The following is a 288358-nucleotide window of genomic DNA, read 5'->3' on the forward strand; positions in this document are numbered from 1 at the left end:
CAGTCCCTCCTGCAGCAAAGCACCCCCACAACATGATGCTTCCACTGCCGTGCTTCACGGTTGGGATGGTTTTCTTCGGCTTGTAAGCATCCCCCCCTTTTCTCTAAACATAACAATGGTCATTATGTCCAGACAGTTCTATTTTTGTTTCATCAGACCAGAAGACATTTCTCAAAAAGTACAATCTTTGTCCCCATGTGCAGTTGCAAACCGTAGTCTGGCTTTTTTTATGGCAGTTTTGGAGCAGCGGCTTCCCTGCTGAGCTGCCTTTCAGGTTATGTCGACATAGGCCTCGTTTTACTATGGATATAGTTACTTTTGTACCTGTTTCCTCCAGCATCTTCACAAGGTACTTTGCTGTTGTTCTGGGATTGATTTGCACTTTACGCACCAAAGTACGCCCATCTCTAGGAGACAGAAGGCGTCTCCTTCCTGAGCGGTATGACGGCTGCGTGGTGTTGGTGTTTATACTTGCGTACTATTGTTTGTACAGATGAACGTGGTACCTTTAGGCGTTTGGAAATTTCTCCCAAATATGTACCAGACTTGTGGAGGTCTACAATTTTTTTCTGAGGTCTTGGCTAATTTCTTTTGATTTTCCCGTGATGTCAAGCAAAGAGGCACTGACTTTGAAGGTAGACCTTGAAATACATCCACAGGTACACCTCCAATTGACTCAAATTATGTCAATTAGCCCATCAGAAGCTTCTAAAGCCATGACATAATTTTCTGGAATTTTCCAAACTGTTTAAAGGCACAGTCAACTTAATGTATGTAAACTTCTGACCCACTGGAATTGTGATGCAGTGAATTATAAGTAAAATAATATGTCTGTAAACAATTGTTGGAAAGATGACTAGTCATGCACAAAGTAGATGTCCTAACAGACTTGCCAGAACTATAGTTTAACAAGAAATTTGTGGAGTGGTTGAAAAAGAGTTTTCATGACTCCAACCTAAGTGTATGTAAACTTCCAACTTCAACTGTGTGCAAGCCTACAAAAAAAACCTCTTTAGTCAAACCTGTCTGTCATGACTGTAGTAATTACTCAAACTTTTTAATCTAATCTGAAGATGCTTTTAACGCTAGATCAAATTCTAATCACAATGAAATACAATCACATGCACACTCCCACCAGTTTGTTTGAGAGCCGTTTGGTTTAGCTTAGTAGTCGAAGGGTCAGCATATCACAGTCGTGTTCTGCAGGTCTGGCTCTCCCTCTTGTGGTCATTGCCTGTAAATACCACTCATTTCTGTACATAAGGAAGAAGATGGCAAATACTAAGATAATTCAGTTGAGAAGTATGCTCTGGAGATATATGCAAAAATGAGATGGACTATTTTCTTATGTTGTACCTCTCTTTGAGGTCTCAATAAGCTTTGACAACTATATATCTATACTTGTTTTGATGCAAACTCATTACTTTGGACTGGTTTGATTTTAATCAAGATTGTTTCCTAAAATCAGTGTTCATTCAGCTGCGTCAAGACCTTCTCACATACCAAGGAGACGTTCTGACTCAACCTGCTGCTCTATAAAGCTGCTCTGTAAAGCTGCTCTGTAAAGCTGCTCTGTAAAGCTACCACACCATTGGAACCAGGAAAAAGACAACAATCATGCGCTTTACTACTAACACTGCCTCAACTCAAACTGACAAGGATACAGGCCAATCAATCAGTCACCGTAGCGACGGGCATGCCTCTATTCAACAAGCCAACCAACGCCTCTTTTTCTGCAATAGAACCGCAGCCAGCCTCGCAGGACTCTTCATAGCTTTAACGTGACCGCAGCCATTCAGGCCCAACTCGATGGTTGTAGTGCACCAAGGGCTGATGGGACTGAATTCGTGTGTAGTGGCTTTGAATATGTCACTGATTGATAGGTGACGTCCCTTACCTAGGAAGTGACTGACACTGAACTGATCTAGCGAGGAGCGCTTGGGGAGTTGGACTCGGGAGTGAACCCTGAGACTGTATAGCAAATTTAAAGATGGATTTTAGAATAAGAATCATAGAATACCGGTGTGCAGAGCGTATATTGAGGTGGCCTCCTCCCGGCCCAAAGTGGTTTTCTCACACTGCAGCCCTTGTCCAGACCCCACTGTGTGTAAGCCAGGTCATGTGGAGACAGCTGGCTTTTTTTGAACCTATCACATATGCATAAACCAATGTAAAGGAATGTAGGGAAGATGGGGTCAGGGGCTCTAATGGGAGGAACTCCTCCAAGAGCTATCTGCCTGCTGCCAAGCTGGCTCAGAAAGACACACCCCAAAAACTGCACCCCTCTCTCCCGACACAGGTCAGCAACTTCACCTCGGTAGCCTTACAAAACTCTCAGTTCAACATTTAACAGATACCTCATTGAAACTGAAAACGTTCATAATAGCATAGAAGGGAACCAAACGTAACACAGTGACACACACACACATATGCATACATCCACACACACGCCATGACTTTCTCTTCGGCAACCTCTGCAGTGTTCTGTTTTTCGTCAAGTTCTTTGTTTGAAGTGAAACTGCCTAGAGAGATGCATTGCAGACCCCGTATAGAGGGATCCCATTGTTTTCACACACAGGGTGTCGGTCTGTTTTTCTTTATCACAGCAAGACAATCATGTGTACAAGAGGCAGGCCGCAACATTTCACACAAAAAAACTATGAGTCATAGTGCGTCTGACTCCATGGTTCCCGCTGCCACTGTGTCCAGTCCTGCTCAGTATTGTTATTGAGAGGAGTAGGTGATGCTGAGGAATGACTAATAATACGTATATCATGCAGTCACCACGGCTGATTTGAGGCAGTGTCTCTGTGATCAGTGCCTTGTCAGGTTTACCGACATGAAATAACCTGACTTGGCAAAACTATTCCATAGAAGTAATACATGTCTTGTTTCAGTGTAATATTAAGCTCTGTAAATGGTTGCAGACAGATTCCTGATAAGGCACTGCTCACAGCGGCCCAGCATACGTTTTTGGTGGCTCTGTTGTATTCTTCTGGTGACGTGTGAAGCCAGCTGAATTCTGAATAGAGTTGCAAAAAACTTTTATTGAAAGTTCCTGGAATTTTGCAACCCTAATCCTGAATCCCAGTTAGAGTTGATTGTATACAGAGTTGTGCCGCCAGGCGCTGTGTTAACCAAAACAAACTACCTCTCCCATCCGCACATGTATTTTTGGCATGATTGTTTCATCTATTTTAACACTAATTCATTTTATTTATTCCTTTTACTTCTCAAATGCTGGATGATTTACCTCAACACATCTCAAAATAAGCCTACAGTTCAAGAGGGGGCTGTCGCCACTCCACGTCTCTTGGTGTTGGGGGTGGGGGGGTGGTGAAATGGCTCCTCTTTTCATTAAGTGTCGCCTTCAATGCATCGATGCTAACAACTTGGTTTGGACAGCTTGTAGCTGGGATATTATGACATTGCTTCCTCATGCTAGAGGCCTCAGTTGGCGTCAGTTAGCAATCGTACACGGTTAGTAGGTGTATGATGTCGTGTCAAGATTTCTGAAAGGTTTTATGAAATGGTTATGTTGGGATCCTGTCTTGATGTTTTAGTTGTCTCTGTCTTGCGTCTTTGCCATTGCTTGCTCAGGCTGCTCTCAGCAAAGTGTTCTACTGCCCCTCTTACTCATAGCTCATCGCTCTGGAATCCAGGTGTTTATTGTAAAACTCTGACGTACAGGACACAGCTCTATGGTGGCACAGTGCTTTACCAACAAAGCATCCTGTTTAAATGTTTCTGTAAAGGACTCAAGGAAGATGTGTGTGTGTGTATAATCATACTTTCACCCCCCCTCCCTATGTCTTTATTTTCTTCTTGAAAGGCAAAGGTTTTATTTGGCTAGAGAGCGATGAGAAAAGATATGATGGAAATTGTATCTCTGAGGAGGAAAGCCTCTTTTAGTCTTGTAGTCATATTGGTCACTTTTGGAATCTTTTTGTTTTGCTGTGATCATTATCTTCTACCTCTTAATATGCGCTTGCTTACACACATGTCACAAACAAACACAGAACTACAATATGTGCACACGCTCAGTGTCCACACTTTCACCAGCAGTTTTTGCCAATGATATACTCATGTTTCTGTCTCTGTGCTCTGACTTACGTCTGAATTCTATTACTGATGATCACTATAGCAAATCTGCAATGATGTAGGCATCGCAGGGTCATTTAACAGTTTGTCTTTTAACATTGAATGCACATTTTAGCTCCGTTACCTTGGTGTGCCTAGAACCCAGAGCCTTATTTTAGGACAATATCAGGGGTTTAATGAGACAAATTACTTTTTTTTTCTGTTTTAAGACCTTGTTCAAGTGGCTTTTCACAACTACATTCCTTTTATTGTCAAATCAATCTTTAGTGGTTTAGAGAATAACCATCGGCTCACCCCTTCTGGGAAGCACATGTCAAATGATGATCCACCGGACGTAAATATGCTTCACTTCTTTAAAGCTATCGGGCTCTCTTTAGACAGATCCCTTAAAACATAGGTGATGCTTTAGGGACGTACGTAAGGCCAACATAACATGTATATAGACACCATGTCACACCTGACAGTTTTTATTTAATACTATAGACCATCATAGTGCGTTGCTCTGCAGAGAGGATGTGGTTCAGTATATTTGTGTGAAATATAACAACTGGCCATTCTTCCTCATATTTATGTTAAGTGCCATGCTATGCTAACGTAGTTGTTATTAGAGCATATGTATACTTCTGCCAAATACAGTTGGTACGCTGTATGTAGCGAAAGTGTCACTGGAATGGAAGGTGGTGTGAACTGTTCTGAATCTTTACTTCTATTGGACGCCAGTAAATAGTTGTTAGCAAGCACTAGTGGTCGAGTTCTCCTTTTGTATGTTTGTTTATAATCCTAACCATTTTCCTTGATGCCTTCTCAAAGGACAATATGTTACGATTGAGTTCATGAAGTAGCATCTGAATTGATCTTGTGGAAAAAAATGCAACATAAACTGGTAAACTCTTGGACTAGTTGGATGTGGAATTGTGTTGACTGTGACTTCTGCTAACCATTTTCTCATTAGTAATCAATCATTGTAATTGATCTCAAAGTCCCAAGATAAGTACTTTTATACATGCACACCATGTCATTCTCAAGACTCGATGCTTCAAACTGTCTTTCAACATAGCCTTGTCATTGATCGAATTGATAGTATTATCATTGTCTTTGTTCAATCACCGCCCGTTCTGTATATTTTACGTTTCTTTTATTCTGAAGTTGATCCATTGTACATTGATTTATGTGCATTGTATGTAGTATATAATGTTTTGGAAAATCACGAATAAACCGCTGTACATAATAATGCAAAGATCATGTGTATTTTCCTATTTTCTCAAGAAGAAACATACTAGATTTGTTACCCTCAAGGAGGGCCTGTATAAGTCTTGAACATTTGATCTCATTTGTATACATGGCACAAAAAGCTCTTGCTGTTTCTTGATGCCTTTTTCACCAGAATAATTGCTCTTGTTTTGTCCCATTTGGCCAGTAGAGAGAGCTAGTCTCCTGCTTAGTCAACTTCTTTCTCTGTCAACTGGCCCACCTCCCCAGTCATTTTGGGACTAATGTGAATCATGCATATATGAATGGGTTCTAGGGATCAGCGAGAGGCCGAGTGGGGAAAACGAATTAGGGTTTTGTTTGTCAGTGCACATACGTAGTTGGTTGGTGGTTGTGATCATATGGCTTGCCTTCTGAAAGTTTAACGTGTGAGATTTGTAAGTGCAATTAAGTGTGTGTGGGTGTTTTTTAAAATCGCCTTTACTTTACACATTCAAATTGGGCCCCGTTATTGCTGAGCAGATGCACTCACAAGGAGGAGGAGGCCGGCTGTTTGGCTTCTTTTATGAAAGTCATCCAATCTCTGCAATGTGACTATCGAGAATGACTTCGATGTACAGGAGTCTGTACTTCCTGCGAGAGGCAGAGAGATGGTTGAAAGGAGAGACAATTCTGGGATATTTCTTCTGAGATGCAAAAGAGAAAATAATTCCTTCGTCTCGACTTGTCGGCATCGTAGGCTTGTGGCGTGAGGTCTCAGCACAGCGTCTGATGTGGCTGTGAGGTCCAATCCACGAGAGGCAGACTCGGCCACAGATGTCACATTTGTAGGCCGGCCCGAATGTTGTTACCTCTTTGCTTCTCTGTTGAACTACGGCTAGTTTCTCTTGTCTGCAGCCCTCTGCGAAGTCCCTGCTGCCAGTGGAGACGATCCTAGGCGGTATCTTCCCAGGTGTTGACGTTGATGGCAAAGGACTTGAGGTCTTGCTTGCAGACATCTTTATAGCGTAGCTGTGGGTGGTCAGTTGGTCTCTTTCCAGCAGACAATTCTGTATAGAGAATATTAATTCCGACGAACGTGGCCCAGCCTGCAAAATCGTCGCTGCCTCAGAGGGAACATACTGGGTAGCTGTGCTCTCTCCAAGTCATGTCCAGTATTCGCCTCAGGCGGTGCAGGTGGAAGTTGTTTTGCCTTCGCTCTTGTTGTGAGTATGGTGTCCAGGTTTTGCTGCCATACAGGAGCGAGCTGGTGACACAAGCTTTGTACACCTGTACCTTTGTGCGTTCTGTGTTGTTCCGTACCCTGTATGCCAGTTTACCAAAGGTGGAGACTGCTTTTCCGATGCGGCTGTTGGTGATGGTGGACCCAAGGTAAGTGAAGTTGCTGGCGAGGTGGGAGGCAGCACATCTTGTTAAACTCCGCCTCAGATTTTGAAGGGGTCTGAAGTGGACACGTCTAACTGGATGGTGCCTTGTTGCATGTTGGCGTGGAAGGACTGAAGTCTATGGGTTGGCAATCTCGTTTTTATGAGTGCCTTGAAAACACTAGCCAGATGCTATGAAACACAGTGTTGATTGCTAATTATCTGTGTGCGTCATGATTGCCTCATGAAGGACTCACTCGGAAGTGTTTATAAAATCACATTCCTGCGTATTGCTTAACCAACCGCTAACAGTCAAGTTATTGATTCAGCCCCCTTCTGAGATGATTAGTCATATCCTGCTCTGCTCAGAGATTCAGATGTTCCTTCCTGGAACATCGCTGAGTATAACAGAATAAATACAGTGCATTCGGAAAGTATTCAGATCCCTTGACTTTTTCCATGTTGTTATGTTACAGCCTTTTACAGTATTATTGTTTTTCCCCTCATCAATTTACACACAATACCCCATAATGTCAAAGCAAAAACAGATTTTTAGATGTTTTTGCAAAAAAATATCTAACCCCATTACATTCAGACCCTTTACTCAGTACTTTGTTGAAGCACCTTTGGCAGCGATTACAGCCTCCAGTCTTCTTGGCTATGACGCTACAAGCTTGTATCCTGAGCTGTCTGGGGCAGGTTTTCATCAAGGATCTTTCTGTACTTTGCTCCATACATCTTTCCCCCATCCTGACTAGTCTCCCAGTCCCTGCCGCTGAAAAACATCCCCACAGCATGATGCTGCTGCCACCACAATGCTTCACTGTAGGGCTGGTGCCAGGTTTCCTCCAGATGTGACGCTTGGTATTTAGGCCAAAGAGTTCAATCTTGTTTTCATCAGAACAGAGAATCTTGTTTCTCATGGTGAGAGTCCTTTTTAGGTGCCTTTTGGCAAACTCCCAGCAGGCTGTCATGTGCCTTTAACTGAGGAGTGGCTTCTGTCTGGTCACTCTGCCATAAAGGCCTATTTGTTGGAGTGCTGCAGAAATGGTTCTCCTTCTGGAATGTTCTCCCATGTCCACAGAGGAATTCTGGAGCTCTGTAGGAGTGACCATCGGGTTCTTGGTCACCTCTCTGACCAAAGCCCTTCTCCGATTGCTCATTTTGGCCCGACAGCCAGCTCTAAGAATAGTCTTGGTGGTTCCAAACTTCTTCCATTTAAATATGATGGAGGCCACTGTGTTCTTGAGGAGCTTCAATGCTGCAGACATTTTTTGGTACCCTTCCCCAGATCTGTGCCTCGACACAATCCTGTCTCTGAGCTCTACGGACAATTCCTTCGACCCCATGGCTTGGTTTTTGCTCTGACATGCACTGTCAACTGTGGGACCTTTTATATAGACAGGTGTGTGCCTTTCCAAATCATGTTCAATTAATGTAATTTACAGGTGGAATCCAATCAAGTTGTAGAAACATGTCATCGTTTTTATTATTGGGTATTGTGTGTAGATTGATTAGGGGGGGGGGTAGTTGTATCCCATTTCAGAATAAGGCTCTAACGTAACAAAAAGGGGAAGGGGTCTGAATACTTTCTGAATGCACTGTATGTCCAACATAGCTCCGCTGGACTACACATGAAGTGATTTCACAGGAGAGTATGCCTTACAGTGTGCCAAAATACCCCTGAGGAGAATCTGGCGTAAAGGGGTTCAAGCCTATGGCTCCCCCTCCTGATCGCTCCTCTTGCAGTGGTTCAGATGGGCTAGTTTGAGTTTCACAGGGCTAGTTTTGTAGCTCTGAGGAGGGAGGTTGTCCTTGACCTTGAGCTGTGGAGAGCAGAGTGGGAGGAGAGCGAGAGGGGCGCTGGGTGGTTCAGTTCAGCTAAGGAGTAGAGGGGGGCTCGAGGCGGTGGCGTGGCGGTTTGGTCTAGACTGCTTTGGGAGAAGGAGTTGGTTCGGGGAGAAAAAATGCCTACTGTAACAGTGCTGACGCACGATTTGAAACATGAAGGGAGGGCAAATGGAATCCCTGGCAGGAATCTAATCCCAGTGACTGGGTCATGGAGCCACTGGCGACCGCGTGAATGTACTTTGCAACCCACATGAGGGGAGGAGAATCTAGCACTCTGATAGCCGACAACTAACAATTACCTATTCATTATTTGACTTGATCTAAGTGCTCCAGGGAAAGGGGATAGCATCTAGCACTTGTTGAAAGTTTGATAACTATCAATTACTTATTTTCTTCTGTCTACATTATATGCCAGGGACCGTCGACCCAGAATGTTGCGTTCCATGGAGGGTTTATTAAACTGTAGCATGATGGGTGAACAGAGCAGCACGAGCTGGGGAGACCGACTCCAGACCAACAAGCCTGCCTCTCCTGAGACGCATTGTTTCAGCAGCGGAAAGTAATGGACCTTTTAGTTTCCTTCCCCACAGCACAGAAGCCACCGTCCGGCCTTCCTATCTGTAACTATGGAGGACAGGACATGGCCTGGTGGAAGTGTCTGCTTGAGAAAACTGCCAAAAAGCATTCCTTTGAAGGGAAGATATTGCTAACCAGTACTATCTACCGTTATCAACACTTCCTCACTTTACTATTGTGTGTGATCCATCTTGACACAACATACAGTTGAAGTCGAAAGATGACATACACCTTAGCCAAATACATTTAAACTCATTTTTTCACAATTCCTGACATTTAATCCTAGCATTGCCTTGAAATTGGTTAACTTGGGTCAAATGTTTCAGGGAGGCTTCCACAAGCTTCCCACAATAAGTTGGGTGAATTTTGGCCCATTCCTCCTGACAGAGCTGGTGTAACTGAGTCAGGTTTGTAGGCCTCCTTGCTCGCACACACTTTTTCAGTTCTGACCACACATTTTCTATTGGATTGAGGTCAGGGCTTTGTGATGGCCACTCCAATACCTTGACTTTGTTGTCCTAAAGCCATTTTGGCACAACTTTGGAAGTATGCTTGGGGTCATTGTCCATTTGGAAGACCCATTTGCAACCAAGCTTTAACTTCCTGACTGATGTCAGGAAGCAGCCTTTCAGGTCATGTCGATATAGGCCTCGTTTTACTGTGGATATAGATACTTTTGTACCCGTTTCCTCCAGTATCTTCACAAGGTCCTTTGCTGTTGTTCTGGGATTGATTTGCAATTTTCGCACCAAAGTACGTTCATCTCTAGGAGACAGAAGGCGTCTCCTTCCTGAGCGGTATGACGGCTGCGTGGTCCCATGGTGTTTATACTTGCATACTATTGTTTGTACAGATGAACGTGGTACCTTCAACATTTGAAAATTTCTCCCAAGGATGAACCAGACTTGTGGAGGTCTACAATTATTTCTTCTGAGGTATTGGCTGATTTATTTTTTATTTTCCCATGGTGTCAAGGAAAGAGGCACTGAGTTTGAAGGTAGGCCTTGAAATACATCCACAGGTACACCTCCAATTGACTCAAATTATGTCAATTAGCCAATCAGAAACTTCTAAAGCCATGACATCATTTTCTGGAATTTTCCAAGCTGTTTAAAGGCACAGTCAACTTAGTGTATGTAAACATCTGACCCACTGGAATTGTGATATAGTGAATTATGAGTGAAATTATCTGTAAACAATTGTTGGAAAAATTACTTGTGTCATGCACAAAGTAGATGTCCTAACCGACTTGCCAGAACTCTAGTTTGTTAACAAAACAATTTTGGAGTGGTTGAAAAACTAGTTTTAATTACTCCAACCTAAGTGTATGTAAAATTCCGACTTCAACTGTATTTTGTGTTGTGAGCATGTTCTTGCTTGAGCTTTAGTGATTGTGTGTTTCTATTGACAAACTGATCAGTCGGTATACACTTGAGTATAGAAAACATTTGGAAAACATGCTCTTTCCATGACAGACCAATCAGATGAAAGCTATGATCCCTTATTGATGTCACTTGTTAAATCCACTTTAATCAGTTTAGATGAAGGGGAGAAGACAGGTTAAATAACATTTTAAAAATGAAGTCCTTGAGACATGAATTGTGTATGTGTGCCGTTCAGTGGGTGAATGGGCAAGACAACAGTTTTGGAGAGTATTCAAACCCCTTCACTTTTTTCTCATTTTGTTATGTTACTGCCTTATTCTAAAATGGATAAAGTAGTTTTTCCCCCCTGGTCAATCTACACGTAATTCCCCATAATACTCCTTTTTTTGTGCAAATGTATTCAGATCCTTTACTCAGTACTTTGTTGAAGCAGCGATTACAGTATCGAGTCTTCTTGGGTATGACGCTACAAGCTTGGGACACCTGTATTTGGGGAGTTTCTCCCGTTCTTCTCTGCAGATCCTCTCAAACTCTGTCAGGTTGGATGAGTGAGCATCACTGCACAGCTATTTTCAGGTCTCTCCAGAGATGTTCGATCTAGTTCAAGTCCGGGCTCTGGCTGGGCCACTCAAGGACATTCAGAGACTTGTTCCACAGCTTGAGACTGTAGGCGGATGGTGGCCTACCCTGTTCATAACTAAACTGCTAATGTATGAGCAATTCTAGGTCTCGATTACACCCCAACCCTGAACCGTACTCACAGAAGCTTACAGTCCACATCGAAGAATGGGGAGCCGCCCAGACCCATCGTAGTCAATTTCCACTACCTTCTTGGGAAGGAGGATGTCCTCTGTAAGGCATCACAATATACTAGTTTGAATAATATTTTATTTACAGTACATGGCACAATTATTTTTACCAACTGGCTACGGCTGAATAGCCTCGGTGCTTGGTGGCACGGTACTAATTAGCCTAGTCGTTGGAAGGCTTGACTGTAACTCCATGATGGCCCAAGTTGGACCATCCTTATTTTCAAATGTAGAAACCTAATGAACACATTTAGATACATTTGCTGACCAGTAGTAGTGTAAAAAAATGGGGGATTAAGGTTATACCGTTCTCCTTAATAGATTTGACTTATTCCAAATTAAGTTGGAAATGTAGCTGTCCAGTTGTTTTGAACATTGACTTGGGAAATGGGAATCATTTGGAACACGTGCAATAACCTAGGTAGTACAGTCATCTTAACAGAATGAATGTGACCTGCTAATGAAAATGTGAAGAGACGACAACCTTGTGAAATCCTTTTAGTGCGCGCCAGGCGCCTTTTGAAGTTATGTTTAAAGAGCCTTAAATGAGCTTGTGACCTTTATCCCCAAATAAGTAAAGATGTGATGCTCCACCTTAAATGGGAAATTGGCATAATGGGGAGGAGCACACTTTTTGTTAGGTTTAACTTGTAACCAGAGAATGTCCAATAGATGATAGGGTATGGACTCCACAGGGTTAGAGATGTAGAAAAGAAGATTGTCTGCATAATAAGGACACCTTGTGAGTTCAGTAGCCCCTTAGTATTCCCTTAATCCTCTAGTCCACGTGCAGGCTGATAGCAAGAGGCTCAATAGCCATATCAAATAGGGAAGGGGATAAACAGCAACTCTACGTGGCCCCCCTGTGGAGAGGGAACAGAAACCACTGAGGACGAGTACAACATCTTCATCCAGGAAAGGAATGACGGGTCAAACCCAAATCTCTCTAGGACCGTAAATACATATTCCCACTCAACCCGGTTGTAAGCCTTCTCAGCATCGAGAGATGACAACCTCTGGCTGTCGAGTTGAGTGGGCAGAATAAACAACAAATAGCCGGCGCATATTCTAGAAAGATTACCTACCTGAGACAAATCCGGTTTGGTCTGAGTTAATTATATTAGGTATCACTGTCTCTAAATGGCGCGAATGGACCTTGTGAGAATTGCATAATCGCAGCACAAAAGGCTTATAGGGCGGTATGAGACACAGTCTTTTGGATTCTTGTCCTTCTAAGCAAAACCAAAATAGTCGCCTGGGTAAATGTCTGGGGCAGTGTCTGACTAGAAAGGATTTCAATGCACATTGAGGATAGGGGATAGTTCTGTATACAATTCAATAGGGAAGCCATCAGGCCCAGGAGCTTCAACGCTCTGCATGGACTCGGGTGCCAGAGTAGCTTCATAACTTATTGAGGTATCCATGTTAGTTTGTTCATCTGAATTGAGACCAGGGATGTCCAGGTTGTAAAGAGCAGAGTAGAATTACTTAAGTTGATTTGATTGATTTCTTTGGGATTGGTAGAAGTTAAATCAGCTGCAACACAGATTTCATTAATGCATTTGAGCCAATTAGTTGTGACAAGGAAGTGGTTGTATACAGAAGATTGCCCTATTTGGTAAAAGGCCAGGTCCTTATTATGGCAAGATCAGCACACTTGCACATCATCATCTGCACATCTATCACTCCAGTGTTAATGCTAAATTGTAATTATTTCACCTATGGCCTATTTATTGCCTTACCTCCCTACATTTGCACACACTGTTCATAGATTTTTCTCTTGTGTTATTGACTGTACGTTTGTTTGAAACTCTTGTTTTTTTGTCACACTGCTTTGTTTTATCTTGGCCAGGTCGCACTTGTAAATGAGAACTTGTTCTCAACTGGCCTACCTGGTTAAATAAAGGTGAAGACCCAGAGTTACTTCTGCTGTAGAGGATGAGTTCATTAGAGTTACCAGCTTCAGAAATTGCAGCCCAAATAAATGCTTCACAGAGTTCAAGTAACAAACAGCAAATGTTTAGAGGAGACTGTGAATCAGGCCTCCATGGTTGAATTGCTGCAAAGAAACCACTACTAAAGGACACCAATAAGAAGAAGAGACTTGCTTGTGCCAAGAAACATGAGCATTGTACATTAGACCGGTAGAAATGTGTCCTTTGGTCTGGAGTCCAAATTTTTGGTTCCAACCGCCGTGTCTTTGTGAGACGTGGTGTGGGTGAATGGATGATCTCTGCATGTGTATTTCCTACCGTAAAGCATGGAGGAGGAGGTATGAGGGTGTGGGGGTGCTTTGATGGTGACACTGTGATGTATTTAGAATTCAAGGCACACTTAACCAGCATGGCTACCACAGCATTCTGCATCGATTCGCCATCCCATCTGGTTTGTGCTTAGTGGGACTATCATTTGTTTTTCAACTGGACAATGATCCAACACACCTCCAGGCTGTATAAGGACTATTTTACCAAGAAAGAAAGTGATGGAGTGCTGCATCAGATGACCTGGCCTCCACAATCCCCCAACCTCTACCAAATTGAGATGGTTTGGGATGAGTCGGGCACCAGCGTGAAGGAAAAGCAGCGAATAAGTGCTCAGCATATGTGGGAACTCCTTCAAGCCTGTTGGAAAAGCATTCCAGGTGAAGCTGGTTAAGTGAATACGAATAATGTGCAAAGCTGTCATCAAGGCAAAGGGTGGACATTTGAAGAATCTCAAATAAACAAATAAATATTTTATAACACTTTTTTTGTTTACTACATGATTCCATGTGTTATTTCATAGTTTTGATGTCTTCACTTTTATGTATGTCCCCCCCAACCAACCCCATCCACTTGGGATACAATAATTGGAAAACAAACCCAGTATAATTTAACATTTGTATAAATGTAATCCTCGGTTAAACATCCTAACAAGCCAGAACACCAAAAAGTAACTGGCAAATGCTTGGTAATTATTAAGCACTAAGGCGGACCAACCAGTCAAATAGTAAAGAATAATACAGGTGGTCCTTTGGGAGTATAAACTTGTTAGTATTAAACTTGCTCACAGTATGTTAGTAGGGTATCCTATTAAGAAATGGACAGAGAGAGCTCAGTGTCTATCCGTAGGTAGCTTGGCACCCATGTTTTGAATCCCACTGTCAAGAACTCCTTTATAATCTGGTCCCAATTCCCAAAATCACTTTAGCTTTAAACAAGCAAACTGCTTCTCTCCATTAACATCTAATCTTTTAAAATGTTTAATTTCACCTTTATTTAACCTTTATTTAACTAGTTGAGAACAAGTTCTCATTTACAACTGCAACCTGGCCAAGATGAAGCAAAGCAGTGTGACACAAGCAACAGAGTTACACATGGAATAAAGAAGTGCGTACAGTCAATAACACAATAGGGGAAAAAAAGGAAAGTGTGTATATATACAGTGTGTGCAAATGCAAAATTGGCCAATCTCTTCCCAGCATCACAGATTGACACAGCATTCCAGTTCTGACAGGAATGGTCTGGTGTTTTTTTTGTGACACATTTGTCTCATTCAATGCTCTGAGGGTTGACCATAATATTCCCAATACCCACTTTTTTAGATACCTGCAAACTCTCAGCTTTGCCAAAAAACATTTCCCTTAATTTCTACCCGAGCCCCCAAATAAATAAATCAAATCACTAAGTGTCCAGTCGAGAGGTGCTTAGATCTTAACCCGTATCTGAAGGGCACAATCTCCAGATTATATGACATAATACAGAACATTAATCCCGCCTTCCTTGGCAAATTCTAAATCTGCATGGGAGCAAGACATGGGTGGCGAGCTGCCCGACGATGATTGGTAACAAAGTATTGAGCATATCCACATCTCATCATTTTGGAAAGGCATGGGCTCATTCAGTTAAACATTACTCTAATGACGGATTGGCAAGAATACATCAAAATAATGACCAAGTGTTTGACATGACACCAGTGTCCAGTGACTGTGGGGCACATTTTGGTCATGCCAATCTTTGAGTGGCTTCTGGGACCCCATTTTGAGGCATTCTCACATATGTGTAATACAACTGTTTACCTCGCTGCTAGCTCGCCGTCTTGTCCTCTTTCACTGGAAGTCTATAAATAAAATAATCTATAAATAAAGTACAAAAAATGTACAAATAAAAATAGAGATGATGTCCACTGTTGTCTTGGGGACCTTCAATGCTACAGAAATATTTTGGTACCCTTCTCCAGATCTGTGCCTCGACACAATCCTGTCTCGGTGCTCTACGGACAATTCCTTCGAACTCATGGCTTGGTTTTTGCTCTGACATGCACTGTCCACTGTGGGACCTTATACAGACAGGTGTGCCTTTACAAATCATGTTCAATCAATTGAATGTACCACAGGTGGACTCCAATCAAGTTGTACAAACAACTCAAGGATGATCAATGGAAATAGGATGCACCTGAGCTCAATTTCGAGTCTCATAGCGAAAGGTCTGAATACTTATGTAAATAATATATTTCTGTTTAAAAATATTTTTAGTAAAAACAAAACCAATTTAAACCATTTTAGATTAAGGCTGTAATGTAACAACGTGGAAAAATGTAAGGGATTTGAATACTTTCCGAAAACATTGTAAGTGCCTTTACAATGGGGTATGATAGTAGGTGCCAGGTGCACCAGTTTGTGTCAAGAACTGCAACGCTGCTGGGTTTTTCACGCTCAACAGTATTTGTGCGTGCGTGCGTGCACACTCTGGAACAAGTCCAGGGGCGGGTATTTCTAACCCTGCTGTCAGGGCCTGGCTACAGTCAGACCGTGGGAATGTGGTTAAGGATTTCTGTGGTATTTTTAATGTTTGTTATTAAATACTCCCACATGGGGCCATGACCAAACCCTCTGCCCCCCTCTCTCGCTCTCTCCTTCTCTTCCTCCCCTACATATTTTTCTTTCCCGGGGAGGAAAAGCTCCCTGGATCCGATAACAGCGTGGCTCACGTTACCGTGGAGATCCGGGAAGAGCAGCTGACAACTGTTACTGCAGCTGGAGAAGTGAAGCATCCATTGTCACTGCCAAGAGGCACACTATACTTTATACCAGCCCCACCCTGCACACCAGCTACAATATACAGGTAACTGCCAAAATAAAGGAAACACCATCATACAATCTCTTAAATGGCTTTGAGCCGCCAGACTAGCTTCAATGCTCCTTGGTATAGATTCTACAAGTGTTTGGAAATTCCATAATTTGGTATTTTGTTGGTGGTGGTGGTGGTGGTGGAAAACGCTTTCTCAGGCGTAAGTTTTACATAGGTTTGAGATCTGGTGACAGACAGGCACACACCCTATGCTCCTTTTGAGACCCCTCTTTCAAAGTCAGAGATCTCTTCTAGCCAGGACAGTAAAAAAGAATAGGCAACTAGATATGTTTTATACATGACCCTAAGCATGAAAGGATGTGAATTGTTTAAGTCACTCAGGAACAAACACCTGCTTTCAATATACTTTGTATCCCCCACTTACTTAAGTGGTTCATTTATTTTGGCAGTTGCTACATGTAGCTGCTATATCACTGGCTTGCACTGGGAGGAATTTGTCAAAAAATGTATCTGTTTGTGATACCAAAGCTGGACAGTTTCAGTTATTTCAGCGAGACATTTCCCACATTACCCAGTGGGATACCCAGTTAGATATGGACCAACAGGTGATACTGTGTCCATTAGCCAACGCTAAGCAAACAGAATTGAACAAACCTCAGCAGCCTATTTAGCCAGTGAGCACCAACCCTCTGATGAACACAGTTTTGCATGTGTAATTTAACATCACATCTGTTTCTGTCTTTTGCATTACACTGTCTTATGATACTCATAGGATCCTACATTCTTACTTGGCATTTGTTAGTTTTGAATTGCATGTATACCATAGATATTCTGGATGATATATGCTTTGTGGCGTATTCATCCCTCCTTGCATGTTTATAAGCAAAATATCAATGATTCCCTCTTTGTCTCTGTGGACACTCAATGCCAGCCATTAATATACTTAATCATCCACTACTCCCCCCCCCCCCCCCCCCCCAACGTTTCCCCTCAACGATCTATTTTTAAGGATGCAAGAGAGCATTCACAGAGACAGAAAACATGTCTTTTCCACACAAGCAGTCAAATTTATCCTTGTGGTTTTCTGTGTGTTTATTTTCATTTCTGGAGGGACAACATATCTGCGGGAAAACCAAAAGCTGAGGGCTGGTGCTTTCCCTCTATGGAGTGTAACGCTGGTAAAAATAGGACGTCTTTTTTGGGGACTGGAATTGGGATTGAAATGTGTATCCCAGGGGTTTGCTCAGATTGCATGATGGGGAATCATACTTTTCTCACTCCACAGAAAATGGTTTAAAAAAACACTCACCCTCTAGACAATAGAAACTGGAACATTGTAATTGTCCATTTGAAATCCCAATGATTTATCGTATAACTGTCACTTAACTTTTCTATGGAACAGCAGCTCTTTTTCCTCAATTCCACTGCTCTTCATACCAGCTGATTACATGTTGACGGCTGTAACTGTAAGAAGTATGTGTGGGTTGAGAGGAATTCTGTCATTGGAGAATCCTCCTCTGCTGTGACTTTTGGTTTGAATTATGTTAACTTCTTCGGGATCAAATCAAAGTTTAATTGTCACACGCGCCGAATACAACAGGTGTAAACCTAACAGGGAAATGCTTACTTACAGGCTCTAACCAATGGTGCCCAAAACAAGTGTGTGTGTGTGTGTGTGTGTGTGTGTGTGTGTGTGTGTGTGTGTGTGTGTGTGTGTGTGTGTGTGTGTGTGTGTGTGTGTGTGTGTGTGTGTGTGTGTGTGTGTGTGTGTGTGTGTGTGTGTGTGTGTGTGTGTGTGTGTGTGTGTGTGTGTGTGTGTGTGTGTGTGTGTGTGTGTGTGTGTAAAGAAATAAAACAACAGTGGAAAGGCGTTTGAAAAAAGAGTAGCAAGGTTATATACAGACACCTGTTAGTCAGGCTTATTGAGGTAGTGTGTACATGTAGGTATGGTTAAAGTGACTGTGCATATATGATGAACAGAGAGTAGCAGAAGCATAAAAAGAGGGGTTGGCGGGTGGCGGGACACAATGCAGATAGCCTGGAAGGGAAGGGATCAGTGCCCTTCCAAGGGACGGTTGCTGGGACATAGATGTCTGATATTGGCAGAAGGCTTTAAAATCGTGTTAATCTAACTGCACTATCCAATTTACAGTAACTATTACAGCGATACCATGCTATTGTTTGAGGAGAGTGCACAATTTTGAACAAAGTTATTAATAAACAAATTAGGCATATTTGGGCAGTCTTGATACAAAATTTTGATCTAAAATGCAATGGTTCATTGGATCAGTCTAACACTTTGCACATACACTGCTGCCATCTTGTGGCCAAGATGTATAAAGCACCTGGGCTAGAATAATACATTATGGCCTTTCTCTTGCTTTTCAAAATAACGTTTTTTTTGTGTGTATTTTACCAGATCTATTGTGTTATATTCTCCTACATTCCTTTCACATTTCCACAAAATTAGGTGGAAATGTTTCCTTTCAAATGGTACTAAGAATATGCATATCCTTGCTACAGGCAGGTAGATTTGAGAATGTCATTTCAGGCTAAATTGTAAAAAAGCGGCGGATCCTTATTCATTTCAGGAATCCATGGCCACTACCTCAAGGGGCACAGCAGCACACCAAATACCAATAGACCCTGGATAACTGGCAGTCTTGGACTGGCCTACTGTACCATGTTTACCTCTGAGTTAACAAAGGAGAATTCTATAGGAATCAAAGGCCCATTCCACTCTAAGTTATCCATAATTAGAATGTCTGTAGTCTGTGTGTATGCCAGTGTCTGTCAGTGTGTCCATCTGTCTGTCAGTGTGTCTGTCTCCTCTCTGTCCAGCTCCAAATTGCAGACCAGCCTCCACAGCCTGGCATCATTTCACTGCAGCAGCTGGGAGATGGAGTGGAGAGAAGTGGCTGTCTTCGCTGGATTGGTGACTGAATCTTCTGGTGAGTCAAGTCTCTCTGCTGCTCCTGGATGAGACGAAGACCTGGCTGGGGATAACAGGTTCGTATTGGCTTAGTGTCACATCTAGAGGCTTGTCTCTGTTAGTGACAGTTTCCTCAATGACTTGTCATCTCCTTCAGAGATCATAGTATTCGGCAGCAGTCAGGGTGCAGACGGTTGGCCGGACTTCTGTAGGGGCCGGCCAGATAGTAAAACTGTGACTAATAGAAAACATAGAATCATGCAGCGTGCACAAACAAAGATGTGCCTGTGTGTCTCCAGAGCTGGGAATGGCCCAGATGATTGGCTGCAAGAGGAAATCATTTCCACAGTTGCTGCTCCATTTCATACAGAGGGGTTTTGTATGTGTGCGTATTTTGTTCCGCATGTCCTCATTGTCTCCAGGTGTAGGCCTTTACAGTGCCTTCCAAAATCATTTATACCCCTGGGATTTCTTCACATTTTATTGTGTTGCAAAGTGGGATTAATCAAAATATTCAAAGGTCAAAGTGGTTTATTAATAGAAATCTGATGACTAAAACATACATATTCAGCCCTTTGTTCAGGCAAGCCAACGTTAGTTCAGGAGTCAAATTTGGCTCAACGAATCACATAAGTTACATGGACTCACTCTGTGGGAAATAGTAGGGGTTGACATTATTTTTCTAATGACTAACCTTTCCTCTGTCCCCCACGCATACAACATCTGTAAAGGTCCCTCAATCAAGTACTGAATTTCAAGCACAGATTCAACTACGAAGAACAGGGTGAGCCTCACGAAGAAGGGCAGTGATTGGTAGATGGGTAACAATAACAAATCAGACGTTGAATATCTCTTTACGCGTAGTCAAGTTAATAAGGATGCTGTGGATTATGTATTAAACCACCCAGACAGCTCAAAGATAGTCGTACTTCTGACCTGAGCTGCAGGACAGGAATGAAACTGTTGAGGGATGTTACCATGAGGCCATTAAAACAGATACAGAGTTCAATGGCTGTGAGAAAACTGAGAATGGATCAACAACATTGTAGTGACTCCACAATAATGACTTAAATGACAGTGAAAATAATACAAATATACAGAGGAAAAATTCCAAAACACTATTTTGTATGCGACAAGGCACCAAAGTAATAATGCTAAAGAATACACTTTTAGGTTTAAATGCATCACTGAGTAACTTCCCACTTATTTTCAAGCGTGGTGGTGGCTGCATCATGGCATGGGTATGCAGGATAAAAGGAAACGAGATGGAGCTAAGCACAGGCAAAATCCTACAGTAAAACCTGCTTCAGTTTGCTTTACACCAAACACTAGGAGAGGAATTCACCTTTCAGCAGGACAATAATCTGCAACACGAGGGTAAATGTACACTTGAGTTGCTTACCAAAAAAAGACAGTGACTGTTCCTGAGTGGCCAAGTTACAGTTTGACTAAAATCTGTTAGAATTTCTATGGCAAGACTTGAAAATGGCTGTTTAGTAATGATCCCCAACATCTTGACAGAGCTTGAAGAATTATGAAAAGAATAATGGACTAATATTGCACAATGCAGGTGTGTAAAGCTCTTAGAGACTTGGAATCACTGCCTAAGGTGTTTTATAACATGAATTTACTCAGCGGTCTGAACACCCCTGCACCAACTATTTTAGTTATTTCATTCCTATTCATCTTAATTCCTATTAAAATGCTAAAAATGTTCTTCCACTTTGACATTACAGAGTATTTTGTGTAGATTGTTCACTTTTTTCATCCCACTTTGGTCAACTGGAAGAAAAAAAAGTGTTAATATTTTTATAGGGGATATTGTATACATGGATACCTCTCAAAGGGGCTAGGAAATATTATCGAAGGTGCCTTAAGAATATCAGCCACCTTCAGTCTATGAGTAGAAGTGTAAAAAAAGGTTATAGACTATAGTAGAGCAGCCAGATGTATTTGATGACTAGATGGTGGTGCTATTACTGCTGGGTCTAAAGATGAGGGTGTAGCCCCCAGACATGTTACAGTATGGAGGACTGCAGTCATGAAGGCAGGCTGCTGCAGCCACAGAGTCAGGGCTGTGCTGTCTTACAGGAAATGACTTCACAAGGTGCTGGGACCTCCACCCCTCTCTGGGGTTGGTCTCTCTGGTCCCTCTTTCTCTCTCTTGGGTCGCATCCTTCAGTTCAGCCTCAGACAGCCTAAAGTGGGTTATTTATTTTAGTTCGCCTGTGAGAGTTAAAAAAAGGAATGTTTCAGCAACATAAAAAGTTTCCTGTTTTGATGACTCCCCCTCTGAAAGCATTCACTCTGCAGAAAAGTCCCTGAAAAAAGTGTGGTGATGGTCTGCAAAAAAAAAAGTATTTATCCAATTGAATCAAATCACATTTTATTTGTCTCAAGCTTTGTAAGCATTAGTAGGAGCGTGTGATGAGTCAAAATAGTTACGTGCAAAGGGGGGGTCAATGCAGATAGTCCCGGTAGCTTTTTGATGAACTATTTAGCAATCTTATGGGTTGTGGCTATTGACGCTTTGCTTATTGGATGGCTCATCGGAGGTCGTAGCGGGATTCTTACAAGTGTCTGGATTAGTGTCCCGCTCCTTAAAAGCGGCAGCTCTAGCCTTTAGCTCAGTGTGGAAACAGAAACCGTCCTGTACCATGTGTACTGTGTTTCTTAAAATTCCTGTATCTTTGCACGTGACAGGGTCGTTTGATTACTTCATCAGTAGTGCCTCTATGCAGTTGCAGAATTGGTGATGTGAGACAGTGTGGGGACGTGAGACAGTGTGTAGTTCCTCAGTCTCTGTCTGCAGCTTCACACCATCAAAGCTGTCTGAACCCCCCAGCCAAGCCCTGTGGGACCCTGCTGCTGCTAACCTAGTGAATGGGGAACTGACTGTATCTGGGCAGAGCCTTGGCTCCTGGCTCTCTCCCTCCTCTGGGTCTGTCCACCCCTCACATTCCTCCCTCCTCCTGCCTGAGCTCTGCAGCTGCTCCTCTTACTCATGCTGCTGCATGAGAGCGAGAATTTGGTTTGGGAGGCAGTTGTTATAATATGTATGCTTAATACACTATATACAAAAGTATGTGGACACCCCTTCAAATGAGTGGATTTCTCTAGTTCAGCCACACCCGTTGCTGACAGGTGTTTACAATCATGCGCACAGTCATGCAATCTCCAAAGACAAACATTGGAAGTAGAATGGCCTTACTGAAGAGCTCAGTGACTTTCAACATGCCACCGTCATAGGGTGCCACCTTTCCTACAAGTTAGTTGGTCAAATGCTCAGCCGCAAAGTGGTAGGCCACACAAGCTCACAGAACGGGACTGATTTTGCTGAAGCGCAATGCGCGTAAAAATCATCTGTCCTCGGTTGCAACACTCACTATCGAGTTCCAAACTGCCTCTGGAAGCAGCATCAGCACAGTAACTGTTCGTCAGTCGCTTCATGAAATGGGTTTCAATGGCCGAGCAGCCACACACATGGCTAAGATCACCATGCGCAATGCCAAGCGTAGGCTGGAGTGGTGTAAAGCTGCCGCCATTGGACTCCGGAGCAGTGGAAACGCGTTCTCTGGAGTGATGAATCAGCTTCACCATCTGGCAGTCCGAAGGACAAATATGGGTTTGGTGGATACCAGGACAACGCTAAAGTTTGGTTCAGGCTAGGCCCCTTAGTTCCAGTGAAGGGAAATGTGAACTCTACAGCATTCAATGATATTCTAGTTGATTCTGTGTTTCCAGCTTTGTTTCTACAGTTTGGGGAAGGAACATTACTGTTACAGCGTGACAATGCCCCCATGCACAAAGTAAGGTCCATACAGATATGTTTTGTCAAGATCGGTGTGGAAGAACTTGAGTGGCCTGCACAGAGCCCTGACCTCAACCCCATCGAACACCTTTTGGATGAATTGGAACGCCGACTGCAAGCCAGGCTTTCTTGCCCAACATCAGTGCCCGACCTCCATATTAATGCCCATGATTTTGCCATGATATGTTCGATGAGCAGGTGTCCACATACTTTTGGTAATGTAATGTACATAGGTGGCACTGTGCATTATCATTTGTGTGTGTTCATGCTTATGGCATTTACCAACTGTGTTAATCTGCCAAATCTCTTCAAGCACCATGTTTGCATGATGTTATAATTATTTAGCAAGATAAATGTTTACTTGGCTGAGGATCTGAAATAGCGGTGTCTCTGACGGACAGGCCACAGCTGACTGGAACAGCAATCCCCCATCACACACCCCAACCCACGCACACACACGTACAATCCCTCACCCAGTCTCTCACACAAATACTTTAGTGTGTCTAAAGCACATTTGTCTCTACCAAACCATAGCCTTTTCTGATGGCTTTCTAAAACCCCTCCATGTTCCTCCTCTACATTTACGGCTGGACCGACCGGACAGTGGGGAGAACACTATCCAATCAGCCTCTACATGCCCTGAGACTACTGGCTCTGCTGGCCCCTGGAAGATCCAGCCTCTGGTTCCTTGCTGCCATTTTCCTTCCTGTTTCTCCCAGACTCGCTCTCTCCATGGGAATTTCAGTAACAGGGGAAAATGATTTTCCTCCTGACCAGAAGTACTACACCAATGTCTACTGGGATGAAATAATGAAGCTAATGTGCACAGATGTAATAACAATAAAGGTCAATTAATAGTCTGTCAGATACGTCAATATTCGGAGGACAGTAGGACATTGAGTATGCACAGGGTGTGTGTGTTCATATCTTTGGTATAGGTGTGTGCGTGCGTGCGTGTTAGAGAGAGAATTATGTGTGGCGAGAGAAACCACGCTCTAGTTTAGCACTACTCTGTAGGGAAGAGAAAAACATGACCCACTGGGCAAAAACTGGTGGAATCAGTGTTGTTTCCACATCATTTCAACCCCCAAAATCCATGCGATGGCGTTGAATCAACATTGCAAAAAGTATTCAACGTAAGGTCAATGTATATTTTTTTCATTACATTTTTTTTCACCCAACTTATAACCTAAATCCAATGACATGGTGAAATGTTTTGTTGATTTCACGTTGAATTCACATTAGTTGATAACTGAAGCAAATGGAAATCAAAACTAGACATTGAAGTGATTTCTGTGCCCAGTGGTGACCTTTGTGGTGCACTGCTCCCCAGCCTGGTCTCATAGACGAGACGTAACATAGTAAAAGTGAATCCGTGACACTCAAATTTGCATGATATTTTACGTTTGGTATGGTTGCATAAGAGAGAGAGTTTTGTTTTTGACTTAAGTAACCATCTCATCACAGACAACTTTAGGATTGTAGCTCATTAGCAACTTAAACTACTTTGTACTTATTAGCTACTTTGGAATTACTTGGCATGTTAATTAACCCTTCCCCGAACCCTTTAACCTCTAAACTTAACCTCAGCCCCTAACCCTAACATCTAGCCTAGCTAACATTAGCCACCTAGCTAGAATTGGTCACATACAGTCTTGGGCCACAACTGGCAGTACATTTAGCAAATTCGTAACATATACGAAATGGGTGATGCACATACACAAATGAAGACATACCGAAAGATATCATACTAAATGGAATGTTTCACATTTGTGACTCGTTTCAGAAACTATGCGTATGTCGCGGGTCACTACTTCACAAGGAGAGCCATTTGAACGTTAAATTACTAAAAAAAATTGAAATACAGTTTTTGCCAGAAATGTCTTCTGGGAGCTCGATCTACTCCGATATCAGAGCACTCTCAAATCAAATCAAATCAAATTGTATTTGTCACATACACATGGTTAGCAGATGTTAATGCGAGTGTAGCGAAATGCTTGTGCTTCTAGTTCTGACAATGCAGTAATAACCAACAAGTAATCTAACTAACAATTCCAAAACTACTGTCTTATACACAGTGTAAGGGGATAAAGAATATGTACATAAGGATATATGAATGAGTGATGGTACAGAGCAGCATAGGCAAGATACAGTAGATGGTATCGAGTACAGTATATACATCTGATTGTGCCAGAGTGCAGAATAACTGACAAATGTACAAATGCTCAGCACCCATTGAATATGGCAAAAAAAGAGTAAATTGTTGCACTCTGGATAACATAAAAACAGCCTGCTAGGGTGAGTAAAATGGTCAGTGTGCAGTTCTCTCACGTTAGCTAGTTAGCTTGAGTACTTGACTGTTAGAACAGAATGCTCAGATCAAATATTGTTGGCACTGCGGTCCAAGACACTGCATCTCAGTGCTAGAGGCGTCACTACAGAACCTGGTTTGATCCCGGGCTGTATCATAACCGGCCGTGATTGGGAGTCCCATAGGGCGGTGCACAATTGGCCCACCATCATCCGGGTTAGGGGATGGTTTGGCCGGGTTAGGCCGTTATTGTAAAATAAGAATTTGTTCTTAATTAACTGACTTGCCTAATTAAATAAAGAATTAAAACATGTATATTTAAGAGATGGGTGGGGCTAAAGCTTAATAGGGTGTGTATGATATTGAATGGGTGTAGACAGAGGAGCTCTCCAGTAGGTACCAATCATTCAAAGGCCATTTTCTCTTATTAACTTTCAAAGCGGAATTACTTTCCTAATGTTCCTCAAATGCAGTATATGATGCACTATTTTGTAGCTCTGTGTCTCTGCTTTTATCCAATGTTGTTACATAAGACTGAATCACGGCAGTTGGTCACATTTACTGAATTATACGAAATACTCTGAGGCCAGGTTGCACTCCCTGAGAGGCCAGAGTCAGTACTTAACCCCTGGGACCAGTCAACATGGAGTCATTCATCACATAATACCAGACCCAAACCCTCCGACTCATCTGTCTGAGAGCGCTCTCCCAATAGCCAGTCTCTTTCGCCTAAAATGACATACCCAAATCTAACTGCCTGTAGCACAGGACCTGAAGCAAGGATATGCATATGCTTCATCCCATTTGAAAGGAAACACCGTGAAGTTTGTGGAAATGTGAAACTAATGTAGGAGAATAACACACATTAGATCTGGTAAAATATGATACAAAGAAAAAAACATGCGTATTTGCTATATATATTTTAATCATCTTTGAAATGCAAGAGAAGGCCCAGAATGTATTTTTCAACTTTAGTCACATTTTAGATTTTGGCCACTAGATGGTAGTAGTGTATGTTCAACGTTTTAGACTGATCCAATGAACCGTTGCATTTCTGTTCAAAATGTTGTATCAAGTTTGCCCAAATGTGCCTAACTGGTTTATTGATACATTTTCAAGTACATAACTGTGCACTCTCCTCAAACAATAGCATGATATTATTTCACTGTAATATCTACTGTAAATGGGACAGTGCAGTTAGATTAACAAGAATTTAAGATTTCTGCCCATATCAGATGTGTCTATGTCCTGAGAAATGTTGTTGTTACTTACAACCTCATGCTAATCACATTAGGGCACGTTAGCTCAACGGTCCCGTGGGGGTGTGGGGGGGTGTCACCGATCCCGAAGAGTCCCAACCCCTTCACATAATGTGCACCCTAACTTCTTACATATTACTTTTGAACTTCATTAATAAGGGAATATTCTAATCTGCGCATCCATTGATGCAATTTCTCTCTCATTACTGGAAACCAAGGTAACCTAACTCCATAATTGATACAGTGAATAATGTTGAGAAACCAGAGTATTGCCACATACATAAATCTAAAAGTAGGTCAAGATGAAAAGTGTTTCTAAGTCTTTTCCATAAACATGCTGATGTAATGGTGACCTACAAAAGCAGATGGGGTTGGGGGCCCTCTACAGTCGCCTGTCTGTTCCGCCCCAAATGCCTGTTGGCTGTACAGGAGAAAAAAGAGCACCAGCCCTTTAAAATCGCCTTCTCAACACACCTTTATGTTCTGTTCACTTTTTTTCTGTTCTTAATAATGTTTTTGAGTTTGAGTTCTGGCCGTGTCAAAATTAAAACGGGATTAAAACTATTTCCCAACTAATTCCTTCTCCTCCGTGAAACAAAGCGATAGAATACATTTTTTTATCCAATTGTAGATATGTTCCACTTGGTGGAACAGAAAGAGTAGCCTCTCTGAGTGAGCAGCAGCAGCCCAGTGTCTCTGTCTCCACGGAATCCATTATGAATCTCAGAATCATTACTAAGGTCAGGGGGTCAAAGGGTTATGTCTGCTCTTACATCACAACCACGACCAGCATTAATTAGCATTATCCACCATGGCCTCTCAACTCAACTTTCTCAACTCTCAGGACCAGACCAAGCCGATTGGACCTGTGCTCAACCATGGTTTGACCATGTGATCCAGTTGAGGACGACAGAGGGGACATGATGTACCAGATTTTAACCCAAGGAAACAGTCTTCTGGAGATGTTAAACATCGTCTTGTGTGACTGATATTGGTGTCTAATACATGGTGCAGAAGCATCCAAAACATGCTGTTAAACACACCACTATGTCCTTGAGCTGAGAGCTCTGTCTGCTGCAATCATCAGATATGGCCTTAAAGATGGGCCTCAGAGATTTTAACCCAGGCCCAGGCACGCATCTGCAGCCTGGGCAATAGGGAGGGAGGGATTGGACATGGAGGACGAGAGAAGAGCATGCATTCTTGCTCTGTTCTGGTTGCATGTGAAGCTGAAGGCTACATAGCGTTACTGTGGTTCTGTGTGCTGTAGTGAGTCAGGCCTGTTTCCCAACAGCACCACATACACAGCCGGACCAGACCACACAGACACCAGGACCCCGCTGGGACTCTCTGCCCACCTCTCACAGAATCTCTCCCTCTTACTCTCGCTGTGTGTGTATTAATCCCACTGGACTGTTTCCTCTGTCATTCTATGTCCTCAGTTCCCCATGTTTTTCTTTCCACCATATTGTTATTTAAATGTTGAAGATTATTTGTCAGTATGCGGAAGAGGAAGAGACAAATTATACTAGAAATGAAATAGGAGTCTGCAGCTGAATGCACAGTGATCCAAAAACAATCTGAGTATTGTTATCATAGGGGTAGATTTATTTGACTGGTTGTAAGGGTTGTGTACAGGCCAGTTTTAAACAAGATGAAAGCCTAAATGAAGCAGGAGAAAGGGAGGTTGACTTGGTTCCAGCCCAGAGAAGGAATTCCTCTTTCCCAAAGGGGAGTCGTCGCATGTCCATTTAGTTTTTTTTTATGTTGCATTTTACAAGGGGATTGTAACGGAGCTCGTTTCAGGATACAGTGAGGGGAATGTAAAATAAGACATCCCCCTAGCCACATAGTAACATATACAGCAACAGTCCGTCAGTGAAACATTCCATTCATACTCTAATGCTTCCAAAAGGGTTCTTTAGTTGTCCCCATAGGAGAACCCTTTTTGGGTCCATATCAAACCCTCTGTGTAAACGGTTCTACATGGTACTCAAAAGGGTTCTTTAGTTGTCCCCATAGGAGAACCCTTTTTGGTTCCATATCAAACCCTCTGTGTAAACGGTTCTACATGGTACTCAAAAGGGTTCTTTAGTTGTCCCCATAGGAGAACCCTTTTTGTTTCCATATCGAACCCTCTGTGTAAACGGTTCTACATGGTACTCAAAAGGGTCCTTTAGTTGTCCCCATAGGAGAACCCTTTTTGTTTCCATATCGAACCCTCTGTGTAAACGGTTCTACATGGTACTCAAAAGGGTTCTTCAAAGGGTTCTCCTATGGGGACAACCGATGAACCCTTTTAGGTTCTGGATAGCACCTTTTTTCCCCCTAAAAGTGTATGGGTTCCGCTCCACATACCCCCCCAGTCTGACTGAGATCAGTACCTATCCTTAATGCCTTTCTACTTCTACACTCATTTAACTGTGGCCTTTAGCATCGAGTCAACATCCACCTAGACTAGAAAGATATATATTCCACACCATGTTCTCTAACAGACAGATCTACAGTATCATGAAATCTAGATTCAGAAAATAATATTTTCACATTTCATCCCCTACACTCAGATTCAAAGATTAAGTTATTTTTCAAATACTGTACATTCTCCATCAACCACACGGTTGCATGGTTCCAATTTTTGGAAGTAAACATTGCGTAAGAAGATCATGTACATTCATTCCACATCTCTTTCAAAGCGGTGTACATTGTAAGCAGGGCTACAGGGAGTCTAGACTTAGTGCCTCCTCTCTCCTGTCAGTTGGAGAGCAGCGTTAGATTTAAGGCTTAGCAGAGAGGTTGGTAAACTAAACAGAGGGGAGAGGACACAGATCAATCACTGCAAACATCACACATCCACCTCTGTAGGTGTTTGTGAGTGTGCATGTTACGTACCCACTCTAGTAGGACCTCAGCCATGTATTTAGTCTTGTTAATGATAAACACGTTCACTGTGTTTGCCACGCTGCTCTGCCGACAGTGACGCACAGCATTGTTTTATTTTTCCAGAATGAAATTCATCTGGCTTGAACAGTCTTCATAACCTGCAGCCAATTTATCATGTCGTATTACAGTAATGAATGTGAAGGGCTTGGACTGTTTTTGTTCATGGAACTCTGCTCTCTAGTTTGATCCACAAGACTGCAGACTAATTAGTCAAACTGACCCAGTCAACAGTTTACTAACAATTAGCTAATCATCCCCTCTACTATCAGCTCTCCACAGTGTGAGACGGGCAGCACCACAAGAGACACGTTAATCCAAGTCCCCCTGGTTCACCTTTCCCCTTGGAGAAGAAATTGAATTAGGGTGAAATCCATCCCCTTGTGTGTGCAGTCAGACTGGGGACAGACTACTGCCTGTTGTGGCCCAGCAGCAAAGGCTAAACAGGGAGTACTGGGGGAGCTACTGTTATCACAAGATATGATTTGTGTGTGTGCATTCCTAGCAGTGAAACAGTGATGTTGGTATACAGTAGGACAAACAGCAGGGCTAAACATCTCTTATCTTTACCATTGTTGTTTTGTATATCATTGTTTGCAGTCGAGGCATAGTTTGTTTTCCATGTGGATGTCATTCTTTTTGCCCTTTTAAATGATTTTTGAATCTGTGTGTTGCCTCCTGATATAGTGTTTCCTGCCATTGTCTTTAGTAGACTGCCTCCGGCACTCTCCGAACAGTGCCGGTCCCTCCTACCTTAACCCCCCTTGCTGCAGCTCCGCTCTCTCACACACACACACACACACACACACACACACACACACACACACACACACACACACACACACACACACACACACACACACACACACACACACACACACACACACACACACACACACACACACACACACACACACACACACACACACACACACACACACACACACACACACCGCTACACACATCGCTACCCACACTCTAATCCTCTCTTTCTCTTCCTCTACCATCCGCTTCAGCTTCTGAGGCAACTCTGACATAAGCTGCCCCAGAGTCAGCAATAAGGGGGGGGGGGGCAACTGCGTACAGGCTGGGCATACGTGTGACTGTGTGTGAGAGTCCACCAGTCAGCTCAGAGTGGTTCATCTCTTTCTCCCACTTCCTCACTCTCTCCCTCTGTGCCTTTTGTTCCCGCCCCTCACTTTCTCCCTGCTAGCCTGGATAGAGGGAGCTGAACTGCATGCTGTGGACTGGATATGGCGTAGAGACATCCTGGCGCTAACCTAACTGGATGTTCACCCTACGAGCTGGTAAGAGCCTGCTTCAGCTCTACTCTAACTGTGATAGTATGCACTGGGGAAAAGGATTGCAAAAGGGTTCTTCGGCTGTCCCCCTTTTGGATTCCATGTAGAATCCTCTGTGGAAAGGGTTCTATATGGAACACAAAAGGGTTCTACCTGCAACCAAAAAAAGGTTCTTCAAAGGTTCTTCTCCTATGGGGACAGCCGAAGAACCCTTTAAGGTTCTAGATAGCACCTTTGTTTCCCCCCACGATTGTGGAAGGAGAAAGTCTCTATGTAGAAATGCCTTATTTAACTGGCTGTTAATATAACAAGTCACTGGTGTAATAACTTTGTTCTATGTAAAGTTTAGTTTTTTTAAGTTTGTGCTTTAGATATTAACTTAGTACCCAGTAAAAGTGCTCTCTCACTCTATCATTCTCGCCCTTTCCCTGGCTTCTTTCCCTCTCTTCTCTTCTCCCCCGGCTCATTATGCATCCCCCTGCTCATGTTACCGGCTTCCTCCTGTGGTTTTCAGCACAGGTTTCTCCTCTGCTCTGAGTGTGCTCCCACGCTCCCTCAAAGAAAGGAAGGAAAACAATGAGAAGCGTTTGCGGAGCCACAAGATGGAGCTGCTTTAATTTGGCCTGTGTCTTTAATAGAGTGGAACATTTAAGTGTGGCTTTTTTTGTTGCGTGTTTTGTTGTTTTTGGAATAACGTTTTCTTTTTTGGGCAGAGGGGTGAGAAAATTGGAAACAGACCCACCCACACTAGTGAGTCACCCCGCATTTGTGGAGTGTTAACTTTAAGAGGGCAGAAAAATTGTCAAAGAGAGGACCTGCTAAAGGCAGAGGGAATTTGTTTTTGGTTATTCTGTTGATGTCACTTAATCCCCTTAGTTTACTTAGGAACCGGAGAGGAGGGTGCTCTGGCCTCTGCCATGGGTTTTTCTGAAAGGGAGGGAGTGGCTTGTGTTCATCTGGGACAATCCTAAGTGCTGATTGCTGAGACCTTCCTCACCCTGCTCCCAAACACTGTTTCCCTTTGCATACACAACTGTTGGAGGAGTAGCAAAGTTAACTTGACTATGCGTAGGCTGGGAGAAGTCGATGCGTAGCCGCTGACGGTGTCCTGCATGTTATCATAATAACACCAGGGGTTTGTTATGGCGATACATACAGTATTTAACCACCTTGTCACTACAAACTCAAAATCGATCACAATGAACCGCATGCAGATTTGTTTTACGTTCATATACTGTACAAACAGACAATCTCAAAGAATGCTTTCTATCTAATCTTAGTTGTTAGATTTGTGTATTTTTGTCACCGACCATAACCGATACCTTAATCAGGCTGATGATCTGGCACCTCACTTTAGAGTAGCCTATCATTCCCTATCCACATCCCTTACATTCCACTCTAATCCTATCAATTTATCTAACTTTCTATCCATGTAGCCTTTGTCTTCTCCCTCAATCTGACTGTCGCTGTCTGTCACTCATCTCTTCCTCCCTGCTGGCAGGGCAGCCTGTGTAGTCAGTGATAAGGGGCAACAGCAGTAGCCCTTCCTGTCCTGGCAGGAAGTGTTGATTTCCACTCCAGTCTCTGGGCGACCCTGTGCTGCGTCCACTGGGAACCCTCTTCCACTCTCAGCATGTGAACAGCTCGCAACACACATGGATAGGCAAGCACACTCCCCCACACACAATTATTTTGATCAGAGTGGCTGTGATTTAATGTCCTACCGAGTAACACATCATTCAGACTGGAGGTAGCATAGTGGTGTGGAGGGTGCACAGTGGCTGCGTGTGCTGGGTCTGAGCTGTGTCTATAGCTGTAGGTCAGGAAGGGTTAAGGGGTCACATGGAGCCCAGGAGCAGGAGTTCAGGATATCCTGTCAGGATATGGTTCTCTCTCCCCTCTATTCCCAGGCACGGAGGGCTGTGTTGGAGCTTGGAGTCAAAGCTGAGAGTGAAGGCAGGGGGCAGGGTGGGTATTGGTCTGGTGTAAAATGTCACTCACGTCTCAAAACACATGGAGCGACACGGAAAGTTTGCACGTTGCCATCCAAGGGTTGTGTATCTATGGCAAACTTGTTTGGTGTATTTGATGTTGGACGATAGACAACGGTAGGCCTGATTTGATGTTGGACGATAGACAACGGTAGGCCTGATTTGATGTTGGACGATAGACAACGGTAGGCCTGATTTGTGCCTAGTGAATCAATATGGAAGTTGGGAAATTATAGCCGACCTGTTGTTTTGTTGTGTTTGGTATTCCAGAGATGTTCTTATCCCTGTGGAGTCCACATGAAGTCTTTAAGTGAAGAGGTGATTCAGATGAAGGGGTTGAGAGTAATGAGGTGGAGTTAGAGGGGTCATGGAGAAGATGAAGCCACAGGGCAGCAAATGGTCCAGAGGAGACAGATAAAACAGTGGAGTGATTTCCTACCTGACTGCCTGCCCCCCTCTGGTGATAGAGTGTAACTACAGATGCTGAACTTCTGGCCTCATAACAAACTGTGTTGATCGTTACAATCAGAAAGTATTTTAACTTAGTACTCGTGTGACATTTGATATAATTCTAGGTACATACAGTTATCACATACAAGGACTAGATAGGCAACCGTTTCCTTGGCATCATACAAGTAACCGATGCAAAGAGAGACAAAGGAAAGACAACAGGAGAGAGAGTGACAGGCTGTTTTTGGATTTCCGTTTCCAACACTCACCTCCTTTGTCTTGTTATTGTTGCGATATGAAATCTCATTCTGAATGTCGTTACAGATATTGTGGTGCCCCTCTGGGATTCCCCTTGGGCTATGTTGTTTTCTCGTACCATATTGATATTGTCTACATATTGTCTACAAAAAAAATGCATGAAATCAGTGTCAAGTTCCATTTGAGTAGGAGATTTACTTTGCTTGACTTTTTTTTTTCATGACAACAGTTGAGGTTGATAACTATTCTAGAGAGACCGCCACGTGGGCTGCTGGTGGGGTACTGAGTGTGAACAGAGCTGCTGATAATGTCGAGGATGAGCTGCTGTAACCGAGACGTTCCAGTTGGGCCTCTGACACAGCCGTATGTTTCAGACGCTCGCTCTCACACACCCGCCCACCACGTTAGTGAATGAATGGACACTAAAAAACATGGAAAATGTGTTTATGCGTGTCCCTGTGAATTTGTGTGTATGAAGTATCTGTGTATGAAGTAGATGTACGTGTGACAGATAAGCGAGGGCCAACTGACATACAGTATGCTCACCATCATGCTCCTAATTGGTGTCCACTACAGTTAGTAATGTATGTGTACAGGGATGTTTTGGTTTCTGTACTGTAAGATGAAGGGATACTACTGTAAATAAACCTGATGGAACTTTGCCTCGGTGACAGGATTATACCAAACTGGTTCCAGTTCGACTGTTTCTTCATGTAGCCATATAACAGAGAACAGAGTGCATCGTTTTACTACAAACAGCGTGCACAGTAGTTTTACCATATTGTGCAGAACCACACACAGGGTTAAGAGGAGAGTATTATATTTGTTTTATCATAAAACCAAAGAAGACCCCCAAAAATAGCCTATTCTTAACCGACTGAGCACTTTTCTCATTTAAAACTTGTAACATGGGATTTCCACCAAGGTGCTAAGTGCTTGTCAGAGAGTTGAGATTATTTTTCAGGCCTTACTGTTGTACAGAATGTGCTTTAGTCTTGCAGCAGCATTGGAATATTGGCTTGGTGTAGATGTGGAATGACTCACAATCCTGTACTGTAAACCCAGACCACACCCTCCCTCACTGCTGCTCCCTGCTTTTACAAAGCTAGCACACCCTGTTATCCAATTTCTGTCAACCTCTTTCAAACACACACACACACACACAGTACACACAGACATGTGACTCCACCCTTCTCTAAACTTCCACTGATCTCATTCTCAAAAAAACTGTCCTGCAAAAAAGTCCCTTCTCTCTCGCTCTCAAAATACTCTTAGTGTTATAACTGTATGGCTGCTTCCATAACTCCTTATCCAATATTCATCACATTCCTGCTGGCTTCTTAAAGAGAAGGACCATGCTGGCCACTGGGACCTCACAGCAGACGCACTACTCCCTCCTCTCACTTTCCAGCTTTTCGTTTTTTTCTCTCACACTGCAGTAACAAAGGAGAAGCCTATCAATTGACATACACTGAGTGTACAAAACATTAAGGATATCTGCTCTTTCCTTGACATGACTGACCAGGTGCAACTCAATATTAGGAAGGTGTCCTTAATGTTTTGTAAGTGTATATTTCTCTGTTTCACTCCGCCACGGGCTAGTGTTTCTGTTCAAGGATATTTACCAGGAGGGTTTCTGCATAAAGTCACTACACTACTGATACTATTCACACCATTGTGTATTGTGTTTCATATTGGTGAACTATGAGTCATACTCCACAGATTTAAAATGATCTCATTTATATACATTCAAGTAAATGCAGAGTGCTGAATTTTCACAAGCAGACAAATGCATACTGTCCAACAGTGCCTTGATCTAAACAGCCTCATGAATCTAAACAGCTAGTCCACAGAACTCTAATGTAGTTACATCTGTTTCTATATTGAATTAAAATGCTTGTAATTACCAACTTGCTGCTTTAGGAGGACTTTTAAGCACAGAACAGAAGTGATTCTCTTTTAAGCACAGAACAGAAGTGATTCTCTTTTAAACACGGAACAGAAGTGATTCTCTTTTAAGCACAGAACAGAAGAGATTCTCTTTTAAACACAGAACAGAAGTGATTCTCTTTTAAACACAGAACAGAAGTGATTCTCTTTTAAACACAGAACAGAAGAGATTATCTTTTAAACACAGAACAGAAGAGATTCTCTTTTAAACACAGAACAGAAGTGATTCTCTTTTAAACACAGAACAGAAGTGATTCTCTTTTAAACACAGAACAGAAGTGATTCTCTTTTAAACACAGAACAGAAGTGATTCTCTTTTAAACACAGAACAGAAGTGATTCTCTTTTAAACACAGAACAGAAGTGATTCTCTTTTAAACACAGAACAGAAGTGATTCTCTTTTAAGCATAGAACAGAAGTGATTCTCTTTTAAGCACAGAACAGAAGTGATTCTCTTTTAAGCACAGAACAGAAGTGATTCTCTTTTAAGCACAGAACAGAAGTGATTCTCTTTTAAACACAGAACAGAAGTGATTCTCTTTTAAGCACAGAACAGAAGTGATTCTCTTTTAAACACAGAACAGAAGTGATTCTCTTTTAAACACAGAACAGAAGTGATTCTCTTTTAAACACAGAACAGAAGTGATTCTCTTTTAAACACAGAACAGAAGTGATTCTCTTTTAAGCACAGAACAGAAGTGATTCTCTTTTAAACACAGAACAGAAGTGATTCTCTTTTAAACACAGAACAGAAGTGATTCTCTTTTAAACACAGAACAGAAGTGATTCTCTTTTAAGCACAGAACAGAAGTGATTCTCTTTTAAACACAGAACAGAAGTGATTCTCTTTTAAGCACAGAACAGAAGTGATTCTCTTTTAAGCACAGAACAGAAGTGATTCTCTTTTAAACACAGAACAGAAGTGATTCTCTTTTAAGCACAGAACAGAAGTGATTTTCTTTTAAGCACAGAACAGAGGTGATTCTCATGTAAACACAGAACAGAAGTGATTCACGGCAGGAAAACATATTTCACACAAATATAGATGAAAATTCACAAATGTAAATTCTAAAAAGCTCTATTCAGGAAGAAACCCATTCACAACCATGCCTATATTTAGATAGTGAGAAAACAACATCTGTATTATTTCTTAAACCATATACACTTAGACGCTGAATTAGTGTGGATATCTCTTATCTTGATCATTTGTTCAGTGGTGATGGAGTAGGCCTATAAGGCATCATTTATACAACAGAATGTTAAATTGTGTGTGTAAAGATCAGTTGAGAGGCAGGGTGTTACATGAGTTGTGGTAAGCTCAGGCTGTCGGCCTGACATTTTACACTAAACAACAACCACCACTGTTGGCAACCTCTGGTCTCCCGGTAGCTGAATGCCACATCGAATCGGATTAAACTCCCTAAATGGATGGCTTTATAGCTATGCTACCCCTTCCCTGGTCATCTTGATCAGACATTGTACTAGACATCAGAAAAACTAAAAGTCCCTGTTTGTAAATGAGTGTGTGCGTGTGTTTCTGTGTGTTGGAGACAAGAGTGTAGAGTAGATGCATTGAGGCCAGGGCAGGCAGAGAGAGATGTAATCGGATATAGTTGTTTCATATGACCGGGTTTGCAGGCTGGCTGGCATTCAAGGGCCAAGAGGTTTCACTAAAGGTCACAATGACAAAGACACACTGTGCTTGTGTTGTGTGTGCTTGACTGACTGAACGCTGACATACACTTCTGTATACTGTATGTGTATGAATGCACACTACCGGTCAAAAGTTTGAGAACACCTACTCATTCAAGGGTTTTTCTTTATTTTTACTATTTTCTACATTGTAGAGTAATAGTGAAGAGATCAAAACTATGAAATAACACATATGGAATCATGTAGTAACCAAAAAAAGTGTTAAACAAATCAAAATATATTTTATATTTGAGATTATTCAAATAGCTGCCCTTTGCCTTGACAGCTTTTCACACTCTTGGCTTTCTCTCAAGGTAGTCACGTGGAAGCATTTCAATTAACAGGTGTCCCTTGTTAAAAGTGAATTTGTGGAATTGATTTCCTTCTTAATGCGTTTGAGCCAATCAGTTGTGTTGTGACAAGGTAGTGGGATATACAGAAGATAGCGCTATCTGGTAAAAGACCAAGTCCATATTATGGCAAGAACAGCTCAAATAAGCAAAGAGAAACAGTCCATCAGTACTTTAAGACATGAAGGTCAGTCAATTTGGAAAAAAAGGTTTCTTCAAGTGCAGTATTAAAAACCATCGAGCGCTATGATGAAACTGGCTCTCAAGTGATAATGGCGCTGGAGAAGAAGGCAGAGGTTTTACGTGTCCCCAACCGATTGTTTTTTTGTTTGTTTATTTACATTTTTTGTAACTGATTTTTTAAAAACGTATTTTGTACATAATGTTGCCGTTACCGTCTTTTATGACCAAAAATAACTTCTGGGCATCAGGACTGCGATTACTAACCATGGACTGGCAGAATCCTTTTTTCCTTTAACGTGCCCGACGTGAACGATATACTGCTTTCTCGGGAACGAGAGGAGGCGGAGAAAAGGGGCCAAAGGGCAGGCAGCCTTCCGAGAATTCCTAGGCGATCGAATAAACCCCCACTTCCTTCCATTCTGCTAGCTAACATGCAATCTTTGGAGAATAAAATAGATGACTTACGGGCAGATTAAACTACCAACGGGACATTCGAAATGGCAATATCTTATGCTTCACGGAGTCGTGGCTGAACGACAACACTATGATACGCTGTACCGGCAGGTTGAACAGCAACGTCTGGTGAGAGAAGGGGTGGCGGTCTATGTATTTTTGTAAATAACAGCTGGTGCACGATATCTAAGGAAGTCTCCAGCTATTGCTCGCCTGAGGTAGAGTATCTCCTGATAAGCTGTAGACCACACTATCTACTTGGAGAGTTTATCTGTCTTTGTCGTAGCTGTTTATATACCACCACAGTCAGAGGCTGGCACTAAGACAGCATTGAATGAGTTGTATTCTGCCATAAGAAAACGCTCACCCAGAGGCGGCGCTCCTAGTAGCCGGAGACTTTAATGTAGAGAAACTTAAATCCATTTTACCAAATTTCTATCAGCATGTAAATGTGCAACCAGAGGGGGAAAAAAACTCTAGACCACCTTTACTCCACACACAGAGACACATACAAAGCTTTCCCTCACCCTCCATTTGGCAAATCTGACTATAATTATATCCTCCTGATTCCTGCTTACAAGCTAAAATGAACTGGATCAATAAAAAAGTGGTCAGATGAAGCAAATGCTAAACTACAAGACTGTTTTGCACAGACTGGAATATATTCCGGGATTCCTCCGATGGCTTTGAGGAGTACACCACATCAGTCATTGACTTCATCAATAAGTGCATCAATGACGACGTCCCCACAGCGACTGCACGTACCCCAACCAGAAGCCATGGATTACAGGCAACATCCACACTGAGCTAAAGGCTAGAGCTGCCGCTTTCAAGGAGCAGGACTTTAACCCAGAAGTTTATAAGAAATCCCATCAAACAGGAAAAGCTTCAATACGGAACTAAGATAGGACCGGTGTAGTGCGATTCAGATGCTCGTCGGATGTAGCAGGGCTTGCAAACCATTACAGATTACAAAGGGAAGCACAGCCGAGAGCTGCCATGTGACACGAGCCTACCAGACGAGCTAAACTACTTCTATGCTCGCTTCGAGGCAAATGGCACTGAAATATGCATGAGAGCACCAGCTGTTCCGGGAGACTGTGTGATCACGGTCTCCGCAGCCGATGTGAGTAAGACCTTTAAACAGGTCAACATTCTCAAAGCCACAGGGCCAGATGGATTACCAGGACGTGTACTGCGAACATGCGCTGACCAACTGGCAAGTGTCTTCACTGACATTTTCAACCTCTCCCTGTCCTAGTGTAATACCAACATGTTTTAAGCAGACCACCATAGTGCCTATGCCCACGAACGCTAAGGTAACCTGCCTAAATGACTACCGACCCATAGCACTCGCATCTGTAGCCATGAAGTGCTTTGAAAGGCTGATCATGGCTCACATCAACACAATTATCCCAGAAACCCTAGACCCACTCCAATTTGCATACTGCCCCAACAGATCCACAGATGATGCAAAGCTTTCATCAAGGCAAAGGGTGGCTATTTGAAGAATTTCAAATATAAAATATATTTAACACTTTTTTGATGATGATTATGTGTTGTGTGTTGTGTCATAGTTTTGATGTCTTCACTATTATTCTACAATGTAGAAAATAGTAAAAATAAAGAAAAACCCTTGAATGAGTAGGTGTTCTAAAACTTTGGACCAGTAGTGTATGTCGGGAGGTTAAGGTTCTATCTGCATTTTTGTCAATGTAATTATTGACGTAGCCTTGTTCTGTTCAATGTTCTCTACCTATATATTTCTCTAAATACCACAATTCAAATTGCTGACACCATTCAAACCAATGAGGGTTCGGAACTCTGAAGCCAGTTATCTCAGGATCATCTTTTTGCAGATAGAACCTATTATATTTTAGATCCCAGTGCCATTGATTTCTGTGTAGTTGTTTTTGTTCAGTTTTAGCATGGTTTCTATCCCTTTTTCGACTCACATGATTGACTTTGATTTAAATTAACACATCAGACATGTCATTATCAGGAACTACATTTCAGCAAAAAAGACATAGCCTAACAGTTGACTGCGCTGTTGCTGCCATTCTGAGAAGTGGGGCTGACAAAGACGATCTTAGCTGAATCTAAATTTGACCTTGTATTTCATTGAGGGACATTATTTAGAGTGTGCGTGTGTGTGTGTGTCTGCCTGCCTACTCAGAGACAATAACCAGTACTGAAGGTTTAGGCTAGAGGCTGGGCTCAGTGTTTACTCTAACCCGTGTGCCGCATGGTGCCACAGCATGGAGCTTGGTGTCCCAGGGGCCCAGCTGAGCCCTGCCTGGTACCCAGACAATGGCTGCCTTCATCCTGGCTTCCTCCTCCCTCCATCCCTGTCTGCCTCCATCCTCTCTGGACCACCTTGTGATCTGGGGCAGAGGTTACCAGGTCCGATCCTGAAAGGCCTAAAATAATATCTGAATCTAGTTAAATGACTTGGAATATACAGAAAAGTACATCTTGCCTATTCTAATGTAACTTAGAGGAAGCCCATAATCTTGCCATGGAACTTGTTTTGGGAAATGTATTTGAGAGTACTCATCTTGCATCTTTTTGGAAGCTTTGACTTATTTTGTGTAGTGATTTGACATTTAAAACTGTGTGAGAGAGTGAATCCTTGTCCGGTTGTGTAATTGTGCAGGTGGGAGTTAACTACGCACATGTAGAACACAGCTGACCACATCCTGTACATATAGAACTAACATAGAGGCCTCTTCCTCTCAAATTAACTGACATCTGAAAAATGCTAAGAATCTTACAAAAAATACATTTCAACATGTTTTCACAGTGTCCTCTCTGAGTCTAGTTTCTGTTTGGACATTTTGGATCAATTTGATTCAATTCAATTTTTGGAAGTCCTATGAGTGTGTTGCATTGGCTTTCAAAGATTGTCATCAAAAATTAGGCACTGCTTCATCTGGGGAAAATAGAATATTTTAGCATCAGTCTAGAGAAACAGATTGACTGCTGTCTTTTCCATTTGGGTGTTACATACAGCGAGGTTCACGTTGGCCAGTGCCTTGCCTCCTGTGAACCTAAGCTTGTGCCTGTGTTTGATCATATGTGTGTGTAGTGGCCGTCGGTGCCGGTTAAGATGAGGGTGGGCAATTTTCTTTATTTCGGAGCGTGGCCTTATTTCTATTACAGCATTTGGATTCACACAGCTCAATGTAACATCAATAGGTTTAGGCCAGGTTTTTCCAACCCTGTCCCTGGAGAGCTTACCTTCCTGTAGGTTTTCACTCCAACCCCAGTTGTAACTAAGATGATTCAGCTTATCAACCAGCTGATTATTAGAATCAGGTGTGCTAGATTGAGGTTGGAGCAAAAACCTACAGAACGGCAGCAGGGCTAGAGAGCCCTGGTTTAGGCTACTACATGATACTTGATTTTTCCCTATACCCACCATGAGGTTGCTATAACCTAGCCAACGAATTATGGTTTACAATGTAGTTGCACAGGCCATGAACACTCTTAGGAATTAAGGTGACAGACTGACATTCAATAACGCCTTGCACACTCTTGCCTGCATCTAGCTGATCTACAGGTGTAATCATTAGTCCAACAATTGCAAACAAGAGTTGCTATTGGACAAATTCAGGTAGGTTTATCCACATTTGCTTCTGTTTAAGAATAGTTTATTTTTTAACAGGAATGGCAGATTGAATACATCCCTGATCACCCGCGAACACAGTTCACTTTCATAGCAGCCACATAAACAGCATGATCACGTTGCTTATTGTATAACTCCTTCTCGCATCTATGCGCTTTCCTCCTCTCACCTTTTCCCTTGGCTTACACAACACAACAGTGACCAGGGGGAAAAAACGTTCCAAGCCAAACCTTCATACTATAACTGCTACACACAGCCTACATTGTTACCACCATATTAGCTAACGTCCTAGTCAACATAGCTACTAGAACTAACGTGTTAGTAAACCCACTCCAATCATGCAGTTTAACAGTCAACTACTCACCACATTTTATGCACTGCAGTGCTAAGCTAGCTGTAACTTATGCTTTCAGTACTAGATTTATTCTCTGATCTGTGATTGTTTGGACAACGTGTCAGTTCATGCTGCAACAGCTCTGATAGGTTGGAGGACATCCTCCGGATGCTGTCATAATTACATTGTAAGTCTATAGAAGGGGGTGAGAACCATAAGCCTCCTAGGTTTTGTATTGAAGTCAAGGTACCCAGGGAAGGACTGAAGCTAGCTGTCCTCCGGCTACACCATGGAGCTACCCTACAGAGTGCTGTTGAGGCTACTGTAGGATTCATTGCAAAACAGTGCGTTTTGAATGAATTATTTGGTGATGTGATTATATGTATTATAGTTTAATCTAACCCTAACTTTAATGTTTCACTATTTTTATCTTTATGAAATTCACTGAGGAGGATGGTTCTCCCCTTCCTCCTCTGAGGAGCCTACACTGGTGTGTGTATCTTACTGTGGGCTGCTAGACTGCTGTGCCGTTTCACTGTCATACAGGCTGTGTTCTCGTTATTTTCAGCTCATACCGGATGTGATTCAAATTGGGGAATTGTGTAATTGACAAGACAAACCACACAAACGCACACATACATAAACACCCACACTTTGGGAGGATTTCTGGTAAGGGTGCTGGGCTCCCCCTGAGCTTATGCATTTAAAGGTGAGTATGGGCTAGGTTTCGTTTTTGGTGTGCATGAACGGTTTGTTTTACTGGTGGGCTTGGAAACTGGATCACAGATGCTGAATGGAAATAAAAGCAGTGCTTAAGCTGGGAAAACAGCCTTTGAAAGATTAACTAAACTCTTTCATCTCATTGAGCACTTTGTCATTTCTGTCCTCAAAACACACAACGTCACTGTCATTACTATTATACAAAGCATCGGGGTCACATGAAGAGGCAGTGGGAGGCCTGTGCATCATGTGACAGATAAAGGGACGTGTATGGGTTACCTTGTCTGAGAAATACACAGGAAGCCCTTGGTAACTATTCCTTCCTCTTCCAAGAAACATTAATCTATGATGTGACTCATAACAGGGGGAGAAAGGTATTGGTCAAGGATCACCATTTCCTAGAAGGCTATGCACTCATTAAGACATTTTGTAGAATTCATCTGTGAAATTAAAGTTGTTCAGATAAAGCTGACAAACATGACATTTTCACTTTAGTCTTTTCTCAGAGTTTCATATTTCCCTGCTATGCTGCCTGTTACATGAGCCAATAACTACTTGAGCATTTGTAAACACTTTATCATACTGTGCAGTTTACTTGATTGTGGTCATGCATGTACAAATGTAGCTTTAACCATACATGAAAATGCTACTTTGAGAAACATTTTGGAAGGGTGGATATGCGTTATTACACAAGATGTAACATGTTTATAGTAGTGTTGTCCAGAATGTGCAAGTAAAGGACTGTCGTAACAGTTATTCTGTTCCAATAAACAGCTGTTGCTTATGTCAGCAGGTGGAGCTGTAGAAGCCATCTGACAACAAACTGTGAACAAAGTTTCAGACACTGATAAGTAGTGGTTCGGATTGGCTACATAGTGTACCAATAGAAAGCTCATATGCGGAAACAAAGGTAGAGAGAAGTCGTGTGACGCTATTTTTGGTGCTACCCGCTTAGACTTCTATTTTCGTCTTCTTCAGGGGCTGGACATACCAAGTTGCTTGCGATAACTAATTATTTCTCCCTCACTTGTAGCCTACTGACGAATCTCATCCTTGGCCACCGGTCTCTTTCCCTGTATGTTACTCGACAGTCATTTCACAAATAGGCTTCACAGGACTAGTAACAGACGACATTGGCTTTTTGGAGGAATATTTATAATGTGGATTTAGAACCTGTTGCGTTGTTGTGACATTCTTACAAGGTAACACATTTTCTTTCATGTGCATACCAGATAATTGTTCTGTGTTATACAGTATTGCAGCAGTAGGCTAACCTACCTACCTACCCGATGAAACTAACTGACATAGTGTAGTCTATTATTGGTACCTGCAGTTAGGTCTATCATTCTACAAATAGGCTACATTTCGAAACATAAGTCGATTTCAAAGGGGCTACAACCATCGTATCCTGGTGGGATGTCTTTTAAACGCTGCCCTCTGTAAGCAGATGTTCAGGGCAGCAGTTTTTTTCCAGAGTGAGAGGCCGCATTCCATTGCTGAATTGTTACACATTTCTCGGGAAAATCAATTACAATTTGTAGGTTATTTGTTTTAAAACAGACTACACTTTTCATATACTTGAAGGGGACATGGATAATGAATTGCTGGTGGTTGTGAGTAATAAACGATATCTCCCCGTCTGCAGATGGAATCACGGCGTCGGGACCTACGGTAGACAAAGCCCGACGGGACAGCTTTTTATCAAGTGTCAGGTAGCCCCCCTTGTCCCTTGAACCGCGCACTAACAAATATGTAACTACTCATTGCCACATATTACCTCACTGTCTTCAGAATAGTAGACTCTACAAATATGATAGCTTTTTCCTCCAGAATGAGCCATACATTTAGATAGGCTACATCTGTTTGCAAATTAGTCATCCCCAACCAACTATTCACGGTTGTTTGAACAGGTCTCAAAAGTAATGCCGTTTTCAGAAACTAGCCCATCCATGCACTGGCAAATATCGAAATATTGAGAAGAAACATTTTGTTGTGGTATATGCTGCTGTAAACGGATGTGAAACGGCTAGCTTAGTTAGCGGTGTGCGCTAAATAGCGTTTCAATCGGTTACGTCACTTGCTCTGAGACCTTGAAGTAGTAGTTCCCCTTGCTCTGCAAGGGCCGCGGCTTTTGTGGAGCGATGGGTAACGATGCTTCGTTGGTGACTGTTGTTGATGGTGTGCAGAAGGTCCCTGGTTCGCGCCCGGGTATGGGCGAGGGGACGGTTTAAAAATTATACTGTTACACTGCTAATGAACATGTTTATTTTTTTTTCATGATTAGTCACTAGCATGATTCTCTAGATATATTTACTTTTACAGCAACACAGAAGCGAGAGCATGCAAGCACACCACAAGACTACAGTAGGGTGACACTGGCTAGGGGATCCTATGTTCTTATGTTCTCACACCACAAGACTACAGTAGGGTGACACTGGCTAGGGGATCCTATGTTCTTATGTTCTCACACCACTAGACTACAGTAGGGTGACACTGGCTAGGGGATCCTATGTTCTTATGTTCTCACACCACAAGACTACAGTAGGGTGACACTGGTTAGGGGATCCTATGTTCTTATGTTCTCACACCACAAGACTACAGTAGGGTGACACTGGCTAGGGGATCCTATGTTCTTATGTTCTCACACCACTAGACTACAGTAGGGTGACACTGGCTAGGGGATCCTATGTTCTTATGTTCTCACACCACAAGACTACAGTAGGGTGACACTGGTTAGGGGATCCTATGTTATTATGTTCTCACACCACAAGACTACAGTAGGGTGACACTGGCTAGGGGATCCTATGTTCTTATGTTCTCACACCACAAGACTACAGTAGGGTGACACTGGCTAGGGGATCCTATGTTCTTATGTTCTCACACCACAAAGTACGACCAGAATAACAAAGTCAACACAGTACATATGAAGAAGTAAAGCATATACAGCATCTGTTTATTTTGTACTTTTAGAAAGGCTAATATGTGTGTGGAATAGTTAGCACTGAGAGTCTGACTGTGCATTAGATCTGAGTGACAGCCCAAGCTCTTGCTGTGCCAGGCACATGTTCCATCCATGCAAAAGAGGCCATCTTCCTGGAAAAACGGAGGGAGGTCATGTCCGAAGCTGCAGTGTCCCATTTCATGTGTCAGTCCGGGCCAACTGACGCGGCCAGTCTCTTTTGTGTCCCTCTAGTCTGTCTCGGGTTGAAAAACGAGGGTGTATTAGTTGACCAGTAAACTACCATCATTTTGGTATCTTTCACGGATTTTATGTCATCTATCACAAGACATCTAGTAACCCTTTTGGTACTTCCGATTATCACAGGTGTCTGTAATCATGTCTGGCCATCTGTGAGGCCGTCTCACATTTGAAATAATGAAATAACATGATAAAAAAATGGAATGACAAAGCTGTTAAACATGATCCTCCACCTTAGTGAATACCATCAGCGTTTAATATGGTGTATTTATTTGACTATTTCAATATGTATTTGTTTTCAATGTTTTTGGCGTCAAACTGGTGGCAGTTGTGAAAAAAGACAATAGTTGGAAGAGTTGCAGAGTTAATTCAAATGGTTGTTAAGATGATTTTTCCATTAATTAGGCTATATTCTAATGAACCATGTGGTTTATCTACTAGAAACCCATGGACACAAACACAATAAATGAAAACTATATGAATACTTTTTTAAAATTAAAAAGTGATTCAAGTATAAATGACCAAAGTTACGACAGAATTCCATAGATTCTGTTAATTACCAAAATTACTGAAGATTTCGTTAACTTTGTTAAATGACCGGTAGCTTTACAACCTTCTAATCTGTCCCTATTCATCAGAACGCTCTGCCTCTCATTCTCCTGTAGCTGTTAATGCAGCTCCCGATGAAACACAACAATCCCCCCTAATGAAGTGAAGTCAACGAGGTTATTAAAACTAGTCTGTGGTCAGTCAGTACCTTGTTGTGGTTGTTACTCAGCTCCTCCTGGTGTGATTCTACTGCCACAACGGGTTTTTGTAGAGGGAAGATAACCCACCACGGAAACATTGTGAAGCTCAGCATCAGTTAAATCTCTTTTCTAGTCATTTGAATTTGGATCGTGCCACCCTGTTCAGAGACTGGATCCAAGTACGTGTCTGTGGTTTGGTCTTTGCCTGGACGAGGTATCTGTTGCTTGTAAAACCACGTAGTGAAGGGTTGTGATTCCCGAGAGTGAAGAGGATAGGAACCTAATAAACATAGTCTTACATTCCCTTAACATACCAGGAGAGGAGGAAAATGTAGAGTGATCACAATAGCAAGATTGTTTTGCAGGGAGCTGCCGTAAAGATCAAGTTTCTGGTTGAAACCAGGGTCAGCTGACTCCCTCCTTCCCTCCACGCCGTCGCTGCTGTCTTGAGAGAAAAAGCCCAGAGGGTCGAACTTAACTCTTTTATTCTTAGTCAGGGAGCCGGAGACTTTAATTCCTGTCTTATTCCTACTGTATGTACGACATTACTGAAGTCGGATGGATTGATCGTTCGCGGTGCCTTACATCCACGAAGTCATTTGATATGGTTAGAGTTTTATTATCCTTGTAGGGCCAGACCTTGTGATCTCTGGAACCAAACAATGTTGAACGTTAAATGTGGAGTCTGGACCCCTGAGCTAACGCAGGCCTGTAAATTCTGCTGTGTCAAATCAATTAGTCAGGGTTTAACCTGGTGACTTGCCCCTATTTAAGTTGTCCAGAATTTGCTTTACTCATGGCAGCATATGCCTATAGCATTTGCCTCTGAGGCCAGTTGGACATGCTAGAAAGTTCAACTTCCAGCTCTGCACCAGGATCTCTGTCTCTGTACTCAGGTAGTGGTGGTCTGGGCGCTGGTCTATTGGCTGTCAATGGTTTGTGCGGTGGCAGTCAGACTCATAGACCCATGACCGTGGGTGACTTGTACTGGTCTAGGATCAGATTGCCTGTTGTTGCCAGGCAGGTCATGTGATCCCCTTTAGTCTCCGGCGTCTGGCCTGTGTAATGCAGACCATGAGAAAAGAGCAAAGGCCATGGAGAGCTGCTTTCCCAGGATGCACTGTGGCTCTCCTTTCTGCCGTTGTCTGGTAGTCGGGTCAGATCAGTTCGTGTGAGGCTGTGCTATAACGACGAGCAGGGAATCATAGTCTCACCTGACTCTATCCTCCACATCACCCCTTCTCTTTATTTTCTCTTGCTTGACACCGCAATGTCGCCGATAGACAAAATCCCATTTGCTTTACTAGACCATGGCTGTTCACAGAGCACCACTAGTCTATAACATGGCTTTCCTGTGGTAACTAAATGCCAGGAACCAGGAAAAGGAATCTACTTCTAGATGGGAGGCTTGTTTACGACTGGGTCTCTGATAACGACTGGGTTTGCAGTTATGTATTCAGTATGTGTGTGCGTTACCAAGAATGTTAACATCCTCTTGTTTTTGTTCATTCAGACAGAAAAGTGTGACTGCATATTCATGAGGTGTGTTCCCTTCAAAGGAATTCCCAGAACAGTTGTTAAAGTTTAAAGTCTCAGAGTCGGAGAGAAGAAAACTTGATAACTGCAGAGAGTCTCAAACTTGGTATAAAAAAAAGATGAGCAACAGAGCAGGCAGGAGAGAGTGAGCTCGCGGCAGAGTGAAGAGTGAGCTCGCCGCAGAGTGAAGAGTGAGCTCGCGGCAGAGTGAAGAGTGAGCTCGCCGCAGAGTGAAGAGTGAGCTCGCGGCAGAGTGAAGAGTGAGCTCGCGGCAGAGTGAAGAGTGAGCTCGCGGCAGAGTGAAGAGTGAGCTCGCCGCAGAGTGAAGAGTGAGCTCGCGGCAGAGTGAAGAGTGAGCTCGCCGCAGAGTGAAGAGTGAGCTCGCCGCAGAGTGAAGAGTGAGCTCGCCGCAGAGTGAAGAGTGAGCTCGCCGCAGAGTGAAGAGTGAGCTCGCCGCAGAGTGAAGAGTGAGCTCGCCGCAGAGTGAAGAGTGAGCTCGCCGCAGAGTGAAGAGTGAGCTCGCCGCAGAGTGAAGAGTGAGCTCGCGGCAGAGTGAAGAGTGAGCTCGCCGCAGAGTGAAGAGTGAGCTCGCGGCAGAGTGAAGCGTGAGCTCGCCGCAGAGTGAAGAGTGAGCTCGCGGCAGAGTGAAGAGTGAGCTCGCGGCAGAGTGAAGAGTGAGCTCGCGGCAGAGTGAAGAGTGAGCTCGCGACAGAGTGAAGAGTGAGCTCGCGGCAGAGTGAAGAGTGAGCTCGCCGCAGAGTGAAGAGTGAGCTCGCCGCAGAGTGAAGAGTGAGCTCGCCGCAGAGTGAAGAGTGAGCTCGCCGCAGAGTGAAGAGTGAGCTCGCCGCAGAGTGAAGAGTGAGCTCGCCGCAGAGTGAAGAGTGAGCTCGCCGCAGAGTGAAGAGTGAGCTCGCCGCAGAGTGAAGAGTGAGCTCGCCGCAGAGTGAAGAGTGAGCTCGCCGCAGAGTGAAGAGTGAGCTCGCCGCAGAGTGAAGAGTGAGCTCTCGGCAGAGTGAAGAGTGAGCTCGCCGCAGAGTGAAGAGTGAGCTCCCCGCAGAGTGAAGAGTGAGCTCGCCGCAGAGTGAAGAGTGAGCTCGCCGCAGAGTGAAGAGTGAGCTCGCCGCAGAGTGAAGAGTGAGCTCGCCGCAGAGTGAAGAGTGAGCTCGCCGCAGAGTGAAGAGTGAGCTCTCCGCAGAGTGAAGAGTGAGCTCTCCGCAGAGTGAAGAGTGAGCTCGCCACAGAGTGAAGAGTGAGCTCGCGGCAGAGTGAAGAGTGAGCTCGCGGCAGAGTGAAGAGTGAGCTCGCCGCAGAGTGAGCTCGCTGCAGAGTGAGCTCGCCGCAGAGTGAAGAGTGAGCTCGCCGCAGAGTGAAGAGTGAGCTCGCGGCAGAGTGAAGAGTGAGCTCGCCGCAGAGTGAGCTCGCCGCAGAGAGGGCGGGCTATAGAAAAGGCGAGAGCGGGCGAGAGAGAGAGAGCGGGCGAGAGAGAGGGCGAGTGAGAGAGGGCGCGAGAAATAGATAGAGAGAGAGAGAGGGCGAGCGAGAGAGGGCGTGTGAGAGAGAAGGCGTGCGAGAGAGAGAGAGAGAGAGCGGGCGTGCGAGAGAGAGCGCGCGAGAGAGAGACAGCGGGCGAGAGAGAGAGAGCTGGCGAGAGAGAGATAGAGGGCGTGCGAGAGAGAGCTGACGAGAGAGAGAGCTGGCGAGAGAGAGAGAGCGGGCGAAAGAGAGAGAGAGCGGGCGAGAAAGAGAGAGAGAGTGGGCGAGAGAGAGAGAGAGCGGGCGAGAGAGAGAGAGAGCGGGCGAGAAAGAGAGAGAGAGAGCGGGAGAGAGAGAGCGGGAGAGAGAGAGAGAGCGGGAGAGAGCTGGCGGGGGAGAGAGAGCGGGAGAGGGAGAGAGAGAGCGGGCGAGAGAGAGAGAGCGGGCGAGAGAGAGAGAGCGAGCGAGAGAGAGAGAGAGCGGGCGATTGAGAGGGAGAGAGCGGGCGAGAGAGAGAGCGGGCTTGAGCGGGTGAGAGAGAGCGTGAGCGGGCGGGAGAGTGGGGGAGAGAGATAGCGGGCGATTGAGAGGGAGAGAGCGCGTGAGAGAGAGCGCAGGCTGGAGAGAGAGAGAGAGCGGGCGATTGAGAGGGAGAGAGCGCGTGAGAGAGAGCGCAGGCTGGAGAGAGAGAGAGAGCGGGCGAGAGAGAGCGGGAGAGAGAGAGAGAGCGGGAGAGAGCTGGCGGGGGAGAGAGAGCGGGAGAGGGAGAGAGAGAGCGGGCGAGAGAGAGAGAGCGGGCGAGAGAGAGAGAGAGCGGAAAGTTGAGAGGGAGAGCGGGCAAGAGAGTGAGATCGGGCGAGAGAAAGAGAGAGCTGGCGGGGGAGAGAGAGAGAGAGCGGGAGAGAGTTGGCAGGGGAAAGAGAGAGAGAGCGGGCGAGAGAGAAAGAGAGCGGGCGAGAGAGAGAGCGGGCGGGCGAGAGAGAGTTAGAGCGGGCGAGAGCGGGCGAGAGAGAGAGAGCATGAGCGGGCGAGAGTGAGAGCGAGGGCGAGTGAGAGCGAGGGCGGGCGAGAGAGAGAACTGGCGCGAGAGAGAGAGCGGACGTGTGAGAGAGAGCGGGCGAGAGAGAGAGCGGGCTTGAGCGGGTGAGAGAGAGCGTGAGCGGGCGGGAGAGTGGGGGAGAGAGAGCGCAGGCTGGAGAGAGAGAGAGCAGGCTGGAGTAGGAGAGCAGGCTGGAGAGAAAGAGCAGGCTGGAGGGAGAGCGAGGTTGGGCAAGAGAGAGCGAGGGTGGGCGAGAGAGAGCGGGCGGGCGAGCCAGCGAGAGAGAGGGTGAGAGAGAGAGCGGGCAGGTGAGAGGGGGCGGGCGGGCGAGAGAGAGATCGAGATGGCGGGCGAGCGAGAGAGAGCGAGATGGCGGACGAGCGAGATAGGAGGGAGTAGGCAGATGTAAGGATGTCAGAAATATGTAATTATCTGCATTTGTGTGTGCTCATGTGCAGTTTAACTTAACCACTGAATTATACTGTAGCCTCTCCTGCTCAGGAAGCAGTAAACGTAGCAGAAACTTTCCTTCATGACTGTCTCTGCCAAGCTGGCCTTTGCTTGTTCTGTTTTCACAGTTCCTTAGGTTTAGCCACCCAGGGGCCATCCATCTCTCCCCACACAGAGGTCTTCCTCTCCTCCATCTCTCCCCACCCAGGGGCAATCCATCTCTCCCCACCCAGAGGCCTTCCTCTCCTCCATCTCTCCCCACCCAGGGGCCATCCATCTCTCCCCACGCAGAGGCCTTCCTCTCCTCCATCTCTCCCCACCCAGAGGCCTTCCTCTCCTCCATCTCTCCCCACCCAGAGTCCTTCCTCTCCTCCATCTCTCCCCACCCAGGAGCCTTCCCCTCCTCCATCTCTCCCCACCCAGAGGCCTTCCTCTCCTCCATCTCTCCCCACCCAGAGACCTTCCTCTCCTCCATCTCCCCCCAGCCAGAACCATTCCTCTCCTCCATCTCTCCCCACCCAGAGGCCTTCCTCTCCTCCATCTCTCCCCACCCAGGGGCCTTCCTCTCCTCCATCTCTCACCACCCAGAGGCCTTCCTCTCCTCCATCTCTTCCCACCCAGGAACCTTCCTCTCCTCCAACATTCTCCACCCAGGAGCCTTCCTCTCCTCCATCTCTCCCCACCCAGGAGCCTTCCTCTCCTCCATCTCTCCCCACCCAGGAGCCTTCCTCTCCTCCAGCATTCTCCACCCAGGAGCCAGACCACGACTCAATACACAACACTCCCATAATGCTGACCTCTGAGTTATGTGTCAGAACTTTTGTTTTCCTGTTCCGCTCTCAGGGTGATGTAGGAAGAGAGGGTGAAAAGGGAAGAAGAGGCTTCAGGGACGAACAGTACTCCAACAGTGGTACTGGACTTGTAACTGTCATGTTTTATTTGTAATGACAAACTCCACATAAAGTTTGACTTTAATGAAAGCATCTCGCATAGTGTTTCTCTTTGAAGTCATGGTTATATAGTAAATTAAATCTAATGTTATTTGTCACATGCACCGAATACAACCGGTGTAGACCATATAGTTAAATGCTTACTTACGAGCCCTTAACCAACAATGCAGTTACGAAAAATAAGCGTTTACTGAAAAAAGAAATGACAAATAAAAAACAATAACACATAATTAAGGGGCAACAATACAATAACAGTATTGAGGCTATACAGGGGTTACTGGTACAGAGTCAATGTGGAGGCTATATACAGGGGTTACTGGTACAGAGTCAATGTGGAGGCTATATACAGGGGTTACTGGTACAGAGTCAATGTGGAGGCTATATACAGGGGTTACTGGTACAGAGTCAATGTGGAGGCTATATACAGGGGTTACTGGTACAGAGTCAATGTGGAGGCTATATACAGGGGTTACTGGTACAGAGTCAATGTGGAGGCTATATACAGGGGTTACTGGTACAGAGTCAATGTGGAGGCTATATACAGGGGTTACTGGTACAGAGTCAATGTGGAGGCTATATACAGGGGTTACTGGTACAGAGTCAATGTGGAGGCTATATACAGGGGTTACTGGTACAGAGTCAATGTGGAGGCTATATACAGGGGTTACTGGTACAGAGTCAATGTGGAGGCTATATACAGGGGTTACTGGTACAGAGTCAATGTGGAGGCTATATACAGGGGTTACTGGTACAGAGTCAATGTGGAGGCTATATACAGGGGTTACTGGTACAGAGTCAATGTGGAGGCTATATACAGGGGTTACTGGTACAGAGTCAATGTGGAGGCTATATACAGGGGTTACTGGTACAGAGTCAATGTGGAGGCTATATACAGGGGTTACTGGTACAGAGTCAATGTAGAGGCTATATACAGGGGTTACTGGTACAGAGTCAATGTGGAGGCTATATACAGGGGTTACTGGTACAGAGTCAATGTGGAGGCTATATACAGGGGTTACTGGTACAGAGTCAATGTGGAGGCTATATACAGGGGTTACTGGTACATAGTCAATGTGGAGGCTATATACAGGGGTTACTGGTACATAGTCAATGTGGAGGCTATATACAGGGGTTACTGGTACAGAGTCAATGTGGAGGCTATATACAGGGGTTACTGGTACAGAGTCAATGTGGAGGCTATATACAGGGGTTACTGGTACAGAGTCAATGTGGAGGCTATATACAGGGTTACTGGTACAGAGTCAATGTGGAGGCTATATACAGGGGTTACTGGTACAGAGTCAATGTGGAGGCTATATACAGGGGTTACTGGTACAGAGTCAATGTGGAGGCTATATACAGGGGTTACTGGTACAGAGTCAATGTGGAGGCTATATACAGGGGTTACCTATATACAGGGGTTAGCCTTTTGGACCTAGACTTGGTGCTCTGGTACCACTTGCCATGCAGTCCTGGATGGCAGGAATCTTGGCCCTGGTGATGTACTGGGCCGTACCCACTACCCTCTGTTGTGCTCTGCGGTCGGAGGCTCAGCAGTTGCTATACCAGGCGGTGATGCAACCAGTCAGGATGCTCTCGATGGTGCAGATGTTGAACTTTTTTGAGGATCTGAGGAACCATGACAAATCTTTTCAGTCTCCTGAGGGGGAATAGGTTTTGTCGTGCCCTCTTCATGACTGACTTGGTGTGTCTGGACCATGTTAGTTTGTTGGTGATGTGGATACCAAGGAACTTGACGCTCTCAACCTGCTCCACTGCAGCCCCGTCGATGTGAATGGGGGTGTGCTCAGTCCTCCTTTTCCTGTAGTCCATGATCATCTCCATTGTCTCGATAACGTTGAGCAAGAGGTTCTTATCCTGGCACCACACTGCCAGGTCTCTGACCTCCTCCCTATAGGCTGTCTCATCGTTGTCGGTGATCAGGCCTAACACTGTTGTGTTTTCGGCAAACTTAATGATGGTGTTGGAGTCATGCCGGGCCATGCAGTCATGGGTGAAGAGGGAGTACAGAAGGGGACTGAGGGGGCCCTGAGGGGCCCCAGTGTTGAGGATTAGCGTGGCAGATGTGTTGTTACCTACCCTCACCACCTGGGGGCTGCCCATCAGGAAGTCCAGGATCCAGTTGCAAAGGACGGTGTTTAGTCCCAGGGTCCTTAGCTTAGTGATGAGCTTGGAAGGCACTATGGTGTTGAAAGCTGAGCTGTAGTCAATGATTAGCATTCATGTAGGTGTTCCTTTTGTCCTGGTGGGAAAGAGCAGTGTTGAGTGCAATTGGGATAGCATCATCTGTGGATCTGTTGGGGTGGTATGCAAATTGGAATGGGTCTAGGGTTTCTGGTATAATGGTGTTCATGTGAGCCATGACCAGCTTTCCAAAGCACTTTATGGCTACAGACGTGAGTGCTACGGATTGGTAGTCATTTAGGCAGGTTACCTTAGTGTTCTTGGGCACAGGGACTATGGTGGTCTGCTTGAAACATGTTGGTAGTGCAGACTCGTCAGTGACAGGTTGAAAATGTCAGTGAAGACACTTGCCAGTTGGTCAGCGTATGCTCGAAGTACACATCGTGGTAATCCGTTTGGCTCTACGACCTTGTGAATGTTGACCTGTTTAAAGGTCCTGTTCACATCAGCTGCAGAGAGCGTGATCACACAGTCATCTGGAACAGCTGTTGCTCTCATGCCTGCTTCAGTGTTACTTGCCTCGAAGCAAGCATAGAAGTAATTTAGATCATCTGGTCGGCTCGTGTCACTGGGCAATTTGCGGCTGTGTTTCCCTTTGTAGTCCGTAATAGTTTAAGCCCTTCCACAACAGACGAGCGTCAGAACCAGTGTAATACGATTCAATCTTAGTCCTTTATTGACGCTTTGCCTTTTTGATGGTTCATGGGATGGCATAGCGGAGTTTCTTAAGCGTTCAGGTTAGAGTCTTGCTCCTTGAAAGCGGCAGCTCTACCCTTTGGTTCAGTGCGGATGTTACCTGTAAGCCAAGGCTTAACTTAACTTAATATTAGATTTTGTGCACCAGCTGTTATTGACATATACACAGAACGTCACCCCTTGTCTTACCGGAGACAGATGTTTTATCTTGCCGATGCACGGAAAACCCAGCTAGCTGTATGTTATCCATGTCGTCCTTCTGCCACGACTTGGTGAAACATAAGATGTTACCGTTAATGTCCAGTTAGTAGGATAGTCTTGATCGGAGTTCATCCATTTTATTATCCAATGATTGCACATGGGCTAATCGGACTGATGGTAGAGGTGGATGACCCACTCGCCATCGGATCCTTACAAGGCACCCAGACCTACGTTCCCAATATCTCAGTTTCTTTTTGAATCACAAGGATTTGGGCCTTGTCGGGTATTAGCAGAAAATCCTTGGCGTCCAACTCGTTAAAGAAAACATTTTATATCTAGTACGAGGTGAGTAATCGCTGTCTTGATACCCAGAAGGTCTTTTTGGTCATAAGAGACAGTGGTAGAAACATTATGTACAAAATTAGTTACAAATTACGCAAAAAAAACAGTGCCACAATTGGTTAGGAGCCCGGAAAACGGCAGCCATCCCCTCCCGCGCAATCTCAGATTTGTGGTTGCTCCTCCATGGTTCAGTGCAATAGGCTTGTGACACACCCTTCCTGAGATGAGAGGCTGCTATGGAGGCCGTTACTGGGTACATTCTCTAAACAACATGACCTAGAATGAAACAGCAGTAATTGATGCATGCAAGACAAGGGCAACCTTCCATATCGTACCACGTCGGCTGCGGCTCAGCGGCACTTGATGTGACTCGTCTGTCCGTAACGATGTTAAGTTTTTTATTTTCTCTTCAAGAGATAGGGTGCTGATAGTGGTGGCATGGCTGAGACAGGTGTGTGTTGTTGTGTGGTTTGTTGATGTGGGTGTGTTGGGCCAGGCTGACAAGGGGACCATGCTGATTCCTTTCCTTTGAAAGCTGCTGTGTTGAGTGTCTTATCTCACTGAGGCTTTGTGGGGAATGTGTTTGATTTCGGGGGGTGGGTGGAGACACAAGGGGCATAGGGTCGGTGAGCAGACCTGAAGGGTGTAGGTAGGGTAAGACTGATATTGTCACTCTTGAGAGATAAATATGTCATCTGTCACATCTTAGCTACAGCACACTTCCAGGGAAGTGTGTTCCTGTGTGTTTGTGTGCATGTGTGTCTTAGTGCTGAGTGATTAACAGGAATTTCGGTTATTTTCATTTTTTAAAACTAATTCACCACTGTTCAATTATTTCAATTGATTTATTTTTTCTTTCTGTGAGCTCAATGGCAGTTTTCTATAAATAAATAAGATCAAGCCCAAACTGTGTTATGTAGTTTCCAACAGACCAATATTCAACATAGTTTAGCACAGAAAAGTGGTAACTACAATGACCATAATCCATTGCGGCCTACTTGTCTTGTCTGTTTCTTTTATACCCGATACACAAGAGACAGAAGGCGTGATTGAGGGATAGAAAGCAGTTGCTTCGAAGTATCTCTACCTAAAAAATATATATATCTAAGTGATTGATAGTTGGTATTCAGAGGTCGTAAAAGTATGCCTTATATACTTTGAAGAACTACTAAAATAGTGATTGTCAGACAACAGCTCTATAGAGATGAGATGATGACTTAGAATTAAACAATACAATTTAAAAAATGTAGTATACACAAATGAAATATTTTGTAAAGTAATGTGAATAAATGATAAGCAGTAATGGATAGTCAGTAGCATCATGGGACTTTTATTAATTGATTTATTCTGTTTTACAGCATTCAACCCACATAATGCATAGTGCATTTACTGTTCAAAACAATTATTGAACTGATCATTCAGCGGTGTGTATTTTTTATTTATTTTACCTTTATTTAACTAGGCAAGTCAGTTAAGAACAAATTCTTATTTTCAATGACGGCCTTATTTTCAATGACGGAACAGTGGGTTAACTGCCTGTTCAGGGGCAGAACGACAGAACGACAGCTCGGGGGTTTGAACTCGCAACCTTCCGGTTACTAGTCCAACACTCTAACCACTAGGCTACCCTGCCGCCTCCTATGTGTGATGTGGTTGGTCCACTAGGGTCATCGCTTTTGGGTAATTTCGACACAGAGGGACGGAGATGACTGGAATGTTTATGTGGTGAATGTGATCTGAATTTAGAATGGTCTAGTATAGCTTTGACATGCCTGCCGTGCATGGAATGCCTTGTAAAAATGATTCTAAAAACACACGCAATGATTTAAATCTTGTTTTTATGACTGCTCAGAATAAGTTCAGCTTTTTAAAGGCACTTTGCACGTCTTCATAAGCTTTATTTTGGAATCCTGCGATTCCATTGGACTAAATTATACACAGAGGTTAGCGTGGGTTGCAAGCACCACTAAGACAAACGCTATGGCAGGACACACACTATATTATGCACTTGAAGACTAAGGTATGGACAAACAGAGAAACACTCAACATACTCTGAGACAAACGAGCAGGCATCCACACCCGCGCGTACACACACACACACACACACACACACACACACACACACACACACACACACACACACACACACACACACACACACACACACACACACACGCTTTAAAGGGACGATCCAAACCACTAATTCCTAGGATTAACACTGATAAATAACATTAATATGTGAAAACAATATTTTTATGTGGACAAATGTTTCATTTTGTGAAAATAGTTATGCAAATCTGTTGCAGCTCAATTTGACTACAAAACCCACAATGCAATGCTCTTTCTTACGCTGTCTGGCTAGCTAGCTACACACAAAACTAGCAAAGTCAATATCAGCATGTGAAGTAGCTAGCTAGCTGTAAAATCACCTAGCACTATTAATTTAAGAATTTTAACCTGCAGTTTGTCTCAGCTGCCCAGTATGTTGCTACGGCAACAACAGCCCTTTCCCATGTTTCCCACAGACACAGCGGGCGCGTTGCGACTCGGTGAAAAATCTGTCGATGTGCCCTTGAGCAAGGCACTTAACCCTAATTGCTCCTGTAAGTTGCTCTGGATAAGAGTGTCTGATAAAGAATGTCATGACGATATAGACTGATGGAAGTGTTCTGGATAAGAGTGTCTGATAAAGAATGTCATGACGATATAGACTGATGGAAGTGTTCTGGATAAGAGTGTCTGATAAAGAATGTCATGACGATATAGACTGATGGAAGTGTTCTGGATAAGAGTGTCTGATAAAGAATGTCATGACGATATAGACTGATGGAAGTGTTCTGGATAAGAGTGTCTGATAAAGAATGTCATGACGATATAGACTGATGGAAGTGTTCTGGATAAGAGTGTCTGATAAAGAATGTCATGACGATATAGACTGATGGAAGTGTTCTGGATAAGAGTGTCTGATAAAGAATGTCATGACGATATAGACTGATGGAAGTGTTCTGGATAAGAGTGTCTGATAAAGAATGTCATGATAAGATATAGACTGATGGAAGTGTTCTGGATAAGAGTGTCTGATAAAGAATGTCATGACGATATAGACTGATGGAAGTGTTCTGGATAAGAGTGTCTGATAAAGAATGTCATGACGATATAGACTGATGGAAGTGTTCTGGATAAGAGTGTCTGATAAAGAATGTCATGACGATATAGACTGATGGAAGTGTTCTGGATAAGAGTGTCTGATAAAGAATGTCATGACGATATAGACTGATGGAAGTGTTCTGGATAAGAGTGTCTGATAAAGAATGTCATGACGATATAGACTGATGGAAGTGTTCTGGATAAGAGTGTCTGATAAGGAATGTCATGACGATATAGACTGATGGATGTGTTCTAGTATGCCCATACCATCTATTGGCTGATTTGGTGATCTGAAGTGCAGGTGATCATTTTAAATTGTTATGAAATGTGATAAGGGATAATGCTCTCTTCATTAACAAGGAAAGACAAGTTCCTACACGATTTCCTCATTTCACAGACTTGTATTTTAACCACTGATAGAGCATAGACTTTCACCAAATTGACAGGAGTTCATGATTTTCTTTATGTGGAGGGGGATTATCCCTTTAAAGGAGGGACTGACCAGATAGCCTCACCAGCTGCTTCTGAAGCAGATGGTCTGAATGGCACTGCCAGCTGTGGATTCCTTCAGACCCTCAACAACAAAAAGAGAGAGGGAGGTATCAGGGTATACAGTATGTGAGTGACAGGTGTTATAATTGGAAATCCTGTCTTGAACAAGGTTGTTTTAGCAACAGTTAAGAGAAACGTAGAATGTATGCACACATGTCTGTAAGTCGCTTTGGATAAAAGCGTCTGCTAAATGGCATATATTATTATATTTATTATAGAAAAACACCAATATCATGACTGTGGCAAGACACCACTGAATGCTGAGGAAGACACATGTTTTACACTACATTATTACTAATACATTCAGGTTTATAGGAGTTAATGGCCCTGATGAAACAGAGTCGGTTTGAACTATCAATCCCTTACTAACTCTTCCATCTCTCTTCTCTCTGTTGCTGTTGGTTAATGTGTTTGTTGTCCTGGCGCCTATGTAGTGAGTTATCCATTAAGTCACTCAGTTGAATGGGTAGCAGCTCCCCTTCAGCCATTTACTGGCTGGGCTACTGGCTGAATGAAGCTGAGGCTGGGGAGGAGAGTCCTTCTGGCCCCTCGTCTTTCAGCTCAAATTCCATGTGAGGAAGAAAGTCTTTTTTTTCACCCTCTACAGGAATAGCTTGGTCTTAACAATACTGAACTAGCAACACAATCATTTGACAGAGCCTGTCTGAATAGTTGTAGAGTTATATCTCCACACTCGTGGTTTATTTGTAGAAACATCTGGTGTACATGGTTTACTACTGTTCATTTCAGAACAGCGTCACGTGGTTATTTAACAACAGTATTAAAGTGCATATGTTCTATGTTTGCATCTGAAGTGTGTATTTGCGTTCATTTGGCCACTGAGCTTGGCTTTGGTTATAGCTTTACATAATACCATCTCACCAGAAGTTACTGGCTGGGAAGAAACCAAACCGAGGCTAAACTTTGCAAACAGGAAGTGTTTCTTTCTGTCTCATTGTTGTATTTTTATAGACTGCACTTCCTTTTGCCTGCTGTGGTTGCCGTGGTTACATCAGCCCCCTGATCTATGGTGGTGTTTATGGGATGGCCCAGGGCAAAGCAGAGCAAGCCTCTGTCTGTCTGGGAGCTGAGCCTGAATAACGGCAGTAAGAGTGATAGAAGGAGGATGTGGTCTGCTCAAAGATGAGTAGAGAAGCACCTCTGACTAATTATAGAGCACAGAAAGCAGAGGTAGAAGTGCTGCTGTGTGTGTTCTCATATCTTGCTATTTTGAAGCGTGGTTGGCTTGTTGCTTGGAACCTGGCCTTGTTTCTGTCCCGGTCTCTGTCCCCCTGTATGTGGCTGAAACATGAGTTCTGATCACTAAGACGTCCGTGCTTGAGCAGGAAACCAAACAATAGACTACTATCAAAAATGACGTCAGGGGAGCAGTTGGTGGGGAGGGTTGTGTGTGTGTTTGTTTGTGTGCGTATGTCTAATAAATAAAAAAAGGCTGAGCGCTTTTCTGGTGAAGATTAAAGCTCTTGCTCTGTTCTCCCTGCTTTCTGGGTCTGTCTGGCTCTCTGGAGCTCATATTCACACTGCTCTGTTCTCCCTGCTTTCTGGGGCTGTCTGGCTCTCTGGAGATCATATTCACACTGCTCTGTTCTCCCTGCTTTCTGGGGCTGTCTGGCTCTCTGGAGCTCATATTCACACTGCTCTGTTCTCCCTGCTTTCTGGGGCTGTCTGGCTCTCTGGAGATTATATTCACACTGCTCTGTTCTCTCTGCTTTCTGGGTCTGTCTGGCTCTCTGGAGCTCATATTCACACTGCTCTGTTCTCTCTGCTTTCTGGGGCTGTCTGGCTCTCTGGAGCTCATATTCACACTGCTCTGTTCTCTCTGCTTTCTGGGGCTGTCTGGCTCTCTGGAGCTCATATTCACACTGCTCTGTTCTCTCTGCTTTCTGGGGCTGTCTGGCTCTCTGGAGCTCATATTCACACTGCTCTGTTCTCCCTGCTTTCTGGGGCTGTCTGGCTCTCTGGAGCTCATATTCCTACTGCTCTGTTCTCCCTGCTTTCTGGGGCTGTCTGGCTCTCTGGAGATCATATTCACACTGCTCTGTTCTCTCTGCTTTCTGGGTCTGTCTGGCTCTCTGGAGCTCATATTCACACTGCTCTGTTCTCTCTGCTTTCTGGGGCTGTCTGGCTCTCTGGAGCTCATATTCACACTGCTCTGTTCTCTCTGCTTTCTGGGGCTGTCTGGCTCTCTGGAGCTCATATTCACACTGCTCTGTTCTCTCTGCTTTCTGGGGCTGTCTGGCTCTCTGGAGCTCATATTCACACTGCTCTGTTCTCCCTGCTTTCTGGGGCTGTCTGGCTCTCTGGAGCTCATATTCCTACTGCTCTGTTCTCCCTGCTTTCTGGGGCTGTCTGGCTCTCTGGAGATCATATTCACACTGCTCTGTTCTCTCTGCTTTCTGGGGCTGTCTGGCTCTCTGGAGATCATATTCACACTGCTCTGTTCTCCCTGCTTTCTGGGGCTGTCTGGCTCTCTGGAGCTCATATTCACACTGCTCTGTTCTCCCTGCTGTCTGGCTCTCTGGGGCTCTGTCTGGCTGTCTCTGGAGCTCATATTCACACTGCTCTGTTCTCCCTGCTTTCTGGGGCTGTCTGGCTCTCTGGAGCTCATATTCACACTGCTCTGTTCTCCCTGCTTTCTGGGGCTGTCTGGCTCTCTGGAGCTCATATTCACACTGCTCTGTTCTCTCTGCTTTCTGGGGCTGTCTGGCTCTCTGGAGCTCATATTCACACTGCTCTGTTCTCTCTGCTTTCTGGGGCTGTCTGGCTCTCTGGAGCTCATATTCACACTGCTCTGTCTTTGTAAAGGGAGTAATGGCTGGTTACAAAAACAAAACAGAAGCCTGTGGAGAGCGAGAGAAAGGGAGAGAGGGGATAGAGAAACTGGATAAGTGCAGAGGGACGCAGACACTTGGTTGTGACCCCTTTAAGAGCGACGCAGGAGGTTCCAATGCCCAGTTCTGAGAGATTTTGTCCAACTTTTTGAACAGTGACAAATCTCACCCAATTAATACCCGTAGTATTTCAATAACCCATGTTACAGTAGTGGACTCTTTCTCATGTTCCGTAGTAACATACTACATGGAGAGACAGTGAGGCCCTCATAATGCATGGCCCATCGTGTTGTTTTCGCTCTGCACCTCCTGAACCTGCAAACGGAAACCTGAGCTGTTTTGGAAACTCAGGTCAGGACAGAGGAAACTTTAGGCTGGACAGAATGCATAATGCATAAACCTCTGCTCCACTGTCAAAGAAAGAGGTAGACACACACACACACATTGTGAGTTGACATTGGTTAGCTTTGACGTTGTTTGCCTTGTCTACAGGTACCTGTAATCTATTCTGTCTTGAACAGTGTGTATATATAACGAGATGTGCTTGTCTGTTTTTATTCAGAAACTAAACTGGTCTGTGTTTTCCCTGGAGCTGTCAGCCACTGTTGACAGGTCCATTGCACTTCGCTATGTTTGTTATCCTTGTTATACAAGCTGCCCTGTGGGCAGAACCTTTCAATGCTGATCTCTCTCTCTGCTAGAGCTGCTGCAATCAGATAACACACACATACACACAGAGGTAGGCCTCAGGTGATTTACATAACGATGAGGGCTGGAAGCACACCTTGCATTGGTTGTCTATAAATAGCTCTGTGGCAGCCCTGTCCTACCACACAATCAAATGAGCTGGCCTGATAGGATCACATCACACTTTACCAGTCACACTGACAGGATCACACTACAGCAGTCACACTATGACAGGGTCACACTGACAGGATCACACTATACCAGTCACACTATGACAGGGTCACACTATGACAGGGTCACACTATACCAGTCACACTATGACAGGGTCACACTGACAGGATCACACTATACCAGTCGCACTATACCAGTCACACTATGACAGGGTCACACTATACCAGTCACACTATGACAGGGTCACACTGACAGGGTCACACTATACCAGTCACACTATGACAGGGTCACACTGACAGGGTCACACTATACCAGTCACACTATGACAGGGTCACACTATACCAGTCACACTATGACAGGGTCACACTATACCAGTCACACTATGACAGGGTCACACTGACAGGGTCACACTATACCAGTCACACTATGACAGGGTCACACTGACAGGATCACACTATACCAGTCACACTATGACAGGGTCACACTGACAGGGTCACACTATACCAGTCACACTATGACAGGGTCACACTATACCAGTCACACTATGACAGGGTCACACTATACCAGTCACACTATGAGAGGGTCACACTATACCAGTCACACTATGACAGGGTCACACTATACCAGTCACACTGACAGGGTCACACTATACCAGTCACACTATGACAGGGTCACACTATACCAGTCACACTATGACAGGGTCACACTATACCAGTCACACTATACCAGTCACACTGACAGGATCACACTGTGACAGGATCGCACTATGACAGGGTCACACTATACCAGTCACACTATGACAGGGTCACACTATACCAGTCACACTGACAGGATCACACTATACCAGTCACACTATGACAGGGTCACACTGTGACAGGGTCACACTATACCAGTCACACTATGACAGGGTCACACTATACCAGTCACACTATGACAGGGTCACACTATACCAGTCACACTGACAGGATCACACTGTGACAGGATCGCACTATGACAGGGTCACACTATACCAGTCACACTATGACAGGGTCACACTATACCAGTCACACTGACAGGATCACACTATACCAGTCACACTGACAGGATCGCACTATGACAGGGTCACACTATGACAGGGTCACACTGACAGGATCACACTATGACAGTCACACTATGACAGGATCACACTGACACGATCACACTATACAAGTCACACTGACAGGATCACACTATGACAGGGTCACACTATGACAGGGTCACACTATGACAGTCACACTATGACAGGGTCACACTGACAGGATCACACTATGACAGTCACACTATGACAGGGTCACACTGACAGGATCACACTATGACAGGGTCACACTGACAGGATCACACTATGACAGTCACACTATGACAGGATCACACTGACACGATCACACTATACAAGTCACACTGACAGGATCACACTATGACAGGGTCACACTGACAGGATCACACTATACCAGTCACACTGACAGGATCACACTATGACAGGATCACACTGACAGGATCACACTATGACAGGATCACACTGACAGGATCACACTATACCAGTCACACTGACAGGATCACACAATGACAGGATCACACTATACCAGTCACACTGACAGGATCACACAATGACAGGATCACACTATGACAGGATCACACTGACAGGATCACACTATACCAGTCACACTATGACAGGGTCACACTATACCAGTCACACTATGACAGGGTAACACTATACCAGTCACACTATGACAGGGTCACACCATACCAGTCACACTGACAGGATCACACTATGACAGGATCACACTGACAGGATCACACTATACCAGTCACACTGACAGGATCACACTATAACAGTCACACTGACAGGATCACACTATAACAGTCACACTGACAGGATCACACTATAACAGTCACACTGACAGGATCACACTATAACAGTCACACTGACAGGATCACACTATAACAGTCACACCGACAGGATCACACTATAACAGTCACACCGACATGATCACACTATAACAGTCACACTGACAGGATCACACTATAACAGTCACACTGACAGGATCACACTATAACAGTCACACTGACAGGATCACACTATAACAGTCACACTGACAGGATCACACTATAACAGTCACACTGACAGGATCACACTATGACAGGGTCACACTGACAGGATCACACTATGACAGGGTCACACTGACAGGATCACACTATACCAGTCACACTGACAGGATCACACTATGACAGGGTCACACTGACAGGATCACACTATACCAGTCACACTGACAGGATCACACTATAACAGTCACACTGACAGGATCACACTATAACAGTCACACTGACAGGATCACACTATAACAGTCACACTGACAGGATCACACTATAACAGTCACACTGACAGGATCACACTATAACAGTCACACTGACAGGATCACACTATAACAGTCACACACCAGCCTGAGAGAAGCCATTTACAGGATACAATGTATTATTCTACAGCTGGTTATATTTTCTTCCTCTGGGAAAGTTTAAGCAACTGTATTTCAGAAGTCATACTCATCTCTGGTTTCTTTTCTGATGTCCCTGTTGTGTGTGCTCTTTGTTGTAAGTTATGTTCTAAACCTTTATTAGTGGGAGGTCGATGGACACAGTGGGCCATGAACATTCCTGCTGTAATTCCTGACATACTTACCCTGCAGAGAAAATATACATACTGCTGCGCTCTCTCAACCCCTCTTATCTGACCTGACTTTGTCTATCATACTGCTACATTTCAGAGAGAGGGGAGGGGACAAGGGAGGATAAAATAAGAGGAGTGGACAAGGGAGGAGAGGATAAAAGAATAGAGGAGAGGACAAGGGAGGAGAGGGAGGAGAGGATAAAAGAATAGAGGAGAGGACAAGGGAGGAGAGGATAAAATAATAGAGGAGGGGACAAGGGAGGAGAGGATAAGAGAACAGAGGAGAGGACAAGGGAGGAGAGGATAAAATAAGAGGGGACAGGGAGGAGAGGATAAGAGAACAGAGGGAGAGGACAAGGGAGGATAAGAGAACAGAGGAGACAAGGGAGGACAAGGGAGGACAAGGGAGGAGAGGATAAGAGAACAGAGGAGAGGACAAGGGAGGAGAGGATAAAATAATAGAGGAGAGGACAAGGGAGGAGAGGATAAGAGAACAGAGGAGAGGACAAGGGAGGAGAGGATAAAAGAATAGAGGAGAGGACAAGGGAGGAGAGGATAAAATAATAGAGGAGAGGACAAGGGAGGAGAGGATAAGAGAACAGAGGAGAGGACAAGGGAGGAGAGGATAAGAGAACAGAGGAGAGGACAAGGGAGGAGAGGATAAAAGAATAGAGGAGGGGACAAGGGAGGAGAGGATAAAAGAATAGAGGAGGGGACAAGGGAGGAGAGGATAAGAGAATAGAGGAGAGGACAAGGGAGGAGAGGATAAAAGAATAGAGGAGAGGACAAGGGAGGAGAGGATAAGAGAATAGAGGAGAGGACAAGGGAGGAGAGGATAAAAGAATAGAGGAGAGGACAAGGGAGGAGAGGATAAGAGAAAAGAGGAGAGGACAAGGGAGGAGAGGATAAAAGAATAGAGGAGGGGACAAGGGAGGAGAGAATAAGAGAATAGAGGAGAGGACAAGGGAGGAGAGGATAAAAGAATAGAGGGGACAAGGGAGGAGAGGATAAAATAATAGAGGAAAGGACACGGGAGGAGAGGATAAAAGAATAGAGGAAAGGACACGGGAGGAGAGGATAAGAGAATAGAGGAAAGGACACGGGAGGAGAGGATAAGAGAATAGAGGAAAGGACACGGGAGGAGAGGATAAGAGAATAGAGGAAAGGACACGGGAGGAGAGGATAAGAGAATAGAGGAGGGGACACGGGAGGAGAGGATAAGAGAATAGAGGAGAGGACAAGGGAGGAGAGGATAAAAGAATAGAGGGGACAAGGGAGGAGAGGATAAAATAATAGAGGAAAGGACACGGGAGGAGAGGATAAAAGAATAGAGGAAAGGACACGGGAGGAGAGGATAAGAGAATAGAGGAAAGGACACGGGAGGAGAGGATAAGAGAATAGAGGAAAGGACACGGGAGGAGAGGATAAGAGAATAGAGGAAAGGACACGGGAGGAGAGGATAAGAGAATAGAGGAGGGGACACGGGAGGAGAGGATAAGAGAATAGAGGAGGGGAGAGAGTAGTTATGTTATGTCGGTGAACGTGTACATTGGCCTGGCCAAGTACCATATTCTCACATTTCAAGGCCGACACAGCCCTATTCAGTCCTGAAGTTTACAGGGCTATGCTACCTGTTGTAGCTGATGTGATGTGGTGTCCATCCTAAAAGTTGTGTTTGGCTGGAACAGTTCCGTTATGTTTCCACATGTTGAAAACAAAGAGCAGCTCCGAGACGTACACAGCCCAGCTAACCCTGCAGGAAATCCTGTGCTGCAGACAGGAATGGCATGCCAGGGTTGACCCCGTGCACTAAACACATACACACACACCACACACACACAGCAATAGGTGGGCCTGCAGGAAGAGGGAAGGAGGTGTTGAATTATACTGAGAGATGGTGAAAGACTCCTCAGGAGTACAACACACACATAGAGGGTGGATCATAATAACACGGTGACTTTCTCAGGGGTGTTGGTTGTCATAACAATCCCCTGCTTCGACCTCTCTCCCTTTTCTTATCCTCTCCCCTCTGCTCTCTACCCTCTCCTCCTCTCCCCTCTCCTCCTCTCATCTGCTCTCTACCCTCTCCTCCTCTCCCCTCTCCCCTCTGCTCTCTACCCTCTCCTCCTCTCCCCTCTCCTCCTCTCATCTGCTCTCTACCCTCTCCTTCTCCCCTCTGCTCTCTACCCTCTCCTCCTCTCCCCTCTCCTCCTCTCATCTGCTCTCTACCCTCTCCTTCTCTCCCCTCTCCCCTCTCCTCCTCTCCCCTCTCCCCTCTCCTTTCCCCTCTGATCTCTACCCTCTCCTCTCTCCTCTCCCCTCTGCTTTCTCCCCTCTCCTCCTCTCTCCTCTCCTCCTCTCCTCTGCTCTCTACCCTCTCCCCTCCTCTCCCCTCTGCTCTCTCCCTCTCCTCCTCTCCCCTCCCCTCTCCTTTCCCCTCTGCTCTCTACCCTCTCCTCTCTCCTCTCTCCTCTGCTCTCTCCCCTCTCCTCCTCTCTCCTCTCCCCTCTCCCCTCTGCTCTTTACCCTCTCCCCTCTCCTCTCCCCTCTGCTCTCTCCCCTCTCCTCCTCTCCCCTCTCCTCCCCTCTGCTCTCTACCCTTTCCTCCTCTCCCCTCTCCTCTCCCCCTCTGCTCTCTACCCTCTCCTCCTCTCCCCTCTGCACTCTACCCTCTCCTCCTCTCCCCTATCCTCCTCTCATCTGCTCTCTACCCTCTCCTCCTCCCCTCTGCTCTCTACCCTCTCCTCCTCTCCCTCTCCTCCTCTCATCTGCTCTCTACCCTCTCCTCCTCTCCCCTCTCCCCTCTCCTTTCCCATCTGCTCTCTACCCTCTCCTCTCCCCTCTGCTCTCTACCCTCTCCTCCTCTCCCCTCTCCTCCTCTCTCCTCTCCTCCTCTCCTCTGCTCTCTACCCTCTCCCCTCTCCTCTCCCCTCTGCTCTCTACCCTCTCCTCCTCTCCCCACTCCTTCTCTCCTCTCCTCTGCTCTCTACACCCTCTCCTCTCCACTCGTCTCTCTACCCTCTCCTCCTCTCCCCTCTCCTCTCCCTCTCCTCCTCTCCCCTCTGCTCTCTCCCCTCTCCTCCTCTCCCCTCTCCTCCCCTCTGCTCTCTACCCTTTCCTCCTCTCCCCTCTCCTCTCCCCTCTCCCCTCTGCTCTCTACCCTCTCCTCCTCTTCCCTCTGCACTCTACGCTCTCCCTCCTCTCCCCTCTGCACTCTACCCTCTCCTCCTCTCCCCTCTGCTCTCTACCCTCTCCTCCTCTCCCCTCTGCACTCTACCCTCTCCTCCTCTCCCCTCTGCTCTCTCCCCTCTCCCCTCTCCTCTCCCCTCTGCTCTCTACCCTCTCCTCCTCTCCTCTGCTCTCTACCCTGTCCCCTCTCACCTCTGCACTCTACCCTTTCCTCCTCTCCCCTCTGCTCTCTACCCTCTCCTCCTCTCCCCTCTGCTCTCTACCCTCTCCTCCTCTCCCCTCTGCTCTCTACCCTCTCCTCCTCTCCCCTCTGCTCTCTCCCCTCTCCTCCTCTCCCCTCTGCTCTCTACCCTCTCCTCCTCTCCTCTGCTCTCTCCCCTCTCCTCCTCTCCCCTCTCCTCTCCCCTCTGCTCTCTACCCTCTCCTCCTCTCCTCTGCTCTCTACCCTGTCCCCTCTCCTCTGCTCTCTACCCTCTACTCCTCTCCCCTCTGCTCTCTCCCCTCTCCTCCTCTCCTCCCCTCTGCTCTCTACCCTTTCCTCCTCTCCCCTCTGCTCTCTACCCTCTCATCCTCTACCCTCTCATCCTCTCCCCTCTCCTCCTCTCCCCTCCCCTCTGCTCTCTACCCTTTCCTCCTCTCCCCTGTGCTCTCCTACCCTTTCCTCCTCTCCCCTCTGCTCTCTACCCTCTCATCCTCTACCCTCTCATCCTCTCCCCTCTCCTCCTCTCCCCTCCCCTCTGCTCTCTACCCTTTCCTCCTCTCCCCTGTGCTCTCTACCCTCTCATCCTCTCCCCTCTCCTCCTCTCCCCTCCCCCTGCTATCTACCCTTTCCTCCTCTCCCCTGTGCTCTCTACCCTCTCATCCTCTCCTCTCTCCTCCTCTCCCCTCCCCTCTGCTCTCTACCCTTTCCTCCTCTCCCCTGTGCTCTCTACCCTCTCATCCTCTACCCTCTCATCCTCTCCCCTCCCCTCTGCTCTCTACCCTCTCCTCCTCTCCCCTCTGCTCTCTACCCTCTCCTCCTCTCCCCTCTGCTCTCTCCCATCTGCACTCTACGCTCTCCTCCTCTCCCCTCTGCACTCTACCCTCTCCTCCTCTCCCCTCTGCTCTCTACGCTCTCCTCCTCTCCCCTCTCCTCTCCCCTCTGCTATATGCCCCTCTCCCCTCTGCTCTATACCCTCTCATCCTCTACCCTCTCATCCTCTCCTCCTCTCCCCTCCCCTCTGCTCTCTACCCTCTCATCCTCTACCCTCTCCCCTCTCCTCCTCTCCCCTCCCCTCTGCTCTCTACCCTCTCCTCCTCTCCCCTCTGCTCTCTACCCTCTCCTCCTCTCCCCTCTCCCTGAGTGGAGATTATAAGAGTACATGGCCATTAAGGACAGATTGTTCTTCAAGATATTCAAACCTTCATATATGACCAGCAGAGTCAAATAATAATCGCAGCGTGCACCGAACTGAACCCTTCCGCTGTTGAACTTGACTTGTGTTTTCAGCTTGGGCAAGTATAGTGCTTTGCAGTGTGTCGTAGTGGAGTAAATTTTGTATTAAAAAGGAACATTTTAGCATACACTGGCATACACTGGAATGTAGACCAGAGGATACAGTGGTGATAGAGTGTGGTAGACAATGGTTATATCCCTGACTGTCACCACTGACAGTTCTATAGACTGCCTTCAATACTTTAGTGTGTATAGAGTGACAAGACTTATCTACAAACCCTAAGAACCTGTGCACACTAACACTCACACTCAGACACACATACTCAGACACTGGAGGGGCACCTTTGCATTAAATGGGCGATCTGCAGTTGCTACATCCATTTTTGAACTAATTCATATGTACCCATTTATTCTTGAAGGATATACAGTGCCTTGCGAAAGTATTCGGCCCCCTTGAACTTTGCGACCTTTGGCCACATTTCAGGCTTCAAACATAAAGATATAAAACTGTATTTTTTTTGTGAGGAATCAACAACAAGTGGGACACAATCATGAAGTGGAACGACATTTATTGGATATTTCAAACTTTTTTAACAAATCAAAAACTGAAACATTGGACGCACCTCAAAACCATAGGGAGGGTCCGGGTGGGCGTCTGTCCATGGTGGCGGTTCCGGCTCGGGACGTGGACCCCGCTCCATTAAAGTCATAGTTCCTCCCCTTCGCGTCCTGGGATAATCCACCGTAGCCGCCGACCATGGCCTAATAGTCCTGAGACTGAGGGCAGCTCGAGACTGAGGGGCAGCCCGGAACTGAGGGGAAGCCCAGTACTGAGATGAAGCTCAGGTAGGTAGCCGGCTCCGGTAGATCCTGGCTGGCGGATCTGGAAGATTCTGGTTGACTAGCAGATCTGGAAGATTCTGGTTGACTGGCAGATCTGGAAGAGACTGGTTGACTGGAAGATCTGGAAGAATCTGGTTGACTGGCAGATCTAGAAGATCATGGCTGACTGGCGGATCTAGCTGCTCTATGCAGACTGACAGCTCTGGCTGCTCCATGCAGACTGACAGCTCCTTGCAGACTGACAGCTCTGGCTGCTTCATGCAGACTGACAGCTCTGGCTGCTTCATACAGACTGACAACTCTGACTGCTCCATGCAGGCTGGCAGCACCTTGCAGACTGGAAGCTCCTTGCAGACTAGCAGCTCCTTGCAGACTGGCAGCTCTGGCTGCTTCATGCAGACTGACAGCTCTGACTGCTCCATGCAGGCTGGCAGCACCTTGCAGACTGGCAGCTCCTTGCAGACTAGCAGCTCCTTGCAGACTGGCAGCTCTGGCTGCTTCATGCAGACTGACAGCTCTGACTGCTCCATGCAGGCTGACAGCACCCTGCAGACTGGCAGCTCCTTGCAGACTGACAGCTCTTTGCAGACTGGCAGCTCTTTGCAGACTGACAGCTCTGGCTGCTTCATGCAGACTGACAGCTCTGGCTGCTTCATGCAGACTGACAGCTCAGGCTGCTTCATGCAGACTGACAGCTCAGGCTGCTCCGAACAGGCAGGAGGCTCCGGCAGCGCTGTAGAGGAGGAAGGCTCTGATAGCGCTGAACAGACAGGAGACTCCAGCAGCGCTGTAGAGGAGGAAGGCTCTGATAGTGCTGAACAGGCGGGAGACTCCGACAGCACAGGAGAGGCGAGGCACACTGTAGGCCTGATGTGTGGTGCTGGCACTGGTGGTACTGGGCCGAGGACACGCACAGGAAGCCTGGTGCGGGGAGCTGCTACCGGAGGACTGGTGTGTGAAGGTGGCACATGATGGACTGGACCGTGAAGGTATACTGGAGAGCCTGAGAGCAGGACTGGCACAGGACGTGCAAGGCTAGGTAGGTACACAGGAGGCCTAGTGCGTGAGGCTGGCACATTTTTCACCAGCCGACTAACACGCACCTCAGGACGAGTATGGGGCGCTGACCCAGGTGCCATTAAATCCCCGACACGCTCCGTCGGACGAATATCGTACCTATAGCACCATACTAGCAACTCCCTCATTACTCTCTCCTCCACTTTCCCCATTAACTCCTTCACAGTCCCTGCTTCGCTCACCTCTAACACCGGCTCTGGTTCTGGTCTCCTCCTTGGCTCCTCACGATAAACAAGGAGAGTTGGCTCTGGATAGACCGGACCATGCAGGCGCACTGGAGCTCTTGAGCACCGAGCCTGCCCAACCTTACCCGGTTGAATACTCTCAGTCGCCCTGCCAGTGCGGCGAGGTGGAATAGTGGGTGAACCGGAGACACCGAGTGCAAGGCTGGTGCCATGTAACCCGGCCCAAGGAGACACACTGGGGACCAGATGCGTAGAGCCGGCTGTCGATCTAGCCCGGCTGATACGCGGAGCTGAAATATACCGCACCGGGCTATGCACCCGCACTGGAAACACCGCGCGCTCCATAGCATAACACGGTGCCTGCCCGGTCTCTCTAGCAAGCACAGGGAGTTTAAGCACAGGGAGTAAGCACAGGGAGTTTGCGCAGGTCTCCTACCTGGCATAGCCATACTCCCTGTAAGCCCCCTCCCAATAATTTTTTGGGGCTGCTTTTCGGGCTTCCATCCACGTCGCCGTGCTGCCTCCTCATACCAGCGCCTCTCCGCTTTAGCCGCCTCTAGTTCCTCCTTGGGGCGGCGATATTCACCAGGCTGAGCCCAGGGTCCTTTTCCATCCAGTTCTTCCTCCCATGTCCAATTCTCCAAGTGGTGCAGCCTCTCCCACTGCAGCTGCTTCTGTTGCCTCTCCTTTGGCTCCTGCCTGTTAACACGCTGCTCGGTCCGTGTGTGGTGGGTGATTCTGTAACACGTTCTTCGTTTTTTGAAAGAAAGTCGGACCGAAATGCAGCGTGGTGGTTACTCATGTCTTTAATGAATGAATCGCGGTACATGAAATAACTGATATAAGTACAAAACAACAAAACGGAACGTGAAACCTAATACAGCCTATCTGGTGAAACTACACAGAGACAGGAACAATCACCCACGAAATACAAAGCGAAACCCAGGCTACCTAAATACGGTTCCCAATCAGAGACAACGAGAATCACCTGACTCTGATTGAGAACCGCCTCAGGCAGCCAAGCCCATACAACACCCCTACTCAGCCGCAATCCCAATAACCACAAAACCCCAATACGAAATACAACAAAACAAACCCATGTCACACCCTGGCCTGACCAAACAATCAATGAAAACACAAAACACTAAGACCAAGGCATGACAATTAGTGATATGTACCCATTGATTCTTGAAGGATATAACTCATTAATGATATGTACCCATTGATTCTTGAAGGATATAACTCATTATTGATATGTACCCATTGATTCTTGAAGGATATAACTCATTAATGATATGTACTCATTGATTCTTGAAGGATATAACTCATTAATGATATGTACCCATTGATTCTTGAAGGATATAACTCATTAATGATATGTACCCATTGATTCTTGAAGGATATAACTCATTAATGATATGTACCCATTGATTCTTGAAAGATATAACTCATTAATGATATGTACCCATTGATTCTTGAAGGATATAACTTATTAATGATATGTACCCATTGATTCTTGAAAGATATAACTTATTAATAAGTGTGGTGCTGTAAAGAGCAAACCATCTTACCACACCCTTCCAGAACCCCAGCTGGGCTCTATTAGCCTCCTAACTGGGAAGGTTCTGGAAGGGCGTGGTAAGACGGTTTGCCCTTTACAGCACCACAATGCCTCATGAGTTAGTTCAACTGTCATACTCCATCAGAACCCAAAATATAAGCTTGTTTTATTCCAATAGTTGTAAACAAAGTCAATGTAAACAAACACCGTATAGCCGCAACATATTTTTGATATCATGGATGGACAGTTCCTTTTTGTTGTTGCTTTTTACAGTAGCAGTGGTTCACTTTGTTATCGTTTCAACTGTGAATATCTTCAGCAATGTTACTTTTTAAAAACTGCATACACATTATGCTCAGACATATCCAAGCCTTTTTTCCTTGGAGGATGTTGTTTGTGCTACATATCCTCTCGGCCGATGGATCAGGACCTCTGATGAGGGGGACAAACAAAAGTAACCATTGAAATTAGCAGCAAAGCCTGAAAGAAGTGTTCCTCCCACCCCAAAATAGATGTGGAATCCATGCCAATTAGAGACTCCATTCCAGTCAGGGTCATCAAGAGGAGGAGGGGGAGGGAGAGTGGGAGGAGGGGGAGGTGTCTGACCAAAGTGGAGCAGATGTCACTTGGTCAACACTTCCTGTTTTGTTGGCCTTTTTATTTTGAGACGGCTAATTTGGAGGGCCAGCCAGTCGCTGAGTCTTTGGCTCTATGTGTGGAGTTGGGCCTGAGATTTACACTGAGTCTTTGGCACTATGTGTGGAGTATATGTACTTACTCAGTTTCTTTCCCTGGATGTGTGTACTTACTCAGTTTCTTTCCCTGGATGTGTGTACTTACTCAGTTTCTTTCCCTGGATGTGTGTACTTACTCAGTTTCTTTCCCTGGATGTGTGTACTTACTCAGTTTCTTTCCCTGGATGTGTGTACTTACTCAGTTTCTTTCCCTGGATGTGTGTACTTACTCCAGGTTTGTACTACAGTTATGATAGTGTACAAATCATTTATTAATTCAAAAATGAACATGTCAACTCATGAGTGGTGATAGAGGTAAAGTGGTTCAAGTTACAGAAATACTTTCTCTTTCTTTCTCAATCAGTCGTTCTGTGTTCTGCCTAATAATCTTGAGGGATAGAGGTTCCTGTACACACTGGTCATAGTGGTAGAACCGATCTAGGGCGAAGAACGATAGAGTTCTGGGAAGGAGATGAGGAGGAGAGACTGATTGTTCAGTGTCCAGTGGGACTCATCCTAGCCCTGAACCGGGCTTCAACAGACACATCTGATCTTCATCATCACACCATGACTTGTTGGCTCTGAGGAACAGTTTTTCCATCCGCCAGTTTCTGATTTCAGACACTCATTGTCAAGACGCACAGTTGACCTGTGAGCAGGGCTGACCGTATTACCACCACACCGGCAGTCATGTATCACTAACATTGAGTGGCTGCTGCCAGCATACTGACTCAAATCTCTAGCCACTTTAATAATTAAAAATGGGATGTAATAAATGTATCACTAGCCTCTTTAAACAATGCCACTTTATATCATGTTTACATACCCTACATTACTCATCTCATATGTCTATACTGCACTCTATACCATCTACTGCATCTTGCCGTTCGGCCATCGATCATCCATATACTTCTATATGATTTCCTTTACACTTGTGTGTATAAGGTAGTTGTGAAATTGTTAGTTAGATTACTTGTTAGATATTACTGCACTGTCGGAACTAGACGCACAAGCATTTCACTACACTCGTATTAACATCTGCTAACCATGTGTATGTGACAAATAAAATTAGAAAATAGAAAACCCTTTTGCAATTATGTTCGCACAGCTGAGAACTCTCTTCACTGTTGATGTTGAGACAGGTGTTTTGCGGGTACTATTTAATGAAGCTGTCAGTTGAGGACTTGTGATGCTTCTGTTTTTCTCAAACTAGACCCTCTAATGTATTTATCCACTTGCTCAGTTGTGCACAGTTTTCAGCTGTACTAACATAATTACAAAAGGGTTTTCTAATGATCAATTAGCTTTTTAAAATGATAAACTGGATTAGCTAACACAATGTGCCATTGGAACACGGGAGTGAAGGTTGCTGATAATGGGCCTCTGTACGCCTATGTAGATATTCCATTACAAATCTGCCGTTTCCAGCTACAATAGTCATTTACCACATTAACAATGTCTACACTGGGGCGGCAGGGTGGGGCGGCAGGGTAGCCTAGTGGTTAGAGCGTTGGACTAGTAACCGAAAGGTTGCAAGTTCGAATCCCCGAGCTGACAAGGTACAAATCTGTCGTTCTGCCCCTGAACACTGTTCCTAGGCCGTCATTGAAAATAAGAATTTGTTCTTAACTGACTTGCCTAGTAAAATAAAGGTAAAATAAAATAAAATACACATTTCTGATCAATATGATGTTATTTTAATGGACAAAACCTTTGTTTTTCTTTCAAAAACCAAGGACATTTGTAAGTGACCCCTAGCCTAGTGGTTAGAGCGTTGGACTAGTAACTGAAAGGTTGCAAGTTCGAATCCCCGAGCTGACAAGGTACAAATCTGTCGTTCTGCCCCTGAACACTGTTCCTAGGCCGTCATTGAAAATAAGAATTTGTTCTTAACTGACTTGCCTAATAAAATAAAGGTAAAATAAAATAAAATACACATTTCTGATCAATATGATGTTATTTTAATGGACAAAACCTTTGTTTTTTCTTTCAAAAACCAAGGACATTTGTAAGTGACCCCTAGCTTGTGAACGGTAGCGTATCTCTTGATTTCCAAGGCATTTTAAGGTTGGTATCATTCTAAAGTTTCTAGCTTATTGGACCTGTTTGAAATGATCACTTTTATGCTCGACACAGACAATCCACCTGCACACCTGCTCTGGAATGGGGCAAATTGCCTTTCTATTTTATTCAGCTCAGTTCAATTCTATGTTTCTTACTATAAAATCATACAAGATAGAGGCAAGGGACTTGTATATTTTCTGCTAAAGGAACATCCCTACAGCCTTCGGCATTGAGCATTGACAGATAACATACAGTAGACCAACTCATATTCTGTTCTTCTGAAATACATTTGATTCATAATGTTTCTTTAGACCCGGCTAAACTAAATAATGGATTTATTGTGATGGTGTGTATTCAATTGATTTATTAGACTTTTAAAAACAAAACATTTATTTGTTCCAAAGGCACACATCAGTGGCCTGGAGATGCTAAACGTGTTTATGTTAATTAACGGTCAATTACCGTGAGAGAGGCAATCATTTGCATGACAATAACCAGATGACAATGTCATGACGGCCACAGCCGTACCTGTGGGAGGGTCAGACAAACAGGGTCTCTTTCTCACAGCACCCACACACTCACCCCCTTTCCCAGTAGGATCCATGACTGTGGAAACTAAAGGCAAGTCTTAAGTGCCTTTCCTGTGAGAAACAAAATAGTTGTGTAGGTAAATGTGGTCCTTCTCTTTGTGTGTTCTAAATATAGTTGGCAGTGGGAGAGAGATGGAAACACGAATGACCCTGGTGTTTTCTGCTGATGAGTGGCCTCCTCTGTTTCCTTGTATGAGTCGCTGCTGTTACGTTCCTGGAATAATCCATGTGTTCTTCCGACTCCCGAATCTCACACTATTCGCTATATAGTACACTACTTTTGACTAGGGCCCATAGGGCTGTGGTCAAAAGTAGTGCACTATATAGCGAATAGGGTGCCATTTGAACGCATCCACAGAGCCTGTTGACTCCTCGTCAAGAAGGATTTAAATCATTCCAAATATTGATGGCGTTCATGCAGCCCCTGCCAAGTCCTTCTCTTCCTCCACTCCAGCCTCCTAATATGGAGGCCCTAAACCCAGGGCTGTGTCAGAACATGTTAGGGCACAGGTGTTACAGCTGCGTTTACACGCAAACAACAACTGGACGTTGACAGACAAAAATGTCTGTCAGAATGGTCCCCCCCCCACCACATTCTTACACAGAAACACAATACGGCGTTAGCACTCACGCAAACACACACACACACACACACACACACACACACACACACACACACACACACACACACACACACACACACACACACACACACACACACACACACACACACACACACACACACACACACACACACACACACCTCATCAGCTCGTTTTCATTCGTACAATAGGGTTGTGAAAAGCACATTTTTCATTCTACTGATAAACACAGTGTTTTATTCTTTGTTCATTAGCAGTGGGGAGGGATTGATGTAGTCTAACAGTAATAGTCTAGTGAACAATGGACTGTTTGTTTAATGACATAGTATACGTTGATGCTGTGCACTGTGAGGGCCTGTAAACAGCCCTTTGATTTCCATGGACGTCCGAACTAAAGCAAGAGTTACATCCTCCGTTTTCCCCATTCAGGGGTTGAGAGCACACGGCTGGCTATAGCGGTGTGTATGAAGGAGGCTTTCCTCCTCAAACACAGTGCGCACTACACTAAACACTAATGCTGAGAATTGCCAGGGACCTCACGAAACGATATTATCACAATGCTTAGGTGGCGATTACAATATATAGTGCTATTCTCACAATTCAACAGCAGTGTTAATGGAATCTACGGTCTCTCGCCCTCAGTCACGACACACAACCTCTTTAACCCAGCTGTGAGGTGAAGTTCTGATGCCTGCAGATCTTTACATGAGACAGACACACTGTGTTTATACAGTATTTTCCTCTTTCCCCTTTTTTTACTGGTGCTGCTCATGATTTGGACACAAGTCAAGTCAACTTTCATGAGTGACATGTACATCATTTGACCTGTCATGTAGTTATAAATTCTACCCAAGACTGGCTGGGAAATGTCATGTAGTTATAAACTCTCTACCCAAGACTGGCTGGGAAATGTCATGTAGTTATAAACTCTCTACCCAAGACTGGCTGGGAAATGTCATGTAGTTATAAACTCTCTACCCAAGACTGGCTGGGAAATGTCATGTAGTTATAAACTCTCTACCCAAGACTGGCTGGGAAATGTCATGTCAAGTCTTTGTGTTTCATTTTTTGGTGTGTGTGTGTGTGTGTGTGTGTGTGTGTGTGTGTGTGTGGGGTGGGTGGGTGGGTGGGTGGGTGGGTGGGTGTGGGTGTGTGTGGGTGGGTGTGTGGGTGTGGGTGTGGGTGTGTGCACGTGTCAGTACTGTGTAGGAAGACATGCATCTCTTTCCCAAACCCTTCCTGGATCCTGTTGAACGTGGTGAGGCATCTTCCCACTGACAGAGCAGCATGCAAAGCCATAAACATCTGCCATTTATGTCAATGAAGAATGTAGAGTTAGGAGAGGAGTGTAGCCCAGTGGAGGAATATTGAGCCCTGGGAGTTAAGTGCTACTGCTGTACTGTAAGAATACACTTGATCTGAAGTCCAGAGGTTGGTAGTAAGGAATTGATTTTCTGAGAAACTCTACACCCTCCCTCCCTCCCTCCCCTCCCACTATCAGAGTCCTCGGTGTCGGCGCCCCTGGGGTCAGTCCCCATGGACCTGCGTGTGACGGAGCGTGTGATGCGGCCGGGTTCGGACACAGCCCTGCTGACCCCCCTGCACCCTCCGCTGCTCCTCAGCCCCTTCTCCCCCCAGCCCTGCACCCCTTTCTCGCAGCAGCAGCTGCACCAGCACATACGGGTACGTTCTGTATGGCTATGCCCAGTCCCCGCACAGTCCCAGCACACAGCCCCCAAACACTCACACACTGCCAATCCATGCATTTCATTACATGTACTGTATTTAATGTTTAAAACCTGTAATGTTTACATTTGTGCAAATCATATTAGTAATGACTTTCATGCTCCATTCGAGCTCATTTGTTCCCAGTCTTTTTGTCAACCATATGTCACACATTCCCAGTTCAGAGGGGCACTTTTTCCTGTTTCCACACATACTTTACTGAGTGTCTCATTGTATTTCAGTTCAACATGGAACAACGGAGACGTGAGCAGGAGCAGGAGAAACAGCAAGAGCTGCAGCAGCTGTGGCACAAGGACAAGAGCCAACAGAGTGAGTTTCACTGTGTGTGTGTTTAGTTGTACTATCATTGTGGGGACCAGAAGTCCTCACAAAGACTGTAAAACAAGGGACAATTCGGACAAGTGTGGACATTTCACTGGTCCCCACAAGGATAAAGGCTATTTTAGGCAGATTTACAGTTAGGGTTAGTGGTTAAGGGTAGGTTAGGTTAGGTGTAGGAAAAATTACATTTTGAATGGGAATCAATTGTTCGGTCACCACAAGGATAGAAAAACATACATGATTGTGTGTGTGTGTGTGCTTGTACACTGTACACTGTAGTATTGTTGCCCTGATTTGAAAATGTTCTGCACAATCTGGTGTAAAGAGATAGATCCATCAATGTCACTTTCACAAGATAAACATCCTGCACACACACACACACACACACACACACACACACACACACACACACACACACACACACACACACACACACACACACACACACACACACACACACACACACACACACACACACACACACACACACACACACACACACACACACACTGCAAATGTACATTTTCACCCCAACTAACTTCAGAATGCCTTGTGCTGAAGAAAACATGTAGACCCACCCATTTGAGAGGCCTTTTCCCAGCAAACTGAGTCATCATCAATTGCACCTATACAAAAATAATACCAAATCTCTTACAACAAGCAGAGGAAAACAGTAATGTTGTGCTGTCTTTGTGTGGCCATAAATACGTTTGTGTGGTATCTGAGCATTCCTCCAGTCAGACAGTATCTGGTAGGGCCCTGGAGGGGAGGGGAGAGGATGAGCTGATTAATGATGTTTTGACCTCTGCCCTGGTGGGTCCCAAACTTGGTTCTCTGTGAGTGGCTGTCAATGGACCATTGTGGCTCTGAGCTACTTATCTCTGTGTTTTGTGGGCTGGAGCTGAGGCATGCTAGACATCACGTGTTACCTGGTCCTCACACAGAGCCCACTGTTCCCGTTGCCTTACACACACACACACACACACACACACACACACACACACACACACACACACACACACACACACACACACACACACACACACACACACACACACACACACACACACACACACACACACACACACACACTGGGAAGGTCAAGTCCATCTGTGGATAGAGGGAGAGACTGATAGAGGGCCATTCCCATTGTTTATTTGTATTTGTTTATTTCACCCTTATTTCACCAGGTAGGCCAGTTGAGAACAATATAGCAATTAAACACTGGAATGATAGATGTGTAGAAGATGAATGTGCAAGTAGAGATACTGGGGTGCAAAGGAGCAAGATAAATAATTAAATACTACATGGGGATGAGGTAGTTGTGACAGGAGTGTCATACTGTATATAGTCTATCTTCAGTTACCAATCCCTGCAGAGTGATTGGTCTGATGGTCTCTATATCTGTGTTGATTGACAGGTGCTGTGGCCAGTTCCCTGGTGAAGCAGAAACTCCAGGAGGTGATTCTGAAGAAGCAAAAACAACAAGCCCTGGGAAGAACCAGCTCCAACCCTCTCAGTGGTCCCCCTGTGGGCTACAGGTGAGAACTCTTTACACCTTCAGTAGCATGTGGGCTACAGGTGAGAACTCTTTACACCTTCAGTAGCATGTGGGCTACAGGTGAGAACTCTTTACACCTTCAGTAGCATGTGGGCTACAGGTGAGAACTCTTTACACCTTCAGTAGCATGTGGGCTACAGGTGAGAACTCTTTACACCTTCAGTAGCATGTGGGCTACAGGTGAGAACTCTTTACACCTTCAGTAGCATGTGGGCTACAGGTGAGAACTCTTTACACCTTCAGTAGCATGAGGACTACAGGTGAGAACTCTTTACACCTTCAGTAGCATGTGGGCTACAGGTGAGAACTCTTTATACCTTCAGTAGCATGTGGACTACAGGTGAGAACTCTTTACACCTTCAGTAGCATGTGGGCTACAGGTGAGAACTCTTTATACCTTCAGTAGCATGTGGGCTACAGGTGAGAACTCTTTACACCTTCAGTAGCATGTGGGCTACAGGTGAGAACTCTTTAAACCTTCAGTAGCATGTGGGCTACAGGTGAGAACTCTTTACACCTTCAGTAGCATGTGGACTACAGGTGAGAACTCTTTACACCTTCAGTAGCATGTGGGCTACAGGTGAGAACTCTTTATACCTTCAGTAGCATGTGGGCTACAGGTGAGAACTCTTTACACCTTCAGTAGTATGTGGGCTACAGGTGAGAACTCTTTATACCTTCAGTAGCATGTGGGCTACAGGTGAGAACTCTTTATACCTTCAGTAGCATGTGGACTACAGGTGAGAACTCTTTACACCTTCAGTAGCATGTGGGCTACAGGTGAGAACTCTTTAAACCTTCAGTAGCATGTGGGCTACATGTAAGAACTCTTTACACCTTCAGTAGCATGTGGGCTACAGGTGAGAACTCTTTATACCTTCAGTAGCATGTGGGCTACAGGTGAGAACTCTTTATACCTTCAGTAGCATGTGGGCTACAGGTGAGAACTCTTTATACCTTCAGTAGCATGTGGGCTACAGGTGAGAACTCTTTACACCTTCAGAAGCATGTGGGCTACAGGTGAGAACTCTTTATACCTTCAGTAGCATGTGGGCTACAGGTGAGAACTCTTTAGACCTTCAGTAGCATGTGGGCTACAGGTGAGAACTCTTTATACCTTCAGTAGCATGTGGGTTACAGGTGAGAACTCTTTACACCTTCAGAAGCATGTGGGCTACAGGTGAGAACTCTTTACACCTTCAGTAGCATGTGGGCTACAGGTGAGAACTCTTTACACCTTCAGTAGCATGTGGGCTACAGGTGAGAACTCTTTATACCTTCAGTAGCATGTGGGCTACAGGTGAGAACTCTTTACACCTTCAGAAGCATGTGGGCTACAGGTGAGAACTCTTTATACCTTCAGTAGCATGTGGGCTACAGGTGAGAACTCTTTACACCTTCAGTAGCATGTGGGCTACAGGTGAGAACTCTTTACACCTTCAGTAGCATGAGGACTACAGGTGAGAACTCTTTACACCTTCAGTAGCATGTGGGCTACAGGTGAGAACTCTTTATACCTTCAGTAGCATGTGGACTACAGGTGAGAACTCTTTACACCTTCAGTAGCATGTGGGCTACAGGTGAGAACTCTTTACACCTTCAGTAGCATGAGGACTACAGGTGAGAACTCTTTACACCTTCAGTAGCATGTGGGCTACAGGTGAGAACTCTTTATACCTTCAGTAGCATGTGGGCTACAGGTGAGAACTCTTTACACCTTCAGTAGCATGTGGGCTACAGGTGAGAACTCTTTATACCTTCAGTAGCATGTGGGCTACAGGTGAGAACTCTTTACACCTTCAGTAGCATGTGGGCTACAGGTGAGAACTCTTTACACCTTCAGTAGCATGTGGGCTACAGGTGAGAACTCTTTACACCTTCAGTAGCATGTGGGCTACAAGTGAGAACTCTTTACACCTTCAGTAGCATGTGGGCTACAGGTGAGAACTCTTTACACCTTCAGTAGCATGTGGGCTACAGGTGAGAACTCTTTACACCTTCAGTAGCATGAGGACTACAGGTGAGAACTCTTTACACCTTCAGTAGCATGTGGGCTACAGGTGAGAACTCTTTATACCTTCAGTAGCATGTGGACTACAGGTGAGAACTCTTTACACCTTCAGTAGCATGTGGGCTACAGGTGAGAACTCTTTATACCTTCAGTAGCATGTGGGCTACAGGTGAGAACTCTTTACACCTTCAGTAGCATGTGGGCTACAGGTGAGAACTCTTTAAACCTTCAGTAGCATGTGGGCTACAGGTGAGAACTCTTTACACCTTCAGTAGCATGTGGGCTACATTTGAGAACTCTTTATACCTTCAGTAGCATGTGGGCTACAGGTGAGAACTCTTTACACCTTCAGAACCATGCTTTCATTTTACCATTGCATTATGTGTCAGTATGTGTGTTGTGCTGAGTCATTTCACCTTGATTTCAGGTTCCAATTGATTATCCGACAGACTGTGATGAGTGTCTGTGTTTTGTTTTGTTTCTGTAGGGAGCTGGCTCCAGACCCCAGTGGGCCGCCCCAGCCTCAGCTGTCCTCCCCCGCACAGGGTTCCAGCGACGGCTCAGATGACACTCCTCTACGCAGGGCAGGTGAGACACACACGCACGCACGCACGCACGCACGCACGCACGCACGCACGCACGCACGCACGCACGCACGCACACACACACACACACACACACACACACACACACACACACACACACACACACACACACACACACACACACACACACTAAACCAGGTGTTTGCCATGCAAATGTTTAGTTCTCACATGCCTTGTGCCTCAGGGCCTGATGCTATGAGGCTACACTCTACAATTAGCCCATAAGATCCTTGTTACAAAGCTGTAATGCTGTAAGCTGAAACACGGTTGCCTGCCCTTCACACAGCCCAGAGAGATGACTGACAGAGTATTCATTATAACACCGTTTTGACACACCGTTAATTAGCCTCGGGCTGCACATCACTGTCATCCTGTTCATAATACCTGTTTGGAATCGGATCTAGGCTTCACAATGCCTGTAGAACCTGTTTTAGAGAAGCTCACAGTAAATATACATGTTTCCTACATATGGTACATTCTGTACATCAGCAGAATTAAACTGCTGAGAATGTATGAATGGAGAGGAAATTCTATCTTTCAATGGTATTGATCCCGATTTCTACATTGTACTCAGCTACAAACTTTCATTTGTGTTGGATAGTTTTCGGAGAAATGTATACTAATGATGTTATCTCTGTCGTTGAGCAGCCTCAGAGCCCAACCTGAAGGTGAAACACAAGCTGAAGAAACACCTGAACACTCGTAAGAGTCCTCTGACACGCAAGGACAGTGCCCCGTCCCCCATCAAACACCGGGTGCCCGACACTCTGGGTAAGTACCTCACTCTCCCAAACACTGCTGGCCGCTAGACTCTGTCGTGCCAGGGCTAATAGAATGACTGGGACATGTTGTGTTATGAACTCTCTCTCTCTCCCTCCCTCTCCCTTTCTCTCTCTCCCTCCCTTTCTCCCTTTTTCTCTCTGCAGACTCGTCCCCCAGCAGCAGTAGCACACCAGTGTCTGGCTGCAGCTCGCCTAACGACAGTCTACCCAATGAGAACGGAGTGCTGCAATCTGTTGGCGGGCTGTCCCATGAGGTTATTATCCGATTGGTATTTACCCAGCCTCCCTTCCCCTACACACACATACACCTATACATATGCATGAAGTTTTGATTCTCCTCTCTAGTGTGTTTGTGTGGAGATGGGACCAGTAGTGCCTTAGTTTCTGGACTGTTTGTTCAGTGTGTTTCTCTAAGCTATGCAGTCTGGGTAATGAAATGATTAAAACAGTGATACTGGAGAAGGACATCTGTCTGTAGCCCTGTAGCTGAACACAACACCAGGTCACCTAATCAAACCCTCTCCACCTAGTTGAACACAACACCAGATCACCTAATCAAACCCTCTCCACCTAGTTGAACACAACACCAGATCACCTAATCAAACCCTCTCCACCTAGTTGAACACAACACCAGGTCACCTAATCAAACCCTCTCCACCTAGTTGAACACAACACCAGATCACCTAATCAAACCCTCTCCACCTAGTTGAACACAACACCAGGTCACCTAATCAAACTCTCTCCACCTAGTTGAACACAACACCAGATCACCTAATCAAACCCTCTCCACCTAGTTGAACACAACACCAGATCACCTAATCAAACCCTCTCCACCTAGTTGAACACAACACCAGATCACCTAATCAAACTCTCTCCACCTAGTTGAACACAACACCAGATCACCTAATCAAACTCTCTCCACCTAGTTGAACACAACACCAGATCACCTAATCAAACCCTCTCCACCTAGTTGAACACAACACCAGATCACCCAATCAAATCCTCTCCACCTAGTTGAACACAACACCAGATCACCCAATCAAACCCTCTCCACCTAGTTGAACACAACACCAGATCACCTAATCAAACCCTCTCCACCTAGTTGAACACAACACCAGATCACCTAATCAAACCCTCTCCACCTAGTTGAACACAACACCAGATCACCTAATCAAACCCTCTCCACCTAGTTGAACACAACACCAGATCACCTAATCAAACCCTCTCCACCTAGTTGAACACAACACCAGATCACCTAATCAAACCCTCTCCACCTAGTTGAACACAACACCAGATCACCCAATCAAACTCTCTCCACCTAGTTGAACACAACACCAGATCACCTAATCAAACCCTCTCCACCTAGTTGAACACAACACCAGATCACCTAATCAAACCCTCTCCACCTAGTTGAACACAACACCAGATCACCTAATCAAACCCTCTCCACCTAGTTGAACACAACACCAGATCACCTAATCAAACCCTCTCCACCTAGTTGAACACAACACCAGATCACCTAATCAAACCCTCTCCACCTAGTTGAACACAACACCAGATCACCTAATCAAACCCTCTCCACCTAGTTGAACACAACACCAGATCACCTAATCAAACCCTCTCCACCTAGTTGAACACAACACCAGATCACCCAATCAAACTCTCTCCACCTAGTTGAACACAACACCAGATCACCTAATCAAACCCTCTCCACCTAGTTGAACACAACACCAGATCACCTAATCAAACCCTCTCCACCTAGTTGAACACAACACCAGATCACCTAATCAAACCCTCTCCACCTAGTTGAACACAACACCAGATCACCTAATCAAACCCTCTCCACCTAGTTGAACACAACACCAGATCACCTAATCAAACCCTCTCCACCTAGTTGAACACAACACCAGATCACCTAATCAAACCCTCTCCACCTAGTTGAACACAACACCAGATCACCCAATCAAACTCTCTCCACCTAGTTGAACACAACACCAGATCACCTAATCAAACCCTCTCCACCTAGTTGAACCCAACACCAGATCACCTAATCAAACCCTCTCCACCTAGTTGAACCCAACACCAGGTCACCTAATCAAACCCTCTCCACATCGTCGTCTAGCCTTGGCTTATCAGAATAAGCAGGCTGTCCCACATGCATTTTGTATGCTACTCTCACTTGTGTATACACTTAAACACTACACAAACACACACACTCTCACTATCTATTCACTAACATAAAATCACTTAATCACGTACATGTACAGTACACACAAGACCTGCACCTGCGGAGCTACCTAATCAGGTTTGAGAGTACACAGTCAAGGCAATATGGTTGAATTCATGTTGTACCCCCTCAGGCCCAGAGACTGCTGCTCCAGGATGGGTCTCTAGCCCACTTCACCGTCCAGAGTTCCTCAGTCCTACCCACCATCACCCTGGGCCTGCCAGCCAATGCCAGGGTAAGCACATCACACAACCTGAAGAAAAGTATGTAGACCTGTAGATGTTATGGAGGTTATGAATTCAATGCTTTTCATTATTATAATGAGATTGCAAAAAATAACAACACTAAGATTCTTCTTTGATAGCAACTAGTTAACTTTTGGCCACATTCTATGTGTATGTGTGCAGAGTGATGGAGACTTGTCCCCTCTGAAGGTGGGTCGGGTGCCTATGGTGACGGGAGGCCAGTCTGTCTACCTTCCCCTGGGGACGGAGGAGCAGAGTGGGTCGCTGTCCCCTCACTTCCAGCCTGTCCTCATCCTGGAGCCCTCCAGACTGGTGCACGCCCCAATGCTCGCTGGTGAGACACCACAGCATTCAAATACAATTCTGGCTTGTAAATAAGTTTGACGTCCAATAAACATTGCCTTTGTATATGGTAGTGAAAATTCCTTTCACATGTAACTTGACTTTGACATAGAACAGGAGAAGTCCTTGCCAGGAATGTGTTACAATACTGAATTGTTAAACTGGATTCTGTCGGTATCAGGACTTTTCTTCAGCCTCCCGTGAAAGAGCTATGAAGAAAATGTTTATGCTGCTGTCATAGGTATTGTGACACTGCCACCTTGTGGCCTTGACAAACAGTCAGACTTATAGCCACACTCTGCCTGTCTCCTCTGGTCTCAGTTCCAGGCCTGGGCCCTGTTCCTCTGCAGTTTTCCCCCCAGATGGATCATCTGGCCCCGGAAGGGGGCCCTCACAAGCCTCTGAGCCGGACTCGCTCAGAGCCCCTGCCCCAGAGCCCCAGATCCCTTCACCCCCATCTGCTGCAGCAGCACCACAACAGCCAACTATTGGAGAGACTTAAACAGCAGACACATCTGGGAAAGGTGAGTGACTTACACACCCTCACAAATCCATCTTTGCTCACATATACTCTCATGCTCACTCACTCTGTTGTAATGGATTATTTTTGTACAATCCAAGGAGGGCTTCATCTGCCAGCAGCTGTCTTTTTTTGGCAAAAATAGATTGATCGAATTTAGTGAATAAAGCTAAATGGATCATTATTTGTGTGTTCAAGCTGATGTCTAAGACCAGTGAGAAGCCTCGTCTCAAACAGATCCCCTCAGAGGACATGGACTCTGAGGAGGTGGGGCCAGCGCCCAGCGATATCTATCAGGGCAGAGCAAGGGCGGAGTCACTGAGGGAGGCGGAGCTTGTGTCTGCGGCAGACAGCCAGGGAGGACAGATCAACCTGCAACACACACTCATACTCAACCAGGTAAGCTACAGACACAGAGGATGGTAGAGGAACACTAGAACATGTCTCCTTCAACTTCCAGCAGAGAGCAGCAAAGGGTTTTATATTTTTTTCGTGCAGGTTTGGCATACTCTTATTTATATAGATTTCTGTGGGTTGAAAATCACAACAATCTCCCTCCCTCTCGCTCTATCTCCCTCCCTCTCGCTCTATCTCCCTCCCTCTCGCTCTATCTCCCTCCCTCTATCTCCCTCCCTCCATCTCCCTCGCACTATCTCTATCTCCCTCCCTCTCGCTCTATTTCCCTCCCTCTCATATCTCCCTCCCTCTATCTCCCTCCCTGTCCCTCTATCTCCCTCCCTGTCCCTCTATCTCCCTGTCCCTCTATCTCCCTCCCTCTCGCTCTATCTCCCTCCCTCTATCTCCCTCGCTCTATCTCCCTCCCTCTATCTCTATCTCCCTCCCTCTCCCTCTATCTCCCTCCCTCTATCTCCCTCGCTCTATCTCCCTCCCTCTATCTCTATCTCCCTCGCTCTATCTCCCTCCCTCTCGCTCCCTCGCTCTATCTCTATCTCCCTCCCTCTCGCTCTATCTCCCTCCCTCTATCTCTATCTCCCTCCCTCTCGCTCTATCTACCTCCCTCTCTCTCTCTAGTCGTTGCTATGGGAGAAACAGAAACAGCTGCAGCAGCTGCGTCGCCAGACAGCCCACATGGAGACACTGGCGGTACCCATTATGCTTGGCGGTGCCCACCGCCCCCTCTCCCGTACCCAGTCCTCGCCAGCCTCCACATCCCTCACGTTGCCAGACAAACCCCTACCCCTGTCCACCCCAGAACCACGCTTCACCACCGGTAAGAAGTGAACCACACACACAGGCACACTGCCACCACGACCTACCTAGGTGTAGGTTATTATCCCTACTGTGGCCGTATTTCAATCTGAGGCCTGGTCAGGGATTCTCTGATAAGTTGATATTATTTAATTGCATTTTTTTGATGAACTTTCTCATTGTGGTTAGATCTGTCTTATAGCTGTTGATTTGGAGGAAATGGGTAGTAACCACTGGAAATAGTCTCGTTAATGTCTGTCTGTGTTTGGTTGCAGGTCTGGTTTATGACTCTCAGATGCTGAAGCACCAGTGCACATGTGGTGACAACAGCAGCCACCCAGAGCATGCTGGGAGGATCCAGAGTATCTGGTCACGTCTCCAGGAGAGAGGTCTCAGGGGCCAGTGTGAGGTACACACATCACCATTATCATTACACACGTATTACACATACATCCATATCACTGATTACAAGTTACTAGAAGACACCAGAGCTGTCTCCACCTGGTCCCTTATCTGTTGCTCTGTCTGGTCTGTGTTCTAACAGACTATCCGAGGTAGGAAGGCCACTCTGGAGGAGCTGCAGTCGGTCCATTCAGAGCGTCATGTCCTTCTGTATGGCACCAACCCTCTCAACCGCCTCAAACTGGACAACCGCAAGCTGTCCGGTACGTCCTCACTACAGATGTTATGATGTACTGGTCTACTGCATCAGGCCTTGTGCCAGAAGCCTTTAGGTCAGTGGCTGCCAACGCTGGTCTTGAGTACCCCTAACAGTACACATTTTTGTTGTAGCCCTAGACTAGACCAACATGCCTGATTCAACTCATTGTGGGCCTAAAGATTAGTTGACAAGTTGAATCAGGTGTGCTTGTCAGGGGCTACAATAATAATGTGTGCTGTTGGGAGTACTCGAGGACCGGAGTTGGGAACCACTGCTATACGTAACTGGTAACAGTTTGGCAACAGCACTGTAAAGTAAAGCTACTTGCTCTGGTGTCCCTAGTAACTCTGGTGTCCCTAGTAACTCTGGTGTCCCTAGTAACTCTGGTGTCCCTAGTAACTCTGGTGTCCCTAGTAACTCTGGTGTCCCTAGTAACTAGGTATTTGCCTTTGGTTAAAATTACAGTATTGATTGCACTTTGGAATCCGTTATGTTTAGTAGTCAACTCAGTCATGTATTTAAGTTGTCACTACAGTGATGGTACACAAACATAAAGTAATGTCTGATACTCATTTCTAATGTAAAATTGTTTGAAAAGGGGCTGTTAACATTGATTGTTTGGTTAATAAATCCTCTTTGCATTTTTCTCCCTCAGGCATTCTCTCTCAAAGGATGTTTGTGATGCTGCCATGTGGAGGAGTAGGGGTACGTGAGAGGCCCAACACACACACACACACACACACACACACACACACACACACACACACACACACACACACACACACACACACACACACACACACACACACACACACACACACACACACACACACACACACACACACACACACACACACACATTTTCCCCTAGCTCTCTCTCACTCACAACATGCACAACATTTCTCGATTTCAGTTGGCAATTCTTCCCTCCAAGTCCTTGACAAGGGTTATATGATACAGTCCATTCAGATTGATTAGAGTGATGGTAGTTGTTGCTGTTGTTTCCAGGAGAGGGCCATGAGAAGACGAGGCGGTGGAAATGAAAGAGGAAAACATGAGTGCGTTGGGACATGTCAATAAATTGCCTGACGATCTCCATCGGACCATGACAATTCAAACTAATAGAAACAATATGCGCATGACGAGGGATTAAAGACATGCCTCCAATTTCATTGTCTGAGCCAGACAGCTAGAAATGCGAGTTTGTGAACAAACAGAAGAAATGTATAGATAAAATGGAGCGGACAGGAGAATGTTTAAGTCCCTGAGGGAACGCCAACCCCTCAGGTCTGTATATACAACACCATGTATGCATGGTCCTGTTCCTCTGTTGCCTGGATAGCAAATCTCTATGGCACAGAGTGTGTCTGTGTAAATATATCACACAGCTATGTTATAGTCCGGTAAATTGAGGTGAGGTCTGTTTGCCTCCAAAACCAGTGTGCCTGTAGTACTATTAGTTGGTGTTGTTGAAACCATGGAAAGAAAAACACTTCACCTGATGCACTGGAACTCCCTATAGCATGCTAGCAGATTCTAAACGCATGCTTATGACCGGTTCCATCCAGCTTGACTGCTGTCCTGTCACTCACCCTCATGTTGTTTTGTTGTTGATTGGCAGGTGGATAATGACACAATCTGGAACGAGTCTCATACATCCACGGCGTCGCGCATGGCTGCAGGCAGCGTCACAGAGCTGGCCTTCAGAGTGGCCAAAGGAGAACTCAAGGTAAGACACCGATCTGTACTCCACTCCTCATCCAATCACGCTCTGGTCTGCCTCACCAACTGCCTTAGGCCACTTGATAAAGAATGCTGAATGATAATGTTTTGTTTGACTGTTTCTCTCCAGAATGGCTTTGCAGTGGTGAGACCCCCAGGCCACCATGCTGACCCCTCCAACCCAATGTGAGTCTGTTTCATATTCTCATATCTACTGTGTGTGTGTTGATTTTCATGTATACTATACTCCTTGTGGTGGTGCGTGCCCAGGCTAACCACAGCGGGCTCTGCTGAGCTTTGCAGTGTCAGCAGCCTGTCTGACGATGGATATTTATGGCCTGATAGTGAAGCTGGGAAGGAGAAGAACAGAGAAGATTTATGCCTCTTCCCTACTCTCCTCCGATTAGTGTGCTGAGTTGGCTCCTAGGAATTCCACCATTTTCTCTCTTATCCTAACCACTATCATCTTGTAGTGATAATGTATGTTTCTCTGCCCTCCACCCTCTCTCTCTCTCTCTCTCTCTCTGCCTCTATCTCTCTGTCTCTATCTCTCTGCCTCTATCTCTCTGCCTCTCTCTCTCTGCCTCTCTCTCTCTGCCTTTCTGCCTCTCTGCCTCTCTCTGCCTCTCTCTCTGCCTCTCTCTCTCTGCCTCTCTCTCTGCCTCTCTCTCTCTGCCTCTCTCTCTCTGCCTTTCTGCCTCTCTGCCTCTCTCTCTCTCTCTCTCTCTCTCTCTCTGCTACAGGGGTTTCTGCTATTTCAACTCAGTGGCCATTGCAGCCAAACAGCTGCAACAGAAACTGAGTGCCAACAAGATCCTCATCGTTGACTGGGTAAGGGACTACAGTTGGAGTGGTTGTAACATTGACAGTAGCAGCGCTATTTGTGTTGCTGGTGTCCTCGTCTCAGTTGACTTAGTACTATTTTGACAATAACTACTAGTACTGACCTTCATGATGTACTGTATGTATAAACACATGAATTATGTACAGGTAATTGCCAAAATAAAGGAAACACCAACAGTGTCTTAATAGAGCGTTGGGCCACCACGAGCCGTCAGCACAGCATCAATGCACATTGGCATAGATTCAGCAAGTGTCTGGAACTCTATTGGAGGGAGGCGACACCATTCTTCCATGAGAGATTCCATCATTTGGTGTTTTGTTGATGGTGGTGGAAAACACTCAGGCGCCGCTCCAGAATCCCTTTAAACCCCCTATGCTCCTTTGAGATCTCTTCTAGCCATGGTAGCCAAAATAATGAACAACTGGGCATTTTTATACATAACCCTAAGCATTATGGGATGTTTTATTTGCTTAATTAACTCAGGAATCACACCTGTGTGGAAACACTGTTTTCAATATACTTTGTATCCCTCATTTACTTGTGCTTCCTTTATTCTGGCAGTATGTGTACATGTATGTAAACACAGGTACAGTATACACATGAGTTCTGTCTCACATTGGTTACTGGTTACTATTGATTAGGCCTAGGATATGACATAACAGGTACAGCATACACATGAGTTCTGTCTCACATTGGTTACTGGTTACTATTGATTAGGCCTAGGATATGACATAACAGGTACAGCATACACATGAGTTCTGTCTCACATTACTTACTGGTTAATATTGATTAGGCCTAGGATATGACATAACAGGTACAGCATACACATGAGTTCTGTCTCACATTACTTACTGGTTAATATTGATTAGGCCTAGGATATGACATAACAGGTACAGTATACACATGAGTTCTGTCTCACATTGGTTACTGGTTACTATTGATTAGGCCTAGGATATGACATAACAGGTACAGTATACACATGAGTTCTGTCTCACATTGGTACAGTTATGAGTTCTGTTACCTAGGATATGACATAACAGGTACAGTATACACATGAGTTCTGTCTCACATTGGTTACTGGTTACTATTGATTAGGCCTAGGATATGACATAACAGGTACAGTATACACATGAGTTCTGTCTCACATTGGTTACTGGTTACTATTGATTAGGCCTAGGATATGACATAACAGGTACAGTATACACATGAGTTCTGTCTCACATTGGTTACTGGTTACTATTGATTAGGCCTAGGATATGACATAACAGGTACAGTATACACATGAGTTCTGTCTCACATTGGTTACTGGTTACTATTGATTAGGCCTAGGATATGACATAACAGGTACAGTATACACATGAGTTCTGTCTCACATTGGTTACTGGTTACTATTGATTAGGCCTAGGATATGACATAACAGGTACAGTATACACATGAGTTCTGTCTCACATTGGTTACTGGTTACTATTGATTAGGCCTAGGATATGACATAACAGGTACAGTATACACATGAGTTCTGTCTCACATTGGTTACTGGTTACTATTGATTAGGCCTAGGATATGACATAACAGGTACAGTATACACATGAGTTCTGTCTCACATTACTTACTGGTTAATATTGATTAGGCCTAGGATATGACATAACACGAGACAGCAGTTATTGGTTTTAATGTTACCAAATGTTCTCTTCCATCTCTGTCCTGCGGTTAGGATGTTCACCATGGTAATGGGACCCAGGAAGTGTTTTACAATGATCCCAGTGTGCTGTATATCTCACTGCATCGCTATGACGATGGCAACTTCTTCCCTGGAAGCGGCGGGCCGGCTGAGGTAAATGACATCATTGGTTCAGCTCTACACGGTGAATATTGCTAGTAGGCTCAGACGACGTCAAAAGAAACTCAAAGAGCTAGCTAGGTTCCAAAGTTACAGTGGAGAGACGTCTGTCGAGATTATACTACATGTGCTGTGCCTCTAGCACCTCTATGTTACTCTTATTGACTGTATCCTCCTCTCCATGGAGAATGCTTTGTCTCAGTAGGTCTCTGTCTGTGTTGTAGGTGGGATCTGGTGCTGGAGAGGGCTTCAATGTTAATGTGGCCTGGACTGGAGGTCTGGACCCCCCTATGAGTGATGCTGAGTACATCACTGCTTTTAGGTAAGACAGCTCCGACCACGGTTATTATAGTAAACTGAAGCTGAAACTAAAACAAAAACGAATCATGAAAAAAGTCAACTGAAATAAAATAATGAACTAACAGAAAATACTAAAACTATACTGAAACTTATCTTTGACTGACTCCAAAACTAAACCAAAATAAAAAAAACATAATGAATTATGTTCAGTTTTTGTTCTCTTTCTTGAAAGTTTTGGCAAAAATATAATGGAGTTTTCAATGGGGTTTCTAGCTTTTTTGTAATGGGGTTTTCAAGCAAGGTCACATTGAGATTCACTTTTGCTGCAGTGGGCTAAAACAGGAAAGGAATGAATAATTGGTAGTCTTAAGCAAATCTACTTTGAATTAAAAGTATAGACCTAAAAAAAACAAGACACTTGACCATGTCAGATATAGAGTTGAAATGTGTTACATTTTGAGTTTGCATCCCAATATTACACTTTATATACATCACAGAACACTGAAATATAACAAATCTGTTTGACATAGAAACACTGGATTTGTTGTCATGTTTTTATTATGAAATTATGAACAACATTCCACCCATAGGGTCAAAGACGGTGCTTTTGGTCATTGACTGCAGGAAAGGGCTACTCAGTGAGATGACGTTGCCACGGTGAGCACCGCAGCTATTGGTCGCGTTCCCCTGCTCAGACCTTGCATGAATCAACCATGTCATCGACTGTGCAGTCAGGCACCAGATTGCGATAACATGTTGGTTGTGTTCCTTTACTCAGACGTTGTTGACGCATGCCAGATCTTACAACAGACAGACAGACAGACAGACAGACAGACAGACAGACAGACAGACAGACAGACAGACAGACAGACAGACAGACAGACAGACAGACAGACAGACAGACAGACAGACAGACAGACAGACAGACAGACAGACAGACAGACAGACAGACAGACAGACAGACAGACAGACAGACAGACAGACAGATATTATACGTATCAGTTAACCACATCATATGCCATAGCAGTATTGAGAGATCTGGCAGGCGTCAGCAACGTCTGAGTAGAGAAACGTGCCCATTGAGATAATAATAATAATAATAATAAGTGCGATGCAAGACTGCTCTCACACAGTTACACTGTGCGGCAGGGTAGCCAAGTGGTTAGAGCGTTGGACTAGTAACCGAAAGGTTGCAAGTTCGAATCCCCGAGCTGACAAGGTAGAAATCTGTCGTTCTGCCCCTAAACAGAAAGTTAACCCACTGTTCCTAGGCCGTCATTGAAAATAAGAATTTGTTCTTAACTGACTTGCCTAGTAAAATGAAGGTAAAATAAAATAAATAAAACACAGAGTACCTGTGCATGTGCGTTTCACTCTGCTACAACATGGTAGCTTCAGGACCAAAACAGTAGAGAAGTTTAGACTCACGTTTCAACGCACCTGGTTGTTGAGGAAATTGACCCACTACTACTGTTCCCCAGTGGTAAGAAGTGACATCACCAAAACATTCCCAAGCTATAGGGACACGCTATAGGGACACGCATGTTGCCCAAATCAACGACGTGACTCGCAGTTGAAAGTCGGGTGGAGACGAAGGGTTAGTTTCGTCAGTTGTCCTGATAACCCCTAAGCAGCTAGTGTTCCCAGCTAGCTAGTTCATGATGCAGCATGACTCTAGTTAAAAGGTGTAAAATGAAGTGATGTTTATTTCGACGGGTGAGGGAGAAACATCTTGGTCACCATCTGGATGTCACTGTGACATGCCACATGTCGCTGGCGGTAGGGAGCAAACGTGGCCATTTTGTTCCATCCCACTTGATTTTATTTTGATTAGGATAGCAGCCAACACGAGAAATAAATTGTAATATTGGTAGTAACCATCTGGGTGTCACCGTGATTCAGTCTACTTCTCACTGGGGAGAGTTTGCTCTACAATTCAGCAAAACAACATGGGGCACAGTGTCCTTCACTCCAGTTTACCGAGCACTGCTGTCAATATACTGCAAATTGAATGACACACTTCTGAATCCCAGTCATTTGAAGTGCATGTGTACGGCCCCAATTATTAACATTTTAACAAGATTTTTTGTAAGATTAAATTGTCTCCAGGTTTGGTTGTTGTTGTATTAAACAGACATTTCACTGACATTTCCTCCATGGCACTTAATTGCCACCGGTGGGAAGTTGAAAGTTCTAATGAAGTCTCTATATGTTTGTTTGGTCTGCTGTCTGGTGGCAACCATAGGAAACTGTAGCAACCACACAGTAAGAGGGTCCACACTGCAGGCAGACAACCAAGTGGGTGGGCCCCACCGTTAAGCCAGCGTAACAAAATGAGAATGACAACATAGTACTGGAAAAGTTTCAACAAAAAAAATTCACTTCAACGTAATAAGTAACAAACCAGAGTATTCATAATATACCTTACTTTTCCACACAATAATGCACCATCCTTGGAAATAATAATTATAACTCTGTTTTTGTTATCTGAAAATACATATTTTGTTGCCACACGTCTGTCCCACAAAGATTTAGAATGCGCAACAAATTTGTTGGTGAAATATTGTCAGTTGGTTTCTCTAAACTCCAGGGGTAGGGAATGCTGCCATCCACCACATACCTCTACACCCCTCCCCACCTCCCTGTCTCCTCTCTCATTCCTGTTCTCCTCTCTCCTTCCCTCTCTCTGATTGATCTTTAATGAGCCCTCTCCCTCTCTCTCTTGTTCTCCCTGTAGTCTGTCTATAGCTGGGCTCACAGGGGAGTATGGAAGGTTTTATTGGTCTACAGGGGAGGCGGGGTTAGTTAGTGTGGTGGGGAGTGGGGGGGTCTGGGCTGGAGGAATCCAAACGCAGGATAATGAACCCAAATGGATCCCAGATGGCAGGCTGTCAGTGACGTGAGGAGAGTGACAAGCTCCAAATGGGAACCAGACGCGCCTATGGCGGCTTTGAACTCGGGCGGCAGCGGAGATGCCTGCGTTAGCTTCCTTGCTAGCTGGCGGCTCCGCTCTGCACTGTGCTGGTTGACTCTCTGACAGAGAGGGGTGATGGACACCAGCCCAGAAAACAACAGGAGGCCCACTCCCTAGCAGCTCAACCCCAACCATGCTCTCCTCACTGTCTGAAACAGCCAGGCAGGGCTGTTAGTGGACTAAATGACATAGATGTTGTTTAATGTTTCTCCCTGCAGGACGGTGGTGATGCCCATAGCTCAGGAGTTCTCCCCTGACGTGGTCCTGGTCTCCTCAGGGTTTGATGCAGCAGAGGGACACCCTGCACCTCTAGGGGGTTACAAGGTCACCTCCAGATGTAAGCAAGGTTTTCCTCAGTACACTTTAGACCCCGAGCTAGCCTATAAAGTGGTTTTACATCTTTGCTAGTTAGTTCTTGATAAATGGAAGGTAAGACATTTATAAGCATTGACCTGGTACACAATATAAAATGGCATGATACAAAATCAAGTTGGAGGGACAATACAGATGTTGGATATTAATTTAATCACCCTGTTGCAGGATAACTTTTCTGAAATTTAGGAACTGTTCAACTTGTAGTGTATTTGATGTTTAAAAAGGCTCCTAAAGTTTGTACTTTCCACTTTGAAATTTCAGACTTGATTTTCCCCTCTAGAAAAATGGATTAACTCCTACAAAAATCCACATAATCATTTACATTTCCTGTTGCTGCAGGATTATTTTCTTGCTGTTGCAAACTGGCTCAAATTAAGATCCTACATCTGTAGTTGTATTTTTGTTAGTGTTGTAAGTGTGTGTCTTTAGGGATTTGTTAATCTGCCCTGTAAATGTCGTAAAGATTCATACATGCCCTGCAGTATATTCCCGTGTTGTCAATCGAGAAAAGGTGTTGAAATGCCGTATTGAACATGATTTAGGATACATGCAAAGTTCCCGTGCTTAGTTGGCCACCACATCCCATATTAACTGTGTTGATGTGGATGCGTCCGTCAGGTTTTGGGTTTCTTACCCGGCAGCTGATGGGTCTGGCTGGAGGCCGGGTGATCATGGCTCTGGAGGGAGGTCACGACCTCACGGCCATCTGTGACGCCTCTGAGGCCTGCGTCAGCGCTCTGCTGGGTATTGAGGTGAGACTGGTTTAAGGTGCACTAAAGCAGTTTATAAACTACTTTAAAACCCCTTCCTAAATCATGTTAAGTATTCCACACAGGTTTATGTGAAGTGTAATCCCTCATAAGGAATATTCAATGATATGAGTAAGAGGAAATCTAGGGAGGGCTGTTAAGGTGAATGTTGTTGATGAGTGGTCTGATGCCTTCCTCTCTCACTGTGTTGTCCATACAGGAGCCTCTGTCAGAGGAGGTGCTGCTGCAGAAGCCCAATGCTAACAGTGTTCGCTCGCTACTGAGAGTCATACAGATACATGGTAGGTAAACAGTCATTCAACTCCTCATGTCTCAAATAAAGGACACCCGTGTCCCCCTTTTCCCTCTCTGTTTCTCTCTCTATTGTATTTTTGTACAGTGGGGCAAAAAAGTATTTAGTCAGCCACCAATTGTGCAAGTTCTCCCACTTAAAAAGACGAGAGAGGCCTGTAATTTTTGTCATAGGTACACATCAACTATGACAGACAAAATGAGAAAAAAAATCCAGAAAATCACATTTTTAATTCATTTATTTGCAAATTATGGTGTAAAATAAATATTTGGTCACCTACAAACAAGCAAGATTTCTGGCTCTCACAGACCTGTAACTTCTTCTTTAAGAGGCTCCTCTGTCCTCCACCGTTACCTGTATTATTGGCACCTGTTTGAACTTGTTATCAGTATAAAAGACACCTGTCCACAACCTCAAACAGTCACACTCCAAACTCCACTATGGCCAAGAGCAAAGAGCTGTCAAAGGACACCAGAAACAAAATTGTAGACCTGCACCAGGCTGGGAAGACTGAATCTGCAATAGGTAAGCAGCTTGGTTTGAAGAAATCAACTGTGGGAGCAATTATTAGGAAATGGAAGACATACAAGACCACTGATAATCTCCCTTGATCTGGGGCTCCACGCAAGTTCTCACCCCGTGGGTTCAAAATGATCACAAGAACGGTGAGCAAAAATCCCAGAACCACACGGGGGGACCTAGTGAATGACCTGCAGAGAGCTGGGACCAAAGTAACAAAGCCTACCATCAGTAACACACTACGCCGCCAGGGACTCTAATCCTGCAGTGCCAGACGTGTCCCCCTGCTTAAGCTAGTACATGTCCAGGCCCATCTGAAGTTTGCTAGAGAGCATTTGGATGATCCAGAAGAAAATTGGGAGAATGTCATATGGTCAGATGAAACTAAAATATAATTTTTTGGTAAAAACTCAACTCGTCGTGTTTGGAGGACAAAAAATGCTGAGTTGCATCCAAAGAACACCATACCTACTGTGAAGCATGGGGGTGGAAACATCATGCTTTGGGGCTGTTTTTCTGCAAAGGGACCAGGATGACTGATCCGTGTAAAGGAAAGAATGAATGGGGCCATGTAGAGGAGTGAAAACCTCCTTCCATAAGCAAGGGCATTGAAGATGAAACATGGCTGGGTCTTTCGCCATGACAATGATCCCAAACACACCGCCCGGTCAACGAAGGAGTGGCTTCGTAAGAAGCATTTCAAGGTCCTGGAGTGGCCTAGCCAGTCTCCAGATCTCAACCCCATAGAAAATCTTTGGAGTGAGTTGAAAGTCTGTGTTGCCCAGCAACAGCCCCATAACATCACTGCTCTAGAGGAGATCTGCATGGAGGATTTGGCCAAAATACCAGCAACAGTGTGTGAAAACCTTGTGAAGACTTACAGAAAACGATTGACCTCTGTCATTGCCAACAAAGGGTATATAACAAAGTATTGAGATAAACTTTTGTTATTGACCAAATACTTATTTTCCATCATTTGCAAATACATTTTTATTTTAAAATTTTGTCATAGTTGAAGTGTACCTACAGGCCTCTCTCATCTTTTTAAGTTGGAGAACTTGCACAATTGGTGGCTGACTAAATACTTTTTTGCCCCACTGTATATGTATGCACACATGACTGTAAGTCGCTTTGGATAAAAGCGTCTGCTAAATGGCATATATTATTTATTATTATTATATCCCTTTATTCTTGTCTGATCCTAATTATTGTAAAATGCAGAGACTTCCTGAGTACACACAATGATTTAATACAGTATGCTACAAGGCTATTTGTGATATTGATCTTTCACCATATGGACCCATGTGGTAGGAGGGACTAGCATTTATGTCAGACGTCCAGACCTTCTGACTGCAGCCGAAGTGCCCACAGCTCTCATCCAAGTGTTTGTGCTTACTGGCTTTGGTTTAGGCAAATAAAGTTACCTGTTTTTCAGGTCAGTATTGGCAGTCCCTGAAGCTGTTCAGTAGCTCTGTGGGACTGTCCTACCTGGGTGCTCAGAGGAGAGACTGTGAGGAGACTGATGCTGTCAATGCTCTGGCCTCTCTGTCTGTGGGGGTCCTGACCAGCAGGAGGTATGACTTGACCACCAGTACCAAACACTCCTAAATACTCCCCACAATGTTCACAGCGAAGGGCAGACTCCTCTGTACAGTATGTTACAAATGTGATGCGTTATGTTTTTCCTAACCATCTTCTCTGTGTTTCCCCCAGCCACCCAGACGAGCCTATGGAGCAAGATGAGGACTCCATGTAGAAGATGCTGACCTTTAACCTCACAGACCTCTCCTTCAGGACATCCCAATAGCCTCGGAGATCCTTCCCTGTCATACGACGAGGGGGAGGAGTGTAGATTGTGGATCTCTGCCTTAACCAATGAGGCCCTAAAATCACACAGTGCCTCAAAGACCACCGTCCATTCTCCTCAGACTATATGCAGCGCACCTTAACACAGTGAAGAATGAACTCAACACAGTGGAACTCATGTAGCCTTCTGACACCACACCAAAGCCCTGTCAGTGTATATGTGAGATAAAAGATATTCTCATACAACTGATTATTAAACTAACTCTGTCCATGGTCAGCAATACAGAATCATTTATATTGTGTGTATTCAGAAGGATACCGTGATATTGACAACTTTTTGGCCTTTTCAAAACTTTTTTTTTTAAAGTACAGACATAATAGGTCTTACTGAGGCACTTACAGTAAAGCAATACTAGCACCAGGTCTGTGGGTGTCTCTTGTTGTGTCAGTGAGCAGAGCAAACACCAGTCAGTGGCCCTGGAGAGAGAGAGAGAGACGGAGACCGGCCAGCACCTGGCAACTGCTGAATGGCTCAGTCAATCCTTGATGATGTCATTAGTATTCAGTTTAACCACTAAAGAAGAAAATTAAGATGTGGTTTTATCTGTTTTTGCACTGTGCATTCCATAATGTGAACCGTTGAAAATTACAAACGTCGAGGGGGGGGGGAGGCTCTAGATGATTTAATTATCTGTTCAACTTTGAGGATTGGAAGATATATTTCTCCTCTGAAATCCACTCACATTCTAAGAAGACTCATGCATGTATACAAAAATGTGTATTTCTAAGTGCATTTGCAAAAACTTCCTGATTGTATTCTGATTATTCCACTGCTGTTCTTAGACATGTCTTTATACATTGTTCACCTGGACACATGTCTTTATACATTGTTCACCTGGACACATGTCTTTATACATTGTTCACCTGGACACATGTCTTTATACATTGTTCACCTGGACACATGTCTTTGTACATTGTTCACATGGACACATGTCTTTATACATTGTTCACCTGGACACATGTCTTTATACATTGTTCACCTGGACACATGTCTTTATACATTGTTCACCTGGACACATGTCTTTATACATTGTTTGCATAGACACACACACACAGTCAGAAATGCATTTCATTCGCACACGATTTCCCTTTATGTCTTACTGACATGATGAGGACCAAACTGAAATAAATAAACCAATTTATCTTATGAAGAGCTGAAGACCTACCACTGTTTAGGAGGAAATTCAACATGTATGTTCATTCCTACGGTAGTTACCATTGAGGGCTATTAGTAGTTTTATTATGCTAGTCAAATGCTCTAATGCACTTAATGGACATCTCCCAAAGAAATGTGTCTTAAATATGTCTGCAGTGTGACCGTATTACTGCAGTTGGACCAGTGAGGTTACTGTGTTAAGTTGATGTTTGTTTTTTCAGGACCACCATTTTGACCTGTAGACATGCCTATTTTATTGTGTACATTAATTTCACAGTTCAGTTGCCTTGTTATTATCCACAAGCAGTTATATCAAGTAGAGCTCAATGCGGCTGGTTATATCAAGTAGAGCTCAATACGGTTGGTTATATCAAGTAGAGCTCAATACTGTTGGTTATATCAAGTAGAGCTCAATGCGGCTGGTTATATCAAGTAGAGCTCAACACGGCTGGTTATATCAAGTAGAGCTCAATACTGTTGGTTATATCAAGTAGAGCTCAATACGGCTGGTTATATCAAGTAGAGCTCAATACGGTTGGTTATATCAAGTAGAGCTCAATACGGTTGGTTATATCAAGTAGAGGTCAATGCGGCTGGTTATATCAAGTAGAGCTCAATACGGTTGGTTATATCAAGTAGAGCTCAATAAGGCTGGTTATATCAAGTAGAGCTCAATACGGCTGGTTATATCAAGTAGAGCTCAATACGGTTGGTTATATCAAGTAGAGCTCAATACTGTTGGTTATATCAAGTAAAGCTCAATGCGGCTGGTTATATCAAGTAGAGCTCAATACGGCTGGTTATATCAAGTAGAGCTCAATACTGTTGGTTATATCAAGTAGAGCTCAATACGGCTGGTTATATCAAGTAGAGCTCAATACGGTTGGTTATATCAAGTAGAGCTCAATACGGTTGGTTATATCAAGTAGAGCTCAATGCGGCTGGTTATATCAAGTAGAGCTCAATACGGTTGGTTATATCAAGTAGAGCTCAATAAGGCTGGTTATATCAAGTAGAGCTCAATACGGCTGGTTATATCAAGTAGAGCTCAATACGGTTGGTTATATCAAGTAGAGCTCAATACGGTTGGTTATATCAAGTAGAGCTCAATACGGTTGGTTATATCAAGTAGAGCTCAATACGGTTGGTTATATCAAGTAGAGCTCAATACGGTTGGTTATATCAAGTAGAGCTCAATACTGTTGGTTATATCAAGTAGAGCTCAATACGGCTGGTTATATCAAGTAGAGCTCAATACGGTTGGTTATATCAAGTAGAGCTCAATACGGCTGGTTATATCAAGTAGAGCTCAATACGGCTGGTTATATCAAGTAGAGCTCAATACGGTTGGTTATATCAAGTAGAGCTCAATACGGTTGGTTATATCAAGTAGAGCTCAATACGGCTGGTTATATCAAGTAGAGCTCAATACGGTTGGTTATATCAAGTAGAGCTCAATACGGTTGGTTATATCAAGTAGAGCTCAATACGGTTGGTTATATCAAATAGAGCTGAATACAGTTGGTTATATCAAATAGAGCTGAATACGGTTGGTTTGGTGTGTTATTCTATGTGAAAACCTTCTTTATGGACCATCCAACAGACTATTACTGTTAGCACTATGGAGATGTAGCTTTATGATGGTGTATACTTCTCCTATAGACCTTGTGGAGAGAGTCCATCTCCACTCAAATGTATGATACAGTACTTGACATCATGCTGATTATTCATTTTCAGATGTACTGTACCTATACACATCCACGCTAAACCTGCTCCAAACTGAAACTAGTTTGTGAGAATTCCTCAAGTCTATTTTGTGTGTTCATGAAATGACATCCAATGTAGATATTTTTTGTTGTGAGTTGAAATGTTTACCACATTCCAGTTTCCACAGTTCCATTTTCTACATTCATTCTAGATGTTATGTAGTTTGTCTTAATGGGCATTTCATCTAGATTGCGCTCATTGTTGGAAGCTATTCGGTGAATGAAAAGAAACTGTCCACCATCAAATTCAGAAGACATATTTATGAAATGTGTTTTCACAAGATTCACAATATTATTTTGTATATGACCCCATACCTCTGGAGTGTGGCTGAATGTTTAAATGTATCATACGCTCTCTATTACTGCGTATTATTGTGTGTTCCATATTGAAGAAGTCATGTTCTTTTTTATACAAAATCGAAGAGAGTGACAGAGAGAGAGAGAGCATCCACTTCTGTCTAAAACAATATTTACAAGGCACCTTTTGAAAGGGACATGCTCTCTGTGCTGGTGCTCCGACTGGTGATACACATCAATGTTGTCTTAACAAGACATTCTTCTCTAACCTCAGCTGCATCCTCACCCCTAGTTGGCATTGAGAGAGAGAGAATGGTAACCATGCTAACAAGTCCTTTAGCCCTTTCCTCTTATACTCTGTACCAACCACTGTGGATAGCTATGTGTGTCTAGGAGACCATGTATGTGCAAGAAGGTCATAACTATTGCCAGTTTTCATTGTTCATTATTCTTTGTATTAGCTATATGTTTTGTTTTCAAGACTCTGGGCAATGTTTGCCCATAAGGTCGCCTCAAAGACTTATAAAATTAAATAGAATCAGCCACCATCATTCAAACGCTCTTAGAACTGACAGTGACTGTGTGGTGTCTGTCACTTAGAACTGACAGTGACTGTGTGGTGTCTGTCACTTAGAACTGACAGTGACTGTGTTGTGTCTGTCTCTTAGAACTGACAGTGACTGTGTTGTCTGTCTCTTAGAACTGACGGTTTCTGTGTTGTCTGTCTCTTATAACTGACAGTGACTGTGTTGTCTGTCTCTTAGAACCGACAGTGACTGTGTTGTCTGTCTCTTAGAACTGACAGTGACTGTGTTTTCTGTCTCTTAGAACTGACAGTGACTGTGTTGTCTGTCTCTTAGAACTGACAGTGACTGTGTTGTCTGTCTCTTAGAACTGACAGTGACTGTGTTGTCTGTCTCTTAGAACTGACAGTGACTGTGTTGTCTGTCTCTTAGAACTGACAGTGACTGTGTTGTCTGTCTCTTAGAACTGACAGTTTCTGTGTTGTCTGTCTCTTAGAACTGACAGAGACTGTGTTGTCTGTCTCTTAGAACTGACAGTTTCTGTGTTGTCTGTCTCTTAGAACTGACAGTGACTGTGTTGTCTGTCTCTTAGAACTGACAGTGACTGTGTTGTCAGTCTCTTAGAACTGACAGTGACCGTGTTGTCTGTCTCTTAGAACTGACAGTGACTGTGTTGTCAGTCTCTTAGAACTGACAGTGACTGTGTTGTCTGTCTCTTAGAACTGACAGAGACTGTGTTGTCTGTCTCTTAGAACTGACAGTTTCTGTGTTGTCTGTCTCTTAGAACTGACAGTGACTGTGTTGTCTGTCTCTTATAACTGACAGTGACTGTGTTGTCTGTCTCTTAGAACCGACAGTGACTGTGTTGTCTGTCTCTTAGAACTGACAGTGACTGTGTTTTCTGTCTCTTAGAACTGACAGTGACTGTGTTGTCTGTCTCTTAGAACTGACAGTGACTGTGTTGTCTGTCTCTTAGAACTGACAGTGACTGTGTTGTCTGTCTCTTAGAACTGACAGTGACTGTGTTGTCTGTCTCTTAGAACTGACAGTGACTGTGTTGTCTGTCTCTTAGAACTGACAGTTTCTGTGTTGTCTGTCTCTTAGAACTGACAGAGACTGTGTTGTCTGTCTCTTAGAACTGACAGTTTCTGTGTTGTCTGTCTCTTAGAACTGACAGTTTCTGTGTTGTCTGTCAGTGACTGTGTTGTCTGTCTCTTAGAACTGACAGTGACTGTGTTGTCAGTCTCTTAGAACTGACAGTGACCGTGTTGTCTGTCTCTTAGAACTGACAGTGACTGTGTTGTCAGTCTCTTAGAACTGACAGTGACTATGTTGTCTGTCTCTTAGAACTGACAGTGACTATGTTGACTGTCTCTTAGAACTGACAGTGACTGTGTTGTGACTGTCTCGTAGAACTGACAGTGACTGTGTTGTCAGTCTCTTAGAACTGACAGTGACTGTGTTGTCTGTCTCTTAGAACTGACAGTGACTGTGTTGTCTGTCTCTTAGAACTGACAGTTTCTGTGTTGTCTGTCTCTTAGAACTGACAGTGACTGTGTTGTCTGTCTCTTAGAACTGACAGTGACTGTGTTGTCTGTCTCTTAGAACTGACAGTGACTGTGTTGTCTGTCTCTTAGAACTGACGGTTTCTGTGTTGTCTGTCTCTTATAACTGACAGTGACTGTGTTGTCTGTCTCTTAGAACCGACAGTGACTGTGTTGTCTGTCTCTTAGAACTGACAGTGACTGTGTTTTCTGTCTCTTAGAACTGACAGTGACTGTGTTGTCTGTCTCTTAGAACTGACAGTGACTGTGTTGTCTGTCTCTTAGAACTGACAGTGACTGTGTTGTCTGTCTCTTAGAACTGACAGTGACTGTGTTGTCTGTCTCTTAGAACTGACAGTGACTGTGTTGTCTGTCTCTTAGAACTGACAGTTTCTGTGTTGTCTGTCTCTTAGAACTGACAGAGACTGTGTTGTCTGTCTCTTAGAACTGACAGTTTCTGTGTTGTCTGTCTCTTAGAACTGACAGTGACTGTGTTGTCTGTCTCTTAGAACTGACAGTGACTGTGTTGTCAGTCTCTTAGAACTGACAGTGACCGTGTTGTCTGTCTCTTAGAACTGACAGTGACTGTGTTGTCAGTCTCTTAGAACTGACAGTGACTGTGTTGTCTGTCTCTTAGAACTGACAGTGACTATGTTGACTGTCTCTTAGAACTGACAGTGACTGTGTTGTCTGTCTCTTAGAACTGACAGTGACTGTGTTGTCTGTCTCTTAGAACTGACAGTGACTGTGTTGTCTGTCTCTTAGAACTGACAGTGACTGTGTTGTCTGTCTCTTAGAACTGACAGTTTCTGTGTTGTCTGTCTCTTAGAACTGACAGAGACTGTGTTGTCTGTCTCTTAGAACTGACAGTTTCTGTGTTGTCTGTCTCTTAGAACTGACAGTGACTGTGTTGTCTGTCTCTTAGAACTGACAGTGACTGTGTTGTCAGTCTCTTAGAACTGACAGTGACCGTGTTGTCTGTCTCTTAGAACTGACAGTGACTGTGTTGTCAGTCTCTTAGAACTGACAGTGACTGTGTTGTCTGTCTCTTAGAACTGACAGTGACTATGTTGACTGTCTCTTAGAACTGACAGTGACTGTGTTGTGACTGTCTCGTAGAACTGACAGTGACTGTGTTGTCAGTCTCTTAGAACTGACAGTGACTGTGTTGTCTGTCTCTTAGAACTGACAGTGACTGTGTTGTCTGTCTCTTAGAACTGACAGTTTCTGTGTTGTCTGTCTCTTAGAACTGACAGTGACTGTGTTGTCTGTCTCTTAGAACTGACAGTGACTGTGTTGTCTGTCTCTTAGAACTGACAGTGACTGTGTTGTCTGTCTCTTAGAACTGACGGTTTCTGTGTTGTCTGTCTCTTATAACTGACAGTGACTGTGTTGTCTGTCTCTTAGAACCGACAGTGACTGTGTTGTCTGTCTCTTAGAACTGACAGTGACTGTGTTTTCTGTCTCTTAGAACTGACAGTGACTGTGTTGTCTGTCTCTTAGAACTGACAGTGACTGTGTTGTCTGTCTCTTAGAACTGACAGTGACTGTGTTGTCTGTCTCTTAGAACTGACAGTGACTGTGTTGTCTGTCTCTTAGAACTGACAGTGACTGTGTTGTCTGTCTCTTAGAACTGACAGTTTCTGTGTTGTCTGTCTCTTAGAACTGACAGAGACTGTGTTGTCTGTCTCTTAGAACTGACAGTTTCTGTGTTGTCTGTCTCTTAGAACTGACAGTGACTGTGTTGTCTGTCTCTTAGAACTGACAGTGACTGTGTTGTCAGTCTCTTAGAACTGACAGTGACCGTGTTGTCTGTCTCTTAGAACTGACAGTGACTGTGTTGTCAGTCTCTTAGAACTGACAGTGACTGTGTTGTCTGTCTCTTAGAACTGACAGTGACTGTGTTGTCTGTCTCTTAGAGCTGACAGTGACTGTGTTGTCTGTCTCTTAGAACTGACAGTGACTGTGTTGTCTGTCTCTTAGAACTGACAGTTTCTGTGTTGTCTGTCTCTTATAACTGACAGTGACTGTGTTGTCTGTCTCTTAGAACTGACAGTGACTGTGTTGTCTGTCTCTTAGAACTGACAGTTTCTGTGTTGTCTGTCTCTTAGAACTGACAGAGACTGTGTTGTCAGTCTCTTAGAACTGACAGTGACTGTGTTGTCAGTCTCTTAGAACTGACAGTGACTGTGTTTTCTGTCTCTTAGAACTGACAGTGACTGTGTTGTCTGTCTCTTAGAACTGACAGTGACTGTGTTGTCTGTCTCTTAGAACTGACAGTGACTGTGTTGTCTGTCTATTAGAACTGACAGTGACTGTGTTGTCTGTCTCGTAGAACTGACAGTGACTGTGTTGTGACTGTCTCGTAGAACTGACAGTGACTGTGTTGTGACTGTCTCGTAGAACTGACAGTGACTGTGTTGTGACTGTCTCGTAGTGCACCAGTGGGTATCTGTTGTCTATGAAGGGTTTAACTCTGTTAGTGTTAAAGTGTGTTGAATACTGTACATTAGCTCTCCTGTAAAGTTTTCCAGGGGTCTATGGGCCACACTCATTTTGTCTTAGTTGCCAGTGGGCCACTCTTCACCATTTCTTTTTATGTTGTCCTTTTTATGATCGACTTTTTGTCCTTTTTATGATCGACTTGCTAAAGTCACTGTAAATAGATACTCAAGACCAAAATGCATCACACATGTGCCTTGAATCATGTATTGGTAGCCTTCACTAACAAGTTTAGAATAACAAAAAATGACATTTGAATCTTTTTTCATATGTTCATACTTTTATTTTACCCTTGTTTGTTTCCTCCATATTTCCTATGTGTGTATAGAAAGAATGTCTATTTTGTACTGATTTTCTCTTAATTAAAATTGAAAATGTTGTGTGTGCACATGTGTAGGTGTGACATGTTTGATATACAGTGTACACTCTCATGGTCCATTAATGCATGTATCCACATGTGCGTCTGTGGTTGGGTATATCACAAGATTTCTTTCCAACCAATAAATATTTTAGAGGCCTTATTTTCCCCCAAAAGAACAACAGCTTTATGTGCAATTATACCTTAGTCTGCCAGAGCAGACTTCTTAACGAGGCGTATGTTCTAGAGCACTAATTAAGGCTGACAGGGTAACTCGTAGATAGATCCCAGGTTATTTCACACACAAACACAAAGAAGGATAATAGTCCCAAGTATTTCATATGTATTTGGTGTTTAGAAATGCCATTGTGTCATCGTCCATCTCCAAATATTGAAGGCTGATGGTGGACCATGCTGGTGTCGTCGCAGTTCAGGGTTAAAGGTGAGACCGGTTATAAGATGAGACACATTTTATTATATGGACAAGAAAATCACAAGGCATGTTTTATCCACATATCTACAATTGTAATACAAATACATTCTTTACAGCAACTTCCCTTTTAATCAAGAATGTTCTATTGTTTGTGACTACATGCATTTACACTAGAAAAGGAACATTCACATGACTTACATTTGTGTACAAAACTGTTTCTAAGTCAAAGTTGCAATTTCCAGGTCATAAAATGCTATAGTTGTCTGTCTTCCAGGCCTGCTAGTAGCTCAAAATTGTTGCCCTGACGATTCGGTGTGCGCTCGAGGAAGCCGAGTCTCTACAGTACCTCTCCAGAGTGAGGGCAGGGCTGAGATCTGTGATTTAGTTGGTCCAGAGGTGTAAGTACAAACCAGTAATCAAAGGGATTGCAGACCAACGTGAAGGCTTCTCAATCGCCTTGGTCCTATGCTGGGGAGACACAAGATAGAAACATTCTGTAAGTGCTCAAACATAATGCTAAATATGCTATTTCCTTTTGCTTTAAAGAAAACACATTCTTATTTCATGATGCCTAATAAAATCTCTGCACTTTAACAGTTAAACTGGTAATGGGCATAACTCCCTTCAGTATTAAAATGTTTACGTCCATTTTCCCTGGAGGTCAGGGCTGTGTGTTTTGTTGACCACGTCCTTGTAAAATGTGGTATTTTGATGAAATGCAACTGGATAATATCAATAAACATGAATATAAAGGCAAAAGTAAACGCAATAAATATAAGTATAAACGTCCAATCGAAAGTGTGGCAATAAGTTCAGCAACAAGAACAGAGCAGGCTAAAACACCAATGTATATTTGATCTCCATGAAAGACAGGGATAAACATTGACGCCTCCCTGACAGAATACAAATCTGTATTCATGTGGCAGGCACACACACACACACACACACACACACACACACACACACACACACACACACACACACACACACACACACACACACACACACACACACACACACACACACACACACACACACACACACACACACACACACACACACACACACACACACACACACACATATTCCAAAGCAACCCCATAGAATAGCAGGGAGAACATGAGAAAGGTTAAGAAGACATTAGCTGGAGAATACTACAGGACACTAATGACAAAGGAGCAGCTCATGTCTTCCTTCAGAATCAGCTTGCAGACACAACGGCCATCCCAACAAACACTGGGAATGCTTCACTCATATCTAACCGCCTGTTCCTCCTATATTCATTTCACCTGGTATTTAAGAAAGGGTCAAAGGACATTTCACTTTCATTCGCCTCAAACACAATTTCTAGAGGACAGTGTTTGAGAATGTCACAGCGAATAACATGTCAATGTGTGCTAGGTTGTATGAACACACTGTGCTGACTGTAGTATGAAAAAGACATCCCTTAGAAGCGTGGTAACGGTACCTCTTGTGAAGTGGGTAAAGCAGTGGTTTCAAATGGCAAATGTGTGGCCACTGGTGAAGGGAGGCACAGCCACTGATGAGGTGTCTGATAGCCATCTTTACCATGGAGATGTGGAGCTGGAAGAATCAATGGCACCTCTTTCATTTAACTTAGTGGTTTGTGGGAGTGCAGTAGACAGCCCTCACTTCTCCTTTGATGGCTAACTGCTGCATGGTTTCTCAAAACCAGGTTATTCTTTTCAGCCTCGTCAAGATCTATCTAATTTTCGTCCAAAAGGAAAGAATTTCAAAGGAATGTTTTACTACCAAAATAATAAAAAAGGGACTTGATTTGGGTGTAGGAAAGTGAAACTTGTAATGTTACTTTTTTCACAATCATTTGGCTTCAAACGCCGATTAATATTATTATTATTATCTAAAATGATGAGACTAGGAGGTACAATGAGTTATGGCTGGCTGGGTAAAACTCTTTCTTTCTCTCTCTCTCTGGAGGAATGCATTCTTATATGCCTTTCACATAAATATACAAATATATATATATGTTTTTAAAACATCAAGTCTATTAAGAAGTTGTATATGATTATTTTTATGATTTCTTGTCCAAATACAATTTATATATGTATAGAAACTAGAATACAAGTAAGATTGTGTATGGTGTGATTTGTTAGTGTTCAAAGGCTATTTCTTACTAAATGTATGAAATAACAGCTCAATGGCCTCCTATTAGGTCCATGATCATGATGATAATCACGGGCTACATTTAGCTACCATCGTATATCAGTTTTCCGGACAAACTGATCTTGTAGAATAGTTCCAGTATACCTTGTATGTAAAAACAGATTTGTGGGGACCTAAGATGTGCTGTTCTATGATCCTCCCTTGTGATCTACTTACTTGGCTTAGTTATTAGGTTTCATTCTGGCAAATGTCCAGCATTGCATTTGATACGCTATTAAAACACCAGGTTCATCTCTGATCACCTTCAGCAGATCTGTTGAATTACTACTTCTTTGCATGCAATATAAAACAGTGACATTTTGTTTTGGAAAGATACTATTGAGTATGAATGGTATGTATCGTGCATACCTGGTGTAGAGTGGTGGAGGAGTTAGATGGTGTGAGGATGAGGGTCAGAGAGCAGGGGTCAGAGGTCATGGGAGATTTGGTCCGGAGGGCACAGCTGTGGGAGGGCGAGGGGGCAGGAGGGGAGGGCGAGAGGGTGTTAGAGAGGTAAGTGGGAGGGCTAGTGGGTAGCGGACATGGACCAGGCCCCCTCCATCCTCCACACTGAGAATGCATAGCTGAGTCTCTCGTGGGCTAGGTAGTTACAGCTGGCCAGCTTGGCGTCCATCTCATCACTCTGCAGGACTTGGTAGAGGAAGTCAATGTAGCGTGAGGCCAGCTTCAGGATCTGAATCTTGCTCAGCTTGTCTGACGGCAGCGTGGGGATGATCTTACGAAGCGAGGCAAAGGCATCATTCAGGGACTGCGTCCGTTGGCGCTCCCGTACATTGGCGACCACCCGTTGGTGCTGAGGGTCCTCCAGGGGCTGGCCTGGGATGGGGAGAGGAGACAGGGAGGGCTGGGGACTCTTCTTAGGCCTCTTGGGTCCTGATGGGATCAGACTGGGAGGCCCTCCTGTCGTTGACTTGTTGTCCTCTGTTGGCGATGAAATGTTGTCTTTCCTGGTGACCCTTTTGCGCCCGCCAGCCCCTGGTGTTACCACCACCACAGGGCATTTGTTTGGAGCACAGTCTGGCTCCTCCTCGCTGGACACCACCCCTCCCTCAGGGTATTCACCACAGCTTGACGGATCCTCTCTCATGGCAGTCTATCTACCTAACCCTGTTTCTACAGCTACACTGTTCTATCCCACTCCTCTGTTCTCTCATTCAGGGCCTCTAATGGGCTATGCCTCCTTTAGTTTCTCTGTTCTATGGCAAGCCTGTATATAGAAATACCAGAAGTGATCTGCCAGGTCTGCTAGCAATAGAAAGCAAATGGAAAAATAATCAATTCTCAGTATTGGAAATCCATATGTTGCCTACATATCTAGACATGACAACAATTTAACAATACAATCTGCTCGCTACATTCAGAACGGCAGTTGCGTCCAGTATCCTAGCTCAATGTAAGACAGCAGCCAACCTGCATCTGGCTTTTTAAAGAAGAAAGAGGATGGAACTTGTAAGTTCCCACCCATCTGTTCCACAGATTGGTCCAGATGGGTTCTAAGGCACAGCCAGGCCAAGCATAACAGGAAGAGAATGCGTTTTGTGATTGGTAAGGGTAAAGGGATGAGGCGGAGACAAAGGCACGTGGGTTGACCAATCAGATGAGGATATTCTGCCGTTCTTTTTCGTATAAGTTGTCCAAGTTTATAGGTTCCAGATTTCTTCCAAAACAAGTAGCTCCCCTCCCCCATACCTCCTTTTCCCTTCTTAAAGTCTCCACAACTCAACACCATCATCAATTCCTTTGGATTTTGAAAGTAGGACCTAGACAATATTCTCCTCACATGATGTACTATAACTCCTCAGGACAGACCTTGTTAGTGTGCCCAGGTTTCTTATAATAATTAGAGGCTTTGCATGAGGAAGAGCAAAAACACTCGTTAGTAGTTCTAGAGAGATGGATACTATAGAACTAGGCTGTCATTATCTTAACCTTTCATCGAACTGAATCGTTTTGTACAGTTTCATTGCATTCAATTTCACAGTTCCATTGTTTTGTAAGTCAGAAAAAGCCTCAGAGACAGTGTGTTCAGATTCACTTTGTTTTACTGGAGACCTGGCACAGTCTTCTGAGCGGTAGGCTAAAGGGGAAACTGGCATACCAGAGTAGCAGTGAAGTCTAATAGCAAAATTAGCTCAAGTAAAGGAAAGAATGAGAGGTTCTGAATCTAAGGGGTGCCTCTGGAAACATTTGTTTCATCCTCTGTGCCAGAACATGAACATACCCTTCAGTTCCACCACCATCACTCAGTTCTCAAACATTGCAGACACCCACAACACAAGAACAAAATCTATTGCTTGACTTTTGAGATTCGATTCGAATAGGCCTCAGTCCAAAACAGTTCCATGAATGCCCTCCAATGTAAAAGTGCACTGAATGCATCAGGGACATTGGGTTGTGTTGCACTAGGGTACAATGTTTATATGTGGAATCACTTGAGTGCATTCAGTATGTGGTCTCTGAAGAAATGTGGACCTGCGGAAAGAGACTTCATGTCAACATACTTACAGTACACAAACAACATTCACCTACATCTGTTTTACCAACCAAGATTAAGTACGTGCCAAACTTTCTAGATAAAACACATGCCAGACTTCCACTGTCCGGTCCAGATGGGCAGTAAAGTCGGGGGAATCGGTGATCTGTTGATTTAAAATAATTATCCTGGTATAATCAGGAAACTGACCTGAATGAATACCCAACACTGGTCAGCGTATAGGCCTAGTAATACAAGCAACATTCCCTTTAAAGCTAGAATACTTTGTCTTTGGACATCAATAATGATATATACCCATTGATTTTTGAAAAATAGAACTTATAAACGTCAACTGTGGTACCCCACCCGTACACCAAATATAAGATTGTTTACAAACATTGGGGTAAAACAATGAAAATGTAAACAAACACTGTATAGCCTCAAAACATGCTTTTCATTTTGATAACCTGGATGGTCAATCCTATATATACGGTATATATACACTACCGTTCAAACGTTTGGGTTCTTGTTTTTAAAAGAAAAGCTCATTTCTGGTCCTTTAAAATAACATCAAATTGATCAGAAATATAGTGTAGACATTTTTAATGTTGTAAATGACGATTGTAGTTGGAAACGGCTGATTTTCTTATGGAATATCTACATAGGCGTAAAGAGGCCCATTATAAGCAACCATCCTCCTGTGTTCCAATGGCACGTTGTGTTAAAAAACAAATCCAAGGTTATCATTTTAAAAGGCTAATTGATCATTAGAAAACCCTTTTGCAAATATGTTAGGGTCTAGGTAGAGTTGCAAAGAAAAACCATATCTCAGACTGGCCAATAAAAAGAAAAGATTAAGATGGGCAAAAGAACACAAGACACTGGACAGAGGAACTCTGCCAAGAAGGCCAGCATCCCAGAGTTGCCTCTTCACTGTTGACGGGTATTATTTAATGAAGCTGCCAGTTGAGGACTTGTGAGGCATCTGTTTCTCAGGCTAGACCTCTAATGTACTTGTCCTTTTGCTCAGTTGTGCACCGGGGCCTCACACTACTCTTTCTATTCTGGTTAGAACCAGTTTGTGCTGTTCTATTAAGGGAATAGTACACAGCGTGTACGAGATCTTCAGTTTCTTGGCAATTTCTCGTATGGAGTAGCCTTCATTTCTCAAAACAAGAATAGACTGATGAGTTTCAGAAGGATTTTCTTTGTTTCTGGCCATTTTGAGACTGTAATCGAACCCACAAATGCTTATGCTCCAGTTACTCAACTAGCCTAAAGAAGGCCAGTTGTATTGCTTCTTTAATCATAACAACAGTTTTCAGCTGTGCTAACATAATTGCAAAAGGGTTTCTAATGATCAATTAGCCTTTTGAATTTTTAGAATTTTGAATTTAAACTTTATTTAACCAGGTAGGCCAGTTGAGAACAAGTTCTCATTTACAACTGCGACCAACTGCGAAAATGATAAACTTGGATTAGCTAGCACAACGTGCCATTGGAGTACAGGAGTGATGGTTGCTGATAATGGGCCTCTGTACGCCTATGTAGATATTCCCCCCAAAATCTGCAGTTTTCTGCTACAATAGTCATTTACAACATTAACAATGTCTACACTATATTTCTGATCAATTTGATGTTATTTTAAAGGACAAAAAATGCGCTTTTCTTTCAAAAACAAGGACATTTCTAAGTGACCCCATAAGTGACCCCAACATTTTTGAATGGTAGTGTATATATGTGATGGAATGTGTGGACATTATGGACAGTATGTGAATAGAATATATAGTATATTTAAAGAATATGTGGATAGAATAGCATATGTAAAGCAATAGTTAAATAGGATAGACTCGAGTAGAACACAGTATATACGTATGAAATGGGTAGAACAGTATGTAAACATTATTGAAGTGACCAGTGTGCCATTATTAAAGTGACCAGTGTTCCATTATTGAAGTGACCAGTGTTCCATTATTAAAGTGACCAGTGTTCCATTATTGAAGTGACCAGTGTTCCATTATTAAAGTGACCAGTGTTCCATTATTAAAGTGACCAGTGTTCCATTATTGAAGTGACCAGTGTTCCATTATTAAAGTGACCAGTGTTCCATTATTAAAGTGACCAGTGTTCCATTATTGAAGTGACCAGTGTTCCATTATTAAAGTGACCAGTGTTCCATTATTAAAGTGACCAGTGTTCCATTATTGAAGTGACCAGTGTTCCATTATTAAAGGGACCAGTGTTCCATTATTAAAGTGACCAGTGTTCCATGTCTATGTACATACAGTATGGCAGCAGCCGACAAGGTGCAGAGATGAGTAACCATGTGGTTGCCGGCTAGTGACTAAGTTCAGGCCAGGGTACTGGGTGTAGGCCGGCCAGAGATGGCTATTTAACAGTCTGATGGCCTTGAGAAAGAAGCTGTTTTTCAGTCTCCCTGTCCCAGCTTTGATGCACCTGTGCTGACCTCGTCTATGAATTTGAGAGTGGATACATTTCTCCAGGCCCATCCCTTAGCTTTTTACCAAAACAGAGGTGGGGCGACCGCTTTCTTATTGTTTCAATGAAAGACTCTAGCTTTAATTGGTACAATGGGGTGCATTGTTAGTGTGTCCTCCTCAGAGTCATCGAGACGCCTGTGACTGATCAAACTATTTATACATTACAATTCCATTGAACACCCTCACCGTAAAAATAAATATCTCAGAGCTAACGGAATAATGGAAAATGGATATCAGGGTTGATATAAACACACATATACACAGCACATTTCCAAAGAGGGGCCAAGCGTACTCACAATACCCTGTGTTGTATGGAAAGCCCCCTGGAGATAGCCAACGTCTGGAAAAGGTAAGAAATCTCTGCCTTCTCCTGTTTGAACTGCACGCTCAAACGAGGACTTAGCCTAAATATTTCCACTGAGAGAGACGGCAGAATGTTATCACATGTGGAGGTTATATACACACCCTCACGCATATGCACAGACATACACACCTACATGCCCTTATACACACACAGACACACACACCTACATGCCCTTATACACACAGACATACACACCTACCTGCCCTTATACACACAGACACACACATGCACCACATGAATAGACACACACGCATATACACACAAACAACCCTGTAACACAAACAGGACTCCACATTCGGATATAGAGATGTGATGACAGCATATGGGTATACCTGAGACCTTCACTCAGTCAGAGAAACAGTAAATCATCTCCAGTTCAGATATAAAACAGAGGGGTGAATAAGAACTGAGACAGGTACCGTCTTCTGACTGGTTCTACCTTGCGTGCCACTATGTCATTGTCTCTGTAACATGGAGGAATGCCTGACAGAAAAAACAAGAAGAACCCAGTCTCAGAGTAGAAAAAGGGAATGAACGAAGGAGAGAGGCAGGGGAAAAAAAGTCTCCCCAAACAGAACCAGATGGAGGGTGTGGGGCGCTCTTTGATCTCCTCTACTCTGCCTGATTGATGCTGCACATTTCATTTCCTCGTCAGGGATGTGACATAATGTTTCGGCCACTATTTTCTCTTTTTTTACTAAGTTTTCTGCAGTGGTAACACACCAAACAATGAAAAGACTGACCATCGAAATCAAAAATGCTGGAAAAAGACAACTTGACTGGAAATATTACTGAACCCTCCAGTTCTGGTGAATCTACTTGTATAATGAAGCAGTTCACAGCTAAAGTGTCATAATAAGACACAGTGAAACTGCTGTGTGTGAGGGACCATGTCTGTTATAGCATGGCTGACATCCACCGGAATGTTCTATACTTTAGCTATGACCTCAGTCCCCATCTATTCTAATTCAACAAGAGAAATGAGCAGTAGTAAAGCAGAGATCTCCAATGGTGTAACCCAAAGCTTTAATGATGACTGCAAACACACTGCTTTAATATCTCATTTCCCGACAGGTTATTTTGGACTCAGAATTGCTATTTAATAGATCTATTATACGGTGGTGAGTGAGTTATGACTCTACACAGGGGTTTTTCAATTATTCTTACAATATTTTGTGTGTGAAACATTGGCAGCCTTGAAGAAAAACTCCATTGCATGTTAAATTTGTATTATTTTCCCACATGCCAGATACTTTGAAATAACACTCAAACCAATCTCAAAGAATGGAAGCTAACATAGTGATGAATTGCACAAATTCCAACAGGGATACTTTCCCCTCCCTCCTGTCACACAGCCACCCTTCACCCCACTGCCCAAAGCTGTGGGACACCCCCACATCTGGCCTCCATTTCCTCCAGCGAAGAGACACTTCCTGTGGGCAGGGTTTGAGGGAGAAAGGGACTGCATGTCTAATGTTTGGATATGCTGAGGGTGCAGCAGGGGCAGAGGTGATATAGATTTGGACACAGTTCAGGGTCAGAGGGGTATCAACTAATGTTATGGTTAGAGCAGGATGTGCTTGGCCTGGATAAGAGACAGTTGCAGTAAAGAATATTACTGTCTCCTTAACATATTTAAAAGTTTCAAAATGTCAGTCTACCGTGACAGACAGTTATTGGTTGCAACTTTCTCCTAATACCTTAGTAAACATAGAGCAGTGTTGTTTGATAGAAATACAGTAAGCCATCAAATGTAATACTGTGTAAATTAAACTGCTGTATAGTAAACAATATATACAGGTAGTAGGAATATTCAGGCATCTCAGACATTTTAGGGCCGTTCCAGAGACCTGTTTTAGAGTAAATCCATAAAAGTGTCCTTTATATCTGACATTGCTTGAAAAGCGGTGGGATATTTGTTTTGAAGTTGGCTCTTGTAAACCCCCCTCACCTTATGTTCGAAAAAGACTCATTACTGTTCCAAGATGGGGGCTTAGAATGCTTTTTTATGGATAAAGTTTATGATCCCCAAACATATGCTGGCATACTGATTCTTTCTAAGGATTGACAAATGATAATTATCTCTCGCTCTCTACCCCCCCCCCCTCTCTCTGCTACTGTGATGGCACACTGTGGTATTTCACCCAATAGATATGGGAATTTATCAAAATTGGGTTTGTTTTCAAATTCTTTGTGGATCTGTGTAATCTGAGGGAAATATGTATCTTTAATATGGTCATACATTTGGCAGGATGTTAGGAAGTGCAGCTCAGTTTCCACCTCATTTTGTGGGCAGTGTGCACATAGCCTGTCTTCTCTTGAGAGCCAGGTCTGCCTACAGCGGTCTTTCTCAATAGCAAGGCTATGCACAGTGAATCTCTACATAGTCAAAGCTTTCCTTAAATTTGGGTCAGTCACAGTGGTCAGGTATTCTGCCACTGTATGCTCTCTGTTTAGGGCCAAATAGCATTCTAGTTTTATATGTTTTTTTGTTCATTCTTTCCATTGTGTCAAGTAATTATCTTTCTTTTTTCTCATAATTTGGTTGGGTTTACTGTAATTGTGTTGCTGTCCTGGGGCTCTGTGGGGTCTGTTTGTGTTTGTGAACAGAGCCCCAGGATCAGCTTGCTTAGGGGACTCTTCTCCAGGTTCATCTCTCTGTAGGTGACGGCTTTGTTATGGAAGGTTTGGGAATCACTTCCTTTTAGGTAGTTGTAGAATTTAACAGCTCTTTTTGGATTTGGATAATTAGCGGGTATCTGCCTAATTCTGCTCTGTATGCATTATTTGGTGTTTACGTTGTAAACGTGGGATATTCTTGCAGAATTCTGCATGCAGTCTCAATTTGCTGTTTGTCCCATTTTGTGAATTATTGGTTGGTGAGCGGACCCCAGACCTCAGAACCATGAAGGGCAATGGGTTCTAACTGATTCAAGTATTTTTAGCCAGATCCTAATTGGTATGTCAAATTTTATGTTTTTATGTTTTTTATGTCCTTTTGATGGCATAGAAGACCCTTCTTGCCTTGTCTGTCTGTCTCTCCCTCGTTGTCTGATTGAAAATTGCTACAGTATTTTGGAGAAAAGGGTGCAATGAAATTAATAAAAAAGTGGTGCCACTTCAAAGCCCTGCATATTACCAGGAGTTTAAAGTTACCTGTGGTGCCAGAGTAGTTTTAATATTCCCTGGGAAATGGCACACGCCCTCGCAAGTCAGGCTCTGCCTCTAACAGTAACCAATCTGCCTCTTAATAACTAAATGGCAATTTATGAATTACAACTCAAATCTCTGCCATAATAGCACCAAATTATTCTCTCCAAATGCACTGTCGCACAGCAAAGTCAAGTCCCAGTCCAACTCTCCAGCAGAGGATGCCAAAGGCACTATAATAGTGAATTAGAAGTGGATGCCTAGTAGCCTGGAATGTTTTTGGGGTACTCTCCCTGACATAGGCCACCTGTGTGCTCTCTGATGGTGTCAAGTCAAGTTACCTAGATATTACTAAAGGTGTCCCTCAGGGGTCAATTTTGGGACCTGTCCTCTTTACTATTTATGTAAATAATATTGGTTTATCTGCAAAAACCTGTAACATTAATCTGTATGCAGATGACTCTGTTATGTATGGAATTTCCCAACGTCTGACCAGGCTATGTTGGAGCTGTAATCTGATTTTGTCGCCTTGCAGAAAGTCCTTGTTGATTTAAATAGGTACTTAATGCAGGAAAAACTACATGTATGCTGTTTTCTAATTCTCCTAGAAATATTTTAGATGGCTTTCACATTTATGCATTGGATGGTTCTTTCATTGAGCAGGTTCCCACCTATAAATATCTTGCCTTTTGGATTGACAATAATGTGGAGTTTAAAAAGCATACGGATGAGATAGTTAAGAAGCTGAGATTTAAAGTAGGATTCTTTTATAGAAATAGATAATGCATCTCCCTAAACAGCAGGAAGCAGATTGTACAGTCAGATTTCCTGGCAGTTCTTGACTATGATGACACCATGTATCGGAATGCAGCAGTCACTACTAATAAACATTCGGATGCCGTCTACCATAGCGCCCTTTGCTTTATCACAGGCGACAGGTTTAATATGCATCACTGCATCCTGTATCAAAAGGATGTCTGGTCCTTATTGAAGTCCCGTAGATCACTTCATTACCCCCTTGCTGTTTACAAATCTCTACTACACAAGATTTCAACCTACCTCACATCACTGTTAGCATTTTAAAATATGAGATACCAAACCCTTCACAGGTCTCAAGGTTCACAACTTTCGAGGTTCCACTAGTATGTATTTTTTGAATAGCCTACCAAACTCCCTACATCTTGACACTCTGGTGCCTCTTGGCCAGTTTAATACTTTAATGTTGAATGAATTTAATGTGAATCACAACTGTTTGGATTAAATGTAAATAATTGTACTTGTGGTGTTTGAAGTTGTAAGTGTTAATTCTGTAATTTGTAGTTTACTTTTATTTTTAATGTGTTGTATTTTTGTCCTCGGGTCACCATTGTAAATGAGACCCTGGTCTCAATGGGTTCTCCTGAATAAATAAAAGTTAAATGTCAACATCCAAGATACAATTAATTGCATGAAAACTACAGTATATTTATTATTTAGTGTTACATAACACTTTAAAGGTTGAATTTTGATTTTAATCTGCAATATTACATGATATATGGTTGGGTTCAATTCCATTTACATTCCTGTCAATTCAGGAAGTACACTGAAATTCTTCAAATTCTTGGAATTTGGTTAACTTTCTGAATTGACTAGAATTTAAATAGAATTGACCCCAACCCCGTTGTCTTCCGACAGGTGACGTCACTCCTACGCAACGCTTGTCTCTCAATCAGTGCAGGCGAAATCGTCGCACGATCTGACGTAAGACAATGTCCCAACTCTGCTCTGTCTGTTGTTTGTTATCTAGGCCATACGTTTTAGTCATGCTATATGATCACAGGAGGGCCACCTGGCAAGCCCCTGCTGGACTTTTTGGAGCTTTTTTGACTTTCCCTGTTTTGTCCTGAAAGACACACTCCAGCATAAATAAATAAAAATCCTGTTGAAAAACAATACCCCATACAAATATGTACAAACACTTAAGGGTAAAAATGTGTGTTTTGAGGAAAATAGTTTTTTTCACCGAGTTGGTCTGAGTAGGCCATTCAAGGAGTTGGTCTGATGGTGCCTTCTGATGTCCCCCCCCCCCCTTGCTTGAGGAACAATAAAGGAGCGATACTGATGTGCCTTTTGTTAAGTAAATCACATGATAAATGAGCTGAAAAGGAGACTGAAGTAGGACTTTAAGCCTGCACTGAATTCTGTGTTTGCTTGTTTTTAGCTGTCCTAAATAAACTAAACCAAAAAAATAGAGACCTCTTCTTATCCGCTGTTGACCTGGCTTAAAACTTGTCATTTTCCACCACTTCGGTAAAAACACAAAACAAAACACAAATTGGGAGACACTGGAATTGTAATTTAAAGTGAAGTGTTTACAGTAAACACGGTAAGATGGGGGACATGTTTGTATGTACAATACTGAGTTCACCCATCTTACATGGCAGTTTCCTATAACCCAAGCCACCATTAGTGTACAACTCTTCACCAGATCCTAATTTCTTTCCTCAGGTAAGAGGTTATTTTTGTTTGTTTAAATACTTTTGATTAGTGGATTCAGAACATATTTTAAGAATGACGTTATTATTTGTTCTGTGGACTTACTGTCAAGGATGGCAGGAGTCTTGGCAGTATCACTTCTAGGAATGCTATTCAGCACACGTTACGACTTTGGTTGCCAGTAAATATCATTGCTCACTTCCTTGTCTTGCTCTCGTTCCCTTTGTCTCTTCAGTATGCTCTGAGGCCAGTGTGGAGAATCAAAGTGAACAAGGAAGGACCATGCCTCTGTCTAAACCAGAGAAGCTGTTAGAACATGAGCTCAGCTGCCCTATCTGCCTAGAGCTCTACACAAATCCGGTTTATCTGCCCTGTGGCCATAACTACTGCCTTGCCTGCATTAACGCTACAGACGCCAGCAGTGGAGAGAAGAGCCTGCCTCGCTGCCCTGAGTGCAGAGAAGAGTACAGTGGTACAGAGACACTGCACAAGAACTTCAAGCTCTGCGGCATCATAGAAGGCTACAGGGCCATTGCGCTAGTGGAGAACCTTGGGGAGAGCCACTGGAGGTACGCTGTGACCACTGCCTGGACACAGAGACGTTGGCCATCAAGACCTGTCTAAAGTGTGAGATGTCCCTGTGTGCCAGGCACCTGCAGCGCCACACTGATAGGGAATCCTTCAGGAGCCATGACCTGGTGGAGCCCCAGACTAAGCTGGGCCTGAGGAGCTGTGCTATCCATGGACGCCTGCTGGAGTACTTCTGTGTCAGCGACATGACCTTCCTCTGCGCCTCCTGCTTCATCAAGGGCACCCACCAGAATCACGATGTCCTGACTATTGAGGTGGCTGAGGAGGAGATGAGGCGGGTCCTAGAGAGCCGGAGCAAGGAGGTGGCCAACAGGCTGCAGCTGACCGAGACACTGCTGCAGAGGGCTGCTGAGGACCAGGGCACCTCTGATGCTGTGGGGGACAAGCTGATGTCTACTGCTGTGGCCCTAATGGACAGCATGGCTGGTCTGGTGAGCAGGTACAGAGACAGGATGAGCCTGCTGCTGGAGGAGGAGAGAGGCCATCAAAGGAAGATCTGGCAGAGTGGCCTGGGGCTCCTTGAGGAACAGCAGAAGGAGCTGATGGAGGCCAACCAGAGCTCTGCCGAGGTCCTCTCAGTGACTGATAAGCGTCTGTTCATCCACAGGTTCCTGCTGATCGAATCCCAGCTCACGGAAGTGGTGACAGGCACTGTGGCCATAGTGCTCTCCAAAGAGCCTCTCAACACCAAGCGGCTTCAAGCCAGCCTGAGGATGAATGACTTCAGGGCAGAAATGGGGCAGCTCCTCCAGGCCCTCAATGTCCAGCTCAATCCTCTGGAGTTGACCTTCAACATCACAACAGCGCACACCAGCCTGCTGCTCTCCAATGACCTGCGGACAGTCAAGTACATTGGCATCAAGCAGGCCTCCACTGATAACCCAGAGAGGTTCAGTACCGCGCCCCAGGTCCTCTGCTCCCAGAGCTTCACAAGTGGGGAGCACATCTGGGTAGTGGAGGTGGGCGACCAGAGCATGTGGTCAGTGGGCTTGTGCTACAAGAGTGTGCCCAGGAGGGGTGACCACAGCCGGCTGGGCCACAACCCAGTCTCTTGGCGTCTGCAGTGGAAGAACAAGAAGCTGACGGCGTGCCATGCCTCCTCAAACATGGCGCTGGTTGAAAAGACCAATCAGCCGCTGAGGGTGGAGGTGGCACTGGACTATGAGGGGGGCACACTGATCTTTCACAGCACCAAGGGCTGTCGGGAGCACCTGCACACGTTTAGGGCTGTGTTCAGAGAACCTGTGTACCCTGCGTTCAGCATCCACTCCATCACAGCACAGTCCTGGATCACCCTCCAGAATGGAGTGTGACACCTCAGCTTCCCTGTATGTCCATCTATTAACCTTGAAGTGCCTTTGTTACTAACTAACCCAATCAATATCTGTAAATTATTCTAGTAATGGATCTTATCACCAAACGTGAGTAAATTCTAATATACAGTAGAATCTGAATTCAAATGTAGTTCATGCAGGTCCTTATATTGCTATTTCATACATACAGTACATACATGATTAGACGTAGTAAGTACAGATATGTATTGCTATTCGTAACTAAAGGAATGTAATTTAATTATTTTGTAAAGAGATGTGACTGTATTTGATCTTACCTGCCAAAAATGAGTGTTGCATTGTTTCATTCAGACCGTCTCTGTGGTTTTATATTGAGTTGTTTTAGAGTTGATACTTATTCATCAATGTACTATAGTAGGCCAGGCCCAAAGTACATGTGAATATTGGATACTTTATATTTGTATTTGTTTCAGGGACCAGATGAAACGAACATGTGTGATTTGTAATTGTATTTGAAAATCAGTTCACTTTGGATTCATACACAATAAACAGCTATAAGGCAATGATACTGTACTTTGTGAATGGGTTCAAAGTGGTTGTTGAGGAAAGACTTGATCTTCAAGGGAGACACAATGCTCAATGTTTATCTGACAAATAAACAGTGGCGGAAAACAGATGTCATACCTGAGTAAAAGTAAAGATAAAGTACATCAATAGAAAATGACTTAAGTCAAAGGGAAAGTCACACAGTAAAATACTACTTGAGTAAGTCTAAATGTATCTGTTTTTAAATGTACTCATGTACAGTGGTGGGAAAAGTCTTCAGTTGTCATACTAAAAAGTAAAAGTTAATGCTATACATCAAATGTCTTATATTAAGCAAACCAGACGGCACAGGGGCACACTCAGACATCATTTACAAACTCAGTATTTGTGTTTAGTGAGTTCGCTAGATCAGAGGCAGTAGGAATGACAATGCGTTATATTGATAGGTGTGTGAATTGGACCATATTGCTGTCCTGCCTCAGCATTTGAAATGTAACGAGTAGTTTTGGGTGTGAGGGAAAATGTATGGCTGTAAAATGTACATATTTTCCTTAAGAATCTCGTGGAGTAAAAGTAAAAAGTACAGATACCCCAAAAAACAACTTAAGTAGAACTTTTATGAAGAGATTTCCAAAGCTTCAGAAGATTTAACCTGTATAAATTAAATGAGCAAAATGATATATGTCCACAGTTCAAATGTTGAAGTCAGTAACTTAGTAGGACAGAGGGTGTGAAAGAGATGACTCTAGCAAAGCTTTCCAGGAATAACATCCCATGAGGCCCCACTCTGAAAGGTGAAAACAGATTAACAGTTGTCACTTTCACATGCTGTACCCATCTTCAATTAGAACAACCAATCGATCTTGACAAACCAATGTAAATACATTGGACATTGTCAAAGACTCCAGTCACTAAAGTCATAGACTATTCTCTCTGCTAACGCACAGCAAGCGGTACCGGAGCGCCAAGTCTAGGACCAAAAGGCTCCTTAACAGCTTCTACCCCCAAGCCATAAGACTGCTGAACAATTAATCAAATGGCCACCCGGACTATTTACATTAACCCCCCCCCCCCCCCCCCCCCCTTTGTTTTTACACTGCTGTTTATTATCTATGCATAGTCCCTTTACCCCTACCCACATGTACAAATTACCTCGACTAACCTGTACCCCCGCATATTGACTCGGTACCGGCACCCCCCTGTATATAGCCTCATTATTGTTATTTTATTGTGTTAGCTTTTATTTTATTTTATTTCGTAAATTTCTTCTCAACTCTATTTGTTGAACTGCATTGTTGGTTACGGATTTATAAGTAAGCATTTCACGGTAAGGTCTACACCTGTTGTATTCCGCGCATGTGACAAATAAGGTTTGATTCGAACACAAATATAAACACAACATGTAATGTGTTGGTCCCATGTTTCATGACTTGAAATAAAATAGTTCCATATGCACAAAAACCTTACTTCTCTAAAATGTTATTTACATCCCTGTTAGTGAGCATTGTATCCTTTGTCAAGATAATCCATGCATCTGACAAGTGTGGCATATGAAGAATCTACGGAGGAGTATTTCTGTCCATAATAAAGTCCTTTGTGGAGAAAATCTCATTCTGATTAGTTGGGCCTGGCTCCCCAGTGGGGTCTTCTTGGCTCCCAAGTGGGCTGGCCTATGTCCTCCCGGGCCCACACATGGTTGTCTACATCCCTGTTAGTTAGATTGTATCCTTTGTCAAGATAATCCATCCATCCATCTGACCGGTGTGCCATATGAAGAATCTACGGAGGAGTATTTCTGTCTGTATTAAAGCCCATTTGTGGAGAAAATCTCATTTGGATTAGCTGGGCCTGGCTCCCCAATGGGGTCTTCTTGGCTCCCAAGTTGGCTGGCCTATGTCCTCCAGGGCCCACCCATGGCTGCGCCCCTGCCAAGTCATGTGAAATACTGAATTTATTTCAATAGACTGATTTCCTTATATAAACTGTAACTCAGCAAAATCTTTGAATGTTGCATTTATATGTTGCGTTTATATTTTTGTTCACGATACATTTCTCACACTAAAGAACCTGGCAGGCAAAAATAATCTCTTAAAGGGACATGCTGGTGATTGTCCTAAGGCTACAATGTACTAAAACTACCAATATAGAATAATCACATTTGATTGTTAACCTGTTTGCCTCAATGTACACTGTTGATTTCAGAAAAGCAAAACAGACATTCATCCTTATGAAAGCCCTTTTACAAAAAGTCCCACTGTACCATACAAATCACCACACCCTGTCTCAGGGATGGCTAACTCTGGAAATTATTTTTTGTCTCTACTGAGTTAGGAAATCAGCTTTTAGGTTTCTCGCACCTTATTTGTGGAACAATCTTCAAAATGTTCTTACATTTTTTGTTCTGTTTTTTTGTTTGTTTGTCTGGGCCAATTCAGAAAGCTGACTGAGGACCTTAATGCTGATTAATGTGTTTGTTTTTTATGACCATGTTTTTCTTTCTGCTTGCATTTTGTATTTATATTTTCATGTGTATTTTCTGTCATTTATGTAACTTAGGGCTCATCTATAAAAAATACCTTGGTCTCAGAATGACTCCCTGATAAAATGAAGGTTAAATAAATAGAAAATTATTAAGTAGGTACACACACTGGTTTCTGTCTTCCAATCTATCTTGCCCAACAAAACACATATTGGTTCTGATAGCTCATGGTCTGCGTATTTTGCGTATTTTATTAAAAAAAAAAATATATATATATATATATATATATATATATATATATATATATATATTTTTTTTTTAAATAAATGTATTTTATTCATAATACAAAAATCAACTTACATTGCGACATCAAACATGTCTAGCAAACCAAACCAGGTATTAACAATGCTCAAACATATAAAAAAATATAAATACAAATAAATAAACAATTATATTCACTCTGAAAATATCTTATTATAATGATTCATGAAGATGATATTCTTTTTGTTATTCACTAGGGTTAGTGTTTTAATAAGATGATTCAATTCAATCAGAAAAATTGGTAATTTTGGTATAGAATTTTGACATTTTTGTTTGTGTATAAAGTATTTGGCAACAAGAATTTTAAAAAATAACATTCATTTCAGTGGTTTTGTTATCATTGCAATATTAACATATTATATATTTTATGTTAAAATTATAGGCAGTGTTCATAATGGTAAGTAAGTACTTTGCAAGGTTTTCCCAAAATTCGGACACAAGTTTACATTCATTTTGCAAAACTTTGTGCACAGTGCCCTCTACTGACATATGACGTCGAAAATCGCATTAAAACAAATTAAACTACATTTCCCCTTAACCTTTCGGTAGCACCTCGAACGTCCACAAATTCCATTGGATCACATCACATTATCGTCCTATGGCGTACGAGAATATACAAACCAACCATTTATATTCAAATTCGTATGATTCGTTCTCGTATAGAGATTCAATCTGTCAAAAATAGCTGTCAACACAGTGGGGAAGTGAACACCCTTTTCTACCATTTGGAAGAATATTTGGACGATAGAGATGGGATCTGGTCAAGGTGCGACCAGGAAAGTGTCTTTTGGAGTGGATGATGAGGACAGAGTAAGGGTTCTTCGTGGAGTAAAGGTAACATTCTTGGCTGCTGTCATAATTATATCTAGCTAGCTAGCTAGTTACACTAACGTTAGCAAGGTGGCGTTCAAATGTGTCACCAGCGTGAGACGAATGTTTCAATTCAATAGCTTTTTGTCTAACTGGTACAATAGTATTTGGTCCAATGGCTGTGAAAGGATGCTAGCTACATGTAGTGAGTGATGTTGCCAGACTAGCGCAGCGATGCCACCCCTATTTCTGTCACCTCGTATGAACTGGGCGAGGTTAATAACGTTACCTAGCTAGGACATACGTGGTCATATAAAATGATCCATTTAGGCGGGTGTATGCAGGACAAGAAACCTGTCATCACAGCAATGCATGTTAGCTAACTAGACATAATCTCGAGGCCTACTGTTCTCGTGGTTTACACTATAAGCCGATTGGGTATGGTAGCCAGCTAGTGACTAGGCAGGCAGGCAGGCAGGCAGGATCATGCTGACCAGACCACTCGCGCGAATGTTGCTCTTGTCCAGACGCGATCAGGACACGTAGGTTGAAATATCAAAACGAACTCTGAACCAACTATATTAATTTGGGGACAGGTTATAAATCATTTAAACATGTATGCCAATTTCGCTAGCTAATTTGTCCTGGGATATAAACATTGGGTTGTTATTCTACCGGAAATGCACAAGGTCCTCTACTCCGACAGTTAATCCACAGATAAAATAGTAAACCAAGTTTGTTTCTAATAATCTCTCCCACTTCAGGCTTCTTTAGAATTTATATGGCAGTTGGCAACCACCTTTAAGGTGCATTACCACTGGACTGGTAGTGGTAATGGGACCGAGAGACTGAAAAACAGCTTGTATCTCAAGGCCATCAGACTGTTAAACAGCCACCACTAACATTGAGTGGCTGCTGCTAACATACTGACTCAACTCCAGCCACTTTAATAATGGAAAAATTGATGTAAAAAATGTATCACTAGCCACTTTAAACATTGCCACTTAATATTATGTTTATATACCCTACATTACTCATCCCATATGTATATACTGTACTCTATACCATCTACTGCATCTTGCCATCTTTATGTAATACATGTATCACTAGCCACTTTTATATGTTTACATACCCTACATTACTCATTTCATATGTCTATACTGTACTCGATACCATCTACTGCATCTTGCCTATGCCGTTCTGTACCATCACTCATTCATATATTTTCATGTACATATTCTTCATCCCTTTACACTTGTGTGTATAAGGTAGTTGTTGTGAAATTGTTAGGTTTGATTACTCGTTGGATATTACTGCATTGTCGGAACTAGAAGCACAAGCATTTCGCTACACTCGCATTAACATCTGCTAACCATGTGTATGTGACAAATAAAATTTGATTTGATTTGACTGGGGTGGCTGGGGTCTTTGACAATTTTTAGGTCCTTCCTCTGACACCGCCTGGTATAGAGGTCCTGGATGGCAGGCAGCTTAGCCCCAGTGATGTACTGGGCCGTACGCACTACTATGCTTTTTAACCTATCCCCAAATTAATATAGTTGGTTCAGAGTTTATTTAGATTTTTCAACCTGCATGTCCTGATCGCGTCTGGTGTGGGTGGACAAAATCAACATGTGTGCGATGACGCCCGCGTGAGTGCGGTCTGGTCACAATGTAACGCGATCGTGGCAAAATACATTTAGACATGCATGTCATTTAATAATTACATCCAGACTGCTCGCGCGCATCAACGAGCGGCTGCGTAGTCAGGCGCTAAAATAGTTTTTTGTTTTTTTTATGCTTGACGCGCTGAAAGTCCTGCTTCTCCCATCCCATTGGTTTTTAGGAGCATATACCCACATGGGTGATTGAAAGATGAACTGAGGTCCACGCTCCAGTCCAGTTGGTGGTGATAATGCACCTTAAAAGTTGGTTGCCAACCGCCATATGAAGTCCACAGAAGAAAACTGACAGAGGAGAGATTTCTAGAAACAAACTAACTGTAAACGTCCCCTTTTATCTGTGTATTTATTCTTGGAGTAGAGGACATACACTTTAGTGTGACTCAAAATGGGTCAAAATTCCAAGAAAAAAGGACATTTCAGGCATTTCAGGTAAAATAACAACCGATGTTTATATCCAAGGACAAATTAGCTAGCAAGCTCAAGCTAGCTATCTAGCTTGAGTAGATGACCTTGTGTATTTCTGGTAAATTAAGAACCCAATGTTTATATCCCAGGACAAATTAGCTAGCTAAAATTTCTATAAATATTGAAATGCTTTTCAACCTGTCCCCAAATTAATATAGTTGGTTCAGAGTTCATTTTGATATTTCAACCTGCGTGTCCTGATCCGAAAAACACCAGTCTCAACGTCAACAGTGAAGAGGTGACTCCAAGATGCTGGCGTTCTAGGCAGAGTTGCAAAGATAAAGCCATATCTCAGACTGTCCAGTAAAAAATAAAAGATTAAGATGGGCTAAAGTACACAGACACTGGACAGAGGAACTCTGCCTAGAAGGCCAGCATCCCGGAGTCGCCTCTTCACTGTTGACGTTGAGACTGGTGTTTTGCAGGTATTATTGAATAAAGCTGCCAGTTGAGGACTTGTGAGGCGTCTGTTTCTCAGACTAGATACTCTAATGTACTTTTCCTCTTGCTCAGTTGTGCACCAGGGCCTCCCACTCCTCTTTCTATTCTGGTTAGAACCAGTTTGTGCTGTTCTGTGAAGGGAGTAGTACACAGCGTTGTATGAGATCTTCAGTTTCTTGGCAATTTATCGTATGAAATAGCCTTCTTTTCTCAGAACAAGAATAGACTGATGAGTTTCAGAAGGAATTTCTTTGTTTTTGCCCATTTTGAGCCTGTACTTGAAACCCACAAATGCTGATGCTCCAGATACTCAACTAGTCTAAAGAAGGCCAGTTTTATTGCTTCTTTAATCAGGACAGACAACAGTTTTCAGCTGTGCTAACATAATTGCAAAAGGGTTTTCTAATGATCAATTAGCCTTTTAATATGATAAACTGGATTAGCTGACACAACGTGACATATCCCAAGGGTTTTTGGGATATGTTAGCCTTAATGCTAATCTTCCCTCTCGTCACTGTTGTGTTCAGCTGTCAGAGGATGTTCTCCAGAGGATGAGGGGAGCAGGTCCTGCCAACCAAACAGCAGACCTCAAACCACCTCCACCCACCAGCCCCAAGAAAGAAAGTAAGCTAATTTACCACCTCCACGTTTCAGTCCTGCTCAATTCTTTATGACCCAACATAACAGAAAAAATGTAATAGCTGATGATAAATCTGTTTCACATAAGTAAGTGGGTTTTGAGACCTGAATGTACAGCCTCATCAACCAGAGTAGGTGACTGGTCACAATAATACACCAAGGACATACAGTGCCTTTGGAAAGTATTCAGACCCCTTGACTTTTCACATTTTGTTACGTTACAGCCTTATTCTAACATTGATTTCAATTGTCCTCCCCCCTCATCAATCTACACACACTACCCCATAATGGCAAAGCAAAAACATGTTTAGAGAAATGTTTGCTAATTTCTTAAAAATAAAAATATAAATATCACATTTCCGTAAGTATTCGGACCCTTTACTCAGTCCCTTGTTGAGGCACCTTTGGCATTGATTTACAGAATTGAGTCTTCTTGGGTAGGACGCCACAAGCTTGGCACACCTGTAGTTCTTTGCAGATCCTCTCAAGCTCTGTCAGGTTGGATGGGGAGCGTTGCTGCACAGCTATTTTCAGGTCTTTCCAGAGATGTTTGATCAGGTTCAAGTTCAAGTGGCTGGGCCACTCAAGGACATTCAGACTTGCCCCGAAGCCACTCCTGCATTTTCTTGGCTGTTTGCTTAGGGTTGTTGTCCTGTTGGAAGGTGAACCTTCGCCCCAGCTCTAGAGCAGGTTTTTATCAAGGATCTCTCTGTACTTTGCTTCGTTCATCCAGTCTCTGCTGTTAAAACATCCCCACAGCATGATACTGCCACCACCATGCTTCACCGTAGGGATGGTGCCAGGTTTTCTCTAGACATGATGCTTTCAGGCCAAAGAGTTCAATCTTGGTTTCATCAGACCAGATAATCTTATATCTCATGGCCTGAGTCTTCAGGTGCCTTTTGGCAAACTCTAAGCGGGCTGTCATGTGCCTTTTACGGAGGAGTGACTTCCGTCTGGCCACTCTACCATAAAGGCCTGATTGGTGTAGTGCTGCAGAGATGGTTGTCCTTCTGGATAGTTCTCCCATCTCCACAGAAGAACTCTGGAGCTCTGTCAGAGTGACCATCGGGTTCTTGGTCACCTCCCTGACTAAGGCCCTTCTGCCCCGATTTGCTCAGTTTGGCTGGGGTGGCCAGCTCTAGGAAGAGTCTTGGTGGTTCCAAACTTCTTCCATTTAATAATGATGGAGGCCATTGTGTTCTTGGGGACCTTCAATGCTGCAGACATATTTTGGAACCCTTTCTCAGATCTGTACTGATACACAATCCTGTCTAGGAGCTCTACGGAAAATTCCTTCAACCTCATGGCTTGGTTTTTGCTCTGACATGCACTTTCAACTGTGGGACCTTATATAGATGGATGTGTGTCTTTCTAAATCATGTCCAATCAATATAATTTACCACAGGTGGACTCCAATCAAGTTGTAGAAACATGTCAAGGATGATCAATGGAAACAGGATCCACCGAAGCTCAATTTGGAGTCTCATAGCAAAGGGTCTGAATACTTATGCAACATTTCAAAAAACCTGTTTTCACTTTGTCAGTATGTTGTGTTATTGTGTGTAGATTGCTGAGGATATATATATATATTTTAAAATCTATTTTAGAATAAGGCTGTAACTAGGGATGCACAAAATATTGGTGAACATATCGGAATCAGACGATATTAGCTAAAAATGCCAACATCGGTATCGGCCCAATGTCGAGTTTAACAACGATGTCAAAGCTACGGTGCATACCTATATAACGTAGGTACATGACGTAATGATGTCACGTAAAATGTTGCACTACACGTGCAACACAGCATTCCTAACCTAGCCCACAATGTCGGCTGTGTGGATCGAGCAGTCAACAAATTGAGCAGTCATTTGAAAGAGTAAGAACATTTCAGCGAGACAACTCAAAGGTGAAATCCATTAAAGTCAAGATAATGGAATTCATTGCCCTTGACAATCAACCATTCTCTGTCATGGGTGATGTTGGCTTTCGCCGACTGGTCGAGCACCGATACACACTACCAAGTGCGCTATTTTTCAAATGTCATGCATTATATGGAATGCCGTTTGGGTCTTTGTGTCAAAAAAGATACAGTAGCACTGTCAAAGCTGTACAAGAAAGTCTGCAAACACGCCAACATCGGCCACAAAGGATGTGTTTACATTATTGTGTTGGCAATAAAGCATCATTTGTTTGACCGCAGCTTCTGGGGTAGCTAGCTTTAGCTTGGTACCTTGTTAGCACCGATACAACCAGCCTGACAACAATGACCAGTAGAAACTGCAGTTATTTTCATTATTCTGAGCAATGATTTAGGAATCCTTGTGAGGTAAGTATTTGCTAGGTTTCCATTTGTTTGCCTTTTGAAATAGAACTTCAGTTCATGAAAATAAATAGCTAGCTAGCTACTTAACTCTGTTGCCCAAAGCTAACATTATAAGCAGCCAGCTAGCTTCATCTGGCTAGTGAGGCTCGACCGGACCGGTTTATGTGTTGTGAAGCTAGCCACAATAAGGATTAGGCACAGTAGTGGAATTTGCGGTTTCAAAATAAATGTATGTCATTGACAGTGATGCAAATTAATACAAATAGTAGAATTTTTCCATACTTTTATTTTGAAGCCTAACCGCAAAGTTCACTATTGTGGCTAATCCTTATTGTGGCTAGCTTCACATAGATGGGTCCGACCACCATTAATCAAATAAGAATTGTCTTTACATATGAGGGTTCTTTTAGATGACACCTAGCTGTATAGTTAGCTAGCTAACTATAGCTACTGAAACAAGTGTCGTGTTGCTATGTTTTTGGGGAAGAACATTGTTTGCATCCATGAGCTAGCTAGCTTTTTTTTATGGCCAGCACTGTAGGTGCGCGAGACAACTTTACCAGCATCATAGCAACATATTGATGAATCGTTATGACATATGAAATATGAGTGATAGTGTAATCAATGTGTAATAACTACGTTAAAAATTATGTGACGTGCAGTCATATTCAGGTCCTGATTGGTCAACAAGCTTATTTGATACTTAAATAGTGTTATTTGACGTGTATCTTTTTTTAAAACACAAATACCCAAACAGCGTTCCTTAGAGGTCCTGATTGAGAATGAAACGACTGAACAAATAAACAACGAAACAGCACAGCAAGTAAGTGAAGGAAATCGGTTTTGATTTTGTTTTACTGGTAATGGGGACAGTGTATTGGTGTAATATATGTAAATGCCAACAAAATAACTATTTTTTTTGTTGGGGGGGGGTGCGCGTGCGTGCGTGCGTGTGTGTCCTTTATTTAACTAGCTACAGCCTGGATTTGAACCTATTGCACTGAGATGCAGTGCCTTAGACTGCGCTGTGTCCATGTGTGTGTGCTAACTATTTAACTGTACTAGAATGCTTCAAAGGCCGCATAGTCTTTGGCAAGGAAGATATCAGTATCGGTGCATTACTAGCTGTAACTAACAAAATGTGGAAAAAGTCAGAGGTCTGAATACTTTCCAAAGTCACTATATATGCAAATAATGTTTTGCCCTCGTACATAGATTTGCAGATGCTATGAAGGGTGCAGCAAAATGCTTATGTTCCTAGCTTCAGTGGTGTGGTAATATCTAACTATAACAATACAAATAGCTACCTAGACTATCTGCATTGAACTCTCTTTGCACTAACTCTTTTGACTCCTAACATGCGCTGCTGCTATTGCATATTATCTATCTTGTTGCTTAGTCACGTTACCCTCCCTATATGTACATGTCTACCTCAATTACCTCGTATCCCTGCACATCCACTCGGTACTGGTGTGTATAGCCAAGTTATCATTACTCATTGTTTATTTATTCCTCTTCTTATTATCTTTCTATTTGTGTCTCTGCATTGTTAGTAAGTAAGCATTTCACAGTTATTATACACCTGTTGTTTTACAAAGCAATCGACAAATCAAATTTGGTTTGACATGTATAATACAAAAAGTAAAATGACTAGAAATGAAGAAATACCAGAGCGAGCAATGTCAGAGTCCGGAATATAAATATATATAGACGGTGTATATGTACAGTACCAGTCAAACGTTTGGACACACCTACTTATTCCAGGACTTTTCTTTAGTTTGACTGTTTTCTACATTGCAGGAAATGTGCCATGTTAAAAGTTGATTTGTGGAATGTATTTCCTTCCTAATGCGTTTGAGCCAATCAGTTGTGATGTAACACGGTAGGGGGGTATACAGAAGACAGCCTTGTTTGGTAAAAGACCAAGTTCATATTATGGCAAGAACAGGTCAAATAAGCAAAGAGAAATGACAGTCCATCATTACTTTAAGACATGAAGGTCAGTCTATCTGGTACACTTTCAAGAACTTTCAAAGTTTAAGTGCAGTTGCAAGAACCATCAAGTGCAAAACACGGGCAATGGGCATTAGATCGGTGGAAATCTGTCTTTCAAAATTTGAGATTTTTGGTTCCAACCATTGTCTTTGTGAGACGTGGACCAGCATCATCATTCCATCAGCAATCTAGTGTTTCAAGACTGTAATATGGCTCCACCTACACTATGCTAGTGTAGGCCCCGGGGCACAACTGAGCAAGAGACAAGTACATTAGAGTGTCTAGTTTGAGAAACGGACGCCTCACAAGTCCTCAACTGGCAGCTTAATTAATTAGTACCCGCAAAACACCCGTCTCAACGTCAACAGTGAAGAGGTGACTCCGGGATGCTGGCCTTCTAGACAGAGTTGCGAAGAAAAAGCCATATCTCAGACTGGCCAATAAAAATAAAAGATTAAGATGGGCAAAAGAACACAGACACTGGACAGAGGAAGATTGGAAAAAAGTGTTACGGACAGACGAATCGAAGTTTGATGTGTTCGGATCACAAAGAAGAACATTCACGAGATGCAGAAAAAATGAAAAGATGCTGGAGGAGTGAACCATCTGTCAAACATGATGGAGGCAATGTGATGGTCTGGGGGTGCTTTGGTGGTGTTAAAGTGGGAGATTTGTACAGGGTAAAAGGGATCTTGAAGAAGGAAGACCATCACTCCATTTTTCAACGCCATGCCACGTGCTTTTTCATTGCAACTCTGCCTAGAAGGCCAGCATCCCGCAGTCCCCTCTTCACTGTTGACGTTGAGACTGGTGTTTTGTGGGTACTATTTAATGAAGCTGCCATTTCAGTTTCTCAAACTGGACACTAATGTACTTGTCTCTTGCTCAGTTGTGCACCGGGGCCTCCCACTCCTCTTTCTATTCTGGTTAGCGTCAGTTTGCGCTGTTCTGTGAAGGGAGTAGTACACATCGTTGTACGAGGTCTTCAGTTTCTTGGCAATTTCTTGCATGGAATAGCCTTTGTTTCTCAGAACAAGAATAGACTGACAAGTTTCAAAAGAAAGTTCTTTGTTTCTGGCCATTTTGAGACTGTAATCGAACCCTACAAATGCTGATGCTCCAGATACTCAACTAGTCTAAAGAAGACCAGTTTTATTGCTTCTTTAACCAGAACAGACAACAGTTTTCAGCTGTGCTAACATAATTGCAAAAGCATTTTCTAATGAACAATTAGCCTTTTAAAATGATAAACTTGGATTAGCTAACACAAAGTGCCATTGGAACACAGGAGTGATGGTTGCTGATAATGGGCCTCTGTACACCTATGTAGATATTCCATTTAAAAAATCTGCTACAATAGTCATTTCCAGCTACAATAGTAATTTACAACATTAACAATGTCTACACTGTATTTCTGATCTATTTGATGTTATTTTAATCGACATAATTTACTTTTTTTTTTAAACGAGGACATTTCTAAGTGACCCCAAACTTTTGAACGGCAGTGTAAATAGTAAAGTAAAATACAGATACTCCTCAAAAATACTTAAGTAAAAATACTTGAAAGTACTACTTAAGTGTGGGTGCCCTGGTTCACCTGGTGTGCGAGGTTGTGGAGGTGGGGGGGGGTCCCCTGCTGGAATCATCCGCGGAAATAGAGGGGTGTTACCCGGGTGGTGAGTAAGGGCCTACAAGTTAAGTACTTTACACCACTGGTATTGTGTGTAGATTGATGAGGGGGGGGGTAATCCATTTTAGAGTAAGGCTGTAGCGTAACACCGTGAAAAACGTCAAGGGGTCTGAATACTTTCCGAAGGCACTGTACATAGAAAAGGTTATGATGAATGTTGTTGTTTGCAGGTCCCCCTCCCTCTCCCCGTCCATCGCCAACCCAGCAGCAGCGCCATCCCCGGCCTCAGCCCAGTCCACAGACAGCCCACTCTGACACCAAGGAGGAGCTCAAGAAGAGGTGTGGTTCTGACCAGGCTTGTAAAGGCCTGGTAAAAGTCTCATGACCGTAATGTTAATTTAATTGGCTCCAAAACAAAAAACATTGCAGACCAAACAATAACACTAGTGTTTGGACATTTATTTTTCTGATATTGACTTTCTCCTTTCACCTGTACTAAAAGACACGTTATGTGAAAAGTAATCCCTTATGAAGGTTAATATAAAATTAGATGATTTTTGACAATTGTCTTCTATTGTAGACTTTTTACACAGGTCATACATGTGGTATTTTCTGCCCCCTTGTGGGATGTCGTAAATGGCACAGTTAAACAGAATGGCACCATTGTAGGATGGACAGTTGTGTGTTTCATGCAGCGTGTCAGATCACAACAGCGCTGGTGTGTGTGTTCCTCAGGTATGAGCGGCAGCAAACAGTGGTTCAGGAGGAGTTAACGAAGGTGGCCCGGCGGGAGAGAGAGGCAGCCAGGACAGAGATGAGCAAAGCACTGTACAGAGAGAGGCTTCAATCATCCCAGGAGAGGGAAAAGACCAAACTACGAGTAAATCTCTATCTCTCTCTCTCTCTCTATCTAGCTTTAGTTCTCTCTCTCTCTCTCTCTCTCTCTCTCTCTCTCTCTCTCTCTCTCTCTCTCTCGCTTTAGTTCGTTCTCTCTCGCTTTAGTTCTCTCTCGCTTTAGTTCTCTCTCTCTCTCTCTCTCTCTCTCTTTAGTTCTCTCTCTCTCGCTTTAGTTCTCTCTCTCTCGCTTTAGTTCTCTCTTTCTAGCTTTAGTTCTCGCTCTCTCGCTTTAGTTCTCTCTCTTTCTAGCTTTAGTTCTCTCTCTCTCTCTCTCTCTCTAGCTTTAGTTCTCTCTGTCTCTGTCTCTCTCTGTCTGTCTCTCTCTCTCTCTCTCTCTCTCTAGCTTTAGTTCTCTCTCTCTCTCTCTAGCTTTAGTTCTCTCTCTCTCTCTCTCTAGCTTTAGTTCTCTCTCTCTCTCTCTCTCTCTCTCTCTCTCTCTCTCTCTCTCTCTCTCTCTCTCTCGCTTTAGTTCTCTCTCTCGCTTTAGTTCTCTCTCTCTCTCTCTCTAGCTTTAGTTCTCTCTCTCTCTCTCTCTCTAGCTTTAGTTCTCTGTCTTTCTCTCTCTCTAGCTTTAGTTCTCTGTCTTTCTCTCTCTCTAGCTTTAGTTCTCTGTCTTTCTCTCTCTCTCTAGCTTTAGTTCTCTGTCTTTCTCTCTCTCTCTAGCTTTAGTTCTCTGTCTTTCTCTCTCTCTCTAGCTTTAGTTCTCTCTCTCTCTCTCTCTGTCTTTCTCTCTCTCTCTCTCTCTCGCTTTAGTTCTCTCTGTCTTCCTCAGTTTTATTTTGTCCCTCTGTTTTATCTTGTATTCCCCTCTGTAATGTCTCTCTCTCTCATCTTGGAGAGCCACGGTGTGTTCAGGCTTTTTGGAGTAATGTATAATCACACCTTTGGGTATCTGTCATTGATAACTTTTTCTTTCCACTCTACTTTGCATGATCTTTCTCTGTTGCTTCATGTATCTGTGTGGGACATTCTCTGAAACCACAATCATTGCAGTGTCCGCTAGCATACCATAGGTGGAGCCATATTACAGTCTTGAAACACTAGATTGCTGATGGAATGATGATGCTGGTCCATGTCTTATGTCCCCCCCAAAAAATAAATCAAATGAACAACCACAAACGATGCACTCTAACAGTCTGAAGCCAGCAGTCGAGCTTCACCTTGGCAATCTGCATTATACACACAGGTAAACGTGTGTGAACAGGTGCCGTATGCATACACACGTGGTGCATCCACAGGCAGTGATATGAAGGGATGCACACTGCACAGACATGCATTTACATATGACATATTCCTGTCACATCTTTGCATTGTTATCTTCCTCAAGTCCCCTCGGGCTAGTGAGGAGCCCGGTTAACTTTTCTTTCACAAATAGAACATTTGACAGCGCTCAAATTGCTTCTTTTTGATTATACCAATTTCCACCTAACCCTGCCCCCCCCACACACTCATCACCCCCAAGGTTGTGCTATCTTACGGTGTGTGAGCGGTAAATTGGACCCAGAGAGTTTCCTGGGGCTCTAGATAGGAGGGAACACGTGTTTTACACGCAGCCCCTTTCAGGAAGCCTGCACAGAGATGTGTTTTGGAGGCTCTTATCTTCGCTCAGACACACGTCGGACACTAATAGAAATTCGTTGGAGAGGGAGCGTGTGGGGAATGCTCAATGAGCCACGGGAGCCCAGGCCTCTGATGTGAAAGGAGGGGTAACTGGTAATTGCAGTTCCTCCCCCCATCACACCCTCTCCCCCCTTTCCATCTCCCCAATACATCCCCTCCCTGCCTCCTGATTAGTCAGGACATTAATGACAGTGATTGTAACCGTGGCAACCCTTCACCTTGGTGGATCTGCAGCTGTGGTAGTATACCATCCTCCATCCTCCTCAGATGTGGAAGGAGACATCATTTCCAAGATCCTAACTGAATACGGTACCGATGGCTTGTTTATGCTTTACAGTGGAGATGATGCAGGCTGACCCTCCATGTTAGTGAGGAGAATGTGGGGTTGTAGGGGAGTCCTCCAGCCTACATTGTGCTCTGCCTTTTCCGACATGGCCTGGGCGTCAATGGCTCTGTGAATGGACTCGACTCCAAGAGATCCAGGATAAACTGGAGCCCTGGCATACCCTAACCAGCTATCTGCATCCCTATCAGTTACTGATGACAGGGTCTGTCCCAGAGTGTGAAGTCACAAGCTCTGTTATGTAAAAGCCTAATTACGATCACCAGAACAGCGAAACCAAAACATCTTGATGGCCATTTGGGCTCTAAAATTGGTTCATTATGATCAAATCAGATTCCCCACAGTGAATTATTTTAACGTTCGCTACAAATGGATATTTTGGTAAATATTTTAGTAAATAGTGATCCATTCTGACTACTACATTTGTCGTCACACAGGGATACATGCCCACACAGGGATACGTGCCCACACAGACCTATCGCGGGACGGCAGGCTACGAGGAGCCTCTCTGTCAGGATGAAAACAACTACATCGACCATGATTCTTTGCAAGTTACCACCACTTACACCCCCATTGGGAGTTTTCCATAGGAAACTATCTGCTCAGTTTTAATGTCTATGGTCTGTCCACATAAAATCAATGATTGATAGAGGTGGGACCAAGTTACTGTTATCCGAGTCACAAGGCCTGAGTCTCTAGTCGACTCCCAAGTAGAACGAGTTGAGTCTCGAATCAAGTCCAAGTCATTCATTCTAACTCATTTTTATCAACAAATTCCATTCATTTTTAGAGCTGCATATTTATTTATTTATGGAAATCATCTCACCTTACAATTTGACGTTTGCGCTGCTCCCGATCCTATAGCTGTACAGAAAATCAATCTGTTCGCTATCTCACCCGACCTGTGTTGATTGACAGTTGTTGGTCCAATCAGAGGGCTGTGTGTGTGTTTCACTTAAGCCAATCTGTGGCTTAATTAAAAAATAATAATAATATTACATGTTCGATGCTACGGCTATTGTCTCTGGCTGAGTGGAGAGCACTCCAATGAGTTACAAAACGTTACAAAACCTAGCCAAATCATTTCTAGTCATCAGTCTCAAGTCAAACTTGAGTCTTGAGGCTCCAAGTCCAAGTAAAGTCTCAAGTTCTTTTCTTTTCTATTAAGTCGTGTCCAAGTCATCTGACTCGAGTCCATAGCTCTGATTAGTACAGGGAAAGTAACTGGTTAAAGAAGCAGCATTTGACTTTAGACCCACTGGTCTGATCAATGACTCCCCTTCTGCGTCTCTGTGATTCTCTGACAAACAAACAAAAGGTCTCTGCATCAACTCAATTCATTAGCACACTATTACACTCATTGTTCAGCCCCTCAAGTGCCTTTTGTCAGACTGTGTAAGAGAATAGCAATGTTATTATTAGAGGGAAGATGATAAAAGCGTTTCTCTTGTCTTTGTCGGGGTTGGCGCCGAGCATCAGCCAAGGTCACTGAAAGCCAAGTCACTGGAGGATGTGAAGTGGAGTGTCAGGGCCCTCTTTTCTTTTATCCCTCGTTCCAGCCTGGACCTCCTCCTCCCTCCCTCTCACTCTCCTCCTCTATCTGCCAAGGGCCTTGCTGCTCTGCGCCCTACAGTATGAACTCATTGTTAATAAGAGAGAGAGAGAGAGAGAGAGAGAGAGAGATATATATTGATTAATGCCCTTTTCATATTAGCATACTGTGGATTCTTTCCCCTCTCAGATCTGTACAATTAAAAAGCTAATTTCATTAGCAGCCTCCCAGCTTTGCTTTTGATACAGTTTCACACCAAATGCCATCTATGGTTTCTCAGGGCTGTTTGCACATTGCGACTCACTACATGAATCACAGTGAATCCTGTATTTGTTATGGCTCGACCGTACGGTATCTTATCCCTCACAGCAAGTCATGTTTGGCTCGGGTTCCTTCCCTTGTCTTCGACATGTCCTTTTAGAGTTAAGTGGTTGTAAACTTTGTTATCACTACATTAGCATGCAGTTAACCTGATGCTTTTGTGAATGTATGACAAGGTTAACTGCAGGCAGTGCCCCCAATCCCAACCAGATTTCCATTAGACACTTCCTCATCTCAACACCAGATGGCAGTACAAGTATTCCTTATCCCAGGTCTGGGTCTATGTGCTGCATGAAGGCCTACAGTAGGCCACTCGTCTACCTAAGTGTGTCATTTCCCTCTCCTAGGAAAGCTAGAGACAAATGTTACGATATCACCCCCAGATAATCGAATGAGCCCTAATCGCTCTCATTTTCACAAGGATATCCGTCCAGCAGACTAAGCCATTTACCTCCATTATGATATGGATGGTAGAGTGGTGCTGTACAACAGTATAAGCATAGTAAACTATTCTCTAGTGAAGATGGATAGGGGATTTGAAGTGGCAAGCTGCTGTGTGAGCCGACAGATGTTAAGTTTGATTGGAAATCTTTACCTTTCCGTTTGACATTATTCACATTTCCTCAGCTGTGGAGCCTATTGTCTCTAAAACTAGCGTCTTACATACTCAGACTACATTCATTTTATTGGTTTTCCTCGAAATTGGAACAGCTGTGTGCTCAGCGCTTCTAGAAAGATCCACTCTACTTACTGTAGACATATAGCAGCTTGCTTCATTACTGTGGCTCAGATGCATACAAAATACAAATCGAGCTATATATTCTTAGCATTTATGCTTTTGGCTCACGTTCATACAGAAGCCTTGTTAGAGGTAGAAGCAAACGGCTGAGAGGAGCAGAGCAGTGAAGAGCTGTCTGCTCTGTTGTGATGCAATAGTTTACAACTGACAAGAACTGCCAGTTGAGGGTTAGTATGAAATCAATCAGACCAGATTGAGGGGAGTCCCAGGTGACGGTTTTGTCTGTTCTCTCGTTGTCGTGACCTGTCGTGTGTGATAGATTGGAGAGCCCTGGGTTCTTCTCTGAGATGACAGACAGAGACACTAGTTATCTGTCCTTAGATGCTCTGTAGTGTATCCCTGGTTCTCTAGAACACAATCATTACAATTCTCTTCACTCACAAATTATTTTCTGCTGGACTGCTCAGTATGGATGCTGCAGAAGCCTAAAGTTAGCTAGTAAATGTGAGTCTTTTTGGTCTGTAACTTCTTGTAGGGTGCTCACACCTCTTGTGTTGATTCAATTCATACCCTTGTTTTCTCTCTCTCTCTCTCTCGTTTATCAGAGGGCTAGTAGTAGCAGCAGTAATCGGGGCTGTGCAGAGAGTGAACAGGGCTTGCACAGATAACCCAGCTATCGGTAATTGTAATCTCAGAGCTGACATCTTTCTGCATGTAAAGCTATTAAGGCTCCGCTAGCTGCCTCTCACAAGCAGCCCAGAATGACAGTAATTGCAGGTGGAGGGGACAGAGATTTTATCCCTCACACTCTGAACGGGCGCACCACGGCACACAACCCACCTGCTGCTCACTACTCTCCTCTCAGAACGTGTGGAGTGAGAGGGAATTAGTCAATTGGCTTAAGATGCTTCTGGAGATCTTAAACAGTAGAGACAGAACACTGTGGGATTATTTGTGTCTGATTTAGTTTAGTTTACAACGTGAACAGACTGTGTGGCCAGACTGTTACTGCTTTGTTCACTCAATAATCATTGGTTTGACTGATAACTGAGGTCTGAAAGATACCTAATAAGACCTCTCATTGGCTAATATCAAGGGTATTTGCACTTCGTCTGATGTGTGTGTGTGTTTGATCTGTTTACATACATTGTGAGACTAGCTTAAACCTTTTTCCTCTTGGTGAATGTGTGTGAGTGCCCCTCTCCCTGCTCCTTTTTATTTATCATCATTACTGTCAGGACAGCAGGTTCCTCTTGGTGAATGTGTGTGAGTGCCCCTCTCCCTGCTCCTTTTTATTTATCATCATTACTGTCAGGGCAGCTGGTTCCTCTTGGTGAATGTGTGTGAGTGCCCCTCTCCCTGCTCCTTTTTATTTATCATCATTACTGTCAGGGCAGCAGGTTCCTCTTGGTGAATGTGTGTGAGTGCCCCTCTCCCTGCTCCTTTTTATTTATCATCATTACTGTCAGGGCAGCAGGTTCCTCTTGGTGAATGTGTGTGAGTGCCCCTCTCCCTGCTCCTTTTTATTTATCATCATTACTGTCAGGGCAGCTGGTCCCTCTTGGTGAATGTGTGTGAGTGCCCCTCTCCCTGCTCCTTTTTATTTATCATCATTACTGTCAGGGCAGCAGGTTCCTCTTGGTGAATGTGTGTGAGTGCCCCTCTCCCTGCTCCTTTTTATTTATCATCATTACTGTCAGGGCAGCTGGTCCCTCTTGGTGAATGTGTGTGAGTGCCCCTCTCCCGGCTCCTTTTTATTTATCATCATTACTGTCAGGACAGCAGGTTCCTCTTGGTGAATGTGTGTGAGTGCCCCTCTCCCTGCTCCTTTTTATTTATCATCATTACTGTCAGGACAGCCGGTTCCTCTTGGATAAGAAGAACTGCAGTTGTTTTCCACCAAGGAGCCGTGCTGTAGAGTTATTAATGGTAGAAGAGATGGGGGAGAGGAAAGCCGGTGGCCCATATTGTCCTGCTCTCCAGACACCTTCCACTCTGGGTAATCACTTTGATTACTAACTGCTCATTTATTGTATAGCTGGGAGCTATGTGTTAAATACATGCATCAAAGTAAATAAACAGAGGAGAGGAGCAGACGGAGCTGAGACTGCTGCTATCAGATGGATACTCGGCACAAACAACCCAGAGGAGAAGAGGGGTGTACAGGCTCTATGGGTTTAAGTTAGTGAGTGGGGCTCTTTTAATGTGCTCGAGACTAACTGTACTGTGATGCTGATATACCATGTAGACTAGATGAGGGCAATGAGGAATGTAGCCGTCAAATAGCTCTGATTCACCATCTCCTGTCCGGAATGTCTGTTACGATGACAAGTGTCTCTTTTAGCTTGTTCTGTGTTTAACGTCCCATATGATTCATATGCATAGTGGGGTGTTTGCATTATGCAGAACTTACTTGAGTAAAGCTAGCCTATATCTCTCACCAGATTGTCTCTGGTGCTTTGTGTTCCTGATCCGTTTCCACTGGGACATGTCTTCAGTTTCACAATCAGTTCTAGATTAGAGTCCTCTCTCTCTCTCCTCTCTCCTTCTCTCTCCTCTCTCCTTCTTTCTCCTCCTTCTCTTCTCTCTCCTCTCCTTCTTTCTCCTCCTCTCTCCTTCTCTCTTCTCTCTCCTCTCTCCTCTCTCTCTCTCCTCTCTCCTTCTCTCTCTCCTCCTCTCTCTTTCTCCTCTCTCCTTCTCTCTCCACTCTCCTTCTCTCTCTCTCTCTCTCTCCTCTCTCTTTCTCTCCTCTCTCTCTACTCTCTCGCGCTCTCGCTCTCGGCCTTCCTGTTTCTCTGCATCCACCCCATCCGGCCTATGTACCGAGTTACAGCCCAACAGACAACCAGGTATGGACGGCCTTATTTATGAGTAACCAGCGTCCAGCAAGCTTCATTTCAAAACTTATCTGTTTAATTCATGTTTGGCTGAGTATTATCTGCTGGCTCCAGATTCCCGGAGAAGGAGAGAGCTCGTCCGATTGCCTTTTGTCTCTGCTGCAAATTAAATCCATTTTTTTAAATGACGAGGTGTGTGTGTGGTCAGGGAGAAGGGGATTAGGCCTGGTGCTATAGAGCTGCTGGTCCAATGGTTCAATTCAGGGTGTCACTCATTAGTATTAGTGATGGTGCGTGCATGAAGATGCCAAATGTAAGGCTCTCAGATTGTATGTTAGGTATAGAGATGAGGCTGTAATTTAGCAGCTTGCTGTAACTACCTATAGAGAAAGTACACTGAATCCCCATCACGAATTGATCATATACTGTATAATGTGACGTGTACTTTGCTAGATATGTAGGCTAGAACGAGCACTTACTTGAAAAACATGTAGCACACAAGCTGCAAGTGTGAATAAGACTGACATGCAGACAGTAAGAGCGTAACACCGCAGGGATGTTTTCAGAGCTAATTCCCCTCTCCTCGATCAACTTTCAGCCAGTCCTGAACACCAGGGACTAATAGAGAGATTTTCCTTAGGCTTTTTACCGTGATTGTAATGCCTGTAATTTACGCTGGAGCTGCTGTCATCTTCACTCCTGGGCTGGCTGGCTGGCTGAGTCTAGAGGGGAGAGGAGAAGCTATAATGAAGCAGACACATACTAGAGACTTGAGGGTCTTTAAATGGTGTCAAAGGCCCTTTCACACAGGAAAGGACAGGTGAAGTTCTATAAGCAGTGACACCAGCTAGAGTGATCCGCTAGGCTAAATGCATTGTGTTTCGAAGCACGTGCTGGCTTGATTAGGAACCCTGTTTGAAGAACAGTACAGTGACTGAAAGCGCTCTAAGCTTTGGACCCTGGTTGATTTCTGTGAGTGGAGAAAGTGAACGTCTCAGAAATGTTCTTTACTTTGAGTTGCAGAAAAGGGCCTTGGGGTTTGAGAACTGTCTCAACTGGGCAGAACTCTCAATTCAAAGAAAACACTGTTGGACAGTTCTACCAACCCCATGGCTGTAGCCAACAGCCTCTATCTCAGATCTCAGACAGTGGGAAGTAACCATCCTCTGCTTGGCTCTTTGTACCCCACCGAGGCATTCTCAGCCAACCTATAGCTTTCTCACAAGAGCAGAACTCTTTATGAATAACGCCCCTCCCATCCAGCCTATTTATTTAACACACCCATTCTGTGTTTAGTAGATTTACCATTCAGCAGCCTATTTATTTAACACACCCATTCTGTGTTTAGTAGATTTACCATTCAGCAGCCTATTTATTTAACACACCCATTCTGTGTTTAGTAGATTTACCATTCAGCAGTCTATTTATTTAACACACCCATTCTGTGTTTAGTAGATTCACCATTCAGCAGTCTATTTATTTAACACACCCATTCTGTGTTTAGTAGATTTACCATTCAACAGCCTATTTATTTAACACACCCATTCTGTGTTTAGTAGATTTACCATTCAGCAGCCTATTTATTTAACACACCCATTCTGTGTTTAGTAGATTTACCATTCAGCAGTCTATTTAACACACCCATTCTGTGTTTAGTAGATTTACCATTCAGCAGCCTATTTATTTAACACACCCATTCTGTGTTTAGTAGATTTACCATTCAGCAGCCTATTTATTTAACACACCCATTCTGTGTTTAGTAGATTTACCATTCAGCAGTCTATTTATTTAACTATTTATTTAACACACCCATTCTGTGTTTAGTAGATTTACCATTCAGCAGTCTATTTATTTAACACACCCATTCTGTGTTTAGTAGATTTACCATTCAACAGCCTATTTATTTAACACACCCATTCTGTGTTTAGTAGATTTACCATTCAGCAGTCTATTTATTTAACACACCCATTCTGTGTTTAGTAGATTTACCATTCAACAGCCTATTTATTTAACACACCCATTCTGTGTTTAGTAGATTTACCATTCAGCAGTCTATTTATTTAACACACCCATTCTGTGTTTAGTAGATTTACCATTCAGCAGCCTTCTGTTTATTTAACACACCCATTCTGTGTTTAGTAGATTTACCATTCAGCAGCCTATTTATTTAACACGCCCATTCTGTGTTTAGTAGATTTACCATTCAGCAGCCTATTTATTTAACACACCCATTCTGTGTTTAGTAGATTTACCATTCAGCAGTCTATTTATTTAACACACCCATTCTGTGTTTAGTAGATTTACCATTCAGCAGTCTATTTATTTAACACACCCATTCTGTGTTTAGTAGATTTACCATTCAGCAGCCTATTTATTTAACACACCCATTCTGTGTTTAGTAGATTCACCATTCAGCAGCCTATTTATTTAACACACCCATTCTGTGTTTAGTAGATTTACCATTCAGCAGTCTATTTATTTAACACACCCATTCTGTGTTTAGTAGATTTACCATTTAGCAGTCTATTTATTTAACACACCCATTCTGTGTTTAGTAGATTTACCATTCAGCAGTCTATTTATTTAACACACCCATTCTGTGTTTAGTAGATTTACCATTCAGCAGCCTATTTATTTAACACACCCATTCTGTGTTTAGTAGATTCACCATTCAGCAGCCTATTTATTTAACACACCCATTCTGTGTTTAGTAGATTTACCATTCAGCAGTCTATTTATTTAACACACCCATTCTGTGTTTAGTAGATTTACCATTTAGCAGTCTATTTATTTAACACACCCATTCTGTGTTTAGTAGATTTACCATTCAGCAGCCTATTATAATGAGGATGAATCATCCCTCTGCTTCTCTCTTGACCCCCTCCTTTACCCACTCTGCCTCTCAATATTCACTGCAGCGGCCCTCTTACTTTTCTTAACTTCCTTTTCCTCTCTCTCTCTTCCTTCCCGTCCCTCACGTTCTCTCGCTCATCTTTCTAGCCTGCTGAAGAGGTGGATGCCTGGGTAAGCACAGCCTGATGTTCTGTTAATATCCCTCTCTTTTCCTCCCTGCTTCAACCAGCGTGTTGTTGTTTCCCTGCATTAAGGCTGAATGTGTGCATGCAGACAGGCCACTCTGCCGCCGTGCTACAGAGCTATCCAGTTAGAAAATTGCATATGATCTGCGTGCTGATGGAGGTTGTTTTCTGTGCGAGAGACACGGGAGATGGGAGGAAAAGGGGGTGATTTTCGCCTGGGTGTAATTTAAGGTTGCGCTTTGTTGCGTTCTGTTGTCTGGCTGTTACATGCTACGCTCTCTCGCTCAGCGCTGCAGGAAGCCCTCGCATTGCCACTAGCGTCTGCCATGCACTCTGAGCACAGCCAACGGGGGGGGGGGGTGTGTGTGTGTGTGCGTGTGCGTGTGCGTGTGTGTGTGTGTGTGCGTGTGTGTGTGTGTGTGTGTGTGTGTGTGTGTGTGTGTGTGTGTGTGTGTGTGTCTTTAAGTGCATCCCTGCTGTGCTATGTCCATCTATGTGTATCTCGTCAGCCTGAGCCCCATTGACCTGAACCCGTCCTCCATGGTCATCTCCTCAGTTGTTTCCAGACAGTTTAAGGAAAGCAGCTGTCCTCCGTGACGTCTGTTGCTCTCTGTCCCTCTTCTCCACTCAGCTCTTAATCTCTTCACATACTACTAAACTAACTGTCCTACAGCCATACACTACTTACTTCCTCCTCTTTCCCTGGCTGCTGTACTCTACTGATCTCTCTCTCTCTCTCTCTCTTTCTACCTCTCCCACAGACACTACTGTCTCTTTGGTATTTGCTACAGCGAAATTCAATAAATTCCCTGGTTTTCCAGAAGTCGTAGTTGGGGGATTTCCTGCTTATTCCCTCCTGATTCCGGGAATCCTCTAACCGGAATTTGGGGGAAATCAAGGAATTTATTGAGCGTTTTTTTTTGTTGTTGCAACACTGGCTACAGTTATTACAGGCTACTACACAGTAAAGTCACTGGAGTGGACACAGCACACAGCCAGAGAGAGAAGCACAGCGTCATGGACGAGGACGAGGAGTACTCCAGCCTGCGTGTCAGTTGCATGTTTGTAGTCATGGGGGTTGGATGTGTTCCTGAATGGTGCTATCTCATCATCATCATTTTCAATGCTTTGCTTTCTTTCACTCTGCTTGTTTTTGGGATCCTTTCAGTGTTTTAATGTCCTCTTTGCATTGTGACTGACTGTCCAGCCATGTACAGAGTAGTCTAACTAGTGACTCCCTCCCCAACCTGCCCACAGTGTGTGTGCTTTCTCTCTTTCAGGCTAAACAGTTGGAGAAGAAGGAGGCAGAGCTGAAAGCACTGGATGCCTTTTTCAAGGAGCAGTTGGCACAACTGGAGAAGAGGGTATGAGACCATTTTATTAAGAGAAACCCACAGTAATACTATGCTACACACCACTGACCCAGACATACAGTGTAAAGCTCCCATTTCTGCCCGAGCATAAATCAATGTAATTATGAAAATAGATATACTTGACTTAATTATGAAGCCAGCCGTTAAAGCGTGAACATTCTTTGTGAGCCTCTTCACTGAATGTGTTGGGTGAAATTTAGCCCATCTGTTGTGATGAGCTTTCTCCTCATCACAAATGCACCCAGTAGTCCCATGCTTTCACTTTACTAACATGGTCAACAAGAGCAATTTACCCTTAGAGGGGGGGTAGTGTTTTTCTGGCTTTTAAGACCTTTCCCATCATTTTCCCTGACATTTCCGAGACATAAAAGTCGTGATGTGAGGCGCTAAGCAGCAGCCCTAACAGGCGCTGGCAGAGAGGACCTTTAATATCTCAGGCAGAGCAGAGGCAGTCCGGTAGGACCAGTAGGGAGACTCCTGGGGAGTTAGCATGCTATTTGTCTTGTGCTGCTGGCAGGGAAAGATGCAACTTGTGAACTGTGTCAGGAATTTGATAGGGCAACAATTGCCTCCCATAGAGCCACAGCAACAGTTAGAGAAAGGTAACGTAACATAACAGTGATTTACTGTCAGTGGAAGCAGTGTTGGAGTCAAGGGGTTGATATTTCACACATGTTGTATGATGGTGGTAGTAATGGTGGAGGCAGCTTTCATACTACATTTATTATGACAAATGCTTTGTTACTCTTGGCCACAGATGGACTGGTCTGGGCTTGACTGTTTTCACACATTTTAAATAGCCTTTTTAATAGTGACTCTGAGTTCTATTACAGGGTAGTGAAGTGCTCAGATGGCTGCAAACGACACAGATAATTCTGAATATTTTCTCCCTGAGGTGGCGAGATTAAGTCCATCTGCTTCATACTGGAGGTCATAAAGTGAGGTGTCTCTGTTCAGCTGGCCTACACTACTACGCCTTGATTGGTCCCATCTTCGTTTCGACGAGTGAGGAGGAGACATTAAATGGAATGGGCTTTCCCTGCAGTGTGAGACGCGATGGAGCAGAAAGCGTCTGAGTGAAGCTGCCTTAAAGCCCATTGAGCTATTGGCTAATGAAGTCAGGGCCATTCTCCAAGATTTGCGATTGAATTTTTCAGAATGAACAGACGTTTTCTTCTTCCCTATGTCTCGTCTTTCCCTCTTATCATTTACACACAGGACAAAGGAATGTTCTCCTCTTGTGTGTTCTGCTATCATTGTCAAATGGACTGGTTGATTTAGAATAAGGTCCTTTTTTAAATGAAGGGAGGGATATGTTGGTATTGGGTGGGAAATGGCCCTCACCAACCTGTGCGTACCCTTATAGAAGACTCTGGCACCACTGTCATTTCCTCTGCGTGTCTTATTATATTGCTTCATTGATTGAAGCACCTTGTCGTCGCCAGCAATCTCCCCCAGCCACACACTGACAATCATAGTTTGTCTTGTGTGGATTAGCCTGCATTTTAAAGCACTGCAAGGCAACGCTTTTCTTCGTTTTTCTGGCGACTGCTGTTACTGCGTGGCAGTCTCAAGGAACACAAGGGCTTTTATCAGAAATGTTTTACACCCTGCTATATTATTATTGTCAAATGTATTCATAGCCGTTTTGTGTTTGTTCACTTCGGATCCATTATTTGAACTAGAAAGCATGTCAAATCATACGTTCCAATCTTCATGCGTGGTCCTGTGAAAACAAAGGGTTTTGAGGGAGAAGTATTACCAGTAGAACGGCTGTTCATGGTTTGTTGTATCACTAATTTACCACACCACTGTCTTCTTTATAAAGACTTAGTTCCATGCCATGTAGCAAGCACTTTCCCCACTACCATTCATTCCTGGCAGTCAGACTTTGACCACCACATTGTAAACTGTCAAAGTGCCTGTTTGGGCACCAGGGGGCAGCTGTCTTGTGACAGTCTCCAATGTTGGTTCCGTCCACAGGCAGGCAGGCATTGTAGATTAGCACAGACTGATCATTAATTACCATGCAATCATCATAAATAAACATTTAATATCCAGCCTCTATTCACCCGAGCAACACATTGAGCCACCATGTGTATGATAGCAGTGAGTCGTCTAGGCCCTGTGTCAGATGCCTCTATTTATATTTACCTCATTACAACAACGTGGCGTTTGCCAAAGGGATCAGTGACTGGCAGTGAAATGTTATGCGCAGTATTTGCTGTTGGGCTTTGGTTGTGTGATGATGGAGCCGGACCAGGGAGGCAGATAATGCTGTGAAGTTGGCGTGTCTGTTCAAACTGCTGTCACTCTGTTTGGCGGAGGTGGGTGAGTCCCCGCCTGACAGACGGAATCAGAGAAGAGGATTCTAGACTTCATACCCTGAGTTCCCTTTACAGCCAATGGAAGCCATTCGATGGAGCTGTCTGTCTACATTGTATAGGTAGACTACAACTCTGACGGTCTGAAACCGTGAGAAAGGCTTTCTATGAGTGCGAGACTGTTTGTGAAGACGCCACACGTAATCGCCTCACGTCTGTGAATTCTCCTGAATGCTGGAAGTCAGAGAGCTGTGAAAACTACTGGTTGTAAACAGCAATGTTCCTCTGCTGTTTGAATTAGCACAGGCTCTCACTAATCCAGCTAAAGCCTTCTGCTGGCTCCGCTGCTCTTGTCTACATCCCTCTCCTGCACCGCTCCTTGCTTCATATATCTGCGTTTCAAAGCTTCCTCAGCCCCCCCACCCAGTACCCCCTCTTTCTCTCTCTCTCCTTGTCACTAGTTGCAAAGCACTTTGACGCACTTGAACGTGGGTATGAGATAATAATCCTGCTGAAATCCTGACAGCCGTGTTGACACGCTGTCGGCAGGGGCCTCGTTCTGGAAATATCTGCATGACTCCCTCATCCGACCAGCTGAAACAGAGTTTACCTGAATGGACAGAGAGCAGAGCAGCCGGCCCCAGACAGCTGGACCCCTTTAGCCTCGAGGCCCGCAGTAGCTAACCAATCACAAATTAATTTTCTTCAAAGCTTTAGGGGAGACAAATGCATTTTAATTTAATATTTTTTTAGCAAGGATTATTTTCCCAGCATGCCATACAGATGTAGGCACATGTCAGGGGCTCCAGGGGGTATAATACCTCTTCGCCTCTTAAACTGCAGGGGCAGCGGTTAGAACGATAGAGGACGGGAGAAGCATTCTAATCAGAATACTGTACAGGGTGCCTTTTCTCCGCATTAAAACCATATTTTGCTGTGTTGCCGGTTTCTTATGGAAATGTAAGAAAACTTTGATGCTTTCATGTGAAAGTTATCTGCTTATGTGTTAAGTGAGCTCTAAATGAGCCATATCAATGTTTTAAGCGCAGTATGTTCCATCTGGAGATGTTGATAGCCTAAACATTGGGATGGGAACATTACCTAACATTTTCCCTTTTCTAAAGCATGAGAGTAAGAATGACCCATTTGGTAGTTTTGCTTTTCTTTAGATTTTCTTTGGCTCTTTCAGCTCTGTAATGTTGGGCACAAAAGTTATAGCTCATCTCCTGATTCAAAATCTGAGTTTGCTCAGACAGACAGCTCATACAAAGAGAGACAAATGGAAGGTGTTGTCTAAACCAGAGATTCTGGAGGACTAACACATCCTCCAGACACCTTGAGATTCGAGGCCGACCGATTAATCAGAATGGCCGATTTCAAGTTTTCATAACAATCAGAAATCGGTATTTTTGCGCCCCGATTTGCCAAATTTGTTTTTTAAAATATATTTTTAAATATTTTATACCTTTATTTAACTAGGCAAGTCCGTTAAGAACACATTCTTATTTTCAATGACGGCCTAGGAAAGGTGGGTTAACTGACTTGTTCAGGGGCAGAACGACAGATTTTCACCTTGTCAGCTCGGGGGATCCAATCTTGCTCTTTAGAGTTAACTAGTCCAACGCAATAACGACCTGCCTCTCTCTCGTTGCACTCCACAAGGAGACTGCCTGTTACGCGAATGCAGTAAGCCAAGGTAAGTTGCTAGCTAGCATTAAACTTATCTTATAAAAAACATTCAATCATAATCACTAGTTAACTACACATGGTTGATGATATTACTAGATATTATCTAGCGTGTCCTGCGTTGCATATAATCTGACTGAGCATACAAGTATCTAAGTATCTGACTGAGCGGTGGTAGGCAGCAGCAGGCGCGTAAACACTTTCGTACGTTTTGCCCGCAGCTCTTCGTTGTGCGTCAAGCATTGCTCTGTTTATGACTTTAAGCTTATCAACTCCCGAGATGAGGCTGGTGTAACCGAAGTGAAATGGCTGGCTAGTTAGCGCGCGCTAATAGCGTTTCAAGCGTTACTCACTCTGAGCCTTCTAGTAGTTGTTCCCCTTGCTCTGCATGGGTAACGCTGCTTCGATGGTGGCTGTTGTCATTGTGTTGCTGGTTCGAGCCCAGGGAGGAGCGAGGAGAGGGACTGAAGCTATACTGTTACACTGTCAATACTAAAGTGCCTATAAGAACATCTAATAGTCAAAGGTTAATGAAATACAAAATGCTATCGAGGGAAATAGTCCTATAATTCCTATAATAACTTCAACCTAAAACTTCTTACCTGGGAATATTGAAGACTCCTGTTAAAAGGAACCACCAGCTTTCATATGTTCTCATGTTCTGAGCAAGGAACTGAAACGTTAGCTTTCTTACATGGCACATATTGCACTTTTGTTATTTACTTGAGGCTAAATTGATTTTATTGATGTATTATATTAAGTTAAAATAAGTGTTCATTCAGTATTGTTGTAATTGTCATTATTACAAAAAATAAATAAATTGTCCGATTAATCGGACTTTTTGGTCCTCCAATAATCGGTATTGGCGTTGAAAAATCATAATCGGTCGACCTCTACTCGAGATACCTCCAGACATGGCCAGATACCTCCAGAAGAACAGACCAGACACTGAGTGACTGGACATCCATTCCTGATCTCCTTATTGCCTGCAGGAGAGCATCCATCTCAAACACACGAGGCAGGTTGAGGTTAATACGTCTAGTGTCTACATTAATAATAATATATGCCATTTAGCAGACGCTTTTATCCAAAGCGACTTACAGTCATGTGTGCATACATTCTACGTATGGGTGGTCCCGGGGATCGAACCCACTACCCTGGCGTTACAAGCGCCATGCTCTACCAACTGAGCTACAGAAGGACCACATATCTCACTGCAGAATTCACTTCGCCCTCACTTTGTCTTTGGTTTTCTCAAAATGATGGCTAAAACAGGAGCGCGTTCGTGGGCTGGAAACCTGGTCTTTTTACAGCGTGTCAAAGTAGCGTGGCAGTTGGTGTCAGCGGTGGGATCTTTTGCCTGGGGGATAAGTGCTCCTGGAGGTGTGTAAAACAGAGCTTAGCCCACATCGACGCCAAGGCAGAGCCACCCTGCACAGATCAAGATATTGATTGGATTAGCGCAGCAGGGAATGGCACTGAGGGTAGAAGGAGGGAGTGAAGGAGGGTGGAAGATGAGTGTGGCTGACTGGGGTTGCCAGCCAGCGTCTCGACCCAGGTACCAGCTGCTGGATTCGCACAGGCAAATCCGGTTAATGCGGGTAGCATTGCACACAGCAACGAGTGCCTTAGCGCAAATGTATTCAGGAATGCAAGAGGGAGTCCCATCCTTAGTGTCATCTTCTCCTTGTTGTATTCACAAGGGGTGGGTTTAAATGCCACTGGGCCATTCCCTGTGGACCCATAATACCCGTACTGCACATACAGTAGCATAGAGCTTATACTTTCTGCTGTTTTAATAACAGACACAAGATGCTAATAGTCTCTCAACAGGGCTCCCGAACCATCTTACGGCATTTAATCAACGTTTTCAATGAATCCAGGTATTTACATTCACCTCATTTTATATGCCCAGTCCCAGCTGTCAGTTTATTTTGGTTAAATATTTGGGACATCCAAGATGCCTCTAAGCACCCCTGGATAAATGTGAAGGAAGAGCTCCAGTTGTTGAGGATTCATGTTTTGTTTTAGGTTGTTCTTTGTGCTCCCTGGTGGTATGAACAGGCCTGAATGGAGATCAGCCAATCAAGGCTCTTTGAATGGATAAGAAGGAGATTGAGTACTGTTGTAGAATCTAGGTCAGTGTGTCTGCAATTTCACTTCACTGTCTCACCTTGCCAGCTCTCATTGTAGTGCAGACCTAGAGCCACAGACACTCACTCACTCACTCACTCACTCACTCACTCACTCACTCACTCACTCACTCACTCACTCACTCACTCACTCACTCACTCATTCACACAAAGACTATATTCCAGCATTTTCACTCACATAAATGGGTTAATAATTTTCGGCATGCACAACGTGGCTACAGAATACTTATTCCAGAGAAGCACAGTGGGTCACTGCTCTTTGGTAATTGCAAGCATCATAATCTCCTGGACCGGTGTTCACACAATAACAGTTCCCGCTGAAATTCCTACTGTAGCAAGTTATGAGAACCTCTTCACAGCCTCATTAAAGCCATTAACATTTAAGAAGCAGCAGCCCTTAATGGGGGCTTCAGAGAGAGCTCAGTTCAGCCAGAGGGAGATGAGGCTGAGCAGCAGTGGGCCTCGTCTGGCCCGCCTCCTCCCTCCTCCTTTCACTCTGACTGGAGAGGATGAGGGGAAGGAAACATGATCATTTGTCGTCTTTGATAGTTATCGGATTAGGTGTGAATGCATACGAGTGGTGCTCCTCTGTCTCCGCTGTCGGCTCCCTCCCCTTCAGATGACTTGTGTAGGGATTAGATGGTGTGAAATATGACAGAGACTGACCCCACTGGAACTTGTGATGAATTGATGGGGATTCAGGGTTGGGGTTAAGCGATGATCCCATCACATTCCTGCTCTACTCACTTCAATTACCCCCAGCTTTCCCTCCCTCTCTCTGCCAGAGGAGAAATATCCGAAATAATTAAGGGAAGCCTATTTAGCCTGGGTTTATGGATGGTATTCTGAGGCACGGCCGTTACCTCATTAAACTGAGGTGCTGCGTGTCAAGGTACACATGGAAATGGGATTCCACCTTGGCTGTCTCTTTCCTAGGCAGCCACATCAGTGATTGTGGAAGTGAAAACCTACGGTACAGAGACATGGAGTCTCTCATGACAGGGATGTAGGCATTAGACCAGCACTGTGCTTTGGACCGATTTGATTGTATGCTACGGGCATGGAGTCTCTTCAGCAGTAGTTAGAGCTGTTACTGAGGACTGCGTGGGTGATGATGGTCTCTGGTATGGTCTCTATAGCCTTAATGAAGAGTCTGTGTGTCAGTGACCAGGCCCACTGCTCCTTCCTCAGTCTGCCTGACTGACTGACTGACTGCCTGCCAGAGGTGAAGTGACCTGGGATCAGAACACCCATTAACTACACCATGATGGTCATTAAGGTTTTAACATCTTTACATGTTCCTCTGTACACTCTAGCAAGGCATTTAACTGCAATTACATCAGCTTAATATCCAGTTCTTAGATGAACTGGCTGTTACCGAAGGCAATGATTTGGGATGGTGGGAAATGTGCATTTTATCAGGGGATCGTGTTATTTTCTTTCATTGTGTAGAATTGTACACTAACTTACTGTAACATTCTGCGTTTCCTCATCATGTTTATTTTTATATTTCAGAATTTGGATCGATACAAGCAAACCGAGAAACAGTTTCACGACCAAGCCACAAAATCCGAAGCTCTTGTAAAGTAAGTAAAACCGCCTGTTCATCTGTAGTAATGTTCACCTCCAGACTCTACAGTACCTGTGGAACTGCAGTCCCTATGTAGATGGGCCCCAACTCAACACCACAGACAGTCATTCACAAGCTATAACACTTGAAAGCATTCTACAAGATCTATGATGGATCCATGTACTCTGTAGAGCGCTTTTTCATCTCTGCTTTGCTGTAAATTATACACTGATTGTATAGTAGTTGCTCCTCTGTTTTGTCTCCCACTACAATTCACAGTAATTGATGTTGTCAGAATGGTAGAAGAGCTCGTATAAAATCGTTTTCCGTAGCCAACTAGTGCTGTGCTTTTGGTTTCCATGGAGATGGGTTGGCTCCCTTAGACTCCAACAATGCACATGATGAGGTGTGTTTTTCCCTCTAATTCACAAGAAAATGAAATGTCTTTCTCAGATGGAAACAGCCCAGGGATAGCAAGGTGCCGTGAATGTTTTCTCCTTATTATCATAGATAAGACATGGTAACAGTAACAGGTAGGTATGGCTGGGAGAACTGGAGAATGACAGATACAGTATCTATGACAGAATGTATTCATCAGTGCCTGGGCTGTAGACTAACATTCCCCCTGAGCAGATCTGACGCTCGTGAAATGAATGCAGATTGATTGTAGTGCCATACAACTGTTGGACAATGGCGCTAGGCTAGTAGCCCATCACATTTACACACTTTGCCTACTCATTATCGCCAAAGTAAATGTCAGTGTAAATTCAATTCAATTAACCTCAACCGTACTTTATACATGAGCAAATCACCTGCCCAGATAGCAATCTTTTCTTTCCCAAACACTCCCCTGTGCAAAGTCCTGTAAATCGAATAAGATTAATTTGGCAACTGTTTGATTAATCAGCATTTAAGAATTGTGTTTTTCAGCTAAATAATTATAATGAGAGATGGGGAAACTGCTGGCAAAATACACTGCAGTTCTAACTTTATTTCAGAATAGGGAGGCATTTATTTCCATTTCCTGTCAAACTGTGAGCTTTCAATATTAGCCTTATCACATAGCCTACCAGTTGACTTGCCTTCTTAGCTAATGCATTTACTAATGCATGTTTTCCAAAGACTGACCTCAATTCTGCACAGTACAGGGATACCCTAATCACTATAGATGTTCATAGTAAATCCATGTGCTTTATTGGAAGGGCCTGATGTTAAAGAAGTGTTAAGCTCCATTTAGTTTGTTATGGTGAGTATTGAACATCTGGTGTTTCAATCCCATTGTAACGAGCTTAAACCTATTTTATAATACACTGTATTTTGGTCCATCCTTCCAGACGTGTTCATATAGAACCCAGTAGGATCAAGTAATACCAGAATCCTGTGCTACTTTGGCGGTGAGACCCTCTAGATATGGGAGCACAGAACTAATAATCATTTTTATTCAGAACTATGATATGAATCAAACTGCAGTTTGGGACAAAGGTCCTGTACATGTATCACATCAGTCAATTCATTGTCATGCTGTAGTTATACTGTAGAATCAGTAATCCAGTTAATTACCATAACCAAAGGTCCTGTACGGGTATCACATCAGTCAATTCATTGTCATGCTGTAGTTATACTGTAGAATCAGTAATCCAGTTAATTACCATAACCAAAGTTGGAAGTAGAGCAGAGTAGTAGTACAATCTGAGATAAATGTGTTCAAATCCCCTATAGCAGCTCTCTTCTGCATCATGTGTAAATGAAGCAGTGTGTGTCAGGATGGTGGCAGCTGGTTAGGGACTGCAGTACTCCCTGCCTGTTCTGTGCTAGCATAGCAACAAGGAGCTAACTAATGCAGGCCTCTAATCAGGGATTTGAGCTGCTAAGCTCACGTTAGCGTGTTGCCGTCCGAAGAGACTTCCTCCCAGGCAGGAGAAATGGCTACACGCGCTCCTATCAGATGGCCATACGACCAGAGTGAGATGTTTGTGATGTGAGATGGATGTTTCTTCTCTGCCTCCAGTGCCTTCTGTTGCCATTTTGGCCTACCAGGTGAAGGTTAGAAGATTGAGTGAGCACACTGGGGTAAGAAGATCAAGGGCAGTGGGTTGTGGTTGGCCTGGGGGAAGGGTTACAGTGGAATAGAAGCCAGGATGTGGTCAGGGGGTTATACAGCCAGACTGGGTCTAAGGTTAGGGTGTTAAAATAGGGCTGCAAGGCCTGGGCTGGGTTTGCAGAAGTTACACTTTTCCTGAGTTCTACTACCAGAGCTTAGGCAGACAGTGTCAGTTTGCCTAGCTTCTACCTGCCTGCCTCCTCCACGGCATGGCACTCATTGTGTGATGTTTTAATTCCGTTTTTAATCCCTAGACTTGGAGAGGGTTTGCCAGGAGCGTCCTATCCCTGCTTGTCGTCCACGTGTGCACGCTGCTGCCTCATCTGGGCTGCAGCTCCCCTGACTCTCCTGGAACATGACAAGGCTGCTTTCTAACCTCTCTGTCTCTGTCCCTCGCTGCTCCCCGACTTAACTCCCGTTCTAGCACACAGAGCAGAGCACAGGGCCAAGTAAAGATGGGATTCAACTGCTTTAAGTCAATCTCTAGTGTCCGTAGTCTTCTAGCTGTTTTATCACTTACAGTGCCTTGCGAAAGTATTCGGCCCCCTTGAACTTTGCGACCTTTTCCCACATTTCAGGCTTCAAACATAAAGATATAAAACAGTATTTTTTTGTGAAGAATCAACAACAAGTGGGACACAATCATGAAGTGGAACGACATTTATTGGATATTTCAAACTTTTTTAACAAATCAAAAACGGAAAAATTGGGCGTGCAAAATTATTCAGCCCCCTTAAGTTAATACTTTGTAGCGCCACCTTTTGCAGCGATTACAGCTGTAAGTCGCTTGGAGTATGTCTCTATCAGTTTTGCACATCGAGAGACTGAATTTTTTTCCCATTCCTCCTTGCAAAACAGCTCGAGCTCAGTGAGATTGGATGGAGAGCATTTGTGAACAGCAGTTTTCAGTTCATTCCACAGATTCTCGATTGGATTCAGGTCTGGACTTTGACTTGCCCATTCTAACACCTGGATATGTTTATTTTTGAACCATTCCATTGTAGATTTTGCTTTATGTTTTGGATCATTGTCTTGTTGGAAGACAAATCTCCGTCCCAGTCTCAGGTCTTTTGCAGACTCCATCAGGTTTTTTTCCAGAATGGTCCTGTATTTGGCTCCATCCATCTTCCCATCAATTTTAACCATCTTCCCTGTCCCTGCTGAAGAAAAGCAGGCCCAAACCATGATGCTGCCACCACCATGTTTGACAGTGGGGATGGTGTGTTCAGGGTGATGAGCTGTGTTGCTTTTACGCCAAACATAACGTTTTGCAATGTTGCCAAAAAGTTCAATTTTGGTTTCATCTGACCAGAGCACCTTCTTCCACATGTTTAGTGTGTCTCCCAGGTGGCTTGTGGCAAACTTTAAACGACACTTTTTATGGATATCTTTAAGAAATGGCTTTCTTCTTGCCACTCTTCCATAAAGGCCAGATTTGTGCAATATACGACTGATTGTTGTCCTATGGACAGAGTCTCCCACCTCAGCTGTAGATCTCCGCAGTTCATCCAGAGTGATCATGGGCCTCTTGGCTGCATCTCTGATCAGTCTTCTCCTTGTATGAGCTGAAAGTTTAGAGGGACGGCCAGGTCTTGGTAGATTTGCAGTGGTCTGATACTCCTTCCATTTCAATATTATCGCTTGCACAGTGCTCCTTGGGATGTTTAAAGCTTGGGAAATCTTTTTGTATCCAAATCCGGCTTTAAACTTCTTCACAACAGTATCTCGGACCTGCCTGGTGTGTTCCTTGTTCTTCATGATGCTCTCTGCGCTTTTAACGGACCTCTGAGACTATCACAGTGCAGGTGCATTTATACGGATACTCGATTACACACCGGTGGATTGTAATTTATCATCATTAGTCATTTAGGTCAACATTGGATCATTCAGAGATCCTCACTGAACTTCTGGAGAGAGTTTGCTGCACTGAAAGTAAAGGGGCTGAATAATTTTGCACACCCAATTTTTCAGTTTTTGATTTGTTAAAAAAGTTTGAAATATCCAATAAATGTCGTTCCACTTCATGATTGTGTCCCACTTGTTGTTGATTCTTCACAAAAAAATACAGTTTTATATCTTTATGTTTGAAGCCTGAAATGTGGCAAAAGGTCGCAAAGTTCAAGGGGGCCGAATACTTTCGCAAGGCACTGTACATCAGACACTCTACCTCTCTGACCGATGCTCTGCCTATCAGATATCGTCAATTGAAGAGAGCTAATGTACTGTATTGTGGCCCCGGCAAAGGTTTACAAGTGAAGTAGTGGTCCAGGCACTCAGCAGTTTGTAGCGGTCTTGAAGCATTGCTGTTAATGCTGTATTGTGACACTTCTTCTTCATCGTCTGTAACACACACCTTTTGAGCCTCCCAGACAAAGGAGTGTATCTTTGATGGAACAGTCGAGGTGGCTGCACCATTAATCATCTTGGCAACATGCCAAGGCACTGCAGACCTGTCTGAGGTGAACAGAACACATTGCTACCGAGGAGCTCCCCTCATTGAAAACAAAAGACGACGCAGAAACGAGCTGTTCTATGCTATTGATATTAGTAGAATGCCCTGTAGTAACAAATTGACATTATCGTAGCCTAACTCCAATAGAGAGGGGGAAGAGGGAGAGGATATCAGACTGGTCAGGGGGCTGTACTGTCAGACACAGCGTGCTAGCTACAGCTAACAACTGGCCAATTAGCTAGCTCCAGCCAGATATTGCTCTTGTTGTTCTTGCTCCTGGTGTTATGGCCTCGCAGAGAAAAAGCCCTCATTATAGAAGACACCGGCTGTCCAGGGCGTTTCAAGCTGGCACTCCTCAGTGGCTGAGCACAGAACTGGACCAGCCCTGGGCCTGCTCTCCTTCCCTTTGCTGCTGTATTACTATCTCTACCATGATACAGAACCACAGCTTTTGTTCATGATCAGTCATGATACGGCTGTCTGGTGCTAACAGCAACTATGCTGTAATTGAGATTGTCATGCATAAAAGATGACCACTTTGTAGAGGTCATAAGGATCCCCATTTTGACATGCACTACTCTCTACTGTAATTGTGGCTGAAATGTAAGGAAATATCCTGTCTGCCTTGTGATCCTTGAGACAGCCCCGAATAAGACAGCCTGACCATTCCTTAACAGCAAATCCCTCTGTGCGTGCGTGTGTTTCATCAACAAAATATATATGAAAAAACTATTTCTCAGTGGCAATTGACAAGACTATAACTAATTAAATACACCCAGAAAAAACGACAACTTAACTAAAATTATTTTTCATTTCAGTGGAGAGCTTTTCAGTGATAAGCACAATTAATATTAGTAGCACAGATGTTCTGTTCAGCAGTGGGAAGGATGTGCCACACCCAGCAAACACAGCCTACATCAGCTGGTGAGCTGCGGGTGAGCAAGCGATGAGTGTGGGCAGACAGGCTCCGCCTCTGATTATACACATCGTGCTGGCGGCTCGCTTACTTCACCTTAGCTAACCAATCACCACCAGCCTTCTAGTTAACTACCCTTTGCCTGGTTAAGAAACACAAGCTGCTTTCCTATAGCAGCATTGACTTTAATAGTAAAACAACAGTCACAGTTTTTACATTTACATTTACATTTAAGTCATTAGGATATAGAGAAGTAGGCTGTCTTTGAAATGTTTAGTCTCGCTCAACCCTCCCACTTTTCCCACTGCATTTCATATCCAGGTTCTGTAGCCAAGTCTCCCTCTTTTCCTCAAAGAAAACGGCTTGACTAGCCATGGGGCTACCGTTCATAATGAGCCGTAATACCGGCGCTGCGTTTTCTCTCTTCTTTCTAACGTGCATTTAGCGGGCTGCATTTTACATTCATAAAAAATATCGCAAGCCATTCTAAAACAAGGCTACTAGGCAGACCGGACCGTTAACCATTTCTTTAGGCTACATCTTGTTCAGTCATGTTACCTTATTAGCTAGCGAGAGCTAACAACTTATTGGAATGTTCAGATAGAAATATACTATGTAGAACAATCATGCCTCTCTGACATGTTGAATAAAGAATAATGTTGGCTCTGTTACATGAATAGTTCGCTCTATTCATGGAGGTTCGAGAACCTTTTTCAAATGAACGTGGCCCTGATAACATTACCAGTAGCCTATATGCAAACATTTAGTAGCACAGAAGAAAATGGAAAGAGGTTGCCACTACACTATATCTGACTGGTTAAATCATTTTATGTTGAGTCAATATGGACCCAGTGACTCAGACTTGAGCACTGGGACTTGGACTTCAGCACAGGGTATTTTGGACTCGATTCGGACACGAGGTTTACTGACTAGACTGCATCACTGGGCAAAACAGTTATTAGCTCCCAGTCAGTCATTAGCCCCCCTTCTGCTTTTGGACATCAACGTGGCTGCGGCGTCTGTGGAACGCTGATAACAATGGTAGCGACGCGACCAAGTGATCGAAATGCAACCCATACTACTTTGCCAATACTTTGAGGCACCATCTGGTGATTGTGCTCTGCAGTAGTAATTGTCAGCGGTGTCAGATCCCTGCCTGTGTTTGAGCTGAGCTCTCAGTGCTCTGCCTCGGGCAACTCCAGGGCTGACAGGCTTAAGTGGGGGAGCATCGTGTGGAGGAGAGCAGGGAGAAGAGTCCGCCACTCCGCAGCCCTGCAGGTGAGATTGGCTGGGGGAGGTAAGGAGAGTGGAGGGGAGGGTTGCATGCGCTGTGCTGCGCTCCTCACCAGCTCAGGAAATGTAAAAGCTGTCAGAGCCGGGACCATCATCTGTCTGCCGAGCAACAGCCAGGGTTAAAGAAACGCACCTCTAATCTAGTTAATTTCAGCCCCTCCATCCCCAAAACATGTCAGTGAATTCCCCTGCAGATACAATTTGGGGACTTTACAGTGTATAGCCAGTGTGATTCATGTATTTATCTGGCTCTTGCAGTAATCTGCTGTGGCTTGGCTGAGGATGGCAGATCAGAGTTATCTCGAGGCGATGCAGTAGCTACTCTCTCTGACATTTGAGTGAGCGCTGGTTGCCCACAACAGCAGCAGCAGTGTAGATATGGGTGCCTCTCCTCTGACTCCTTCTGATAGCACCTGATCAGCTATGAGTTACAGAACTAGCACACACACAACCTCTGCCCTCAGCCAATCACATTCAACACAGCAACTCGTTTTGGAGTTTGTTTGTGCTGCTTAGCATTTCTATTGATTTGAATATACATATTGCAAGCTTGCTAATGGAACCTTTTGTAGTTGTTTTTCCTCTTTCCATTTGATTTCTAGTCTTTCATTTCTCCTTTTGCCTCTAAGCTCGGCAGATTTTCACAAGTCAGCCTTTGTTTTTCCACTGCGCGTTCTCTGGAGGAGATTAAAAATAATTGAAATCTGCAGTAATTAAGGCCTAATCTCTGTGTTCCGTTATATTTACTTAGAGATTTTGAATTCCGAAATTACTGCTCATATGCACAGCCTGCTTCACTCAAAGCGGCCTAAGCGGCTCAGTTAATATTTTTATTTAAGACCTCGCCTTCAATTTGGTTCAATTCGGTTCAGCTTTGGCTGCGGCAAACCAATTTTCTGCTTCAGGCCCCTTTAATAAACCTGCTGCGCTATCTGGAGCTTCCTTCCCTGATGAAGGCAGTTTATTTTAAATTAAAGGAGAGTTCCTTATCTTACCAGCGCAAAGAAGAGCGTTGCTTTAGTCTTTTCCTCTGCCGCTGTCGTTATTAAACAGAGGAAGGAAGAGCTTCAGCATTTAGTAAAACGGGGATCAGATACACGGACTCATCCTCCCTTAAACACGCCTTGATGGGCTGTTGATGGAGATTTATTTCCCATCCTTCGTATTTTTCTTCTCTCCTCTTAACCGTTCAGATAAGACAAGCAACTCACAAGGAAACGCTAGCGATAGCATATCGCTCTGCTGCTTGGTAATATGCTGCGTGATGTGATGGGAGCCTTGGATGTGTTTTAATTGAAATGCCGGGGTTGGCTTGCACGCCGAATCAAAGCTGAGCCCAGGTTTTAATTCGGGTTTCAATTAAGCGCCGTGTCAAACGGTCCTCTGAGAGTAGCTGTTGGAGTGCATTGCAGAGAGAGAGAGAGGGAGAGGATAGGAGGGTTTAATGCACATGACTTTGCATAATCAATCAAATTTCATTAAGCATGGCAACCTGGCAATGAATCTGCCACAAAGATCCATCACTGGGAAATCGGAATGCAGAGACCAATTATGTTACATATCACATATCATATTACAACAAGCTAATTCAATCTCTGAATTCAGCCTGATTTGATCAGCTCGTTTTGATTCGTTCAATTAGGAATGATTTATTCATTTCTGCACCGTTTGTAATCTGTAGCCGTACGCTGGTTATGGTTGATAGAAAGAGGTTGTACTGTACTAAGCAGCCCTCTATATTAAAGTCAACATCTTTCGGAAGACACAAACATAAACCGTTTACTCTGTGTCTGTGTCTATGGGAATCTTGGGGGCTCAATGACATCACTGCTGAAAGGTTGCCAGGGTGACCGTGTGTCCCTGCCTCCTCTAGCCACAGTATCAGGTTATTTATCATCGTTGTATTAGTCAATGCCGCGCTTGTCACCGGCTCTATTAGTGAATATCCTCTCTGCCAGTAATTCAGTTGAACCTGTCTCTCCCCACCTATTCATTCCACTAAAGTGTCCGCAGGATGGAGAGGGAGACATTTGTACACACTGGGGGATGTTGGTGTGTGTATTGGTATGTAATGTGAAATATGAGTGTGTGTGTTTGCGTGTATTGGTATGTAATGTGAAATATGAGTGTGTGTGTTTGCGTGTATTGGTATGTAATGTGAAATATGAGTGTGTGTGTTTGCGTGTGTTGGTATGTAATGTGAAATATGAGTGTGTGTTTGTGTGTATTGGTATGTAATGTGAAATATTTTTATTATTTATTCACCTTTATTTAACCAGGTAGGCTAGTTGAGAACAAGTTCTCATTTGCAACTGCGACCTGGTCAAGATAAAGCAAAGCAGTTCAGCACATACATCAACACAGAGTTACACATGGAACAAACAAAACATAGTCAATAATACAGCAGAACAAAAGAAAACTAAAATGTTTTGAGTGTGTGTTTGTGTGAGACGGGAGGTTTCTTTTCAGGTACCATGTGGAAACAGTTTTAATGTAGATGAATCAAGAATAGTGGTTGCCATTTAGCTTTCTTATTAACTTTGAACATTTTATTGTCTTAAAGTGTCCTTCACATCAATCCAGTGGAGGTTTTAGCATGTAAATCTTGGTGGGGCAAATTCAACCAACATTTTTTTTAGGTGCATGCCAGCAACGCTACTACACAACAGTAAACAATAGATGAAATGCACTATAACGTTGACAAATGGTACCCACAAACTGTTAGGGCCTACATAAAGCTGTCCCAACAGCAGAGCTTTCTTTTCACCACTACGGAGTGAATCCTTCCCACCGCTACACCTGGCTATCAGCGGAGCCTTGTCTGGCAGCGAAAACACTTAATTGAGCTACTGATATGGCTGATTTGCTGAAAGATGCACTATGCAGAAATCTCTCTGCCATTTCCTGGTTACTTGTTTTGTCAAATAAACAAAAATTAGGTGATCTATTTGAATTTTAGCAAGTATAGTTTAGAGAATCGTTGTACCATATAAACTGCTGTGCAATATCTTTTCCAATATCTTTTCCACCCAGAATATTATATTTTCAGCGGTTTGAAGATGATGTACTAAACCGAAAGTAGAAATGACAAAAATGAAAACTTAAGAATAGAAAGACCGCTTCTTAGACTTGGTTTCAATGAGAATGACAGATCTATAACTCCCATTTCTATGTACATATTGCAGCATTAAATAAATATGGTTTCTACTGACTCCTAGTGGATTTGTCTAACTCGATAAGAACCCATTCTCCTTCAATAATAACAAATGTCGACATTACTTTTTTACTTTTGAACCATACATCAACATTCTTATATTTATGTTCAGTAAATGTAACTTTACTCTTCTTTAAGTCACCACACAGAATGGAAGAGAGAGACGCGGACTCAGCGGTTAGCCGACCATTTTTATTATGTAGTCTAAAAAGGAAGGAAAAGACCATCACTAGAATCCACTTTTATAGACAATATACCAACACACAGATTGCACAAACAAAACAACCCTTGCAATATCAACTGGAATTACATGGGTCTATTATTGAACCTTTTGTGGATCAGAAATATTTCAATAGGAAGAGACTGTCACTGGCAAACATGGTTACAGACCCAACAACATTATATAGTATCCCCTCCTCATGGTTACAGACCCAACAACATTATATAGTATCCCCTCCTCATGGTTACAGACCCAACAACATTATATAGTATCCCCTCCTCGTGGTTACAGACCCAACAACATTATATAGTATCCCTTCCTCATGGTTACAGACCCAACAACATTATATAGTATCCCCTCCTCATGGTTACAGACCCAACAACATTATATAGTATCCCCTCCTCATGGTTACAGACCCAACAACATTATACAGTATCCCTCCTCATGGTTACAGAACCAACAGCATTATATAGTATCCCTTCCTCATGGTTACAGACCCAACAACATTATATAGTATCCCCTCCTCATGGTTACAGACCCAACAACATTATATAGTATCCCCTCCTCATGGTTACAGACCCAACAACATTATACAGTATCCCTCCTCATGGTTACAGACCCAACAACATTATATAGTATCCCCTCCTCATGGTTACAGACCCAACAACATTATACAGTATCCCCTCCTCATGGTTACAGACCCAACAACATTATATAGTATCCCTTCCTCATGGTTACAGACCCAACAACATTATATAGTATCCCCTCCTCATGGTTACAGACCCAACAACATTATATAGTATCCCTCCTCATGGTTACAGACCCAACAACATTATATAGTATCCCCTCCTCATGGTTACAGACCCAACAACATTATATAGTATCCCCTCCTCATGGTTACAGACCCAACAACATTATATAGTATCCCCTCCTCATGGTTACAGACCCAACAACTTTATACAGTATCCCCTCCTCATGGTTACAGACCCAACAACATTATATAGTATCCCCTCCTCATGGTTACAGACCCAACAATATTATACAGTAGCCCCTCCTCATGGTTACAGACCCAACAACATTATACAGTAGCCCTCCTCATGGTTACAGACCCAACAACATTATATAGTATCCCCTCTTCATGGTTACAGACCCAACAACATACAGTATCCCCTCCTCATGGTTACAGACCCAACAACATTATACAGTATCCCTCCTCATGGTTACAGACCCAACAACATTATACAGTATCCCCTCCTCATGGTTACAGACCCAACAACATTATACAGTATCCCCTCCTCATGGTTACAGACCCAACAACATTATACAGTATCCCCTCCTCATGGTTACAGACCCAACAACATTATATAGTATCCTCTCCTCATGGTTACAGACCCAACAACATTATATAGTATCCCCTCCTCATGGTTACAGACCCAACAACATTATATAGTATCCCCTCCTCATGGTTACAGACCCAACAACATTATACAGTATCCCCTCCTCATGGTTACAGACCCAACAACATTATATAGTATCCCCTCCTCATGGTTACAGACCCAACAACATTATACAGTATCCCCTCCTCATGGTTACAGACCCAACAACATTATACAGTATCCCTCCTCATGGTTACAGACCCAACAACATTATATAGTATCCCCTCCTCATGGTTACAGACCCAACAACATTATACAGTATCCCCTCCTCATGGTTACAGACCCAACAACATTATACAGTATCCCTCCTCATGGTTACAGACCCAACAACATTATATAGTATCCCTTCCTCATGGTTACAGACCCAACAACATTATATAGTATCCCCTCCTCATGGTTTCAGACCCAACAACATTATACAGTATCCCCTCCTCATGGTTACAGACCCAACAACATTATACAGTATCCCCTCCTCATGGTTACAGACCCAACAACATTATACAGTATCCCCTCCTCATGGTTACAGACCCAACAACATTATACAGTATCCCCTCCTCATGGTTACAGACCCAACAACATTATATAGTATCCCCTCCTCATGGTTACAGACCCAACAACATTATATAGTATCCCCTCCTCATGGTTACAGACCCAACAACATTATATAGTATCCCGTCCTCATGGTTACAGACCCAACAACATGATATAGTATCCCCTCCTCATGGTTACAGACCCAACAACATTATATAGTATCCCCTCCTCATGGTTACAGACCCAACAACATTATATAGTATCCCCTCCTCATGGTTACAGACCCAACAACATTATATAGTATCCCTCCTCATGGTTACAGACCCAACAACATTATATAGTATCCCCTCCTCATGGTTACAGACCCAACAACATTATATAGTATCCCCTCCTCATGGTTACAGACCCAACAACATTATATAGTATCCCCTCCTCATGGTTACAGACCTGACAACATTATACAGTTTCCCTTCCTCATGGTTACAGACCCGACAACATTATACAGTTTCCCTTCCTCATGGTTACAGACCCAACAACATTATATAGTATCCCCTCCTCATGGTTACAGACCCAACAACTTTATATCGTATAGTATCCCCTCATGGTTACAGACCCAACAACTTTATATCGTATACCCTCCTCGTGGAGAAAGCACATGAGCTAATTATAATACACAAAGTAAGCAATACAATGAAATGCCTCATTGTAACATTGCTTAAAATTATGAATAAGATAGACCTATATAAGCAATATAACAATGTAGATGTACGATCTATGACATAAGGGAACGATGCACGGATAAGTGGCAAGCTGTAATTTCGATTAAGACGTGAGGGAGCTGAGATAGACGAGCTGAGATATTCCTATGCATTCAGCACTTTTGAAATGGACAGCGACAGAATTCAGAATATGTGCCATTCTTACAGTATTTTCCCTGTACACCAAGTCAGAATAGTAGGCTAAATAATAGGGGCACATAAGCAAGCAAAAAATGCACTCACAATATCCGATGATGGCATTTCTCTAAAACAGGCTACATGTGTACCACCTAATCAGAACAATAGGCTAAGTTCTGAGGGGGAGAGCGACTACATTTTTAGAGTGAGACACATGGCTACTAACAGCTTACTACACAACATACACTTAGTAATACTTTCTTAGTTACAGTATATATATATCTCCCTGGCATATCACTTATGCAGCATCATACAAGACATACAGTGCCTTCAGAAGGTTTTCAGGCCCCTTGACCTTTTCCATATTTTGCAAATATATTAAATATAAAAACAGATACCTTATTTACATAAGTATTCAGACCCTTTGCTATGAGACTTGAAATTGAGCTCAGGTGCATCCTGTTTGCATTGATCATCTTTGTGATGTTTGAGAGTCCGCCTGTGGTAAATTCAATTGATTGTACATGATTTGGAAAGGCACACACCTGTCTATATAAGGCCCCACAGTTGATAGTGCATGTAAGAGCAAAAACCAAGCCATGAGGTCAAAGGAATTGTCCATCGAGCTCCGAGACAGGATTATTTCGATGCACCGATCTGGGGGAAGGGTACCAAAAATGTCTGCAGCATTGAAGGTCCCCAAGAACACAGTGGCCTCCATCATTCTTTAAATGGAAGAAGTTTTGGAACCACCAAGACTCTTCCTAGAGCTGGCCAAACTGAGCAAACTGGGGAGAAGGGTCTTAGTCAGGGAGGTGGCCAAGAACAAGATGGTCACTTTGACAGAGCTCCAGAGTTCCTCTATGGAGATGGGAGGACAACCACCTCTGCAGCTCTCCACCAATCATGCCTTTATGGTAGAGTGGCCAGACGGAAGCCACCCCTCGTTTGCAATTTGCCAAAATTCACCTAAAGACTCTCAGACCATGAGAAACAAGATTCTCTGGTCTGATGCAACCAAGATTGAACTCTTTGGCCTGAATGCCAAGTGTCACGTCTGGAGGAAACCTGGCACCATCCCTACTGTGAAGTCTGGTGGTGGCGGCATCATCCTGTGGGGATGTTTTTCAGCGGGAGGGACAACAGTAGGTGACTAGTCAGGATTGAGGAAAAGATAAACAGAGCATAGTACAGAGACATCCTTGATGAAAACCTGCTCCAGAGCATTCAGGACCTCAAACTGGGGCAAAGGTTCACCTTCCAACAGGACAACGACCCTAATCACACAGCCAAGACAACCCAGGAGTGGGTTCTGGAAAAGTCTCTGAATGTCCTCGAGTGGCCCAGCTCGAGCTCGAATTTAAACCCGATCTAACATCTCTGGAGAGACCTGAAAAGCTGTGCAGTGATGCTCCCCATCCAACCTGACAGAGCTTGAGAGGATCTGCAGAGAAGAATGGGAGAAACTCTCCAAATACAGGTGTGCCAAGCTTGTAGCATCATACCCAAGAAGACTAGAGGCTGTAATCGCTGCAAAAGGTGCTTCAACAAAGAACTGAGTAAAGTGTCTGAATAGTTATGTAAATGTGATATTTCTGTTTTTTTTTTTGTATAAATTTGCTAAAATGTATAACTTTTTTGCCTTGTCATTATGGGGTATTGTGTGTAAATTGAGGTAGCACACGTGTTCTGCAGTCGGAAAGGAATGTACATACTGAGGGAAAAATTGCTGTCTACCAACTTTGACGCAATTAAGTGTTCTCTTTCCGAAACCTTTCTTGCACATGAGCAGCGATTTATGTCGCATGCTTCCATCACGTGTGCAGTGTTAAGGTTTCTCTGCCTTGATTCAGTGGCATCAACATGTCCTGTGGACAGTGCATCAGTTTGCTCGCAAACTGTGCCAATCCCCGCACAACCAGAGAAGGTGAACCATGCCTACACGCTGTGTTTTCCCTGGCTGCCCCTCCACCACAGAAAGCACTGAGCTAGGCTTGTATGCTTCTTTATTAACTCAAGGACATTTTGACATTTTACAATTTTTTTTACATTGTTTGCTAAACTGATATGTGACACGAATTAATGCCATAATGACTTGCAAAACAGGCTTTAAAAAAAAAAGTATTATTATTGTATCTTTTGTTTTAAACAGGTGAGGCTCAAAGCATGTGGGGCTCAACCTGAATGACGGCTCGTCACTGCATCAATCACCTGAAATGATTTTCACAAAAATACAATGTCACTGATCATACACTGTAGTAATGTTGGACATGTTGCTTGCTGTGTTCTAATAAAAAATCATTAAGCTGTTTCTCTTTGATGACCTTTGGGCTGACCCCTTACCTGTGTGTGTCCACAGAGCGAGGAACACAGAGCCTGTGTGCATCAACCTGCAGTCCCAGATCCTCAACTGCTACAAGGAGAACCGGGAGCAGACATTGCAATGCTCAGACCTGGCCAAAACGTACATGCAGTGCATTGACGCAGCCAAGAAGGTCAGTGTTCACTATAGGCTTTCATTCAGTAGATGCCTGGAGGTTTTCATGACCTCTTTCTACACAAATAGCTAAATATATTTTACAGTCAATTCACCGGTTCATCTTTTTTTCCCAACCACATCCAGTGAATATAAAACTGTATTTTTGTCCCTGCTTCAAATAACCAGAGCCCAGGTTCCCAAAAGCATCTTAAGGCTAATTTCATCATTAGAACCTTCGTCTGAGCATCGTTAAATCTCAGAGCTGTTTCCCAAAAGCATCTTAAGGCTAATTTCATCATTAGAACCTTCGTCTGAGCATCGTTAAATCTCAGAGCTGTTTCCCAAAAGCATCTTAAGGCTAATTTCATCATTAGAACCTTCGTCTGAGCATCGTTAAATCTCAGAGCTGTTTCCCAAAAGCATCTTAAGGCTAATTTCATCATTAGAACCTTCGTCTGAGCATTGTTAAATCTCAGAGCTGTTTCCCAAAAGCATCTTAAGGCTAATTTCATCATTAGAACCTTCGTCTGAGCATCGTTAAATCTCAGAGCTGTTTCCCAAAAGCCATCATTACTAAAGTCGCACTTAAAAGCGCTTGTTATTTGCCGACTACCTCAGACCACTCGTAGAACAGCTAAGTGCGTTGTTAGATGCTTTTCTGCCCTTCGCATCACTTTATACTGTTCACAGAAGATCTCTGCTAATCACAGAATCAAGTTTATCGGTCTCGCTGTGACTGCCGATATCGTCAGAGCGAAATCGACTACAAATACAAAGTTACCAATTGCAATTTTTACAATCCTAGGATAAAAAGAGGCTTCAAATGAAACTGAGATGACTGCAAAGATCAATACAGTATAGGCTACATATTTCTATCATATTGAAATGATTTTCAGCGTTCTCTCTGTGTGGTGTTTTGGGAACCGCATGTTACATCTTCGGTCGTTGTAGGAACGATGCATCGTTAAAACACCCGTAAGCTTAAGTTCCATCGCTATGGGGATGCTGGAACTTGTCTACAGGAGTGTATGCAGTCGTCAAAGTAAAGAGGTTTCTAGCCCCCAAGTCAAATCTGGCTCCCTTACAGTTTTATAGCCTCCTCTTCACAAGAGTGCTACCCCTAGATATAGAGATAGTTCCTTGAAGTTTGTGTACTAGCAGCATGATATTCTACTGTAAGAGTTGAAAGTGCACTTGATAATATATACATGCCAGGTACTGCACTGTTCTGGTCTGCTCTGGCTCTACACCGAGGAAAGCTCCAGGGCGCTCCAGCTCCTTGCATGGCAAGTACTCATAAAGCATGTGCTAATCAGCTCTGTGAACCTCCTCTCCTCCAGCCCTGTGCGTGTGCGTGCCATTCCATCGCACCAATCTGAGCCAACAAGGAACGTTCTCTCTACATTGGCCCAACTAGATAGAGGTTTGAAGTCGGGGATACCTTTTGAAGAGACTGTGAATCGCAAACCAGCCCCTCGTCCCTACCAACTCGCTTGGAGAGCCCTCCGTTGTCACGTGTTGCTGACAAAACTCAGAGGGGGAATTCAAGAGCGACGAGGAGATCAAATTAACCTTTCAACTTCGGGACACACTCGTGACTTTATTGAATTCAGTTCATATTCCACATTTAAATAATAAAACAAGCATGAAATTCTAATGGAAAAATATCCCCTATTGTTTTACAATATATATAAACCTCTATCATCAATCAATCAATAAAATGTATTTATGAAGCCCTTTTCACATCAGCAGATGTCACAAAGTGCTTATACAGAAAACCAGCCTAAAACCCCAACCAGCAAGCAATGTAGATGTGACTTAGCACGATGGCTAGGAAAAACTCCCCAGAAAGACAGGAACCTAGAGAAGAACCAGTAACAGTTTAACATTTAATTTGGGAGGTATTTCATATGTGCCAAGCCTTGAAATCAGACACAAGAAAATACAGGTGGCTTATAATTAGGCATGCCTCTCCATTATTTTGTGTGAAATTCCGCAATCTAAAAAATAAGATGGTGATGGGATACCACTGTGAAGCCGGCAGAGTAGCTGGCTCAGTCCAAGTGGCAATCGGAGGGTCTAATAAGCCCCTAAACCTTCCATCATTTTCACTCCCTCAGCTTTGGGACACTTGTGCATATGGCGGAGGCGCTCACAAATGGAGGGGCGAGGGGAAGGGGTGATTTGGGATTCAGCCTCTTATCTAAAAGTGATTTTTTTTTTTTTTGATTTTTTTTTTTTTGATTTGGTTTTAGTCATTTTAAAGTATATTGAATTTGCAGAGCAGTGAACATCATCATCATGGAGTGTTTTCTATCCATGTCTGAGGCCAGTTTGATGTAAACATGGTGTGGAACCAGAAGACTTTCCTATGAAATGCTGGTATCCCTTTCATACACAGACCAAAATCTGTCTAATTTACCATGCCTGCATTTTTATACCAGTTTTTTTTGTCCGTCTGAAAGGTGTAGGGGGAATATAAAACCCACCTGAAGATCTAGTCATGATTCCTGAATTTTTACAGAGCCTGTAACCAAAATATAGCTATATATTTCTGTGGGACTGGTTCTCTGTTTTTGCAAGTAAATTAATAAACACTTCCCGAAATAGAAATACAAACAGCCCCCATGGTTTAACAACACCCCCCCCCCCTCCCAATTTGCCAGTTACCCACTGATCTGTATAAACTGGGTATACCTGCAAATAAGTGGTCAATAAGGGTTTGTTTGAAAGGGGTCATATAAACATATTGTTTGCAGGTCTGAAATGGGTGTAGTCTAGTTACTGTATGATTTCATTGAAGTTAGTGTAGGAGGAGGCTGACCGTCCAGACCCACTGCAGACCTCACACACTGCCGTATTAATGCTCAGCAAGAAAAGGCATCTTCAGGTGTGTGTGTGTTGTGTATCTCCCCCTCTGTTTGGTGAAGATGGGCTTGGGTTAAGGTGATGGTTAGAGGGGAGGAACAGAGGCAGGCCTTATTAGAGAGGGGATGTCTGAGGCCAGAGCGGAGCCAGTGCTGTGGCGTCTGGGGAGGGGAGCGCGTGAGGCTAGGAGGAGGCTGGGAGGTGCCCACCATTGTCCCTGTCTCGGATAATGAGTTGAGATTGCCTGATCCGTCTCCACGCTCCGCTGGATTCTCAAGTAATTTACAGAGAGAGAGAGAGAAAGAGAGAGAGAGAGAGATGCCCTGACTTTGATGGTGATAGATGTTTTGAGCTTTCCTGCATTTAGCACAAAAGAAAAAGGTTGGAGGGAGAAAGAGACAGAGAAAGAGACAGGGAGCGATGAGAATGCGCTGGTTAGGGTAGCGTGTCTGATGCCGGATTGATGTTGCAGTACGACCAGGGTCGGTTTTAGACCTCAGAAACTTTTAATGCTGTTTTCTCGCTGTGCGCTCCCTTCTCAGTAGCCCAGACTTGGCATAGACCTCCAATGGAGGCTTTTGTGTTAAAGTCTGGGCATTATTCCCAAAGCCCCACTGTCAGCCTTGGGAAGGAGTGAGTGAACCTTCAACCCTCTGGCCTCCACCTGTCCTGCAGCAGTTTACACCTCCAGCCTGTGTTGAATGTGTTGGACTGCTTTATGCAGACTTTCCCTTTAGAGTAAATGCTCCAGTGTCTATTGTCTACCCCAAAAGTATTAGGTACAGCTGAAGTCGGAAGTTTACATACATCTTAGCCAAATACATTTTAACTCTGTTTTTCACAATTCCCGACATTTAATCCTAGTAAAAATTCACTGTCTTATGTCAGTTAGGATCACCACTTTATTTTAAGAATGTGACGTGTCAGAATAATAGAAGAGTGATTTATTTCAGTGTTTCTTTCTTTCATCACATTCCCAGTGGGTCAGAAGTTTACATACACTCAGTTAGTATTTGGTAGCATTGCCTTTTGAATTATTTAACTTGGGTCAAATGTTTCGGGTAGCCTTCCACAAGCTTCCCACAATAAGTTGGGTGAATGTTGGCCCATTCCTCCTGACAGAGCTGGTGTAACTGAGTCAGGTCTGTAGGCCTCCTTGCTAGCACACGCTTTTTCACTTCTGCCCACAAATGTTCTATAGGATTGAGGTCAGGGCTTTGCGATGGCCACACCAATACTTTGTTGTCCTTAAGCCATTTTGCCACAACTTTGGAAGTATGCTTGGGCTCATTGTCCATTTGGAAGACCCATTTGTGACCAAGCTTTAACTTCCTGACTGATGTCCTGAGATGTTGCTTCAATATATCCATATAATTGTCCATCCTCATGATTCCATCTATTTTGTGAAGTGCACCATGCCCTCCTGCAGCAAAGCAGGTGGTGTTCTTCGCTTGCAAGCCTCCCCCTTTTTCCTCCAAACAACGATGGTCATTATGGCCAAACAGTTCAAGTACAATATTTGTCCCCATGTGCAGTTGCAAACCGTAGTCTGGCTTTTTTTTATGGTGGTTTTGGAGCAGTGGCTTCTTCCTTGCTGAGCGGCCTTTCAGGTTATGTCGATATAGGACTCGTTTTACTGTGGATATAGATACTTTTGTACCTGTTTCCTCCAGCATCTTCACAAGGTCCTCTGCTGGGGCCTCCCGGGTGGCGCCGTGGTTAAGGGCGCTGTACTGCAGCGCCAGCTGTGCCATCAGAGTCCCTGGGTTCGCACCCAAGCTCTGTCGTAACCGGCCGCGACCGGGAGGTCCGTGGGGCGACGCACAATTGGCCTAGCGTCGTCCGGGAGGGCTTGGTCGGTAGGGATGTCCTTGTCTCATCGCGCACCAGCAACTCCTGTGGCGGGCCGGGCGCAGTGAGCGCTAACCAAGGTTGCCAGGTGCACGGTGTACCCTCCGACACATTGGTGCGGCTGGCTTCCGGGCTGGATGCGCGCTGTGTTAAGAAGCAGTACGGCTGGTTGGGTTGTGTATCGGAGGACGCATGACTTTCAACCCTCGTCTCTCCCGAGCCCGTACGGGAGTTGTAGCGATGAGACAAGATAGTAGCTACTACAACAATTGGATACCACAAAAAATGGGGAGAAAATGGGGTCAAATTCAAAAAAGATTGACCCCCTGTTGTTCTGGGATCGATTTGAACTTCCTGAGCGGTATGACGGCTGCGTGCTCCCATGGTGTTTATACTTGCGTGCTATTGTTTGTACAGATGAAGGTGGTACCTTCAGGTGTTTGGAAATTGCCCCCAAGGATGAACCAGACTTGTGGAGGTCTACAATTATTTTTCTGAGGTCTTGGCTGATTTCTTTTGATTTTCCCATGATGTCAAGCAAAGAGGCACTGATTTTGAAGGTAGGCCTTGAAATACATCCACAGGTACACCTCCAATTGACTCAAATGATGTCAATTAGCCAATCAGAAGCTTCTAAAGCCATGACATAATTTTCTGGAATTTTCCAAGCTTTTTAAAGGCATAGTCAACTTAGTATATGTAAACTTTTGACCCACTGGAATTGTGAAACAGTGAATTATAAGTCAAATAATTTGTCTGTAAACAATTGTTGGAAAAATGACTTGTCATGCACAAAGTAGATGTCCTAATCGACTTACCAAAACTATAGTTTAACAAGAAATTTGTGGAGTGGTCGAAAAACAAGTTTTAATGACTCCAACCTAAGTGTATGTAAACTTCTGACTCCAGCTGTATATTTGTCTAATGTACCCACATGGAGTGATATTCACCACCTTTTCTGTTTTATACAACTGCAGTTATTTTGTTTACAGTGTGTCTCACCTGGGTCGCTGGATGTCATTTAGTCATTTCATTATTATACATTACATTTCTTAAAATCGGTCACAGGAAAATCTATCATCAGTTAAATGTTTTCAATCAGAAGTTTTTATAAATCAATTCTTTACTTATTATTTTGGTTTGGGTATGTTTTCATTGGTGGTTCACGAAGCAAAATGTTTGGGAACCTCTGGCCTATAGGACAGTCTGTATTTGTTGCTGAGATTCTGTCTGCCTTTTTCTAACGGTGTGCTGCTCAGTTCTGACCTGTCCCTGTGCTGTCCGGAAGCTGCCACCTCATGTCTTAACCTACCTGAGCTCCTGATGTTGACAATTATGCAGCCTCAGCTCTCTGATTGGCTGCCCTGCGCTGTTGTCGATGCGGCAAGTTTATTTTCATTTCAGAGCCTGGGGTCACCGTCTTCGCCCCTGCCTGTCATAGGTCTCTGAGACACACAAGCTCCTCTGCCAGACCTACTCTAATCCTGTCAGCCTCACAAACACACTTTCTCTCTCTCCAGTGCGCACACGCACGCATCCAAACCTGCTCCTCGCCATCAGCCGTCAGCTCCACTGTCCATCAGGACACACTTTGTAGATTTACTGAGTGTGTTATGTTCGATCCGTTGGCAAGGGCAGAATATCCCCAGCAGCTTGGTTAACTAGCCAAGCTGTTGGACCCTTCCTGGTCTATGGAAGTTGAGAGACCACAACAGCAGGCCGGCAGGTCAACCACAACAGCAGGCCGGCAGGTCAACCACAACAGCAGGCCGGCACGTCAACCACAACAGCAGGCCGGCACGTCAACCACAACAGCAGGCCGGCAGGTCAACCACAACAGCAGCCCGGCAGGTCAACCACAAAAGCAGGCCGGCAGGTCAACCACAACAGCAGGTCAACCACAACAGCAGGCCGGCAGGTCAACCACAACAGCAGGCCGGCAGGTCAACCACAACAGCAGGTCAACCACAACAGCAGGCCGGCAGGTCAACCACAACAGCAGGCCGGCAGGTCAACCACAACAGCAGGCCGGCAGGTCAACCACAACAGCAGGCCGGCAGGTCAACCTATCTGCTTTGTAGCCTTGGGCGGGCCCCAGTGATCGAGGGCTGTTATTAACATGATTAATGGGAGTGTATGCTGTGTCTGAGGCTTTAATGATGTGTGAACAGATCAAATCAAGGCAAATGAACTCCGTATTTCCTCAGGATGACGTAGGTATGGTTCTACAGTAGATCTGAGGGAGCTGATGTTTTTAAGTTCAAGTGAGAAAAACCTATTGATCTGTGTTTTAGATTGAACTTATGCTGCAGGGCAGATATTACACTGTTAACACCCTGTCAACAGAGAGATGAGAAGAAATATAGGAACAAAAACAACAGATGAGAAATAAAGGTGAGCGGTAAGAAACAGAGCGGGAAAGAGAATAAGTACATGGACTAGGTCTCTTAAAGCAGGAGATGGAGGAGCTGGGAGTGAGAGAGAGGGGTGCCAGTCCAGGTCCCTCATCACTCAGTCTTAATGAAGAGCAATGTGTTCCTGGCTGCACAGGGCCTATACAGACCGCAGGCTTCTGTCCAACCAGACTGTCACACTGTAGTAACCACTGCACACAGCTGAATATGGACCAGACCAGTAGCTACACTTCTATAGCTGATTCCAGATAAGTAACTACAATTCTACAGCCAAAGCCTTCCATACTCTTCACATACATCTGCAACTTATAACATACTGTATCTCTAAATTCACACCAGTTAAACTTTTTGCCAGATGCAAAACTTCAAGAGCATAAGTAGGACAACAGTAAGACAAGTTGTACAACAAAGTTTCCCTGTCTAGTGGCACTTTACTTTCTTCACTTAGTTTTATTTCAGCCTTCTTTGGCAATTACATAGGTTAGTGTACCATCCATGTGTAGGGTGAAGAGGCTGTCACAGCTCTATGACCTCTTGTGATTCAGTCAGTGTCCAGTGAAGAGGGTGACAGTGGTGACAGCCAGACCATCGTCCTGTGAGAGAGAGCCAGTCCAGTGTGTTAGACTGAAGAGCCCCCTCTCTGCTCTCTGTGGCCCTCAGCAGAGCCTCATTAAAGAGGTAGGAGCCAGGCTGTGGAGGGACTGGCCCTAATCACTAGTTATCTATCTGACTGCAGCCCAGAACACACAGCAACACACACAGTAGAGGCATAGTCAACCAGGCCTGCAGTGGAGAATCATTCCAATTATTTCAATGTGAAACCCCAGCGCGGCGAGCACACTGGTGTGTGAAGTCAAACACGGCAGTCGGAGGTTGGAAACTTTGGCCTCTGTCTCTCTCTCTCTGTCTGTCTCTCTCTCTCTCTCTCTGTCTGTCTCTCTCTGTCTCTGTCTCTGTCTGTCTCTCTCTGTCTCTCTCTGTCTGTCTGTCTCTCTCTCTCTGTCTCTCTCTCTCTCTCTCTCTCTCCGTCTCTCTCTCTCTCTCTCTCTCTCTCTCTCTCTCTCTCTCTCTCTCTCTCTCTCTCTCTCTCTCTCTCTCTCTCTCTCTCTCTCATCATCAGAATCTGAGACAGAGACAGAGAGAGAGATGTTGTTGTAGTAGTAGTAGTATAAGGGGCAGGAGCTGTAATTGTGTTTTTCTGTTTGTGTTTGACCTCCAGGTATATCTCTCTTTTATGTTTCTTCCTCGTTCTTTCTTTCACAGTGGATTCACTGGTTTAATGTTCTTATTGTCTGAGGCGTCGTCATAAAAAGCCTTTCCCTCCTTTCAGACATGAATTGATCCAGGCTCGGAGAAGCAGCCAATCAGATCCAAGACCATTATCTCTCTGGCGTCACCTTGCTATTCGGCACATTGTTTTCAGACAACACAACATGCAATAACGGCACACTTGACTAGTGAATAGCACGGCGCATCGGGGGAAATTTGTTTCCAATTTAGTCTAACAATTGCAAAGGTTTATGTAATGTGTGTTTTTTAATGGTAGTTTGGTTTCAGTGCCTAAGTATTGTTCAAGGAAAGGGTATACTGGAACATTTCTGTTATAATGGTATTCTAGAGCAAGTCACAATCATGTTTTTCTTCCACAGACGAAAACAGAGAGGTAAATGTACAAGTGGATCGATTTGTTTTCTCTATCACAATACAAGATGTTGTGCGCATCTCTGCCTGTTTGGAGTAAAAAAGTCACTAAGGTCTTCCAACTTAGAACCCGGCATCTTCATTTGGTTCATAACCTGTGTTGTGTCTTTGGCATCATTAAAAGTGAAGACTTATTTTATCAAATCGATTCTCTGTAATTATTATTACGTGATTAAACTAATCATGTCAATGTAATTAACTAGGAAGTCGGGGCACCACGGAAAATCTTCAGATTACAAAGTTATAATTTTACGAATATAACTCTTCAAATATTTTAATATCTGATCAATTTGTCTTTAATGAATGAATTATTTCTTACCTCACGTTAGTCTCATTCCAAACATCGTAAATTGTTGGTTATCTGCACAATCCCAGCCTAAACTATGAATCATCCATACACCAATTGGCTTAATCATGTATTTACTAACTAACTAAATAATCACAGAAATGCATGAACAAGCAAACAGTAGATATTGGTTACTAACAATGATAGGGAATATCCCCTTGTGGGCTGAACCGATATGACGGCTTGGTGGACAAAGGGAAGGGGGTGTGAACTGAGAGAGCGGGAAAGACAAAATGGATCACTACACACTGGATAATTCTATTAATTGAAATGCTAATCCTTTGCACATGAAGGCTCGCTCATTCGGGAATAATTACAATCAATATATTTACGCCATTATGTAGTTGTCTTCTCTGTTGGAATCGTCAGTCAGTTCATCAGAGAGTCTCTGGCTACTCATGGTGGCGGCTCCTGATACTGTCTGTTGTATGGATAAGTCCATGGTTCTAAGAGTAGATGTTTCGGCGGTCGTCGGTATTCACATCCCAGGTTTACATAGTTTCTAGCTGCAGACTAGTAATTAGTATCTAAGTTTTGCTCTTATTCTGTAGGGATCGATAGTCTCAGCGTTTAACCGTTTCCAGCCGTGTAACCAATTCTCCACGTAGTATAGTTTTCTAGTTTTGGTACTCAAACCTGTACCACCTCAGCTTACACCGAGGTATGGGTGGTCTGAGAGGTTCATCTCACTCTGGAGATTCGTCCACGTCGGTCAGTGTTCTCGTACTAGATTTGCTACCTTTCCAGCTTCAGTCTGTTAACCACTTGCTCCTACCTGGCACGCAGGCGTCCCATCTAGAGCTCTGGAAATGCAAATGCGCTACGCTAAATGCTAATAGTATTAGTTAAAACTCAAACGTTCATTAAAATACACATGCAGGGTATTGAATTAAAGCTACACTCGTTGTGAATCCAGGCAACAAGTCAGATTTTTAAAATGCTTTTCGGCGAAAGCATGAGAAGCTATTATCTGATAGCATGTAACACCCCAAAAGACCCGCAGGGGACGTAAACAAAATAATTAGCATAGTCGGCGCTACACAAACCGCACAAATAAAATATAAAACATTCATTACCTTTGACCATCTTCTTTGTTGGCACTCCTAGATGTCCCATAATCACTATTGGGTCTTTTTTCGATTAAATCGGTCCATATATAGCCTAGATATCGATCTATGAAGACTGTGTGATAAATGGAAAAAAATAGCGTTTCATAACGTAACGTCATTTTTTTAAATTCAAAAAGTCGACGATAAACTTTCACAAAACACTTCGAAATACTTTTGTAATGCAACTTTAGGTATTAATAAACGTTAATAAGCGATCAAATTTATCACGAGACAAAGTGTTTTCTATAGGGGTCCGTCTTGAAATACTGTCCGTGTATTTCTCAACCAAAATATCCGGTCGGAGACCGGAAGAAATGGGCTGTCTCTTGTTCGTTTGACCAAGAAACAAATCCTAGGCAAATGACAAGACTGTTGACATCGTGTGGAAGCTGTAGGTACTGCAACCTCAGCCATATTTAATGTCTTTCGCCCATAACAATGGGTTGAAGCGGCGGATGGATATATTTTTCCACTTTCAGTGATCAGATTTTCCTTCACTTTCCAATGAAACGCACGTTCTGTTAAAGTCACAGCCGTGATTTAACCAGTTTTATAAACGTCTGAGTGTTTTCTATCCACACATACTAATCATATGCATATACTATATTCCTGGCATGAGTAGCAGGGCGCTGAAATGTTGCACGATTTTTAACAGAATGTTCGAAAAAGTATAGGGTAGACTGAAGTTAAGCTGTAATCTAGGACTCACTTCTTCTTGGGTGATCAATAGTTCAGAGTTCATACTATTTCACGTGTAGTGCAAGCTGTCACGTTTCCTGGCCTGTATGGTTGAAATTAGAATTAGCCCTTTTTAAATGTCCTCCCATATTTGGAATTTAGGTGACATTGGGTCATGGGGGCTTTTATAGAAATTTAGAAAAGGGGCTGGTTCATAATTTACAACCAATGCCTATTCACTTGGGGCTTGGCTCCTGACAGTTAAACTTTACAATGAAGGCAAATTCTCTCATTTTAAAAGGTTAACATCACATTACATCATTTCACAAGTAGTTTCATCTTTACTCATTCATATTATACAATAATTAGATGCAAGCCTCATAAATGAGAAACCTGTATAAACAGAGTTAGGGTAATGTGGCTGTATTGTCTTTCATGAGGTCACAAACATAAAACAAAATGGACCGGGTCGTAGCTGGCTTCTCCACCGAACCGTTTACACATTCTCCAAAATATGGATATTGTTCAATTCTCAAATTCTGGAATGTAGTAGAATTTGGCAGGAGTTCCTTTGTTCTACTGTGAAACACTCTCTCTCCATACTGCATGGCCAGGGAGTCTCTTTACGGAATTTATGATTTGGGGGTTAAGTTATAAAACTGCCTCCCCTCCTAACAGGAGAAGGGGGTTGTTCACATCTCTGCTAGCCAACTCACTGAAAGGGCTAGCGTCATGACACCTGCCTCATCACAATCACAGTGTTAACCTCTTCACCCAGCCACTGATGTAAAGTGTCTCCCCTGCCGTTCATGAAAGAGTCTGGCTTTTGTTTTTCTGTACTGTAATTTGCTGTGCTGTGCACTACAGTAACACTACTATAATGGGACTTATAAGCACTCATTTTTGCACTCTGTTTTTTTGTGTTGGTTCTCTGTTTCTTTATCCCCCTCTCTTCTTTCAGTCTCGGTCTTTCTCATTTCTCACTCTGTTTCTTTATCTCCCTCTCTTCTTTCAGTCTCGGTCTTTCTCATTTCTCACTCTGTTTCTTTATCCCCCTCTCTTCTTTCAGTCTCGGTCTTTCTCATTTCTCACTCTGTTTCTTTATCTCCCTCTCTTCTTTCAGTCTCTGTCTTTCTCATTTCTCACTCTGTTTCTTTATCTCCCTCTCTTCTTTCAGTCTCTGTCTTTCTCATTTCTCACTCTGTTTCTTTATCCCCCTCTCTTCTTTCAGTCTCGGTCTTTCTCATTTCTCACTCTGTTTCTTTATCTCCCTCTCTTCTTTCAGTCTCGGTCTTTCTCATTTCTCACTCTGTTTCTTTATCCCCCTCTCTTCTTTCAGTCTCGGTCTTTCTCATTTCTCACTCTGTTTCTTTATCTCCCTCTCTTCTTTCAGTCTCTGTCTTTCTCATTTCTCACTCTGTTTCTTTATCTCCCTCTCTTCTTTCAGTCTCTGTCTTTCTCATTTCTCACTCTGTTTCTTTATCCCCCTCTCTTCTTTCAGTCTCGGTCTTTCTCATTTCTCACTCTGTTTCTTTCTCCCTCTCTTCTTTCAGTCTCTGTCTTTCTCATTTCTCACTCTGTTTCTTTATCTCCCTCTCTTCTTTCAGTCTCTGTCTTTCTCATTTCTCACTCTGTTTCTTTATCTCCCTCTCTTCTTTCAGTCTCTGTCTTTCTCATTTCTCACTCTGTTTCTTTATCTCCCTCTCTTCTTTCAGTCTCTGTCTTTCTCATTTCTCACTCTGTTTCTTTATCTCCCTCTTCTTTCAGTCTCTGTCTTTCTCATTTCTCACTCTGTTTCTTTATCTCCCTCTTCTTTCAGTCTCTGTCTTTCTCATTTCTCACTCTGTTTCTTTATCTCCCTCTTCTTTCAGTCTCTGTCTTTCTCATTTCTCACTCTGTTTCTTTATCTCCCTCTTCTTTCAGTCTCTGTCTTTCTCATTTCTCACTCTGTTTCTTTATCTCCCTCTTCTTTCAGTCTCTGTCTTTCTCATTTCTCACTCTGTTTCTTTATCTCCCTCTTCTTTCAGTCTCTGTCTTTCTCATTTCTCACTCTGTTTCTTTATCTCCCTCTTCTTTCAGTCTCTGTCTTTCTCATTTCTCACTCTGTTTCTTTATCTCCCTCTTCTTTCAGTCTCTGTCTTTCTCATTTCTCACTCTGTTTCTTTATCTCCCTCTCTTCTTTCAGTCTCTGTCTTTCTCATTTCTCACTCTGTTTCCTTCGCTTTCTCAGCCCACATTAATTTATTCAGCTTCACCTCGCCTGCCCCTTGTTAGGACCAGAGAAAGCACCCCGTCTCACATACTGTATGGTCTTCCCAACCTCTAGTACTGTCAAGCTGGCACACACAGTGCATTTGGAAAGTATTCAGACCCCTTCCCTTTTTCCATATTTTGTTACGTTACAGACTTGTTCTAAAATGGATTAAATACATTTTTTTCTTCCTCAATCTTTATTTTATTTAACCTTTATTTAACTAGGCAAGTCAGTTGAGAACAAATTCTTATTTATAATGATGGCCTATCGTGGAACAGTGGGTTAACTGCCTTGTTCAGGGGTTAGAACGACAACTTTTCAGTTACTGGTCCAACGCTCTAACCACTACCCCTTAATGGCAAAGTGAAAACAAGTTTTTATGAATATTTGCAAATGTATTAAAAATAAAAGATGGAAATACCTTATTTACATAAGTATTCAGACCCTTTGCTATGAGATTCGAAATTGAGCTCAGGTGCATCCTGATTCCATTGATCATCTTTGAGATGTTTCTACAACTTAATTGGAGTCCACCTGTGGTAAATTCAATTGATTGGACATGATTTGGAAAGGCACACACCTGTCTATATAAGGTCCCACAGTTACAATGCATGTCAGAGCAAAAACCAAGCCATGACGTTGAAGGAATTATCCGTTGAGCTCCAAGACAGGATTGTGTCAAAACACAGATCTGGGGAGGGGTACCTAAAATGTCTGCAGCATTGAAGGTCCCCAGGAACACAGCCTCCATCATTCTTAAATGGAAGAAGTTTGGAACCACCAAGACTCTTCCTGAAGCTGGCCGCCCGGCCAAACTAAGCAATCAGGGGAGAAGGTCCTTGGTCATGGAGGTGACAAGAACCTTATGGTCACTCTGACAGAAGGACAACCATCTCTGCAGCATTCAACCAATCATGCCATTATGGTAGATTGACCTGACGGAAGACACTCCTCAGATAAAGGCACATGTCAGCCCGCTTGGAGTTTGCCAAAAGGCACCTAAAGGACTGTCAGACCATGAGAAACAAGATTCTCTGGTCTGATGAAACCAAGATTGAACTATTTGGCCTGAATGCCAAGTGTCACGTCTGGAGGAAACCTGGCACCACCGCTACGGTGAAGCGTTGTTGTGGCAGCATCATGCTATGGGGATGTTTTTCAGCAGCACGGACTGGGAGACTAGTCAGGATCAAGGGAAAGATTAACAGAGCAAAGTATAGCGAGATCTTTGATGAAATTCTGCTCCAGAGTGCTCAGAACCTCAGACTGGGGTGAAGCTTCACCTTCCAACATGACAACGACCCTAAACACACAGCCAAGACGACGCAGGTGGCTTCGGGATAAGTCTCTGAATATCCTTGAGTTGCTCAGCCAGTGCCCAGATTTAAACCGTATCGAACATCTCTGGAGAGACCTGAAAATAGTTGTGCCGCGACAATCCCCATCCAACCTGACAGCGCCTAAGAGGTTCTGCAGAGAAGAATGGGAGAAATTCCCCCAAAGCAGGTGTGCCAAGCTTGTACCCAAGAAGACTGAAGGCTGTAATCACTGCCAAAGGTGCTTCAACAAACTATTTTGACTTTATTTATTTTTAACCTTTATTTAACTAGGCAAGTCAGTTAAGAACAAATTCTTATTTACAATGACAGCCTTCCGGGGAACAGTGGGTTAACTGCCTTGTTCAGGGGCAATACAAAAAATGTTTTGCTTTGTTATTGTGTGTAGATTAATGTGGAACAAAAACTATTTAATCAATTTTTGAATAAGGCTGTAACGTAACAAAATATGTAAAATGTCAAGGTTCTGAATACTTTCCGAATGCCTTCCAGGATACACTGGTAGAGCATGGCGCTTGTAACGCCAGGGTAGTGGGTTCGATCCCCGGGACCACCCATACGTAGAATGTATGCACACATGACTGTAAGTCGCTTTGGATAAAAGCGTCTGCTAAATGGCATATATTATTATTATTATTATATTATACTGACGAATGATAAAGCTATATCTCACCTGGAGTAGTTTCTACCACGGCAAAGTGGTCTAGCATTAACAGTGATGTGTTAAACATTGTCTTGCTCTACCCCTTCCCCTCTCTCTCTCTTTCCCTTTTCTCTGCTCTATCTCTTTTGTTGTTTCACTGAGTGCTATCGAACAGCACATCAAGATGAATCCAAAGCCGCCATTTTGGGCTTTCATTAGCGCCGTGGCCCAGGCGGCACCGTCAACACAAAGCTTTCAAACGTCCATCAGTGAAGGGATGGACACAATGGGCTCCAGGGGTTGCTGGCTGACCTTTCCACAGAGCCTCTCCTCTTGTGCCACCAGCCTCTCTCTTTCTCTGTTTCTCTCTCTCTCTGTCGATCTGTGTGATAGATCAGATCATAACACAGGTCCAGGGCCCACGTATTGTGGAGTTGAAAGCCACCTCAAACGCTGAACAATCGGCACGCTTTTCTGTAGCGCATTTCACAGAATGCCTGTGCCTGGGGTTGGACCCTTCTTTATCCCCGTGGGTGAAAGGCTGTGTAAAGCCCCCAGCTGAGATAAATGTACAGCCTGCCTGGCCGTCTGGGGGAGGGTTACCTTCAAATAATTTCTCCCCTTTTCTAAAATGTTTTAGTAAAATAAACGTGTTGGTTGTTTTTTGTGGCATCCTGACTTCCCCACCCAAGGCTGTGTTGATGTGCTCACTTTCATGTGCAACTTCAAAGCAATTGATCCCTCTCCTCGTCAATACAATCATCAGAAATAATACATCTAAAATAGTCAATAATACATCAGGGGCTAGGAGCAGCTATCTCTCCACACAGGAAAGCTCTTAGTGGAAAAACAGGCACTTGCATCACATCTCTGGGAAAAAAATGTCCTTGCCTGCCTGTCTCTGTGGCGGAGTGGAGGTTATCGCCCAGGAATTCCAATTGCCTGCCAGTCATCAGATAAGATGAATTTCCAATTGAGCTAAGCCTTTGCCATGGAGAAAGGACGAGTGCTCGGTTCCTTTCCTTTATGCCCCAAAACTATCTGAGCAGAAAATAAATGCCATTGCCCCTGCCATGGAGGAATCAGGCTAGTATAAATTTCTTCTCAGATGGAATGTTGTCACCAGATGGTTGAGATATGTTCCTGGCTGTAAAAATGGACTGCTTTCTAAACTGACTGTGTATCGGTGACATACAGCATAAATTCACTTTCCATAAATTCTGGAAGTTACAAAATAATTATTTATTTTTAATTGATAAAGATTAAAGAATATAAGAGTCTAATCATCAATAATGTACAGACACTCCTTTTCACTCTCTACCTTCAGCTGGTTAGATGTCTCTGTCTGGACACGCAGGTTAGCCTTTTGGCATGAATTGTGTTCTGGAGGCAGCTCTGCAGAGTGGTCACTTGCTGGCACAGCCACAAAGTTATACAATCTGATTTTAAACTTTAACCCTAACCTTAACCACACTGCTAACCTTAATGCCTAACCCTAACCATAAATTAAGTTTGTTTTCATAAACTTTTGCAATATAGACAATTTAGACTTTGCAGCTGGCCTATCCAAGGGGAAATCGCTCGGTTCTGACTCTAGGACACAAAACAGCATCACACCGATTTAACATCACTCCCAGACACAGTCACAGAGGTCATAGTTTGCATGTACAGTGGCAAGAAAAAGTATGTGAACCCTTTTGAATTACCTGGATTCCTGCATAAATTGGTAATCAAATTTGATCCAAGTCACAACAATAGACAAACATAGTGTGCCGTCCTGCGAAGATGACTGCAAGAGCACAGCGCAGTATGCTCAATGAGGTTAAGAAGAATCCTAGAGTGACAATTAAAGACTTACAGAAATCTCTGGAACATGCTAACATCTCTGTTGATGAGTCTACGATACATAAAACACTAACCGAGAATGGTGTTCATAGGACACCATGGAAGAAGCCACTGCAGTCCAAAAAAAACCCATTGCTGCACGTCTGAAATTTGCAAAAGTGCACCTGGATGTTCCACAGCACTACTGGCAAAATATTTTGTGGACAGATGAAACTAAAGTTTAGTTGTTTGGAAGGAACACCACACTATGTGTGGAGAAAAGAAGGCACAACACACCAACATCAAAACTTAATCCCAACTGTAAAGTATGGTGGAGGGAGCATCATGGTTTTGGGCTGCTTTGCTGCCTCAGGGCCTAGACAGTTTGCTATCATAGAGATATAAATTCATTCCCAAGTTTATCAAGACATTTTGCAGGAGAATGTTAGGCGATCTGTCCGCCAATTGAAGCTCAACAACAGAACGGCCTCAACAGAAGAAAATATGCCTTCTGGAGTGGTCCAGTCAGAGTCCTGACCTCAACCCGATTGAGATGCTGTGACATAACCTCAAGAGATTCGTTCACACCAGACATCCCAAGAATATTGCTGAACTGAAACAGTTTTGTGAAGAGGAATGGTCCAAAATTAGTTCTGACCGTTGTGCAGGTCTGATCCGCAACTACAGAAAACGTTTGCTTGAGGTTATTGCTGCAAAAGGAGGGTCAACCAGTTATTAAATCCAAGAGTTCACATACTTTTCCCACCCTGCACTGTGAATGCTTACAGTGTGTTCAAAAAAGACATGAAAACGTATAATTGTTTGTGTTATTAGTTTAAGCAGACTGTTTGTCTCTTGTTGTGACCTAGATGAAGATCAGATAACATTTTATGACCAATTTATGGTCAAGGGTTCACATACTTCTTCTTGCCACTGTGTGTTCTCTTCTGGGCTGACCTCTCATCACTGTGGTGATTATTTAGAGGTCAGCGGTCAACATGCTGCTGTCTGACCTCAGTGGTCAGAGCTTCCTGCTGAGGAAAACCTCTTAGCTAATCAACACTGACCCTACAACAGCTCAAACACTACTATAGCCCCCACGAGGGCTATAGGGGAACCTATTACATTTTTAAAGGTGTGTGTCTGTTTGTCTGTAAGTGTGTTTAACGGTATTGTGTTGACTCTGACTGGGGTTTGAGTTAGTCAATAGATATCCCCCCCCAGATAAAGTGAAACAAGTGCGCACTTGCAGAGCATGTATTCACACTGTGGGAACTGAATTGGCAAGCTCTGCAAGTCTCTCCCTGACACACACACACACATACTTTCCCTGCAGGTGGAGGCGTTGGTTTGTGGCGAGCAGCCACGTCCCTCACGATGTGCTCTGATGGGATGTGTTGTGGTCTTGGTCATGACGTAAGGCGTATTGATTCTGCTGCTCTCTGATTGGCTGTGGGTCTCGGCAGGCTTCTCAGTGTGTCCTAACCTCACGCTGCAAGGTCAATATCCCATTCTGCCTCCTGCCTAGTTCCTGCCTGGTTCCTGCCTGGCCTGCCAAGGTTCCGAACGTTGTTCCAGATGAACCTCTGTAACATGCCGTTATTCCTGCCCCCTCTGCAGCAGCACTTTGCTCTTCATGCTTGGCCCTGTCGGTCTGTTGAGTGTCTGGATGCTTTCAGAGCTCAGGCCAAATGAATACATGAGGACGCAGGAAGTGCTCTATGAATCACCTGGAACCAATTTCTGCACCAAATCTAGTTATGATGCTGTCAGAGCCTACAGTAACCACTGGGCACAGACTCTTGTTCAACGTTTAGTTTTGATTTACATTTGGTTGAGGTGTCAACTAATGTGAATTCATGGTGAAATCAACCAAAATGTCAACATGTCATTGGATTCACATAGATTTATATTTTAAATGGTTTGGGAACAACATTGATTTCATTTAACCCGTTTTGCCCAGTGGGTACATTCTAGAAACGTTTTTAAAAGACTAAGGCCATCACTGGCATGCTAATGATTTTTTTCCAATTTCTTTCCATCTTTGCTTCTTTCTCTGAATGAATGGACAAACTGTGGCTGTACGGTATGCTTCTTTGTTGTTGTCAGAGATGGAGAGGTCTTCTCCAACAGTAATCTATGAGTACTCGCCATGAAAGTGCCAGTGGTTCCGCCCCACCGAGAGAATCACTACAATTACCTGACCTGACCATAGACATCATTCGGGCTGACTTTTGGTGGGTGCTGATTTAGAAGAGAGACTCCTCCCCCTAGTCACACATACTATTCACACCCCTGACCTTAGCGTCACAGCACTAAGGTCAGGGGGCGGGGCAGACGTTATTATCTAATGGACAGGTTTGACAGAGGAGTGGAAATCATGGTGCTCGCCTTACAAGACAGAAGGAGGTCACGGGCTGGGTAGACATTTTGTTAACAATTGAGCTGAAGTGAGTTTGAAAACGTGTGTGTTGGGTTGTGTATTGATCTGAAGTATTGGTGATTTGACATTGTCCTCTCCTTGTTTTCAGAACCTGCTGGTAAACCATGGATGAAGAGCAGTGGAAAGGCTGAATGAAACTCATGTCCATGAACAGTTTTACTGCAGCACAATACTGGCACTTCCAAATGTCTCGCTGATTCATATTTCTGGGCAAAGAGCTGCTTTGGTGTTAACATAATGCCTTTTATACATTGTTTTAATCATTTTATCTTCATTTTGAAGTTGCACTACGTAGATGCTACTGTACATTTTACAGGGTAAAATAGATATTTGAAAGAGGACTGACTGGTTTTAAGTTGTATTTTGTTTTGTATTTTTTAACAGTATACTCAGGACTTCCTGACCATTTATCAAGTTTCTATCATATCCATTCCATTATTTCATCAATTAAAGCATATCCCTATGCTGATGTCTGTCTGGTTCTTGGTTTGGCTATAGCTGTGCCTGTATAGTACTTGTAAGTGGCTATATTGAACCACTTTCTTCTGTTTCTTTGTAAAACTCAGAACGCACGTAGAAGGCAACACATTTCTTCTTGGTCATTCATTCTCTTTTCTCTTGACATTTATTCTCGTTCTGTTTCTTGGCGTTTATTCTCGTTCTCTTGGCATTTACTCTTGTTCTCTTTCTTAATATTTATTCTCGTTCTGTTTCTTGACATTTATTCTTACTCCGTTTCTTGCCGTTTTATTCATAGAGAAAATATGTCATCCTGTGATAGATGTGTTTCTGGGGTTGCCGTGGCAACAGGAGAGTGAGGGTGGGTAGTAGATGATAACCCTGGTGTCTGTTGGAAAGACCAGCTCATACAGGTGTTTGACTGCCTGAGAGCATGTTATCCAGCCCACCAGAGACGCTCCCCTCTCTATTCAAAGGGGAAACCATCAAGGCAGTTTAATTTTGGTATGACAGAGATGAGACGTGGTCAAGAAGAAGCGGTGTTACACCTCACCAGTGGTTTAAACAACTGGGAAGTGCCTCAACCACAGAAGCACCCATCCCCATTTGGCTGTCATCACAAAGATCAAGTGGTGTTTCCTATTGGTCCAATTCATTAAAGCACTGCTAAAAGTCATACTTCTGAGAGGAATACTGTCTGTACTCCTAGGAGGGGAGGCTGTGATTGATCTCAGAGCAGGGGGTTTTCACGTCAAGCCGTGGTGACAGAATTTGTAGCCTGACATGAAGGGGTGGATGGGTGCATAACAGACGCAGAACAGGACGACGGAGCCTCAATCTTTCTGCCATGCGTCTCTTATGAGGAGCGCTGCCTTTCATAAGGTTCTCAATCAGAGTGCTGTGAGGAGTGACAGGGTAAAGCAGACTCACAGGCCACCATAATAACCTTGTAACAACAGTAGTACTATTGTCTTGGACACCCCCACATGTGCCTGACATTTTGAGGATGATAACCCTTTGGGCAAACTGTGGGAGGTGGTGGGCTGCTCCGGGCTGTGTTATTAGAGGAGCACTGCCTTATCCAGTCATATCACTGGGGCTGCCGGGAGGAGGAGTCCACAAAGGCTAGGCACACCCAGCTGACATTTATCCTCAAATACCAGGCTACACAGACCCCCCCCAGTTCACTTATTAGCTCTTCTGCCTGCTCTGTGTGTAAAGAGGAGAATAATTACAGCAGTGTGTAGGTTCGGACGGTCAGATATCTGTCTTATTGCTTTTTTCAATCTGCAGGAGTCATCGCATGTCAAGTGGTGTAAGTAAGGAACACCATCCTTCATTTTTTAAATGTATTTATTCCACCTTTATTTAACCAGGTAGGCTTGTTGAGAACAAGTTCTCATATACAACTGTGACCTGGCCAAGATAAAGCAAAGCAGTGTGACACAAACAACAACACAGAGTTACACATGGAATAAACAAACATACCGCCAATAATACAATAGAGAAAGTATATATACAGCATGTGCAAATGAGGTAGGATACGGGGGGGGGCGTTAAATTGGCCAAAGTGGCGAAATTATTACAGTATGGCAAATTAAACACTGGGGTGATAGATGTGCAGAAGATGAGTGTGCAAGTAGCGGTACCGGGGTGCAAAGGAGCAAAATAAATATGGTGATGAGGTAGTTGGATGGGCTATTTACAGATTGGCTATGTACAGGTACAGTGATCTGTGAGCTGCTCTGACAGCTGGTGGAGATATGAGTCTCCAGCTTCAGTGATTTTTGCAGTTTGTTCCTGTCATTGGCAGCAGAGAACTGGAAGGAAAGGCGGCTGAAGGAGGAATTGATTTTGGGGGTGACCAGTGAAATATACCTGCTGGTGCGCATGCTGCGGGTGGGTGCTGCTATGGTGACCAGTGAGCTGAGATAAGGGGGGGCATTACCTAGCAACGATATGAAGCGAGTTTAGCCAATGTGAAATTGCTAGCTAGTTAGCGGTGGTGCGCGCTACTGGCATTTCAATCGGTGACGTCACTTGCTCTGAGACCTTGAAGTAGTGGTTCCCCTTGCTCTGCAAGGGCCGCGGCTTTTGTGGAGCGATGGGTAATGATGCTTTGAGGGTGACTGTTGATGCGTGCAGAGCGTCCCTGGTTCGCGCCCAGGTCGGGGCGAGGGGACGGACGTAAAGTCTATACTGTTACACGAGGGCCAGCCAACAAGAGCATACAAGTCGCAGTGGTGGGTAGTTTGTGGGGCTTTGGTGACAAAACGGATGGCACTGTGATAGACTGCATCCAATTTGCTGAGTAGAGTGTTGGAGGCTATTTTGTAAATGACATCGCCGAAGTCAAGGATCGGTAGGATAGTCAGTTTTACAAGGGTATGTTTAGCAGCATGAGTGAATGATGCTTTGTTGCGAAATAGGAAGCCGATTCTAGATTTAATTCTGAATTGGAGATGCTTAATGTGAGTCTGGAAGGAGAGTTTACAGTCTAACCAGACACCTAGGTATTTGTAGTTGTCCACATATTCTAAGTCAGACCCGTCCAGAGTAGTGATGCTGGACGGGTGGGTAGATGTGGGCAGCAATCGGTTGAAGAGCATGCATTTCGTTTTGCTTGTATTTAAGAGCAGTTGGAGGCCACGGAAGGAGAGTTGTATGGTATTGAAGCTCATCTGGAGGTTAGTGAACACAGTATCCAAAGAAGGGCTACAGAATGGTGTCGTCTGCGTAGAGGTGGATCAGAGAATCACCAGCAGCAAGAGCGACATCATTGATGTATACAAAGAAAAGAGTCGATCCGAGGATTGAACCCTGTGGCACCCCCATAGAGACTGCCAGAGGTCCAAACAACAGGGCCTCCGATTTGACACACAGTCAGAGAAGTAGTTCTTGAACCAGGCGAGGCAGTCATTTGAGAAACCAAGGCTGTTGAGTCTGCCGATAAGAATGTGGTGATTGACAGAGTCGAAAGCCTTGGCCAGGTCGATGAATACAGCTGCACAGTATTGTCTCTTATCGATGGCAGTTATGATGTTGTTTAGGACCTTGGGCGTGGCTGAGGTGCACCCATGACCAGCTCGGAAACCAGATTGCTTCGCGGAGAAGGTACGGTGGGATTCGAAATGGTCGGTGATCTGTTCGTTAACTTGGATTTCGAAGACCTTAGAAAGGCAGGGTAGGATAGATATTGGTCTGTAGCAGTTTGGGTCTAGAGCGTCTCCCTCTTTGAAGAGGGGGATGACTGCGGCAGCTTTCCAATCTTTTTGGATCTCAGACGATAGGAAAGAGAGGTTGAACAAGCTAGTCATAGGGGTTGCAACAATTTCATGACCCCCCATGAGCATGGAAACACAGCTCACACAAGCGCACACACCCTCTCAATCAACAAAGACAGGAAGAACAGCTGCTGCATACTATATGATGTTGTATCATTTGAACTCCCTCTACTGTCTCAATCTCAGCTGATCATGCAAAGAATGTTCAGGTGACACATTCTGACTTTGAACGCTGCTTTGGAACTATTTTCCTGAGAAAACTTGAAGGAATTCTAAGAGTAGTGTTTTTTAGCTAGAGAGTAATGCCAAAAAAGCAGCTTTACAGTACTGAGAGACCACTTAATTGGTCTCAACACATAGAAATGTAGCATTATAGGAGGCTGCTGGCGGGCAATCTAAATAAAAGATGACGTGATGCGGTCACGTAGAAGTTGCCACGGTAACCGCTGCCTGAATGCCTTGAGAGATGAGTTTTAAGGCACCAGGTTAGAAAATGACATCCTCTGCATTCAAATGCGTCTTCTGTTGATCCCATGTCTCAACCAATTACCACAGGAGCTATCGCTGCAGATGTGTTCCATTCAGCCTGCTGAAAGCCTCCTTTTAAATGTGAACACGTACGCTTAACACCCACGGATGCATCTCAGGAAGCACAGTACGACACTGTGAAGCACGTTCTTTTCATTTCCATTCATATTCATTTCATATCCATTCCATTTAATGTCCGTGAATAGTCTCTTGCTGTTGCACTTGGGACTAACAGAGTGTGACTTTTGTAAACAGGCTTGTTCATAACTAAGAACTTCTTCGGGATCAGTGTCCCGTCCACGGGATGGTTGAGCTAACGTAGGCTAATGCAATTAGCCTGAGGTTGTAAGTAACAAGAACATTTCTCAGGACATAGACATATCTGATATGGGAAGAAAGCTTAAATTATTGTTAATCTAACTGCAATGTCCAATTTACAGTAGCTATTACATTGAAATAATACCATGCTATTGTTTGAGGAGAGTGCACAATTTTGAACATGATAAGTTATTAATAAACAAATTAGGCACATTTGAGCAGTCCTGATACCACATTTTGAACAGAAATCCAATGGTTCATTGGATCAGTCTAAACCTTTGCACGTACACTGCTGCCATCTAGCGGCCAAAATTGCAGCTGGGCTGGAATAATACATTATGGCCTTTCTCTTGCATTTGAAAGATAATGGTACAAAAAAAATACGAAAGAACGGTTGTTTTTTTCTTTGTATGATCTTTTACCAGATCTATTGTGTTATATTCTCCTACATTCGTTTCACATTTACACAAACATCAAAGTGTTTAATTTCAAATGGTACCAAGAATATGCATATCCAGGGCCTGAGCTACAGGCCGAAAATTGAAAAAAGGGGGCGGATCCTTATTATACATTGAGTGTACAAAACATTAGGAACACCTGCTCTTTCCATGGCATAGAGAAATTCACTTGAATCTGTGTAGACAAAGGGGAGGAGATAGGTTAAAGAAGGACTTTTTAGCCTTGAGACAATTGAAACATGGATTGTGTGAATTGTGCGAAGATTTAAAGATTTAAGTGCCTTTGAACGGGGTATGGCAGTAGGTGCCAGGTGCACCGATTTGAGTGTGTCAAGGATTGCAACACTGCTGGGATTTTCACGCTCAATAGTTTCCCGTTTGTATCAAGAATGGTCCACCACCCAAAGGACATCCACCCAACTTGATACAACTGTGGGAAGCATCGGAGGTCAAAATATGCCAGCATCCCTGTGGAATGCCTCCGACACCTTCTAGAGTCCATGCTTCCAACAAGGGGTGGCAACTCAATATTAGGAAGGTGTTCCTAATGTTTTATACACTCAGTGTATATACATTATTCCAGGGATAAACACATTATAGTGATATGGAAATTGTCCTGAAAGCATTTAATTGAATTCCCTTGCATGCCAACGTGTCAGTGTGAGGGAATGGTGTTAGCTGGGGATGGGAATTCCTGCAGTCTCTGCTGGTCTTCACAGGTCTACTGTACACTGTATTATTCTTCATACGCTGCTGGCTTGACCTCCTCTCTACCTACATTTAAAACCCATTTAGCATCTCATGCAGCAGAGGTCCTCACACCTGAAGAGAAGAGGGGGAAATAATGGCACATGAAGATATGGTATGTAAGGCTCAAAGTACAGGAAAATGACTTTACACATGCCTGGTAAATGTTATGGACTGAACATGGACCACCAACTGTTTCTACCACCAAACCACTCTCCCCTCCCATGCTGCAGTGTAGACTAACATCTCTCTCAGTAGTCTCCAAACAGTGGTTCTCCCTCCTCCCAGGCTCCTACATAAGCCAGCTCACGAAGAGAGCAGTACTCTGACAATGGTTCTTAATTAGAGCGTGCCTCTGTCTGACAGCCTCTATTCTGCACCAGCATGTCCTGCTCTACATAACAGCTCCACACAATCCCTGCTACCAGCTTCACAGCCGCTTCACGTCTAATTCCATCCACTCCCATCTTATCCCCAGTGGTTAATGCAGAGCGGAACCAGTCCTATTCTAATTGAATAAGACCTGGTTAGTCCGCCTCTTCTCGCCCAGCCTGGATCAGGGATTGCTAAGGAAGAAATGCAGTGGTTGGGGAGAATGCTGATACACTGGTTGGAATTGGCTGTTTCTCATCACCAAGGCTAGAGTGACACAAAACTATTTGAGTGACACAAAAATGACAACAATATCAATGGGCTACATAAAGAAACGTTAGCTGACATGGGCTGGCTGATCTGTTATAAATATCTCTCTAAGGTATGTAATGACCGACATGATAAGAGGAACTGATGATGCACTACCCAACTTCAAAGTGGCACCTTGTGCATCCTACTATTACAACTTTCAAGAGTACGTTTAAAGCCGGACTGAGTTCCTTTAAATCACCTACTCATTCAAGGGTTTTTATTTATTTGACTATTTTCTACACTGTAGAATAATAGTGAAGACATCAAAACTATGAAATAACACATGGAATCGTAGTAACCAAAAAAGTGTTAAACAATCAAAATATATTTTATATTTGTGATTCTTCAAAGTAGTCATCCTATGCCTTGATGACAGCTTTGCACACTCTTGGCATTCTCTCAACCAGCTTCATGAGGTAGTCACCTGGAATGTGATATTTCTTTCCTTCTTAATGCATTTGAGCCAATCAATTGTGTTGTGACAAGTCCGGCTTTTAAACGTACTCTTGAAAGTTGTAATAGTAGAATCACAAGGTGCTATTTCTAAATTGGGTCGTGCATCATCAGTTCCTCTTGTCATGTTAGTCATTACATACCTTAGAGAGATATTTATAACTTGTTATAAATGTCCAGATCAACTAGCCCATGTCAGTTAACTGTAGCCCATAGACCCCTGCGCCACCTCCTCTGTAGCCCATAGACCCCTGCGTCACCTCCTGCAGACACCTCGCTACAGTTTGGTTACCACTGCGTAGAGGAGTGTGACAATAAAAACTCTCATCATTGATTTGTCACTATGCTACGCAGTGAACTTTCCTTATTATTTTTTACTTTACTTTAGTTCTTCCCACTCCAACACACCCTCCCCTCTATCTCTCCTCGTGGTGGGTGGTTGCCTTGCCTCCCCTGACTGCCCTTTGGCATTACAGCACACACAGCAGGCCTTGGCACTGTGGCACAGCACACACTCATTAAAATCACACTCAGTGGCTCTGCTTCTCTCTCACACACACCAGCTCTCTCATACACACCCAGCACTTCTTTGGGAGGACAACAGGAGGCACCCCTCTCTGAAACCTTAGTTTAGCTGTAAACTCATCTCCCCATATTAACCTGGGCACTCAACAACTTTTAGTGTACACGTTTTGAATTAGTGGTGACTCGAGGAACCCTGGAGATCTTCAAAGAACCGTTGCTAGTCAATAGTTAATATTTGCACCTTCGGTTAATATGAGGGATTCTTGGAGAAACCTTTAATGGTTCAATGTAGCAACAGGTTCCTTGAAGAACCCTTGAGTGGAGGCGTTTCTTTAGTAGCTTTAAGATATATTTTTTGGGGGGCCAGTAATTGTAATTTCTGTTCATCTGTTCTGTTGTATTGTCGTTACATGTTAAGGTTGAACAGTGACAGATTTGTAGCTTCACTGAGGCTGAGAAAAAAATAAGGAACCCGCATGCTGCTCTTGATAGTATCACTGCTCTTTAATAAGCTTTATGTATCAGACGCAAGGCCTTCGTCAGAGCTTTTTTGAGTTTTTTAAATTAGCACCCTTATGTAGATTAAGCCCCACCCACATCTGTTCCACGGATATAATGGGATTGGAGTCGAGAGAAAACAAATAAGTGCTACCAAATATAACAATATGCATTTCATAAATATTCAAATGAAGTGTTTATAAAACGTATTAATTAAACACGTCTGTAAAACCACAATGAGGACATCGACCTACCAAGCAAGTTTTCATAGATCCTTGGGTACAGTGCAAGAAAAAGCTTCACTGAGGCTAACAGAGGTGTTGGGAGAGTTACCACTTTATTACTATATGTAATCAGCAATGTTAATGTTATATTAGAATATACAATATGCATAAATATTCAAGGTAAATTACATTTTGCAGTGTACGAATTTAACATGATGAACAGGAATGCATGCTAATGGAAGGCCAAAAACAACTCTGAAAGCAACGCCACCAATCTGATATGCTGCCACCTCTACAATATTATTATTAAAAAGGTTCAAAATTGAACCCTTTCCCTCACGAAAAGTTTCCGGTTTGAACCCTCAGACAGGGGTTGCTCGAATACCATTTTCAGGGGGTTTCCTTGAGGAACCATTTAGATCTGGAAAGTGCAGGCTGACTGTGTATAGTATGTGATGACTAATCAGACCCACATAAGCTGTTGCCCTTATAGTATTGCCATTATTGTGATTATCAACCCACTTTTGTCGTGGTTATTAATATCCACCTCCGCTGTATCATATTGACTGCCTGTGTGCCTTGTCTGATAGTCTGTGTCTGCATACGCCTGCGAGTCCAGTCGTCCCCAGGGGAAATCAGCTCAGAGCATAGAGCGTTTTTTATCACCTCCTCCATCTGATTAGACAGAAGAATGGCCTGGTCCCTGACAAGCCTATATACAGCTAAAGACTTCTCCCTTATGACATTACACCTCAGCATAAAGGAGTTCCACATCTCTGTAATGCCATTAGACCGGAGAGGAGAGGAGGGGAGAGGTTGGCCTGCTTAACCCTATCGTTTGAGGACTACATCAATTGAAGAGCGAGCACACAATTGAATCCTCCTTTAGGAATTAGGATTACACCACCTTCTTCCTTTTATCGCTCATCTTTTTACTCCGGGACGCATTTCCTTTTTCCTCCCTTTCATTTCCCCATAATGGTCCCTGCGAAGTGGCTTAGTGCTTCATTATTGTGGATTTGTTCCTCTATGGTGAGAGTTCCTGTTCCAGCAGCGGGAGCCCATATTCAGTTTTCTACCAAAGAGTCTCGCTCTGTCAGGCAGCACTTCCTTCCTGCTCGTTTGGGCATGTGGCTAAGATGAAAATGATCACTGTCGATAGATGTAATATTTGTTGTTGTTCATTATTCATCATGGACTTGTGATGCTCTTTGGTAACAAGCATCTGACACAATAGACCATGTATTATTCCAGGATAATCCAGTTGTCCATCAACGTTCATTCTGCTGCATATTTACCTTGAAAGCAAGTGGTTGTTCGAAATCATCAGTGTTGGAGAGGAATGTGTGTCGACATCCTGTCAAATCAAACTAGATAATGACATGGAGTTCTGCCAAGAAACGGCATTGATGATGTCTTGATTGGTAGCCCACCACCTTGTTCAGCTCTCCTATTGACCAAGCATACTGTGAAACCCACTGTATTCTATAAATCCAACTGCTCGTTATGTGCCCCTGGTCTATGTATACTCTTTAGTAAGCCCTGTTATCTGCTTCCTTCAGTGGTTTATCATCCTGGCAGCTTATTATACTGTACATATACATGTAGGTAGCTGTTGATGGCTTGGTGGTGCTGGACACACTTTTCCCATACCGCTAACAGGTGGTTGCTATGGTACCATGTTTAACACAGTATTCTCCTCAGTGGGTGGTAAGAAAACAATTGGAGAGAAGAAAACGTTCTAAGCTAACAGTAAGTTAATTCTCAACATGTATACAGCAGGTTGAACTGCTCATTACTGCAGAACCTCAAGTATAGGACCCACACACTCTTACTAACATTCACGGAATAAAATATGCTGTATCTGTTCCTCAGTAACACATTTACTACACTTGTACAGTAAAACCTGTATTGATTTATCTTGTACAAGTACCTGTGTTTTTGCCGTGAAGGTCTTGAGGTACCCTCTGACAACGATAGATGGCAGTCTTGTACTCGGAGTGAGGGGATAATACCAACGGAGCCAAGCCACCCTTTGACTTTATATTTGTAGTCTTTTTTTCAGGAAGGCCACGGTCTTGCCTCAGATCAAAAATGCACAACACAATACTTTTAAGTACTGTGGGATGTATCAAGGGATGCTATGAATTATTACGCGCTGTGAGGTGTGTATGTACACAGAAACATCCATACACCTCCGCATTCTCAATATTTGCTGACGATACTGATGTTCACAGTGATGCATCCTCTGCCAATTACGGTCTAGTATTAGAACTAGCTGTTAGAAAAAGCACAATCGGGGGGAAAAAAGACTTGACAGGGTGCAAAGTCAGGAAAAATGCTACTACACATCGATACAAGCTTAGTACATACCTATAACCCCTCTGGATTGTAGCAATTCAACCCCTACCCAGTGGGTACCCCTGGCATAGAAACTCTCTAGTTGTGCAACCATGTGTGCCATGTTGACTGCCTTGCCTGGCCCCTCCCACCTGTTACTCTCTTTAGTACACCAGCCAGCGCAGCCTCCATAAATCTGTGTCTGTCATGCTCCGCATATGAAACAGAAGTGATGACCACTGTGATTTAGTGCTGCTGGCGCAGGTTCTGGCTGTCTGTTCGAGTACAGCACAGGGCTCCTCTTTTTGCAACAGATCCACAGTGACATGATTCATGGTGTCCTGCCTCAGAAGGGGGCAATGCACCCCAGCCGTGCTCACACCATGCAGGGCTGGCCCAGCCATTAGATCATAGGCCTGATGCACTGACACACAGGAGATTTGTCAGTATGATGCACTCTTATACACACACATACAGTACAGACACAAATGAGCAAATCAGATCATCAAAATCCTCATCATATGCTAATGTAACTGTATATTCTCAGGTTGTGTAGCCCTGGTGCAAAATACACACACAGTCTGAGAAGAAGAGGAGAGACTGTAGCAAATTGGTCCTCACCTGCATAATTCAGGTTGACCTGCTACTCCTAAGTGGGAAATGGTGTCATTGTTCGGTCCTGTGTTTGTTCCACAGACAGTGACACAGAGGGCTGGTCACTATGAGAGAACGCGTTGGCATTCCAGATTACAGTGAATTTATATCACCTCAGGTGCACTGTTCACACAATGGTGAGCTTCATTATATGGAGAACATTTATAAAAGCTTCACCTGTCGATCATGTCACCCTGGCGGGTGGGGTGGGGTGGAGGGGAGTGTTGTGGTCCTGCAGGTGGTCTGAAGTCAGCTCCACTGTCCCTGTCTGTCTCTCCTGGCTTGGCTGTGCCTGCTGGCGCTAGAGATAGCATAGCTATACTCCCAGGTTCCCCAGCTGTGCTACGGTAGGATGGGGCTGTACGCAGAGCAGAACAGAGCAGAACAGAACAGAGCAGAACAGAGCAGAACAGAGCAGAGCAGAACAGAGCAGAGCAGAACAGAACAGAGCAGAACAGAGCAGAGCAGAACAGAGCAGAACAGAGCAGAACAGAACAGAGCAGAGCAGAACAGAGCAGAGCAGAGCACAGAGCAGAACAGAGCAGAACAGAACAGAGCAGAGCAGAGCAGAACAGAGCAGAACAGAACAGAGCAGAGCAGAACAGAGCAGAGCAGAACAGAGCAGAGCAGAACAGAGCAGAACAGAGCAGAACAGAACAGAGCAGAGCAGAACAGAGCAGAGCAGAGCAGAACAGAGCAGAACAGAGCAGAGCAGAGCAGAGCAGAGCAGAGCAGAAGAGCAGAGCAGAACAGAGCAGAGCAGAGCAGAGCAGAGCAGAGCAGAACAGAGCAGAGCAGAGCAGAACAGAGCAGAACAGAACAGAGCAGAGCAGAGCAGAACACACCGGTGGAGGGGAGTAAGAAGAAATCACCCAACAGTGCACCTCCTCCGCTGTAGCAGAACCAGGCTATAGATTTCTGTCTGTCTCTGAGGGACTGGTTCTGTATCATTACTAGAGAGATGGTTGGTGGTTTGTGGGAGATGGGAAAGAAGCAGGGGTAACACTTCCTACGGTTGCTCTATACAACTGTAATGACTCTAGTTACAACATTGTATCAACATGCTCTTATTTAAACACATGCAGAAACACACACAGCCTTTCCAATATCCAGTATGGTCTGGGTGTTGTTGCTCCTCAACATTCTCCAGAGGTAGGCTGCGTGTATGTGGCATCAAGGCATGGGGGGGTGGTATTCTGCCACAGCTGACATTCCCCCTGCACATATGTATGACCCACAGCCTGCTAATGTTTCTGTGATTGACAGGAAGAGACACACGGACCGTTCCTGAGTCACTCCCCATTTCCATCAGGAACTGCGGCGCGGCAAGAGACCAGCATGGAAAGGAGAACTCTGTATTATGAATATTACCCCAGATGGTTGTAGGGGCACAGCAGGTACATCCTAGTCCGTATACTGAATGCGTTTGTTGTGTTTGTTCATTAACTGGCAGTCCGGACTATACCTACATTTCATCAGAATACATTCAATTCATGTAGCGAGCGAAAGCAGACAGACTCTATCTCCCAGAGGTGCTGTAAGCTTAGTAGAGCAACCCAAATATGAAGCTCAGAATAGAGACTTCAGTGCTTTCTTGCTGTATTTCAATAATACTATTTGGGACTGACCCAGAAACCTGATTATCACTGTTGATATATTACAGCTCTCAGTCCAGTTCTGTAAGGGGAGGTGGAGTTAACATGTGGAAGATCACAACTTGACCGGGCTGAATAGTTTTGGGGATTTCTGTCTCACTAAGCAAAACAATTGTGCCCATGCTCCCAGCGCTCCCAGCAGTCCACTGGTGCGAGTGCTTCTCATTTTGAAGAGTCTAATAATGTGAGAGCTTTTTTGGCGACGCAGCTGGTATGTTTGACTAGCCAGTCTTGCATGTGGACAGCCGCGCAGTCCAATTGGTACACAGTTGATGTGGTGCTGGGGTCGGAGAAAGGTCAGCCCTCACTTTGAGTTCAGCATCTGCAACTTTCTTACAGGCAGATACAGACAGGAGAGAGAGGGGGGGGGGACGTTTGCCAAAGACCCTCAGGATCAATAAACAAAGTAAGATATGAGTCTCATATCGTAAGGTTCTCAAATTATTTATTTTTCTCACAAACATGTAACTGCCAAAACAAAAGTAACACCAACATAAAGTGTCTTAATAGGGTGTTGGGCCACCACAAGCTGCCAGCTTCAATGTGCCTTGGCATAGATTCTACAAGTGTCTGAGAGTCTATTGGAGGGATGCGACACCATTCTTCTGCAATAAATTTCCTTAAATGAACTGTAACTCAGTCAAATCTTAGAAATTGTTGAATTGTGCGTTTATATTGTTCAGTGTACTTTGGAGCCCTCATTTACTCACGTGTTTCCTTTGGCAGTTACTTTTACAATTTGTAAAACAGATCCGTTTATTCCTCTCTTACACAACGCATGCTGGCCTTTCCCATGTTGAGAAAGCATCTAGTGTAAATGAGAGCATTGTTCCCCAGTGCTGCTGTGCTGCCTGTCTGAAGGGATTATGATTGTGATCACTCCTACTGTAGCCTATGAATTGGTCAGAGTCTAACATGCTGCGCCTGTAAGCCTATTAGGAAAGGGAATTCACTGAGTCCTTTCTTAGGATAAGCCAACTGTAAACGCTACGTACATGAGCGGCGAGAAGCCTGGACTAAACGGCAGGGAAGAAAAGAGGAGACAATACATGGGGGAGGAAACCACTGCATCTGCAGAAACGTCTGCAGACAAATCCCTTAATGGTGAAAAAGATGCTGGGATTTACATTTTGCTGTTTCCCCCTCAGTGACCATAGTTTGAGAAACATGAAGAGGCTCAGCTCAATCTGCCAGAGAAGACTTGGCGGACATGGCACTTTCACTGGGTTATATGGAGCACAAGCTAGGAAATCATAGGAAGTGGAGTACAGCAGGGAATACGCTGGATAGGAATCTTTCCTGTCTATATATCTGTGTGGTTAAACCATTGTTCACTTCATGCTTATTTAAGTTTAAATTGATACTTAAACCAATAAAATATTTAAGCTCATTCCATGGAGTGTCTCCTGGTTTAGTTTTTTCCTTTCAATTAAGTCCAAGACAACCAGGTGAGAGGAGTTCCTTGCTAATTAGTGACCTTAATTCATCAATCAAGTACAAGGGAGGAGAACCACTCGGTCCTCTGTGAAATGAGTTTGACACGTGCATTAAACCAAATAAAAATTAGGATATTATTTGAGAAAAAAAGGAAGAAGCTTTTTATGTCCAGTGATGCTGGTATTTTCATAGAAGAGGACACTACATCACTCTTCCTCTGTCAGCATACTGAGGGCGGTGGGTGTTCAGGTGCGTTGACACAGAGCATCACAGTCACTCAGTCTGAAAAGACATTCTGGCACTTTCCTAGTGTCTGAGGAGACCAGTGCACTCTCGCTTGAAGGCCGAGGCACAATTCACTCTCTGTTAGCCCTTGGTTGGCATGTGGGTTTAACAGCAACATAGAGGTCGAAGCAGTGGGAATGAAATGATTCACCTCTGTGTACAGGACTGGTTATGCAATACACACACATATATGAGCACACACATGTCAAAGGTATTCACAAAGGTGCAAGGTTTAAACTCAATACTGCTCTTCAGGGCGTACTGTACCATAAATACAACCACACCATTGCAATACCACATAACAAATTGCTTCCTTCCCCATCACACTCTTGACTCTTCCATCCAAGCTTGAGACCTCCCTATAACCAGCAGAGAGGGAGTACATCTCTGAGCTCTGAGCTGTGATTCAGTCTAATGCCTGGGTGGTGAGGGGTGAGCCTCTGGCAAGGGCTGGATGTGTGATGTCAGCCATCACGGTGGGCCCATCAGCCTGCCAAGGTTCCAGGGCTTACCTTCATCCACTCTCCTCACTGGTTTTCCTCAGGCTGGAGGCTGGAGTCTGTTACTGGGGCTGAAGCATGCAGGCTAGTGGCTGTACACTGGTTTACCATAGGCTGGATTACACAACACCACACAGCAGCAGCTGACTTTACCCCATAGAGGACAGCAGACCTTACCATTGAGACACTATAGGGCTTTCTCCGAATAGGGTGCCATTTCGGACACTGTTTTACCATGTGTTTCCTATTATTTGTCAGCATAAACAAGGCCTCGTCTAATCTTTGTTTTCCACATGCAGAGTGCCTGTTCTCTGGGACCCTCTGATCATATAAACTCTCCCAGTTGTGACAGACAGTGATGCCATGGGTGGCTTATAGAACCATCACTACCACCAGATGGATCTTCTCATTTCAGGCAGAGCTGGGATCTCTCCACACAACTGCTAATGCTCAACTCTCCTAGGAGCCAGTGTTGACAAGGTCTGCCTAATTGTAAATTGTAAAACACGTCTCCTTGGTCAAGCAACAGATAATTATTGCTTTGGTAGACGGTATGTGAAATAGGTGGGGGAACATTCCTGAGACATAAAGCATTAGTTTAATCCATTCATCACATATACTGTACATAACTCCGTCTGAAAGGGTATCATTTTATGCCTATAGAGCCCATTAGTTACTTGCCATTCATGCACAACAGAATAAGTCTATGGCACAGTCAGAGGATAATGCCGATACAAGTGGCCCTTTCTTAACACGCCCACATAACAAGCAATTGTCTGTGCCTCGCATACTCCTTTTAAAGCAACTCGGTGTCAGAGCATTTCGTATTATACTTGATTGAAATCCGAGACACTCCATTTAGTATAATTTGTTACGTTTCGTATGGTATGTATTAATTTGTGGATGCCCATCATCCATTTCGTATGATATGTTATGAATTACAATTTGTATGATATGTTACGTATTTGCCAAACGTACAAAATGTTACGAATTTGCAAAACGTACAATTTGTTATTGCTAATGTTAGCTAGGCTATGGGTAAGGGTTAGGTTTAAGGTTAGTGTTAAGGTTAGTGTCACGCCCTGACCTTAGAGATCCTTTTTATGTCTCTATTTTGGTTTGGTCAGGGCGTGAGTTGGGGTGGGCATTCTATATTTTGTGTTCTTTGTTTTCTATTTCTGTGTGTTTGGCCAGGTGTGGTTCTCAATCAGAGGCAGCTGTCTATTGTTGTCTCTGATTGGGAACCATACTTAGGTAGCCTTTTCCCACCTGTGTTTTGTGGGTAGTTGTTTTCTGTTTTTGTGTCTACATCAGACAGAACTGTTTCAGTTTTTGTTTGTTCTCTTTGTTGTTTTTGTTATTCAGTGTTCAGTTCTATTAAGATATCATGAACACTTACCATGCTGCGCTTTGGTCCACTTCTTCAAACAGCCGTTACAGAACTACCCACCACCAAAGGACCAAGCAGTATCGTGGCAGAGAGGACTGGAGATGGGAGGACATTCTGGACGGCAAGGGATCCTACACATGGGAGGAGATCCTGGCTGGAAGGGATCGCCTCCCAAGGGAACAGGTGGAGGCAGCCAGGAGAGCGGAGGCAGCAGGAGAAGGGAACCAGCGGTATGAGGGAACAAAGCTGGCAAGGAAGCCTGAGGGCGAGCATGTGACTGGTCAGGCCCCGTGCTATGGGGTGACGCGCACTGTGTCTCGGCTGAGCATTCACAGGCCGGTGTGCTCGGTGCCAGCATCCCTCATTTGCCGGGTGGGCCAGCTCTGCCTCCATGGCCCAGTGTGTCCGGTGCCTCGGCCAAGGAGGAGGCCGCCTGTACGTCTCCCCAGCCTGGTGAGTCCGGCGCTGCCAGAGTCGCCCTCCTGTCCGGCGCTGCCAGAGTCGCCCTCCTGTCCGGCGCTGCCAGAGTCGCCCTCCTGTCCGGCGCTGCCAGAGTCGCCCTCCTGTCCGGCGCTGCCAGAGTCGCCCTCCTGTCCGGCGCTGCCAGAGTCGCCCTCCTGTCCGGCGCTGCCAGAGTCGCCCTCCTGTCCGGCGCTGCCAGAGTCGCCCTCCTGTCCGGCGCTGCCAGAGTCGCCCTCCTGTCCGGCGCTGCCAGAGTCGCCATCCTGTCCAGGACCCCGCTCCAGAGGCGCCACCTAAGTGGGCCAAGCCTAAGGTGGAGCGGGGTCCACGTCCCGCACCAGAGCCGCCACCGCGGATAGATGCCCACCCAGACCCTCCCGTTTAGGTTTTGCGGCTTTGGGGGTACTGTCACGCCCTGACCTTAGAGATTCTATTTATGTCTCTATTTTGGTTTGGTCAGGGCGTGAGTTGGGGTGAGCATTGTATGTTTTGTGTTCTATGTTTTCTATTTCTGTGTGTTTGGCCGGGTGTGGTTCTCAATCAGAGGCAGCTGTCTATTGTTGTCTCTGAGAACCATACTTTCTTCCTGGGAAAGAGAGGACCAAAGCGCAGCGTGGTGAGTGTTCATCTTCTTTAATAATAAATCCCAACTGAACACTTAACAAATTACAAAACAACACATGTGAAACCAGTCCTATCTGGTGCAGAGACACAAAGACAGGAAACAATCACCCACAAACCCCAACACAAAACAAGCTACCTAAATATGGTTCCCAAACAGAGACAATGACTAACACCTGCCTCTGATTGAGAACCATATCAGGCCAAACACAGAAACAGACAAACTAGACACACAACATAGAATGCCCACCCAGCTCACGTCCTGACCAACACTAAAACAAGGAAAACACACAAGAACTATGTTCAGAACGTGACAGGTAGCCTTTTCCCACCTGTGTTTTGTGGGTAATTTTCTGTTTTTGTGTCTGCACCAGACAGAACTGCTTTGTTCGTTCTCTTTGTTGTTTTTGTTATTGAGTGTTCAGTTCTATGAAACAATCATGACCACTTACCATGCTGCGCTTTGGTCCACTTCTTCAAACAGCCATTACAGTTAGGAGTTAGGTTAAAGCAGGGGTGTCAAACTCATTCCACGGAGGTCCTAGTGTCTGCTGGTTTTACCTTTCAATTAAGACCTAGACAACCTCTTGAGATGCCGTAGCAACAACAGTCGGTATATACTTCCTCAAAATAGTCTGAATTATACTGAGAAATCAAGATATCTGTCATTCATTTTTGCAGAGGTCTTAGTAGAATAATTTTACATCTAACTAAGATGTTTGGTGCTGTTTCTCATGTGAATGCTTTTGCATGAAAACTAGTCATCTCTTGTTGAATGACAGCAAACACTTAATTGAAGAATCCCCTTAGTTCCCACTCCTATTTAATTTGAACCTTTTTATTTAACTAGGCAAATCAGTTAAGAACAAATTCTTATTTACAATGATGGCCAAACCCGGACTACACTGGGTCAATTGTGCGCTGCCCCACGGCCGAATGTGATGTAGCCTGTTACTAAGAGTAGTACTGTTGACCAATCACCGACGAAGGGGTGCAGACTTCCGCTACCAAACGTCGACTTGCCTCAAGAACAAAATGTGTGTGCTTGAACCGCTGAAAAAAGCCCTGCCGAACACAAATGTAAAAAACACCATATCATACTATATGCAGGACCGGTTTTGACTGGAAGCATGCGACTGGCTTTAGCAAAACTGATTTCTCCGGGAGGTGTCCTCTAATATATGTCATTTAGCAGACGCTTTTTAGCCAAAGCAATTTATAGTAATGTATTTTACATATTGGTGACCCCGGGAATGTAACAAACAGAGCAAGCACCATGCTCGACCAACTGAGCCAAATAGGACCCCTCTCCATCTTCCTCTACTCATTGAGGTCTGAGATAGATAATGACATTCTCAAGGAGGGGAGTGAGGGCCTGGATTAATCCCACCCCTCTGACTCAGAGAGGCCCAGGTTCAAGGAGAGGAGTGCTCCCCCCCCAGTTTCCTCCCTGTAGCCCCTTCCTTAGGCTGCGTTAATCAGACTCTTTGAGGCCACGTGGTGTTTAAAACGCCACTGGGGAAATCTCCCTCGCTACTCCTCACTTCATCTGGAATTAATCCAGGCCGTCTGAAAGAGGAGATGATTTTGAGGAGGCAGGGTGGGAGAATTAAGGCATGGCATGAACTGGGCTCCGCTCTGTAGCCAGGTACCCTGGACGTGATCTTCACCCTTAGTGCTGAAAAAGGTTTAGTCTGAGACCTTTGAACAGCAGAGCAGAGAGGACTCAGATGGAGCTGTTCAGGGATTGTAAGAGATAACAGCAGAGCAGAGACGACTCAGATGGAGCTATTCAGGGATGGTAAGAGATGACAGCAGAGCAGAGAGGACTCAGATGGAGCTATTCAGGGATGGTAAGAGATGACAGCAGAGCAGAGAGGACTCAGATGGAGCTGTTCAGGGATGGTAAGAGATAACAGCAGAGCAGAGAGGACTCAGATGGAGCTGTTCAGGGATGGTAAGAGATAACAGCAGAGCAGAGAGGACTCAGATGGAGCTGTTCAGGGATGGTAAGAGATAACAGCAGAGCAGAGACGACTCAGATGGAGCTGTTCAGGGATGGTAAGAGATAACAGCAGAGCAGAGAGGACTCAAATGGAGCTGATCAGGGATGGTAAGAGATGACAGCAGAGCAGAGACGACTCAGATGGAGCTGTTCAGGGATGGTAAGAGATAACAGCAGAGCAGAGAGGACTCAGATGGAGCTGTTCAGGGATGGTAAGAGATAACAGCAGAGCAGAGAGGACTCAGATGGAGCTGTTCAGGGATGGTAAGAGATAACAGCAGAGCAGAGAGGACTCAGATGGAGCTGTTCAGGGATGGTAAGAGATAACAGCAGAGCAGAGAGGACTCAGATGGAGCTGTTCAGGGATGGTAAGAGATAACAGCAGAGCAGAGAGGACTCAGATGGAGCTGTTCAGGGATGGTAAGAGATAACAGCAGAGCAGAGAGGACTCAGATGGAGCTGTTCAGGGATGGTAAGAGATAACAGCAGAGCAGACAGGACTCAGATGGAGCTGTTCAGGGATGGTAAGAGATAACAGCAGAGCAGAGAGGACTCAGATGAAGCTGTTCAGGGATGGTAAGAGATAACAGCAGAGCAGAGAGGACTCAGATGGAGCTGTTCAGGGATGGTAAGAGATAACAGCAGAGCAGAGAGGACTCAGATGGAGCTGTTCAGGGATGGTAAGAGATAACAGCAGAGCAGAGAGGACTCAGATGGAGCTGTTCAGGGATGGTAAGAGATAACAGCAGAGCAGAGAGGACTCAGATGGAGCTGTTCAGGGATGGTAAGAGATAACAGCAGAGCAGAGAGGACTCAGATGGAGCTGTTCAGGGATGGTAAGAGATAACAGCAGAGCAGACAGGACTCAGATGGAGCTGTTCAGGGATGGTAAGAGATAACAGCAGAGCAGAGAGGACTCAGATGAAGCTGTTCAGGGATGGTAAGAGATAACAGCAGAGCAGAGAGGACTCAGATGGAGCTGTTCAGGGATGGTAAGAGATAACAGCAGAGCAGAGAGGACTCAGATGGAGCTGTTCAGGGATGGTAAGAGATAACAGCAGAGCAGAGAGGACTCAGATGGAGCTGTTCAGGGATGGTAAGAGATAACAGCAGATTTCTAGGTTTCATTGGGGGAACAGTGTCATATGTCATTTCATTTCCCTGTACCTACTATAACCTGTAACCCTTGACAGTTATAGCTGAGCATGTGAGGAGCAGTCAAATGACAGAGCTTTCTTAGCAGCACAAAATCACTTGGTGGCAACAGTTTTTTACAATGACCTCTACTGTACATATAGACGGGCACGTGAACATAGATGCATATTATCATTTAATGTATTCACATCTCTTTGTAATTTCTTTATTTGTCATACATACAGCTACCGTACTTGTGTACTATTTTTATTACTGGCAACTGTTGGCCTCTGATTGCCAAAATGCCTCGTCTGAGTAATGCTGACACGAGAGATAAGGTTAACCTGCTTTTGCTCTGTCAGAGTTCTTATGAAAGAAATGTTCACATCTCTGACATTTACCGTCACTGTTAACCACCAGGATCGACAGGGTCATAGTCAAGAGGATTATTATTGCAACTTATTAAGGAAATAAAATATACTCGTCTCCACCTTTGTCAACATATTTCTACTGCAATTTCAATGTCAATGGTCTTTCCTTTCACTGAGTTTCCATTGAATCTGTGTTTCCATATCAGCAGAATTCAGAAGACAGTTGATGCATTCTGAGTAATAGAGATCCTATTAAATGACTAGTATTCGTATTTCACTGAGTATCAACTCATAACAGACAGACATAGACAGGAGTCTGCAATGCAGGTGGTCGGTTCGTCCCACTTAGGCCACTCTCCCTGCCTTCCCTCTCCAGACTCTCAGCCTGCCTGTGGGAGAGACACTGCAGTAGCCGTACCTGTAACAGTAGCAGTGCTGCCTGCCAGTCTGAAGCTGACGAGCTCTGGCCTTGACCCACATCAGCAGATCCAGAAAATGAATCATAAATACACCAGCGAGTCTTTTCCACGTTCCTGTCATCACTTGTTTGGTGTGTCCTCCCATGACCCTCTCCCCATGTGCAGAAAGGGCACAGTTGTCAGAAGAGTCTAAGCTGTTTCTTTTCTGTATACAGGCACAGACAGGGTCACTTAACATGAGCAGTACATACTGTTGGGAGTATACTATTCATGGCTCCAAATGTGGAAGTTGTGTTTCTCACAGTTTAAATCTCTGATGTGAAACATGAACACTTAAAAATGTGCCATCAGAATGACCCTTTACAGGGTGTCTTCCACTGGGGTAATGACCAAACCAATATGCAATGTCCTGGACAACAGTGCATTTTCGTTGGTTTTACTTTGCTTTGCTTAACAAAATATCCTACAAACTAGAGTATCATAATTGTATGGCCACTGTGCAATTGACATCCTACTGGTCTATGTAGAGGCACTAACCCAACACAACTCAACCAAGTCCATACTAAATTGCATAAGATTCTGAGTAACCTTTTGGGTGTTTTAAGCCTCTGCGGCCTCGCTCATGCCTGTCCAATTCCCCCTCAGGCTCCATCCGCCCTGCACCCCATCCAACACTGTGTACCGTACAGCTGAGCAAGCCTGGTCTGCTTTGTGTGATAGCACAGATTTAATAATAACACCGTTTTGGGATGAGAATTGAATTTCATACTTGGACGCCCTGACACTACATGTGTTTCTTTTTAATAAAGAGCAGAGCCACTCGGCCTAAAGGAGATAGCTTTTCTCTTCTCGCCTCTGTAAGCATAAACTCAACTGCTGGTTGCTCCACCGTGCACCTTTGCGTTGGATAGAACATCTGCTGGGTTGAGCACTACAATTTCTAAAACTGCTCTTCTCTCTCTCCTTGCTCCTTTCACATGCAATCTCCTCTCAGCCTTCTACTGCCAAGTCCATCAGCAGTACAGGTTGCCTTCTCTGAACTGGAGAGAGCTGGCCAGCACTCTGACTTATCATGTTTAAATCCAAACAGATATTAAAAGGAGTCTTGGTGGGGTGAGAAGATAACAGTGCCCTCTGTCATTTTTGGGTCAGTGAAGTATTCTTTCTTCTTTTGGCTCTTTTCCAAGCTTAAAAGGATAAACATTCAACACCACGGGCCAGAAAGGTGGAATACATTGGCCATGCTGTCAATCCAGCATGACTTCTACCATGTTCAAAACAACTGGAAACTCAGAACTGGGAAATCTCATATTTCAGTGAGTTCAAGACAACTGGGAACTCTGGAGAAAAAAAAACTTGCTCCATTTTGAAATTGCTGAACGAATCGGCCTACCTCGTCGCAGCTTGTTTGCTTGCGCTTGCTTATACTTAGAGCAAAGTGTTAATGATACAAGAACAAACAGTATGGACCTCCTGAGTGACGCAGTGGTCTAAGGCACTAATACAGACCCGGGTTCATTCCTGGGCTATGGCCGTGAGTCCCATAGGACGGCTGTCACGTTGGTATAACGGAATCTGGAGACTGGCGCAGGAATGCGTAATAGGGATTTTTATTTACCCAAATTACAGAGCGCCATGTAAAGGCACAGGGACGAAGACCAAACAAACACATACAAAACACAGAGTTGAAACCCAAACAAAAGACCGAGGAGTACCTTGAATAAATACACCGGGGCGAGACCCGTAATCATCCAAAACAACACAGCACAGGTACTCACACGACCAACGGACATTGGAACAATAATCGACCGCCCAATGGTGAACCAAAGGGCGCACTTATACAATTACTAATCATTGAGGAAATGGGACCAGGTGCGTAATGACACAGTTCCAGAGGGATCCATGACAACGGTGCACAATTGGCCCAGCATCGTCCAGGTTGGGGGAGGGTTTGGCTGGGGGGGGCTTTTCTTGGCTCATCGTGCCCGAGCGACTCCTTGTGGCGGGCCGGGTGCCTGCAGGCTGACCCCGGTAGCCAGTTGAACAGTGTTTCTTCTGACACATTGTTGCGGCTGGCTTCCGGCTTAAGCAGGCGGTGTTAAGGAGCACGGTTAGTCGGGTCATGTTTTGGAGGATGCAGGACTCCACCTTTGCGTCCTGAACGATGAGACATGATCATAATTGGGGGTAAAAAAAAAGAACAAACATGAATTTACTTAACATAAATGTAATAATATTAGTATATGGTTCAGAAGTCCGAACTCATATTGGAGTTCGTTATTATTGAAGGACAATGAGGTTCTTATCGACTAGAAACCACATTTGTTTAAGCAAGTCAGCCATATCAGCTATGGCTTTAAAAAGTCAGTAAATGAGGCTGAATGAACTGTTTTACTGCCAGACGAAGCCCCGCTGATAACCAGGTGTAGCGATGTTAAGGATTCACTCCATGGTGCTGAAAGGAAAGCTCTGCTGCCGGGACAGCCATAACAGTTTGTGGGCACGGGGGTGTCACCGTTATGGTGCTATTAATGTATTGTTTAGTGTTGTGTTGTGGCTTTGGTGGCATACATAATGGTGTTTGCCCCACCAAGATTTACATACTAAAATTGCCACTGTAACTAAGAATACAATATGTTTCCAAACACTTCTACATGAATGTGGATGCTGCCATGATTACAGATCATCCTGAATGAATTGTGAATAATGATGAGTGAGAAAGTTACAAATGTCATACCCCCTCACCATTACAATAACAGGGAGGTTAGCATTTGGGGGGGAGAGCGGGGGAGTATGGTATTTCTACACCTGCATTGCTTGCTGTCTGGGGTTTTAGGCTGGGTTTCTGTACAGCACTTTGAGATATCAGCTGATGTACAAAGGGCTATATAAATACATTTGATTTGATTTGATTTTGATATTTGTAACTTTCTCACTCATCATTATTCACAATTCATTCGGGATGATCTGTAATCATGGCAGCATCCACATTCACGTAGAAATGTTTAGTAACATGTTATCTTCTTATTTACAGTAAAGTGACTCCAAAATGACACAATACAGTATTTACTAATAATTTATATTAGGAACAAAATCATCTGAAACACAACCAAAACAAACAGCAAAGTCATAAGGTTAAAGTAGTCATTGCATGCTATGAATATTTAAAAAATACTTAACCTTTTACTACTTAGATACAAATATACTGTATGTGAATTTGTCGCAATACTTTTGCAAAAAGTGCTGTAATGTTTAAACGGTTCACCTGATATGGATGAAAATCCTCAACACTTTAACCTCATGATCATTGTTTGATTTCAAATTCAAACTTTTGAAGTATAGAGCCAAAAGAAGAATTATTGTCCCAATAATTATGGAGGACACTGTAAATCCAGGGTTGTTTACAGTGATCATCATAGAGGGATACCAGTGATACAGCAGTGAGAGAATAGGGCATGAAATGAAGAACTGCCTTCTTTTTGATAAACAAAACGGCCCTTTATGTTCCTGTGGTAATCTATTAAAAAACAAACACAATTTTACAACTTGTGTTTGAAGATGACCATATCAAATCATTGATAGAATTTTAGATGAATGCCAACATTGAATAGCATACGCCAGGAGTGCTGTTAAACCCAATTTAGGGATCAAACCAAGTTAGGAGACTGCAGGGAGAATGATAGTGTTTTCTCAAACTTCTCCTGGGACCCAATTTCAAGTAGAGCAACCACAGCATATTTACTCAAATCGTCAGCAGCAAAATGATTGACAACAAAACAAACAAAATGATTTCTGCAAGCTCTATTCAGAGACTTTGTATTATGCCCTCCACACTTGCCCTCCACACCACCAGGGTATGGGCTAGTAGTCATGACCTGCAGGAGGGCCCCTGACCTGGGAGACAGGCCGTCCACACCACCAGGGTATGGGCTAGTAGTCATGACCTGCAGGAGGGCCCCTGACCTGGGAGACAGGCCGTCCACACCACCAGGGTATGGGCTAGTAGTCATGACCTGCAGGAGGGCCCCTGTCCTGGGAGACAGGCCGTCCACACCACCAGGGTATGGGCTAGTAGTCATGACCTGCAGGAGGGCCCCTGTCCTGGGAGACAGGCCGTCCACACCACCAGGGTATGGGCTAGTAGTCATGACCTGCAGGAGGGCCCCTGTCCTGGGAGACAGGCCGTCCACACCACCTGGGTATGGGCTAGTAGTCATGACCTGCAGGAGGGCCCCTGACCTGGGAGACAGGCCGTCCACACCACCAGCGTATGGGCTAGTAGTCATGACCTGCAGGAGGGACCCTGACCTGGGGGACAGGCCGTCCACACCACCAGCGTATGGGCTAGTAGTCATGACCTGCAGGAGGGCCCCTGACCTGGGAGACAGGCCGTCCACACCACCAGGGTATGGGCTAGTAGTCATGACCTGCAGGAGGGCCCCTGACCTGGGAGACAGGCCGTCCACACCACCAGGGTATGGGCTAGTAGTCATGACCTGCAGGAGGGCCCCTGACCTGGGAGACAGGCCGTCCACACCACCAAGGTATGGGCTAGTAGTCATGACCTGCAGGAGGGCCCCTGTCCTGGGAGACAGGCCGTCCACACCACCAGGGTATGGGCTAGTAGTCATGACCTGCAGGAGGGCCCCTGTCCTGGGAGACAGGCCGTCCACACCACCAGGGTATGGGCTAGTAGTCATGACCTGCAGTAGGCCCCTGACCTGGGAGACAGGCCGTCCACACCACCAGGGTATGGGCTAGTAGTCATGACCTGCAGGAGGGCCCCTGACCTGGGAGACAGGCCGTCCACACCACCAGCGTATGGGCTAGTAGTCATGACCTGCAGGAGGGCCCCTGACCTGGGAGACAGGCCGTCCACACCACCAGCGTATGGGCTAGTAGTCATGACCTGCAGGAGGGCCCCTGACCTGGGAGACAGGCCGTCCACACCACCAGGGTATGGGCTAGTAGTCATGACCTGCAGGAGGGCCCCTGACCTGGGAGACAGGCCGTCCACACCACCAGCGTATGGGCTAGTAGTCATGACCTGCAGGAGGGCCCCTGACCTGGGAGACAGGCCGTCCACACCACCAGCGTATGGGCTAGTAGTCATGACCTGCAGGAGGGCCCCTGACCTGGGAGACAGGCCGTCCACACCACCAGCGTATGGGCTAGTAGTCATGACCTGCAGGAGGGACCCTGACCTGGGGGACAGGCCGTCCACACCAGGCCTCCCAGTTGGGACCACTGGTTAAAGAGGTTTAATTAACTCACATCTCATTGTTTCACAACCATCTTATTTCTGGGGGTCTGAGTTAAAGAATCTAGCCAACGACGTGGGCTGCCAGTTATTATAACTCACTGACTCATAAAGAAACACTTTTACATACAAACCAAAGACTTCCCAAACCTCCCAGGCTGAATAATGGGCGCAAATTAATCTCAATGCAGTTTTTTTTCTTCAAAATAGCACTTTCAATTTCTCTTTTTTAATTCATGGTTGCCATTGGATGTATCAATTGTGCGGGGAGGAGAGGAGAGGGACGTTTTTTATTAATTGGTTTGATATGGATTAGATATGAGAGCTGTTCCCACACTCCCCTGCAATCGCATTTCAATTAATAACACCCACTGAGGCGTTGCCTGCAGATGTGGAATAAAGATGGCCTGTCACTCACACTGCGAGGAAGCATTTGCAATTTGTCACTGGCTTCCTCCTCTCTCTCTCTCTCTCTCCCTAACCCTCAATATTTTTCTGCTGAAATCACGCCACATTTTATTCATTTATTTATTCTCCCTGGGATTGGTTGGGTCAGAGCGGGGAGAGAAAAGCACAGAGCTGTTAAGAGGTTTCTCTTTACGGAGATGGCATGCAACTTTAAAACCTGTCCTAGTGCGCCACATTTCAAATGAGATGGGAGACAACACAGCCATTTCCTATTAGGTTGAGCCTCTCTCCTTTCTCAGCTGAATGGTAACCTGCAGAACCAACCCCCTTTCTCTTCCCTTTCTCTCGCCTCTTCTGGACTCTCTTTCTCCATAGTTATTCTCAATTGACAACGGCTATTTATTTCAGAAAACTAAATAGGAAATCTCAGAGGATCAATTGTTCCCTCTACGGGGAACTTACTTTTCACATCATTTTTTTCTCCTTCTCCTCATCTGTTCACTCTGGCAAAGTTGGCTGGATGCAACAAGCAACTAGCATCCAGATTGGTCAGGCTCTAATGGACCTGAGATAAGGAATGCAGACAGGGTCTTCCAGGGCCCATCTCAAGGTTTTAGTTCAAAAGGAGCTGGACGGTACCATTTGCTCTAGAGTATACCCGACCAAACCGAGAGCTTGGGACTACAAGGTTCTATCTGCAATAAAAGTTCCGAAACCTCATTGGTTTGAATGGGTTCAGCAATTTCTATATTGTATTCGTGAATTGGGGTATTTAGAGTACTATATTGGTAGAGAACACTGAACAGGACAAATATGCAATAGAACCGTATAGTCCCAAGCTCTCAAACCACAAACATTGTCAGGTCCGAAAAGGACGGTTGCGTTGAAGAGAACTCCTGACTTACTGACATACACTGGGGGAATGGTTTTGTCTTCCACAGCAGCTTTCTTCCGAAGGTCCCCACTTAACCGTCTCTGACTGTCAATGTGAAGTGAACATAATGTGAGTATATGGAGCAGAGTCTTTGTTACTGTAACTTTGGACTGTGTGTTGCTGTACACAACAAGTGGGAGGGAGATCAAATGAAATAGAATGGGGAAAAGCAAGCAGAGAAGAGAACTATGAAAATAGGAGCAAGGGGGAACAAATGAATGAATGGCAGATGAAATGACACGTCAGAGTGGTGCAGGGACGATGGTGCGGGAGAGGAGCAGGAGAAGAGTGGAGTTTGCCGCTGAATGGCGGAAGATGAATCACAGGCAGAGCAAAGCAGAGCAGAGCGGTGATGTGCCGGCTCATTTGGGATCTGATGTGTCGGGGAGCGGCGGATGGGTGTTAATGAGGAGACTACGTGACTCTCTAAAAAGCCTGATGCATCCCAGAGCGGCCCGGGGGGAACAGAGAGGGGGAACAGCGCTGGGGGATGAGGAGAGGGGAGAGGGGGCCAAACTCTAAAACCTGGAGGCTCCCACTACACTGCTTCACCATGTAGCCTGGGACAGGGCTTCTCTTGTCATTAGCAGAGACAGGTGTATTTTTCTAGCAATGTATGTATGACAAGAAGTCAATGTGGCAGCTGTCTGACTAGGATTTTCTTGCAATAGCTGTCCTAATGATAATGAAAACATGTCACGTTTCCATGTAACTGGAGAGGTGTTTTAGACATGTAGGCATAATAACCCCAGGGTTTCCGAAAAGAGTAGTGAAATACAGGCCATCTGTGAACACATCTGGCCTGTTTGTTATCACTGATTGCTACCACCCAACATTTTGATTGGAATATAACTGAAATCACATTGTTCCTTAATCCAGCTCTCTAGGAGGAATATACGGTTTACAATTACTGTTATATAAGTCGAAATGCTGATTGGTCATACCTGTAATTGCCTGCAGTGCTGATAACAGTTGTACTGTTCGTTAAATTGGAAGCAACACAGTGTAGAATAGTGTCGACAGGAGAAAGATAGGGAATAGCTCCATACTTGGCCTAAAATAAATAATGTGCCATCTCCCACTACAGACAGCTCACCTGTATATGCAGAACACACTAATGACTTGTAGCTGATTGAACTTTTGTTTGTTTGTGTCCTCATCGGTCTGGAAAAAACTGTCTGGATGAGAATTGAAAAAAGACTGCTTTATAAAACCAAAACCAGGCCGTCTAACAAATTCTCAGAAAGGACCCCTAAAATATTTGTGGCTCGTTCAATCAAATGAAACAATGTAGCATTGTTCAGGAGGCTGGGTGCTCCTCTTGCAGCACCTGTCATTGTCCAGGAGGCTGGGTGCTCCTCTTGCAGCACCAGTCATTGTTCAGGAGGCTGGGTGCTCCTCTTGCAGCACCAGTCATTGTCCAGGAGGCTGGGTGCTCCTCTTGCAGCACCAGTCATTGTTCAGGAGGCCGGGTGCTCCTCTTGCAGCACCAGTCATTGTCCAGGAAGCTGGGTGCTCCTCTTGCAGCACCAGTCATTGTTCAGGAGGCTGGGTGCTCCTCTTGCAGCACCAGTCATTGTGCAAGAGGCTGGGTGCTCCTCTTGCAGCACCAGTCATTGTGCAAGAGGCTGGGTGCTCCTCTTGCAGCACCAGTCATTGTTCAGGAGGCTGGGTACTCCTCTTGCAGCACCAGTCATTGTTCAGGAGGCTGGGTGCTCCTCTTGCAGCACCAGTCATTGTTCAGGAGGCTGGGTGCTCCTCTTGCAGCACCAGTCATTGTTCAGGAGGCTGGGTGCCTCTCTTGCAGCACCAGTCATTGTTCAGGAGGCTGGGTGCTCCTCTTGCAGCACCAGTCATTGTCCAGGAGGCTGGGTGCTCCTCTTGCAGCACCAGTCATTGTTCAGGAGGCTGGGTGCTCCTCTTGCAGCACCAGTCATTGTCCAGGAGGCTGGGTGCTCCTCTTGCAGCACCAGTCATTGTCCAGGAGGCTGGGTGCTCCTCTTGCAGCACCAGTCATTGTTCAGGAGGCTGGGTGCTCCTCTTGCAGCACCAGTCATTGTTCAGGAGGCTGGGTGCTCCTCTTGCAGCACCAGTCATTGTGCAAGAGGCCATAACTGATATGGCTGATTTGCTTGAACAAATGTGGTTTCTACTGACAATTGAGATGTACAAACTATGGCATAAGGGGACAATGAGACGATAAGATGCGATCCGTAATTTTGATTAAGACATTAATGAATGAGCTAGGACGGACGTAGTCAATATAACTATTTGTTCAGCCCTTTTGAAATGTACAGCGACAGAATTCAGAACATGGGCCATTCTTACAGCACCGGGAGGTCCGTGGGACGACGCACAATTGGCCTAGCATCGTCCGGGTTAGGGTAGGCTTGGCCGGTAGGGATATCCTTGTCTCATCGCGCACCAGCGACTCCTGTGGTGGGCCGGGAGCAGTGCACGGTGTTTCCTCTGACACATTGGTGCGGCTGGCTTCCGGGTTGGATGCGCGCTGTGTTAAGAAGCAGTGCGGCTTGGTTGGGTTGTGTATCGGAGGACGCATGACTTTCAACCTTCGTCTCTCCCGAGCCCGTACGGGAGTTGTAGCGATGAGACAAGATAGTAGCTACTAAAACAATTGGATACCACGACACTGGGGAGAAAAAATAAATCAAAAATAAAAATGTTAGCTATTAAAATCAGATCCATCATTAATATCAAGGAGATAGAAATCCAGGGTTTAAAATCCACAATTTGGATACCTCTACAGCCTCATAGAGGATCTAGATACTTTTCCTAACCTGTCTGGATTACAATTCAATTATGATATACTATGATATAATTAAGTACACCATATTACGTATTGGGTCACACAAAAAATACACATTTTACATTACTGTGTAAGATCTTGCTTCCATGGAAAGGAAAATACCTGTCTATTTGTGGAAAAATCACCCTGATTAACTCTAGGTCATATCCCTGTTTACCTCTTTACTTTTGGTTTTGCCTACACCTAGCAACCTGTTTCTAAAATTATGTAAGCAAACAATATTCCATTGTATTTTATCCGGCAAGCCAGACAAAATTAAACGAGCCTATATAAATAATGAATATAAATTCAGGGGGGCAGAAATGATTAAATATGAAATCATTAGACCTCTCACTAAAGGCTTCAGTCATACAAAAGTTATTCTTAAATCGAAACTGGTTTTCTAACAGATTAGTAAGGATGTCTCACCCTATGTTCAAGAGTTCTTCTGTCCAGTGTCTGTGTTCTTTGGCCCATCTTAATCTTTTCTTTTTATTGGCCAGTCTGAGATATGGCTTTTTCTTTGCAACTCTGCCTAGAAGACCAGCATCCCGGAGTCGCCTCTTCACAATTGACATTGAGACTGGCGTTTTGCGGGTACTGTTTAATGAAGCTGCCAGTTGAGGACTTGTGAGGCGACTGTTTCTCAAACTAGATACTCTAATGTACTTGTCCTCTTGCTCAGTTGTGCACCAGGGCCTTTCACTCCTCTTTCTATTCTGGTTAGTGCAAATTTGCACTGTTCTGTGAAGGGAGTAGTACACAACGTTGTCATTTACATTATTAACAATGTCTACACTGTATTTCTGATCAATTTGATGTCATTTTAATGGACAAAAAATATGCTTTTCTTTCAAAAACAAGTGACCCCAAACTTTTGAATGGAGGTGTATATATGGGGGATACAACCAAACCAGCTCTGCAGATTTTGCTGCAAAGAGACAGAATCATTAGATAATTTGTTTTGGTACTGTCCATATGTAGCTTGTTTTTGGTCGCAGGTCCAGGAATGGCTGAAGAATTGCAACATTTACATGGAGCTAACTCTGCAAATAGTACTGGGTGATTTGAAAAGTCATAGTCAATCGATCAATAAAAAAATTATACTTTTAACAAACATTTTCATCTTTAAATATACAATCTGTAGAAACTATGAGAATAGACAGGTTCAGAACTTTTCTGAAACACCACAACGCAGTTGTAAAAAAATATATGGGTAAATAGAAACTGATGATGTTCAGAGATAGATGGGAGGGGTTGAGTGGAGCTGAAGGGTGGGACTTAAAACAACAAGATAACTCATGTAAAATATACTGTGTCCGTCAAATGTACAGTTGAAGTCTGAAGTTTACATACACTTAGGTTTGAGTCATTAAAACTAATTTTTCCACCACTCCACAAATGTATTGTTAACAAACTATAGTTTTGGCAAGTTGGGCAGGACATCTACTTTGTGCATGGCACAGACAATTTTTCTAACAACTGTGTTTACAGACAGATTATTTAACTTATAATTCACTGTATCACTATTCCAGTGGGTCAGAAGTTTACATACACTAAGTTGACTGTGCCTTTAAACGGCTTGGAAAATTACAGAAAATTATGTAATGGCTTTAGAAGCTTCTGATTGGCATAATTTTAGTCAATTGGAGGTGTACATATGGAGGTATTTCAAGGCCTACCTTTGAACTCAGTGGCTCTTTGATTGACATCACAGGAAAATCAAAAGAAATCAGCCAAGACTTCAGAAAATAATTGTACCCTTCCACAAGTCTGGTTCATATTTGGGAACAATTTCCAAATGCCCGAAGGTACCATGTTCATCTGTACAAACAATAGTACGCAAGTATAAACACCAAGAAAAGAAAAAGCCAGACTACGGTTTGCAACTGCACATGGGGACAAAGATCATACTTTTTGGAGAAATGTCCTATGGTCTGATGAAAGAAAAATAGAATTGTTTGTCTATAATGACCATCGTTATGTTTGGAGGAAAAAGGGGGAGGCTTACAAGTCAAAGAACACCATCCCAACCGTGAAGCTCAGTTGGTAGAGCATGGCGCTTGTAACGCCAGGGTAGTGGGTTCGATCCCCGGGACCACCCATACGTAGAATGTATGCACACATGACTGTAAGTCGCTTTGGATAAAAGCGTCTGCTAAATGGCATATATTATTATTATTATATATTAAGCACGGGGGTGGCAGCATCTTGTTGTGGGGGTGCTTTGCTGCAGGAGGGACTGGTGCACTTCACAAGCTAGATGGCATCACGAGGGGGGGGAATTCTGTGGATATATTGAAGCAAAATCTCAAGACATCAGTCAGGAAGTTAAAGCTTGGTTGTAAATGGGATTTCCAAATGGACAATGACCCCAAGCATACTTCCAAAGTTGTGGCAAAATGGCTTAAGGACAATAAAGTCAAGGTATTGGAGTGGCCATCACAAAGCCCTGACCTCAATCCCATAGAACAGTTGTGGGCAACACTGAAAAGCGTGTGTGAGCAAGGAGGCCTACAAACCTGACTCAGTTACACCAGCTCTGTCAGGAGGAATGGGCCAAAATTCACCCAACGTATTGTGGGAAGCTTGTGGAAGGCTACCCAAATGTTTGACCCAAGTTAAACAATTTAAAGGCAATGCTACCAAATACTAATTGAGTGTATGTAGACTTCTGACCCACTGGGAATGTGATGAAAGAAATAAAAGCTGAAATAAATCCTTCTCTCTACTATTATTCTGACATTTCACATTCTTAAAATGAAGTGGTGATCCTAACTGACCTAAGACAGGGCATTTTTATTCTTATTAAATGTCAGGAATTGTGAAAAACGGAGTTTAAATGTACTTGGCTAAGGTGTATGTAAACGTCCCACTTCAATTCCACATAGGTTCAGACTTTTTGTGAAACAGCACAGTTAAAAATACTTGTAAAATAGAATCTGGATGGTCTTCAGAGATAGATGGGAGGTGAAGGGTAGGTGAAGGATGGGATTAAAAACAAACTAAAGAGAACTTGTAAAATACATTGTGTCAGTAAAATGTATATAGTATGTACTGTATAATCTGGACGTAGAAGTTTAAGTGTCGTTGTCCATTAGTTTACTTCAATTAGCGGTAGGGTTATGGGAAAAGGAAAATATATTTTCTAATTAAAATTATATATATATAATAAGAGTCAAAAGTTTACACACGTCATTCCAGGGTTTTTCTTTATTTTGACTATATATTCTACATTGTAAAATAAAAGTGAAGAAATCAAAACTATGAAATAACACATATGGAATCATGTAGTAACCAAAAAAAGTGTGAAACAATCAAATGTTTCTCTCCACCGACAACAGGGGGGCCAGAGCTAGAAACGGCCCTGGCCTGCTAATTGACGTTTTATGTTATGCTCTTCTCCCCAAGCAACACTATGCAGAGCGGCACCTTGTCTTGAATTAAACAATGTGACTTCATACCGGAAGAAATCAATGTGCTTAATGCAATTTCTTTGGCTGAAACATGGTGAGACATGGAGGCCCATTAGGGATGCCAAAAGGTGACATTCTCATTCAATGTGGAGAGCTTAGAGACTGTGAACTAACAACAGGCCTGATCCACTGCAATATCCTTGTCACCACCGCTTTAGCTAGATAATACACTGCCAAAATGTTAATTCTTCTCAAACAGAATGCATTATAAGACTTTATTAAAAACATTCCTACTCCACTGGTTTTGTAAAAATGTCCCCCATGAATAATTTATACCACTTTTATAATTGAACCTATCCCTAAGGGGTATAAAGGCTTTGCTTTAAGAATAGAAAGGTTCCTGCTGTTTGCGATGTCGATTGTAAAGCCATGAGAAGTTTAATTAGAACTGATTTATACAGATTTTTATCAATGATGTTTAATCAACCCTCAGGTTACTAGGATTACACCAGATTAGATTACACTGGCACTGTTTATACTGTACATTCTTCATTCACCTCTGCCATAGACATTGTGTAAGGTAAGATGACGTCTGTCTCCACCCCCTTTCCTTTCCCTGTCCTCTGCTCGTCACTCGTTGATGATGGCTCCCTGATATGGAAGGTGTTTTTCTCCCCTCCTTCCTCAGCCCTGACAGGCTCTAATCCACATATTTCGTCTCCCTGCATCATTCCAGCTTGATTTCACACAAGTAATTCCCCCTGCGCCGCATCCGTCTCTACCTTTCTTACAGGCGGTGCTCTCCACTGGCGATTCGGCGCATCCCGAGTGCTATTACAGCATCACTTTGCATTTAGATAACCGCCGTCTCTCCCAACAAATTGGCCCGCCACAGCAAATGTCTGAGCTTGTGGTGAGGGGGATGAACAGTTTTGGATTGAGCACACCTGGCTGGCTCTTCTTCCCTGGTCTTAGCAGTCATATCTAACCACAACACACTCACACACTGAGCAGTACAACAGCTGACAGTGGCTAACACGGCTAGCCTATCATTGAAGAAGAATAGAGTCATCAGAATCTGGGAGAGAGAGAGAGAGAGAGAGAGAGAGAGAGAGAGAGAGAGAGAGAGAGAGAGAGAGAGAGAGAGAGAGGGGGGGAGAAATAAAGATAGTTAGGATAGAGAGAGTAGGAGCTATGAAGAAACACAATCAGTATGTCTTGGTTGACTCCGTCATATCCTCACCTGGTCTGACCTATCATTGCTATGCGGATTGACCTTCCTTAATGAATCAGCATTGAGCTGAGTTCCACTGTGGGTTGTCCTGGCGCAGCAAACGCCCCCAAGGGAGGCCAGTTTGGATTTGGCTTCACACAAATCAAATCACATCCTGAGCAAAACGTCATCATTGTCAGGTCTGCTTGGTCTCTCCAGTTTTGTGATGAAACAAACGTATGTGTAGTTGAATTTCCTCCGCCACTGTGTGACTGTTGTCTTTTTGTTGTCACAGCCTTATTGTATATCATGGTGGCTTATGAACTAATGGGCTGTCGAGCAAGCAACACAATTATCACCCCTCGCACCCCCTCTCACCTTGGGGAAACCAATTCACTTACCTAGTGTCATTCAGTAGTAGGAAGACCAACACATTACTAGAAGATTCAAAAATGTTTTCTGTTTTACATTTTCATTTTTACCAGAACAACAAAGCAACTAGATCAGGTCAAGTGTAGCACTGAGTGCTGAGTGTCACAACATGCCAGCTTTATGTGGCATCACTCATCCCTTCCCCTATCACTGAGTGCTGAGTGTCACAACATGCCAGCTTTATGTGGCATCACTCATCCCTTCCTCTATCACTGAGTGCTGAGTGTCACAACATGCCAGCTTTATGTGGCATCACTCATCCCTTCCTCTATCACTGAGTGTTGAGTGTCACAACATGCCAGCTTTATGTGGAATATCTCATCCCTTCCCCTACCACTGAGTGCTGAGTGTCACAACATGTCAGCTTTATGTGGCATCACTCATCCCTTCCCCTATCACTGAGTGCTGAGTGTCACAACATGTCAGCTTTATGTGGCATCACTCATCCCTTCCCCTATCACTGAGTGCTGAGTGTCACAACATGCCAGCTTTATGTGGCATCACTCATCCCTTCCCCTACCACTGAGTGCTGAGTGTCACAACATGTCAGCTTTATGTGGCATCACTCATCCCTTCCCCTATCACTGAGTGCTGAGTGTCACAACATGTCAGCTCTATGTGGCATCACTCATCCCTTCCCCTATCACTGAGTGCTGAGTGTCACAACATGCCAGCTTTATGTGGCATCACTCATCCCTTCCCCTATCACTGAGTGCTGAGTGTCACAACATGCCAGCTTTATGTGGCATCACTCATCCCTTCCCCTACACACACTATACAGTAACTCTCACTAAATATGAAGCCAATGACAAGACACTACTGAAGGGAAAGGAAAAACAAACCATCCGTCTCACACCTTTGTCAGTGTTATTCAATAGAGAGAGGTTTGGCACTACTGTCTCTGCATTTTCCATACAACATAAAGCCATGCTGTTTGATCACTGTAAAACTGTACATTTAGAATAATATTAAAAGTCTTATACTACATTCAGTGTACATAGTACTCTAGGAAGTGGTACATATACATAGGCCCCCCTCTCTCTCTAATAAGATTGTGCGTGATAACTGCTGCTGTCAGAATTGCATAATTCATCTCAGTTGAGTGGAGCTTGGATTGCCGATAGGGGGTGAATGTTAGTAAGTGCTGCCATGTCTTTGGGAGAGGGCGATGCATTACAATCACTTAGGGATGCAGAGAGAGGCAGCGTGTGGTGTGGAGATGGCCACTGGTGCTTACTCATTGCGACCTACACCAGTGCTATGCTCCCTGTAGCCACCATAATCAGGTCATGCTTTGCTGATGAATTGCAAATGGTGGTTGTGGAGCTGGAGATTAAGGGATAGTTCTGACTCTGGGCCCTGGGTAGCTGCTCATTTATAGTACTGACTCTGGGCCCTAGGTGGCTGCTCATTTATAGTACTGACTCTGGGCCCTGGGTAGCTGCTCATTTACAGTACTGACTCTGGACCCTGAGTGGCTGCTCATTTATAGTACTGATTCTGGGCCCTGGGTGGCTGCTTCTAGTGATTCAGCACAACCAGTCACCTTACATCTTTGGATGGAAACTGTGGTGACAGAGAAAAGTTTACACAAAACTGGATTTGACCATAAACTGATGGGATTAATGGTAACAATCTATAGCCATATATTTGGGATATGGCCTACATTTCAATATAACTAGTTGACATGACACTGATAGAAGAAGTCATATGCGTTAGCTGAAGCAGACTCGTTTGCTCTCTAACTCTAATCTAACTCCATCCAGTGTTCTAGTGACACGTGCTAGGCCAGTGGGTGACAGCCCAGCCATACCAATAAACACACACCCTGACACCAAGGCCAAGCCATAATTACCCAGCCAAGGGAAACAAAAAAGACTCACTTTAAAGGAGTCTGCCCTTTGAGCAGGCAAACTGCCTCTCCCACCCACCCACCCACGCTCTCCGCGCTCCCACACTTCTTAGGGGAGTTAATTTGCCCACTGAGTGGTGTCTCAGGCGGTAAAGAATACTGTGATCTTCATGATCAAAAACAGGCTACAAAATGTAACAAACACCTCCCATCTCTCTCTCTTCACTGTACGTACGCCCCCGTAGCCTGACACATCACAGGCAGTTGAGGAATGAAGCCTGAGCTTTTTGGATTTGTTTCGAAGAGAAAATAATGTTGGTCTCTAATTGCTTTCCTCCAAGCTTGCTCTTTCTGACGAGATTGTAATTATGATTGGGTGTTGGAAGATGTGGATGAAATGGATGGCATGGTTTAAGGCGATGCCAGCCGGATGGGGAGAGATAGGCTACGAGCAGAGTTGTTAAAACATTAAAACACACTCTGGATCCATGTCATCCTCACCCGGGGTGCCAACGCAACAGGGCACAGCCCGTCAGAGTACAGAACCGTCAGAGCTTCAGGACTCAGCATCGCCACTAGAGGTCTGAGAGCTGTTCACAGCGTGAGGCTCTGTGTGAAGAACAAGGTGTTGCAGCAGCGTATGAGTTAGTTATAAATGTGTTGAGAGGGTTATCTACATAAATCACCTGTTGCATAGAAGTTGCCAGGAAATGAAATTTCACAGATATATTATGCAAATACAGATGGAGGGAGCATGGAGTCATGGAGAGGACAGGAGGGGATATGAGAGGAGTGAGGAGAGTAGAGAAGAGGAGTCAGAGGAGAGGAGACATGGTAGGAGTGGGCTCCAAGACCCAAGGCAGCCTTCATCTCCCCCTCATCTCACAGGGCTCACCTTGCCTTACGACAAGCTTTGATCTGGATTAAACCCCCCATGTCCCTGTAGAATTACTAATACACACAAACACACATCTCGGTTCAAACACCTCTCCTGTGTTTTACTGAGCACATTTCCTATATGGCTGACTCATTAAAACGACATTATGGTATATGAGGAACAACAGCCAGGGTCATACAACGTAAAGCCTAACCCTAAACTCTCTAGAGTCTACATTAATGACGAGGTTGTGATTTTCCGCCCAATCTAAGGACTTTTTCCATAATGCTTGTCAAGCTATGTGAGACATGGATGAATACACACAACAATCAACATAAATGATGAAAGTGGTTTCCATAGTGGATCATTATTAAGCCTCTGATTCTAAATTGATTCTAAGTTAAATTGTATGATGTGGAAGGACTGAAGATGCAAATTACTTTGTAGATTGAAAACAATTGTGTGAATTAACAACCTGCCTAAATGACTAAACACACACACGCACAAGCACGGACACACACTCTACAGTACAAAAGCAACGGCACATCAACGAGATGACCACATCCCGTCCTACACCCCAACGGCCTACATGAAAACGCACTTCCGCCCCGTCATCACTAATGTGGTAACCTACAGTATTATCCAATATTCACAGGGGAAAATAAAGATAATTTCAGGGGCTCAGCTCCGCTATCAAGCCAGCCACACTTGGGTTTATGTACCATGCAGAACTGAGCTGCCAGCCAGCCTGCCACACAATATGTGATACTACACTGAAGCTCTATCAAATAGATTATGTCAAACGATTAATCTCTTTATAGAGAGAAATAAAACCAGATCAAAAATGGATTTGGATTATTCTGAGTGTAAGTCTGTGGATGTCTGTGCTAGCATGTGTGAGAGGCTCTGTGTAACCATGACGTGGATACCGGTATGTGTACAAATGAATGATAATCTGCAACTGGAGGAGTGCAAGAAAACCTTGGCAGTGAGTCTGTGGGTTGGATGTTTTTTTTGAATTGTGGAAAGGCTCAGAAAGAGTGACCTTTTTCAAATTTGGGGAAATATAATTGTTAACAGACATGTTAGTCACCAGCAGATCGGACCTGCAGATCGGACCTCCTCCATCCTCATCATCTGGTCACTTTTGATGTTCTTTGTGAAGAACCTGAACAGGAGAGGGACACTCCTGGTCAAGAGTCAGGCCCATCAGTTGCTGGATTTGTGAGAACATTTGCCAAATAGCATAGGTATTGCATATTGTTCCATAGTTAACCTACCTAGCTGTGATGATGACCCAGAGACGACAATCATTACGCACATTTTTGCTACTGACTATTTCACTCTTTTGAGGCTCGTATATATTTGCTGAGTGTTTTGCAGCGTTTGTTTGCCTCTATTTCCTTTTGAGAAGTGTTTCTAATTTTCATAATAGTGTTTATTGTCATTTCTTTCCCTTTCCTGCAACTTGCCTGTTGTAATTTATCAGGCAAACATTCATGTATTGAGTCGTTTTGTGCCAAAATGGTATTATAGGCTCTGAGAATTGTGGGGATAACTTGTGGGGATACTTAATTTTTATTTATTTTTAAGGGTTTCAAAATGGTTCATAGGTTGTCCCCATAAGACAGAGAGAGGTAGGCAACCCTGGTCCTGGAGTGCCACAGGCACTTCATGTTTTCATGTTTAAACGGCCTGGAGGACCACGGCCCAGATTCACAAAACCTTCTTAAAGAGGACATTTCTTCTTAACTGCCATTTTAGAAGAAATTTAAGCAAATTTGATATTACTCAAAACATTTATTGGAAATGTTCTTACGCTATTTTTTATGTTTCTCCTTAAGAATAAACTAGAATCTTGAAAATAAAGTTTTTGGTAATGTTGTTAATTCCAAGATAGCTAAACCCTTGTCTTAAACTCAGGGCAGTGAGAGAAGAAGCTCATGAAAGCAAATGAACATGTTTAATTTTAGTATTCATTATTTTAAACCCAAGAACATGTTTTAGAGCAGTAATCTCAGTATGAAATATACTAACATGATTGCCATTGCTAGCTAGATAGCTAGCTAAATCGGTTGCCTAGCAACAATCATCTTAAGAAGATTCATAAGAAAATAATTAAATCTTAAGATATTGTTTGGGAATTGGACTTACGAACTATCTTATGAACTTCTTGGTTTTTTTCTTAATTAATAAGCTTCTTAAGTTTTTGCATAAGAAGTGTTTTGTGAATCTGGGCTCAGGTGTGTTTAATTTAGGCAATCACCGAAATGATGCCTAGATGGTGTGGTGCCTAGTTGGAACAAAATCCTGCCGTATCTACAGCACTCCAGGAACAGGGTTGTCTAGCCTTGCCATAGGAGAACCCTTTTTGGTTCCATGCGGAACCCTCTGTGGAAAGGGTTCTACATGGAACCATTGTTCCCTCTAAGCTGCATGCGGGCGCACAGCTCCCCCAGGACTGCCATGCAGAAGAAATATCAGCCCCCGTGGGGAAAGAACTAAATTGAACTTCACTCTACTTTCTAGAGTTTTCCCCGTTAGTTAACACTATCAATGTTTCCCTTTAGTGTGTGAATTGAGATTGAATCAACGCAATATTAGCCACTTCAATGCAACATACCGAAACAAAACAAACTACACAAGACTTAGTATCCAAAACTAAATTTGAGTAGGATTGGAGTAGGATTCTACACAGACCAGTGTGACATAACCAATCAGGTGCTCCAGTAGGCCTATATGCAAATAAACCGTTGCCATATATGGATCCATGCCATTCACTTTAAACTGGACTGTGTTTACACCATAAGAGTTTATAAGTAGATGTGCTTGTTTTGAGATCAAAGCGAGAGCTGCATGTAGCCATGTGTGCACATTATTAGCCCAGTTATAGATCATTTGTAGTCAGCAATGGGGGAGTATTTGCTTCCTACAAGAGCACAAATCCTGTACATTTCTATAAATATTTGAAAAGCAAGTCAGTCAGGCAGAGGGTAGCATAATTCATCTGATTCTCTGTAATAATGGTATGAGAATAATAAATAAAGTGGTTTCTTGATCAAACAACACAACAATATTTTCAGTCACCTCCTTGTCTGAAAGACAAGTGGATAAACAGTTTAATTTCAAGCCTTGTATGTTTTCTTTTAAGTCTCATGGAATGTAGGCCTACAATGAACACCACACATTGGCTGCTACTGTAGCCTGAATAATAGAATAGCTATTTCCATGTTCAAATGTTATGGGATGCATTTTCTCCATTGTTTTTGATGGTAGTCCCTATGTTAGGACTAAATGATGATCAAATAGCCACAGTAGCCTACTTGGCCACTGTTAAAACTATAACTTATTGCAGGTACAGCCTTAGTGTTCACAGTAAACGGGCTTTCAGAGAGCTGACATTTGCTCTGTGCCGAAAAAAATTGAGGGAACATTGCATGGAACACAAAACAGTTCTTCCTGGAACCAAAAATTGTTCTTCAAAGGGTTATCCTATGAGGTAAGCCGAAGAACCCGTTTTGGTTCTCGAAGGCACTTTTTCCCGAAAGAGAATACATTCCACTAAAGCTGTTTCCTAACACATAAGGCATTTAAATCCGTTTCAGCTTTTCGGGTGAAGAGGGGAACAGGCTAACCATATACTGAACGCAATCCTCAATGATAACTCTCTGCTCTTTTATTCAATAAAAAAATCCTGCATTTTATGGAAATTATCGTTCCTCTTGTGCCTACCTTTACCTCCCGTGGCCGTGAGACAACGTATGGCAACCATTAGACACTAATAGGCAACATTAGACTATTATGTTGGAATGGTTTTAACATCATGAAAAATGATCTTCAATCAATCAGTGTTTGTAAAGAATTCTGACAGACGACGTTACCCTATAACAGAGCTTTCGAATCCAGTGGTCACTACCGTGCCTAACGCTGCCACCTACATGCGGTAGGCGGCGACGCGACCAAGCAGACAGCGGCCGCGCGCATTCCTGCGGCTCAGAACGAGGCTGACTTTCTATCCGGAGCTCACCGCATACCGCTCCATTCATGCTGTGAGAAGCTCAAGACTCGGAACTCGGAGCTTTGGACGAGTATCGTGACAGCCGTGGAAATGTCTGCAAGTTTAAGATTTTAATCATGCTGAGGAAAACAAACCCCAAGATCACAATTATCCGTAAGTAGAGCAAAACTTTTCTGCAACAACTTGATTTACATTGCGGTTATTACAGTGTAATTTGTAGCGTAGTTTGTGGCTCCATTGAGTGACATTCCTTCTCTCTCCCCCAATGCTTTCCCCCGGTGTTTCTATTCGTCGTGTCGTCGTATCAGTATAATTCGGATAGGCAAACGAGGACTCAATGAATGCGGATCTGGGGGATCGTTTTAGTTCAAGTATCTGCGATCTCTCAGTTTATTCAGGTTTGGGCACACCGCATTCTTTGCCAAAATCATTTAACGACATATTTGATATCATTGGCAAGTTGGTGAAGTCGACCAGTTACATTGTACTTGCCGAATGCATACAAGTAGCCTATCAAGCAGCCGTGTGTAGGCTTCATAGCTGGGGCGTTATCTCACATGCTTAATGCATGCAGGTTAATAAAATAGGAGCTCAACGAAATACATTTTCAACTCCATAACTTGCACAGATAGAGCTTGAGGTTTGCCACCGTATCATTGCCTGGAGAAAAAATGAAAAATAAAATGGCATTTTATTGAAGTCATTTTCAAAGCTTTGACATGTCTTGGTGCGGGTGTATCCCATCTCATCAACATGCGCTGACACTTTAATGTCATTTTATGAAGTTTTGACACTGAATTCGTAGGTGACGGCTGGTTGGGCGATGTTGGATGTAGGGTAGCCTGTGCAATTCATGTAGATGCCGAAACAAATGGATAAAAGTGGTGGTAAGAGGCTCGAAACGTGTTGATAAGAGGCTCGAAAAGAACATCCACTTTAGACTCTCCGTCCAGGCTAATGTTTGATGAGAATGTCATTGGATGGTATTGCTGAACGCATATTAGTGTTCAGACATCAGTGTGCCTATGAGATTCTTCTTGAAATGTGAGTCCTTGTATGTCCTCATTTATTTGGGGGGGATTAACCATGGTGTTATCGTTCCGTTTTTATCTGTTATCAGTGGGCTATGTAGGAGGCTATGTAGCCTCTACTGGCTCTCATTCATTATTTTGAACCTTATTCCAAGTAGATAGAATAGTCTATTGATATGTTGTCGCATTTTTAGGATTCCCTATCGCAGTGTGTTTGTAGCCTACATGCATGCGGTGCTGGCCGTGGGTGTGCACCCAGAATCTCTATTGATGTTCTTCCCACTCCCACAGCATATTGGTAGGTTTATATCGCCTAATGTGTAAATAAATAGGCTACTATATGTAATTACATTTTTATTAGGATTGTATGCCTACTGGTAGGTTATGTGATAAAGGGGATGGACATGTGTTTTTTGTCTACGCATAACCAAACAGTCACTCTTCTTATTATGGGAGCCTTATTGGAGTACTCCATACACTATCGCCCAAGTTTTGTTTAGCCTGCACTGGATTAGATAGCCTGTTTATTGGTAGGCCTTACTCATAAATAGCACAATGTGGATGCCAGGCTATAATAAGCAATCACTGGATGTAACAACCTTTATAGGCTATTCCTCCTCAATTTTCAATATTTATAATCATTTTGATTTAATTTGTACAGACATCTGTTAGATGTCAGCGCATTCATCTTGCTGAAAAAGTGAGCGATATGGGGGGGCTGCAGTTTTATAGATACAGTGCATTCGGAAAGTTTTCAGACCTCTTGACTTTTTCCATATTTTGATACGTTACAACCTTCTTCTAAAATCGTTTCTTTTTTTTATTCCTCACACAATACCCCATTTATTTATTTTTTATTTTTTAATATAGTTTTATTATTTGTATAAAAACATATTTTAACCTTTATTTAACTAGGCAAGTCAGTTTTAAGAACAAATTGAATAATGAGTGAAAACAGTTTTACATTTTAATTAGATTTTTTACAAATTTATTAAAAATAAAAAACAGAAATACATGTTTTACATAAGTATTCAGACCCTTTGCTATGAGACTCGAAATTGGGATCAGGTGCATCCTGTTTCCATTGATAATCCTTGAGATGTTTCTACAACTTGATTGGAGTCCACCTGTGGTAAATTCAATTGATTGGACATGATTTGGAAAGGCAGTGCGTGTCAGAGCAAAAACCAAGCAATTGAGGTAGAAGGAATTGTCCATAGAGCTCCGAGACAGGATTGTGTCGAGGCACAGATCTGGGGAAGGGTACCAAAACATTTCTGCAGGATTGAAGGTCCCCAAGAATACAGTAGCCTCCATCATTCTTAAATGGAAGAAGTTTGGAACCACCAAGACTCTTCCTAGAGCTGAATGTAATACATAGGCTACAGTAGCCTACAATCTGCACATTTTTACAGTTGAAGTCGGAAGTTTACATACACTTAGGTTGGAGTCATTAAAACTCGTTTTTCAACCATTCTACAAATTTCTTGTTAACAAACTATAGTTTTGGCAAGTCGGTTAGGGCATCTACTTCGTGCATGACACAAGTAATTTTTCCAATAATTGTTTACAGGCAGATTTTTTTCACTGGTAATTCACTGTATCACAATTCCAGTGGGTCAGAAGTTTACATACACTAAGTTGACTGTGGCTTTAAACAGATAGGAAAATTCCAGAAAATTATGTCATGGCTTTAGAAGCTTCTGATAGGCTAATTGACATCATTTGAGTCAATTGGAGATGTACCTGTGGATGTATTTCAAGGGCTACTTTGGTGCGAAAAGTGCAAATCAATCCCAGCACAACAGCAAATGACCTTGTGAAGATGCTGGAGGAAACAGGTACAAAAGTATCTATATCCACAGTAAAACGAGTCCTATATCAACATAACCTGAAAGGCCGCTAAGGAAGAAAGAAGCCACTGCTCCAAAACCGCCATAAAAAAGCCAGACTACGGTTTGCAACTGCACATGGGGACAAGGGATCGTACTTTTTGTCCTCTGGTCTGATGAAACAAAAATAGAACTGTTTGGCCATAATGACCATCGTTATGTTTGGAGGTAAAAGGGGGGGCTTACAAGCCGAGAACACCATCCCAACCATAAAGCATGGGGTGGCAGCATCATGTTATGGGGGTGCTTTGCTGCAGGAGGGACTGGTGCACTTCACAAAATCCAATGATATCATGAGGAGGGAAAATTCTGTGCATATATTGAAGCAACATCTCACGACATCAGTCAGGAAGTTAAAGTTTGGTCGCAAATGGGTCTTCCAAATGGACAATGACCCCAAGCATACTTCCAAAGTTGTGGCAAAATGGCTTAAGGACAACATAGTCAAGGTATTGGAGTGGCCATCACAACACCCTGACCTCAATCCCATAGAACATTTGTGGGCTGAAGTGAAAAAGCGTGTGCGAGCAAACCTACAATCCTGACTCAGTTACACCAGCTCTGTCAGGAGGAATGGGCCAAAATACACCCAACGTATTGTGGGAAGCTTGTGGAAGGCTACTCGAAACATTTGACCCAAGTTAAACAATTTAAAGGCAATGCTACCAAATACTAATTGAGTGTACGTAAACTTCTGACCCACTGGGAATGTGATGAAAGAAATAAAAGCTGAAATAAATCCTTCTCTCTACTATTATTCTGACATTTCACATTCTTAAAATAAAGTGGTGATCCTAACTGACATAAGACAGGGAATTTTTACTAGGATTAAATGTCAGGAATTGTGAAAAACAGAGTTTAAATGTATTTGGCTAAGATGTATGTAAACTTCCGACTTCAACTGTATATATATGGCTTTATAAATCTTTTTTAGGAAAACTCCTAATGTGCTGCAATTTAAAAATGTATCCACAGGGCAGAGAGAAAAGTGTGCAGTTTTATTGATACTGTGCATTCGGAAAGTATTCTGACCTCTTGACTTTTCCACATTTTGTTACGTTACAGCCTTGTTCTAAAATCAATCTGAACACAATTCCCCATAATGAAGCGAAAACAGTTTTCACGTTTTTTCCCCCCAATTTATTGTGAAAACCAAGCCTTGAGGTCAAAGGAATTGTTCATAGAGCTCTGAGACAGGATTGTGTTGATGCACAGATCTGGGGAAGGGTACCAAAAATGTCTGCACTGGAGTTTGCCAAAAGGCACCTAAAGGACTCTCAGAACACAAGAAACAAGATTCTCTGGTCTGATGAAACCAAGATTGAACTATTTGGCCTGAATGCCAAGCGCCACGTCTAGAGGAAACCAGGCATCGCTCAACACCTGGCCAATACCATCCCTACGGTGAAGCATGATGGTGGCAGCATCATGCTATAGGGATGTTTCTCTACAAATACCTAGGTATCTGGTTAGACTGTAAACTCTCCTTCCAGACTCACATTAAGCATCTCCAATCCAAAATTAAATCTACAATCGGCTTCCTATTTCACAACAAAGCATCCTTCACTCATGCTGCCAAACATACCCTAGTAAAACTGACTATCCTACCGATCCTTGACTTCGGCGATGTCATTTACAAAATAGCCTCCAGCACTCTACTCAGCAAATTGGATGCAGTCTATCACAGTGCCATCCGTTTTGTCACCAAAGCCCCATATACTACCCACCACTGCGACCTGTATGCTCCCGTTTGCGGGACCTCGCTTCATATCCATCGCCAAACCCACTGGCTCCAGGTCATCTACAAGTCGTTGCTAGGTAAAGCCCTGCCTTATCTCAGCTCACTGGTCACCTCAGCAGCATCCACCCGCAGCACGCTCTCCAGCAGGTATATTTCACTGGTCACCCCCAAAGCCAATTCCTCGTTTGGCCTCCTTTCCTTCTAGTTCTCTGCTGCCAATGACTGGAACGAACTGCAAAAATCACTGAAGCTAGAGACTCATATCAGCTCACAGATCACTGCACCTGTACATAGACAATCTGCAAATAGCCCATCCAACGACCTCATCACCATATTGTTATTTATTTAATTTATTTTTGTTCCTTTGCACCCCAGTACCGCTACTTGCACGCTCATGTTTATTCCATGTGTAACTCTGTGTTGTTGTTTGTTGTCGCACTGCTTTGCTTTATCTTGGCTAGGTCGCAGTTGTAAATGAGAACTTGTTCTCAACTAGCCTACCTGGTTAAATAAGGTGAAATAAAATAACATTAAAAAAAATGTTTTTCAGTGGCATGGACTGGGAGACTAGTCAGCTTGAGATGATCTACAGTTTATTATTAAAACATTTTTTAAATCTGTTTTTGCTCTGTCATTATGGGTAGTGTTTGTAAATTGATTGAGGGAAAAAAACAGTAAAGGGGTCTATATACTTTCCAAATGCACTGTAATTTCACGCTATTCATAATATTTTTTCATTAGGCTGTGAGAAAATGTTTCTGTTTTAAAGCAAATATCCTGCAATTCTAAACAGTTTGCCATGGCCTGTGACACAACATGGACTCAGGGGTGGACGTAACATAGTAAACGTAAATCTGAGACTCTCTGACTCGTATGATACAGTATGTTATAAATTCCAAAATGTTAGCTAGATGGCTAATGCTAATGTTAGCTAGGTGGCTAACGTTATCTATGCTAGGGGTTAGGGGTTAAGATTATGGTTAAGGTTAGAAATTAAGTTAGGGGAAGGGTTAGCTAATATGCTAACTATTCGTGAAATAGTTAAAAAGTAGTAAGTTGTCCATGATGAGTTTAAAAAATGCAACCATTGTTTTACTAGACGTTCATGTTACAGAAGTGTTCGTGCAAATTTATTTAACATAAAATACAGAAATATCTAATTTACTTAAGTATTCACACCCCTGAGTCAATCCATTTTAGAATCACCTTTGGCAGTCATAACATCTGTGATTCTTTCTAGGTAAGTCTCTAAGAGCTTTGCCCACCTGGATTGTACAATATTTGCACATTATTCTTTACAAAATTATTCTAGCTCTGTTACATTGCTTGTTGATCATTGCTAGACAGCCATTTTCAAGTAGATTTACGTCAAAACTGTAACTATGCCCTTTCAGGTTATTGTCCTGCTGAAATGTGAATTTGTCTCCCAGTGTCTGTTGGAAGGCACACGGAATCAGGTTTTCCTCTAGGATTCTTCAGGGGCTTAGCTCTATTACATTTCTTTTTATCCTAAAAGAACTCCCTAGTCCTTGCCGACAAGCACACCCATAACATGATGCAGCCACCACCATGCTTGAAAATATGAAGAGTGGTACTCAGTGATTTGTTGTGTTGGATTTGCCCCAAACATAATGCTTTGTATTCAGGACATAACGTTTATTGCTTTGCTACATTTTTTGCAGTTTTACTTTAGTGCCTTATTGCAAACAGGGTGCATATTTTGGAATATTTGTATTCTCTACAGGCTTCCTTTTTTTCACTCTGTCATTTAGGTTAGTATAGTGGTGTAACTACAATGTTGTTGATCCATCCTCAGTTTTCTCCTATCACAGCCATTAAACTCTAACTGTTTTAAAGTCACCATTGGCCTCTTGGTAAAATCCCTGAGTGGTTGCCTTCTTCTCCGGCAACTGAGTTAGGAAGGACCCCTGTATCTGTGTGTGACTGGGTGTATTGATACACCATCCAAAGTGTAATGAATAACTTCACCATGTTCAAACGGATATTCAATGTCTGCTTTTTTTTTTTTACCCTTCTACCAACAGGTACTCTCCTTTGTGTGGCTTTGAAAAACCTCCCTCGTCTTTGTGGTTGAATCTGTGTTTGAAATTCACTGCTCGACTGGGGGACCTTACAGATAATTGTATGTGTGGGGTACAGGGAGGAGGTAGTCATTCAAAAATCATGTTAAACACTATTATTGCACACAGAGTGAGTCCATGCAACTTGTTTTTGTCTTCGTTACGTGAGGAATCACTCAATGTCATTGTTAATCAATTACTGTTGATTCATTGAAATAGTTATTTTCACCTATAGCCTGTTTGAAATGTTTTGTTAAGATATAGAATTCATCTCAATAATAACAAACTATTCTTTGGTTATTTTTGTCCCCTTTTCTCACTATCCTCTCTTTCAAGGCTGGTCTGTCAGGGATAGTGGAGCTTTTAAGTCTGAAATGTTTTGAAGCTGGCTTTGCTGTAAAAGGGCACCTAAATCAAAGGGACAGAGATTGAAATAGGTTCTCTTTCAAAATGTTCAGGGGGAAAATGACAGGTGCAGAAAATGGAGGAGACCGAAGTGTCCAATGTGTTCTGATCAAACTCACAGTATTGTGTTTAGAAAACAGGCTCTAACTCAGTGATTAGTATTCCGTTTTATTTTTGCCACAGCAAGTATGCCGTTTGTTTTCTCAAGTTCAATTTGAATATTTAGTGGATGGCCTGCAAGGTTTTGTCAGGAATAAACACAATTTTATTAGCACTTATTCCTCAAAGCTCCTTTCTCTACAAAACATGTGTTTTGATTGTTGTCCATACAGTGCATGTGGCTCAAAGAGGACCGGTCCATTCCATGTTATTGGAGTAGTAAACCGCTGTCAGTATCTCTGCAACAGCACCCTGGCAGATCGTCACCATGTCCCTTGCCTGGCTGTCCACCCACATCTCTCCGGCCAACTGACATTTCTTTTCCACAAGTCTACATCTGCCTCCCTCCCCGACAATTTCTAGAACTCTAACACATTGTGACCCTTCTGATTGGTCCCAGAAACCGATGGTTTGGGCCTACATGTTGTCAACTTTGATACTCTGGTTAGATTTGTTAGAGACCATCCAATCACTTATTCATTTGTTTTTGACAATTCCCCTCATTTTGATGTCACACAACCCACTGGGCACAGATGTCAATTCAACGTCTATTCCACATTGGTTGAATGTAATTTCACTGAAATGACGTGGAAACAACAGTGATTCAACCAGTGTGTGCCCAGTGGGAAATTCTTCAAGGATGGCAGTAGGTAGCTATCGATAGAGCATCGGAAATAAATTCAGGGTGAGTCGTCAGGCAACATCTCCCATCATCCTTCACAATTCATATCATATTATAGCCCTGGGCCATGGCCAAATCCGTTTTTTTCCTCACATAGTTTTGAGACACATCTATCCTGATCCGCTGTTTTCATTGGCTAGCAGAAAAGAGGAGAGGTGAGGGGAGGAGGGGAGAGGGGAGAGGGGAGGAGAGGAAGGGCTTTCCTGCGATGACGAGTCTGATGGTGACTACGACAGTGACAGTGTGGGAAAGGAGCCTGGGAACATCTTAGTCAGCATGCATAACACTCCTCCTGATTAGGACACTGGCATGCCCACCTCATTTTGTTGAGTGCTTAGTCAAAGGCAAAAGTGTCAGTGTGTGTGTGGTGCGTGTGTGTGTGTGGTGCGTGTGTGTGTGTGTGTGTGTGCGTGTGTGTGTGTGTGTGTGTGCGTGTGCGTGTGCGTGTGCGTGTGTGTGTGTGTGTGTGTGTGTGTGTGTGTGTGTGTGTGTGTGGTGCATGTGTGTGTGTGTGTGTGTGCGTGCGTGTGTGTGTGTGTGTGTGTGTGTGTGTGTGTGTGTGTGTGTGTGTGTGTGTGTGTGTGTGTGTGTGTGTGTGTGTGTGTGTGTGTGAGCACACATACCTCTAAGTGGAAGTTATTATTACACTACTCCAATAATAAAAAGGCTGTTCCAATGACCTTGGAGTGGTTTGATAACATAGTGCTAGCCTAGCCCTATCAGGACTCAGTGTTCTTATCTGGACTAGTAATCTAACGCACTCTGCTGTTGACTCTGTATAGCAGCTCAGAGACGGGTCTGGACTGGGTACCGAGGCCTCAAGGGCAGTATGCCCCCCTGTCTAGCTCCGATTCTTGGAACCTCCTAGTGGGAGGGAGCTTTGCACCTGAAAAGACCCTCTCCCACTACCCCCACCGCTGCTACTCCAGGACCCTTCTCTGTTCCAATATCAGCATATCTCTCAGCCTTATCAGTCCGTAGATCCAGGCTAACACACACACACTACCATCTGCTGCCTGCTATCTCCTATCATTAGCTTTTGCTGTTGTAGCAGTCTGTGAGAGGAGGCTGTAGAAATGCATGGAGATGAATTCACTCAACACATTTCCTGACTTATGCTGTTTTATCTTTCCAAATGTATTTTGAAGAGTGTTTGTTTAGTGATCTCAGCTGAGACTAGCTGAGGAAGCTCTGCTCCAGGCAGGTCGGGGTTCCTAATGAGAACACCGCCACACTAAGGCACTTGCTGCTACATACTGTGTGTGTGTGTGTCTACATTATGTGAGTGTGTGTTTACACTGTGCGTGTCGACACTGTTAGTGTGTGTGTGTGTGTCTACACTGTGTGTACAGTGTGTGTGTACAGTGTGTGTGTACAGCCTTCTATGAATTATTCCCTGTTGAGAAACTAAAGTAAAGTCAGTAGTTTATTCTTTGAAAGAACTCTGCATTATTCGTATGTGTTGCTAATTTACTATTATTACTTCTAGATCTTTATTTTGTCATTTTCTCTCTCCTCTCCGATATACTGCATTAAGTCTATTACCAGGCTGCTGCTCTGTGTACAGAGGGCTGTGAATAATTCAGCAGGCCAGGTCAGGTCTGTAAGTAAGACTAATAGAGAGTGTGGCTCACAGGACGAGCCCGGCCCTGGGGAGGCCCGGTGGTAAGGACACCACCAGTCCAACAAATCATCTCTCTGTGGGGACAGGACAGGGAGGACAGACCTTGTTTCTGGAGGGAGGAGAGGGGAGCGTAGAGGGGGTGTTCCCCCAACACTAGCCTCCCTCAGCTGGGCTAAGAGTACCTAGTTCACCCCCTGTCGGAGTACTGTGGCTGAAACGGCCTTGTGTTTATTTGTTTATCACCACAAGGATTCACAATTCCCTGCAGCAGCAGCAGCAACCCCCTTACGTTCCCTTCCCCCTGTCTGTCTGTCTGTCTGTCTGTCTGTCTGTCTGTCTGTCTGTCTGTCTGTCTGTCTGTCTGTCTGTCTGTCTGTCTGTCTGTCTGTCTGTCTGTCTGTCTGTCTGTCTGTCTGTCTGTCTGTCTGTCTGTCTGTCTGTCTGTCTGTCTGTCTGTCTGTCTGTCTGTCTGTCTGTCTGTCTGTCTGTCTGTCTGTCTGTCTGTTGTCCTTCCTTCCCTGTGGTGTTTGCCTTCCTTCCCTGTGGTGTTTGCCTTCCTTCCCTGTGGTGTTTGCCTCAGTGCTGAAGTGATTGACATCTGGTGTCATCACAACACTAGAAGTGTCGAGGGATGCTGTCTTCAGAAGGGGATATGGGCCTGGGAAACAGGGTGAGAGGTAGCTTGTTAACCACTCTCACAGCTCTGGGGCCTCTTTCTCTAGGTCTCTATCCTTCCCTGTCAGATACATTGTTTAGGCTCTAATGACATGGGACCAACTGTGTGTGAGGTGTGGTTGAGTTCTGGTCCATATGTGGTCATGTCCTCTGACAGCATTCTCCACTGTCTTTTGGACGAGCAGTGTGTGAGGTGAGCTGTGGTTGAGTTCTTGTCCAGATGTCATGTTTTCTGACCGAGGTCTATACTGACATTGGACCAGCAGTGTGTGAGGTGTGGTGGGGTTCTGGTCCAAATACGGTCCTGTCCTAAGACAGTGGTCTCCACTGATATCTGCAGTGCAGACCAAGGAGGGGTGAAGTGCAGACTGCTGTTCGTTCAGTAATCTCCTAATTAATACCCCATTAAAGGATTTGAATTAGCCTATTGATCTGTCTGGGAGGGATGGGTTATCCTGCAAACCGCAACATGCAGGAAAAGGATATTTCCCTTCTCCCTTTGTTTAACTCATGTATTTATTCATGGCTTTGTCCTGCTCCTCCTGATGTATCACGGTGCAGTCCAAAGCCCCCTGCTCCTCCTGATGTATCTGATGTATCACGGTGCAGTCCAAAGCCCCCTGCTCCTCCTGATGTATCACGGTGCAGTCCAAAGCCCCCTGCTCCTCCTGATGTATCACGGTGCAGTCCAAAGCCCCCTGCTCCTCCTGATGTATCACGGTGCAGTCCAAAGCCCCCTGCTCCTCCTGATGTATCACGGTGCAGTCCAAAGCCCCCTGCTCCTCCTGATGTATCACGGTGCAGTCCAAAGCCCCTGCTCCTCCTGATGTATCACGGTGCAGTCCAAAGCCCCCTGCTCCTCCTGATGTATCACGGTGCAGTCCAAAGCCCCCTGCTCCTCCTGATGTATCACGGTGCAGTCCAAAGCCCCCTGCTCCTCCTGATGTATCACGGTGCAGTCCAAAGCCCCCTGCTCCTCCTGATGTATCACGGTGCAGTCCAAAGCCCCCTGCTCCTCCTGATGTATCACGGTGCAGTCCAAAGCCCCCTGCTCCTCCTGATGTATCACGGTGCAGTCCAAAGCCCCCTGCTCCTCCTGATGTATCACGGTGCAGTCCAAAGCCCCCTGCTCCTCCTGATGTATCACGGTGCAGTCCAAAGCCCCCTGCTCCTCCTGATGTATCACGGTGCAGTCCAAAGCCCCCTGCTCCTCCTGATGTATCACGGTGCAGTCCAAAGCCCCCTGCTCCTCCTGATGTATCACGGTGCAGTCCAAAGCCCCCTGCTCCTCCTGATGTATCACGGTGCAGTCCAAAGCCCCCTGCTCCTCCTGATGTATCACGGTGCAGTCCAAAGCCCCCTGCTCCTCCTGATGTATCACGGTGCAGTCCAAAGCCCCCTGCTCCTCCTGATGTATCACGGTGCAGTCCAAAGCCCCCTGCTCCCTGCCGCCACAAGGCCTGAGACGGCCATAGGGTTTGCAATCCTTGCGTCCATGTCTGAGCAGAGGAGCTCCCAGTCCCATGCATCTGATGGACAGTTGGCCAGGCCAAGGTTATACTTTTCCAGATCTCTATGTGTGGGATTACTACACACACACACACACACACACACACACACACACACACACACACACACACACACACACACACACACACACACACACACACACACACACACACACACACACACACACACACACACACACACACACACAGCCAAATGGTACCACCATGCATCGCCGGAGGAATGTGTGAAAACGTGCACCCCTTCTGTGGAGATGTGAAAGGGTTAAATGAAAGGTCAGAATAAAGAGTGCCATTTTTCAATGTTACCATGCTGGGTGACCTATAATTTACCAGGCCTTCACGGATTGGGTCCTCAGATCCTCAAAAGATTCTACAGCTGCACCATCGAGAGCATGGTTGCATCACTGCCTGGTATGGCAACTGCTCGGCCTCCGACCGCAAGGCACTATAGAGGGTAGTGCGTACGGCCCAGTACATCACTGGGGCCAAGCTTCCTTCCATCCAGGACCTCTACACCAGGCGGTGTCAGACGAAGACCTTAAAAATTGTCAAAGAATCCAGCCACTCTAGTCATAGACTGTTTTCTTATCAATTTTCTTACTTAATACTTATTTACATTTTTTTCTTAACTTCCTTAAAGCATTGGTGGTTGAGGGTTTGTAAGTAAGCTTTTCACTGTAAGGTCGTAAGCATTTCACTGTAAGGTCGTATGCAGTTCACTGTAAGGTCGTATGCTTTTCACTGTAAGGTCGTAAGCATTTCACTGTAAGGTCGTATGCAGTTCACTGTAAGGTCGTATGCAGTTCACTGTAAGGTCGTATGCATTTCACTGTAAGGTCGTATGCATTTCACTGTAAGGTCGTAAGCATTTCACTGTAAGGTCGTATGCATTTCACTGTAAGGTCGTATGCATTTCACTGTAAGGTGAAGGTGTTGTATTTGGCACATGTGACAAATAACATTTGATTTGATGAATACAGCTTCTTCAACACCACTGGCTGTTCTGTGTCGCTGAGCAACGCTCTGCTCTAGTTTAGTAGTTAACTGGTGTTGCTATGACATGCAGGGATGTAGCACCAGCCCAGGCAGTCTTCTGTGTTCCTGTAACGTGCTGGTTGGACATGGTGTGGAGAGAAGCCAGTCAGTGGTGGTGTGGAGGTGGAGGGGGAGGAGGAGTGAGTCATGGGCTGAGAAACATGGCCTGTTCTAAGGGAACATCGGCAGTGTGATTCCTTTAGCAGACCTGGTGTGTGCAGACGTTACCCAGCAGGCTTTGATGCCCCCTTCTCCCCCCCCCCCCTCTCCTTCCCCCTCCCTCTGCTTGTCCGAATGGCCTGCTCTGGAAATGATTATACTGGCAGCCCAATGAAGGCCCTGGCCTGCTGTGGGTCGCGGGCCGGGGTCAGGGTTCACATTCCTTCCTCCTGATGAGATTCTCTTCACATGTCTCCCTGGTGCCCATCATAGTTCAGGGGAGAAGGAGAACAGACCAGCTGTGTGCCTCTGGCTGTCTCTGTATGGGAGGTGGTTTCAGGATGTGTGTTTGTTTACCTGCATTTCAGTTGGTCACCTACTGCCACATTAGACCTCAATCACATTACAGTGGAACTGTGCTGACGATTGTCAGATGTTTTCCCCCTGGTAGCAATTTTTTTTTAAATCCACGATAGAAATAAATGAGTGAAAAGAGATCAATTCAGGGCTGCATGAAGCTTAATTGGCCCATCTCAGCATTTCAGACTACAGCTGGCATCGGCAAACTAAGACTTTTGACAATTACAGACAAGGTGCTATTTTGTTGTTGGACATACAAAAGCATGGGTGTTTGACTTACCCAGGCACTGCTGGCAGGCGTTCTCCTGTACTCTTAGCACATGTTTTCCACATTTCACAGCTTGGAAAGGAAAGAGAGAGACGCTAGCCAGCCTCAAACTGGGGCGGTCATGGTAGAATGATGTAGCTAGTTCTCATTGCCATCAGTCGCTTGTTTATTTGTGAAAGAACTAACTGCAGTGTTTCTCCGATGTATCATTGGGGCGTGACAGCCATGCCATGGCAGCATGACGATGAGGAGAGGAGGAGAGGATGACTGTTAACCATTACTAACTACCCCCCTCAGCCTCAGCCCCCAGCCTCAGCCTCAGCCCCCAGCCTCAGCCTCAGCCCCCAGCCTCAGCCCCCAGCCTCAGCCCCCAGCCTCAGTCCCCAGCCTCAGCCTCAGTCCCCAGCCTCAGTCCCCAGCCTCAGCCCCCAGCCTCAGCCTCAGCCCCCAGCCTCAGCCCCCAGCCTCAGCCTCAGTCCTCAGCCTAAGCCCCCAGCCTCAGTCCCCAGCCTCAGCCTCAGCCCCCAGCCTCAGCCCCCAGCCTCAGCCTCAGTCCTCAGCCTAAGCCCCCAGCCTCAGTCCTCAGCCTAAGCCCCCAGCCTCAGTCCCCAGCCTCAGCCTCAGCCCCCAGCCTCAGCCCCCAGCCTCAGCCTCAGTCCTCAGCCTCAGTCCCCAGCCTCAGTCCCCAGCCTCAGCCCCCAGCCTCAGCCCCCAGCCTCAGCCCCCAGCCTCAGCCCCCAGCCTCAGTCCTCAGCCTCAGCCCCCAGCCTCAGTCCCCAGCCTCAGCCCCCAGCCTCAGTCCCCAGCCTCAGCCTCAGCCCAAACAGCTGTCAGCCTTAGAAATCTTCCTGCCCGCTGCAATGGTTCAGGGATCAATGGTCACTGGAGCAGAATGTAGCTTTAAGTTTAGCAGGGGCTTAGCACATCACTCACTCCAGGGGATTTTTAGGAAAGTGAAGTGGTTGATACTGAGACGGCCACAAAGTGAGATGAAGAGATTTCTGTCAGTAAATGTAAACTTCTCTCTTTGCAATCTTTTGAGCTCTTTTTACGCGTCTGTGTATGTGTTTCTATTTATATCTCTGTGTGTTTGTGTATGTCTGTCTGTCTGTGTATGACTGAGTGAGGAGGAACAGCTTTACACCCGTGACAGATGTTGTGTGTGACTGAGTGAGTCTGTGTTTCAGCTTTGTCCCACTGACCTTGGTCCCTGTGTAATTTGACAGTGTGATCCCATCTCAAGTTGGTCATTACATATAGAGCTTTGTGTCCGCCTGCTAACCCCAGGCCTGATAAGAGAGATCTATTTGAGATCGTTTGGATTCACGGCTCTGCAGAGATATGCAGGGTATGATCCACAGCAGCCCTCTCACAGGCTCCACCCTCACTAACCCAGGACCCCTTTGTGTGTTGGCCTTTAGGATGCTGAAGGACCCCAGTCCCAGTCATGGAGGACTGATTTGTTTTACTGTGGGATAGTAGCTAGTACGACAGCTGTTCGGGGGGGGGTTGTGTGCACATAGGGGACTGTTTGCATGACTCTGTATAGTTTACTTGACTGTGTCCATGTGTGTTTGGCTTAGAGTGTTTTCTTAAGGTCAATCCTCTCCTAACCTTGCTAGTTTTATGGACTCCACAGCCATTCTTCCCTGTTTCCCTGAGTCGTGCATGGCTGCAAGACTCCTGTGATGAGTGGATCCCTTGGGCCGGGAGGAAGAGAGAGCAGGCCAGGGACAATGGCTCTGGCTCTGTTTATGTCAGGGCCACCAATATGTCACCATGTCAGGAGGGCTTTCTTATGAACTGTTACAACCCAAATGAATCCTGTTGTGTACAACTAACACAGCAATAGAGAGACTTGGGGAATAATATGTTGGTTTAGGTAAAATCCTGTTTTGTTGCGAGTCTCCTGAATGTTTGCTCAGTGATTAGTGGGGGTGTTGATGTACTGTCCCAGTTGGCTCCAGATGTGCAACAACTCACAGACAGAGAGCCGTGGAGACTGGTGATGCCGGTGGAACAAGAAGCTCAGGGTGTCTGTTCTGTTTCTGCACCCCCCGTCCCCCAAGTAATCATTCACCAGAGTAGATTCCACTCCATTAATGTGGTAGTATAACTTAATCCTACATGTAAATGAGTGTCAGTACGTTATTGTGGTATAGACCCAGACAGATGGCTATATTATCCAGGCTTATATTCCCCAGTGGGCCACGGCTGTTTATACTTCAGAGGTGTACTGAATTGATGTAATTGCTTGAGTGGATGAATTGCCTGAATTAGCGGCCTTTACCACATATCAGAGGCTACCAACCTGACAGAGATCAACCCCCCCACCCCTTCGCCCTCGTGCAGCTCCAATAGAGTGTTATTCCCCCAGGGATGGTAGAGGCGCAGGGGTCAGTAAAGGCCCTAAAGGAAACAGGCATGTTCTTTCTGTTTCTCTTTTATTTATTATTATAATAAGCTCTATACGGTGTGGAGCCATGCTGACCCTATCTCCTATTCCCCCGGCTCGCGCCTTACATAGCTGGAATGCTTTCAGGCCCTAGCTGCACTAATCAGAACCACAACCACAGCAGCTAGAGCAGCCCCATGCCAGAGAGCCCAGAAAGATTCCCTTACAAACCTCCACAGTCCTGAAGGGTTCCCTTACAAACCCCCACAGCCCTGAAAGGTTCCCTTACAAACCCCCACAGTCCTGAAGGATTCCCATACAAACCTCCACAGTCGTGAAGGATTCCCTTACAAACCTCCACAGCCCTGAAGGATTCCCTTACAAACCTCCACAGTCCTGAAGGATTCCCTTACAAACCCCCACAGCCCTGAAGGATTCCCTTACAATCCCCCACAGCCCTGAAGGATTCCCATACAAACCTCCACAGTCCTGAAGGATTCCCTTACAAACCCCCACAGCCCTGAAGAGTTCCCTTACAAACCTCCACAGTCCTGAAGGGTTCCCTTACAAACCCCCACAGCCCTGAAGGGTTCCCTTACAAACCCCCACAGCCCTGAAGGATTCCCTTACAAACCCCCACAGCCCTGAAGGATTCCCTTACAAACCCCCACAGCCCTGAAGGGTTCCCTTACAAACCCCCACAGCCCTGAAGGATTCCCTTACAAACCTCCACAGCCCTGAAGGGTCCCTTACAAACCCCCACAGCCCTGAAGGATTCCCTTACAAACCTCCACAGCCCTGAAAGGTTCCCTTACAAACCTCCACAGCCCTGAAGGATTCCCTTACAAACCCCCACAACCCTGAAGAGTCCTCTGTGGTCAATCACTGTCACAATAATGCATTACTCCTAGATGGAGTAATGCACTTTTCCATTTTAAAATGGACTGGTCCTCTATGGGTGACATTCAGTTTCACTCAGCCATTGGTCTATATCAGTTTAATCTCTTAACATGTCCTTTGAAAAGCAAGCATGGTTAATACCAGGGCACATAGTCAGAGCACAGAGGGCAGAGGAGAGAGGGTTAATACCAGGGCACATAGTCAGAGCACAGAGGGCAGATGAGAGAGGGTTAATACCAGGGCACATAGTCAGAGCACAGAGGGCAGAGGAGAGAGGGTTAATACCAGGGCACATAGTCAGAGGGCAGAGGAGAGAGGGTTAATACCAGGGCACATAGTCAGAGGGCAGAGGAGAGAGGGTTAATACCAGGGCACATAGTCAGAGGGCAGAGGAGAGAGGGTTAATACCAGGGAACATAGTCAGAGCACAGAGGGCAGAGGAGAGAGGGTTAATACCAGGGCACATAGTCAGAGCACAGAGGGCAGAGGAGAGAGGGTTAATACCAGGGCACATAGTCAGAGCACAGAGGGCAGAGGAGAGAGGGTTAATACCAGGGCACATAGTCAGAGGGCAGATGAGAGAGGGTTAATACCAGGGCACATAGTCAGAGCACAGAGGGCAGAGGAGAGAGGGTTAATACCAGGGCACATAGTCAGAGCACAGAGGGCAGAGGAGAGAGGGTTAATACCAGGGCACATAGTCAGAGCACAGAGGGCAGAGGAGAGGGTTAATACCAGGGCACATAGTCAGAGCACAGAGGGCAGAGGAGAGAGGGGTTAATACCAGGGCACATAGTCAGAGCACAGAGGGCAGAGGAGAGAGGGTTAATACCAGGGCACATAGTCAGAGCACAGAGGGCAGAGGAGAGAGGGTTAATACCAGGGCACATAGTCAGAGCACAGAGGGCAGAGGAGAGAGGGTTAATACCAGGGCACATAGTCAGAGCACAGAGGGCAGAGGAGAGAGGGTTAATACCAGGGCACATAGTCAGAGCACAGAGGGCAGAGGAGAGAGGGGTTAATACCAGGGCACATAGTCAGAGCACAGAGGGCAGAGGAGAGAGGGTTAATACCAGGGCACATAGTCAGAGGGCAGAGGGCAGAGGAGAGAGGGTTAATACCAGGGCACATAGTAAGAGCACAGAGGGCAGAGGAGAGAGGGTTAATACCAGGGCACATAGTCAGAGCACAGAGGGCAGAGGAGAGAGGGTTAATACCAGGGCACATAGTCAGAGCACAGAGGGCAGAGGAGAGAGGGTTAATACCAGGGCACATAGTCAGAGCACAGAGGGCAGAGGAGAGAGGGGAGGAGGGAGTAGATTTAAAAACACTATATATACAAAAGTATGTGGACATCCTTTCAAATGATTGGATTCGGCTATTTCAGCCACACCCATTGCTGACAGGTGTATAAAGTCGAGCACACAACCATGCTATCTCCATAGACAAACATTGTCAGTAGAATGGCCTTACTGAAGAGCTCAGTGACTTTCAATGTGGCACCTTCATAGGATGACACCGTTCCAACAAGTCAGTTAATAAAATTTCTGCCTTGCTAGAGCTGCCCCGGCCAACTGTAAGTGCTGTTATTATGAAGTGGAAATGTCTAGGAGCAACAACGGCTCAGCCGCAAAGTGGTAGGTCACAAAAGCTCACAGAACGGGACCGCCGAGTGCTGAAACCCGTAAAAATCGTCTGTTCCCGGTTGTAACACTCACCACCTAGTTCCAAAATGCTTCTGGAAGCAACGACAGCACAATAACTGTTCGTCGGGAGCTTTATGAAATGGGTTTCCATGGCCAAGTAGCCGAATACAAACCTAAGATCACCATGCGCAATGCCAAGCATCAGCTGGAGTGGTGTAAAGCTCGTCGTCATTGTACTCTGGAGCAGTGGAAACGCGTTCTCTGGAGTGATGAATCACACTTCACCATCTGGCAGTCCGACGGACAAGTCTGGGTTTAGCGAATGCCAGGAGAATGCTACCACAATGCCCCAATGCATAGTGGCAACTGTAAAGTTTGGTGGAGGAGAAATAATGGTTTGGGGTTGTTTTTCATGGTTCGGGCTTGGCCCCTTAGTTCCAGTGAAGGGAAATCTTGACGCTACAGCATACAATGACATTCTAGAGGATTCTGTGCTTCCAACTTTGTGGAAACAGTTTGTTGAAGGCCTTTTCCTGTTTCAGCATAACAATGCCCCTGTGCACAAAGCGAGGTCCATACAGAAATGGTTTGTTGAGATGGGTGTGGAAGAACTTGACTGGCCTTCACAGAGTCCTGACCTCAAGCCCACCAAACACTTTTGGGATGAATTGGAATGTCGACTGCGAGCCAGGCCTAAACGCCCCACATCAGTGTCCGACCTCACTGGTGCTCTTGTAAATGGAAACAAGTCCCCGCAGAAATGTGCCAACATCAAAGAGGTAAGCCTTCCCGGAAAAGTGGATGCTGTTATAGCAGCAAAGGGGGGATCAAGTCCATATTAATGCCCATGATTTAGGAATGATGTTTGTTGAGCAGGTGTCCACATACCTTTGGTCATGTAGTGTATTTTCCCTGTACTCACATCTGACCAGCCATCTGCACATTAATGAGGAATTACATTTATATTAAAGATGCAAATGTAGCCTTTAAAAGAGATTGAAACGCTGAGCGGAAGTGTGCGTGGCGGGTACTTTATCTGGGTGCTCTGTTCATTAGCCTGGTGTAATTGTGTTATCACAAACTCAGGCGGCAGGAACTGAAAAGGTCACCGGAGCACCGGGGATGACACGGAGGTGTTCACACAGACTGATGCACACAAACGCTGAAGCGCACACACACATGCACGTAAATACGCACAGATGCACTCACGCACACACGCACACGCACACGCACACGCACACACACACACACACACACTTTTAGAAGCTATTATTCCCCTTTAGACTCTGACCCTGCATTCAAAATGAATGTCCTTCTTCCAATGGAATTAGGTGCATCGTGTGTGTGTGTGTGTGTGTGTGTGTGTGTGTGTGTGTGTGTGTGTGTGTGTGTGTGTGTGTGTGTGTGTGTGTGTGTGTGTGTGTGTGTGTGTGTGTGTGTGTGTGTGTGTGTGTGTGTGTGTGTGTGTGTGTGTGTGTGTGTGTGTGCGTGTCCATCCCAATGTGTGTGTGTTCCCTGTGTGTATGTGTCTGCTCACCTCAAGTGGCAGCATTTAATCAAGCATGTCACTCCTCTCTAAGCTCTTAAGCTAGAACCTGAATGTCTGCTTCTTAATATCCTGTTGTATGAATCATGTGTGTGACTTTGAGATGCATAGGAACAACATAATCATCTACGGTAGTGAAGAGAGCCATAGGAGCATTCCACATAGCCTGGTGCTGTGCTGTTTCACAGTGAAACCATACCCTCCCTGTTGTAGCTGATAGCAGGATGAAAACAAAACAACAACATTGGCTCAGTGAGGTGAGGTAGTGAGGCTTCCTTCTGCATGAACACATCTACAGTTGGAAGCTTGCCTGGTAACCTGCTCCCTCTCCTCCTCTCCTCTCTTCCTCCCCCTCAGTGGTTGTTCTCCCTTGTTTCCTCCTCTCTGAGGGTGTGTCATAAAGGTGGCTACTGGTTGTAACTGATCTGTCCTGCTGCACTCTGTCAAACAGGTCTACTCTCCCTCCCTGCAGTCTGTCAAACAGGTCTACTCTCCCTCCCTGCAGTCTGTCAAACAGGTCTACTCTCCCTCCCTGCAGTCTGTCAAACAGGTCTACTCTCCCTCCCTGCAGTCTGTCAAACAGGTCTACTGTCTCCCTCCCTGCAGTCTGTCAAACAGGTCTACTCTCCCTCCCTGCAGTCTGTCAAACAGGTCTACTGTCTCCCTCCCTGCAGTCTGTCAAACAGGTCTACTGTCTCCCTCCCTGCAGTCTGTCAAACAGGTCTACTCTCCCTCCCTGCAGTCTGTCAAACAGGTCTACTGTCTCCCTCCCTGCAGTCTGTCAAACAGGTCTACTGTCTCCCTCCCTGCAGTCTGTCAAACAGGTCTACTCTCCCTCCCTGCAGTCTGTCAAACAGGTCTACTCTCCCTCCCTGCAGTCTGTCAAACAGGTCTACTGTCTCCCTCCCTGCAGTCTGTCAAACAGGTCTACTCTCCCTCCCTGCAGTCTGTCAAACAGGTCTACTGTCTCCCTCCCTGCAGTCTGTCAAACAGGTCTACTGTCTCCCTCCCTGCAGTCTGTCAAACAGGTCTACTCTCCCTCCCTGCAGTCTGTCAAACAGGTCTACTCTCCCTCCCTGCAGTCTGTCAAACAGGTCTACTGTCTCCCTCCCTGCAGTCTGTCAAACAGGTCTACTGTCTCCCTCCCTGCAGTCTGTCAAACAGGTCTACTGTCTCCCTCCCTGCAGTCTGTCAAACAGGTCTACTCTCCCTCCCTATGTGTGTGTGTCTCCCGCTCAGTGTCATAACATATTTTCAGTATATCTAATATATATAGTATATATAGTGCAATTGGGAATGTAGTTACGTTACAGCCTTATTCTAACATTGATTTATAAATGTTTGCAAATGTATAAAATAAAACTTTACTCAGTACTTTGTTGAAGCACCTTTAGCAGTGACTACAGCCTCGAGTCTTCTTGGGTATGACACTACAAGCTTGGCACACCTGTGTTTGGGGAGTTTCTCCCATTCTTCTCTGCAGATCCTCTTAAGCTCTGTCAGGTTAGATGGGGAGCATCGCTGCACAGCTATTTTCAGGTCTCTCGAAGAGATCTGGCTCTGGCTGGGCCACTCAAGGACATTCAGAGACACTCCTGCGTTGTCTAGGCTGTGTGCTTGGGGTCATTGTCCTGTTGGTAGGTGAACCTTCGCTCCCATTCTGAGGTCCTGAGTCCTCTGAAGCAGGTTTTCATCAAGGATCTCTCTGTACTTTGCTCCGGTCATCTTTCCCTCGATCCTGACTAGTCTCCCAGTCCCCACAGCATGATTCAATCTTGGTTTCATCTCTTTGACCCCTATTGCTCAGTTGGGCCGTGCAACCAGCTCTAGGAAGAGTCTTGGTGGTTCCAAACGTCTTCCATTTCAGAATGATGCAGGCCAATGTGTTCTTGGGGACTGTCAATGCTGCAGACATTTTTTGGTATCCTTCCCCAGTTCTGTGCCTCGACACAATTCCTTCCACCTCATGGCTTGGTTTTTGCTCTGACATGCACTGTCAACTGTGGGACCTTATATAGACAAATCATGTCCAATTAATTGAACTTACCACAGTTGGACTCCAATCAAGGTGTAAAAACATCTCACGGGTGATCAATGGAAACAGGATGCGCCTGAGCTTAATTTCGAGTCTCATAGCAAAGGGTCTGAATACTGAATACTTTATTTTTTAATCGATTAAGTTGAGATTTTTTTGTCACTGGCTTACTCACAATAACCCATTGTGTCAAAGTGGAGTTCTGTTTTTCATTTTCTTTTTTTTTTTTTTCAAATGAATTATAAATGAAAAGCTGAAATGTCTTGAGTCAATAAGTATTCAACCCCTTTGTTATGGCAAGCCTAAATAACAAATGTGATTAACAAGTCACATAATGAGGTGCATGGACTCACTCTGTGTGCAATAATAGTGTTTAACATGATTTTTGAATGACTACCTCCTCCCTGTACCCCACACATACAATTATCTGTAAGGTCCCTCGGTCGAACAGTGAATTTCAAATGCAGGTTCAACCACAAAGACGAAAGGAGGTTTCCCATCTCCCAGTGTCTGGTGGAAAGCAGACTATACCAGTCATTGGAAAACCTCCCTTGTCTTCGTGGTTTAATCTGTGTTTGAAATTTACTGCTGGACTGAGGCAGATATGTGTGGGGTACATAGATAAGGTAGTCATTTAAAAATCATGTTAAACACTATTATTGCACACAGAGAGAGTTCATGCAACGTATTATGTGACTGGTTAAGCACACTTTTATTCCTGAACTTATTGAGGCTTGTCATAATAAAGAAATAGCTTTACATTTTCTATGAATTTGTAAAAATGTGTAAAAACATAATTCCACTTTTACAGGATAGAGTGTGTGGGCCAGTGAGGGGAGGTAGTGAGGATACCTTCTGCATGAACACATCTACAGTTGGAAAACTGTGATTATTTTGTGATTATCAAACCGAAACCAAACCGACCTCAAAAAGCGCTATTACTCAGCACTAGTACTGTTCTTAGAGTTTTACCCAGAAACACTCACTTCTGTAATCACTGGCAAATGTGATTCTAACATGTATTGACTAAGGGGCATGAATACTTTAAATTAGCAAACATTTCTGGGATATTGTGTGTAGATGTGTCATGCAGGTGAAAGAGGACCCAAAAGCGACTTGGCGAAAACAGTCTTTAATCCAGTAAAGTAAATACAATCAAAAAAACACAACTTTCACTCGAAATGACGAGGACAAACTGGAGACTCGATCTTGAACAGCAGGTGAACAGCAGGTTGCCTCGGGAAGGTTTGAACCAAACAGACTCAGACACCTGCTCACCACGCAGCATCTGAGGAAAACACGACACGACAGGGCGATACACAAACACAGCACGGTGAATTCTAGACAAGGAACCGACAGGGCAGAAACGAATAACAAGGAGAGAAATAGGGACTCTAATCAGGGAAAAGGATCGGGAACAGGTGTGGGAAGGCTAAATGATGATTAGGGGAATAGGAACAGCTGGGAGCAGGAACAACGTGAGAGAGGAGGGGGAGAGGGGATAGAAAGGAACCTAATAAGACCAGCAGAGGGGAAAACGAATAGAATGGGGAGCACAGGGACAAGACATGATAATAAATGACAAAACATGACAGTACCCCCACTCACCGAGCGCCTCCTGGCGCACTCGAGAGAATCCTGGCGGCAACGGAGGAAATCATCAATGAGTGAACGGTCCAGCTCCCGAGACGGAACCCAACTCCTCTCCTGGACCGTAACCCTCCCAATCCACTAAGTATTTGACCCCGTCCCCGGGAGAACGCATGTCCATGATCTTATGTACCTTGTAAATAGGTGGTCTCGATTGGGAGGGGGAGGGAAGACGAACGGGGTGCGAAGAAAGGGCTTAACACAGGAGACATGGAAGACAGGATGGACCTGTCGCGGAAGAAGCAGTCGCCCATTCTGGGAGACAGGTCACCAATGAACCGCGGAGTCAACTCTGTCGTAAGAGGAAGGTTGGTTTCTGGCCGCAACAATACCTTGGACTCTTAATCCTGCTTTATTGGCGGCTCTCACAGTTGTGCCCTGTCCAAAGGTCATCTTTCCCTCGAGGAACGCTCTCTGGGATGAGAACAGAGGAGGCTGGTAACCCAGTCTCCCAGTCCCCAGACAGAAGGAAGCATGATTCAATCTTGGTTTCTGCCCATTTCTGAAAGAAAGGCTGCTTTGACCAATCGTCTGATTGGCCCTCAGTTGGACTGGGGATGAAACCCGGAAGAGAGACAACCCAATCAAACTCTCCCTCCAAAACTGGACGTGAATTGCGGGCCTCTGTCTGAAACGGCGTTAACGGAGGCCATGAATTCTGAATACATTCTCGAAAATGATTTGTGCCGTCTCCTTAGAGGAAGGAAGTTTAGCGAGGGAATGAAATGTGCCGCCTCCTAGACAACCGTAAGAATCACAGTCTTCCCCGCAGACAAAGGCAGACCGGTAATGAAGTCTAGGGCCAGACCATGGTCGAGAAGGAATTCTGAGGGACTGTCAATGCAGCAGACATTTTCCTGGTCGGCCCCCAGTTCTGACAAGAGTGCCTCGAACACATGACCATTCAGCTTCCAAGCCTCATGTGCTGGTGCTTGCTTAACCTGTCTTTCAATTCCCCAGACTGTTAACCCGACAACACGCCCATAAGGAAGAATCCCCTCGGGATCAGTAGAAGCCACAGAAGAACTAAACAGACGGGATAAGGATCAGGCTGTTCTTGCTATAACAAATCATGTCCAATTAATTGAACTTACCAGAACAGTTGGACTGTCCAATCAACCACTGTTTCGCCTAGGGCTAAATGGCGAGCAGTTCACGGTTACCTACATCATAGTTGGTGATGGCAATGGAAAAATAAGCGCAAGGATGAACCTTATCGCCTGGAAGCGCTGGGATAGAATGGCTTTATTTCTGAAGTCAACCTCGACAATGAATTGTCTAACGTCAGGAGTCTAGGAGCGGACGTAAAACGTTCTTTTAGAAGATCAAAAGCTGGAACCGGACCACTTTAAAACACGTCTTGACAGAAGTTTTTACGAATCGATTAAGTTGAGATTTTTTTGACAGCTTGGACTTACTCAATCCATCTGAATGCCATTGGAAATCAAAGAAAAGTAACGGAGGAGACATGAAAAGTTCTCAGTTTTTCAAAAGGCGCTTTCTTTTTTTTTATCGTCAAGATGACAAAAACAAAGATGTTCAGCATGTCTCTATCATTAACTAATGCCTGAAAAGGCGCATTGAAATGTCCGAACGGCAGAACCCGGTCAAAATGCCTAACGGAGTGTTAAACGCCGTTTTCACTCGTCCCCCTCTTGTTATGGTAAGGCAAGCACCTGGCTCCCTGCAAATAACAAATTAACCGTGATTAACAAGTCACATAATGAGGTGCATGGAATCCTCTGTTCGTGAGAATAATGGTCCCCGGAAGGAGATCAATAACAATTTTTGAAGGAGACTACCGACTGAAGACCGTGCGCAGATCATGATATTCCTCCGGCACTCCTCAAATCTTCCTCCTGAGAAGTAGGGACAGAAGAAACGGGAGGGATGGCAGACATTAAACACTTCACATGACAAGAAACGTTCCAGGATAGGATAGAATTACTAGACCAATTAATAGAAGGATTATGACATACTAGCCAGGGATGACCCAAAACAACAGGTGTAAATGGTGGTTAGTCTCAACCAGATACTGTGAGGGTTAAAGGTAGGTTTCTCAAATCTGATACTGGGAAGATGACTGTCTGGTGGAGGCAGAAAGGAATGTCATGTTTCCGAACCCAGTCATGAAACAACCCTCAGCCCCAGAAACATGTAGCTCCCTTGTCCAGCGTAGATGGACCGACAAAAGTTTACAGGACTTTGATGGAGAGACTTGAGTAGTTGCGCTCACCTGTAGCCCTCCGCTTACAGATGAGCTCTGGCTTTTACTGGACATGAATTAACAAAATGTCCAGCAACTCCCTGAGGCACAGGCGGTTGGTGATCCTCCGTTCCCTCTCCTTAGTCGAGATGCGACTCCCAGCTGCATGGGCTCAGTCTCTGAGCCAGAGGAGGGAGATGGTTGCGATGCGGAGCAGGGAAACACCGTTGATGGAGCTCTCTTCCACGAGCCCGGTGACGAAGATCTACCCGTCGTTCTATGCGGATGGCGAGAGCAATCATCCACATCTAAAACCTCCCGGGAGAGAATTCATCCTTAACCACTGCGTGGAGTCCCTCCAGAAAACGAGCGAGAGAGAGCCGGCTTTCCACTCACTAGAGGCAGCAAGAGTGCGAAACTCAATAGAATAATCCGTTATGGACCGTTCACCTTGGCATAAGGAAGCCAGGGCCCTTTAAGCCTCCCTCCTGAAAAACTTCTCCTCTTTAAAGTTCTGGAACTTGTTAGAGCAATCAGCCCTTGCCTCCCAGATAGCTGTGCCCCATTCTCGAAAGCCAGTAATGAAATGACGTTTAACATTGTCTATGAATGTTGGGTTGGAGAGAGAACACAATCTCACACTGTGTGAAAAACATAATTCCACAAGGTTTATTAACCCTAGGTTCTGGATCGGCAGGCCAGGAAGTGGTGGCACGAGACGTGGGCCAGTGAAACCTGGGGCCAGGTTCTCCACGGCATGGCGAGAGGATACCTGTCTGCCGAGCATGACACATCTACAGTTTCCTTCTGGAAAACTGTGACTTAAAACAGAGTCTTTAATCCAGTAAAGTAAATACAATCAAAAAACACAACTTTCACTCGAAATGACGAGGACAAACCGGAGACTCATCTTGAACAGCAGGTGAACAGCAGGTTGTTCTTAGGAAGGCACTTTACCCAGAAAGACTCACACCTGTAATCACTGGCAAATCTGATTCTAACATGTATTGACTAGGGGCATGAAAACTGAATTCTAAAAGGAACCGACAAAAACATTTCTAATCAGGGAAAAGGATAACAGGTGTGGGAAGGCTAAATGATGATTAGGGGAATAGGAACAGCTGGGAGCAGGAACGAAATAGAGAGAAGAGAGAGCGAGAGAGTGATAGAAAGAGGGAAAGAACCTAATAAGACCAGCAGAGGGAAACGAATAGAATGGGGAGCACAGGGACAAGACATGATAATAAATGACAAAACATGACAAGATGGGTGAGGAAGAAAATATATTTAATCCATATTGAATTCAGGCTGTAACACAACAAAATGTGGAATAAGTCAAGGGGTATGAAGACTTTCTGAAGGCACTGTGCAAACCCATACATCCCTAAGCCAATGCATACAAACACTTTCTTAAACATGTCAAGAACAACTTTATAAACATGTACACATGCACACGATCGTGCACACACACACGTTATGTTCTTCTATCCTCGCGGGGACCTAAAATGTATTTCCATTCAAAATCCTATTTTCCCTAACCCTAAACCTAATTATATCCCTAACCTTAACCCTGACCCCTTACTCTAACCCCTAACCATAATTGTATCCCTAAACCTAACCCCTAAGCTTAAAATAGCCTTTGCCCCCATGCAGATATGGCAGATGTCCCCATGAGAGACAATTGTCCTTGCTTAACACACACACACACACACACACACACACACACACACACACACACACACACACACACACACACACACACACACACACACACACACACACACACACACACACACACACACACACACACACACACACACACACACACACACACACACACACACACACACTTAAGTAAATAGGCCAGTGAGTGGAGAATGCACAGTGCCTGAGGATGTGATCTAGTACTGGGAATGTGTGCTGAAAAACCTAGCTGCTCTCCCTCACAGGCCTTGTTCTGGGATTTGAAATCCCTCTGACTGTATGCTAAAGAGAATCCCTGAAGTGTTTTTAAGTGCTTCTAAAAATCCAGAAAGGTTGTATTTTATCATGGAATTTGCTGTAGATAATCGAAGGTGGCTCCAAACTGCAGTGTGGTAGTTGTGCTATTTAAGAAAATTAGTTGGTCCTGTTAGGCTTGTATTGCTCGGTCAAAAGTCGGCTCTCAGCCTGTATCAGGGATCGCTTCCCTCTCATCAGGCAGAGAGAGAGGTAAAGGGAGGGAGAGAGACTGAGCGAGGGAGAGAGGGAGAAGAGGGATAGAGAAGGAGGAAAAGAGTGAGAGAGAACACTTCTATACTTCTGCCATGCACAAATGGAAAGTGGATGTAGATGCCCAGCCTTCAGGGAAGAATAAGGGTATTTGTCTTCTTTCGGACTTCAGTTAATGCAACTGAAACTGGTTTTATGCTGTGGAGTTTTAACTCCTGCTATAAAATGAGGTCATTGTCAGAAATGTATTAGACTATCCAAAGAGAGAGGGTGTTGACTCTGTCTATTCCGCAGGAGGGTGGCTGCTTTACTGCTGTATCTCCCAGGCTCTACCACACTCATATCACATTGTTATTAGGTGACATACCAACGACAACACATGTTTGGGGACTATATAAATGCATGGTATGGTGTATGGTATTGGCAGTGTTTGAATGTGTCTTTTGAGTGCATGTGGGTGCATACAATGCAACAAACTGTTGGTTTCTAGAATGATTGATCTATCCCATTCTCAGTCGCCAGCTAGTTGGTTTTTGCAATGCTGTGTGATTGCTGTGCTCCTGCAGTGTGATAGCTTTGGACTCTACCTTCCCTGGGAGGTCAGGCGACCGTGGATTTTAAGCAGCCAGACCAAATACCCAGGCTAGGCAGCCTCCTTTATAGCTTTCTCCTTGGAGTGCCTTAGAGTTTATTATGACACTGCCATCTTCACAGAGACACAGTTTGTTGTTTTTTAGGAGTGCTTTCCCACAGCACAGTGGTCACAGGAATATACAGTGCCTTGCAAAAGTATTCATCCCCCTTGGTGTTTTTCGTATGTATTGGACATACACAAAATATTCCAAATTGGTGAAGTGAAGTGAACAAAAATTACTTCTTAAAAAAAAAGCAGATACCGATTAATCTGACAATTTTTTTACATTTATTTGTAATAATGACAATTACAACAATACTGAATGAACACTTATTTTAACTTAATATAATACATCAATAAAATCAATTTAGCCTCAAATAAATAATGAAATGTGTTCAATTTGGTTTAAATAATGCAAAAACAAAGTGTTGGAGAAGAAAGTAAAAGTGCAGTATGTGCCATGTAAGAAAGCTAACGTTTAAGTTCCTTGCTCAGAACATGAGAACATATGAAAGCTGGTGGTTCCTTTTAACATGAGTCTTCAATATTCCCAGGTAAGAAGTTTTAGGTTGTAGTTATTATAGGAATTATAGGACTATTTCTCGCTATACCATTTGTATTTCATATACCTTTGACTATTGGATGTTCTTATAGGCACTTTAGTATTGCCAGTGTAACGGTATAGCTTACTTCCCTCTTCTCGTCCTTACCTGGGCTTGAACCAGGAACACATCGACAACAGCCACCCTCGAAGCATCGTTACCCATCGCTCCACAAAATCCGCGGCCCTTGCAGAGCAAGGGGAACAACTACTCCAAGTCTCAGAGCGAGTGACGTCACTGATTGAAACGCTATTAGCGCGCACCCCGCTAACTAGCTAGCCATTTCACATCGGTTACACCAGCCTAATCTCAGGGGTTGATAGGCTTGAAGTCATAAACAGCTCAATGCTTGAAGCATTGCAAAGAGCTGCTGGCAAACCCACGGAAGTGGTGTTTGAATGAATGCTTACAAGCCTGCTGCTGCCTACCATCGCTCAGTCAGACTGCTCTATCAAATATCAAATCATAGACTTAATTATAACATAATAACACACAGAAATACGAGCCTTTGGTCATTAATATAGTCGAATCCGGAAACTATCATTTCGAAAACAAAACGTTTTTTATTTCAGTGAAATATGTAACCGTTCCGTATTTTATCTAAGGGGTGGCATGCCTAAGTCTAAATGTTGCTGTTACATTGTACAACCTTCAATGTTATGTCATATTTATGTACTATTCTGGCAAATTAATTACGGTCTTTGTTAGGAATAAATGGACTTCACACAGTTCGCAACGAGCCAGGCGGCCCAAACTGCTGCATATACCCCGACTGCTTGCACGGAACACAAGAGAAGTGAAACAAATTCCCTAATTATAAGAAATTCATGTTAGCAGGCAATATTAACTAAATATGCAGGTTTAAAATATATATACTTGTGAGGGATCACGTGACCCTTGAACGAGATGGCCGCATGAACTAAGAGCTCCGCACAAGTAGTTTCCAATTCCTAATCTGACCTCCACTCCAAGTTCACACTCATTTAGCTTTAGTAAGAAAAAGTCATGGCGGCTACAAAAGGCGACACTACAGGTGACATTTTTACCCGGACTTGAGTATTAGCGACGGAAAAAGCCTCCAAGAAGAAGCTAGCTTCAGAAAAAACTAGCGCCATTAGCCAGGAGCAAGAGAACCCGCTCCCCCACGAGGCACAACGAATGCCAACCTCGCACTCTGTCGAAGACATCCTTTCTGAGTTGAGATCCCAACGTACAGAACTAAACACCAAATTAGATGCCATCAACTCTCAGCTCAGTGTGATAGGGGGCAAGGTGACAATCCTGGAAAACGCTTTGCCTGACATCAACAACAAGATAACCATAAACGCCGGGCGCCTGGATGAGGCAGAGGGGCGAATCCTATCCATGGAAAACTTATTGACAGATGCCATGGAAACAATAGCATATGCTAAAAAGAAAATCAAGCATCTGGAAGAGAAAACAGGGGACCTGGAAAACAGGGGGCGAAGGAATAATTGTGTTCTATTCAATCTGGGCGAAAAAGAAGAGGGAAACATGCCACTGATCCGCTACCTGCAAGACAAACTTCCCGAGTGGCTCCACATGTCCACCGACAGGCCCATAGAACCGAGAGAGCTCACCGAGCACTGAGGCCCCCACCAGCAGCCAGACAACCACATGTCCACCGACAGGCCCATAGAACACGAGAGAGCTCACCGAGCTCTGAGGCCCCCACCAGCAGCCAGACAACCACATGTCCACCGACAGGCCCATAGAACTCGAGAGAGCTCACCGAGCACTGAGGCCCCCACCAGCAGCCAGACAACCACCGTGCCCAATCACCATACGTTTCCTGAGATTCACCAATAAGGAACGAGTCCTACAGGTGGCGAAAAACAACACCATCACAGTGGGAAACGCCAAACTCACTTTACACCAGGACCTGTCAGCTGGAATACGCCGAAAGCGCAGAGAATTTGATGAGGTGAAGAAATACTCCATTGACCGAGGCATCTTCAGGGGATTCAAATACCCAAACGAGCTCAGGATTCTTCACCAAGGAGCCTTGCGACACTTCAAAACTCCCAAAGAGGCAAAACGTTTTTTGAAAGATAGTCCTGGCCAATGAGAAAGACCAAATACTAAATGCGATTAATGCCATTACTAAAGGAGGTAAGACGACATATAGCCGATATCCAGAGACCCACCCCCTAAATGTCATTATAGCCGTCCAATTGATATTTATTTTCCTTTAACTGAGAGGGATGGGCTGTATAGCCTAACCTAGGCCTACTAATGTTTCAGCCTACTTTTATTTCCCTGTTTTTTTGTTGTTGCTATTATTACCTGGGGTTCCCTATGTCCCTTGGGGGAGGTATATGTAGGCTGGGCTATTGATTTTATTTTTCTCCCCTCTTTTATTGTGGTCTGGACGAGGGCAACTGTGTTATTTACTCAATGCGGGGTGGAGGATGAGGCATTTCTTTGGTGGGGAGAGGGAGACGTTGTGCGTTGCTAACTGTTCCCGGTTTTTGTTTTATTCGGAACACAGAATTGAGACTGAGCAGGGAGGGTAATAGATCCAACGGGATGTGTCGAGTTGTTTTGGAACTCGGCTGGGGTGTTCAGAGATGATTATTTTATGTACACCATTTATTTTCCTTTTATGTGAACGCAGCTGTAATTACTATCCACTTTTACCCAGCGATGACTTGCACTAAAGTTCGATTACTGCTCGATGACGATGACTAGTACCTCTATTGACATGGAACTGCCATGGTGTAGGGCATGCAATAAAATGAAAAAAAGATACTATGTGCTCTAAAACAGAAAAAGCAGACATCGCGCTATTACAAGAGACACACCTCTGTGATGCTGAACATGCCAAACTCCGCAGAGCTTGGGTGGGACAGGTTTATTTCTCATCTTTCAAATCAAACAGTAGAGGCACAGCCATACTTATCCATAAAAATGTTCCATTCATAATAGACAAAAGCATATCTGATCCGGAGGGGAGATTTATTTTGATAACTGGGTCACTATATGGTCAACCAATTACTATATTAAACATATACGCCCCTAACACAGATACTCCTGCCTTCATGTCAAAAATTATAACCCTGTTCAATGAGCATTGTGTCTCCTTTGGTGTGGTGGCCGGAGATTTTAATTGTACCCTTAACCCAACCCTAGACAAATCATCTCAAGTCCCCACCACAAATCCTAGATCTGCAAAGATGTTGAAATCTCTTACTAAAGAGATGGGACTAATAGATATCTGGAGAGAGAATAATAGCTCATCTATGGACTATACATACTACTCTAATGTCCATAACACCTACTCCCGTATAGATTACATTTTTATCCCAAAGAGTTTAATAAATTCAGCCACTTGTACAATCGGACCCATAGCACTTTCAGATCACGCCTTTGTCCACCTCCGCTTTGACCTCTGCAAAAACATCCCGAGGTCAAAGAGCTGGAAATTCAACACCTCCATGCTATCAAATGACGAGTTTCATACATTGGTAACTACATGGATAGACAACTACACACAAGACAATAAAGATTCTCCTGTTTCTCCGGCCACAATGTGGGACGCTGCTAAAGCCACACTAAGAGTTCATCTAATTGCATATGCTTCTTCTAAGAAAAAAGCAATGGAAGCACACAGGCTAGATCTTGAGAGGGAGCTGGAATGCTGTGAAAAAATACATAAACAATCACTAGACAGCACCTCCTGGAGTCATCTTAAAGCAGCCAAAGCCAAACTGAATTTGGACTACACTCGGGAGATAAAAAAAGTTTTCTTTACTAAACAGAAATACCATGAGTATAGCAATAGGCCCAGTAGATTGCTTGCTTACCAATTAAAAAAGGAGCAGTCAGAGCGTACAATCATGGCTATCCGAACAGCAGAGGACGAGATCACATATGACCCAAAAAAAGATCAATTTAACTTTTCATGATTTTTACTGCAAACTATATACCTCTGAGAGAAAACACACAGATGCAGAACTCCACTCTTTCCTAGAGGGAATCTCGCTACCTAAACTATCAGAGACCGACCAGGAAGATCTCAACTCCCCCTTCACTTCTGAGGAGATCCTGGAGGCAATTACCTCCATGCCACCTAATAAGTCCCCAGGCCCAGATGGATTCCCCAGAGAGTTCTACAAAGCTTTTTGGCCCTAGCTCAGCCCTATCTTCATGCCAATGCTGGAGGATTTTTGCAAAAACGGAGTTCTCCCAGACTCAATGCACACAGCTCGCATTACAGTGTTGCTAAAAAAGGACAAGGACCCCCTATCCTGCTCGTCCTTCCGGCCCATAAGCTTGTTGGATTTCGACTATAAATGAATTACCAAATTGCTCGCCAAAAGACTAAACACTCTTCTTCCCAAAATAATAAAAGCGGACCAAACTGGATTTATTAGAGACAGATACTCTTCTGATAACATTCACCGTCCTTTTGATATTATTGATCAAGTAAACGCACAAAAGACCCCTGTCCTGCTGGCTTCACTGGATGCTGAGAAGACGTTTGACAGGATGGAGTGGAGCTTTCTGTTTTCAGTCTTAGAAAAGTTCAATATGGGCCCAAATTTTATTAAATGGATCAAATCACTATACTCTCATCCAAATGCCATGGTGACTACTAATGGACTGAACTCTGACAGATTCCCTCTGGAATGGGGCACAAGACAAGGGTGCTCGCTGTCCCCGCTGCTCTACTTGTTGGGGGCGGAGCCTCTGGCAGAGCTGATAAGGAGCAATCCAAGTATTATGGGTGTTTCTGCAGGTGGCCTGCAGCACAAGATTTCGCTTTACGCGGATGATGTCTTGCTCTACATATCCAACCCTGAGAAATCCCTCCCTCTCATTTTAGACACAATTGCTCAGTATGGCAATTTTTCAGGTTATAAGATCAATTTTAACAAATCCACTGTCTGCCCTCTCAATATTACACTCACCAGCTCTATGAAGACACTTTGTCCTTTCCAATGGAAAACACAGGGGTTTCAATACCTCGGGATCTTCATAACACCAGGTCTGAATAGCCTTTTTAAGGAAAATTATCTTCCACTCCTGGATCGAATCAAGAACGATCTCCAAACCTGGATCTCCCTCCCAATTAGCTTAGTGGGAATAGGTAGAATTAATGTGAAGAATTAATGTAATCCGTATGAACGTCCTCCCTAGACTGAACTACTTATTTCAGATGCTCCCATGCTATCTCCCAGTTTCCTTCTTCAAAACAACTAACCAAAGCATCACCAAATTTATATGGGGCAATAAAAAACCTAGGATCAAGTTTTCCACTTTATCAAAACCTGAATCTAAAGGTGGTCTTGCCCTTCCCTCCCTTCAATTGTACTACTGGTCTGCCCAAATCCACAACATGCTAACATGGATTATATTCATTAATAACTTTAGTGAAGTGGGCAACATAGCCAAAACCTTTGTGATTTACAGCACCCTACTAGCGTGGAAGGACTGTAAGAAATACCTGGGCATTTCCTCCCAAATATGTTCTCACTCGCCTATAGTAGGCAACCTTGCCAAAAGCCCTGAGGGATGCCAACTTTAATCTTTGGCATACTCTAGGAATCAGGACCTTTTCAGACCTATTTCATTAGAAAACCACTACACTGAAATCCTTTCAAGAGCTCTGCAGTGAATTCGATGTGCCAAGATCCCATTTAAAAAAAAAATATCTTCAAATTAGACATGTAATTTCCTCATTTACCCCCAAGAGGAGGTTTAGAACTCAGTTGAATGAAGTTGAAACCCTTCTTGTCACAGCACAATCCATTAAAGGCAAAATATCTTACATCTATAGACTCCTTTCTGAGAAAGGAAGCTCCTCCTTTACTCCTTTGAAAATAATCTGGGAAAAGGACCTTGGTCTGACTATCAGTGATGAGTTATGGGCGGAGGTTTGCGACAGGGTATACTGCTCCTCTACCAGTGTAAAAATGAAAGAATCTAATTACAAATTTTTGTACAAATTTTATTATACTCCTTTGAGACACCATAGAATGAAAACAGATATGTCTCCTAACTGTAAAAGATGTACCTCTGAAAGTGGAACCTATATGCATGTATTTTGGAGCTGTAGGGAGATTGCCAGATTGCAATCTCCCTTCTGCTGCACAGAAAATACTAGAGGTACAGTTTGATACGACCCCGTGTATCTATCTTCTTTAACTTGAACATCCCACGGAGCACCATTAAATCCATTATTAAAAAATGGAAAGAATATGGCACCACAACAAACCTACCAAGAGAGGACCGCCCTCCAAAACTCATGGACAAAGCAAGGAGAGCATTAATCAGAGAGGCAACAAAGAAACCAAAGATAACCCTGAAGGAGCTGCAAAGCTCCACAGCGGAGATGGGAGTATCTGTCCCATAGGACCACTTTAAGCCGTACACTCCACAGAGTTGGGCTTTACGGAAGAGTGGCCAGAAAAAAGCCATTGTGTAAAGAAAAAAATAAGCAACCACGTTTGGTGTTCGCCAAAAGGCATGTGGGAGACTCCCCAAACATATTGAAGAAGGTACTCTGGTCAGATTAGACTAAAATTGAGCTTTTTGGCCACCAAGGAAAATGCTATGTCTGACACAAACCCAACACCTCTCATCACCCCGAGAACACCATCCCCACAGGGAAGCATGGTGGTGGCAGCATCATGCTGTGTGGATGTTTTTCATCGGCGGGGACTGGGAAACTGGTCAGATTTGTAGGAATGATTGATGGTGCTAAATACAGGGAAATCCTTGAGGGAAACCTGTTTCAGTTTTCCAGAGATTTGAGACTGGGATGGAGATGCACCTTCCAGCAGGACAATGACCCTAAGCATACAGCTAAAACAACACTTGCGTGGTTTAAGGGGAACATTTAAATGTCTTGGAATGGCCTAGTCAAAGCCCAGACCTCAATCCAATTGAAAATCTGTGGTATGACTTAAAGATTGCTGTTCACCAGCGGAACCATCCAACTTGAAGGAGCTGGAGCAGTTTTGCCTTGAAGAATGGGCAAAAATCCCAATAGCTAGATGTGCCAAGCTTATAGAGACATACCCCAAGAGACTGTCTTTGGTCTATAGTGTGCTGTGTTTGGTCTGTAGTCTGCCGTGTTTGGTCTGAGGTGTACCGTGTTTGGTCTGAGGTGTACCGTGTTTGGTCTGAGGTGTACCGTGTTTGGTCTGAGGTGTACTGTGTTTGGTCTGAAGTGTACCGTGTTTGGTCTGAGGTGTACCGTGTTTGGTCTGAGGTGTACCGTGTTTGGTCTGAGGTGTACCGTGTTTGGTCTGAGGTGTACCGTGTTTGGTCTGTGGTGTACCGTGTTTGGTCTGTGGTGTACCGTGTTTGGTCTGTAGTGTACCGTGTTTGGTCCTGAGGTGTACCGTGTTTGGTCTGAGGTGTTTGGTCTGTGGTGTACCGTGTTTGGTCTGAAGTGTACCGTGTTTGGTCTGTGGTGTACCGTGTTTGGTCTGTGGTGTACTGTGTTTGGTCTGTGGTGCACCGTGTTTGGTCTGAGGTGCATTGTGTTTGGTCTGTGGTGTACCGTGTTTGGTCTGTGGTGTACTGTGTTTGGTCTGTGTTTGTTTGGTCTGTGGTGTACTGTGTTTGGTCTGTGTTTGTTTGGTCTGAGGTGTTTGGTCTGTGTTTCTGTAGTGTACTGTGTTTGTCTGAGGTGGTCTGTAGTGTTGTGTTTGGTCCGTGGTGTACCGTGTTTGGTCTGTAGTGTACCGTGTTTGGTCTGCAGTGTACTGTGTTTGGTCTGCAGTGCATTGTGTTTGGTCTGAGGTGCATTGTGTTTGGTCTGGAGTGCATTGTGTTTGGTCTGGAGTGCATTGTGTTTGGTCTGGAGTACATTGTGTTTGGTTGCAGTGCATTGTGTTTGGTCTGCAGTGCATTGTGTTTGGTCTGTAGTGTACTGTGTTTGGTCTGTGTAGTGTTTGGTCTGAGTTGTGTGTTTGGTCTGTGTACTGTGTGTACTGTGTTTGGTCTGTAGTGTTTGGTCTGAGGTGTACTGTTTGGTCTGTAGTGTACTGGTTTGGTCTGCAGTTTGGTCTATAGTGTACTGTGTTTGGTCTGGAGTGCATTGTGTTTGGTCTGTAGTGTACTGTGTTTGGTCTGTAGTGTACTGGTTTTGGTCTATAGTGTACTGTGTTTGGTCTGGAGTACATTGTGTTTGGTCTGTAGTGTACTGTGTTTGGTCTGTAGTGTACTGTGTTTGGTCTGTAGTGTAGTGGTTTTGGTCTGGAGTGCATTGTGTTTGGTCTGTAGTGTATTGTGTTTGGTCTGTAGTGTACTGGTTTTGGTCTATAGTGTACTGTGTTTGGTCTGGAGTGCATTGTGTTTGGTCTATAGTGTACTGTGTTTGGTCTGGAGTGCATTGTGTTTGGCCTGCAGTGGTAGTGGACGTGAGGACATGAGTCCAGTCTGGTTCAGAATATATTTGATCCTTTAAATCCCTCAACTCAGGAGGATTTCACAATATCAACATACTGTACATACTTACTGTACATACTCACTCTAAGGATTCTAACTCCCAGCCTTTATCACTGTGAATGACTGTATGTCTGTGTCAGCACCTGTTACCCCATGAAGCTGTTGGTGTGTGTGAGTGTGTGTCACACGTGTGCAGGATTGAGAGGCCTAGCTGTCTGGCTGCTTCAGTGGCCAACTGAACTGAACTGCCATTGAGTCGATGTATCCTTGATGGGGCAGAATCTCTTGTCGGCGCTAATCCCTGAAAAACACAAGTGTGTGTGTGTCTGTGTGAATGATGTGGAGGCCTGGCGTCTTGCGAGGAGCGGGTAGGTGTTTGTGTGTGTGTGGAGGCAGCTGTCTGTGAGGTCACTGTGTCAGGCATAGAATGCAGTACAGTGTAAAAAGTGCAAAGTGTTCTTACTCAGGGCCTTGCATGAAAAGCCAGCAGAGCCACACTGGAAACAGCAGCACTCCAGCAGCAGCCATCAGTGCAAAGTCTCACAGCCAGCCTCACATCCAGCCTCACAGCCAGCCTCACAGCCAGCCTCACAGCCAGCCTCACAGCCAATCTCACAGCCAGCCTCACAGCCAATCTCACAGCCAGCCTCACAGCCAATCTCACAGCCAGCCTCACAGCCAGCCTCATCACCCAGCCTCATAGCCAGCCTCACAGCCAGCCTCACAGCCAGCCTCTCAGCCAGTCTCACAGCCAGTCTCACAGCTCGCCTCACAGGCAGCCTCACAGCCAGCCTCACAGACAGCCTCACAGCCAGCCACACAGGCAGCCTCACAGGCCTCCAGCCTGCCCCAGAGCCCAGCCTGCCCCAGAGCACAGCCTGCCCCAGAGCCCAGCCTGCCCCAGAGCCCAGCCTGCCCAGAGCCCAGCCTAACAAATTCTCCCATTAAATTTCCTTCCAATAATCACAAAAAACTGAACATGAACCCTATAAAATAACGACACACTGTCTGCTTCCTAACACTGTTTTTCAACACTCATTTGCAAACTGTTGGGAAAGGGACCATTTCCTACACTCCAGTATTCATGCACGTTGTAAATATGGTATTGGAACTGACCCTGTACATAGCTTACTTACTTTCTTGTGTTCTTCTTGTTTTATATTTTGTGTGCTTTTGCTCTACCTTGGTATTTTTAGTGCTACTTTGATTTTGATATTCTGCATTGATGGGTTTGGAGCTGACAAGAAAAGCATTTCACTGTACTTGTGCACATGGCATTAAAACTTGAAACCGAAAATGTTTTAATCTCTCAAATTGCATATTTAACAGTTGTATTGTTTTGCTGTCTTTTTCAGCTCTTTATTTCCCAGTGAAGACACTATTTATTTCCCTCCCTCCTTGTCCCTCCCTGACAGAGGCACTCGTTGCTTTGGGACATTTATGCCAGATTGACTTGTGTTGCTGCTCATACAGTGATTTTGCCTTCTCATCAGAAACACACTTCTGTTATGATGGGGTTTGCTGGGCTGGATTGAGAGGCTTGGCCCTGTGAACATACATACTAGTATGGCAGCTGGTAAGCTAGGCAATACATTCTGACTCATCTCAGTCTGTCATTTCCTCAACCCTCCTTCCCTCCTTCCCTCCTTCCCTCCTTCCCTCCTTCCCTCCTTCCCTCCCTCCCTCCCTCCCTCCCTCCCTCCCCCTCCCTCCCTCCCTCCCTCCCTCCCTCCCTCCCTCCCTCCCTCCAGAGACCTGTGAAATGCCAGTAGAGGAGTGTGAGGTGAATATGATTTGAACTATTAGTTCCTTGTCTGTAGGCCTTGGAGATGAATTGTAATATAAGTTCTATGTTGTTGAAGTTTCTGAAGTAATCGGTTCTGATCTGCCGTAGGACGACACACAATTGGCCTAGCGTCGTCCGGGTTAGGGAGGGTTTGGCCGGTAGGGATGTCCTTGTCTCATCGCGCACTAGTGACTCCTGTGGTGGGCCGGGCGCAGTGCGCGCTAACCAGGTTGCCAGGTGCACAGTGTTTCCTCCGACAAATTGGTGCGGCTGGCTTCCGGTTTGGATGCACGCTGTGTTAAGAAGCAGTGCGGCTTGGTTGGGTTGTGTATCGGAGGACGCATGGCTCTCCTTCGTCTCTCCCGAGTCCGTACAGGAGTTGTAGCGATGAGACAAGATAGTAGCTACTAACAATTAGATACCACGAAAAGGGGGTCAAATGTATTAAAACACAAATAAAAATGTGTAATCTGTATGCTTGGGAGTGCATAAACGGTATGTGTATGCATACATACGTGTTTGTTTGCGTGTCTGCCATTGATAGACAGTAAAGGATGGAGTCTTTCCTCTCCTATGTGAGGTGTTGCCTGTGGCTTGCCTCCCTCACCCAGACTCTGATATGACCTCCATGTTAAAGATGCAGTGTGTATACGTTTGCTTAAGTATGAGGCCCCAGTTTTGTGGCCGGTGCTGTAATTGATATGCCACAAGCAATAAATCAGTGCTGGCGCTGTGGCTCAGGGGCCGCTATCTGAGGAGGCAGGTTGAGCCCAGCCCAGCTGTCCGTCCGTCCGTCTACAACACAACCTGCCTCAGACTCCCTCTGCTCCGCTCTCTGCAGCCCTTGGATTTCCTCCGCCAGGCACAGCCCTGTGAGTTCAGGTGCATTACTGACTGACTGGCTAATAGCAGCCATCACCGACATCCTCCATCTCTCGGGGAAGGAAAAGGCATTGTTTTGCCATGAAGACTAACGACCACTCAATCACTAGCCTGATTTCTCCTTAGCCGTCTCACTTCCACTCAACTTCACTCTCTGCTCTAATCCTTTCTTCCATCTCTTGTCACTCTTTTCTCCTGAAACATCTTCAGTGTCTAATTCAGTCTCCTCCAGACATTCAACAGCCAATTCAGTCAAAGCACCGTCATATGTTGGTTCAGGGACAATGTATATTTTTGCGTTAAAGTGATAGAATGTTGTGATAGTTATGCACCTTGTAGATGGACCTGTGATCTATACTATCCTTTTGATATCTCCAGAGAAACATCTAAAAAAGTGGGTGTCTAATCACTGATCTGTGATTATAAAATGTAGGCATTCATGCTTGTGTGTGTGAGAGAGAGACTGTGTAATCTGAAGCGTTTTACATCAGTAAGTGGGGCAGTGCGTGGTGAATGACTGAGTTGAGACGATGGTAGGTTTTGTGCCTCAGACACCAACTGCAGCCATGACACAAACTGTCCTATCGCAGTACACAGTAGTGGATGTACTTCGAGCTGCATCTTGCAACGCTGTGCCTGGCCCTCTGCGGTGCTGCAGGTGACGGTGAGGATCCCGGCAATGTGTGTAAAATATATATGAGGACGCACCATGGTCTGTCAGCCTCATGCTTTATGTTGAGTTAGTCAGACTCTGTCTGGCAGGCTGACATGCTCATCAAATGTTGTATAGGATTCCCCCTAAGGCCCTGTTGAATTGATGAATGGTTATGTATTCTGACTTATTTTTGCCCTCACCGCTCTGTGTGGCAGGCAGAGCTTTTAAAACCCCGTTCAGTCGATAGGGAGAGAGCGTTCCCTGATCCTGTCTCCTAATGTGTGTTCTTCCTTCCCTTTGCAGGGCTGGCGGCCGAGGCGCTGGGGTTGATGTTATAGAAGACAGAGCAGAGACACAGAGCCCAGAGGACGCCAGGCCAGCGCTACTCCACCGTCCCTCCCTTCCTTTAGCCTGGTGTAGGACAGCCACAGCTTCAGTAGAGGAAAAGGAACGCAGACACACGCCCAGAAACCTCTCCTCACCTAGCAGAGCCCAACATGACTTCCCACCCCACCCCACCACTGGGAGGCCCTCTTCTTCCCTTCCTCCTCCTGCTGTCGGGGGTGTTCGCCACCACCCCCAGCGACCTCAGGTCCTTCTCCCCTCCAGAGGGGGGGCTCACACACCTGGTGGTCCACAACAAGACAGGTGAGGTGTATCTGGGAGCTGTCAACTGGATCTTCAAGCTGTCTAGCAACCTGACCAAGCTGCGCAGCCACGTTACAGGCCCTGTGGTGGACAACGAGAAGTGTTATCCCCCTCCTGGGGTCCAGTCCTGCCCCCACGAGCTGACCCAGATCAGCAACGTCAACAAGCTACTGCTGCTGGACTACGGTCAGAACCGCCTGATCGCCTGCGGCAGCACCTCCCAGGGAATCTGCCAGTTCCTCAGGCTGGATGATCTGTTCAAGCTGGGCGAGCCCCACCACCGTAAGGAGCACTACCTGTCCAGCGTGGCCGAGGCTGGCACCATGTCTGGGGTGGTCATCGGTGGAGACGCGGCCGGGAGCGGAGGAGAGGCCGGCAAGCTGTTTGTGGGCACGCCCATCGACGGCAAGTCAGAGTACTTCCCCACGCTCTCCAGCCGCAAGCTGATGGACAACGAGGAGAATGCCGACATGTTCAGCTTCGTCTACCAGGATGAGTTTGTCTCCTCGCAGCTCAAGATCCCCTCGGACACACTCTCCAAGTTCCCCGCCTTCGACATCTACTACATCTACGGCTTCAGCAGCGAGCAGTTTGTCTACTATCTGACCCTGCAGCTGGATACCCAGCTCACCTCGCCCGACGCCAGCGGGGAGCAGTTCTTCACCTCTAAGATCGTCCGTCTCTGCGTGGACGACCCCAAGTTCTACTCCTACGTGGAGTTCCCCATCGGCTGCACCAAGGACGGGGTGGAGTATCGTCTGGTGCAGGACGCCTTCCTCAGCCGACCCGGGACCAAGCTGGCACGCTCACTGGGTATCTCAGAGCAGGACGAGGTGCTGTTCACGGTGTTTGCCCAGGGCCAGAAGAACCGGGCCAAGCCCCCCAAGGAGTCAGCCCTGTGCCTGTTCACCCTGCGCCGCATCAAGGAGAAGATCAAGGAGCGCATCCAGTCCTGCTATAGAGGAGAGGGGAAACTGTCACTGCCCTGGCTGCTCAACAAGGAACTAGCCTGCATCAACTCAGTACGTTTTCCTTTCAGTGTGTGAATGAATGATAGTTCTGATGATGTTGATTTTGGTAAAGCACCTCTTTCTGAGTGAAGTTTCAGTTTTTAGTTTCATGAATCCAGAATGCGTGTGAGAGAGGGGAGAGAGGATCTCTCTGGTCTGTCCCTGGAGACTGGAGCATACAGTATGTGCTGCAGGGAGGGAGATAGAGGGTAGAGAGCTGCTGTCTGTGGGGGTCGACCCACCCCAGCTAGATCTCAATTAGAAACACTCTCACACTGACTCACACATCCACAACATGCTGTTGTTAGAACTCTGTTGTGACTCAATCAACTGACAGTGAAGCAGCTAACCTCATAGGCCTTTTCAGATCGCAGATGTGGAGATCTCGTTCTTTTCTTCCTCTCCCTCTGACACTCCCTCTATCTGCCCTCTCCCTCCTCTCCCAGCATCCCTCTCTATTCTCTCTCTCTCCTCCTGTCTCTTTATGGATGTGGCTACAACCCTCTTCCCGGGCCTCTCGGGCTGCTGTGTGTGGGATTTGTGGACCGTCACTTTGTTTGCTGGGAGTCTCCCTTCTCCTCCGGCTCTAATTGATTTATATAGTCCTGAGGCTGTTGTCTGTCGCCTGGTGTGTCACCCCTGTCCTCACGGGACACCTTGCCTGGAGGCTGCAGACTGGGGTCGGAGCCGAGGCTGGGGTTAGTGCCAGGGATAGGGTGGAGGGGAGGCATGCGAAGGGAGGAAGATTGTGAGCGTGCATTTCTGATGGTCTGATAATCACCTAGGCTGGCAGGCAGGCTTCTCCTGCCCTCACAGGCTCACAGGCCAGGGGAAACACACAGGGCTCCCTTGGCTTGGCTGGGCTTTGTAGTGGTCAGTCTGCCATTTCTCATGTTATACAATCCCGATAGTCTCCCTAATAGGTTTTCCTCTGCTAGGCACAGGCTAGCAAGGCACAAGGACAGTCATATACCTCCAGTCACTGGAATGACGTGATATGGAGAGAGGAAGAGATGGCTATTGCATTATAGATGTAAGGGTAAGTGATTGTTGTGAGATATGTTCTCCGTTAAAGCAACGTTTAACAGTGCCTTGAAGCAGCTCTCATCTCACTGGGCCCAGCTCTCTGTCGTGGACGTGGGTGGGGTACTCGCTCTCTCGCTGTCTCTCTCTCGCTCTATCTGTCCTCTTGCACTCTCTCTCTCTCTTTCTTTCTCCCCTCTCTTTCTCTACCCCCCCCCCCCCACTCTCTTCATCAGATCCAGGCTGAGAAGGAGGATTAGCCTACCACAGCCATGGAGAGGCGAAGAGAGCAGAGTAGTGGGGGCGTCTTCTGTCTGTGCTGGATGCTTGGCAGACAGTGAGCAGCCAGCTCTCTAGCTTGTATTAATGGTAATAACCGTGGCTATTCTAATGGCAGGCTGGGGGCAACCTGCTGAGGTAATGACGGCAGCATGTCTGACTGGTGCAGATGAAAAGATTACGCTCGTTCCTTCTGCTCTCTCCGACGAAAGTCCTCCATCAACACTCATTGCCAACGTCCAGCTCATGCATTATTCACCTGGACTGTGTCTGAAATGGCACCCTATTCCCTATGTAGTGCATAAGTAGTGGTCAAATGTAGTGCCGGGAGGTCATGTTGGACATGCCAAACATTTCGGTCTCAGCCATGTCAAATCAAATCAAATGTATTTATATAGCCCTTCGTACATCAGCTGATATCTCAAAGTGCTGTGCAGAAACCCAGCCTAAAACCCCAAACAGCAAGCAATGCAGGTGTAGAAGCACGGTGGCTAGGAAAAACTCCCTAGAAAGGCCAAAACCTAGGAAGAAACCTAGAGAGGAATCAGGCTATGTGGGGTGGCCAGTCCTCTTCTGGCTGTTGCGGGTGGAGATTATAATAGAACATGGCCAAGATGTTCAAATGTTCATAAATGACCAGCATGGTCCTATAATAATAAGGCAGAACAGTTGAAACTGGAGCAGCAGCACGGCCAGGTGGACTGGGGACAGCAAGGAGTCATCGTGTCAGGTAGTCCTGAGGCATGGTCCTAGGGCTCAGGTCCTCCGAGAGAGAGAAAGAAAGAGAGAATTAGAGAGAGCACACTTAAATTCACACAGGACACCGAATAGGACAGGAGAAGTACTCCAGATATAACAAACTGACCCTAGCCCCCCGACACATAAACTACTGCAGCATAAATACTGGAGGCTGAGACAAGAGGGGTCAGGAGACACTGTGGCCCCATCCGAGGACACCCAAACAGGAAGGATATAACCCCACCCATGTCCTCACCCTCTGTTATTTAATTGTGCTTGATAACAATCCCCCCAAATCAGAAACCCCTCTGCCACACTGCACCATACAAACAATTAATGTCACCTTCTGTCCCGAAACTACAATGACTTAAAGCACCGACGCCGGGCTGAAATATCTATTTGGAACAGATGCAACAGAAATAGAGACAGGGACAGATGGAGAGAGAGAAGAGGAGAGAGAGACAGGGACAGATGGAGAGAGAGAAGAGGAGAGAGAGACAGGGACAGTTGGAGAGAGAGGGACAGATGGAGAGAGAGAAGAGGAGAGAGAGACAGGGACAGATGGAGAGAGAGAAGAGGAGAGAGTGAGGGACAGATGGAGAGAGAGGAGGAGAGGGATAGAGAGAGACAGGGATAGATGGAGAGAGAGAAGAGGAGAGAGACAGATGGAGAGAGAGAACAGACAGATGGAGAGAGTGAGGGACAGATGGAGAGAGAGAAGAGGGACAGATGGAGACAGGGACAGATGGAGAGAGAGAGGGAGAGAGAGACAGGGACATATGGAGAGAGAGAAGAGGAGAGAGAGACAGGGACAGATGGAGAGAGAGACAGGGACAGATGGAGAGAGAGAAGAGGAGAGAGAGACAGACATATGGAGAGAAGAGGAGAGAGAGAGGGACAGACTGAGAGAGAGAAGAAGAGAGAGAGACAGGGACAGATGGAGAGAGAGAAGAGGAGAGAGAGGGACAGATGGAGAGAGAGAAGAGGAGAGAGACAGGGACAGATGGAGAGAGAGAAGAGGAGAGAGACAGGGACAGATGGAGAGAGAGAAGAGGAGAGAGAGAGGGACAGACTGAGAGAGAGAAGAGGAGAGAGAGACAGGGATAGATGGAGAGAGAGAAGAGGAGAGAGAGACAGGGACATATGGAGAGAGAGAAGAGGGGAGAGAGACAGGGACAGATGGAGAGAGAGAAGAGGAGAGAGAGACAGGGACATATGGAGAGAGAGAAGAGGAGAGAGTGACAGGGACAGATGGAGAGAGAGACAGGGACAGATGGAGAGAGAGAAGAGGAGAGAGAGACAGGGACATATGGAGAGAGAAGAGGAGAGAGAGACAGGGACAGATGGACAGGGACAGATGGAGAGAGACAGAGAAGAGGAGAGAGACAGGGACAGATGGAGAGAGAGAGAGAGAGAGAGAGACAGGGACAGATGGAGAGAGAGAAGAGGAGAGAGAGACAGGGACAGATGGAGAGAGAGAAGAGGAGAGAGAGACAGGGATAGATGGAGAGAGAGAAGAGGAGAGAGAGACAGGGATAGATGGAGAGAGAGAAGAGGAGAGAGAGACAGGGACAGATGGAGAGAGAGAATAGGAGAGAGAGACAGGGACATATGGAGAGAGAGAAGAGAAGAGAGAGACAGGGACAGATGGAGAGAGAGAAGAGGAGAGAGACAAGGATAGATGGAGAGACAGGGACAGATGGAGAGAGAAGAGGAGAGAGAGACAATGATAGATGGAGAGAGAGAAGAGGAGAGAGAGAGGGACAGATGGAGAGAGAGAAGAGGAGAGAGAGACAGGGACAGATGGAGAGAGAGAAGAGGAGAGAGAGACAGGGACATATGGAGAGAGAGAAGAGGAGAGACAGGGACAGATGGAGAGAGAGAAGAGGAGAGAGAGAGGGACAGATGGAGAGAGAGAAGAGGAGAGAGAGACAGGGAGAGAAGAGGAGAGAGAGAGGGACAGATGGAGAGAGAGAAGAGGAGAGAGAGACAGGGACAGATGGAGAGAGAAGAGGAGAGGGACAGATGGGACAGATGGAGAGAGAGGGACAGATGGAGAGAGAGAGAGAGAGAGGACAGATGGAGAGAGAGAAGAGGAGAGAGAGACAGGGAGAGAAGAGGAGAGAGAGAGGGACAGATGGAGAGAGAGAAGAGGAGAGAGAGAGGGACAGATGGAGAGAGAGAAGAGGAGAGAGAGACAGGGACAGATGGAGAGAGAATAGGAGAGAGAGACAGGGACATATGGAGAGAGAGAAGAGGAGAGAGAGACAGGGACAGATGGAGAGAGAATAGGAGAGAGAGACAGGGACAGATGGAGAGAGAGAAGAGGAGAGAGAGACAGGGACAGATGGAGAGAGAGAAGAGGAGAGAGAGACAGGGACAGATGGAGAGAGAGAAGAGGAGAGAGAGACAGGGACATATGGAGAGAGAGAAGAGGAGAGAGAGACAGGGATAGATGGAGAGAGAGAAGAGGAGAGAGAGACAGGGACAGATGGGGAGAGAGAAGAGGAGAGAGAGACATGGACAGATGGGGAGAGAGAAGAGAAGAGAGAGACAGGGACAGATGGAGAGAGAGAAGAGGAGATAGAGACAGGGACAGATGGAGAGAGAGAAGAGGAGAGAGAGACAGGGACATATGGAGAGAGAGAAGAGGAGAGAGAGACAGGGACAGATGGAGAGAGAGAAGAGGAGAGAGAGACATGGACAGATGGGGAGAGAGAAGAGAAGAGAGAGACAGGGACAGATGGAGAGAGAGAAGAGGAGATAGAGACAGGGACAGATGGAGAGAGAGAAGAGGAGAGAGAGACAGGGACAGATGGAGAGAGAGAAGAGGAGAGAGAGACAGGGATAGATGGAGAGAGAGAAGAGGAGAGAGAGAGGACAGATGGAGAGAGAGAAGAGGAGAGAGAGACAGGGACAGATGTACAGGCATTGACAGGCAGGCAGGCAGGCAGGCAGGCAGGCAGGCAGGCAGGCAGGCAGGCAGGCAGGCAGGCAGGCAGGCAGGCAGGCAGACAGACAGACAGACAGACAGACAGACAGACAGACAGACAGACAGACAGACAGACAGACAGACAGACAGACAGACAGACAGACAGACAGACAGACAGAATAAGGCTAGTCATGCAGCACACATGATGTCTCTTTTCTGCTCACCATGACTGAGACACTATATGAGACTATGTACGATATGTAAATGAGATACACTACATGATTGTCCTTTATTACCATCTGCTCTGGTGCTTGTGATCGATCAAGGGCATGTCATGGGGATATAACGATGATTTTATACAGGCCTCATGTTTCATAGAGCCAGACAGCCTCTCCAGTTCGTTAGCACGACCTTGGACTCTATTACTGTATTGATGATCAGAGCTCCGAGATTATTTTACACAAAGACATTTACACCCATAATGAAGTTCTTGACCACCATTTGAACTATCTGTCATGGATTCTGACAGGTTTTGTCACTTCCAGTTGGAACACATCAGAGTCATAATGGAGTCAGCAGAGACCGAAGCTGCAGTTCAAACACTCCCAGTTTCAGACCGATGACTTGAGTGTTAGGTTGCTGCATGATTGTCATGTGCTGTTATGAGAGCCTTAATAATGTCACTACTAATGACAGCTCCATACAGGCATTATGGCCGTATGAATTCTAGAATGGCCCCAAGTGGCCTGCTGATGATTTTAATAGCTCACTCAAACTCCTCCTCCTTCCTGTGATTGGCCAGTCCGTTGTAGTGTAATGCAATGCTGGAAGTTTGAAAGTTACGGGTCACCTTCCATGCCAGCTGCGGGCTCATTTCCAAAACCATGTAATGTGCCCATAAAAACAACAGGTTTAGCATTGCTAATGAGCCTTTCAAGCATGTCCTCAAAATACATAAAAGAGCAAAATAGCAAAACAGAACAAAATGGCCGCCACCAGTAAAGCCTGTGTTCTTTGGAGGTGTGTAGAGCAGAGGCACGTCTTGGCCTGTGAAGGAGAAGCATTGCGATGCATAGCAGCAGTCCCCTGCTCTGTGTGTATAAACAAGACTGTGTTTATTGTCTGGGCCAGGGAGAACATTTGAGGAAAAATGGCCTCCAATAACCAACAGAGAGGGGATGAGAGAAAACGCTGCCTTAGATCCTCACACTGAGTGCATTATTGTGTTTATTAATATTGTAACGACCCTGGGTTTATAAGCGCGGAAATCGACTGCCACACGAGCATGCTTTTACAGCACAGTCGATAGCGTGCCGGACCTCGGGCTAGAAGGTGGAGGGTTCGAGTCCTGCTCCCTGCTGTTTCATAACAATATGAATCAACGTTGATCACTTTGGTGGGGGGGGGGGGGGTGAGATGTTATTGTCTTTGGGGGTGACACTGTCTTATGGTTCAAAGTCTTTCCTCCCAGCCAAAGCTGGCCTTTTGTTTTCAGCTCTATTGTCTCCCTCTAAACCTCATTACGGCTGCTCTTTCTCTCCTACATTCCTCATCCCACATGGAATGGATACTGTTAGAATGTTTCAAGGCCCTGTGCTCACGGTTTAGATGTTTTCAGATCAAGCCCTCCTGTCTTTGACATGCCAGTCAACCATAAACCCCACCCCATTGCCATGGTTAGGCAGCATTGCCATGGCATCCAAGGACCGGACAACCATGAGGGTGTCTTGGGAAGCCGTCTCCTTCCCATCCAGGCCATCCGATTATACAGACACACGGATAGACCAGGCCATCAGGAGAGGATGATGCTGTATCCTAAGAGACGTTTCTCCTCCGCTACACGGCTGCTGTACTACCTGGGAGAGATGAGAGTGCTAGCATCACTCATCCCAGTAAACATTCTCGTACCGTGTTATTCAAATGAAGCTGCTGGCAGTGCTAGATGTGTGTGCATTGAGAAGAGACAGTGTGCAATCTATCCCACACAAGTGATGCGATATCAAATCAATAACTCAGCTAGTTAACTGGGCCGTAGGAAAAAATGACCTCTCCCTCTCAACCTTTCACCGTCTGCAAAGTGTGTGTAGGTTGCAAATCTCCTAACGAGCCCAGGCTTTTTGTGCTCCGGATCTAATTGTGAGTGTAATTATTTATTGATGTGTGTTTGTGTGTGTGGTGTGTGTGTAGAGAGTGTGGGTGAGTGGGGGGCTGTTATCACTTCGAGCTATGGAGCTATTTACCAGCCGTGATGGTGAGTACATCTGTATTTGTTGTTTCCTGTGGCGCTGTGTGATGAGATGGATCCAAAAAGCATTAGTCTATTTCATATTCAGCTGTAGCAGAGAGAGTGGAGACGCCAGGCATTAGGCCGCTCTTCTTTGAGAGGACTATTCCCTGGGACACGGCTGGGAATATACAGTCCACTAGCATCACAATCTCAGCCTCTCTCCCCATTCTTCCTCCTTCCCACAAAACGAAACCAGTGGCGATGCTTTGGATTTAAACTGCTGTCATCTACTGTAATGTTGGTTTGTCTTGAGTGGATGGAGAGCTTGCGGCAGCCTCATTTGCTCTATCTGAAATTCAGAACATATTTTGTGTGGAGGGAGAATGTGGAGACTTGAAGGCTGTGTCATCTAGGCTTGGGCGGTATACAGTATATACCGGGCGGTATACAGTATATACCGCATAACGGGGTAATTGGAAATAGCCACCCAATGAATTTTCAATACCATCGATACATTTTTCACAAAATGAGAATATTTGTGTCTACTTTTTCAATAAATACCTGCAGTGCAGTAAAGCAGATTGCATTCTTCATTTCACCTGTCACAATGTTTTACATTATGAAGCGTACCGCAGTATCCCAGCACTGTTGAGCCAGTCACGTGTGTTGGTAAGTAGCACAACAGGAGAAAGCGGGAGCAGGTGAGTCCAGCTGTGTATTAACAGGGGTCGCGTTTTATATTGAAAGTCAACAGTGGTTTTTTGCTTCAATACGTGCGACTCTCGTAGACAATACATTAGTGCAACACATTCAGCAGAAAATAGCTTCATTTTCATCAGATGACAACAGAAGTGCTACTCTATTTGGCTGGAAGCCACACAAGTAAATGAGCTGACAATGAAAAAGCGTGGTCTTTTTTTGCAAAAACAATGCATGGCCATCATATTTCTAATGTTTATCATAGAAAGTAAGTAGCCAGCTATATGAGAAACAAGATTCTGGCCTGAATGCCAAACATCACGTCTGGAGGAAACCTGCCACCATCCCTACAGTGAAGCATGGTGGTAGCAGCATCATGCTGTGGGGATGTTTTTCAGCGGGAGAGACTGGGAGACTGGTCAAGATTGAGGCAAAGATGAACGGAGCAGAGTACAGAGAAATCCTTGATGAAAACCTGCTCCAGAGCGCTCAGGACCTCAGACTAGGGCAAAGGTTCACCTTCCAACAGGACAACGACCCTAAGCACACAGCCAAGACAACGCAGGAGTGGCTTCTTGACAAGTCTCTGAATGTCCTTGAGTGGCCCAGCCAGAGCCCAGACTTGAACCCGGT

At 44.4% G+C, this 288358-nt stretch overlaps 4 protein-coding genes and 1 pseudogene across 10 annotated transcripts; 4 read left to right on the forward strand and 1 right to left on the reverse strand.

The window, feature by feature from the left end:
• The first annotated feature begins 30727 nt into the window (after positions 1-30727).
• On the forward strand, positions 30728-105846 carry LOC124032077 (histone deacetylase 7-like). Of its 6 annotated transcripts, none has more exons than XM_046344147.1 (26): positions 30728-30921; positions 44570-44636; positions 79635-79816; positions 80101-80188; positions 81621-81741; positions 84260-84360; positions 85026-85148; positions 85304-85428; positions 87520-87621; positions 87794-87965; positions 88295-88497; positions 88692-88892; positions 89526-89724; positions 89978-90111; positions 90247-90367; positions 91019-91068; positions 91985-92092; positions 92216-92271; positions 92829-92916; positions 94641-94760; positions 94991-95088; positions 98259-98377; positions 99034-99167; positions 99385-99466; positions 101432-101570; positions 101710-105846. In XM_046344147.1, the coding sequence occupies exons 3-26, from the start codon at positions 79670-79672 to the stop codon at positions 101750-101752; spliced, it is 2874 nt and encodes a 957-aa protein (XP_046200103.1). In that variant the 5' UTR covers positions 30728-30921; positions 44570-44636; positions 79635-79669; the 3' UTR covers positions 101753-105846. The 6 variants fall into 6 exon arrangements, with proteins under 6 accessions (XP_046200103.1, XP_046200097.1, XP_046200099.1 ...); XM_046344145.1 differs by lacking the exon at positions 30728-30921 and adding an exon at positions 43836-44126; XM_046344141.1 differs by lacking the exon at positions 44570-44636.
• A 7168-nt stretch (positions 105847-113014) lies between these two features.
• Positions 113015-118035, reverse strand: LOC124032078 (twist-related protein 2-like). Its single transcript, XM_046344148.1, has 2 exons — positions 117918-118035; positions 113015-115119 (listed from the first exon to the last, which is right to left on the reverse strand). The coding sequence occupies exon 2, from the start codon at positions 113732-113734 to the stop codon at positions 113153-113155; it is 582 nt and encodes a 193-aa protein (XP_046200104.1). The 5' UTR covers positions 113735-115119; positions 117918-118035; the 3' UTR covers positions 113015-113152.
• Positions 118036-121177: 3142 nt separating this feature from the next.
• Positions 121178-125514, forward strand: LOC124017741 (E3 ubiquitin/ISG15 ligase TRIM25-like). The gene is made up of 3 exons (XM_046332973.1): positions 121178-121196; positions 123846-124179; positions 124260-125514. The coding sequence occupies exons 1-3, from the start codon at positions 121178-121180 to the stop codon at positions 125512-125514; spliced, it is 1608 nt and encodes a 535-aa protein (XP_046188929.1).
• Positions 125515-129419: 3905 nt separating this feature from the next.
• On the forward strand, positions 129420-194758 carry chchd6a (coiled-coil-helix-coiled-coil-helix domain containing 6a). 2 transcript variants are annotated; one of them, XM_046344149.1, is made up of 9 exons: positions 129420-129673; positions 132768-132864; positions 139061-139169; positions 139566-139710; positions 150140-150163; positions 151458-151541; positions 159229-159299; positions 174702-174837; positions 194378-194758. In XM_046344149.1, the coding sequence occupies exons 1-9, from the start codon at positions 129590-129592 to the stop codon at positions 194399-194401; spliced, it is 774 nt and encodes a 257-aa protein (XP_046200105.1). In that variant the 5' UTR covers positions 129420-129589; the 3' UTR covers positions 194402-194758. The 2 variants fall into 2 exon arrangements, with proteins under 2 accessions (XP_046200105.1, XP_046200106.1); XM_046344150.1 differs by lacking the exon at positions 150140-150163 and having other exon boundaries at positions 129423-129673.
• A 42181-nt stretch (positions 194759-236939) lies between these two features.
• The window catches only part of LOC124032080, a 292998-nt pseudogene continuing 241579 nt past the window's right edge, over positions 236940-288358 (forward strand).

This window comes from Oncorhynchus gorbuscha, linkage group LG03 (assembly GCF_021184085.1).
Source record: "Oncorhynchus gorbuscha isolate QuinsamMale2020 ecotype Even-year linkage group LG03, OgorEven_v1.0, whole genome shotgun sequence".
Classification (NCBI taxonomy): Eukaryota; Metazoa; Chordata; class Actinopteri; order Salmoniformes; family Salmonidae; genus Oncorhynchus; species Oncorhynchus gorbuscha.

Coding starts and splice junctions, on each gene's coding strand:
- LOC124017741 (XM_046332973.1), top strand. Junction 124,180..124,259: donor CTTGGGGAGAGCCACTGGAG/GTACGCTGTGAC, acceptor CCTGTGTGCCAG/GCACCTGCAGCGCCACACTG.
- LOC124032078 (XM_046344148.1), bottom strand. CDS start 113,734: ATGAGAGAGGATCCGTCAAGCTGTGGTGAATACCCTGAGGGAGGGGTG.
- LOC124032077 (XM_046344141.1), top strand. Junction 80,189..81,620: donor CAAGGACAAGAGCCAACAGA/GTGAGTTTCACT, acceptor GTTGATTGACAG/GTGCTGTGGCCAGTTCCCTG. Junction 90,368..91,018: donor GGACAACCGCAAGCTGTCCG/GTACGTCCTCAC, acceptor TTTCTCCCTCAG/GCATTCTCTCTCAAAGGATG.
- chchd6a (XM_046344149.1), top strand. CDS start 129,590: ATGGGATCTGGTCAAGGTGCGACCAGGAAAGTGTCTTTTGGAGTGGAT. Junction 139,170..139,565: donor AAGGAGGAGCTCAAGAAGAG/GTGTGGTTCTGA, acceptor TGTGTTCCTCAG/GTATGAGCGGCAGCAAACAG. Junction 150,164..151,457: donor CTGAAGAGGTGGATGCCTGG/GTAAGCACAGCC, acceptor TCTCTCTTTCAG/GCTAAACAGTTGGAGAAGAA.